This window comes from Panthera onca, chromosome A2 (genome assembly GCF_046562875.1).
Source record: "Panthera onca isolate mPanOnc1 chromosome A2, mPanOnc1 haplotype 2, whole genome shotgun sequence".
Lineage (NCBI taxonomy): Eukaryota > Metazoa > Chordata > Mammalia > Carnivora > Felidae > Panthera > Panthera onca.
The window spans coordinates 1,578,397-1,809,644 of NC_138340.1; the positions used below are offsets into that span (position 1 = coordinate 1,578,397).

Sequence of the window (231,248 nt, forward strand, 5' to 3'; positions counted from 1 at the left end):
GCCCCTGCCCCGGCCTGGCCACGACAAACGCCGCCCTCCCCCCCGCCCCCCCAGTCCTGACCAGCCCTTTCCCGACTGCCCACGGCTTCAGAATCGAGGGGCCTAAGAAAGTGCCTCAGCCTGGGGAACCTGGGCCAGAATCTGAATAAAGTGCGGATGTTCGCTAACTAACAATGTGTCACTATCGGTTCGTTAATTGTGATGGCGTGTCACTCACGGAGAAAACGGGGTGCAGAGTAATTGGCGCTCTCCGCAACTCTTCCGTAAATCTGGAACTTCTGAAATCAAGTTGGCTTTTTAAACTATGGTAGTTACTCACACACCCCGTCCCCGAGACCCCCCCCCCCCGCCCCCCACCCCCACCCGGGCCCGGTCCTGGAGGGCCTCACCCTCCACCTGCGCCCGAGGGGGAGGAGGGAGGCCGCGCCCCCGGCCCCGCCCCCACTCCCTGGTGCTGGCGGCTCGCTGGGCTCCGCTGGCCGGCGGTGGTGGCGGCGGCTCTGGCGCGGCCTCAGCCCCTGCGCGGCTCCGCGGCTCGGTGAGTCCGGGTCCCCGGAAGGGCTGGGACGGCCCCTCTGCGCGGTGGCTCCCGGGGCGGCACTGCGCGGCAGGTGGGGGCAGAGCCGCTGCGGAGCCGGCCGGACAGGTGGCGGGGAGGGGAGGCCCGGGGGTCGCAGCGACGAGGCCAGTTGCACTGCGTGTCCTGGCAGCCAAGGGCGCCGTTTCCCGCCCTCCGTTCACGCTAAGCTGGAGCCCGGGGGGAGGGGAGTGCGGGAGGGACCCGGGACAGAGGCAGTGAGGGCTGTGGGGCGCCCGGCCCTCCGGTCAGCATCTGAGTTCCCTGGAAGTGACAAACGACAAGGGTACCGGGGCCACGTTAGGAAGGGTGCGGTCTGAAGGGGTGAGGGTTCTGTTTGTGGCAGGAGGGGTCTCACGGGTTCAGTTCTGTCTGTGTGGCAGGAAAGCCACCCTGGCACCAAGGGCAGGCTGTCACTGGAGTTCTGCGGTCCGGTCAGAAGTACCCGCTTTGCCCCTGAAATGGCTGAGGGTGGCCGGGCCACAGGGGCCACATCTCAGGGTTCGCAGGCTCCCTGGACCCCACGGGGGAAGGTGTGGGCTTTGGGGGACTGTGTGTTCACATTAAACACAAGCCTCGTTGCCACGTGCAGGGACAGCCTCTGGGAACCCTGCGGGTGAGTGGACTCGGGTTCTGCGCGTGGCCGTGGACCCAGAGCCCATGCCACCTGCCCGCAGGCCTGACCGGGGTGCTGTGTGAGATTGCGCGTCTGTGTCACTGCCACCTCGTGTGTGAGGTTGTGTAGTCGCGTGTGGCTGTATGGCAACAGTGTGCGCTCTTGTGTGGCCGTGTGAGGATGTAGAGTCACGCGTGACCGTGTGTAGTTGTGTCCCGGAGTGTTTGTGGGGTGGCTGTGCGTGGCTGTGTCACTCAGTGTGCGACCACGCACGTGAGCCTGTGTGTGTCTGTGTTGTGTTTGTGATTGCACTGGGAGATGCTGTCTGATTTTGTACGCGGTTGTGTGAGGCACCACGTGTGTGAACTCCTTACTAGCCTCCCGGCCTGGAGAACGGGGATGGCGGCCACTGCGGCTCGCGTGGATCGGAGAGCCAGGCCACGGCGGTCCCCAGGAGACGCGGCGGCACGCGGCCCTCGCACACAAGACGTCAGACGTAGACACTGATCTGACCGCGGTGTGTGGACTGAGGCCAGTGAAGCCCGCGGCCCATCCCGGCTTTGAGCCCCGTCCTTGACGTGCATGTGGCCCCAAGTTCACTCCGTGTGCAGGGCGGGGTTTGGAGGGTCCGCAGACAGTGTGGTGAGCGGCCTTCCGCTAAGGCTGGGAACTCCTATTCGGAACAGCCTGCTCTGAGTGCGGCCTGAAGACAGAGCATCCTCCTCCCGTGATCACTGCGATCACTGCTGTGGGGGGAGAGTCTGATGCCCTGGGAGGGACTGGGAGGAACCCGGGAGGGACCGGGCAGAGGCGGGCGCTCCTCTGACCGCGGCCGGGTGAGCCCTGCCCGTCCTGGAGGGGAACAGAGGCAGAGGAAGCAGATGCCTGTGTCTGGGCCTCGTCATCCATGCGCTATAGGCAAGGTGCGTGTGGGGGCCGCCGTGTGCTTCTGGGACGCGTGACTCTTACCGAGGGGTGTGGCTGGCGCATGGGGAGCCGAGAACCCCATCTTGGAGGCTCACCTGCTGTACCTGGACAGCAGGGTCCTGGGGTGGCAGGGGCCCATTTCGCGATAGAGAAGCCACCAGCGAAGTGGGGGACATCGCTGGGATCAAAAGAACTGTGTGTGTGAGGAAGAGGAGGAGGGGAGGCAGAGAGACAGAGGCAGAGAGAGGGAGTCTCTCCAAGCCTCAGTTTCTTCATCTATAAACTGGTGGCAGGCGTGACCTTTCTGCTCGTGGCTGCTCCTCTCCTTGTCCACGTGAGTAGAGACGGGACACAGCTGTCCCCAGCTATGTATTTTAACATTCATGGCTCTAAAATTAACGCAAAGGATAATACATTCTGGGCTGCTGGCTCATACCTGGATAAGGCTTTGTTTTTCCTACTCTACCTCTATTAATTAAAATCAATGATTTGGGGGGGGGGGGGCACCTGGTGGCTCAGTTCGGTTGAGCGTTGGACTTCGGCTCAGGTCATGATCGCACAGTTTGTGAGTTTGAGCCCCAAGTCAGGCTCTCTGCTGACAGCATGGAGCCTGCTTAGGATTCTGATTCTCTCTCCCTCTCTCTCTGCCCCTGCCCCACTTGCACTCCCTCTCTCTTGCGCCCAGGTGGCTCAGTCAGTTAAGTGGCCGACTCTTGATTTCAGCTCAGGTCATGATCTCACAGTTCATGAGTTCTAGCCCTGTGTTGGGTTCATTGCTGATGTCGGGGAGCCTATTTGGGATTCCCTCTCCCCCTCTCTCTGCCCCTTCCCTGCTCATCCTCTATCTTTCAAAATAAATAAACATTAAAAAAAATTTTTTTAACAGGATAAAATTTAAAAACATTAAAAAAAATAGAATCAATGATTTTGGAACAATCTTACTTGCAAAGACGGCATATGGCAGGTCCCCGCACACCCTGCACCAGCTTCCCCTCATGTAAGCACAGAGCAGAGATGCAGACCAGAAAACTCAGGTGGGCACAGCACTTGCAGCCGACCTCGGTCAGGTTTCCCAGTTTTCCCACGAATGTACTTTTTCTGTTTTGGGCTCCAGTCTGAGAGCCCCCATGGCATTTAGGACCTGCATTCATCTTACTTTTTAAATTTTCATTTTACTAATTTATTTTGAGAGTGTGTGCACACGAGCAGGGGAGGGACAGAGAGGGAGGGAGAGAGAGGATCCCAAGCAGGCTCCACACTGTCAACCCAGAGCCCAACTCAAACCCACACACTGTGAGATCATGACCCGAGCTAAAATCCAGAGTTGGATGCCCAGCCAACGAGCCACCCAGGCGCCCCAGACCTGTGTTAATTTTAAATTATACAAGTTGTAGGTGGCTGGAGGTTTGTTTCTTCAATCTTTGAATCTTTATCTCTTTTCCCGGGTATCACCCATGTTTATCAGCAACCCCGCCCGGCGCCCCGAGGGGTCCCCAACTCCCTGTTCCTCTGTGCATGTCACTAAAGCTAAGGGAACACATGATATCATCACTGCAAACAGTTTTCTCACAAACACCTCTTCCCATGAAAACCTAACAAAAAGTCCACAGACAGAAAGGGAAAAAAGAGGCCGAGCTTATTAAATTTCCTGTAGGCTTGCTGAGTGATTTATTTCATGGAGTGGGGGCGGCGGGCGGGGGAGGTCTCCTGGCGAGCCCGCAGAGAGGCGGGAGAAACAGGAGAGGCTGGAGGGCGGGCAAGGGGGGCCTGTTCCAGCGGCAGGCCTTGGGCCGTGCAGCCGGGCGGGATGCAAGGGGGGCCAGCATCACATGGGATCAGGGGAAAGATGGACTTTCACAGGGGGCTGGGGTGGGGTGGGGGCAGAGGGGAGGGTCGAAGCAGAGGCGACGTCAGGGTTTTCCGGGCAGACGGTGACCTCCGGTGCTCTTCTGCCCTTGCAGACGCTGGATCAGCACCCCAACTGACGGGGTACAGGTGGCCACTGGGGGCGAGGGGAGATCCGCGGCGGGCAGCTGGCCGCTACAGAAAGGGTGAGGGGCCTGGAAGAGGTGGAGAGAAGGGGCCAGATGGGCCCCCGACAGTGAAGTGTGGTGCCTGGAAGGGAACAGAACACCGGGTGGGGTCTGGAGCCTGCGTATAAATGAGTGAGCGGATGATGCATAGCAAATTATTCGGGATGTTAGCAGATTAAAGCATTGATTAGAGGCACCTGGTAGGCTCAGTTGGGGGAGACTGTGCCTCTTGATCTTGGAGTCAGGAGTTCGAGCCCCATGTTGGGGGTAAGGTTTACTGACAACAAACGTTTATCAGTTTATCATGCCACGGTTTCCGTGGGGCGGGATCTGGGGATGACTGATGCAGGTGGTCTGGGCTCGGGGCCTCTCATGATGTCGCCGTCAGGGTGTTGGCCGGGGCCGGAAGAACCGCTTCCGGGCCTGCGTCTGTGCAGTGGTGCGTGAGCATCGTCGCGGCAAGCGGCCCCCGAGACGATGCCTCTCGTGGCAGCCCTTGAAGCCTTGGTCCATTGCTCTGGCACACTGTCCTGAGGAGTGACGTCCCAGCCGTTGACACCAAGCTGTGCCCCCTGGAGCCGTGAGGCCAGAGTGTGGGGTGAGACGGCGGTTCTCTCGGTCAGGATTGGGTTAAGAATGAAGAGAACGTCCACTTGCTCTTTCCCTGACTTCTGCTTCTCCCAAAGGGACCCACGGAAGTCCAGGCTCAGTGCCATCCTGCAGTCTACTCCCAAGGGTGCAGACTGCACAATCCAGGAGAAAACAGACACAGCAGGGGGGTGGAAGCATCTGCCATGAGGATGTAGATAAGCATGGCAGGCAGCAGGCACAGCAGATGCAAAGGCCCCGGGGCAGGATTGTGTCTTGCACGTTTGAGGAGCAGTGGGAAGGCTCCGTGGCTCTAGTGAGGGAGGAAGGAGGAACAGCTGAGGACACACGAGGGAGGATGGGTGGGACTGGGTCTCCCAGGCATTTTGCCCTGAGTGAAAGCCCCGGGGAGGATTGAGCAGAGGTGGGACATGGCCGGAGTCAGGTTTTAGCCGCTGCGGATGGAAGCCGCCGGCCCTGTGATGAGGCCTGGGTGGTTCTCTGTTTAACCAAGGCAGGTACGGCACAGGTGGGCCAATGCTAGGTATGTTCTGGGGGTGGGGCAGCCAGCACTTCCAGGCTGTGGAAACAGAGGTCATGCTGACCCTAGGAGATGTGGTCTCAGTTGATCACAGAAGGTGCTGCCTGAGGCAGGGAAGGCCGTGGGAAGCCACAGGGTTCAGTCTGGTGTGCGTCAGACCTGAGCAGCTTGCCAGTCGTTGGGCTGTGGTCACGAGTTTGGTGGCTTGAACCAGCTCACATTTAATACCTCTCGGTTTCTGTGGGTCCGGAATCTGGACGTGGCTGAGCTGGCCCCTGTGCTCAGGGTCACACGAGACCGTGTTCTCAACTGAAGGCCAGACTGGGGAAGGACCCACCTTCCAAACTCATTCAGGTCATGGGCGAGCACAGAGGGCCTGGCTTTGGCAGCCTGCCAGCTGGTGGCCGCCCTCTGTTCCTACAGGCCATCTGGGGGTCTCCTAGGTGGCCACATACTTCATCAAGCCAGCAAGGGGGTTGTTAGCTCCAGTCTGCCAATACAGGGTCTTACCTAACACAATATACTCAGGACAGGGATGGCCCATTGGCTCTGCTGCGTTCCAATGGGTAGAAGCAAGCCACACAAACTCAGGGGGCGAGACTGCCCAGGGGTGTGAATACCAGGAGGGGAGGGCCCACGGGGTCACCTTGGGTCACCAGCAGGAGGAGGCTCCAGCAGCCAGCTGGACCCGAGTCCAGAATTCAGAAGAGGAGTCTGGCCAGGAGCTTGTAGAATTCAGGGATGTTATTAAAACCACAAGACTGAGTGGTGTCACTGGAGGAGGGCATCTATCTGGAGGGAGACCGTGAAAATATTCACTAAATCTTCTTGAAATGGCCTACTTTTTTAAATTAAAATTTTTTTCCCTCTTTAAAAAGAAAATGTAGTCACTGCAACACAAGTAGAAAATAAGAAAGGGGCACCTGGGGGGGCTCAGTCAGCTGAGTGTCTGACTTCGACTCAGGTCACGATCTTGTGGGTTGGTGAGTTCGAACCCCACATCAGGCTTGCTGCTGTCAGTGCAGAGCCTGCTTTGGATCCTCTGTCCCCCTCTCTCTCTGCTCGTCCCCCACTAGCACACTCTCTCTCAAAGTAAACAAACACTGAAAAAAAAAAAAAAAAACCAAGAAAGAGGAGGTCACTGACAATAAATAAATACACGGGAAGAAAACCAGTATTGTTAGGTAGTTACTGCCCTTCGGGGCCCAGACGAAGCAAGGCAGGCAGGACGCTCACCTCGGGCACAGAATTTGAAGGGACAAAAAAACAGTCAGTGTTCATGAGAAATGACGCTGCAGTGCGATCAGGAAAACACCAATGAACTCAGAGAAATTCCCGATGAGCAAAACATCGAAGTTTCAAACCAAGACAGCACCCGGCAGGGCTGGGAGTGGGGCGGAGAGAGAGACGGTCGGGGACGTGCAAAGTCCTGTCTGTGTGTGCCACATCGGTATTTGGTTGCTCGTTTTCTTGCTGTTAATGTTTATATGTTTAAAATGCTGTGTAAAAATACTTATCTTGAACTGAGGTCTGTGGGGGCACCCTTGCACTTTGCTCCTGAGGCCAGCCCCTCGATCCCTTCACCCTAGGCACTGGGCTGGGTACTCTCCCTGAAGGCTGTGCACCCACAGTTCACGCCCTTTTTGAAAACAGTCACTGACAAGAGTTAAGAGTGGCATTAGGAACATGTTGGCTCCAAGCTGAAGCTGTCCCCGGCATCGTCGGGGGGCTGGAAACAAGTCGTTCCCGCCCTGGTGTCGTGCTCAGCACCCCCTTGGGAACCCCTGAAGTGCTCCAGACCCTTCCCGGTAGATGAAGACAGAGGGGGGGCAGGTGCCCAGATGTCCTGATCTCCAGGTTATGACTGAAACAGTTCCAGGTGACCTGAGACACTTGGTCACCCCAGATGGGGGTGACTTCCTCGGTGTCACCCCATCCCTGCCGAGTTGGGATGAGAGGCTGGCATTTCGCCTCCCGCCTGGGCCCGGGAACGTCGGGACAGGGGGTGTGTACTCGAGCTGGATGCTGGGCCAGGCACAGGCTCAGCTTGGAGACGCTGGTGTTCACAGCTCACAATCTGGGTCTCTGTTCTAGGGACCCTGCCTCTTCCTTCCCTCTATCTCCGTGCACACTTCAGATCTTGGAACCGGCGTCAGTCCTTCTTGAAGCTTCTACTGGTCATTCCCATAACTGGGGACAGCAAGTCTGTGCCTACTCATTTCTCTTCTTTTGCAACTGCACTCATTCTTTAGATTTGTCTGGGGTGTTCTCATGTATCTCTCAAGCGCAGGTGGTAACTTATCCTCCTACGTTTCTTTCAAAACAAATAATAAACTATGCCTCATCCTGTCCAGGGCTTTCTCTTAGCTCAAGGTCACCGCGTGAGCCAGCAATCGCCTTCTTGGGTTCTCTCTTATTTCTCTTAATCGGCTATCTTCCCTCTCTGCACTCAGCTTTCGTTGTCCATTCTCTCCCAGCCCAATCTTTACAAAAAAAAACAAAAATAAAACAAACTCTAGAAGATATTTTGTAGTCTGAGATTAAGGGCATGAAGGATCTTCTGGAACCTCCCATCCCTTTACCTTTCCCTAAGTAAACTGCCCATTTGTCTGAGACAGGTTGTCTCCATTGTATCTGAGTGAAAAGGGAAAGGGAAAGATAATCGACATAGGCAGATTCGCTTTGGGGCTGACATTATTTTTAAGTCCTAAATGAACTTCGCGTGTGGGTCCGAGCTCTACTTCAATTTAGAAATACGGTGCTTTCATGAAAAGATGCTCAACGTCGCTCCTCATCAGGGAAATACAAATCAAAACCACACTCAGATATCACCTCACGCCAGTCAGAGTGGCCAAAATGAACAAATCAGGAGACTATAGATGCTGGAGAGGATGTGGAGAAACGGGAACCCTCTTGCACTGTTGGTGGGAATGCAAACTGGTGCAGCCGCTCTGGAAAGCAGTGTGGAGGTTCCTCAGAAAATTAAAAATAGACCTACCCTATGACCCAGCAGTAGCACTGCTAGGAATTTACCCAAGGGATACAGGAGTGCTGATGCATAGGGGCACTTGTACCCCAATGTTTATAGCAGCACTCTCAACAATAGCCAAATTATGGAAAGAGCCTAAATGTCAATCAACTGATGAATGGATAAATTGTGGTTTATATACACAATGGAGAACTACGTGGCAATGAGAAAGAATGAAATAGGGCCCTTTGTAGCAATGTGGATGGAACTGGAGAGTGTGATGCTAAGTGAAATAAGCCATACAGAGAAAAACAGATACCATATGTTTTCACTCTTATGTGGATCCTGAGAAACTTAACAGAAACCCATGGGGGAGGGGAAGGAAAAAAAAAAAAGAGGTTAGAGTGGGAGAGAGCCAAAGCATAAGAGACTCTTAAAAACTGAGAACAAACTGAGGGTTGATGGGGGGTGGGAGGGAGGGCAGGGTGGGTGATGGGTATTGAGGAGGGCACCTTTCGGGATGAGCACTGGGTGTTGTATGGAAACCAATTTGACAATAAACTTCATATATTGAAAAAAAAGAAATACGGGTGCTTTGAGAAAGTTGAGTTTTAAATCGACTTGACTTTATGACTGGAAACTGGTAATTAGCCCATGATCAATCCAGCCTTCAGCTTTTGTCTCTCAATGTTACGTCATTAAGTGGAACATACAGCGATGCAAAGAGGTTGCTCCTTAGAGGTCTTTAGCCAACTTTTTGCAAAGCTAATATAGGCATACTGATAGCTCACTTGTTGGTAAAATCGTTAGCTTTTCACTGAAGCAACAAATGCCTTGTCTGTGCCAACGATTTGCACAGGCTTTACCAGGACATGAGAGCAAGGCAGAAGGTGCAGGTCTGTCCTCGAGGAGTTGACAGGGGTCTAGAAGATTCTCTAACCTGCATGTGTCCATGGAGTACTTCATAATCACTTCCCAGCCAGGGAGCCCTGTTGCCTCCATGGCTTTACTCCTTCTACTCCACACCAGCGTTTACTGCACCAGCGCCGAACCCCCCTTCTGGAATCCACACTCACAAGGACAGGCACGAACTTCTGCTCCATCCATCCTTTCCGATTTCTGTTAGCGATTTTTTTTATTGCAATAGAGTACACCCAGCCTAAAACTCACCATCGTAACCATCTCTGAGCGCACAGCTCAGCGGCGTCAGGCACACTCACACTGTGGTGCAGCCACCCCCATCATCCGTGTCCAGAACTTTCCATCTCCCCACACTGAGACTCTGTCCCCATGAAACATGGACTCCCTGCCCCCTGCCCCACCCCTGGCTCCCACATCTACTCTCTGTCTCTGTGGATGGGACTCCTCTAGGGACCTCCTGTGAGTGGGGTCACGCAGGATTTGTCCGTGTCTGGCTTCTGTCCTTCTGTCCTGTGGCGCACAGTGTCCTCGGGGTCCCTCCACGTTACAGCAGGTGTCAGGATTCCTTTGGGAGAATACACATGGAATGGCTAGGGGCAAGGGCTGGTGAGGAGAGTCAGGTGAGGACCAAGACTTTGAACTTGGTGCTGAGGATGGTAAAGAGCTACCGAAGGGCCAGGGAGTAGCGCCATTGTATGTGTGCAGACCAGGGCCTCTCTCCCTTGGCACTGTGGACATGTGGGGCATCCTGGGCTGTGAGAAGTTGAGCAGCATCTCCGACTTCCACCCCCTCAATGCCAAGAGTGCCCCTAGTCATGACAGCCGCAAACATCCCCAAACATCTGCCCACTGTCCCCTGAAGGCAAAATCACCCTGGGTGAGATCCCCCGGTCTAGGTAGCTATCTCTAGTTGTATAAAAAATGGGTAGGTTGACGCAGGCCTGGAGTTAGCAAGAACACCACTAGCCCAGGGAAGGGGTGAAGGTATGGGAGCAGGAATGGGTTGGGGGGGGACCCCTGGAGAGGAGGAAGGAGGTGGAGTGGCCAGATTTGGAGGTGACCAGCGAGGAAGGGAAGGAAGATGGAGAAGTGACAGAGGAAGACTGGGGGGGAGGGGGCTGGTCTAGAGCATCAGCAGATGGGAGAGGTAGTCCCCAGGACTCTGGAGAGGGAAGAGTGAGCAGGTTGGCTGGGGTAATACACTTCCCACTTGGGACAAGCTGAGCTGTGTGCAGAAGTGTCCCCTGTCCATTCCCCTCTGAAGCTCCAGAGAGACATGAACTGGAAACTTCTATGTGGGGCTTGCTGGCAGATAAATGATCACTGGTGCTGTGGACTCTCCTAGGGGCAGCACCAGAGAAGGGAGCTGTGGAGGACGGGGTGGGAGAAGGCTGACAGTGACGAGAAAGGCCTCTGCAGCTTACAACTAGTTGACGTGTTTTGTTTTGTGGCTGCTTACATGGTCCCATGTTACCAGCAGAGGAGCCAGCTGGTAAGGACACGAAGACCTAGCGGAAGGCCCCTCTATCACTCCTGCTGCCTCTAGGAAGCCCCTAATCAGACTGGAAGAGGAGTTTAGGAGGGAGCTTCCTGACCACAGGCCCGCTGGGGCTACATGTCCACAAGTCTACAAAGGCCTTGGGGGAATAGGCACCCCAACACATGGGGAGGTGACAACATCTGGGACCCTGAACTCCGATGACCCTGACATTGTGTTGACTGTAGTGTGTGTCTGTCTGACCAGAGCTGAAGAGGTGGGTGAAGAGAATCTTCCTTAGTGCCCGTGTAGTAGAAGTTACTGCTCCCTGCTTTCGTGTGTCGATGAGCCATAAGCTTGGTCTTGTAAGAGAGACAACCCCATCCTGAACCAGTTCAAGCAAAGATTGGCTCCTTTGCCTGGGCAATCCAGAAGAAGCCCTGGCCTCTGGCAGAGCTGGGTCACTCGGTCTTGTCCCTTGAAGCGTGCCCCTGGGTGTGCCCCCCCCCCCCCACATCTCTTCCTTCAGGGTGTTGATCTCATCCTCCTTCCTGTTGACAGTCAAGGTGGCCCCAAGCCTACCTATGGCAGTTTAGGAGCCCCACTGGGAAGAATGCTTCCCCCCTATTATTGTTAGTTGAACTGTATGAAATGGATCATATCCTGTTGTTTTTGGTCTAAAAAAAGGGCAATTTCATACAGTTGAAACTCAGGGAAGAAACTCAGTTGGCTTGCTTCAGTCATGCATGACCCCATGGACCAATCACGATGGAGTGAAGAGGTGGGTATTGTGACTGGCAGGCCCGGGTTCAGTGTGGACCTGGCACCAAAGGGGGTGGGCATGAGAGTGTGACTGGTAGGTCTGGTGGCCAGGTGTGTGGGGCTCACACCTGGGGTAAGTCTTCCCCAAAGAAAGTGATCCGGGAAGACAAAAACGATATTGCCACCCCACGTTATAAGAAACGAGAACTAAAGGGACAAGGCCGATCATTGGCCATAATTAGGCCTGAAGAGGTTTACCTTTCTGGGGGTCACAGACTACTGGGGTTGAAGCTGGAACATGGACTTTGGTCTTCTGATGACGAGCATCCCTTCCACCTGACTGTGGAGCACCATGGGGGAAAGGCAGTTCCCATTTTCAAGGTATTTTTCCTATGAAGATGCCTAATGTCCTGAATCAACACTCAACCCTCTCTCCCGGGTCAGCACTGCCCACAGACAGCTCGTATTAGATTCCTGTTGCTGCTGTAGCAATGTGGGCCTCCCGGAGCTACGTCCAGGTGTGGGCAGGGCTGGTTCCTCCCGGGGGTCCCAAGGAGACCCGTCTCTCCCCTTTTCCGCATCCGTGGCCCGTGGCCGCTCCTCCACACTCACAGCCAGCAGCATGAGGTCTGCCCCTCTCTCCGCCTCCCTCTTATGAGGACCTCGTGAGGACACTGCACCTCTGAAGAACCCAGGGTCACCCCTGCCTTAGGGGCCTCGATTTGGCCCCCCTGGCAAAGTGCCTTCAACGTGCGAGGCGAGCATGCCCAAGGTCCCGGGGACGAGGACACGGACGCCTTTGGAGCTATTCTTCCACCTACCACAGGGTCTAAGCAAAATGCCACTTCTGTGGAAGTGCCCGGGGACACCGTCAGGTTGTTTGGACCAAACAGTCCCTGCCTTTCTAAGCCTTGCTTGGTTCAAAGGCAGATTTTGTAGCCTGATTTTTATCTGCCCTCCACCAAGCCTGCCAACTGCCGGATGAGGTTTCTCGGCCCTTGGAGGAGGCCGCGTGGGGGTCGTGCCGGGGCGCGAATGCACTGGTGCAGGTCCAGCCCGGGGATCAGCAGGACTCAGAGGCGCAGCCAGCAGGCGGCCGGCTCCTCCTGAGTTGCCTTGTTTGTTCACAGAATCTGGCTCCTGGCTCTCCACATTCTGGATGTTTCTGCATCAACTGTGTCCTGCTGCTCCCCATGGTTATTGGCTTCCTCCTCACCTCCTCCAGCTGTCCGCCTCCTGTTCCAGTTTGTGGCCTATGTGCCTCCTTGCTTGCTCTCTCTCCTGATCCCTCCCCTCCCTTCTTCTTTCTTTTCCTTTCTTCCTCCTCCCTCCTTCCCTTCCTCCCTTTCAGTAATACACACAAGACACCTTAACCATGTCTAAGTACACAGCTCACTGACATTAAGCACATTCACATCGTTGTGAATGTTGTCTGCCACCCCACCATCCGTCTCCAGAACTTTCCATCTCCCCAAACTGAGGCTATGTCCCCATGAAGCACTGACTCCTCACCCCCCTGCCCTAGCCCTGGCTCCCACCATCTACTCTCTGTCTCTGTGAACAGGACTCCTCTAGGGACCTCCTCTATGAGTGGGGTCGTGCAGGATGTGTCCTTCTGTGTCTGGCTTCGGTCCCTGCACACAGCGTCCTCAGGGTCCATCCACATGGTGGCAGGTGGCAGGATGCCTTCCTTCCTGAGGCTGAACAAGAATATTCCAGCGTGTGGGTGGACACATTGTGTTTGTCTTTGACCCACCGATGGACACTTGGGGTGTTTCCACCTCTTGGCCATTGTGGATGATGCTGCTGTGAACACAGATATATTAGAGCTTCACGACCCTGCTTTCAGGTTCTTCGGGTGTATACCTGGGAATGGCATTGCTGGGTCCTGTGGTCATTCTATGTGATGATTTTATGCAATTCACATGGTAATTGTATTTCATTGTTTGAGGAGCCACCAAGCTGTTTTCCACAGCGGCCGCCCCATTTTCCATTCCCACCAGCCATGCACAAGTCTTCTGACTTCACATCCTCGCCAACTCTTGTTATTGTCTGTTTTTGGATGATGGCCACCCTAATGGGTGTGATATCTCTCTTTAGCTCTTCCTTCGTGAAGAGTGAACTACCAACTATAAGGTCAGAGGTTGAGACTGCCTGCACATCTGACACCACATGCGAGTTCAGAGGGGTTCTGGGGTGAATTCTGTCCCCTCAGATTTTGTATGTTGAAGTCCTAACCACCAACACTTCAGAAGGATAATTATTGGAAAATAAGGTCTTCACAGAGGTGACCAAATTAAAATGGGGTCATTAGGGTGGGTCCTAGTGCTCTATGACTGATGTCCTCATAAGAAGGGACCTTGGGACACAGACGTGCACACAGGGAGAAGGTCCTATGAAGACGGAGGCAGAGATGAGGGGATGCTTCTACAGGCCAAGGGTCACGACTGCTGTGACCAGCAGAATCTAGGAGCCTGGGGCAGGTTCCCCCTCACAGCCTCAGAAGGAACCAGCACTACCTACACCTTGATTTTGGCCCTCTGGCCTCCAGGGGTGGGAGAGAATACATCTCTGCTGTTTGAGCTGCTCGGTTTGTGTTGCTCTGTTATGGCAGCCCCAGGAGACTCATGCAGGGAGGTCCCCTGCACCACTCTTAGGTGTAACAACTCCCTAGAAAGACTCAGAACTCACTAAAAGCTGGTACAGTCACAGTTACGGCTTACAGGGATTAACATTACAGAGTAAAAGGAGCCAAAGAGAGAGGCCAGTGGGGAAGAGGGCAGCTGTCTCAGTCTGCTCGGGCAGCTCTAGCTGGACACCACCAACCAGGTGGCTGATGAACAACACACATTTCTCATGGCTCCGGAGGCTGGAAATCCAAGTTCAAGGCACTGGCAGGTTCCATATCTGGTGAGAGCCTGTTTCCTGGTTCACAGATGGCCATATTCTCACTGTGTCCTCACATGGAGCAGGGGCCAGGGAGCTCTCTGGGGCCTCCCTTATAGGGGCACTTACCCCATTCATGGGGGCTGTACCCTCATGACTTAATCCCTCCCAGAGGCCCCACCTCCCCGTACCGTCATCTTGGGGAGTAGGGTTTCAGCATACGGATTTGGGGGGACAGAGACACTAGTCTGCAGCACCAGGACAAAGACAAAGCATGACGCTTCCATGGTCCTCTCCCTGCGCAGCCAGGGTGTGTTGTTCTTGGGGCACGTGCGACAACACGCATGGACTATAACCAATCTGAGCAGCACCCCCTAACTTCCATTTTCTGTGTCCAGAGTTTTTCCCGAAACTGATTCATTGATGGATTTGCTGGCTGATTCACTGATTGCCCACATGGTTTGTCTCAGCCTCCAAGAAAAAGCTCCCAGACGCTGAGGATAAAGTCTGGGCTTTCTTTTTGAGCAATCTTAAATTTGGCCTACACATCCTCTCATCGGGCGATCTTTACCCCCTTGAATTCCCATTCCATTCTCTTCTTGCCAGATTTGCCTTCTCAGACGTGTCTTCAGGAAATATTAAGAAAAAAGACAGCAGGCACACTTGCCCCATGAGTACTTCCTGGGTCATTGGCACAGAGAAGGAGCTTTGCTCAGGACAATACAACCCAAAATGTGGCCTGGTCTGCCAAGGACACCAGGGTTCTGGCAGCTGACCTCAGTGCAGTGGATGCTGTGTATGGGCTGTCTGGCTTGATGGAACACTGCCGGTGACCGCTGTAAGGACAGCTTTGGGTGCATCGGGTATTTTGACGCCAAGCACATTCAGTTCTAAGTATTTTAATTAGCTATAATTTCTTCCTGGGATCATTAATTCTGTAGAAGTTAATTTTAGACTTTTCAACCATGATTTTGTTATTTCCAGTTATCTAATTTAATTGCACTGCCACGAGGGGCACCTGGGTGGCTTAGTTGGTTAGGTGACCGACTTCGGCTCAGGTCATGATCTTGCAGTTTGTGAGTTCGAGCCCTACGTCGGGCTCTATGCTGACAGCTCAGAGCCCGGAGCCTGCTTCGGATTCTATGTCTCCCCCTCTCTCTACCCCTCCCCTGCTCACGCTCTGTGTCTGTCTCTCAATAATAAATAAACCATTTAAAAAAAACTTTAATTGCACTGCCACAAGACATGTGCATCGAGTGTAGAGTTTTTGGGTTTTGTGGAGATTTGCTTTGTGGTTAAGTACATGATTAATTTTTGTAAATATTTCGTGTGTGCCTGAAAAAGTAAATTTATTCTCAATACAGAGAACCCTGAAAAAGTAAATTTATTCTCAGTATAGGGAATATAGGTCCTTTAAGTAAACTTGTCTAGTGTTAAATTTTGGTGTTACGTACATAAGAGTTTACAATTTTTCTCTCTTCCATTTTGTGCCTTTTGTGGTTTACAAGAGACCACCTAAAACATCTAGCTGACTTTTAAAAAAACCTAACCTCACCAATTCTTTTACATTTAAGTACATTTGTATGTTTTCTTTTTCTCTTTCTCTGCCTTCTTCCCTTTCTCCTGCATTCACATCTTTTTTCACTCTACTATTTGGAAGCTATCCATTTCAGTTCTGTTATCAAAATTGCTCTTAAAATTTTTCCATGCATGTTTCACTTGACAAGGTCTGAAATTAATCACTAATCTCTTTTTTTCTCTGAACCTTAGAGTCTTTCAACTGCACTCATGCTTCCATCTTGTAGCTGGTTCAGCCTTGGTATCTGTGCACCTCAGGTTGGTCAGTATTATCATTTTATAGACACAGTGCTTTTCCGATGCTTCCCCATGTTAACCAGTATCTGGGTTCATGGTGCTTCTGCATTTCACCTCTTTGTTCCAAATCCAACTTTAGTTTTCCTCATTCCATCCTTCAGTAGCGTTTTTCAGTGCTGGTGTGTTAGTGCTGAGCTTCACAGTCTTCCTGCAATTGTCTGCATTTGAGTCTCCTTTTTTTTTTTTTTAAGTTTATTTTTTTTAAATTTTTTTAACGTTTATTTATTTTTGAGACAGAGAGAGACAGAGCATGAACGGGGGAGGGTCAGAGAGAGGGAGACACAGAATCTGAAACAGGCTCCAGGCTCTGAGCTGTCAGCACAGAGCCCGACACGGGACTCAAACCCACGGACCGCGAGATCATGACCTGAGCCGAAGTCGGACGCTTAACCGACCGAGCCACCCAGGCGCCTCTTGAGTCTCCTTCTCAACCATGTGGGTTTAGGTATATGATTGTTGATGGACACCTATTTCCACCTAGCACTTTGAACATGTTATTCTCTCACCTCGGTTTCTTTTCTGTTGAGAAATCTGCTGCTCTTAAACAGCATTCCTTTGTAGGTGGCGTATCTCTACTTTCTAGTTACTCCTAGAACCTTCTCTTTGTTTTTATTCTGTGGATTTACTCTGAGCATCTGTTTCATCTGTCATGCTTGGCATTGTGCCTTTCAAGTCTGAGGATTCAGATCTTCCAGCAGTTCTGGAAAGTTCCCAGCTCATTTCTCTTCTAAGATGGCCTCTCCCATTTGTCTAATCTCTCCTTCTCAAACACCAGTGAAATATGCACCCTGCTTATCCCCATGCACACCTCAGATCACCCCTCCTCATATCTGCGGTAGGCAGAATTCTAAAAGGTTCCTAAGATTTCTGTCCCCCAGCACGAATGCCCTGTATAACCCCTTCCCCCCGAGTGTGAACCCGCTGAATACAATGTCATGGCCACTGCCTTAAGTCACATTCGATGAACAAGGTGTCAGGATGTGGCTCCCATCGTCGCCTTACATTCTGTAAGACTCCACCGTAGCAGGGTGCGTGGGTGGCTCAGTCAGTTAAGTGTCCAATTCTTGGTTTCGGCTCAGGTCATGATCTGACAGTTCATGAGTTTGAGACCCACATCAGGCTCTGTGCTGACAGCACGGAGACTGCTTCGAATCCTCCCTATCTGTCTCTCTCTGCCCCTCCCCTGCTTGCTTTTTTTCTCTCTCTCTCAAAATAAATAAATAAACTTAAGAAAAAAAAAAAAAAGACCCCATCCTAGAACGCTGCAGTGAATTTCTCTCTCTGGCCTTGACAACGTGGCTACTGTGTTGTCAGGGGCCTGTGAGCTAACAGCAGCCCCAGGCCAACAGCCAGCAGGCCCCACAACTGCCAGGAAACAAATTCTGGCATATCGGGAGCTCAGAAGTGGATTCTTCCCCAGCTGAGCCTCCGGATGAGAATGCGGCCCAGCTAACAACACCTGACTCACAGCCTCTCGAGACCCAGAGCAGAGGACCCAGCTGAAAGCTGCCGGGATCCCAGCCACAGAAACCGCAAGAGAATAACTACGCGTTGTTCTAAGCTGCTATGTTGGCGGAAATGTGCTGAGCAGCCACAACAACTGACACACCGTCTCTGCATCGGCCCTTCCTTTCCCACTCAGCTACGGGGCTTTACGCACTTTGTCCTGTGTGGAAATCTGTTCCTTCCGTGGGCACTTACTGAATTCATGCTCGCTTATCCCTCAGAACTCAGATAACACACCCCTCCCCCAGGGAAGCCCTTCCTGACGCCACCCCCCCCCCCCCCCCGGTCCCATCTAGATCAAAGCTCCTTTTCACACGGACTCAAAGCCCCATGGACACATCTTCATTTTCAAGCCTTAATTGTAGCTGTAATTTTAATTTATTTTGGGCTCTGCCACTCTGATTTAAGCTCTCTGAGCTCAGAGAATCCCATCTGCCTCATTTCGGGGCTGGGGACTCGGCACAGAGCACCCAGGCCTGGCCCGTCACAAATATCAGACAGACAGAAAGCCGAATGAATAGTGCTTCTATATTCGATGCTAAAAAGCATCGGGCCCCTTCTGTGTCCTAATGACAGTGATGACAAGACAATTCGGAGAACACAGGAATCCTTAGAAAACCCACAGGCTTGGGGGGGTAGCAGGGGCAGCTGGGGCTGAATGAATATAGTGTGTGCGTTTGGTTGGGGGGGACGGTGCACGTCAATGAGCTCATACACTAAACTTGGGTTTCCAGCCCTAATCACAGAGGTGAATCTTGGTGTCTTTGTCCCTAAAACATTTCATCAAGTGATTCTTAGAGATCCCCTGGCTCCTCAGAAGGCAATTCGGCTCAAGTGTGAGAATAAAGGGGTAAGTGTTACACAGCCTCACTCCCCGCCACCCCCGCACATCTCCCCTTTCTCCTCAGCTCCAGATGGCGGCGGGGAGGCATGGAGTGGCCATTCCCGGCAGGGACACACTCCCTTGAGGATGGAGTATTCTGGCTGGGCCCCAGCATAGGGTTCCCGCCTTAACAATAAACATACAGCACAGTCAGATAGATCTGAATTTCAAGCGAACGACAAATACTTTTTTTTTTTTTTTTTTTTTTTAGCGTAAGTAGGTCCCAAATGTTGTACAAGGCGCGTTAGGGGCTGTGTCAATCGGGGTTCTCCAGAGAAACACAGCCAACGTGAAGCAGAGCCAGAAGGATTTTAAGGAATTGGCTCACGTGGCCTCACGTGGAGGCTGGCGAGCCCGCGATCCGCAGGGCGGACTGGAGACCCAGGGCACAGCTGATGCTGCAGCTCGAGTCCCCAAGGCCGCCGGGAGGCGGCATTCCTAGTCTCCGAAGGCCTTCAACTGATTGCATGCGGCCCACCCGCAAGAGGGAGGGTCACCTGCTCTACTCAACATCTACTCCCTGCAAAGGTAGTTACGTCCAACCATGACCTCCACGGCAACTTCTAGCATAATGTCTGACCCGTCCACCGGGCGCCACAACCCAGCCAAGAGGACACGTAAAATTAGCCAGGCCAGCGACACACTCGTGCTGCGAAAGCAGGATCTGCTCATCTGAAATCCAAGCGCATCTGGGCGCCCGGTGTTTTCCCTGACACCCAGGCCTGCGGTTGGTGCCCACGGACCCCGAGAGGGTGCAGGCACGAGGAGGACCAAAGGCCCCCGGAGGGAAAGGCCGACCTACCGCCCGCACTCGGCCTACCTGGCAGGAGGAAGCAGGAGGCCGGCGCGGCCAGGCTGCAGCTACTCTCCTCGCCCCTTCCCGGGAGGAGGCTGAAGCTCCTCGTCACGGAGACAGCCTCGCAAGAAAGCCTCGCGCGGCCTCAGCGGGGTTTCTCGCGAGACTACGATCGCGGCCGCGCCGAGGGGGACTTCCGCTGGGTCTCTTGCGAGACCGCGATCGACGGGTGGCCTCGCGTGACCTCGGTTGGGTCTCTCGCGGGACTACGACCAAGCGGTGGCTTCGCAGGGCCTGCCTCGTCTCGGGTCTCTCGCGAGACCGGGATGAAGGGGCGGGCTGGACGCGTGACCATAGGAGCGCATGGCTGCCTCTGGCTCTCTCGGAGCTGAGGCCTTAACGAGGATAAGTACCCCGCGTACTGTCAGCCGAGGGCGCGTCGAGGCCTGTCCCTCCGCCAGGGATGCTGGCGGCTGCGGACGCTCTCGTAGACCCCAGGGCCACGAAGGACGGCGCGGGCGCCCGAGCTGGCGCTCGGCTAGGCTCCAGTTGGTTCTCTCTGCGTCCGCGTGTTCTGTGCCGCTAGGCGGAGCGGTGGCCCGGAGACTTACCCGTTCTAGTCCCAGAGCCTGGAATGTGTCGCCTCACGTGGCAGAGGGGTCCTTGTCAAGGCCCCTGAGGCGGGGGTGACTCGGAGGGGGGGGGGGGCCCAGGGGCCCGGCGTCCTCACGAGGTCCTCACGAGAGGGAGGCAGAGAGCCGGGCGGACCCCGTGCTGCTGGCCGTGAGGATGAGGAGGGCCCCGCGGGCCCAGGATGCGGGGCCTCTGGAAGCTGGAAAAGTGGGGAGACGGGTCTCCCTGGGGCTCCGGGGGGAACCGGCCCTGCCCAGGCCTGGATGTTAGGACTTCTGAGGCCAGAACTGCTTAGTAATAAATCTGGGTTCCTCGGCGACACTAGGTTTGCGGTGATTTGTTATACGGCGACCAGGAAGTCACGCGTCCGTCTTGGCAGTGGACCCCGGGGACCCGGGGGAGCCCGCATGCACAGGCCCAGCCAGCAATCAACGCTGTGGCGCCTTTTATGACTTTAAGACAGGCACCTAGGGCACTGTTGGAGGCTGCCACATCTGCACAAGTAAAACCGTTGCTTAGGGGAAGAGACGCATCCTCCAGCCCTGTCCCTGTTTTTTCGCCCTTTCTTGCTGGCATCCAGGTCGCCTTCCCAGTGTGTAGGAGCCATGGAGCCCACCGCTGGTGACTTACAGCTTGTGCCTGGGACAGCCAAGGAAGTCCCAGCTCCCTACACCTCGTGCTGCCGCATGGCCCTCTGCGTTGTTGTGGCCACCAGCATCATCATGGTCACCCTGGGAGTCCTCATGGGTAAGTGGCTGTGGGCTCGCGTGGGTTCACACACTGGGCAACTTGCACAAAGATGTTTAGAAGTGGCTCAGTCGTATCCACATTATGATCCCAGAACCAAAGGGTTGAGCCTGCAAGTGTGGAATGGAAGGCAGGCCAGGAGCCTGAGGGCCTGGGGTGGCCGTCTGGGGTGGGTGGTGCGTGGGAGGGGGCCAGGCACTGCATAATCACGTTTCCCACCGACCAGGTTTTCCAAGGAAGTTTTCGCTGTGGGGTGAAAATGGAAACAGCGAAATGAACTCTTTTAAATTTTAAGAAATTTAAAAAGTACCGAAAAGTATACAGTGTAAGGAATGAACAGTGGTTTATGTTCCTACAATCCAAAGTGGGCCCCATTTCCTATTTTCTTTCAGTAGATGGTCATATTATTTAGAGTTAACCATGCAAAATTATGGTCTCTGTACAATGTGGGGCTGCAGTTATGAAACATAAACAGAGGAAGCTCTTTTTATATTTCAGTAGAATGATCTAGAGATGCCTACATTTGGAAAAGTAGAGAGAGGTGCCGAATAGCAAGAAAGAACGTGTTTGCCTATGTGCATAAATTGTTTTCCGGTTGTGTCCTTCTCCTGATCTCAGCTCAAGTCGTGACCTCAGGGTCCTGAGTTCAAGCCCCACGTGGGGCTCCATGCTGGGCAGAAGCCTACTTAACCCCAACAGACAAACAGAATTATTTAGAATTATGTAACATTTAAAAGTCAGTTCCTTTTCCCCACCAGCGATGTTTCGTGGGCAGCTCACGGGTACTGCACTGGACAGTGTGGATCTAGGACATTCTGTCATCACAGGAATTTCCGCTGGGCAGCACTGCTCTGGAACAGGCTTATTCTGAGATGATAAGCTTCCTACAGTTTTATTTGGAGATGTGAAGGTCACCTTTTCGTGAAAAAACGTAACGACACAAAGGGGCAGTTTGAGGGAAAATGTTGCCACGTGGCAAAACTGTAAGCTGGCAATGCTGTGTGGGTTTCCTTGATTCTTATATGTAGTACAGATGTGTTTATTATGCACTTTATGCATATATTTGGAACATCTGGAATAGATCTAGTGTGGAATATAGCCTGGTGTGTCTGACAGAGGCCCCCTAGTGGTTGTGGGAGTCAAATGCAGGAAAATTTGTGCCACGTGAGTGTGCACGGATGTGTAGGCGTGTGTGAGTGCGGCGTGTACATGTGTGTGGTTGTATAGGTGTGAGCACATCAGTGTCCTCACACTGGGGAGAGGCAGGGGGTGGGGTTTCACACCTGCATTCCAGAAGCACATACATTTTGGGGAACAACATAAATACAATCCCCATCAGGACCTCTGAAACTAAGGAAGGCTTTAAGAAGTTTTAGAATGTTTTCTTTTCTTTTTTTTTTTTTATTTTTTAACGTTTATTCATTTTTGAGACAGAGAGAGACAGAGCATGAATGGGGGAAGGTCAGAGAGAGGGAGATACAGAATCTGAAACAGGCTCCAGGTTCTGAGCTGTCAGCACAGAGCCCGACGCGGGGCTCAAACTCACGGACCGCGAGATCATGACCTGAGCCGAAGTCGGACGCCCAACCGACCGAGCCACCCAGGTGCCCCTAGAATGTTTTCTTTAATTAAAATTCAAATGTGTCCCCTTCCCAGACAGCTCAAAGTGTTAGCTGGTAATGTTAGCCTTCAGGGAAGCTGGGGGTCGGGCCCCTGGGACCTCTGTACTATTTCTGCAGCTTCCTATGTGTCTGTCATTATTTCCGAGGGAAAACAGAAAGGCTTAGCTGGCGTACAGAGTGTAGGCAACGTGGCCCACGCTGAAGAACGCTCATTTCTCTTTATTTTTAGTTTCTCGAATGAGAAAAACAGTTGTTTTAGGAATTGGCTTACAGTATATATATCCTGTGGTATTCATAAATATCGAAATATCTTTCTAGGTGAACATTCACTCACAATAAATAGAGTTGGTACCCAGCTGTCACGGTTTATGTGGCTGCTACCTTCGTGTTTTTATATTGCAGTTATGATCATTTTTCACTGGTGTGTTATTTTGATCCATTCGTGGCAGAAACCCACGTTTTCACGTTTTAGGTGGTTGCTGTTGTGTCCTTTTAAAACTTTGTGATGATTGTTACTCTTTGCTATTGTGTACTTTTTTTTTATATTTAAGATTTTATTTTTAAGTCACCTACACCCGTGGGGCTCGAACTCAGAGCCCCGAGATCAGGAGTTGTGTGCTGTACCCACTGAGCCAGCCAGGCGCCCCTGCCACGTACTTTTTAAAATCGAAGTAGGGGCGCCTGGTGGCTCAGTAGATGAAGCATCTGACTTCGGCTCAGGTCATGATCTCGCAGTTCACGAATTTGAGCCCCGCGTCGGGCTCTGTGCTGACAGCTTGGAGCCTGGAGCCTGCTTTGGATTCCCTCTCTCTGCCCCTCCCTCACTCACGCTCTCACTGTCTCTCTCTCAAAAATAAATAAACATTGGGGCGCCTGGGTGGCGCAGTCGGTTAAGCGTCCGACTTCAGCCAGGTCACGATCTCGCGGTCCGTGAGTTCGAGCCCCGCGTCAGGCTCTGGGCTGATGGCCCGAAGCCTGGAGCCTGTTTCCGATTCTGTGTCTCCCTCTCTCTCTGCCCCTCCCCCGTTCATGCTGTGTCTCTCTCTGTCCCAAAAATAAATAAAAAAAAAAAAAAAAAAAAAAAAAAAACAACGTTGAAAAAAAAAATAAACATTAAAAATTTTTTTAAATGGATAATTAAATAAAAGCAAAGTGGATTTTAGGGGCTACTGGTGGGTATACAGCGTAGTGGCGGGACAGCCTTGTGGGTTGGGCTGTGCTCACCGTGAGCGTGGCTGCCATCGGCCACCCCGACGTCACTGGCTGGACTCCTGGCACCGTGCCACCCTGTCCTCTGCACCCCTCTGCCCTCCCCCGCCCGCCCCTCTGGTACCCATTGGTTTGTTCTCTGTATTGATGGGTCCGATTCTCTGTTATTAAGTGCTTTTGACGCCGTGTTTCCAACACTCGCAAAACCCTGTTTTTTCAGAGGGTGGCATCCTGGGGCTGTGGGCTGAGGGTCCTGGTGCCTCCCGGCTGTGGTCACCCCCCTGTGGCATTTGTTGGGAATTGCTCCTCCTGAGGCCATTTCTTGGTGAGGCCAGCTTCAGGCCCTGAGCCAGGTACACCTGGTGAGCCAGGGGTGAGCAGGAGCTAACCGTGTCCTCAGGGACCTGGGGACGGCCGGTGCCTTCAGACGGCTGCCCGTAGAGTCCGTCACCAAACCGAGACCTGTGTGAGAGACGAAGGGGGGCACTGTTGGCGACCACTCAGGGCCTACCCCCCCCCACCCCCCCGCGCCCTGGCAGTCGGCCCTCCACCTGTTTGTCAGGGTGATGGCCCCTGGGTGGCTGGGGGCCTTTGAGGCTGACTTAACTGCACCCAGACCCCGAACTTGGGCTCTCTCACGGGGCCCTGGTCTTGTCCGCAGCCTCCCTCTCTACACAGGGTGTCGACGTGGAGCACACGGCGGAGCTGCAAGGGGTCCGCTACGCCCACAGCTTGCAGCACGAGGCCTCGGACTACTACCGCACCCTGACGCCCGCTCTGGAATGGCTGGTGAGGGCGGCCGGGGTGGCGAGCCGAGCACGGTGGGGGAGAAGCCCAGGCAGGCTCTGAGGCAGGAAAGAGGGCGTGCGGGGCGGAGAGGTTGAGGCCACTGTGGCCAGCGCTGGTGGCCCCTGGAATACGGGGCAGCGCGGTATCAGTGGGGACTGACCCCTGCTGGCTCGTAGGCACTTTTAAAAGGTTAAAAGTTGTATTCCAGGGGCGCCTGGGTGGCTCAGTCGGTTAGGCGTCCGACTTCAGCTCAGGTCACGATCTCACAGTTCACGGGTTCGAGCCCCACGTCGGGCTCTGTGCTGACGGCTCGGAGCCTGGAGCCCGCTTCGGACTCTGTGTCTCCCTCTCTCTCTGCCCCTCCCCCACTCATGCTCTGCCCCTCTCTCTCTCTCTCTCTCTCAAAAATAAAAATAAACCTTAAAAAAAAAAATAAGTTGTATTCCAGTGGAGAGACCAGAGCCTCACACACAACTGGTGGCAACCTGAAAGAGGGCAGCCACTGTGGAAACAGGCAGGCAGTTGGTCAGAAGGGTAAACGTAATTTCTATGTGATCTAGTGATTCTGTTCATAGGTGTCCACCCAAGAGAGATGAAAGTTCATGTCCTCACACAAAACCTGCACACCCAGTGCTCACGGCGGCATGACTCACAAGAGCCAAAAAGTGGAAACACCCAAATGCCCATCGATGGGTAAATGGATAAACACAAGGACGCCCGCGCGCACACGGGCACGTGACTCGGCCGGGAGCAGGAGCAGGGCACCCACATCTGCCGCCCTGAGGACGGACCCTGAACACACGACGCTCAGGGAGGGACCCAGACACGAGAGGCCACACGGGGTGTGAGTCCGCGTGTGTGAAATGTCCAGAACAGGCTCATCCACAGATGGGAAGGGGGCTCATGGGGGCTGGGGAGAGGTGGGGCGTGGGTGCTAGGGGAGATGGGGTTGCTTTGGGACTGATGGAATATTCAAAAATTGGTTGTGGTGATGGCTGCACAACTCTGCGAATGCACTAAAACCCATCCAGTTGTCCACTTTTAAAGGGTAAGTTTAGGTAGGTGAATTATATCTCAATTAAAGAAAATGTTTTAAATTTCATCGTAAGAGAGCAGAAGGGTCACTAGGGAAGAATTCACGTTTTGAGACGAGCAATCTGCCTGTGGCCTGGAGGCTGTGTGATAAGACATGGGAAAGCAGGGGGGCAGTTACAAGGCACCACCATCCAGACCAGGGATCAACACACTTTTCCTCTAACCGGGACAGGCAAGATCTTTGGCTTTTTGGGGCCCAGACACTCTCTGGCCCAGCTACTCACCTTGGCCTGAGGCAGCTCAAGAGGTGCCACAGGGGACAGGTGAATTAATGGATGTGGCTGTGTGCCGATAAAGCTTTATTTATGGACACCGAAATAAACATTTCGTATAATCTTCACGTACCATGAATATTTTTCTTTTGACTTTCTCCAACCATTTAAAACTGTAAAAACTATTTTTAGTTTGTGTACTGTATAAAAACAGGTAACGACTTGAATTTGGCCCATGGGTGTCAGCTTGCTGATTTAAGCCACATGCCCTAAAGCTCTGTCCAGGAGTATAACACGAAGCTTCGTGCATAATTTAAAATTACCTAGCCACTGTGTTAAGGAAAAGGAAACAGGTAGGCTTCATTTTAATATGTTTTACTTAACCCACGGTATCCAGAATATTATCATTTGATGTCATCAGCGTAAAGTGGGTATTAATGAGACTTTTCACCTCTTTTTGTGTTGAGTCTTCAAAACCCGGGTGTGTTTTACACTCACATCTCCATGCGGTTGCTAAATTGTCACCAGGAATACTTAATCCATAAGTGTGTAGATTCCATAAATGTACATGCGTAAGTTGCCCCAAGTATTCTTAAGGGTTTTCTGGTAACTGTGCAGAGTATCTGGTTTTAAATCTAAGTGTGAATTAACTAAAATGTAAACACCCGTCCCCCTGTGGCACCAGCCGTGCCATGTGTCAAATGCTCCGTCATCACGTGTGACCCGTGGCTGCCACGTCGGGCAGGGCAGGTAAAGAACATTTCCCAGATTTGTGTGCTGTTCTGTGGGCCAGTGCAGGTCTGAATGTGGGTGAGGGGGACATAGGCTCGGAGAGTGGACAGAAGAGAAGCAGGTCAGAGGGAGTTGTAGGCGGGAGACCTGTGTATCCTGTGCTTTGGCGTGGTGAGCGTCCGGTTTAGCAGCCAAGCCAGGACACTGACTGGGAACAGGGATGCTGTTAGTGACTCCACTGAGAGCAGGTAAACGGAGACATCTGGTAGCCCTAGGCATAGGTCACATAATGTGCCGGGGGGGACTCTCCGGACCCCCAACCTTGGTGCTGCTGGGGACAGCATCTGGAGTGACACCCATCCCGGTGCCCAGGATGAGGGCCCTTCAGTGCTAAACCGGAGACTGTGGATAGTGGTCACTCGAACAGCACACGAAGGACAAGCAAGTTCCTAATGGCGTCTGGTTGCACAAAGCAGAGTTTATTTTAATGTAAAAATTCATGTAAAATGTAACTAACCATTTTTAAAGTAAACACTTCAGGGGTGTTTAGTATATTCACAAAATTGTGCAGCCGTCACCTCTGTCTAGTTCCGGAATGTTCCACCAACCCCAAAAGCAACCCCATCCCCATTAGCTGTCACTCCCCAGCCTCCTGCACCCATGAAGCCCTTTCTTGTCTGTGGATGTGCCTGTTCTGGACGTTTCACACACGGGAACCACACTCTCGTGTCTGGTTCCCGCTCTGAGCGTTGTGTGTTCAGGGTCTGTCCCATAGGCAGCTCGTGTCCGCGCCTCGCTCCCGTCCGTGTGGATGGGCCACATTCTATCCATCCATCTGCTGATGGGGCAGTACTTTCATCCAAATAACTTCCAAGTTTCCCTGTCCCGCACACGGCTCTGTGACTGCCGGGTGTACTGAGTGTAAGAGGAGGCGCGTTTCCGTGCCCTCTCCAACTCCGCGGGTCCCTGCGGGACAGCCGCCCAGCCCGTGGCCTTAGCGCGTGCTGCTGTGGTTTCTGTTGCAGTTTGTAAGCAGCTTTCGGGAGACCGAGTTGGAGGCCAGCTGTGTGGGCTGCACCGTGCTAAGTTACAGGTGGGTCAGGGCCTCCTTTCAGGCGAAGGAACCCCGGTGGACACCCAAGAGGTTCCAGAAGATTCCAGCAGGAGCCCTCCCTCCCCAAAGGCCTCTCTCCTCCCTGCAGGGATGGGAATTCCAGCGTCTTCGTGCATTTCCGGCTGCACTTCCTGCTGCAAGCCTCGCAGTCACTGAGTCTGGGCCTAGAGGAGGAGCTGTTGCGGCAGGGACTCCGAGCGAGGCTGCAGGGGCACGGTATCCCCCTGGCTGCCCACGGCACCATTGTGTCTGCCCAGCTCACAGGCAAGTAGGCTATAGACCCTGAAAGACACCAGGGGGAGGCTGTGGGGGAGGTGGCAGCCGAACGTTGCGTTAAACTTTAGGTTTCCAACAGCTGCTGCCTCCCTTGAAAAGAAAACGCAGGCACATCGCTTTACCCTCACTAGTAGAGACCAGGTGACAGCAACCTGCAAATGGCTGGAGTGTAAATATTTTCATCCTTGTAGCCCTTTGGGTCTCGGTCGAGGTCACTCAACTCTGCTATTGTCACATGAGAGTTAAAGACAGTACATAAATGGGCAGTGTTGTGTATCGATAAAACTTTAATGCATAATCAAATGGTAGGCCGCATTTGGCCTGCAGCCACTGTTTGCCAATCCTGGTATAGAAATAAGAGTAAATGCTGTGCTCTAAGATCTGATGGTGCAGATTCCGTATCATGAACCAAAACTTCACATAAAATCTGATGATGCAGTTCATCGTGATTTGAGAACCAGACATGAGTTCGTTCAGTCTGTCTTCAGGTTAAAGACTGCTTGCCTTGACCTTGTCCTACTGGACATTTATGCCCTTTGCCCACCAATGCTGACATGCTGGTTGAGTCTTAGTAACCTCGGTGTCCGTGTGAATTGAACTCTCCTTGGTCTTGTTCCTGCACAGTCCACTATGGTGGCCACTAGGCCTGTGTGGCCCTTGAGTGCTTGTCATGCAGCCAGTGAGACCAAGCAACAGAATGATTCGTTGGGTTTCATCTTAATTGATTTAAGTTAGAATTGAAGTGGCTCCTATGATAGACCGTGCAGCTGCCTTGCAATCCGATGTTTTCAAAAAACTACAGAACTCACTGGATGAGCTTACATGTCTTGTCCATTTCACTTCAGGAAGCCAGAAAGCGCCATGGACAGAAAGAGATTTAAAATCAGGTATGTCTTCCCCTCTCCCACGGAGCTCCCTGCCCTCTGCAGTTTCCAGAGAGTCACCTGGAGACGTTCCCCAAGACTTCAGACACAGAGGGCTCCCTCCAGTGCAGTGAAGGCTAGTTCTGCACACCAGCCTCCTCTGGGGGCCAGGAGGCACGGACTTACAGTCCTGTGTGGGCAAGAGATGGAAAGTTGAGACGCTGAAGTACACGTGGCCAAATACGAGTAAGAGAAAACATTACTGGTGGGTTTTTTTGGAAAAGTGGTAGGGATCTGCTGTTAAAAGACAAAACACAAACAGTTTGGAAAAAAAGAAAAAAGAACGAGTACCACATGGAGTCCTCAAGTAGGGGCGATCCTGGCCCCAAGGGATGCTGGGTGGTATCCAGGGACATCTGGTAGTAAGGAGCGAGGCTCCTGGCCTGGAAGGGGTGGGGCCAGGAGTGCTGTTCAGCCCCCACAGTGCCCGGGATGCCCTCGCAGAGAACAGTTGGGCCCCACGTGTGTGCCGAACACTTAAAATGGTTAACATAGTAAACTTCACGTTATGTATGTTTTACTACAACTTGAAAATTTCGATTTCTTTTTTTAAATACTTTTGTTAGTGTTTTATTTATTTTTGAGAGAGAAAAAGACAAAGTGTGAGCAGGGAGGGGCAAAGAAAGAGAGAGACACAGAATCAGAAGCAGGCTCCAGGCTGAGCTGTCAGTACAGAGCCCGACCTGGGGCTTAAACCCACGAACCATGAGATCATGACCTGAGCCAAAGTCTAATGCTTAACCGACTGAGCCACCCAGGTGCCCCGAAAAGTTCAGTTTCACCCGTGTCTTACTTAAAAATACATGGGCGCTCAAAAATGTGGAAGCACACATGGTGTGCCTATACGTCTGTTACATTGTCCTGGCCTGTGTGCTGACTGACATTCTCGTGTTGTGTCTCCATACTGGTTCTGAGAAAATTACTTCAGAAACATTTAGGGCCAAGGAAGCAAAAAAGAGATGTTTTCCATGCCCTGAAGGCTCTGAGTAGCGAGCGGAATCTTGCTGCAGCCGGGAGATACAGAGTGGGGTCAGAAACCTGGTTCTTCTCTGCCCACAGGTCACTGCCCAGGGAACACCTTTTCCTGCCGCAACGGCCAGTGTGTGACCAAAGTGAACCCGGAGTGTGACGACAGAGTGGACTGCTCCGACGGATCTGATGAGGCCCACTGTGGTCAGTCCCCTGTCTGGCTGGTATCTGGGCCATGTCCCCTCTCCGGGGTCAGCTGCTGGCTCTGCTGTCTGGCCCGCTGCACACATTATACACGCCACCTGGGCTTGGCATCGCTGGAGCTGGGCAGAGGAAGGGAGGGGGCGCCTGTGAGATGGGTCCCTGCCGAAGCGTGATAAGCCTCGAGTGCCAGGAACTGACGCTCTGTCCTATATGCAGTGGGTTTCGAGCAAGGGAATCTCACGGTGGAAGTGCCATAAGAGGAGCCAACGTTTTCTAGCGATGTTAGCCCATGCGATAGGGTAAGAGCAGCAGTTGAAGTGTGGAAAGGAAGAGGGAAAACCATCATAATTCACAGTGGATGTGATCGACTATATAAATGAATCAATAAATTGACTAGCCCGGGATTAGAAAATGAGAAGGTTTGACACGGAGGGGAGAGTACGAGAAACACAAACACATACAAAAGCTATTCCTTTGCTTTATGCAACTAACAACGGGTTAGAAGATAAAATGCAAAAAATCCCGCATGTGATCAGTAGCAACAAAAAATGAGCATGTCAAGCCTGTAGAGTTCTATAAAATTATAAAACCTCACTGGACATAAAAGTGGACCAAATAAGCTGAAACATGGCATCCCATGAAAAGATGGATGTATAAGAACTTTGAAACTTGCAAAGTCTACGGTGGAGGAAACGTTGGTAGCGTGTGGCACCTGGACCTGGATGATCTGTGGAGGCCAATTGAAATTGGCGGCTGTGACCCCCCCACCTCGGGGTCCGTGACTCACCAAAAGTGACTCGCAGAACTCAGGTGTCCTCCTATGCAAGGTTACAGCTTCTCCCAGTGAAAAGGTCATGAAAGGAAGAGGTGCACCAGGCACAGAGTGGGCGAGACCGGTGGTGGGCAGGCTCCCCACTGCCCAGTGCGGTCACGGGACAGTGCTGGACTGAAAGTCGCAGCAGCAGCACGTGAACACATACAAAGTGTTTCCAGCCAGGGAAACTCGCTGAGACTTGGTGTCCCGGGTCACACAGGCAGGTAGCACCGGCACAGCTCACTTTAGGTGTGAGAGTCCCAGGGCTGCCAAAGCAAGGTGGCCTGGACAACAGGGACGGTCCCTGTCACAATCTGGAGGCTGGAAGCCGAGGTCAAGGTAGCAGGAGGTTTGGTTTCTTCTGAGCTGGTGATGGAGAATCTGTTTCATGGTTCTCTCCTGGCTTCTGGGGCTTGGTGGATGTCTAGCATTTCTTGGCTTATGGAAGTGTCACCAGATCTCTGCCATCACGTCCACATGGCATTCTCCCTGTGTGCGTGCCTTTGTCCGAATTTCCCCTTTTTAAGAAGACACCAGTCATTGGATTCAGGGCCCTCGCTAATGACTTCATCTTAATTTGATCATCTCTGAAGACCCTATTTCCAAATAAATCACACTCACAAGTACTGGGGGTTAAAACTTCATCTTTTCGGGGGACACAGCTCAGCCCAAAAAACTGAGTTTCCAGCCCCTCAAGAGGTCAAGGTGATACCACGTGGCCCAAAGTCACCATGAACTTTCTGGGTGACCCAAGTCCCCAGGCAGGTCAAGGTCAAGCTGCTCTCAAACAACAGTCCAAGAGCTTAGAGGTTTCCTCCCAGGCGGTGGCCAAGGGCAACAGTACTTTCTCTGAGATGTGCAGTGTTTGGACAGCTCTTCTCAGTTCACTGTTTGCTGCATGACAACATGAGCTGAAGTGGAGACCCAGAGGGAGGGGCCTGTGTGGGGAAGAAAAGGAAGAAAGTGCCCTCTGGGCAGCTAGAGACATGAGGAAGCAAGGGGTCGACCCTTTGCTTTATGAGTCGGCACACCCGCGAATCAAGTCGAAAGTGTGGAGTTCCCACCTGGATCTCGCCCTTGGCCATGAGCTCCATGACAGGTGTAATGTGGAGAAGTGAAGGTTGCTTGAAGGCCACCTGTGCCTGAGGCAGAGAAGGGGTACCGGCAGAGACATTCTCTGCCACTGCCTGGTGCATGCAGCCTTGGGTGTTTGACCTGTTGGGCAGCTGGAGGTGGGGCACACGAGGGCTGGGGGGCCCCAAAGGAGTCAGCAAAGCCAAGTGCAAGGGACCTAGAGCACGTCTTTGCACGAGAGGGTGGCAGGGATGAGCGATTCTGCACAGACGTGGTGGGAGCATAGTCACGGCCCTGCCCTCTGAGGGCCCTGGTTGGTGACCTCTGTCTTGCAGACTGTGGTCTACAGCCCGGCTGGAAGACAGCCGGCCGGATCGTGGGTGGCGTGGAAGCGTCCCCGGGAGAGTTCCCGTGGCAAGTCAGCCTTCGAGAAAACAAGGAACACTTCTGTGGGGCTGCTGTCGTCGGGGCCAGGTGGCTGGTGTCCGCGGCCCACTGCTTCAACGGGTGAGCCCTGCACCCTTGGTCCTGCCTTCTGTCCCACTCCCGGAGCACCGCCTTTCCTGGGGTCCTTGGAGCCCCGTGGAGCTCTCTTGTCCCTCCCCTCCCTCCTTTTTCTTTTCTGTTGTTGAATCTGAATGTGTTCTTATTGTTTAAGTTGTGGTAAAATATACACTACATAAATTTACCACCTTAACCATCACAATTCAGTAGCATTGCTGTTCACACTGCTGTGCAGCTGCCCCCACCACTCATCTCCAGAACTTTCCATGTCCCCAAGCTGAGACTCTGTCCCCATGAAGCACAGACTCCCTGTCCCTGCCCCTCCCCTGGCTCCCACCATCTGCTCTCTGTCTCTGTGGACGGGACTCCTCTGGGGACCCCCTGTGAGTGGGGTCACGCAGGACGTGTCCTTTTGTGTCTGGCTTCTGTCACTGCGCATGGTATCCTCTGGGTCCGTCCGCATGGTGGCAGGTGGCAGGACGTCCTTCCTTCCTGAGGCTGGATGATACCCCAACGTGTGGATGGACCACATTGTGTTTGTCCTTCATCCATGGAGGGACACTCGAGTGCTTTCATCAGCTCTTGGTGGTTGTGAACTGGGACCTGTTTCCAGTGCCTCTGAGTATAGACACGCGAGTGGGATTGCTGAGTCACCTGGTAATTCTGTGTTTAAACTTTTTGAGGAACCACCGTATGGTTATCCCCGGGGGCCGCACCATTTTCCATCCCCTCCGGCCACGCAGAAGGCTCTGGTGTCTCCACGTGCTCCCCAGCACTTGTCGTCATCTGCCGTTTTGATCTGAGCCACCGCGGCGGCTGTCCCGTGCTGCCTGACTGTGCTTGTGGCCCACTTGTATGTCTTCTTTAGAGACGTGTTTGAACTCTTTGCCTGTTGTTGAACCAGCTCGTTGCTTGTTGTTGAGGATGGTCAGAATCGTTAACAAACCAGAGTGGCCAGGCAGAATGGAGCTGGTCAAAAGTGGGAGAAGGTTCCAGAAGCCTCTGTGCCAGTCATTGCCGTTTGGTTGCTGCAGTCTTTGGAGACCTGAGGGAGAGGGCAGGGCAGTCTGGACAGATGGTTCAGTACTTTACAGCCCTTGGCTTGCTGCCGGGCCCCGCGTGCAGCCTGCTGTCTGCCTCAGCTGCCAGCCTGGGGACGGATGCCAGAACCAGTCACAGCTCAGGACAGTAGGTGGCAATTTTTCCATTCAGTTTTGTTCTCCCATATTTTATTACAGCAGTAGTTAAGCAGATAGAAAAGACGAAAAAACGGCACGACAGACATTTGTGTGCCCTTACCTGATTTTAGCACGCGTTGGCATTTTCCCGTATTAGCCATCGCTCCTGCTGTGTCTTTACCTACACACACGCGCCTCTGCGTCTTTTCCTGCCAAACCATTTGATATTCTCCCCTCTGACCGTGATGTGTCCCCCTGACTCTGTTGCACGTGTCTGTACAAACAAGGAACACTGTCACCCGCACCCACAGTATCGTGACCCACCGCCACACGCTGGCATCCGGCGCCCTGTCCACATCCGATCTCCCCACTTGTCCCAAGGGTCCGTTAGAGCTGCCTTTGTGTTTTCTTTCTTATTCTGGTAACATGGTAAAACTTCCTTCTGGTAAAACTTATTTAAGGCAATAAGAGTTTTGATCTTGAACTTAGCAGAATGATTCCGCAAAGGTACGGAGAGAGGGTGGGTGAGGGGAGGGAGGGCTTTGGGAGACAGAACCCGGCCTTGTCCCCTGCTTCTGCTGGGAAGCGTGGTGTTCCGTCCGTTGACCCTGTACGGGGCCCGCGAGGAACATCCACTACAAGGCCAGGAGTAGGGTGAGGAGAACGGGGCACTTTTGGTGGCCGGGGGGGGGGGGGGGGGGGGGCGGGGAGGGGGGCAAAGTGTCAGCTGTTGCCCAGAACAGGCATTATGACAAGTAATACTTTCATGTCATGTTGCAAAAAATAAAAATTAACGCAAAAAACAAAATCCACAATGAACAGAATGTCCAGTTGGGAAATTCAGAGCAGATCTGACCGGCCGGAGCTCTGGGAAGCCTGGGCGGTGAGTGGGGCTGGGGCAGCCAGATCCTGTGTTTATGTAAAATGTCCGCCCTTTGTCGTGGGTTCGGCATTCATTTGGACGTTCTGCGGTATGGCGCGAAGACACGGTTTATCCCAAGGCCTGTGGGCTTTGGCCCCCACCCCAACACTGCACCCAGATCTGTCTTTGTTTCAAATGCTGAAAATTGGCGTGGAATGGGTTCGTGTGCATCCATTTCCATTTTCGACAAAGTCGCGTCATGACTGAGTTTCGGGGCGCACCCTAATCACGCCCGCTCCCAGGGCGGGTGCCTCCCTCGCCGCCCCCGCTGCCCGTCTGTGCCGGGTGGGCCCTGGAGCTGTGGCTTCTGTGCCCCGCAGGTTCCAAGACCCGGCGGAGTGGGTGGCCTACGCGGGCACGACCCACCTCAGTGGCGCAGAGGCCAGCACGGTGCGGGTGCGCGTGGCCCGCATCATCCCGCACCCCCTGTACAACCCGGACACGGCCGACTTCGACGTGGCGGTGCTGGAGCTGGACGGCCCGCTGGCCTTCGGCAGGCACGTCCAGCCCGTGTGCCTGCCTGCCGCCACGCACGTCTTCCCGCCGCGGAGGAAGTGCCTCATCTCCGGCTGGGGCTACCTCAAGGAGGACTTCCGTAAGTCGCTCCGCCCCTGCCTCCTCCCGCGGCCGGGGGTCCTGGCGCTCCGTGCCTGCGGTGCCCGCCGCCCCAGAGGGTACTCTGGGCAGTTCTGTGCCATTTGCGAATGTGCCCTGCTGTTTCAGCTCAGGCCAGAAACCGGCGTCCTTCCCGTGGCGTATTCACTGCCACGTTTTGTGCGTTTTTGTGCTCTTTGTGGGTGGTTGCTAAAATGGCCCCTGGGGCAGAGTGGCGGCTGGCGTCTCTAGGTGCAGACAGGCCGGGGTGTCTAGTAAGCTGCTTCCCGCGGTGGGTTCCAGAGCGTGAACTCAGGGAAGTGCGCGTGCTCAGAGGCACACACACCGTAAGTTACGGACCTTGAGAGCAGAGGCTCCTGGGAACCTGCCCTCTGCCCCCCACAAGCCACGCTACAGAAGCGATAAGTCAGGGTTTGTGGCGACTTTACAGAACAGAACTGTCTCGGAGGAGGGGTGAGAATCCACTGTAATCTGACAGAAGGTGCTGGAAGGAAACCCACAGGATGCTTCAGGGAAAAGGATTTGGGGTGGGGATGGCTTCAGGGAAGGACCGTGAAAGTGACGCCTCAGCTCTGACCCAGTGGATGAGATAAAGTACTCGGACAGGGGGTTGTCCTGCAGCGAGAAGTCCCATCATTGCGGGAAGTCCTATTGGATGACACTAGTCTAGAACATTCTAGAGCAAACTGTCCAGGCTGGCTCGGTGGCTGTGCATGGAAGTGGGGGTGCCCTAGGGCCCCCCAAGTTGAGGGGCAGCTTTGCCCTGTCGAAAGGGTCTGGGCGTCCACCGCAGCTGACTTCAGGTGCAGGGCCCATGGCCTGTGATTTGGGGTTTTCTCAGGTCTGTGCCTGCCTGATACGAAAGAAAAGAAAAATGTCGTATGATTTTTACACCTTCTGAAAAGGAAAGGTATTTTCCACACGGACCTAATTAGGAGGGAATATAAAGATAATTAAGCCCAGGCCACCAACATTTCGTTTCAGCCTCCCTCGTTCACCGACCACAGGTCCAAGGGTGGGGCAGGGAGCAGAGCAGTGAGCCTCGCCACGAGGGGCTCCCAGGCCAGACCGGCACTATCCAAGAGCGCTTCCCTTGGGGAGTGGGGGCTGTGCTTTGTGTTTGTGTCACCCGCTATAGGAGCCAGCAGCCCCCTGCAAGCTGGCCGTGGCCGTGTGCCTGGGAAACCGAGTTTTTACATTTTATTGCGTCGTACGCATTTAGATCTACATTTAAATAGCCACATGTAGCCAGTGGCTGCCAGACTGGACAGCACAGCCCTGGAAGGAAGTAGGTGGCGAGGAGTGCATTGGAGACTAAGGTTGGGTGGAGATGGGGGCTGCAAGCTTTAATAGGGTGGTCGGGAGGGGCTTCTTGAGAATGGGGGTGAGGGGGGAAGGCAGGCAGATTGTGGAGGGACAGACAGCGCTCTAGGCAGCTGGGACAGCATGCACAAAGGCTCTGGGGTCGGTGGTCCAGACTTGGACTTTTAATTTGAGCCGGGATGGGGGGAGGGCATCACCCTGCAGGATGTGGGGAGAGGGCAACATAATCTGTAGCAAAGAAGGCACTGGCTGCAGGCCGAGGAGAGATTTCAGCAGAGTAGGACAAGAATGATGGCAGAAGCAGGTACGGGGAGGCTCAGGGCAGAGCAGGTTTTAGGAGGGAGGTGAGGAAGGAGCCCAGTCTTGGGTGTTCACTTGGATGCCTCTTCGCCGCCTGGGCCACGGAGGTTGCTGGTGGGCATTTGTGGAGTGCGTGCTCTGCCGGTTTCCGAGCTGGCTGCTGCCGCGGATCCCCTTCCCGCCGGGGAAGCCGAGGGCCGGAGCAGAGACGGCCTGCAGCCTCCAGCCTCGGGGTGGCTGCCCGGGGCCCCGAAGCGCTCATCCTGCTGGCGTCTCTCTGTCCTGGGCAGTGGTCAAGCCGGAAACGCTGCAGAAAGCCACGGTGGAGCTGCTGGACCGGGGCCTGTGTGCCAGCCTGTATGGCCACTCGCTCACCGACAGGATGCTGTGTGCCGGCTACCTGGACGGGAAGGTGGATTCCTGCCAGGTGAGCCCCACGGCCCCTGGGGCCTGGGGACAAGTCCCGAGGCCCCAGGCCCCGCCCCACCTGCCCGAGGCCCCCAGGTTTCCGCCCTGGAAGAGGGGGTGCCCACAGTTTCCAGTCTGCCACCAAGACTTCCCTGCCTGACTTCTAGCACGGCTCCGGATCTCCTTTTTCCTTTATGCCTTTGGTCTCATTTCTCAAGCCCACTGGCCGGGGGGAGGGGGGGAGACTGCTGCCCGCACTCGGCGCCACAGCAAAACCGGGGCCTGTGGAAAAGGTGGGGAAATGGTGGCAGAGGGCGTGTGCTGGGGAACGTGAGAGTCCAGGCGAGCTGGGAGCGAGAAGGGAAAGGGTGAGCGGACAGGATGTGTGAGGGCAGACCAGGCCCTTCGCCGCCAGTGAGACACAGGGGCAGCCACACTGGCCGCCTTGGCAAGTGGCAACATCGTCAGAGATCCCGTGGACGAGGAGAGGAGGGGATGTTTATTTGGGCTGGGTTTTGCACTGCCAGAGGCTGAACCGAGCGAGGTCTTGGAGACCCCACAGCCCAGCTGTCCAGCTGTCCTGCTGTGTGTTTACGAAGAGCAGACGGAGGCTCGCCAGCCACCTCGGCTCCAGGAGCCCGTGGGGAGGGGGGACTCCTCTGACTCTGCGGCTCTGGGATCTGGACTGGCTGCGGCCAGGGCCCCCGACCCTCCCAAAGGCGTGCCTCTGTCTCCCAGGGCGACTCGGGAGGCCCCCTAGTCTGCGAGGAGCCCTCTGGCAGGTTCTTCCTGGCCGGCATCGTGAGCTGGGGAATAGGTTGTGCGGAAGCCGGACGCCCCGGCGTCTATGCCCGAGTGACCAGGCTGCGTGACTGGATCCTGGAGGCCATCACCACGGCAGGCCGGCCTCTGGCCCCCACGGCGGCTCCCGCCTCCACCACCGCCAGCACTGCCCGGCCCACCAGTCCTGAGAGCCCCGCCAGGCCCACTCTGGGCCTCAGCGCCGCGCCTCCCGACTCAGTCACCGCCTCTAAGCCACAAGGTACTCTCTAGGGGCGCAGGCGCAGGTAGGGTAGGCGTGCGCCCCTGCGGGACTGGGCGGATGGGTGCTGGCTCCCGGCAGCTCTCTGCGGGAAGGAGATGTGTGCCGTCTGGGCCCTTCTCTCTTGTTCCCCACAGAGTGCGGGGCCAGGCCCGCCATGGAGAAGCCCACTCGGATCGTGGGCGGGCTGGGAGCCGTGTCGGGGGAAGTGCCCTGGCAGGTCAGCCTGAAGGAAGGTTCCCGGCACTTCTGTGGCGCCACCGTGGTGGGGGACCGCTGGCTGCTGTCGGCCGCCCACTGCTTCAACCAGTAAGACCCACCCCAGCCCCCGGGTCTGCGCAGCCACCCCTGTGCCCCTCTGTCACGCGGTGCCCTGCCCCCTCCTCTCCTGAACACGAATCCTGCCACACGGAGGCAGCCCTTCCCCGGGCTCAAGAACTGGTTCTGTCCAGCTGCAAACCGGAGAGGGAACAGGCGGGAGAAGTGAGGGTTCTGGGGGGGGGGGAGGGCATCTCAAGGGCCCCACCTGGGCTGCAGCTCCTGGGGGGAGGATTCTGCTGGGCTGGTCTCTGGGGGACAAGTGGGGGCATCTTCGCCTCCGCCCCACGGTTAGTCTGTCAGTCACAGGGCACCAGGGGCCCCTTGTGTTCTAGCCAGAGGAGATGAGCCCCCAGGGGCTCCCTGCCTTGTCCACAGGCCCCCGGCCTGGGACCACTTTTGGGCAACAGCCACGTGGCCCCTCCGTCCTCCCGGCGCCCCTCCCCAGAGCCCGGGCCCCACAGCTGTGCCTGGCGTCCTGGGGGCAGCGGGGTGTCTGAGCGGCCCCTTGTCGGCAGCACGAAGGTGGAGCTGGTGCGGGCCCACCTGGGCACCGCGTCCCTCACGGGCGTCGGCGGAAACCCAGTGAAGATGGGGCTCAAGCGGGCAGTGCTGCACCCCCAGTACAACCCCGGCATCCTGGACTTCGATGTGGCCGTGCTGGAGCTGGCCGGGCCCCTGGGTTTCAACAAGTACATCCAGCCTGTCTGCCTGCCCCTGGCTATCCAGAAGTTCCCTGTGGGCCGGAAGTGCATGATCTCCGGCTGGGGTAACACACAGGAGGGAAACGGTGAGCTCCCCACCAGGCTCTCCGGTCCCACACCTGCAAACCCCTCTCCCCTCCGCTCCCCCCAGGGTCGCGGGCTCTGGCGCACGGGCAGTGTGGCTGCTTCGTAAAGGTTTATCGGCGCCCAGCCCATCCGCTGGTTTACAGACGGTCTCTGGGGGCTTTCCTGCTACAAGGGCAGAGCTCAGTCGTTCCAACAGAGACTGGCCCGTAAAGCCATGATTATGTGCTCTGTGGCCCTTGGTAGAAAAGCTCGGAGACCCTTGTGCTGTACCCTTCAGGGACCCCCAAGAGTTAGTGCTGCTTTTGTCCTCCCTGCAGGTCACCCAAGGCACTAGGGAATCCGCCTGGGGATGTTGGTGAGAGTCTAGGGTGCTGAGTAGGAGCACGGGGTCCGCCCCCTTATCACTACACGACCGCACGGACCCCTGCGGCCCCGAGGGGCTGTGGTTCTTTATCCATAGGGCAGGGACTCCCCTCCCCGGGTGGGTGTTGCCACAGCGTAGCCGACGTGGAAGAGGGATCGCTCTGTGAGTGAGCTTGTGTGGGGCCTCCTCTCCTTGGCAGCCACCAAGCCTGACATTCTACAGAGAGCGTCTGTGGGCATCATAGACCAGAAGGCGTGCAGCGCACTCTACAACTCCTCCCTCACGGACAGGATGCTCTGCGCTGGCTTCCTGGAGGGCAAAGTGGACTCCTGCCAGGTGAGCATCCAGGGGGCCGCCTGACATGTTCACAGACGGAAGGGAAACAGTTTCCAGCGCGTCACAGTGAGCAGGGGAACCCTCAAGAGAACCCGAATGCCTGTAAATGTGTGGTTTAGAGAAATTGTCATTTCCAAGCAGAAGACGAGGTGGGTGTGCAAAAAAATACAGACACTAACTTGAAAATGTGCAGCATGTATTCACGGGAGAAAAAGCTAATCACAAGTTATGGCACATGTGACTGCTCTGTGTCGCAGGGTAGCCAGTGAGCACCTGAGGTGTGTGTGATCCAGCTTAGGGGAAACCTGGCTCCAGAACCATGCCGTGAAGGCCAAAGAAATACACAAGTGGGGAAATGTATAGTCTTGGAAACATTGATGTGGGGCGCCTGGGTGGCTCAGTTGGTTAAGCATCTGATTCGGTTTTGGCTTAGGTCATGATCTCACAGTTTGTAAGATCAAGCCCCATGTCAGACTTTGCACTGACAGCACAGAGCCTGATTGGGATTCCGCCCCCCCCACACCCCGCTCTCTCCCTCTCCCCCTCCCTCTCTCTCCCCCTCCCTCTCTCTCCCCCTCCCTCTCTCTCCCCCTCCCTCTCTCTCCCCCTCTCCTCCTCTTCCTACCACGTCTGTCTTTCTCAAAAAACATTTTTAAAAATCTTGAAGAAATATCTATGCAAAACCCTTAATAAAATATTAGACTAAATCTAATAATGTGTTAAAAGGAAAATAAATCACAACCGTAGTGAGTTTATCTCATAAAATCTAGTCTGACACAGGAGAACCCAGTAACGCCACTCATCACATTAGTGGACAAAAAGGGAAAAAGGACATCTTCTCCAAAACCACAGAAAAAGGCATCCGATACTTTTTAACAACATTCGTAATTACGATTTTAAGAAATTCCAATCCTATGAAAGACAACAGAAACCTACAGCCGACATCATGTTGATGGTGAAACAAAGCCTTCCATTCACACGCCAGGCTGCCTGCCGTCACCAAGGACATCTGGATTAATGCGGGAAGTCAAGAAAAAAGAAAAGCATAGGGATTTGTGAAGTAGACAAAAATGTAATCTGCAGTAACGTGACTGTCTACCAAAAAAATAAAATAAAATAAAAACACAGAGAGCCAAGTAAGAAACTACAAAGATTCAAAAGAGTCCAGCAAGTCTGGCTTGATACAAGGTCATACAAAGTCAAGAACGTTTCTTTTCCCAGCAAAAATCAGCTTCCTAGAAAAAGGGATCCCACTGACGGAACAAAATCTGTGTGGTGTCTAGAAGTAAACTCCAGATGTTCAAGGTTTTCGTGGAGAATGTTACTAAACTCTGAAGAAAATAAAAAGGTCTGAATGAATGGAAAAACATACCATATTCATGGATGGTAAGACAATATTATGAAGATCTGTTTGTCTCCATTTTTTCCTATAAATCACTGCAATTCCAGGCAAAATTCCAATAGCATTTCACCATATGACTTGGCAGGCTGGTTTTAAATTCACGCAGGAGAGCAAAGTAATGGTACCTGACCAGGCAGGATAATCCTGGTAAAGAAGAATCGGGAATGTGTGTACCGCCGGGAACAACAAAATCGAAAGTGGTGATGGCTCCTACTTCTGTGTCAACAACCAGCCCGAAGCTTAGTGACTTGGAACGAGACTCATCGATGGGGCTCCTGAACCTGCACTTTGGTAAGAGCTCAGCAGGGACGGATTCCGCCTGCTCGTCCCAGCAGAGAGGGCCAGGGCCCCAAAGGGTGGACTTCAGTAGTAACACTCAGAGGTATTGCTCACGTCCGCCGGGTTGAAAATATCGGCTGCGACATAAATGTACACTCACAGGCCGCAGTTGAGGGAGATGTGGCAAATAACTTGCAGTGGGAACCTCTAGGGCAGCTTCTGGGAAGTGCACTTGTGGGTTCAAATCCTGGCTCCTCTTCCCACAAGCTCCGTGACTCCAGGCACCTTACTCAACCTCTCTGGGTCTCAGATTCTTGTCTGTAAAACGGGGTCATAGTAATACCTGTCTGCTAGGGCTGCTGTGACTTGAATGAATGAAGCAAGTTGTAAAATATTACACGTAACATTTATGTACATTTTAAAGACAGCACTACATATTTTCTAAAATTACTAATAAATGTAAAAGCATAGTGGGACCCACCAAGCTCCTAATATGTTCACTTTTGGGAAAATGGGGCCCCGGGACCAGGGGCAGGGCTGTGTCAGTCCCTGCTGCTGTGTAACAAAACTCCCCAAAGCTTGGTTGTGTGAAACAGCCATTTCTTCCAATCATAGATTTTGTGGGTTGGAAATTCCGGTGGGGCCCAGTGGGGCTAGCTTGTGTGCTCCACATGGCGTCTGCGGCCTGCAGTGGGACGGCTCAAAGGCTGATGTCCCAGGAGATTCTGAAGGGGTTTCAACTTGCACATCCAATACCGGTTGTTGGCTGGGGTCTCAGCTACACCCTACACGTGGCCTCTCCACGTGGACTCCGCCTGGGCTCCTTTCCACCTCGAAACGTGCTGGCTGGCTCCCAAGAGCAGGTAATTCAAGGCAGCAAGATGGAAGTCACCTGGCATCACTGTCCCCAAAGTCTAGGGGCGAAGGCAGCCACAGAGCTGTGCCCAGGGTCATGTGGAGAGGCAGACCCCCACCACCCAATGGGAGGAGTGCCAAGATCTCCTCGTTCAAAGAGCACATGTGGGATGAGGGAGACAGTCTCCTGCCACCTTTGGGAAAAGCAGTCTGCTGTGTGGCCTAAGCTCTATTGTAACATTCTGACTTTTTAAAGAAAAGCAAGGGGTGCCTGGCTGGCTCTGTCGGTTAAGTGTCCGACTTAAGCTCACGTCATGATCTCACGGTTCGTGGGTTCGGGCTCTGTGTCAGGCTCTGTGCTGACAGCTCAGAGCCTGGAGCCTGCTTCGGATTCTGTGTCTCCTCTCTCTGACCCTCCCCCGTTTGTGCTGTGTCTCTCTCTCTCTGTCTCAAAAATAAACACGAAAAAAATTTAAAACAAAAAACAAAATGGGGGCGCCTGGGTGGCTCAGTCCGTTGAGCCTCTGACTCTTGATTTCAGCTCGGGTCATGATCTCACAGTCCGGGACTTGGAGCCCCGTGTCCAGCCGGCTCTGTGCAGACTACATGGAAACTGCTGGGGATCCTGTCTCTCCCTGTGCCCCTTTCCCGCTCTCTCTCCCTCTCGCAAAAATAAATTAAAAAAAAAAAAAGTTTGGGTTTTTTTTTTTTTTCTTTTTAAAGGAAGAGCAGTATGTTACTGGTGTAATTTTTTTTGAAACGTATAGAAAAAAGGCCGGCGGCTAATGAGCAGAGATTGGGTTTTCTGCGTTTTTTGTTTTGTTTTGTTTTTGTTTTTGTTTTTGTTTTACATCTCAAGAACAAAAGCAGGAAAAATTGAAGTTCAGAGAGAAGTGACTTGGTCAAGGTCATGCAAAGTCTGAAGCCAGGTCTCCGGAGCCCCCGTGCCGTGTCTCCTGCCCCACTGATGGGTCTCAGCCACCCATGGGAAGGCTGGAGGGCCAGGCAGTGCCCCCTGCAGACAAGGCGCCGCAGGGTCACAGCCAGCTCTTTACTTTTTTCCTTTAACTTCCTCCCCTCTCCACCCCCCCGCCAAGTCTCTGAGGAATAAGTGATCTGCATCTTCGCGTGTGCTGGGGGCGGACAGCGTGTGGTCTCACGCACGGTGTGAAATGATGGCCACAACAGATGTAGCTCACCTTCTCCTTCCTTCCCTTTCAGGGCGACTCCGGGGGACCCCTGGCCTGCGAGGAGGCCCCCGGTGTGTTTTACCTGGCGGGGATTGTGAGCTGGGGGGTCGGCTGCGCTCAGGCCCGGAGACCTGGCGTGTACACTCGAATCACCAGGCTGAAGGGCTGGATCCTGGACACCATGTCCTCCGGCCTCCTCCCCACCGCGAGGACCCCCGCCACCAGGCAGTCCTCTGGGACGGCAGCTGCCTTCACAGTCCCGGGAGTCCCGGCCAGCACAGCCACCCCCTCGGCCACCAGCAGGGCAACCAGCCAGCCCGCCAACATGACTGCAGCCACCGTAACCGCCACTGCTGGGGGACAGACACCCCTCCCAGACCCCCCGAGGACCACCGTGGGCTTCCAGCCACCAGGTACTGGGGCGAGTGGAGTGATGTGCGGGTGGCAGGGGTCCCGTGTGGGTCTGCCCACGCTGTTAATGTCACAGGGGCCACAGTGCGCGGAGGGTGGGGGCAGGCTTCACCAACAGACGCTTCTTCTCACCCAGGCTGGAGGTCAGAAGTCTGTGTAGACAGTGTGCTCTCCCTTGTCTGTGTCCTCATGGGATCGTCCCTCTGTGCGTGTCTGTGTCCTCATGTCGTCACCTGTAAGGACACCTGTCACACTGGATCAGCACCCCCCCCCCCCCCAGTCCTGAGAGCCAGGGACACGGGCACTGGTTGGCCAGATGTATGTTGTCTAGTGGCAAATGCCTTAGCCCCAAGCCCCTGTCTGCTCCTGTGTTATTTATTATTTATTTACTTATTTATTTTTCATTTTTTTAAGTCTGTTTATTCACTTAGAGAGAGAGAGCCCAAGTAGGGGAGGGGCAGAGAGAGAGGAAGAGAGAATCCCAAGCAGGCTTTGCACTGTCAGTGCAAAACTTGATGTCGGCCTTGAACCCACAAACCACAAGACCATGACCCTGGCTGAAGCCAGATGCTTAACCTACTGAGCCACCCAGGTGCCCCTATTTTTTATTAAAAAAAATTTTTACTGTTTATTTTTGAGACAGAGAGCGGGGCAGAGAGAGAGGGAGACACAGAATCCGAAACAGGCTCCAGGCTCTGAGCTGTCAGCACAGAGCCTGACACGGGGCTTGAACTCATGAACCATGAAATCATGACCTGAGCCAAAGCTGGCCGCTCAACCAACTGAGCCACCCGGGCACTCCTTTATTTTTTTAATGCTTATTTATTATTTATTTTGAGAGAGCGTGCAAGGGTGGGGGAGGGGCAAAAGGAGAGGGACAGAGAGAGAATCCCAAGCAGGCTGTGCGCTGTGCCCAACATGAGCCCAGCGTGGGGCTCGATCCCACAACCCTGAGACCACGAGTTGAGCTGAAACCAAGAGGCGGACGCTCAATTGACGGCCACCCAGGCGCCGCTGTCTGCTCCTGTTACAAAACGCAGACTTTTCTGAGGCACCAGGGCATGTGGGGAAGTGCCCGGCGGGAGGGTCATCACGGACATCCAGGCACCGGTCGTCCATGCTTGAAACCCTCCTCCGGGCCGCCCCGGGCCGAGCCTGCCGTGCGATGCCATGCGGCGCGGCAGGGAACCAGACGTTGGCGACGCACACACACGGTCCCTGGCAGGCAGGAGGGAAAAGGGGACTGTGCAGGCCCCAGCTGACCCCACAGGCCCCGCTCAGGGGCCCCTGGCTAAATTAGCTCAGCCCATCTTGGCAGAACGGGCCCAGAGAGATACTGACGGAGAACGTGCCTTTGACATCCTTCGTGCGTGACTAAAGCGTTTTTTATGAAACAGTGATCAGAAGATACGAACGCGTATTGGCAGGTCCGGAGTAAAACGCCATCAAGAGCGGCCAGCTTCCTACTGGCTGCAGCGTCGTGGGGAACCAAGGGCAGGACAAGGCCTGGCTTCTGTGGGGCGCGGGGTGTGCTGGGGGGACCCCTGTCTTAGCAACCATCCCACTCCTGCCCTGCCAACCCCCCCCCCCCCACCGTGTCAGTTTCAAGGGACCCAGTGGTAGGTGGCAAAACTCAGAGAGGAAGTGCTGCCACAGAGGAGGGGCCCTACCAATTAGGGTGCAGGCGGGGTGGGGGGATGGGGGAGGGCCCTGGGCACGCCGCCCCCGCCTGCCCCCAGCAGACATGAACGTTGTGCTCGTGTCCAGATGCTGAGGGACGGCAGCCTGGCTTCATTCAGGCGGGAGCAGGTCGGCAGGGAGGGACCGAGCACGCTTCTGGGGGTCCCAGGGGTTCAGCGCGTGGGGCTGCGGGCCTCTGCTGGCTGCATCCGCTTTCCTTCCTCCTGGGGAGTTTCCCAGAATTCCCGGCTGTTCCAAGTCCCCATCTCCAGCATCCTCACCGACTCCCCTAGAGAGACTGCGACCCAGGGGGGTTTCCCTGCTTCCCTCCTGCGTCAGGGTCCCTCCCTGGGCCCCCTGGATCCCCACTGTCCTGTTCAGGGGTGTGTGCGTCTGGTCTAACCCCAGGACACAGGAGCTGGGGGAAAGCGCTCATGGTCACTGTCTTTAAGGATGTGCCGCCTTCTCTTCCCTATTCTCTTCCCTTTCCCTTGCACACGTGTGGACGTGTGCACACGTGGCCCGATGAGCCTGGGTCGCTCAGGCACAGACCTGTGCCCACAAAGCCAGGTTTAGGGGCTCGCTGCAGCGAGGCAGCCCGCACACCTTCAGAACCATCGCACGGCTCCCAGACCAAGGAAGGGTCTGGGGGCACAGAGGGGGTGGAGGGCATCGAAAAGAAGCAGTCTCTGTTGGCTGCGGGCCCAGTCGGCCACATGCCAGGGGTCCGGGCAAGGGTCGTCTAGACCCTTTCAGGGGGACCCAGGTCCTGTTTCCCTGGCAACACAAAGTTAAGACGGATGCGGAGCATCCAGTCCGGAACCCGCTGAGAAGTTATGCGCCTGGACTGCAAAGGAGACCAAGGTCCCAGGCCAAAGGGGGTCTTCTGTTCACGTGGCTCTGGTTCCTGACGGCAGTTTCTGCTGGTCTGGGTGCGGGGAAGCTTCCAGCAGGGACACTCAGGGACACTTCACAGCTGCCGCTGCTTGTTCTTGGCAGAAACACTTCTCTGCAGCCGGCTTGATCTGGGTCTGGCCTCCCGCCCTGGCGATTTTTACTGTTCTAATAGTTACAGCCAAGTTCTTAACTTGGCCTCCAGCGGAGGTGAGGAAGCCCCCTGGAATGGCACACATTCTCGCGTTGTTCAGCGTGGGGGGGCACTTCCAGGAGAGGAGCTGTTTCCATCAGATTCCCCAGGCCTCCTGGTCTTGGGCAAGATCCCCATGGTGTTGGCGTGTTGGGGGTGGGGCTGAGAGGGAACCGGGCAGGTGGCCCCCCATCCCTCCGTTCTCCCCTTCCAGCTGAGGTTGGGACAGGAGGCTGAAGGGCAGGAAAGGCGGGCTGGGGAAGGAGGACTGTTCCGGAGGCGGGAAATTCCTTGTGGGAATGACGGGGGGGTCCCTGAGTGCCCCTATGGGTGGTAAGGGTTCCTGCAGCACCCCTTACAACCACCAGTTTGTTCTGTCTGCAGTAGTGTTCTGAGAGGGCATCTTGTGCTGGGGGAGGGGGAGTGATACATGTCACAGCCTGGAGGAAGTGTCGAGGGAAGGATACTGAGTCACACAGGACCCCAGTAAGGGGAGATGCCCAGAGAGGGCATCCAGGGCAGTGCAGGAGCTGTTGGGACAGGGAAGGGGCCTATTGGGCAGCAGCCTAGGGTGTGCAAAGGCCCCGGGGCACCAAGGAACTTGGCTACTAGGGCAGTGGGAGACGCCTGGTGAGGAGAGGGAGGTGAGCAGAGTTGCTGGGCTGGCCCTCAGCCACGAAGGAGGCAAACCTAAAATGCATTTCAAATACTATTTGAGAAGAGCTCAGAGAAGCCTCATTTGCAGCCCTAACCACCAGGCCCAGTGTTCCTGACCGCGGAGGTTTCCCGAGGCAGGTCCCCCAACCTAGTGTGGGCTCCTCCTACCCTGCGCGCGCGCAGGCGGGGATGCGCTCGCCCGCCGATCTGTCACCCGACTCCCCCGCAGACTGTGGCCTGGCACCGGTGGCGGCGATGACCAGGATCGTGGGCGGCAGTGCCGCGGCCCGCGGGGAGTGGCCGTGGCAGGTGAGCCTGTGGCTGCGGCGCCGGGAGCACCGCTGCGGGGCCGTCCTGGTGGCCGAGAGGTGGCTGCTGTCGGCGGCGCACTGCTTCGATGTGTGAGTCGGCCGCCCCAACGCCCCTGGCCTGTGCGCTTCACTGGAGCGCCTTGTCTGAAAACTCACCGTGTCGCCTGTCCACGCTTTGGCCCCACATGCCCTCCCCAGCCACTGGCACCCACCGCCCCAGACCGGCCCCTACTCTATACAGCCCCTCCCCTGGCCGTGTGGCACCGCGGTCCCGTCCAGCCCCGCAGCCCCCCCACCCCCCACCCCGAACCCTGGCCATGGCCTCTCCCGGCACCAGGGGGCCAGGTCTGCGGCGGCGGGGGGGGGGGGGGGGGGGGGGAAGGGGGGGCGGGGCGGAAGGCTCTGGGGAACGATGGAACACTCCCTCCCACCTTGGCCCGCCCCTCTGGCACTTGGCACCAGACCCAAAGGCCACCCAGTGGTGAGTCCCCTTCCCGGTAGGGCGCTCATACGGCGGACCAGGCTAGGGGCCCTGTCCTCCAGGGAAACGCGCAGCGCGCCTCCCAGGGCCAGAGCCCTAATACTTGACGGGAACGGATACGCTTGTGGTGTCACCTCCGTGTGCGGTAGCACTCACTCCAGGCACGGGACCCCCGCACCCTCCCCGCCGTCCTAGGGGGAAGCGACAACAGCCCCATTTCCAGATTGGGGGGGGGGGGGGGGGCGCGCGCCCGGGGCGCGGGGATTCGGGCCGACGCCTGTCCCCGCGCGCCCCGCAGCTACGGGGACCCCAAGCAGTGGGCGGCCTTCCTGGGCACGCCGTTCCTGAGTGGCGCCGAGGGGCAGCTGGAGCGGGTGGCGCGCATCTACAAACACCCCTTCTACAACCTCTACACGCTCGACTACGACGTGGCGCTGCTCGAGCTGGCGGGGCCCGTGCGCCGCGGCCGCCTGGTGCGGCCCATCTGCCTGCCCGAGCCCACGCCGCGGCCCCCCGACGGCGCGCGCTGCGTCATCACCGGCTGGGGCTCGGTGCGCGAGGGAGGTAGGCTCGGCTGCCCCCCCTCCCCCCGCCGCGGCGAGAGGGCCCTCGGCCCACGGCTCCCGTTCCCCCCGCAGGCTCGATGGCGCGGCAGCTGCAGAAGGCGGCCGTGCGCCTCCTCAGCGAGCAGACGTGCCGCCGCTTCTACCCGGTGCAGATCAGCAGTCGCATGCTGTGCGCCGGCTTCCCGCAGGGCGGCGTGGACAGCTGTTCGGTGAGCGCACTCTGCAGCGGAAGCGGGCGCTTCTCGGGACCCAGGTCCCACACGCAGAGGGCAAGGGGGGCGTGGCGGGGCGAAGTCGTCACCGCTGCAAGACCCTCCGGCGCCGCCCTCTCAAGTCCACCAAGCAGGGCACCTTTTCTGACCCTGGAGGAATTTTCACTCGACCACCGTTTATTGGGCATCCATTATGAGCCGGTTTCGGCGCCTCGGCATGCCCCGCCCCCCTCCCCGCGCCGGCACCGGCGGGATGGGGACGTGGGCTGGGCAGTGACTGCCGCGTGAGGCCCCCATTCAGCCCGGGGGAAATACCGAGTGTCCATGAATGTCTGCATGAACTGAACGGGTCATCCTAACCTAGAACCCCTTTCCCAGAAAAGAAGCTCACGAGGAAGAGGACCCGGGCCCAAGGGATGCTATGGGGGAGGTAGTGGCCTGCTCTTAAGGCCTTTCCTTTCCTCCCCTCAGGGCGACGCCGGGGGACCCCTGGCCTGCAGGGAGCCCTCTGGCCGGTGGGTGCTAACTGGGGTCACCAGCTGGGGGTACGGCTGCGGGCGGCCCCACTTCCCAGGGGTCTATACTCGGGTGGCTGCCGTCAGAGGCTGGATCGGGCAGAACATCCAGGAGTGACCACCAGCACGTGGCTGCACACGCCCGGGACGCGAGGTGACGGCGGCAGGAACCGACTGGCCCCTCTGCCCGAGGAGGAGAGTCTAGGGGGCAGGCGGGCGGGGGGCTAGGGGGCTGCGGGTAACCGGGTGCACGTTTGCTGCTTATTTGGATCCAATAAACAGCCCCTTGTCCCTAGCCTGCTGGCTCAGCACCTCCGTATCACAGCAGGGACCGTTCGGCTGCTGCTCACCGGGGGCCCAGATATGGGAGGTGCGGGGAAGGGGCAGCAAGGCCTCGCCGGGGCAGGACTACCCTCTGTCTTTGGCGCCGGAGCTGGGGGCGGGGGGTCTGGCCAAGTCTCCTCTCCAAACTGCCTTTCGCGTGAGCAACCGGCTCCTCGCCGGTCATGGTCATTGGAAAGCAGGGGCACAGAGGGTAAAGAGGCGCAGGCCGGTCAGGGGACCCGGGAACACGCCGGGCCACCTCCCGCAGAGACCCCCTCCAGGGAACACCGATCGGGTGCTCTCCGCACCTCCCTTGTTGGCCCCCACCTTCAGGTGGCCACAGCCAGGTGGGGCCTGACTATGCTCCCAGGTCCCAGGGCGGATTCTCAGCCCCAGGTGCACGGTGAGCCTGGACCCCGCAGGGGCCGCGCCGCCTGCAATCTGGGAAGTCCCAGGGCCCCCCACGACCCGAGGGAGCGACGACCCCAGTGTGGCGGCACCGGTCTCGTCCTCAGGAACCACGGGCAGGCAGGATGCACAGGCGGGCCCCCGCTTCACAAAGGGCCTTTATGGAAACGGAAAAGGGGACTGGGGTGGGGGCCTGCCGGGAGCCCGCGGGGCCGGACGCGGCGCGGGGGGGCGGGTCACATGTTGGCTCGCTCCCGCTGTAGCCGCGAGTTGTAGGCGCGGGACACGGTGTTCCAGGCGTCCATGTAGCGGTCCATGCACATGGCGATACACTTCTGCGGGCGGGAAGGGGGCGCGGCTCGGCTCAGCAGCGGCCGGACCGGCGCCCCACCCCCAGGCAGCGGGCCGCGCACGCGCACTCGTCCCACCGCGACGCCCGTTGATCCGCGCACGCGTACTTGCCTCCACGCGGCCCCACGCGCCTCACCTGCTCCGAATTGTCCAGGGAGCCCCCCGGCTTCCCGATGCACTTCCGGAAGCACTTGTCCGTCATCCTCTGTGGGGACAACGCGAACTCAGCCGCGACACCCGCGCCCGGTGGGCCCCACTGCCCTCGGCGCCCGCCCCGGCCCGACCCCGGACCTGCAGCAGCTCCTGCGCGTTAGCCACGGCGATCTGCACCTTCACCTGCTCCATGATGAGCCCCGGGTCCAGTTTGCCGCCGCCGGAGCTCCCGAAGTCCGAGCCGAAGCCACCCTCCATGGCTCCGCAAAGTCAACCGAACCGAGACCGCGTGCGCCGACCCGTACCCGCGCCGGAAGTCGCCCCCCCCCCCCAGGGCACCACGGGAAATGGAGTCCGGGCTTGTCGGACTATGACCCCCACAAAGCTGTGCTTCCACCTTTGCGCATGCGCGGATAGGAGTCACCTTCTGCGCCGGCAGCTTTTGGTTTCGAGGCCCCGGGCCTGCAGAAAACGTCCCCGGCTCGTCCTGCGGCTCCCGCGGCGCATGTGCACAGAGCGTCGGGCGTGTCGCGTGACCGAAGGCGCAGCCCGACCGCTGAAGCTCGGGCACCCCGACGCGGGTCGCTGCCAGGGAGTGTCCCGCGGTCTCGTATGCCCCCCTCCGTCCCCAGTCGGGGGCAGCCGCGTCAGAGTAGACTCGGGGGCAGAACTTAAAATCAAAACGTTTATTGGAGTGTCGTACAAAAAGTTTCCGGTCATAAAATGCATATTACAAATCATTGGAGAAAGAAAAAGACCACACGTTTGGCATGCAAGTCCTTAGAAGCCGTCCGCCCAGCCGGCCCCACGGCAGGTTGTGCTGATGATCCGTCGGGGCGCGGGCCACGGGGCGAGACCCCGGCGGGGGTGCCGCTGGCCCGGGCGCCCGGTTAGCGAGTGGGGCTCGGACAAAGGAATCGTTCCCGCATCGTTTAAAGCGGCTTAAAGCTAAGAATGTTTGACAACTGCAGGCTGTTTCCCAGGCCCGCGCTGACATCTGAACGTTGGATTCCGTTCTGGATTTCCAAATACTCCCTTACCAACGGCCACCATCCTCCCGTAGTCACCAAGGGTCCCTAGTTTACCTTCCCCCCACCAGACAAGGACACCACGGCGCCCGGGCCCTTTCACCCCTCCACTCGGGACCTCCGCCAGGCCACCACGGGTTGGGGGGCGGGGAGGGGGAAGGCCAGGCCACCACGGGTTGGGGGGAAAGGCTGGAAGCGGGCCTGGAAAGGACAAATGTCACCTGCCAGGAGCAAGCCCTACCCGTGCACCTGGAGGCCCTGCCCGGAACCGAAAAGGATGCCATGAGGCATCTGGGCCCATGGGAACGATGGGGCCCACTCCCTGCCCACAGTCGCCTCTCCCCTCCCCCCCCCCCATACCTCGCAAGATGTGGCTGAGACCAGTGCAGACTTTGGAGACCCCCACCACGACCCGCCCGATGCCTCTGCGTCTGAGCTCCAGACCCTCACTGCGCACGCAGTTCCTGTGATGCGGATGTGGGGGCACCACCTTAAGGCCTCGGGGGCCCGGAAGCACTCCTGGGGAAGGTCACGCGTGGGGCGGAGGCTGGTGCATCATCGTGGCAGGCGAGCCCTCCCCGGCCCCCCCCCCCCCCCCAGGACCCACCAGAAACGGGGGAGGGGTAGCGGTGAGACATTTCCCTTCACGAGAAAAAACAAGTTCACATCCCGGGGACTCTGGTGGCCACGCAAAGTACCTGACCTAAAGCCGACCCTAGATGCAGCAGACTGTTCACTAGCCTACAAGCCTCTAACACTCCGGCCACAGGCAGTTTCCAAGGAAAGGGAGACCGGTGGGGACCGCAGGGACCAGGGACCGCATGCTGGGGCTCCCTGCCTGGGGCGAGTGGGAGGGGCCAGCTTGGTAAACGTGCTACCTTTTGGGGGCAGCGTGCCTCCATGGCTCAGTATTTCGTCTTTAAGACTTTGAGCTGCGCTTTCTGAAGGAATTTGTCGTCTGCGGCCTCAGCGTCCACCGAGCTGGCCACCGCCCCCCCCCCCCCCCGCAACTCCACCCCCTCGGGGGACTGTCCCAGTGACCCTAGCTCGAGCCCTGAAGTGGGATCCGGCAATCTGAGCACTGACCAATGTAAAAAAATAAATATCCGTTAAAAAAATAACTTCTGTGTATCTATGTGGGAGGGGGTATGAACGGTCAGCGAGTGCAGAGGGGGGGCCGGGCGAGGTGACCGGGAGCCGCCCTGCAGGAATCGGCCGGCACCGGCACGGCCGTCAGAGAAGGAACTCGCCCACAGAAGCCGGGACAGCGGGACACGCGAGCACACAGGAGCCGGTGGGGACCCGCACTCAGCCCCGTGCACAAGGCACAGAGTTGGAGAAGGGGGCGGGGGCTCCCCCCGAGGCGGCTCTCCTCTCAGAGGCCCGGGAAGCAGCTGTCACACGTGGACACTCGCCGGTGAGGCTATCCCGCCTGTGCCCTTGCCATTCACCTGGTGACAAGTCTCCAAACGGAGCTGTCCCTGTCCCCTAGGTTTCCGGGTCTCCTGCCCCGCTGGTCCCGCAAGCCGAGGAACTCAAGCACAGAAAGCTCCAGAACCCCAGGGCCCGACAGCCAGGAAGGGAGGGGGGCTCACCGCAGAGCCCCCGGCACGTGCATAGACACCCGGCCTGCAGCCGCACACACGCTCCAGCGGAGTCAGAGCAGAGCCTCGTCCACACCACCCGCTCCCAACGCTCTGGTCTCCGTCCAGCCGCCAAAATTCCACGGGGGGGGGGGGGGGGGGGGTGCTGGCCCCCCGCCAGGTCACAGCCTGGGCTCCGGATTTGGTTTTTAAAGAGCTCAACCAACAACGAAACTCCCGGGCATTTTTGCTCTCCGCCCACTTAAGGCCCACGGGTTGGTCCCGAGAGGAGAGGCCAGCCCCGCTCTGTCCGAGGGAGAGACAGAGGCAGGGAGAGAGTCGGGCCCCTGCACCCCCGCCAGGCCCTCCAGCCTCCAAACCCCGCCCCCGGCAGCTATCAGGTTCCTCGGCCTCCTCGAACTCAGCCAAATGGTGAAATGCGGCACCAAAAAAAAAAAACCAGGTCCAGACAGTGGCGATGAAGGGAGGGTCCGAGGAAGCCCACCGACAGCAGAGATGGCAGAGACCCGCCCCCACGTCCTGGCAGTTTGCTTAAAAATTCTCTAGAAACGTATCAAGGACTAAAGACGGCCAATGATATAAAAATAGTTTTCGGTGGCTCTGGGTAAAGACGCGATGAGGCGAGTTCCGTTCACATGACGCGGCAGCCTCGCGAGGTGGTCCTTGGGTCCCCCTGGAAAGAAAGGCCAGCAGCGTAAGAGGCTGGAGTGTGCCCGCCTGGCTAGGCAGGTAGCCGGTGGCCCCCCACCCCTGCCAGACAGGGGCTGGACCGGGGCCCGCGCCAGCCCAGAGCACTAGCTCCCAGCGAGAAGACAGGGCCAGCAGCTTCAGCCTCAACTGTCCCCGTTCCAGAACCTTCCACGTCTCCCTTCTGAGCTACACAACACAGCCGAAATGTGAGACCCCAGTCTTAGGACTTAGAGCTGCTGCGGCAAGGCCCCAGGGCCCTCCAGGAGCCCTTCCCCCCAAGCCATCATCTAGGCCCCGCTGTCCCAGGCTGCCGGAGCAGTGGCACAGAGCCCATTCGCTGAGGACCCGCGGGGTTACACCGGTGCCGCCTGGCGGCGCTCGGGGGCCAACACCGCACTCCTGGGGGGCCCCGGGGCCGGAACCCTGAGGCCCTCACGATGGGCAAGAGCCAGCAGGCTGGGATGTCGGCCCCCACCCCCAGCCCCACCATGGCACATCTCTGGCCACAGGCTGTGGGGCCCTCCAGGGGGTGAGGCCCGGACCGTGCCAAGAACCTTAGCGCAGACGCAGCAGCCTGCGGGGCAGCACGGCCCCCTTGGGGACTTCTACCTGTTGATGGAAGAGATCCTCCTCGCCGAACTCGGCTCCCTCCTCTTCTCCCTCCTCCCCGTTCTCCGTCTCCCGCACCACTGAGGACTGCTTCACGGTTCTCATGGCCACCTCCTGGGCGAGAGAACAGCCGTGGACACTTGACCCCTCGGGCGCCCAGGGCCCGGCCCACAGGTCGGCCGTCAGGCGAGAGTGCTCCGGCCAGGCCTCGGCGCGCCGCAGGACAGCACCCCAAACCCAGGATCGCCCTGCTGGCCCTGTGGCCGAAGCTCCACCCCAGGGCTCCCACAGCGGCCTGCGGTGCGGTCAGGGAGCCTCCAGGAGGAACCCCGAGGCCAGGACAGAAGACGGCCCCCACGGGCCCAGGGCACCCACCTCCCCGTCCGCGTTGACCAGGACGGTCCGGAAGCTGTCGCCTGTGCTCCAGCTGTTCTGGCTCCTCCACACAAGTGTCGAGGGGGGACTGTGGGCCACTCCTGCACCAGCTGCCCACACCTGGGGGACACAGGGGGCCTCCCCATCAATGTTGGCTCTGGTCCCAGTACTCTGTGCCAGCCGTCGGTTCCCTATCACCGCCCCCTGGGTCTGCCGAGGGATGTCCGTTGCCACGACACTGAGGTTCACGGTGGCCGACGGCTCTCATCTCAGCGAACGATGGCCGTGCTGGGATCAGAAGCCCGTCGGCTCCAGGGGTCCACACCCGTCACTGTTAACATCTCGGCCAATGCCCGCCCGCCAGCCCAGACAACCCGGATCCTTCTCTGCCACGGGACCCTGACGTGTCACCAAGGTGCTACAGGGCTCCAGGGAGGGTCCGCTGGCACAGCAGTGGCACACAGGTGACCCGTGACAAGCAACAGCCGTTCTCAGGGCAAAGTCACTCAACCACCGCCCCCCACCCCACCCCACCCCCTTTCCTGCCCCATCCCGGCCCCCGGTCACATTGGTCACCTGGCTAGCTGCCACTGCCACCCCCTGCCCCCCTCCGCAACCCCCCTGCCGGCCCACCTGCCCTTCCGCAGCCACCTACCGTGACGGTCTGGCCGGCGCGCAGCACGTACTTGGGCGTAAACTTGTAGGCAATCTCCTCCCCCTCCAGGACCTGCCTCTTGATCCTCCAGTTACCCAGAGACTGGTCCTGGCAAAGGGGACACGCGGCCTGACGTGACGCACGGCTCGGGGGGGGGGGGGGGGGGAACCCCACGGGGCCCCGCCCCCAGGGACGCGGGCCTCTCACCTTGTCCGAGCTGTTCCTCAGCTGCACAAACCTGCCCTCCAGGTCGACCTCCTCGATGCCCACGCCGCCCGTGGCCGACGCCTGCTGCGCCAGGTGGAAGCCGCTGCTGCCGCCGCCGCCGCCGCCGCCGCCGCCGCCGGAGCCGATGCCGCTCGAGCCCGGCGACTCCTCCGCCTCCAGCCGCTTCCGCTTGCCGCGGCCCGTGCGCCCGGCCGCCGCCACGCTGCTGCCGCTGCTGCTCGACGTGGCCCGCGACACAGTGATCCGCGACGACGGGCTGGGGGTCAGCTTCAGCCTGGGGGACGGAGGGCCGACTAGGGCTCCCAAGGGACCAGACCCGCTCGGCCTCCCCGTCCTCCTCGCCCCTGCCCCGAGAGCCCCCACCCCCTGCGGCTCCGCCTCTCCCCTCCCCCCCGGAGCCCCGCCCCCCGGCCCCAACAGCCTGCCTCGCCCCGCCCCCTCGCCCCCCCACCTCTCCTCCTCGCCCTCCAGGAGCTTGCGGTAGGCGCTGATCTCCATGTCCAGGGCCAGCTTGACATCGAGCAGCTCCTGGTACTCGGCCAGCTGCTGCTGCATCACGTCGCGCATCTCTGTCATCTCCTGTTCCTTGGCATCCAGCATCTTGCGGAACTTGTCCCGCTCCCCGGCCATGGTCTCCTCCAGCTCGCGAATCCGGTCCTCCGCGGCACTGGCCTGGGGAGGAGTCGGGGCGGCCAGGTCAGGGCGGCCTCTGCAGGTCACGGGGAGAAGCCCTCCCGGCTGCGCGCCTCTCTTCCCGTCCTCCCGCACACGCGGCCAGGCTCCTGGGGCGGGCCGGGCACAGACACCCAGCCCCAGGAGCTCCGGTGGCCGGCGGGCCCGACAGCCCCCTCGGCCAGGCCAGGCCGGAAGGAGCGCTGCCTGCATCACCAGCGCCCGTGACTCGCCACTGCATCTACACCCGAAGCCAGAAGCGGGGGTCCCGCAGCAGCGGCGGGGGTCGACGGGGGGGGGGGGGAGGTAGACAGGCCCCGGGAGTCACCTGCTTCTGGAGGCCGGACAGCTGGTAGCTGAGGGACTCGACCCGCATGCGCGCTTCCTTCAGCTCCTCCCGCGCGGCGCTGGCGGCCTTATCGTTCTGGTCAGAGCTCAGCTTGGCGCTGTCCAGCTGAAGGGACACGGACCGGCAGGTGAGCGGCTGGCGGCTGGCGGCTGGCGGCGGGCGCGGCCCCCCCCCCCCCCCCCCCCCGGCCCCCACCGCCGCCGCCGCCGCCGCCGCGGGCACCTTGGCCTGGTAGGTCTGCTCCAGCTCCAGCTTGTACAGCCGCACTTGCTCGTCGTGCTGGCCGCGCAGCTCCTCCAGCGCCTGGGCCATCTTGAAGTCGTACTCCTGCTGCCGGCTGCTGTCCACCTCCACCAGGCGGCGCTCGTGCCGCCGCCGCGTCTCCCGCACCTCCTGCCGCACAGCGAGCGTCACCGCTGCGGCGGGCCCGCGGCCCGGGCACCCCTGGCCTCCCGGTCAGCGGCGTCCCCCGCCCGAGAGCCAAGGCCGAGCGAGGGCTCAAAACTGCACAGCGGACCACCGGGGGGGGGGGGGGGGGGGGGCGGATCTCCCGGTTGCTTGCTCACACTGCGCAGAGGAGACCCAGCCCAAGTGTCCTCCAGCTGACTAGCAGGTAAATAACGCGTGTCCACCACCCCCGCCGCCCCACGGACGGACCCCTGAACACACGACGCTCGGAGAGGGAACCAGACACGAGAGGCCACGGGTGTGAAACGTCCAGAACAGGCTCGTCCGCGGACAGGAAGGGGGCTCGCGGGGGGGCTGGGGACCTGGGAGGGAGGGGGGTGACTGCTGATAGGGATGGGGCTTCCTTTTTGGGCTGATGGAATGTTCTGGAGTTAAATACAAAACCCGGTAAATTGTATACTTTAAAAGTTTTAGGGTATGGGAATGCTCCTTTCCTTTTTTCTTTGAGAGAGAGCGCGCGCCCGTGCACGCGCACTCGTGCTGCCTGAGTGGGGGAGGGGCAGAGAGAGAGAGCCTCTCAAGCAGCTTCCAGGCTCCAGGCCCAGCAAGGAGCCGGACCCGGGGGCTCAATCAAGAGTCGGACACTAAACCACTGACGGAGCCACCCAGGCACCCTGGGAGCATTTCAGTAAAGCTGTTGTTAAAAGAATTCCTGACGGGTCGTCTCAGGTACCTGGGGTCTGAGATAGAGACCCGGACCTCGGGACAGCAGAGGACACACGGCAACGCCTGAGGAAGGCAGGGGCCCCAGAGCACAGCTGCCCCAGACACACGGTGGGGTCAAGGGCAGGCAGAAGGAGCTGTTCGCCAGCCTCCGGCTCCAGGAAAGGGGACAGCCTTTCCTCCCGGGAGCTCCCCCCAGCACAGAGAGCTGTCACTTATCACACTGTGCCATCGCTTGTAAGAACAATAGGAATGTTTCTCAAGGAAGCCAATCCTGTTTACAACGAACCCACGAACAGCACACCCACCGTCACGGCGCCCCTCACGGATGCCTGCCTCAGGACACCCCTCCAGGAGCCCTTCTGGGGTGCCCTTCCGGCTCCCCTGGCAGACCCGGGATCCTTCACTGGTGCCGAGGGGCCCCTCACAAGTTCAGGGTCCCTTACAGATCCCCTCGAAGGCTCCAGTGTTCTGGCGGATGCCTTCAGGGGTTCCCTCTCGGGCTGCTCCCCAAGTGCCCTGGCGGCCCTGGCTCTCACGGGGTGCGGCTGGAGTGGGAAACCACTCCTCGGGAGCATGGACATCCTTCCCTCGAGCAGCTCACCCAGGCAGTGAGGGCAGCAGCGAGGGCCCCAGGGTTCCACTCTGGGCTGTGACAGGACAATGGGCTTTGTGAGGACGAGCTGGGAGGGGCCACGGGGGGGGGGGGGGGGGGGGACACAGAAACCCCTGCTCTAACCGCCAGGAGAGCTCATTCACTCCCAGGCAGGCCCAGGTTTAAAGGGGGAGGGAGAGACCCAGGAAGCAAGGGAAGCAGATGGGCCCCCCCTTCCTTCCCTTCCATGGGGAGGGTCTGCTGTGGATTGAATGGTGGAGCCCCAAGTCCAAAAGAGGAGTCCACATCCTAATCCCTAGAACCTGGGAGCGTGACCTTACCTGGAAAGGGGGGCTTAGCAGATGCGATTAAGAGCCTCAAAATCAGACCATTCTGGATTATCTGGGTGGGCCCTAGACCCAGTGACAAGTGTCTGGGTGAGAGGCAGAGAGGCCGCGTGAAGAAAGGCACAGATGGAGAGGTGCCCGGGGTCCCCCAGGCTGAGAGAGGCAGAAGGACCCTCCCCGGGTCCCGCCCCGCCCCCCAGACTTGTGCCGGGCTGAGGCCCCTGTCCTCAGGCTGTCGCAGGGCCCTAGCGGGCCGGCCGGGCCGCACCTCCTCAAAGACGTTCTTCCGGAAGTCGAGTTCCTCCTGCAGGCTCTGGCAGCGGTTCTCCAGGTCCACGCGCATCAGCGTCTCCTTCTCCAGCTGCTTTTTGGCCACCGCGTGACCGTCCTCCGCCTGGGGGACACAGGACAGCAAGCCAACGTGACCATCTGCCGCACCACGCAGCTTCTCGGGGCACGGGGGATCCCCCCGAAACACACACACACACACACTCTGACGGGGCGTCGCCAGGTGGGAAAGCCGCTCACACCCGACAGGAAAGCCAGCGCCTGGGCCCGCAGCACACGCACATGCCCACTGGCACCGGGCCTCCCCCAGACCAGGGCCCCCCGGCAACCCGCCTTCGCCAGCTGGGCCCGCAGCTCCGCCACGTTGCTCTCAAGGCCCCGCTTGTCGCTGAGGGCGGCGGCCAGCTCCGCCTCGCTCCGGTGGAACAGGGACTCCAGATCCTTCAAACGGCCCTGGGCCACCGTGAGCTCGCCCTCCCTCTTCTTGGAGCTGAAAAGCAAGAGCGGGACTCAGCCAAGAGCACAGAGCAGGAGGGCAGCTGTGGTGCGGCTACAGGGAGCCCCCCCGGCAGCCCAGGGAGCCCCGGGACAAGGTCACCTGGGCCCAAGCAGGCCAGACCCACCCCGGCTCTCGGCACAAACCTGCCCTGAGCCAGGCCAGCAGGGCCCCACTGGCCCACACACACACACACACACACACGCTCCAAAAACCCCAAGGGAAGAGCTTTAATGTCATTTTTTGGTGATTTCTGGACACTGGACGGCTCATAGAGGGGAGAACAATTTATTAAAAAGTTAACATATACTGGGGCGCCTGGGTGGCTCAGTCGGTTAAGCATCCGAATCTTGATTTCTGCTCAGGTCCTAATCTCGCGATTTGTGGGTTCAAGCCGTGCGTTGGGCTCTGTGCTGACAGCTCGGAGCCTGCTTAGGATTCTCTCTCCCTTTCTCTCTCTCTGCATATGGTCTCTCTCTCAAAATAGATAAGCTTAAAGGGGCGCCTGGGTGGCTCAGTCAGTTAAGCGTCTGACTTCGGCTCAGGTCACGATCTCACGGTTCGTGGGTTCGAGCCCCACGTCGGGCTCTGTGCTCACAGCGCAGAGCCTGCTTGGGATTCTCTCTCTCTCTCTCTCTCTCTCTCTCTCTCTCTCTGCCCCTACCTGACCTGCACTTTCTCTCTCTCAAAATAAATAAATAAAAAAAAAAAAAAAAAAAAATAGATAAGCTTAAAAATAAAAATAAATTTTTTAAAAAGTTAATGTATAATTTAAATTTATTAAAGCTGTATATATTGGGGTGCCTGGGTGGCTCAGTCGGCAAGCATCCGACTTTGGCTCAGGTCATGATCTCACGGTTGGTGAGTTCGAACCCCGCGTCGGGCCCTGTGCTGACGGCTTGGAGCCTGGAGCCTGCTTCGGAGTCTGTCTCTCCCTCTCTCTGCCCCTCCCCCACTTGCAGTCTGCCTCTCTCTCTCAAAAATAAACATTATGAAATTACAATCCCAGCCACTGAAAAGTCCATCTCACTTGCAAACTTAAGTTATTCGAAGCAGGTTCACCTGGTATCCTAGGAGACCACTTTCCCGATATTGAAGACGACAAACAGATTCTTTTTTTTTTTTTTTTTTTTTTTTTTTTTCAACGTTTTTTTTTTTTTTTATTTATTTTTGGGACAGAGAGAGACAGAGCATGAACGGGGGAGGGGCAGAGAGAGAGGGAGACACAGATTCGGAAACAGGCTCCAGGCTCCGAGCCATCAGCCCAGAGCCCGACGCGGGGCTCGAACTCACAGACCGCGAGATCGTGACCTGGCTGAAGTCGGACGCTTAACCGACTGCGCCACCCAGGCGCCCCGACAAACAGATTCTTTAAGGCACAGCTATTACTAGCGTGGGCCCCTGGCCCTTGATTCTCAAAGGAATCCTCAACCTTGGAGTTGAACACATGCCCACCTCCCCACCAAGGAATCGAGGGAGCCATCCCCATCGAGCAGCACTGCTCACATGGGACACGGTGGGGGCTGGGAGGCATCCCCACCATTCCCCCCCAGGGAGAAGCACAGGGGACCCCGCATCAGCTCACGTGAGGTGGGGTGGCATAAAGACCAGAGACTTTGGCCGCCAGGCTGCCCGTGTCCCCAAGAGCAGCCCCACGAGCGTGGAGCTCTGCCTGGGCATCATATGGCCATTCTCCATGGGGGGGTCTCAGGGTCCCCACAGCCACACAGTCCTGGCTCTCCAGGGGCTGCAAACCCTGAGCCCCTAGAGCGGTTTTGCAGGAGTTTGGCGGGGAAACAAGTCACTCATCTCACAACCATTACCGACAGCCCGCTTTGTGGAGGACACCCTCCTGCCAGAGAGCCATCTGGGAACACCCTTGCTCCCACGGTGCAGAACTTTCTCGTGGGTAGAGACAAGAGGGAAACACGCTGCCTGCCAGACGTAAGTCTGCATCAGAAGGGCAGATGAAGCAGGGAGGGGAGACGCGGGGCGAGCAGAGCGAGGTGGGAATTGTACTTTTAAGTCCCGCCAGCCGTGCCGGGGGGAGGGGAGGGGGGCGGCCCGGGAAACAGACCTGCATGAGGGCAGCAGTGGGAGGAGCCAGATCTGTTATTTCCAGGAGAAGAGCGTTCAGGCAGAGGAAGCAGAAGTGCAAAGGCCCTGGGGTGAGGCGTGCCCGGCAAGTTTGAAATCGGCAACGAAGCCAGGGGGACTGGGACAGAGGCGTCAGGTAACACGGAAAACTTCTGAACAACTTTATCTAGTGCTCGGTACCCTGCACAACTACACAGAACGGTCCAGAAAGCGGGGGCACTGGGGCTTATGCTGGCTTTCGTCTCACTGGCCGCATCTCACCAGCTTCGAGGCGCTAAGGCAGATCGCTCACCTGCCTGACAGGAAGTCCTGGGAGGTTAAGTGGGAGAATGTGGCTCCTCCACACGCTGCCCACATTCCCGTCCTCACGGGGCTGTGGTGACAAGTGGTTCGGGAGGAGAAAGACACCAGAGCTAAATGGCCGCCCCGGTCTGCAAGGGCTCCTGCGCGGACGAGAGGAAGTGAGGCGACTGCGCGAAGCCCCGGAGGTCAGGGGCCAAAGAGGCGTCCACGGGCCCGCGAGCACAGGAAGGCTTCCTTCTGGAGTAGGGGCCTTACGGGCAAGTTCCGGCCCAGACACTTAGCAGCGTTCGCCATTCTTCTTGTCCTATCTGCCCCCACCCCCACCCCGCAGCTGTCACCCGCGGAGGCGGTCACAGAACAATGGGGCTGGCAGTGCACAGCCCCGGCACCACTGGTGAAGCAGCCCAGACGTGGGGACGTCCCAGCAGCCAGGACAGAGCCCCGGCACAGGGGCATCTCATGACTCGGGGGACGTCCGCGAGGGACGCCCCCCCCCCCCCATTGCCCTCAGGCGTCGCCAGTTCGTGGAGGTGCCTGCGGCCACACAGAAAAGACCCGTGGGACAGAAACGTGGCAGGCCCACCGAGGCGACTCTGGGCGAAGGCTGGGGCCACGTGTGCTGCTTCTCTTCAAACTATCTTGCATTTTCCACTTTCTTGACAGCGAGCATCTGTGACCGACAGTGGGGAAAAAAACCAAGACTTCTGGCCCAGACAAGGAGCGTCTGGAGAGTTCCGGACTCCGCACCGACACGAGAGAGAGAGAGAGAGAGAGGCTGGGGTCCGGGTGGTGCTGACTCTGGAATCCCCTCAGTCTTCTCCAAGATCACTTTTTAATGAAAAAAACCGACCAAACGGATGCCCTACACAGTCTACGTGGCCTTTTACAAAAGCAGGACTTGCCTTTGTTCCTTGGCCAAAGACCGGGTGACCGCGCAGCGTGGGCCCGTGTCTGGGCTCTCTGTTCTGCTCCAGCGGATCTAGTCCACCGAGGAACCACAGGTGCCCATCACTCAGCGACAGAAGCCAGGCTGAGGGGGCCACGCGCACAGTGTGGTTCCGAGTCTAGGACATTCTGGAAAAGGCAGAACCATGGAGGCAGTGAAGGGAGGAGGGAGGGAGAAAGGGAGGGAGGGACGGATAGAGCACGAGACTTTGAGGGCCAGTGGGACTACGATGGTATAGGGGCGGATACGTTCTCACGATGCGTGTCTGCAAACTCACGGGGGAACCCCCGCGAGAGTGAGCCCTAACGTCAGCTGTGGGCTTCAGTTAACGATAACGTATTGGTGTTGCCTCGTCCGTTACAACAGCCTAGCACGCTCATTAATGTAAAGTGAAAAAGGTGTTTATAACGGGGAAACCGGAGGTGGGATTTTGGAAACTCTGTACCATCCACTCATTTTCCTATAAATGTAAAACTGCCTTAAAAAAACCCCCAAAACTCTATTTAAAAAATAGGAAGGAAAAATTCCCGCAAATGCAACGGTGACTCGGGTGGCGGCTGGGGCTGTGGGCAGGGACACAGGCACCGGGCCTCGGTCCCGGTGACCACCAAGCCGAGGGACCCTGGATAAGCCCGGCCCCTGCCACAGTCTGCCCGTCCGGACTGGAGACCGTGACGGTCGGGCCCTGGCGGGTGTGAGGCTTACAGCGGGTCACATCTGACTGCCTGCTGTGGCGCACGGTGTCCCCGATCAAGTACTCCGTCCTGCTGCTGTCCACACCCGCACAACTTGGTTCTGCTCGTTTCCCGTGCGGCCCTTTCACTCAAAAGTGGCCAGAGTGTGTGCTTTTGAAGAGAAAAGCCCACAGCCTGAAGGCTGCCTACCCCCACGCGGCCCGTATGGTGGCTAAGGTGCTCCAGTGGGGGGACGGAAGCGGACCGCGGTTTCCCGGGGCAGGCACCCGACAGGTGCCGTGGAGGACGAGGGCCGCTGCGCACACGTGAGGTGGGCGGCAAGGTCCCTGGGGACCTGTGACACAACAGTGGTTCCCAAGTCCAGGGCGGAGAAGGGAGGCTGGGCTCCGGCCCGTCCTTTCCCCCTGGGAGCACAGGGGCCCCGTGCTGACAGCTCCCTACAGACTCCGCTTCAGGAGAGCTGCTCGGGTTTGAAATCTGCCTGGGCAAGGGGCGCCTGGGGGGCTCAGTCGGATGGGCGTCCGACTCTTGCCGTCGCTCAGATCATGATCTCACAGTCGGTGAGATCGAGCCCTGCATCGAGCTCTGTGCTGACAGTGCGGAGCCTGTCTGGGATTCTCTCTCTCCCCCTCTCTCTGCTCCTCCCACCCTCTCAAAATAAATAAACTTCTGAAAAGAAAAAAAAAAAAAAAAAAAGGAATCTCCCCTGGGCTGCGTGATGCTGGGAAGGGGCGTCTGGAGGCCGAGGCCACAGAGCTCGGTCCCGGGGACGCAGCCCAGAACGAGGGTGGCAAATGCCAGCCACACACCTACCTTTTGTTGGTCTCTTCCAGCTCGGCCTTCACCTTCCCCAGCTCGATCTGCAGCCGGGCCCGCTCTCGGGCCGTCTCGTCCAGCACCCTGCGGGCGTCGGCCAGCTCCGACTCGTACAGCGTCTTGAGGCCGCTCACCTGAGGGGGTTCGGCAAGGCCCAGGTCAAAGAGAAGCCTCTTCCCCACCGCGCAGGCTCCCCACCCCCCCCCGCCCCCCCCACCCCTCCCACCCCCCCCACCCCCGGGCCAGACGGAGCTCGTAGGGACAGCGGAGGCTTCCGCACCCAGTTCGGCCCCGCGAGCCCGGGGCCGCCCCAGCCGGTCCCACCCGCCCTTGTGGCCCGTCCCCTGCCCAGGTCACCCACCAGCTGGGCACACGGCTCACTTCTCGTGGCCTTCTTGCCCCCAGCCTCCCCCATGTCTACGTGCCCAGGACCACGCACATGTGTTCACGGATATCTGGAACCCAACAGGACAGTGAGGTATCCCCTCCACCCTCTAGGACGGCTGGAGTCAAAAAGACAAAGGACAACAAATGCTGGCAACACAGAGAAATGGGGCCCTCCATGCACGGCAGGGGGAATGGAAAGTCGGGCAGCCGCTGCAGAAGACCGCGGGGCGCCCCTCGGACGGGTTAGCAGACTCACCTGTAACCTGCCAATTCCACGGCTGAGTATCTGTCTGCCCGGAAGCAGTAACACACGCGTCTACACAAACCCGGGTGCGTGTTCACAGCAGCACGATTCACAATAGCCACAGAGCGGACACGGCCCACAGGGCCATCCGTGGACGAACACACACGGCATCCCACCCACTCACTCGGCCGCCAGCAGGAGCGAGGCGCCCACCCCCGCGGCCCCGCGGATGGACCTCGAACACACGACGCTCAGGGAGGGAACCGGACACGAGAGGCCACACGGGGTGTGAGTCCACGTGTGTGAAACGTCCAGAACGGGCTCCTCCACGGACAGGAGGGAGGCCCGTGGGGGCTAGGAGCTGGGGGCTGGGGGTGATGGGGTTCCCTCTGGGGAGATGGAATGTTCTGGAATTGGACGGAGGTGAAGGCTGCACCACTCTGAAAGTGCTAAAAGCACGGAGGTGTAGGGGCGCCTGGGTGGCGCAGTCGGTTAAGTGTCCGACTTCAGCCAGGTCACGATCTCGCGGTCCGTGAGTTCGAGCCCCGCGTCAGGCTCTGGGCTGATGGCTCGGAGCCTGGAGCCTGTTTCCGATTCTGTGTCTCCCTCTCTCTCTGCCCCTCCCCCGTTCATGCTCTGTCTCTCTCTGTCCCAAAAATAAATAAAAAACGTTGAAAAAAAAATTAAAAAAAAAAAAAAAAAAAAAGCACGGAGGTGTAGAGTGTGACGGGTGAGCCGTGGGAGACGGGAATTCCAGCTCAGTAAAGCGGCTGAAGACGGGGCCGCAGGACGACAAGCACAGCCATCGCTGTGGAGCTAGAAGGTGGCCGCGCGCGGGTGTATGTCCGGGGCGCGGCTGGGACCCCACCCGTCCACAGGAAAGGCCCCTGAGCAGAGGGGCCGTGGAACCTGCCATGTGCTAGTGTCATGACCGTCCCGGCTCACCAGAGGCCAAGGAGCCCCCAGGAGGTGCCGCTTTTCAGGAAAGATGGTTTGTTTGTCTTTTTTAAGTTTTTTTCAAGTTTTATTTAAGTAATCTCTACGCCCAACATGGGGCTGGAACGCGCAACCTGGAGACCAAGAGTTGTATGCTCCACCGACGGAGCCAGCCAGGCGCCCCAAGAGCTGGGGTTCTAACATCCAGTCTGAGACCCCACGCACCACCCCCACTGGCCCGGGCACCCTGTGCCTCAATCCGGCAGCTCCCAGGCCTACTTCCCAGACAGGGAGCGGCGAGCTGTGGTCTCCTGACCTGCCAGGGGCAGGGCCGGTCTGCCGGGCGCAACTCCAAGGTCAGGACACACGATAGGGGGAGTGGAGACAAAGCCAGCTTCTCCCTCCTGCACCCCCGGCAGCAAGGGCCCTCCCTCCCTCAAAGGTGGTCACCTCCGGCCACACCCGACGTCTCCAACTCTGGGAACCGGCTTCTGGAATAAACCTCAGTTCACAAAGTGACCGGCTGCTCTCTCCACAGGTAGATGGGCACCTGGGTTTACGTGTGTGTCTCTGCTCGTCTCCTGCCAGCTCACCTTCTAGAACTCTCCTGAGCCGGAGGGAGGGGCACCCGCAGGGCATACCCCTGCTGCCCCAGCCTGGGGCCCTTCCCCTCACACCCTCCCCTCACCAGGCAGGGGGTCCTGGGACGAACAGTGACCAACACAACGGTCACTAAGGCGACCTCAGTACGGAGCCTGGTCAGGGCACAGGGCAAGAGAAGCCAGCGACTATGACACCGTATTTAAGTTTTCGATATTTCATTCACAGCGAGATTTTTGTACTAGTTAAAAAAAAATTTTTTTTGGAATAAACTCTACCCCCAACGTGGGGCTCGAACTCACGACTCCAAGATCAGGAGACACGTGCTCCACCGAGTGAGCCAGCCAGGCGTCCTACACGTTTTAGTTTTTTAAAGAGTCCGTGAAAATATTACTTGTCGCACTGCCCCAGCCTGACCACGAGGAAACAGGAGGCAAACCCCACTAGACAGACGTCTTACGAATTCCTGCCCGGCACTCCTCACGGCGGCCCAGGGCATGCACACGAGGGAAGTCTCAGAAACCGTCTCGGTCCAGAGGGGCCCGAGGAGACAGGACGCCTGGATGCCATGTGGGGTCCCCAGGGGGTCCTGGGGCAGAGGGGTCAGGGGAAACTGAGGACCCACAAATAGAGTATGGGTGTTAGTCAACGAGGTCGACGTGACGTCAATACTGGTGACATCGCGGTGACAAACACTAACGCGAGGAATCAGCAGGGGAACGGGGCTGGGCTCTGTGGGAACCCCGCGCTAGCCTTGCCATTTTTCTGTACATCTAAAACTGGCCTAAAACACCAGGTTGAGTCAGTAAAAATATACCCTATCGCTTGCCTTCACGATTGAGATTTTTGGCACCCCCCTGGACTCTGTGCCCGAAGCGTCACGACCACCTCAAGTGTCCTGTTTAAAGTACCAAGTTCTGGGGCGCCCGGCTGGCTCCGTCAGTAGAGCACTCGGCTCTCGATCTCAGGGTGGTGAGTTCGAGCCCCACGGTTACAGAGATTACTTAAAAAAACAAAAAGAAATGGGGCGCCTGGGTGGCTCGGTCGGTTAAGCGTCCGACTTCGGCTCAGGTCATGATCTCACGGTCCGTGAGTTCAAGCCCCGCGTCGGGCTCTGTGCTGACCGCTCAGAGCCTGGAGCCTGTTTCAGATTCTGTGTCTCCCTCTCTCTCTGCCCCTCCCTTGTTCATGCTCTGTCTCTCTCGGTCTCAAAAATAAATAAACGTTTAAAAAAAAAAAATTAAAAAAAAAAACAAAACAAAAAGAAAAACAAAAGCACAACACCAAGCTCTTGCAGTGACTCAGGTCCCTGCGTGTGTCCGCGTGCGGCTGGTGTCCCTTTGGTCTCGACAAGGCACTTATCTACAGCCAGGTCTGCAAACTCGGGCCCACGCGCCAATTTCCACCACGCCGCCTGTCTTCGTCCAGCCTGCAAGCCCCGAATAGTTTTTGCATCTTTAAATGGCCGAGGGGGAAAAAAAAAAAAAAGAAAAGAAAGAGAGATTTTGCGACACAGGGAGGGAAATTCCAGGAATTCTGATTTGAGCGTGTACAAATGAGGCTTTATGGCACGCGGCCTGGCCCGCTCCTTCACATGGTGTCTGGGGCAGCTCTCCACTGCAGCCTCGGAGTCGAGCAGCCCCGACGGAGACTTCCAGCCCACAGAGCTAAAACGCGGACCCGGCTCCACAGCAGCGGGCAACCTGGAAACTTCTTTAGGGGACAAGCGCGCAGACTCCTTTTTCTCAGACCACTAACAGGTGCTCCCCGGGCAGGCCCTGCTTCCCTGCACCTGTGAGGCACTGCGGGCACAGCAACCGGAGACCGATGGCTGGGCCTATTGTTCCGTCTTTCATGGCATTCTGCAAGTGCCAGGAGTGAGCAAATGTGCTCGCATGTGTTGGGCAGAGAGGGGGTGTGGGGGGGGGGGGGGGCCGCACGTAACCCGAGGTGGCCTTTTCCTGTCCCTGTGTCTCTGGGGGACGACTTCCCGGCTGAGAACCACAGTCCCACAATCCCCTAATGCAGGCAGCCCCAAGTGCTACTCTCCCACCCAGCTCGCCCTGCCCAGCCCCTGCTCCCTGGGTCCACCTGAGGGAGTCCCGCCCCGCCCCCCGGAGGAACAGGACACCTGGGCAGGTAAGGGAAAAGAAACTGAAGGCTGGAGGAACCTAACACCCGACGGGGAGGCTCCTTGGAGAACTGCCCCTCCCTCCCGCCCGTACCCAGATCTCTCTCCAACAGAATCCGGCCTGCCCCAGCCTTTCCAGAAACCTTCTAGTGACCCGAGCACATGGCTATTGAGCAGTGCACTGCCCACCCCACGTGTGAGAGCGAGCCTGCAGGCAGGACTCAAAAGGGGTGAAGCTGTGGTTTTCCACTGTCTGGATTTTATGACAAGCGTGTGACACGCTCCGAACAGTTTAAAGGCATCTTCAAAGGGTTCCTCAAGCGGTTTCTCCTCTTGGCATTGGGGCGGGATCATCCTCTGGGGCAAGGCCATCCTGGGCACGGTGGGGGCTGAGCACACCCCTCTCCCCAGCCACCCGATGCCAGGAGCACCCCCAGCGTGATGACCACTAGCGTCCCCAGACATCATTCTGTGTCGGGCAGTCTCCATCCAGGTGCGAAGCTTCCGCGCAGGTAAAATAAACACTGCTTGGCCCATGGGCCTCCCACCCGAGCCACCTCTCCAGCCCCCTGTGCTTCTGCCCAACTCGGCGGTCAAGCCTGGGCCCCACTGTAGCCCGAGGCCATTTCCAGGTCACTCCCTCTGAAGGGCCCATGTGACCACCTTCCCCATCCCTCCGCAGGTCACCAGCTCCCTCCACTGCCCAGTTAAGAGGGGCGTTTATCCCCCATTTATCCTGGGAGCCCACCCCTCACCCCTGGAGCCTGTGCACAGCCCTCAAGGTCACGGTGGGGCAGGCCTATCGCCCGAAGCACCACTCCCCTTGTTCCCAGGAGCAAGCCTCACCCCTCAAAAGTAAGTAACGCCACTGCCCAGACAGACAGACAGACAGGGCCCGGATACAGCTCCCTGGCCCCACCTGTGTGCACTCCAGGGACAACACCCACTTCTGCTCCGCCCACCAGGCTCATGGCCCCCAAAGGTCTGTTCGCCATTTACTCTGTCTGTCGGTGGGACAACCGAGGCCAGGGGAAAGGCCAGAAGCCAGGTCCCGTGGCGTCCTGACCAACTGCAGGTGGGAGCTGGAGGTCCACATCCTGAGGACACAAGCACTGCTGAGGCAGGTGGCCACGCTTGGGACCCGACAATTCCAGCCCCGCGGCATAAATGACCTGCCCCCTGGTCACACAGACTAAAAGCAGTTTGGATCTGGGTTTGAATCCAGTTCCGAGCAACACACAACACCACCCCCCACCCCCCCGGCCAAGGACACTTCTTCCTCCCCGTCACCCAAGCCACTTTCTGAGCCACTAAGGCCACGATTACACAGGGGCAACGAAGCCACAGGGCACTTCCCCTGAGCGCCTGCCCTTTATTCCACGAAGCCAATACCAACTCCCAGGGCCCACCAGCTGCACAAAAGGTGGGTATTGATATTTCCACTTTACAGAAGAGGAACTGAGACCCAGAGAGGGTAAGTGACTTGCCCAGGGTCACACGAAGGGTAAGTAAGTGGCTCCCAGAAATGACCCCCTAGCTGCTGTCCTCCCCCAACTCTGTCACATGGTCCACTGTCAGGCTAGGGACGCCGTGGCTTCAGGACCTGGCTCTCCTAGCGGCCCTCAGGGGGGACCGCAAGGTGAGCACCCCCGTCACCCCAACCCATACTCAGAGGACCCCTACGTGGGTTTCAGGGGGCCAGCTAAACGAGAAAAGAGCCTGGGGCCAATGAGGGTTGGGGGATAGTTGGGTGGGAGCCGCAGTCCCCACCAAGAACCCACCCAGGACCCCCAGACATCTGGCTCTCACATCCCCTTAGGGGGAGGGTTTACCCAGCCCCTCAGTCTGTGAAACCCTGGGGCCCACCTGGAACCCAAAACTTCCTAGTGGGTCCCCAAGGCCAGCTGTCTCCCCATCCCCTCTCATCCACTCAGCAGTGGAGCCTACCAGGCTCCAGCCCATCAGCAAACAGGGCTCCCCAGGGCCCAACTGAGGACTTCTCAAATTTCCCATCCCCCCCAGGACGCCCTCCCACCCCAGGTGCGGGTAGGAGACGAAGCCTACAGCCTAACCACCTCCCCAGTCCCTGAACTCCCCAGAGCTCATCACAGGACTTCTGCAGAGTTCTACCGAGAAAAGACCACGTGACTCGCCCCAGGGACCCCACCCGCACCCATGAGACCCTCCACCCCTCCTCAGGGCCCCATCGGACAGCCTGAACTCCCAGTCTCCTCAGAGACCAGAGAACCCCACCAAATTTTCTCCCAGGACACCAGAACAGACTAACGCATCCCCACAACTCTCTTAGGGGCGTGGCTTACTCTGGCTCACACCCTCTCAGTCAGGGGATCCCCAGATCTTCTCCGATCACTCAGCGCTCGGGGCTGTCCCATATCCACCAGTCGTACAGAGGACCCCGAGATGCCCTAGGGGTCCCTCAGAGCACGGTCTGCCCCAGACTGCACTCCTCACTTAGGAGACACCCGAAACCCCCTGCGGGCGCTTCGGCGGACGGGGCCCGCCCCAGTATGCAACACCCGCTCACAGGTCCCCCCAAAATTCCCTGGGAGCCCTCGGTGGGCGGGGCCTGTCCCAGGATGCACGCCTTGCTCACGGGTCCCCCGAAAGACCTGAGGATCCCCCTCGGTGGGCGGGGGCCTGCTCCAGTGTGCACCCCTTGCTCACAGGTCCCCCGAAAAACCCGAGAATCCCCCTCGGTGTGCGGGGCCTGCCCCAGTGTGCACCCCTCGCTCACAGGTTCCCCGAGAAACCCCTGAGGACCCCTCGGTGGTCAGGGCCCACCTGGCCTCCAAACCTCACTCGCGGGGATCCCCGAAGCCCCCCAGGTACCCTCGGAGGCCGATGCCCACCCCAGCGTGCGACCCTAGGGGTCCCCCCGAAGCCCCGGGGAACCCCCCCCCGGTGGGCGGGGCCTGCCCAGTGTCACTCCCGCGCAGGGGAACCCCCCGGAACCCTCGGAGGCCGGGGCCCCCGCTCCGCGCCCACCTCGCGCGTGGTCACCTCCTCCCTCTCGGAGATCTTGAGCAGGAGCCGGTCGTTCTCGAGCTCGAGCGCGCGGACGCGGTCGATGTAGTGCGCCAGGCGGTCATTGAGCTCGCGCAGCTCCTCCTTCTCCTGCAGCCGCGACAAGCGCGTGGGCGACAGCGGCGTGGCGGGTCCGCCCGCGCGGCCGGGCAGCGGCGTGCCCATGGCGGCGGCGGCGGCGGCGGCAGCGGCGGCGGCGGCGGCGACGGCTCGGGGCCCGCGCGGCTCGGAACGGCGGCCGCGGCTCGGCGGGCTCATTCAATCCGCGCCGCCGACCAAGATGGCGCCCGGCGCCCGCCGCCGCGGAGTAGCCTGGGACTTGTAGTCCGTCGGGGCTTCGCGGGGCACGCCGGGAGCTGTAGTTTCCTGCGCGGGCTAGGCCGGCCCGCCTCCCGCTCGGGTTCCCGCTCTGTCCTTGGCTGTCCATAAACCATAATCCGTTAGCCAAGCCGCCAGCCCCGAAACTCCCAGCTCGACACCGAGAGACACCGGCTTTCCCGCCAATGCCCAGTTTCCACACTTGCATAGCCTACCTACTTCTTTGGAGTCCTATTAAAATGAAAGGTGAAGGAACCTGAAAAATATGCTCAGTGATGTCACTTACCTGTACAATTAAAATAAAATGAAATAATAAAATAAAATAACAGCTCACAGGGATGCCTGGCCTGCTCACTCGGTGGAGTCTGCGACTCTTGATCTCAGGGTCGTGAGTTCGAGTTCCACTTTGGGTGTGGAGATTACTTAAAAAAAAAAAAAATAGTACATTAACTTAAAAAAAGTAACTGAGCTCATAGATACAGAGAACAAGTTGGGGGTGGTTGCAGTGGAGAGGTGGGAGGTGAGCAAAGTAGGTGAACGTGGTCAAAAGGCACAAATTTCACGTTATAAGATGAATAAGTTCTGGGGATGTAACGTACAGCATGGTGACTGTAGTTAATAACACTCTATTGCATATTTGAAGTTGCTAAGTGTTCACCACAAGAAAAAAAATTGTAACTATGTACGTCGATGGTTGCTAACTAGACCCACTGAGGTCATTTCAACAATGCACACAAAGATCAAATCATTAGGTTGTACACCTGAAACTAATACAATGTAATATGTCGATTACATCTCAATATTACACACACGCACACACACCCCTCCGGGAAAGAAGCCAGGCACAAAAGGCCACACAGTCTATGATTCCACTTGTATAAAATGTCCCTAAGAGGGGCCTCTATAGAGCAGGGTCTTGGAGCCTGGACATTTGGCCGCATCCTGCTCTGTGGGGGTGGGACGTGGAGGAACATCTCCGGGCTCCCCACCGCTCCCCTTGAAGCCAGAAGCACCACTGCCTCACTCCAGTCACTAAGACCAAAATGTCTACACATTTCCACGTGTCACCTCCGAGGCAAAATCACCCCCAGTTAGGATCACTTCCTTCCCCGTACCCTGGACCTTGCCAGGTGCTCTTTCTGCCTGGAGAACCCCTCCTTCCCATTCGTCCCACCTTGGGGACTGTGGCTTAAACAGCTTCCTTCAGGGAGCCTGGCCAGTGGCACATTGAGAATGTGCCTTCCAGCCTTCTGAGGAGGCCAGGAGGTCTCCCCTGTGTGCTCACCTGTCTTGAACACCCAGGCAGGAGCAGGTCCCTAGCTACACTGTCACTCTACTGTCTTCTCAAACGTTACCTTGTGCTTTAAACCTGATATTGTCGTCTGCACCTGCTAACGGTGGGCCATCAAATACAAAAGACAGTTGGTAGAATGCGAGGGCATTTAAAGCAGAGGGAAAGTAGGTGATACTCCAGGCGGCAGGGCCAGAGGGGAAGGAAAGGACTGAAGTTTGAGGGTGGCATGGGGTCACCTTTCCAGCGCTCCACCCCCAGACTGAGCTGCCACCCCCTCCTCATCAAAGCAACTGGACCAGCGCCCAGAGCCACAGGTCAGCGACCTGACCCCCAGCGCCTGCAACTCAGGGCCCCGCAGGGTCCGGCGCACCGTGAACCGCTGTCACCCCTCCTGACGCGGGGATGTCCCATCCGCCTCCTGGTCTCTTCCAGGCCAGGGTGCCATTGCCCTGCTGGCTGTCGGGCTGGCCTGGCCTCAGCCTTCCCGTCTGTGAAACGGGGTCGGGTCCCTGCCACACGCCCTGACCTCTCAGCGCTGGGCGGGGCTCGGGGTCCGGAGCACCCCCCGACGCGGGACCACCGGGGGCTGGACTCCAAGTCCCAGAAAGCCCTGCGCTCCCCGTGGGTGGGGCCCGGGACGTCCCCCCCTCCCCGCGCGGTCGGAGAGGCTTCGGCAGTTTTCAAATTTTGGCGCTGGGCGGGCGGGGCGGCGACAGCTGCGGCCGCCCCCCGCCCCCTCCGCAGGCTGCGCTCCGGACCCCTGGCCCGCACGGGACACTAAGGCACGGGACCCCCTAGCAGGGGCGACGCGGAGGCGGGACTCGAACCCAGGAGCGCACGCAGAGAGCGCTCGGCTGTCTGCCTTGGAGGCAGGGGGTCCGGGTAGGGGTGGGAGGGGCCGAGCCCGGGACCGCCCAGCGCGCCCACCCCTCCCCCCGTCGTCCCCTCCGCGCCCGGGGCTTCGCTCTCCGTTTGGCGCCTGATTTTTCAAAACCTCGGTCCAACGGACGCCGCTGGCTGCGGGCCCGGCTCGCGAGCCTGGATCCTGGGTTCCGGGGCCTGGCGGGGAGTGCAGAGTCTGAAGCCCAGACCCCAGAGCCTGCAGGCTGACCCTGGAATACAGAGGCAGAATTCGGGAGGCTGGAGGGCTGCAGACGGGTGACCCCAGATGGAATCTGGGTGCAGGCTGCCGTTCCTCACAGGCGCGGAATGCGCTGGAGACTCACTGAACTTCTCCCCTGTGCCGGGCACGGGGGCTGCATCGGGGACCCAGACAAGGATCCCGGCTCTGGGGCAGCTGACCCGGGCGGAGCTGGAAGACGGGGCCTGCGGGGGAACACAGCAGGGTGAAGGGGCTTGGGAGCATGTGGATAGGGGGTTGCATTTATTTTTAAGTTTATTTATTTATTTTGAGAGAGCGGGGGAGGGTCAGAGAGACCCCCAAGCAGGCCCCTCCACGTCATGCGGAGCCTGATGTGGGGCTCGATCCCATGTGGGGCTCGATCCCAGGAACCTCAGATCATGACCTGAGCCGAAATCCAGAGCTGGAGGCTTAACCCACTGTGCCCCCCCAGGCACCCCAGGGGGGTTGCATTTTTAAGTAGGGGGGAGCGCTCCTTAAAGGCTGGGCCTCGTGCTAGCGAAGCTGACGTTTGAGCAAGGACTCAGAGAGAAGGAGGGGATCCACCCTGTCAACTGTGGGGAGAAAGCCTTCCACGGACAGGGACGCCCCAGCGCTGCTTCTGGGCATGGAGGGGTGTTCTCACCCAAACTAGTAGCCCGAGGACAGATTTGGGGATAAAGAGCCCCCCAGGTGCCCTGGGAAAAAGAGTACTTTAAAATCCAACTTCTTCAGGGTGCCTGGGGGGCTCAGTCAGTTAAGCATCCAACTTCAGCCCAGGGCAGGGTCTCGTGGCTTGTGGGTTTGAGCCCCGCGTGAGGCTCTGCGCTGACAGCACGGAGCCTGCTTGGGACTCTCTCTCTCTGCCCCTCCCCTGCTGCATCCTTGTGCTCTCCCTCTCTCTCAAAATACATTAAAAAAATAAAACTTAAAAATAAAATAAAATCAAGCTTTGTTGAAGCGTTAGTGCAGCCATCTTTTTGTTTGACTTTACACTTTTAAGCAAATATAGGATATGATGCTAGTGTATTAGTTATCTATCACCGTGTAACAAATAGCCCTAAATGTAGTGGCTTAAAGCAACTCCCATTTTTCTCTCAGTTTCCGTGGCTCAAGAATCTGGGTGGGGCTTAGCTGCACATCTGGCCAAGGCGTCACAAAAGTTCACTTCAAGTTCACTCACTTTTTTTTTTTTTAATGTTTATTTTTGAGATAGAGACAGCATGAGCTGGGGAGGGGCAGAGAGGGAGGGAGACACAGAATCCGAAGCAGGCTCCAGGCTCCGAGCTGTCGGCACAGAGCCCGACGCGGGGCTCCAACCCACGAGCCGTGAGATCACGACCTGAGCCGAAGTCAGACACTCAGCCGACTGAACCACCCAGGTGCCGCCTTCACACTGTTGATGGAAGGGTTCAAGTCCTTGCAGGCAGTTGGGCTGAGGGCCTCAGGTTCTTGCCAGCTGTGGTCCAAGGGCTGTCTCAGTTCCTCATCACATAACAGAGGATCTCATTTGGGTTTTGAAACCCTCGCCATTTGTTGTAACGGGGAATCAAAAACCAAAACAGCCCAAATATCCCTCAGGCAACGGACCCACACCTTCATGTAAATACACACCGTGGAATTTTATACAGCAGTAAATGTGAATGTGCCCCGGGGGCACCCATCCACAGAAAGATCTCCCCAACAGAAGATCGTGCAAAGAAAGCGAAATGCAGAAAAGTGCCAACGACATCCTGCCATTTTTATAAAATTCAAAATGTGGCCGCCCTAGCTTATATTTTGGAGGGCTGCTGCAAAGGTGATACATTGAAAGGAAAAGTGGAAACTTGCTTACTCAGAAGTCAGCTCATGGTTTTGTCTGGTGAGGAAGGGGGGTGATACCTGGGGTGGGTACACGGTGGGGGCTTCAGCATGGTGGTCCCCTTGTGTTTTGTACGCCTGGTGGTCGTGAAGTCTCTATTCCATAAGCTGGACATATGAGTTATAGATGCTTTTTGTGTGTTTGATATATTTCACGTTTCAAAAGTGGGGGAAAAAATGGAAATAGAACATCGTACCACAAAAGAGAGATGGTAACCGCTTAACCTCATGGAGATGTTACCTAAGCTATGGTGGTAATCATGTTGCAATCTAGGAATGTATCAACTCTACACATTGTGCATCTTACATTACACAATGTTATACTCAGTTATATCTCTGAGTTTTTTTAATTTTTTTAATGTTTATTTTTGAGACAGAGAGAGACAGAGCGCGCGCGGGGGAGGGGCAGAGAGAGAGGGAGACACAGAATCCCAAGCGGGCTCCAGGCTCCGAGCTGTCCGCACAGAGCCCGACGCCCCGAACTCACCAGCCATGAGATCGTGACCTGAGCCGAAGTCGGACGCTCAGCCGACTGAGCCACCCAGGTGCCCCAATCTCAAGTTTTTTTCTTTTAAAAAGAATATCCAAAAAAAGAAAAGATATAGAATGTGAGCCACGTATGTTCCTTTATTTTTTTTTAAGATTTTTTTCAAGTTTATTTATTTATTTTGAGAGAGACAGAGAGCAAACCGACGAGAGGCAGAGAGAGGGAGAGACAGAATCCCGAGCAGGCTCTGCACCGTCAGTGAGGAGCCTGACACGGGGCTTGAACTCACAAACCGTGAGACAGAGCCTGCATCAGGCTCCGAACTTTCAGTGTGGAACCTGCTTGGAATTCTCTCTCTCCCCCTCTCTCTCTGCCCCTCCTGCGAGTGTGCTCTCTCTCAAAATAAATAAACTTTACCAAAAAAAAAATTTTTTTTTAATTTTTTTTTTAACGTTTATTTATTTTTGAGACAGAGAGAGACAGAGCATGAACGGGGGAGGGGCAGAGAGAGAGGGAGACACAGAATCGGAAGCAGGCTCCAGGCTCTGAGCCGTCAGCCCCGAGCCTGACGCGGGGCTGGAACTCACGGACCGCGAGATCGTGACCTGAGCCGAAGTCGGACGCTTAACCGACTGAGCCACCCAGTCGCCCCCCAAAAAAAGTTTTTTTAATGAGACTTTAGGGACACCTGGGTGGCTCAGTCAGTTGAGCATCTGACTCTTGATTTAGGCTCAGGTCATGATCTCCCAGTTCATGGGTTCAAGCCCCCCAGACTGAGCCACCCCGGCGCCCCAACGCTAACCCTGTTTTAAGGGCTCAGCCACACGCAGCTGCTACCCACCAGCCAGCACAGGTTGAAGAGAATTCTGGGAAGGTCACCCAGGGGAGCGGCTGTAGTGGCCTGGGCGGGGGTCGCTGCTGCACTTGGACCTAGTCCGTCCCCCTTTGTGGGCTTCTCCCTACACCTCCTTTTCTAGACCTCACTCCAGCACCCAGATCTCAGGACTCACCTGTCTCCAACACTTGGGCCGACCTCCCTCTCTGGCCTGTCCTCCCAAAGGCACTCTGGGACCCAGTGTGTGTGCTGCCCGGACTCAGGTGGCCAAGGCGGCTGGTTTTTGAAGGTGTGTGTGGGGGGGGGTGGGGGGGTGGATTTGTGAGCTGAGATGCCACCTGGTCCAGGCGAGGACCTCATCACAGAGAACAAACCCCAGGGAGAGAGCGAGCCACGGCGGGCGGCCCGGACACAGGGCCCGCTGTCCCCACATTGCAGCCTCCGGGGCAGAACCACAAGGAATCCAAGAATTCTAAACGTGAAGCGGGCTTGCCAGGAAGTTCGGAAGGTTTGAGTTCTGGTCTATCCCTGTGTCACAAACCATCCCCAAATTTTATCCCGCCTCAGGATTCTGTGGGTCGGGAATGTGGCTCGGCTGGGTGGTTCTTCCGTCCCTGGTGGGGTGGGCTTGACAGGGGTCACGGGGCGGCGTCTGACTTGCAGGTGGGCCGGGGTGGGGGCTCCCAGATGCTTCTGTGCTTGGCCTGGTGCCTCAGCGAGCCCCTCTCCCCTCTGTGTGGTCCCGCGTGCCTGTGGCTGCAGCACAGTGGAACTTCTTACGTGGTGTCTCGGGGCTCCCTGGGGGCCAGACGGAAGCTCCAGGCCTCTTGAATTTTAGGACCAGGTGCAACCCAGATGTGAGGGAGGAGAGGGGAACCCGGATGGGCCAATGGGAGGGATGTCCAAGAATTGCAACCTTCTTTTTTTCCCTAACAACTTTATTGACATGTAATTCACATACCAAACAGTTCACCCCCTAAAGTGTGCATTTCAGTGGGTTTTCCTATGTCCACAGCATGGTGCGTCCCCCAACACAGTCAACTTTAGCACATTCCCTCTCCCCAAAAAGAAGCCCTGTCCCCACAGGTTGTCACTCCCCCTGCCCTCCCCCGCCCCCCACGAGAGCCCCCTTCCCGTCCGTGGATGGGCCCGTTCTGGACGTTTCACACACGTGGACTCACACCCTGTGTGGCCTCTCGGGTCTGGTTCCCTCCCTGGGCGTCGTGTGCTCGGGGTCCATCCGCGGGGCGGCGGGGGTGGGCGCCTCGCTCTTGCTAGCAGGTGAATGAATTCCATCGTGGGGATGAACTACATCTCTCTCACCCACCATCAGCTGATGGACGTTGGGGTTGATTCCACATTTGGGAAATTATAAACATCGCTGCCATTAACATTCCCGGATCAGGGTTTGGCTGGACTTGCCAGGTCAGATGGTAACTCTGCGTTCACCCTTTGGAGGAACCGCCAGACTCTTCCACAGCGGCTGCACCGTTTTACCCTCCCGCCAGCCGCGCGTGAGGGTTCCAACGTGTCCACCTCCTGCCGACATTTGTTAGAATCTGTGTCTTTATTGTAACCGTCCTGGTGGGCGTGAGGCAGGCAGCCTGCCCACGGTCCCAGGGCAAGCCTCTCTAATCCACCAGAGCATCTGTCCAGACAGGACGGACACGTTTGTGCCCCAGTTTGTCACTCGGTGTATGGACTTTGAACCCTTGGATGAGGGTTTTGTGACACCCCCCCCCCCTCCAAATTCTTGCTCTGGGTCCCATGGATGTTAGAGACAGGCGCGCTGGCCGTGAGCCAGACCCGAGGGAAGACATGGACACGAGGCCTGGTTTGGAGTCAGAGCTGAGGAGTTAGATGCCGCAGGGCAGGGAGGTGAGAGGGTGAGCCCCACCCGACCCCTCCTGCACCCCTGCGGCACCTCCCACCTCCCACCTGCACTCCTGCTGGCTGACCTGTCTGTACGTGTGCCCCCCTCCTGCCCGGGAGCCCCGAATCTTCACTGTGTGTTGGAGCGAACGTGTCCCCCCAAAATTCACGGCCACTTGGAACCAGCGATGGGACCTTGTTGGGAATAGGGTTGGTTAAATAATAACATAATTATTGGTTAAATTCAGGTGAGGTCATTGGGATTAAGGTCAGCCCTAAGGTCTCTGTGAAGACAGAGGTGCCCAGGGAGAAGGCCAGGTCCAGACCCAGGCAGAGGTGGGACCAAGGAGTCCCGGTTCTGCCGGAGGGGCCCGGAACAGACGCTCCTTCAGAACTTCCAGAAGGAACCAGCCCGGCCTTGACCTTGGACCTCCAGAACTGGGAGAGAATAAATCCCTGTCATTTTAAGCTGCCCAGCGTGGGGGGATTTGTCGTCTGGCCCCCGGAGACGGGAGACCGCTGTGCTGCCATTGGAAATCCAGCCCTTTTCCGAGTCCTCGGTGGCTCTGGGCCGTCTCGGGCCCCCAAGCTCGCGGCTGCCGCCTGCAGCGTGGGCAGCCTCTGGGGAACCGTGTCCTCCAGCCAAGCGGCATGAACTCTCCGGTCAACGATGGAAAGTCGATGGTGGTCCGAATCCTTTCGTACCCGTGAAACACATTTATTTCAGCATCCCGATTGCCTAGGAATGTGTGGTTCTGGAGTTGAGAGTGTTGTGACATCTCACCAGTCCCTTCATTAGTTAGCGGACTCATTCAGTCGTTCAACCAACACGTCTTTTTTTTTTTTTTTTTTTTTTTTTTTTTTTTCAACGTATTTTATTTATTTTTGGGACAGAGAGAGACAGAGCATGAACGGGGGAGGGGCAGAGAGAGAGGGAGACACAGAATCGGAAACAGGCTCCAGGCTCCAGGCTCCGAGCCATCAGCCCAGAGCCTGACGCGGGGCTCGAACTCACGGACCGCGAGATCGTGACCTGGCTGAAGTCGGACGCTTAACCGACTGCGCCACCCAGGCGCCCCATCAACACGTCTTTTTTGAGCACCTACTGTGTGCTGGGAACTCCCGCCCTGGGGCATCCATGCTCCCATAAGGGGCACGGGGCGGGCGGTAACTAGGAGGGGGAGGTAAGACACACAGACGGTGTGAAAGGCTAAGAAGAAACAAGGGGTGGGTACGAAATGTGCGAGGTGGCGGGGCAGGGGTGTGAAACATCTCAGGCTGCGGTGGGGGGGGCGGGGAGCCCTGCTGAGATGGGGGGTGCAGGGGGACAGTGGGGAGATGACACGGGGTAGGAGGGTGTTCCAGGGAGAGGAACCAGCAAAGGCCTGGGGGTAGGACCCTGCCCGGTGCATTCCAAGGACAGCAGCTCAGCAGCCCTGCTCAGCCTATCTCAGCCGTGATCTCAGGGTCGTGAGTTCAAGCCCCGCATTGGGGCGCTGAACGTGAAGCCTACTTAAAAAACAGAAAAGGGGAGCGGGAGGTTTTCTGGCGTGTGTGTTACTTTGGGAGGGTGAGCCGAGGGAGGGACCCTCTGAGCACTGCAGCGAGGCCAGTTGGGGGGGGGCGTGGGTGTCCAAGGAGGGAAGGGGTGGCCTTCCGTGGATTTCCAGGTAACCTCAGCAGGGGAGGCGTATGGAGACACATTTCCCACGTGCCAAGTGCGGTCTGGGCCATCATTTCTCGCCTGTCAACAGCCTGATTTTCCCATGAAAAGAGGGAGTTTGAGGGAGTTTAAGACCCCAACTCAAGGACACACGGTTTGTGAGGGGGGTGGAGGTGGGATCTGAACCAGGCGAGTGTGACCTCAGAGCAGAACCCCCCTCAGCCACCCCCCTGTAGGGTGTGCCAGCCACCTGCCCGCTCACCACCCCCCATCTCTTTCCCAAGTGTGCCTGGGCTCCTGGCCCCATGACCTTTGCTCCTGTCACCTCCCCCACCTGCTGGGTCACCCTTACCTCCTCCCAGCCTATCCTGTCTTACCAACATCTCAAACTGGAGATGATGACTCACATCTACCCGGAAGCTTCTCCTTAGGGACAGGAATCCCGTCTTGTTCATCTCTGCAAAAACACCCACATGATGTCAGAGGCCGGCCTTCTGCTTCGCACCTGCCAATGGCTTCCTGGCACAGCCGGAGCCACATCCAGACGCCCCAACCCGCAGCCCCCAGGACCCACCTTTCTAACCTCAACCCCCCACACCCCCTCACTATCTCTGCTCACTATCCTGCCACCTGGGCCTCCTCGGGGCTCCGTGGACATGCCAGCTGTGGCCCCACCTCAGGACCTTTGCACGAGCTGTGTCGGAGGCCCTCTCCCTTCATGCCTCCGAGCCTGGCTTCTTCACGTGACTCGGGTCTCCAATCAATGCCCGCAAGTCAGGAAGCAGCCCTATTCAGAGGCAGTTGCTACCCACAGAGCCCTCCTCTGAGTGTGGACCAGAATGGCCTCGTTCGGTGCACAGAACAATCCTGGACAAGGCTATTATTTCCATTTGCAGAGGGGGGAAACTGAGGCACGGGAGTGGAACAAGGGAATGATGTGCCCACGTTCACACGGCTGGTCGGGAAGGAAGCTGGGATTCAAACCCAGTCAAACACCCCACCCGTCCCCCCCCCCACGTGCTGGGCGGGGACTCTGTCCCCATTCTCCTCATCCCCACCCCTCACACCCCCTCCTGCTCAGCTGGGGCTGCCATAACCAAACACCACGGACTGGGGGACTTATGCCACAGCCACTGATACCTCACAATCCTGGAGGCTGGACGTCTGAGATCAAGGTGCCAGCAGGGGTGAGTCCGGGGGAGGCCTCCCCAGCCCGCAGCCTCCACCTTTCCACTGTGTTGAAAGTGCTCATCTCTCTTCCTCTCCTTATAAGGGCGCTAATCCACCCCAGGGGGGCCCCACCCCATGAGCTCACCTGACCTTAGTCACCTCCCAGAGGCCCCACTGGAGGTCAGGGCTTCTGCAGAAGAACACAAACATTTGGTCCCTAATACCTCCTGTAGTGACGTGGGGGGTGGGCAGGCTGTCCTCCCCGGTCCTGCTTCTCCACCTGGGGCATTCTCTGTGCTGGCAGGGAGCCCCATCCACCCACCCTGGGCAGGCAAAACCCCCATCCCACCTCCTTGGGCTCATCCTTCATCCATTGGGAACAACCCCTGTCTCCCAGGTTTGTGTGTGTGTGTGTGTGTTGGGGCGGGGGGGGTTAAGTTTATTTATTTATTTTTTGAGAGAGAGAGAGAGAACAAGCAGGGGAGGAGAAGAGAAAGTGGGAGAGAGAGAATCCCAAACAGGCTCTACACTGTCAGCACAGAACCCAACACAGGGCTCGAACTCACGAACCGTGAGGTCGTGACCTGAGCTGAAATTGAGAGTCAGAGGCCTAACCGACTGAGCCACCCAGCGCCCCCTGGGGTGTGGGGGGGGTTTTAAAGTCAGGGTCCCAAGAAGCAGGGCCCGGACTTGGGTGAGGCAGAAACCCGGTCCTGATGAAAAATCCAAAATGAAGCAATGTTTTTCAACAAAGTAAAACAAATGAAAAAAAAAAAAAAAACCTCAATGGGTGAGTCTTCAAAATTTTAAATCAAGGCAGGATCAGTCATACTGATTTTCCTTGGGGCTGGGGCTCCAGTCGCCTTGGTGTGGCGTTGTTATCTATCCTGTCCTGATGGGAGGCTTTTCTATTCTGTTCGTCATGAATTTGGGGCGCGTTCGCTTGAGTGTTAAAATATTTATCTCATCCTGGACCAGTGGTGATGGGTGCCCAAGCGTGTCACTATACGAAAACCCCACGAAACTGGACACTGAAAGGGTCCCCCCAACCCCCGTCTTCCCCAGGAAAACAGCCACTCACCCTTTGTCACTCACGGCGCTTGTCTCCTAGCAACGTGTCCGGCTTCCTGACCCCCGGTCCCCCAGTCCTGACCCCGGGGGTTGTGGACTATTTGGAGTCTCCTGGAATATCCTCAGGGAACTCTGAGCTCTGTGCCCTTGAACTAATAACACTGTCTTCCCGTCTTCCCGAGTCTCTATTCCTTCCTCTGTAAACCCGGCACAACCACAAAGTGCCACTTTGTGGGCAGTGACGGTGGTGTGACCCCTGAAAGAGACGGCTTACAAAATGCTCAGCACATAGTCAGCACCCAGTAAGGATGTATGGAAGCTAACTTCAATACGATGCAACGTTACTGAAAAGAAGCGGTTACGTTTCTCAAGTCTAGAGACAAAGGATCTCATTAAAAACAACTTTTTTAGGGGATGCCTGAGTGGCTCAGTCGGTTAAGCGTCTGACTTCGGCTCAGGTCACGATCTCGCACTCTGTGAGTTCGAGCCCCACGTCGGGCTCTGTGCTGACAGCTCAGAACCTGGAGCCTGCTTCTGATTCTGTGTCTCCCTCTCTCTCTGACCCTCCCCCCATTCATGCTCTGTCTCTGTCTCAAAAATAAACGTTAAAAAAAAAAAACTTTTTTCTTTCCAAACTTTTAAATTTATTTAGTTTAAAAAGATTTAAAAAAATAAAAAAAATTCTTGCGTGTTTATTTATTTATGAGAGGCAGAGCGTGAATGGGGGAGGGGCAGAGAGGGAGGGAGACACAGAATCCGAAGCAGGCTCCAGGCTCCGAGCCGGCGGCACAGAGCCCGACACACGGGGCTCGAACCCACAGACTGTGAGATCATGACCTGAGCCTGGGTGGCTGGTCGGTTAAGCATCCGACTCTTCATTTCTGCTCAGGTCATGATCTCTCGGTTCGTGAGTTCCAGCCCCACATCGGGCTCTACACTGACAGTGTGGATCCTGCTTAGGATTCTCTTTCTCTCTCCCTTTCTCTCTGCCCCTACCTCTCTCTCTCTCTCTCTCAAAATAAATAAATGGGGGGGGGGGGGAAGGCACTTTAAAAAATGTAAAACAAGAAAAAAAGGAAGGACATGCTGACAGCTGCTGCAACGTGGATGAGCCTTGAGGACATTGTGCTCAGTGAGAGAAGCCAGACACAGAAGGACACATACTGTCTGATTCCATTTGTATGAGGTGTCTAGAATATGCAAATCCACAGACAGAAAGAATGGTGGGTGCCAGGGGCTGGGTTCATGTTCATGTTGGGGGTGATGAAAGAGTCTTGGATTCTAGATAGTGGCGGTGCTGCTTACACAGCGCTGTGGATGTATTTAATGCCACTGAATGGTACGTTTACAAATGGTCAAAACGTAATTTACCATAATTTAAAAAAAAAATTTAAAAACAGGCACACCCGGGCAGTAGTTTGTCTATTTGGTTGTCTTGAACCATCGCATCTCTGAAGTTATATGCTGCACGCGTAAAATATTGTGTATAGAAACTGCTGCAACTGTCGTCCAGGCCCCATCCTCCTCACCCCTCCTCGTCTCACCCCTCCCCTCTGTCCCTTCCGGCGCTTCGGGAGCAGAGACCTCGTGCGGCCACCAGGTGGCGCCGCCACGCCTCTCAGCGCCCGGGACATTTCGCGCCTCCACGGTGGGCGGCGCGGAGGCGGTGCGATGCGTCAGCCGGACCGCGGGCCCGGGAGCCAGGGGAACCAAGCCGCGGGGCTGAGGCCAGACCCCAGGCTGGCGGGGGAGGGGACTCAGCTGTGAGTCACCCGGGAGCCCCCGATCGACCGTGGGAGGCAGTCCCACGCTGGCCTGCCCGCCAGGCTCGTGAACTGCCTTCCTGCGGAGACGGTGAGGCTGGTGGCAGTCCCTGCGTGCGGCCGTGCCCGTCGCACACGTGTGGCTCCAACGCGAACTGGCCGGTAGCTTGGGGGAGTGGTGGCCTCCCCGAGCCTCAGTTTCCCCCTTTGCCTAATGCAGCTTAAGTACGGACCGTGCTTCCCGGGTCTTTGAAAATTCAATGACCCATGATACGGGGAGCCTGGTACACAGTACACGCTCCGTAGATGCCGGCGCCCACTCCGGAAGGAGGAAATGGAAGTGGCGACTGCCACTGCAAGCGGACCCGAAAGGGCAGCGTCCTGCGCAGGCAAGCACCCTTCCGCCCTGGCTGTCTCCCCGGACCTCGGGGTCCATCGTCAGGTGCGCGGGTGCGGTCAGATGCTGAAGTGACGGGCGCCGGCAGGGGGCGCGGGCCGGCTGCGGCCGAGCCACCTGCGCCTCCCACTCCCACGCGCGCCCCACCCTGAAACTCGCGGGGGGTGAGGAGGGGGCGACCGGTCTCGCCCCTACAATGCCTCGGGCTTTGCAGCCCTTGCTTCAGGGGACCTCGAGGCGGCCTGCCGTTACCACCACCTGACATTTATTGAACGCTTACTGTGTACCCCTTACTTTCTTTAATGCTTCCTGCAACTCTGTGAGGCTGGTATGCATTCTCATAGGGCGGGTGGCGACACAGGCCGCCTTCGCAGCTCCCAACTTTGAGAGCCTCGAAGCGGCCTCCTGCGACCACCACCCTTCATTGAACACTTCCTGTGTACCCTTTATTTTCTTTGATTTAACGCTTCCTTCAATCCAATGAGGCCGGCGTTGCATGCCCATTAGACAGGTTGGGACACAGCCCCAGAGAAATCAAGTCACCCAGGGTCTGGGGTCCCCGCAGCCAATCCCTCCCCGACCCCCGACAATGCACACACCACCTGGGAGGGATCGGCCTGCAAACTGGGCCCCCTCCCCGTGCAGGCCTCCAGCAGAACTCGGGAAAGGCGCGGGCCGGGGACTCTCCCGGGACCAGGAGGGGATTCCAGGCGCCCCCCCCGCCACCGAAAGTCCGCGCCGCCGCCTTGCGCGCTGGAAATCCCGCGCGCGCCCCGAAACGCGGCGCCGCTGCCGGGAAATCAGGAGGAAAACTTCTGCTTTTTTTCTTTTCTGGCAGTCAACGCTCCCCGCCCCCCCTCCCCAGCGCCCTCCTCCCGGGTCTCGCGCCCACGTGGGCGCCTCCGCGCGGCGCTCCGCCCCTTCCCCGACGCCGGCCAACCGTAGCTCTTCTTTCTCTCGCCTTTGTTGGCTCGCCAATAGGAGGGGCGGACGCGCCGCCGAGGCCGCGCCTCTGGTGTAGAAGTCGATAAAAGGCGGCGCCCGCGGCGGCGAGCTCAGAGCGCTGAAGTCGGGGCCGCAATCTTCTTTTCTCCGGCCACGCGGATTATTCTCGCCGAGGACTTTGCCATTTTTTTTCCTGCCTTCTTTTGGGGACGATTTCGCTGCCTTCCGAAGGTCTTGAACGAGCGTTCGGGCTCCGTGGGAAGGTTTTGGGCTTTCCGGCCTCGGATTTTGCATTTTCTCCCTTGGGACTGTCGTGGGGCTGTTTTCCACTGTGGATTATAACTGCAACATGACGCTGGAAGAGCTCGTGGCATGCGACAACGCGGCGCAGAAGTAAGTAGCAGGCTGAGGTCAGCCGGGCCGGCCGGGGACCGGAGCGACCTGTGGCCGGCCGGGCGCTGACCCTCCTCTCTCTGACCCCAAGGATGCAGACCGTGAGCGCCGCGGTGGAGGAGCTGCTGGTGGCCGCGCAGCGCCAGGACCGCCTCACCGTGGGGGTGTACGAGTCAGCCAAGTTGATGAATGTGTGAGTCACACCCCGTCCCCGGACTGGGCGCGGGTGGGGACCCCCTCCGCTCTGCATGCTCTCTGCTGCACCCCTCTCCCGCACGTGGCTAGGATTTCCCCCAAGCATCCCCACTGTGGATTGAGGGTCTCTGTGCTTTCTTTGGGGGGCGGGGGGAGCCGAGGTTGCAGTATCCTGACGCTGCATCGTTTGCAAGCGCCCACCGGCGTATTCGCTGGTGCCTTACCCCCGTCCCCCACCCCCCCCCAGGCATCTAGAACCGTGTGTCCTCTCCCCACCCCTGCAGCTGCATGCAGACGCGATCTCTGGCGCGCCTTCGGTTTCTCTTCGCTTTTCCAAACTCCCCCGTGCACAGTGGCGTCTCCTCAGCCCCCGGCTGATCCGTCCCCTCCTTCTGGCCCCCTTAGGGACCCTGACAGCGTGGTCCTGTGCCTTCTGGCCATCGATGAGGAGGAGGAGGATGACATCGCCCTGCAGATACACTTCACGCTCATCCAGTCCTTTTGCTGCGACAACGACATCAATATCGTCCGGGTGTCAGGCATGCAGCGCCTGGCGCAGCTGCTGGGCGAGCCAGCGGAGACCCAGGGCACCACCGAGGCCCGAGACCTGCACTGCCTCCTGGTCACGGTGAGTTGGGCCTGGACCTGCCCCACCCTTCCCCGGGCACCTGCGCCTGTGTTTGTCAACAAAGTTGAGCTGGCGCATCTCGGACCAGCTCAGCACTCAGCCACGATAGGCATGTCCCGTGGGCAGCCTGGCGGGGGCCTCCTTACCCGGGGAGCTATTTTGAGCTGGCCTGTTTTCCCCAGAGGGGCCCTGAGAGAGGGAGGCTCCCTGCCCACTCCTGGGGCTCCCACTGAACCCCATTTTTTCCCCATTGTCACAGAATCCTCACACAGATGCCTGGAAAAGCCACGGCCTGGTCGAGGTAGCCAGTTACTGCGAAGAGAGCCGAGGAAACAACCAGTGGGTCCCCTACATCTCCCTCCAGGAGCGTTGAGACCCTTCCCAGCATCAGAAGCTGTCGAGTTGCTGCCAAAAAAAAAATAAAATAAATATTTGACCCCTCCCCCCCAGAACAACCCCCCAGAACAACCCATCCTGTGAGACCGCGGGGGCAGAATCAATGGAGAAGAGGGGAGTGCGTGGCCACCCCCAGGGCGGTGAGCCTGGGGCAGCGCCAGCTGTGGCCACCGTGACAGGAGAAGAGGGGCACCGGGCCAGCAGGAGAGGGGAACCGGAGCCCAGGCTTTGTGCCGGAGGAGCTGTGGCCTCGCCCGCGCTGGAGGGCTTGGACCGCACGCTCCGGGGTGGACTGAGACCGGCGCTGACGTCTGCGCGGGACTCGGGCGACCGAGGGTCTGCACCCTTGCCAGGACTGGACTTGGGGACTTGGGAGCTGGCGCTGACGTTGCTCTGTCCCCATGAAGTCCCCGGTTGCAAACGTAATAGACAATCTATTTTCTTACTTGCTCCACTGAGAGAGAAGGGAAGCTTACAGATACATATATTTTTACTTCTGTGATGACCTTGTAATAAATTTCTAAAGCTTCCGGGTTTCTTGTGTATTTGCCACTTCCGAGAGGGCTGGGGACCTCTGCCCCCCTCCGGGCACCCAAGCCCCCTCCCGCAGGCTCGCCGGGAAGTGTTGCTCAGCCCCTGTTAGCAGCTCCAGGCTCCTTTGCAAAAACAGTGCCCCTTCTCTCTGCAGCCGGCGCCAACCAAGCCCAACAAACCTTTGCCTCTTTTTTTTAATCCTCCCTCCTCCTGCCCCATAGCAATTAAAAGACCGGTTTATTACGAAACCTGGCCGCTGTGCCACTGCTGTTACTGGCCCTGCTGGAGCCAACCCCACGCTCAGGGCATACGTAGACGCACCCCTGGGGGGCTGGTCGCAGCCCCTGCCTGCCCCGACGCCGCCACCAACCCGAGGTCCAGAGAGGTCGAGGGGGCACCTGGACCACGGTGGGCTTAGCTGCCTTGGTCAGGGCTCAGCCTTGCAGGAAGAGCTCCTCGGGGTGACCCCCAGGGAGGGCCCTTCCCACCCCCCCCCTCCCTGACCCGTGCCCAGGCCTTTTCCGTCCCAGGATGGCCTTCTTCACTGAACTGAAGGGGAAGAAAAGTTTTTTTTCTTTCCCCAAACTAAGATCAACGAGCAAAAAATACCCAAGGAAGCAGCGCTCCCGAGGAAGCCGGGCTTGGCACAGTGCTGCGTTTTGCCTCTAAACCGAAACTGTAAGGCCTCGCCGGCCACCTCCTTGTTCTCCCGAAGCTGCAGGCGCGGTGACTCTCCCCATGCCGCGGGCTGGGAGCCGGCAGCCCGAGCCAGCCAGCCCTCCCCGCCCCGCCCCGCCCCACCTCAGTCTTCCCGCCGCAGGTCTGCGGGGTGGGCTCGCTGGCGCCTTGGCCACATCGTGCCCCGGCGGGCCCCGCCCCCGCCCGCAGGCCGCGACCTTTCCACGGAGCCCCACGTGGGTGCTGGAGGAAAACCCCGGCGGTCCCCCCAGGAGTCACGGGGCTGGGGGAGCCCCGCCAGGAGAAGGAAGGGAGGGCAAGATGGAGGGGAAGTCCCAGGGGGAGAGGAGAGGGAGGGGCGGGGATTCCTAGGGGGGAGGGGGGAAGAGCCGCAGATGGGAGACAAGATCCCGGAGGTGGCTGGGGGAGGAAAACCCGGAGATGGGACCCCTGTGGACTCCTGCTAGAGGTTAGGGGACGGGGGGGACGGGGCAGATGAGGGGAGCCCCAGGGGGGAAGGGCATCCCTGCTGGGGTCGGGAGGTGAGGCTGCAGGAAGGGGGACTCCGAGGGGGTGCGGGGGAGTCCCCGAGATAGAGTCCCCAGGGGAGGGAACCTGGGGAGGGGAGTAGAGGCTGAAGGACCCCCCCCCCCACCTCGGGGAGGGAGTCAGTGCGGAAGGGCGAGCAGGGACGAGGGTCAGCTCTTGGTGTCTTGCTGGTTCCTCTGGGGTAGAGGCTCCACCCCCTGAGCTCCACCTGAGGGGATGGGCCTCTCTGTCCTCATCTTGGTCCCCGCCATCCACCAGGACGACCTGTGACCTGTGACCCTCTCATCCCTAGGTCCCCTGTCCAGTAGGTCAAGACCCCAGGCTCCTGGGCTCCGAGGACACACAAGGCACGAGTGGGACCCCGGCTGTGTGACCCTCGCCTGGCACCTGTCTGTACCTCAGAACCCCGCACCCTCTGAAAATGGGCACAATAATGCTGCCTCCCTCATAGAGTGTTGAGAAGTTTCCATGAAATACATATTCCTTAGATCAGTGCTTCCCACGCAGCGTAAAAAGGATCGGCCATTGTCACTGCTCTTGCCACTGTCACACACTGTGCGTTTCCAGAATCATCTCCTCACTCCACCCTGTGAGTTAGCACAGCCACGACGAGGGGGAGCCTTCCGTGCAAGGTTTAAGAAGCCTCGTGCCCCAGACCCAGCAGGTTGAGGAATATTCTCAAGCGATATTGTAAATGGAAGGAAGGGGCTGGCTCGGCGGGCCTCTTGCTTCGTCTCGGGCTCCAAGGCCTCTTTCCCGGACCGGCGGGATTTCAACCTGGACGGAAGGCGCGACCTCCCAGAAGGTCAGAGCCCCAGCCTTCCCGCCAATCCCGGGACAGACGGGAGGGTCGCGGCTCCCGTGTCCTAGCAGTGGTTCTCCAGCTGCCGTCCCTGTTGTGTTAACAAGTGTCAGGTTCTCCCGACTGAACCCAAGGATGCACGAGAATGGGCTTCCGGGGCTGCCGTCTCCCCAGGCTCACGCCGTCTCCCCTGGGCATAAACGCCTTGGCCGCTGTCCTGTGGACGCGAGCCTGCAGGGGGGCGGGCAGGAGGGTGCGGCAGACGAATGGCTGGGGTGCAGGCTCACCTCAGGGGAACTGCGCTCCCCTCCGCCCGTGTCTACACCCGCGGGCCTGAGACACACACCACACAGGCGCACACCCAGCTCCCTACGCCTCACACACACTGTCACCCGCTCCCCCCGGGCACCCCTGGGCAGGGGGCTGGAACCCCAGCTTCTCCCCACCCCCTCGGGCAGGTGGCTCAGCTCCTCTGGGCTTCCTTTCCATGTCTGTGGACTAGACGCATAGCCCCCCCCCCCCCCCGAGCTAGGTCTGCGTGTGAACACACACCCGCCAAAATGGACGTGGGCACACAGTTACATGTGTGTTGACAGGTGTGTAAATACAGATGTGATCTCCGCCCCCAGGCCTCAACAGTCGGTAGGATTCTAGCTATTTCCTGAAGTCTCCGTGCCCCGGGGAAAGGGGGACGGCCTTGTGAGCATGTCATTGAAGCACATAACATGTCCCTGGACTTGGGGACCAGCAGGGGTCCAGGACAAGGACAGCCGAACGGGGCAGCCGTGTGGAGAACAGTGATATAATAACAGCTGCTGTTGCCCAAGGCGGCTTTTCTGCCCTGTTATCTCTGCTCGGCCTCGAAACAACTCTACAAGGTAACTACCATCATGCTCTGCTTTCTACAAAAGGGGGGGGGGGGGCACAAGGGCTCAGAGACGTGCAGCCACTTGCCCAAGGTCACACAGCTGGACAGGGGTGCATTCAGGGACCAAGCAAAGGCCTGTGTGATTCAGTTAGGATCTTATACCTATTTATATTGATATTTACATTTATATTTATATATAATTGAGATAGAAGTTACATACCATAAAACTTACCTCTTTACAGTCTTATTTAGTGGTTTTTAGCATACTCTACAGAGTTGTGCAATTATCACCACTACCTAGTTCCAGAACATTCCATGAACATTCCAGAACATTCCGGAACACCCTAAAAGAAGCCCTGTTAGCGGCCACTCCCCATCTGCTTGCCCAGCTCCTGGCACCCATGAATCCATGGCCGGCCTGTGTGGCTTTGCCTTGTTGGGGGCTCTTGACAGAAATGGGATGAGACACCAGACGGCTTCTCACCCTCACATGATGCTCGGAGGCTTGGACGCTCGTCCGTGTTGTGGTGTGCGTCACGACCAAAGTCTGAACCTGGCCGCTGTGTGCACGCCAGCACCGTTCCATGCGGACAAGGACACACGGGAGGGCACGCAGATTCTCACACACGGCTGACGTTGGCACGCGCCTCGCTCCCCGGGGCCGGACGCCGCTGTCTGAGCTCTGCCCTTTTGTTCTCCTGTCGGATGCCCCCTCCCTGGGGAAGCTCTCCAGACAGGAACCTTGAGAGCCCGTCTCCAGCTCCGTCTCCCACCCCCCCCCACCCCCCCACCCCCGCCAGGTTCCCAGCACCTGCCTGTTTGTAAGGACAGACTTAATCCTGCCACCATTTGCTTCTTGTCTGCCTCCTGTGTTAGCTCCTGCTGCAAGAGGGCTGGGGAAGGGTCTGTCTCCTCACCCCCAGGTTCCTCGTGGTCCCTCCCAGCCTGGGGCCCCCCTGGCATTTCATCAACGCTTGGGCACAAAGAGGTCCGAATCCCGAGCTGTGGACAGACATTGACCCGCGGATGATGACCTTCTTCTCCAGGACATGCTGTTTTGTCCCTAAGGGACACACGCAGGCCTGCCAGGTGCTAGGTCCTGACCAGCTACGGTGACACCACCCAGTGCAGGGAGGCTGCGACCCGGCCCCCGCGGAGGCGGCCGGCTGTGTGCCCTTAGGCAAGTTGCTTCACCTCCTTGGGCTCAGTTTCCTTATCTGTGCAATGGGGATACTAACAGGAGTGCCCATCTCTTGGGGCTGTTGTGAGCATCCAGTTAGTTAAAATATGTAAGGCATTTAGAACAGTGGGAAGCCTTCCAGAAGAGTTAGCTACTATTATGGGAGTCGGTGTGCGGCTGTTTACAGGATTCTTCCTCCCTGGAGTGAGCCCTGGGCTCCCGGAACCCCTGAACTGGGTCTCGTGATTATACCCAGACCCCTCCCTCCCCACCCCACCCGGGAGCTACGTGGCTCCGCCTGACCCTGACAGGTAACCCACCAGGGCACAAAGGAGCAGACGTGGCCGTGGCCAGAGGCCTGTCTGTTCTAACTTGTGGCCATGGGTGGCCGCCTGTATGCACACATGCACACCTGTGCCTGCACACATGAACAGCACGTACCCAGATACTCAGTCTTGCAAACAGGCATGGACACACACACACACACACACACACACACCACTGTTCTTAACTGCATGCTACGCCCACTGTATGCGTGTCCTGGGGCTGGTGTAACAGAGTGAGGCGGGGGTGGGGGGTGGGGGGGGTGCTTCAACAACAGAAATATGTTGGCGTCTGGTTCTGGAGGCCAGAAATGTGAGACGAAGGTGTCTTTCTGTGGCTCTGAGGGAGGATCTTTCCAGGCCTCTCTCTGCTGGCCTCAGGTGTTCCCGGGCTTGGGACGTGTTCCCCACGTTGTCTCCCATGGAAGTGCATCTCTGCGTCCAAATTACACCTTCTCCTAAGGACACCCGCCGATTCGGATTAGGGCCCGCCTTCATGACCTCATCTTTTATCATCTGCAAAAAGCCTATTTCCAAATAAGGTCCCAGGTACCAGGAAGCAGGACTCCAGCATCTTGTGAGCGGACACGAGTCACCCCATAACACCCACAAACAGCAATACCCGAACGTGTCCCCCCGGCCACACGTGCAGACACTTGAGAGCCCAGCCTCACGGTCAACAGACGTGTGCACGTGCATACACATGTCTCTCTCTAGCTCGCTCTCCTCTCTCCGTTTCCCGGCAGGGGTCCAATGAATACGTAGGGAATGAATAAGAACACCCACCCGGGGCCAGGGAGGGAGTAGGGCAGTTCTTTATTTATCCGCCAGACGCGTTCTCAGGCTGTTCCTGGGGCATCACTCCTGGTCCTTCCTGCCTCCCCCAGGGGGTTCAGGTATGGCCCTGCCCTAGGGAAAGGCCGTGGGTGTTGAGAAGGGGACTTGGGAAGCATCTCTGTGGGCTGGTTCTCCCACAGCAAGGTGCCGGGCAGCTGGTGGGCCCAGGTCACCTGTGGCCCCCTCCACGTGTAAGATGACTGGGGGGGGGGGCGGCGCGCGCACGGTTTTCGGGACATGACATTCTCTCCTCTAGGAAAGCAGTAGAAGGAAGCTAGGGCCTTCCCAGCTTCCCAAATACTTCTTCCCTCCTTCCTCCCGGGGGTCTGGGCAGGCCTGTCCCATTCCTGCCTCACCTTCTCCCTTCCCTCTGGAAGCATTTCCCAGCCCCACGCCCCCCGACCCCCACCCCCGGCGCCGCCCCGGGGTGCCCTGCCTGGCGCCTCAGCCGGCGGTTCTGCTCCCTCCTGACCCCGGTCCCCAGGCAGGGGGCGTGGCCTCGCTGCTAGATCTTTCAGGGTCGCGGGAGCGTCGGACTTGCGGCGGAGCGCACACGCGGGTGGGGAGGCGATCCCAGAGCGTGGCTTTCTCTGCTGGAAGGGGAAAGTCTGGGAATGACGGCCCTGGGGCTGCGCGGCGAGGGAGAGACCCGCCTGCCGCCAGCCCAGGGTGGGGACGGACGCGTCTGCCAGGGACCCACGGTGCCCGGCGAGCGCCTCCGGAGACCCCGAGCCGCCCGGCCTGCAGCACGGCCCGCAAGCCACCCCCTCCCCCAAGGACGCACGGCAGACACACTTACAGACACACAGAAGCTCCATCTGGAGAAGCCCCTCCCTGCCCCTTCCCTGCATTGTTCGTGCTGCTCGTTCCCACCCTACCCCCTCCTCCCGGGCGCCGGAGGTTCCCAGGCTCTGGGGCTGGGGCGGGGTGGGATGAGGGGCGTCTCCGGGCGGCGGAGGCCCGGCCGAAGACCGTCGTGCACGCGGGGCTGCTCCAGCCCCACGCGCGCGCATACACCAGTCGGAGCGTGAGCCTGCGATCACTTGCGCGCACGCGTGGGGCGACGATTGTGCCGCGGCGTACACAGCAGGCGCACCATAAATTCGTCTTGGGTGGCTGCTGGGGGAGTCAGGAGGAGAGGGCACACAGCTTTGGATTCGAGAGCCGCACAGCTTTGGATTCGGATCGGCTCTCGGCGGCTTACTAGCTACCCGCGCGGCGCCCAGAGAGCGTGACTCAGTTTCCCTGTCCACACGAGGGAAAGTCTAATCGCCCTCCCACGCGGCAGAGGGTGAAACCAGATAATGCGCGGAAGCGCTTCGCAAAACGCTCGGCCTGGAGAACCTGGACCGCGCCTTCCCTCCACCCCACCCTCTCGCCAGACGCTCTGAGGGTGGAGAGGGGCGCTGACCCCGGCCCCAGACGCCCCTCCCGACCGCTCAGGCAGGAGTCCCGGCTTCCTCGGTACTTAAAATTGGATAATTGGACACAGAGGCGGGTGTGCGAGAGCCAGAGAAATCCCCGAGTGGGCGAAGTGCAGGGGTCTGGGCCCCTAGTTTCCCCACGGCGGGGGCCCCGACCCTCTCCAGAGCCCCCTCGTGTGCGCCCTGGGCGCGCTGCCGGTGCGCACGGGAGCCCCCGCGCTTGCCGCCGACCCCCTCCCGCGCCCGGCGGTGCCAGCCTCCCGCTGGTGCCCGCCAGGCGCGGTGTCTGCGGCCGCCCGGGGTGGGGAGGGGGGGAGTCTGCGCCGGCGGCGGTCCCGGCGGCGTCTCCCTCCCCCAGCCCCTGGCGGCGGGCGGCCGGGCCGAGGGCGGGGCGTCTGCACAGACCCTCCTTTTGTGAGCGGCGCCTTCCCCGGGCGGCCTGGCGCGCAGGGCCCGGGCACCGCGCCAGCGCCCGGAATAGCCTCCCTGCCCCGCTGGCCGCCCCACGCCCCGCCGGAGCCGCCTGACCTGCCCGGCGGGGCGCGGGGGTGGGCAGGCCGGGCGGTGGCGGCGCGGGGACCCGGTGCGTGCTCCGCGGCACGGGCTGCGCTGCTGACGGTGCGCCCGGCCTACTGTGCGCACAGCCTACTGTGCGCGGGCCGCTGCCTCAACGCACAGCCTATACCGTGTGCATGCAAACGCGCACGTGCAGCCTTCCGCCGCACGCAAGACCTACTGCGTGCAAGACGCACTGCGCGCGCCGTCCCGCTCCCGTGTGAAAACCCCCCGTGTGTGCAGACCCCCGCCCGCCTACAAACACCCACAGCGAGCAGATATCCTCGTGTGTGCGCACACCCAGTGTGTGTGGCACCGGAGTGCGCCTGAACCCACTATACTCAGGCACAGACCTGCTCACGAGTGTCCCTTGGTGAAGAAGGCCCCCAGTTTTCAAACACCGTCATCTGTGCAGGCGTCCACGTGTGAGTAAAAACTCTAATGCATGCACACCGGCGTTCTGACGCACCCCGTGCGGTCATCAGGGTAGTGCAACGTTTTCCAAGTTCACGTGCTCACTCTGCAGACCCCCTGCACCAGCGGATTGCGGGTGGGAGCAGCATTCGGGCCCCCCACCTGAGAGCTGGGACTCCCTCCAATGGTCGTTAGTGTATGTATGCTTCAGTTTACCCCATCTGGAGAGACTTTGCTCTCAGTCTCTTCTGGCTCCGACCGTGTGGGAGGAAGTGGGTTGGACACCCTCCCCTGCATTGTGTGGCTGGGCGCAGAGGACTCAGTCATGCAGAGTTGGAGGCAGGGCCAACTGGGGACCTTCCTGGAAGCCCAGGGGGCAGGTGCAAGGGCAGGCGGGCTCCGTCCGTGGCAGGATGCCAGCGGGTGGCTTCCCTGAAACTGGGCACAGCAGCTGGGAGAGGTTTCCGGCCCGCCCGGCCCCACCCCGCCCCGGGCACTCTCGGCAGATGGGCAGGGCGGGCAGGCAATGCCAGGGAGGGGCCGGGCCCCAGACTGCACATGCCCGCACAGGAGCCACCGGTGGACCTGTGCACACACCCCTGTGTGCATGCATGTGGACCATGCGGGTGCTAATTCTGCCCCGCATGCAAACGTGTGGCTGTGCCTCCCTAGGCGCCTGCACTAGTGTCCCGCACGCAGAACATGAGTGGCCCTGTGGACCCATAGCTGCCGCCGGCTCCACAGGACAGAGATATTTGTCTGTTTTGCTCACTGCTCTGCCCTAGCACCTGACAGTTGGTTGGCGCTCTATAAATATTTGTGGAGTGAGCACATGAATAAAGGGACACATCATTTTGCAACTACGTACTGAGTGTCTACGTGCACTGGGCCTTGTACATCCAGGAACAACACAGAGATCCTGAGACCCGCATTCTAGACACATATTCTCAGGGATGAAAACAGGCTCACGCCTGCGCATACCTGTGGGTCCCAGACACACCGAGCAGGAAACGGGAGTCCACTTGGTCGTTCGCCCGCAGAAACCAGAGCCAGGGGCGCACGCCGCCCTCGTGGCTGTGCACGCATCGTTGCGCACGTGATCACCACTCCTCTCTCCCTACAGCCGTCCTGTGCCATCCATCCCGGCCACCCCGGTTCCTGACCTCCCTGCCTGAAGCCACTCGCTGTCCACACTTCGGTTCGGAGGGCCCCTCAGGCCACGGTGACCTCACACCCCACTCCCCAAACATCTCTTATCAGGTGGTCCCTCAGCCTGCAATCTCCACCATCTGAGCTTCTATCCTCAGGGCTTAGGCTGTTGTCTGCAGAAGGTTCCAGAAAACACGCAGCCAGAGTTGGCAGGATCAGGGCTGTAGTTGGGAGTAGTTTGGGAGACTTGCACAGCGGCTCCTGGATATTCCCGGGAACCATCCTTCCATTTTACCGCCGGGGAAACTGAGGTCCAGAGAGGGGAGGGCGCTCCTGCGGAGTTGGAGAGGAGAGGGGCAGACCGTGAGAAGCAGACGCTCGCTGGTCCTCCGTCCCACGGCCGCCTGCTGGGGTGGGGTCAGGAAGGTGGGGGACAGACAGTACTGGGAGGCGGAGGCCTGCGGGGGCGGGGCGGGCTGCTGTCTGCATCCCGGAGACTGACCGAGAGGCGGGAGACCTAGAAACACCCACACACAGCTGACGGAGACCCAGTCTGGGCCGCGCGGCCGCGAGCTGCCTCTTCCCAGCCTTCCGACAGGGCTCCCGGGCCGCTGCCCTGCCGGCGAGCGTGCGCGTCCATGTGTGCCTGGAGCGTGTGCACGTATGCGTAGGGGACATGCGTTTGCGCACGCGCATATATTTGCGTGTGTGTAGAGCTGTCCGTGTTCGTGTGTTCTGCGTGCATAACTGTGCGTATTCATGTAGGTGCGTGTCTGTGTGCATATTTTTGTGGGTGCCCACGTGCACAGACATGGGCTTGTGCATACGTACAGCCTGTGGTCTGTTGTCTCTTTACTGTATCTCAGGCATTTTTCTAAACACCTCGCATTTATTTTGTAAAGCTATGCTCACTGAGGTCTAATTCACAGATGGTAAAGTCATACTTTTTAGGTGCACGATCCCCTAAGTCCCGACGAACTCAAGACGTAGAGAAGGTCCATCATCCCGGAAGTCCCCTGCTGCCCCTGGTCAGCCCACTCCCCCCATTACCGGTCCCTGCAAGCGAGGATCGGCTCTATAGTTTGGCCTTTTCCAGGATATGAAAATAGGATCACCCAGTGTGCAGCCTTCGGAGTCTGTTCCTTAAACCCAGCAAACTGTGTTTGACAGGCGTCCTTGTTGCACGTGGAAGCAGTTTGTTCCTTTAGGAAGAAGGTGTAGGGGCTCCTGGGTGGCTCAGTCGGTTGGGCATCCGACTCTTGATTTTGGCTCAGGTCATGACCTCACGGTGTGTGAGTTCGAGCCCCGCATCAGGCGCTGTGCCGGACAGCTCGGAGCCTGCTTGGGATTCTCTCTCTCCCTCGCTCTCTCTCTCTGCTTCTCTCCTGCTTGCGTGCTCCCTCTCTCAAAATAAATATGGGGAAAAAAAACCCACTGTATTTTTAAAAAATGTAATTCACATACCACAAAATTCACCCCTTTGAAGTTTTTTAGTGTTTTCACAGACTTGTGCAGCCATCACCTCTACCTAATTCCAAAATATTTTTCTCACCCCGAAAGGAAATTCTGTCTCCATTAGCATCACCTCCACCCCAGCCCGTGACAGCCTCTGACACCCTTTCTGTCTGTGGATGAGCCTGTTCCGGTCGCTTCACATTCGTGGACGGACGCACACTGTGTGGCCTCCTGGGTCTGCGTCCCTCCCCCCCCCCCCCCCCCCCCCAGGCTTGTCAAGGTCTGTATTGCTGACTGTTCCAGTCAGGATGGGTTTTCCCGGGATGCGGAGCTGGGTAGTTTGCAGTTTCTGGTAATTAAGAGTAAAGCTGCCATGAACATTCACCTCGGGGTCGTGGTGTGGACCTAAGTTTCCATTTCTCTTGGAAAACACTGAGGGGAGGGATTCCTGGGCCCCATGAGGAGTACACACTTCATGTTCATTAATTCATTTATTCCTCATAATCTAGGAGCTAAGTACTATTATTAGATCCATTTTATATACAAGGAGACTAGACGCTCCCACAGATCTGTCTCTCTGTCTCACGCGCACACACACACACACACACACCCAGCAGGCAGGATGGCTGCTGCGTCCATCACCCAGCCCAGGCCCTGCAGGACCCAAGCAAATGCCCAAGGCGCCCCCTGCACGCACAGCGGCACGGCTGTCGGCTGTCGTGCCCCACACCCTGGGAACAGACGCTGGTGGGCCTGCAGACCCAGACGTGCTGCAGACACACTGCGATTTGTTCATCTTTCCAGCCAACCCGTCTCGTCCTGACGGTAATTAGCTCCCAGACTGGCGGGGAGACAGTGAACAGGCTCGGAGTCATCGCTGCGGCCCCACACCCACAGGCCAGGGAGCCCGGCGGCGAGCGTGTGAGCAGTGTGTGAGTGTGCGCGTGTGTATGTGTGTCCAGGCTGGGTGCCCCCGCTCCCCTCCTCCACCCCGCACATCCCGGACAGGCCCTGGAGGGTCAGGCCTGCGTTCCCACCCCCTCCGTAGAGCCGGCCAGGGCCGTGCACGCCTGCCCACGTGCCTTCCACGCGGGACCGCGCCCGGGGGTTTCGGAGCACGCACGCGCTCGCCCCCACCGCCCGCGCAGGCCTACACACCCCGGGCCTGCGAGGGCGCGCGCGGGCTTGGGGCAGCGGGCATGCGCGCCCGGGGACGCGTGGGGGTGGGGCGCCGCGCGGGAGCACGCCCCGCCCCGGCCCCGCCCCGCCCGGGCGCCGGCCGGAAGACCTGCGGCGGCGGCGGCGGCGCTGGCGTCACGGGTTTCCACGGGGGCCCCGCGCGGGGGCCGGGATTCCCTGGCGCAGTAACGCCCATGACGGCGGCGCCGGAGGCCGGACTGGGCTGGGATGACATCAGCCCCTGCGTCTCTGGAGCCGCCCGGGCGGGAGCGGGACCGGAGGAACGGAAGGCACCCGGGCCCGGCGGCCCCGCCTGGCCGAGGCCGCGCGCTGTGCGCCGCTGGCTCCCGTTTCACAGATGCGGACACTGAGGCAGCGGCTGCCCGTTGCTCGGCTGTCATTTCGGGGACCCGAGACCCGCCCCCCCCCCCCCCGCCCCACTCTTCCCCGATCCAGAGAGAGGGCAGGCCCGGCGCCTTCTGGGGCCCAGACCCCCTGCCCGCGTGTCTCCCTCGCTCTTTGGCAGCAGGAGGGCTCACGGAGGGCTTGGGGACGCCCTGGCGCCAGCCGCCAGGTCGGGCGCTCAAGCCACATCTGTCCGCACTGTGGGTCTGCCCCCAACTCCGGCCGCTGCGGTGGCCAGAGGCGCCCGGGCTGCCCGGCGGGGTGTGCCCTTCGGTGGCTGCCTTTGTGCTGAGGCCTCGGGGAAGGGACTAAAAATAGCCTGGGCGGAGATGCGGGCTATTTTTAGCCTGGGTGGCGGGCCCTCCCAGTTCCCCCGGTCAGCGGCCCTTGGGCCCGGGTGGGGGGGTGTCGGGATCCACTTTCCAGGGTCCCCACCCCTCCTGGGCGTGCCCGCCGTCCGGATCCCGGGGTGAGCGCACAGCCAGCCCCGGGGAGGGCAGCTGGGCAGATAGAGCCTGAGGGGGTTAGCAAGTCTTGGGCATGGGGAGGGGTTGCCCGAGGCCAGCTTTCTTCATCACCGCCCCCTCTCCCTGCCCGCCCCCCGCCCCCCCCCCCCCCCCCCCAGCTGCCCGAGCCTTTTGTTGGGCGGGGAGGTTGTTTTCTATTTTGGGAAGGTGTTGGAATAATTTCCCTGGCTATTTTTAGCTGGTTTGGGGATTCCTCCACCCAGGCTGGCCACCCGCCTCTCCTTCTTCTGGCCCTCCTCCCCCTCCTCCCTGCTGACCCAAGGCTTGCCTCGGTCGGTCGGTCGTAAAGGGCAGAGGAGGACACACAGCCCCCTGGAGACCGGCATCTCCCTGGGGCAGACCTGGAGGGGGGAGACCCCCATATTTCCTGGCTGGGGTGAGGGAGAGGGAGGTCTCAAGGGCGTTCCCCCACGCCAGGTGAGCCAGACATTCTGGCCTCCAGGAATCCATGACATCCCACAGATGAATTCCATCTCCGGGGCAAGGTGGGGCTCCCCAGTCTCTGACCTCTCACCTCCTTTCAGGGTGTGACCGGTCTACCCTGCTGAGAACCAGTCTTGACCGCCACACCCTTTGCACGCGGGGGCTCCCGTGTCCCCGAGAGGAAGGTCGGCTTGGTGAGGGTGGACTGAGGCACAGAGAGGCCACAGGAGTGGGCCACACCTTGGGCTCGTTCCCTGACGGTTTCAGTCCATCCACACTTTACAACTGAACAGCTGGGTAACCTTGGGGTATTGACTTTATCTCCCCTTGCCTCAGCTGCCACCTTCAGGAACCCGCGGTAATTATTGAAATGGAGTCATTGTAAACATGAGTGTGAATACACGAAAGTTCTTAGAGGAGGTCCTGGCAGGTGACAGAGCAGGTGGCTGCGGACTGAGATGGCTGGAGTCTGGCTGGAGATGAGAGGGAAGGTCGCGGTTCTAGCTGGCTCCACACACACCCTGTGACCACTGTCCAGTCATCTCCTGACCCCTCACAGTCCTTGAGGCTGGCAGGAGGGACCCCACACTACAGATTAAGAAACCAAGGCTCTGGAATGATCTCATGGCCAAGGGTCTCATGACTGGTGACACACGGGAGGCCAGTGTGGTCTCCTGGCTCTGACCCACACCGTATTCCATAGCTGCCTTTTGCATTCTTTCAGACGTTCTTTTGCTCATTCAGCAAATATTTGTTGGGCACTGAGTGAATTTCCTATGGCTGCTGTAATAAGTCACCACAAATGTAGTGGCTTAAAGAGAAGAGATTTGTTCTCTTACAGTTCCGGAGGTCAGAAGTCAGAAATCGGTCTCATTGGGCTCAAGGCTTCTGCAAGACTGTGTTCCTTCTGCAGGCTCCAGGGGAGAATCCACATCCCTACCTTGTCCAGTTTCTAGAAGCGCCCTCCCATCCCTTGGTTGGTGGTCCTGCCTCACATGCCCGTTCCTGTGCCTTCTAGCATCACCTTACTTCTCTCCTCCACTCTGACCCTCCTGCCTCCCTCATAATTTTTTAAGTGTTTATTTATTTTAGAGAGAGAGCACAAGCAGGGGACGGCCAGAGAGAGGGGGACAGAGGATCTGAAGAGGGTTCTGCGCTGGCAGCCGTGACCGGTGTGGGGCCTGGACCCATGAACCTCGAGATCATGACCTGAGCTGAAGTCAGATGCTCAACCGGCTGAGCCATCCAGGCGACCCCCCTGCCTCCCTCTTATCAGAAACCTTGTGATGCCATTGCCGTGCCTCCCTTCCCTGCCAGCGCCCCCCCCCCCCCCGCCCCGCCCCATCCAGGGTATTCTCCCCATCTCAAGATCTTTAATTTAGTCCCATCAGCAAAATTTGTAAGATACGCAGGTTCCAGATATTAGGATGTGGATATCTTTTTTATTTTTTTATTTTTATTTTTTTTAATTTTTTTTCAACGTTTTTTATTTATTTTTGGGACAGAGAGAGACAGAGCATGAACAGGGGAGGGTCAGAGAGAGAGGAAGACACAGAATCGGAAACAGGCTCCAGGCTCCGAGCCATCAACCCAGAACCTGACGCGGGGCTCGAACTCACGGACCGCGAGATCGTGACCTGGCTGAAGTCGGACGCTTAACCGACTGCGCCACCCAGGCGCCCCTGGATGTGGATATCTTTGTGGGGACCATTATTCAGCCTACCACAGGCAGCTCCTTTGGTCAGACCCTGCTTGGGACGGGACAGCAGGGAACACTGACAGGTGCCTGCCCTCCTGGAGCTCACAGTCTGGGGTCCGTGGCCCCACTGATCAGGTGGTCACAATGATGAACAAGTTCTTATAAATAGGGTTCCCAGATAGAATGCGAGATACCCAGTTACATTTGGGTTTTAGATAAACAATAAGTAACTTTTTAGTATAAATATGTCTCATGTAATAATACGTCTCATTTAATAGTTGAGTCATACTTGCACTGAAAAAAACAAGAAAGAAAGAGCTGTATAGGACTCCTGTGTGTGACTAGGCCACAAGCTGTAATTAATCATGGAAAGATTTAATCGGAAGTGACAAGCCGAAATGTGTGTTAAGATCACCCAGGCTCTGGAGTAGAGAGAAGGGCTCTGCACCCACGTGCCCACTTACAGCCGGGGGGCGGGGCTTCTTACTGCCTTTTATTGCCTCGGGGGTGGGCGGGCCCCGGGCTGGAGGCTCCGCCCCTCGGACTGCACTTGTGAACACTGCCCTCATCGCCGGCAAGTTCAGCCAATCGGAAGCCGCCTTGGAGGGCCGCGCCTCGTGCGCAGCCTCCAGAAGAGCCTGGAGGCGTGGGGTCAGGGGGCAGGTTCCGGGGAGACCCCCGGAGGGCGGCCACCTGCTTCTGCTCCGCCTGCTGCCTGCCGGGTCGGCAGTGGACGCGAGGCCCAGAGAAGGGGGTGCATCATGTTTTCCGGGGGCTTCGGGGGTTCGAGACGCTGGAAGGCGGCTCCGCTCGCTCGCTGGCTCCCGAGGCCCCTGGAACCCGTTCCTCCACCGGCGACCCCATCCTGGGACACCGCCCCCTCCTTCCTTCCCTCACACCCCTCATCCCGGGTCACCAGCACCGACCCTGGACACCGGACCCCCACCCTGGGACACCAGCCCTCCGGGACACCGACCCTTCCCCCCCCCCATCCCCACTCCCTGACACTGCCCCCCCGGGATACCGTCCTCTACCCCCGGACACTGGACCCCCACCCTGGCGTACTGGGTCCCCCTCCCCCCCCCCCACACCATCCCTCCCCACCACCCTTTCCTGCCCAGGCACCGTTCCCCCATGGTGGGACACCGAATCCCCACCCTGGGGCACGGGGTACTTTGGGGACACGATCCCTCAACCCCCGCCCACACCGTTGCCCCCTCGCCTGCCCCACCCCCAATACCAGCCCCCAGGACACCATCCCCCCCACCCTGGACACGTCCCCCCGGGATACCAGCTTCCCACCCCAGAACCAAGGTCCCCTGGGACACTGTCCCCCATCTCCCACACCATCTCCTGGACACTATCCCCAACTGTCCCCACCCCCAGGGTATTGTCCCCAGCTCCAACACCAGCACCCCCCCCCCCACTCCAGCTCTCACACACACGCACACACACACACACACACACACACACACACACACTGCCCCTGACACACACTGGACCACAGGCACCCCCTCCGCCTCCCCAGCCCCACCATGCAGGGAGCTGCCTTCCGGGACCCTATATGCCCCTTGCGTCGCCTTGGATCACCGCCCCCAGGACAGTGGACAACGCTGTCTTTACATGTATTTTTTATTTTTTCCGCCAGTTTATTTCTGTGAGCCCGTTGCGTGTCCCCCAGACAGGATGGTCTGACTGGGGAGATAAGGCCGTGAACAGATAGTAAACGTGGGGTCAGCAGTTAGCAGGAAATGCTTGCAGGAGTCAGAAGGGACAGTGGTCACTTATTTGCACCACAGGCCATTGAAAGTCGAGAGCGTCACAGCCAGTTTTACTTTTCCAACGCTTATCATGTCCTTCGTGCCTATTAACTATCTTCACGACCACCTCGGTGCCACTAATTGTCCTCTTTCTCCAGAGGAGGAAGCTGGGTGCAGAGGCGGAAGTTGCTGGAAGTCCCCCAGCTACCTCGGTGGTGGAACCTGTCCTGCCTGTTGCTTCTCCATTTCACCTTGTGGCTCCGTGCAGGTCCGGTGCTGAGGCGTCCCCTGGTTCCCGGCCTCCGGAAACGCTCCAGGGAAGACCGCAGGCTCCCCAGGCCTGGCCCACATCCACTGCCTTGGGCATCTGAGAAGCTGTCTTCCGAAAACAGAGCCTCCAGGAACCCACGGACAGTATGTTTCAAAGTGTGCTGGCCAGGAAAGCGACCAGACACGAAGGGCACTTCCTCCCTCCCTCCGCTCCAAAGGCGGCCAGGATGAGGTTGTTGGACAGACAGGACAGCAGCAGTGTGGGGAGGAGGGCGGCTTCTGCTGCTTTTTCCCAGTGGGGGCTGGGACTAAGGGCCCGGCTTGGGCTTTGTTTTGCCCGGAAGCCAGTATGCTCCCCCCATTCCCCGGGACGGGGGACGGTAGGCTCTGACCCCGTGCTCGAGCCCAGACTGTCCTGGTCTGAGAATCTCTCCTCTCCAGAGACAGGCCCGCATGGCTTCGAGGATGGGGACCCGAGCGTTTGCCAAACTCAGAACCTCTCTCGATCCTCCTGATGGGCAGGGAACAGGTTGGAGGCAGGTAAGCCACTTGGCAGTAGAAAGCGGGTTTTTTCCTGAACGTTCTCGTTTTCCTGGTCATAGAGGAGCGGAGCGAGGAGACATCACCGAGACCCCCCACGGAAACGGAAGGAACGGGAGGGGTGTGGTCCCTGCATGAGCTCCCAGGGCTAGTGAGGGGCAGAGCCGGGATGGAGCCCCTGGACACCTGGTGGCTGGCCCGGTCTGCACCTGACCCCGTTTGGACCCTGTTTGGCTTCCCTGTGGGCCGCCGGACTGGGTTCTGAGCGCAGGAAAGATTCCTCTCTCAACCTTGGGCTTGGAGTTCTTCCCAGAGTGATACATTTTGGCCAGAAAGAGTGCCACATTCTTGGGGCCGGCTCGCCAGCGAGGCCTCACGTCACTCTTTCCGCTGTCAACCCTGCGCCGGGTCCCGCAGACCGGCCACAGGCGTGCTGCGCAAAGGGCGGAGCCTGATGCGGTCGCCCGGGGGGAGCCCCCAACCCCCATCCCCGAGCCCTTGCTGCGGCCTGGAGGCCCCTCACGTGGGGTTCCCCCTCGTGTCGCTGGATCTCTCGGGGAGGGACGCTGCCCGCCCGCGGGGGCTTCCTGGGAACCTCTAGGGTCAGCCGGGAGGGGAGGGGACCGCAGGGCCCCAGGCTTCGGGAGGAGCGAAGGCGCAAGTCCCCACAGTCAGGGTTGAAGTCGGCGCATGGCTTTAGCACCACAGCTCATGAACGTCCGCCTGCCCTTTCCCCAGTGCGGCTACACGCTTTCCAGTGACCACGAGTGCTCCCTGGTGGTGCTCATTCTCCTCTGGCTTGTCGACCTGTTTCCAGGGGCCTCTCTGTAGTGGGGTCTGCCATGTGCAGAGAAGAATGAATTAAACACAGAGGGTCAAGGTCGACACGGCTGGTGGGTGTGGAGCTGTGCTGTCCACATCCCTTCAAGGAGAGACCAGTCGTCCCGGCTCCCAGTGGGGCGGGCACCTGCCACCCTTCTGTGCCAGCACCTTCAGGGATTGCTTGGGCTTCAGGGCCGCCCCGACCAAGGTCACAGCAACCTGCAGGCAGCCTGTGCCATGGCAGGTCACAATGGAGGGGGAAAAACCCGCATATGGGCCCAACGAGAGAGGTGGGCGGGGCTCCGGAGCTTTCCGGGCCCGCTTTCCGGGCAGCCCCCTCCTTGTCCCTCCCATACGTATTGATCCCCAAAGTCCTGTCCAGTAGGCCTCCTGAATGAGCCCGGCCGACCCTGGGTGGCGTGGCCTTCTGCAGAGCCAGGAACCGGAAGGCACGGAAAGGAAACAGTGTTAGGACCAGCCTTGCCAGTTCTCAGAGTTCTTGCAGCCCCTGCCGTTCTACCTTCCCATATTTTGATGCTTCTGTCACGGGGCGGAGAGTTTCATCTTGGTTGTGCCCGGTGCCTCTTTTCACCACAAAGAACCCCCTGCGGACGGACGGTCTCAAAATGCATTTCAAAGAAGAAGAAGAAACACCAAAACAGGGTGAAGAAACTGTAGGAGAAACAACACGATCGCTATTTGCAAAGCGCTGGTGGGTCTTCGAGTCTCGAGCCCAGGCCTCCCGCTCACACCTTCTCTTGGAGAAGAGCATAAAGGCCCAGAAGAGGCGCTGAGGTCAGTTTTGGGGATGGACGCAGATGGGGCGTCCCAGTTCCGTGTTCTCTGCCCTGCATCCACACCCCCACCCTGCACTGCTGGGTGCTTTGTGCTCGGAAGCTCAGAGGACGACCCCAAGCACACTGGACGGCCGCCCTGATGGGGCCGCTGTGTCTCCGGCATCTTGGAAACGCGATCCGAGTGAAAGATCCGCCTCTTGATTTCATAAATGAAATGCAGTCAGTTGCATTTGACAGGGACACGGGGTTTTTGTTTGTTGGTTTTTGGAAGTTTACGCCATCTCTCGAGCAGAGGTTTTGTGGCGTAGAACTCAAGGTCACCGAGCATCTCCCTGCATTTCTCGGGTGTGGGGAGGGTCACAGGTGCTCTTGTTCCTAACAAACCATCTTCCGAGTGGGGCATGGGGTGGGGGGAGGGGGAGGAAGGGGGAGAGAGGACGTGGCCTGCACGGACCCGGGTGGGGCTCGCTGGAATGTTCCACTGTTACCATCCTGAAATTTTTCACCTTGAGCAGGGGGGTCCCAGAAATCATGCAGCTGGTCCCCCGAGAGGCCTCGTGACTCAGAATTTTCCAGTTGCTTCCCTCATGGGTTGAAAAGGGTGGGGTCTCTGGAGATGGTTTGTGTAGTGACCGCAATGACCACCGTTCTGAATGTGGTTACCGCCTCTGTGGGCCACTCTGACTCAGTGGTCCTCCTGGCCCGGTGGCCCCTTCTGGCCGGCTGCCGTCCCTCCAGTCCCCAGAGCCGACCGGAAACGTTTTGGACTCCTTGGCATGACCCCTAAGACCCTCTGTTTTCTGTCCTCTGCTTCTCCAGCCTTGGGTGCCACCGGCCCTCTGCCCGCCGCCCCTGCATCCTGCCCCCGGACCCCGGCTCTGGCTGCTCCCCTGAGATGGCCCTCCCAGCTTCCCGAGCCACGGCTCTGGCCTCTCCTGCGTGTCTCCCCTGCAGCCTGGCACCCAAATGTCCCTCCTTTCTCGTCCGCAGACCCCAGTCACCGGATGTGGGGCCACCCTAACCCAGTGTCACCACCTGCAGATCCCCTATTTCCACATAAGTGTGCATTCACAGGTACTGGGGGTCAGGACTAGAATGCGGATTTTGGGGGGACCCAATTGAACCCAATGCACCAGCCCAGCTGGAGCCCCTGTCCAAAGCCTCTCCTGACCCTCCGCCCCCGCCCCCCACGCCGCCCAGGTGGAGCCAACACCCCTCCTTTGTGCGGCGATGACTGTTGACTTTGTGGGCCTCACTCTGTCTCTGGACCGGCAGCCGTTTGACAGGCCCGTAGTGAGTGAGTCAGTGAAGCGTGCTTGGTGGGATCACACGAGGTATCTCTACGGTCAAATGAAACCATCCGGAAATGTCTGCTGCACCTGGCTGACTGGTGTCTTCCCCAAATTCACGTCCACCTGGGACCTCACAAGGTGACCCTCTTTGGACAGAGGGTCTTTGCAGATGTAATTGGTCGGGATGCGGTTGAGTTGGGTGGGCCCTGCATCCAGGGGCTGGTGTCCCTACAAGAAGAGAAGGGACACAGAGACACAGAGGGGGCCTGGTGACGATGGGCGGAGATGGGAGACCACGCTCCCAGCCAAGGGACGTCGGGAGCCACTGAGGGGGCGGGAAGCGCATCGGAACACGAGCGCGAAAGTGCCTGTTGTTTGGAGCCACCCAGCTGGTGGTCCTTCGCCACAGTAGCCCCTGCACCCGCTCTGGGCACAGGGGCCCCCGGGTGAGGCGCCCGTGATGGTGGCAGCAGGTGCGGGAGCCCCCGCCCCGAGCATGTGCAGGTCAGGAAAGCCACCAGGCCTTCCCCGTGTGTGTGGGTCAGGACGCATGGCTCCATTCTTGAAGTGCCTTACTCTGCTCCGAGACCTGGGGGTGGATATCACGGTGTGCGGGAGGGGGGGAGGAGTTGGGGGGCTCCCACCTCGGGGTCTCCTGGCACCGCTGGTGTGGGGTCTGCCCTCCTAGTCAGGGCTCAGGTACGGCGTCTGACCCTCCTTCCTCCTTTCTGGAGGCATGATGCCCAGCGGGCCCCTGGACTGGGGAGACCAGGCCTGCCAGTTTCAGGCGCAGGATGCCGGCCTGTGCACTGCACCAGTGTGGTCCACGGTTACCGCTCAGGCTCACTCTTGGTGGCGGACATTCTACGGGGTTTGCTGAATGTATAATGCTGCGTCTCCATGGTGACTGCATCCTGCAGAACAGTGTCGGTGCCCTAAAAATCTCCCCGTGCTCATCTGTTCACTCTTCCCGCTCTCTCCCAGCCGCGATCTTTGTACTGTTTCCGTATCATGGCTCTTCCAGAATGTCACAGCGTGGGGCCTTCTCAGATTGGCCTCTTTCACATAGTTCCTGCCTTTGCTGGCCTCCCAAGGCGCCACGTGTGAGGCCCTTGTGGGGACACGGGGCCCCCGGGTCACCCCTATCTCTAGACGGTCAGCTCCATCTCTCTGCGGGATTCCTCTTCCTCCACGTAAGGTGACGTCGCCCCAGGTTCTGGAGATCAGGATGTGGACGTCTTTGGGGGTCATTCTCCCGCCCACGTAGGCCGTGCCCAGGCTCGCCTGTTCCAGAACGTTCTCTATCAGTGGACTCTACTGGCCATGCACGCTCTTGTCTATTTCGGGCTAAGAGGCAGCTAGGTTCCTGCACTTGGTAGTGGCTGACCCCTGATCCCTCGGAGCGGGACTCTGGGGCAGGAACGGATTCCAGTCTGTTCATCCATTCACCTGTTGCTGAATGCCTGGGATATTTTCAGTTTCTGACGACTGGGACACAAGCTGCTCCGAACATTCATCCCAGCACCTTCTGTGGACACACGTTTCGGTCTCTTGGGTGAAGGCGCGTGAGCAGAGCGCCAGGCGCTACAGCAGGTACGTGCTTAGCTGCACACGGGCCGTGCTGCATTCACGCTCACGGGCCGGCTCCACGACCTGGCCAACCGAGTCTTACATTGTAGCCATTCGGGGGGGTGTTCGGCAAGGTTGTGAGTTTTTCCCTTTTTGGGGTGAAGTTCACGACATGAAGTTTACCGTTTTAACATTCTAAGTACACTGACCTCAAGCACATGCACACTGTGGTGCAGCCGCCCCCACCACCCGTCTCCAGAACTTTCCATCTCCCCAGACTGAAACCCTGTTCCCATGAAGCACTGACTCCCCCGCCCTGGCTCCCACCATCTACTCTCTGTCTCTGTGGATGGGACTCCTCTAGGGACCTCCTGTGAGTGGGGGTCACGCAGGACGTGTCCTTCTGTGTCTAGCTCCTGTCACTGCACACAGTGACCTCCGGGTCCGTCCACGCGGTGGCAGGTGGCAGGACGTCCTTCCTTCCTGAGGCTGGGTCACATTCCGGCGTGTGGATGGACCACGTCGTGTTTATCCTTCATCTGGCGGCTGCTGTGAACACATGGGTGTTTGCACACCCAGAAGTGGGGCTGTCGCATAAGGTCCTAATTCTCCATTTGAGTTTTTGAATTGACCTCCAATCTTCCGCTTTTTGATACAAAGTGGGTAATTTCAGAGGCACAGCCCGGTGGCAGGGCACTTGACTGCAAAGTAGACCATGTTTATGTAGTGGAATCTGTAAATGTCTTACACCAAGTCCTCTGCTCGGGGGTCGGAATCTCTCATTTACAGATTTGTTACCAAAAATTGAACTCGCCACTGTCTGGTCTGAATTGGGACCGTGACTCACTTGGCCTGTCCCCTGGGCTCCCCGGTGGCCCCTGGTGCCTGGACACAGGGGACAACAGGCCCGGAGCACTCCAAGCCCTCAGCAGAGTGCCGCGCCCTCCTACAGGCCACGCTGGACAGAAACAATCTCGAACCGCGGGGCACAGGGCTAGCGGTCCTCGAACTTCGCTCCTCGAGGTTTTCTAACAACAGGCTGGAAAGCCTGTCGAAGCTGACAGCTGTTCTCTGGGGCCGCCTGAGGCCACACTCCACCTGGGGTACCCGCCCAGCAGCCAGGGGAGGGGACCAACCTGTCCTGCCCTGACCCCCACCCCCAGCAGGCAGGGGGCATGGACAGAAGGACCAGTGAGCCTTTGCACTGGGGATCAGTTCACTCTGTATGAACAATTCCACACAATATTAAAACACTGCAAAGTGGGTGTAGACACCTGGAAATTTTTTTAAAATCAGAAATAAAAGCCACTGAACATCCAAACGGAGATGGGGTAGAACCTGCTAGAACCACAGATGGCTTCTGTGGACCGGAACCGGTCTGTGCAATGTTTGGCAATGGTTAGGGCTTCTTTTCCAGAGACTCCGTGGCAGGCTGGCTTTTGTAAGTGTTCTTGAAGGACCAGCAACCCGTGGTGGCCTCCCCTGGGCCTGGAAGTTGTTCCTGGTCACTCGCCCTCGGGGTGGGCTGGTGGCCTTTTCCTGCCCCCAGAGCTCGGTGGGGCTGGGGCCCCACAGACACGGATGAGCTGCCTGGAGGTCCAGCGCCCGGACATGGAGGGGGTCAGCCAGGGTCACAGGAAGAAGGACCGCACATCCCTGGGGGCCAGAGGTCACCACCACCCAGTCACTTAATTCTTGGCCTGGGGGACCGCTGTGGGGAGGGGTGTGCCTTCTAGCTCCTTCCTGGAGCGGGGGAGGGGAGGGGAGGGAAGGCGCCCCAGCTGCCAGCCCTGGGGGACACCCAGGCAGGCTAAAGGGGAACCCTGTGTCTCCCGCCCCTGTTTATTTTGGGAGGGGGGGGCGTGCCCTTAATGCCCCCTCTTGATGTGGCTGAAATGCGGGCTGCCACCCGCCAGCTCCCGCAGAGCCCTGCACACGTGTTCATGCAGGACACTGGCCTGGGAAGCACAGGCGGTCGTATGCACATGCCCTCCAGGTTTACACTACAGACACGGAGATTTACTTGAGAAGGCAAAAGGAAGGGTTTTTCTCACTCAGAAAGACACCCGTGGTGGGGCTCCTGTGACGGCCACCTCCCTGAGCCGAGGCTGGGGCTCCTGGGGCAGGTGTGGCGATGGGGGCGGGGGGTACGGCCCATCCTCACCCTCTCTGGGTCTAGTTTACTCAGACCCCTCGGCCCCAGGGGGCTCTGACCTAGGTTCACTTCAGGGCTGGGGTGGGGCGGGGGGGGCGCTGTGGCTGCCAGACTCGGTTCAACCACTCGGCCCTCAGCCGGGCTCCTGGGTTTCACCTCGCCTCCCCTCCCGCTGGCCTCTCTGGGGGGCCGCTGGGGTGGGGCCCCACAGCCAGAGCATTAGACCAGGACAGTGGGGACGCAGGGGAAGGTTGGACTCCAGGGATTAAGGCTTCTTGCACAGAAGTGGACTGGACAGGCCTCGCCCTGCCAGCCGCCCCCACCCCCAGTCTCTGGGTAGATCCTGCTGCGCCCCGGCCTCCCCGGTGGGGAACGGGTTTTGTTCCCTCTTGCTTCTCTGTGGGGGACAGTGAGAGGCTGGCTCCCTGCCCAATGAAAGGTGGCCAAGGCTTCCCCATCCAACCGCAGGTCTGGAGAGGCTGGGCTCCCCAAAGCCCCTGGTGCTCCCGGACCGGCCGGAGAGAGCTGGGAGCCGGGGAGCGAGGCCGGGCCTACAGCCCGCACGCCGGGGGGAGTCGCCCGCCAGCCCGTGCACACATCCCCCGTCCCCCTGAGCGTAGCGTTGGTGGGATCTGGGCCTTGGCACTAGCAGGGGGCTGAGTGGGGGCAGGACATGGAGGTCGGCACGAGGCCCTGGGGTGAGGACTGTCCCGGTGCGGGGCGGGGGGTGGGGGTGTGGGGACGGGTGTGCCCTGTGCCCTCCCTGTACCTCCGGCTCCTTCAACTGCCCGGGTCGTACCAGAGTCCAAGGGACTAAAGACGAACCGATACAGGGAAGGGAAGGGCGAGGAGTCACACGGGTGAGGCCCAGCGGCTCCTTCTGGTCACCTAACACCTTTTGGCCCCCCAGGAAGGGCCTCCTCTGGCTGCATTTCTGTTTGCAAAATGGCCATAGCGATGCGCTAAAGTGGAAAAAAACACAACACGACACAACAACCGGGAAGAGCCAGGTGTGACCACGGCCCACGTCGACGTTTCGTGCTCAACACCAGACGGAACGCCGCCGGCCATTCCGCTGAGCGGGACAAGTTGCGGAGAATCCCTTTGTGGGATGGGTGGGGTCCCAGGAAAGGGCGGGGGGCCACGGTCTGGCTGTTGGGTGGTGCGTGCCGTATAGAGGCCGCACACATGCCACACAGCAGGGCGACACTTGGCCACGCGGGGTGCACGTCACAGACAAAGCCCCCTCCCCGGCCCCTAAATTCCCTGGGTGCATTTTACACAACCGTCAGCTGCAGGCTCAGCCCCCCAGCTCTGGGCTCAGCGCTGCGGAATAACAATCACTTAACTGAAAAGGAGACCAGTTTCCAAAGAGGTTTCCCATGACCCGCCCCCCACCACCCAATTTTCCTCTGCTTAGAAGAAAAAAAAGCACGGCAGCAGGGACCTGGCAAGTGTTTCACAAACGGCCCAGCGGGTGAGACTGGCCACCCGCCGGGGCGCCCCGGGCCAGCGGCCAGTCCTTCTTCCCTTCTCGGGGCGCGGCCGGGCTCTGGACCGCAGCCCCCCGGCAACCCAGAGTTTCCGAAAATTGTTACCACGTCACTCGGGATCTCTGTTACTCCTGATGGGAAGCGGCCGCGGCCCCAGCGTCATCTTCTGGCCGGGCCGGGAGAGGAGTTTACCCCATCCGTGGTGGCAGCGGCTCGCGTTCCTTCCGGAACCGGAGGTTTGGGGACATGAGAGGTGTTGCCGGAGTGCGCAGTGCAGACGCCCTAGCGGAGCGAGAGACACAGGCAGGGACACACGGAGGGACAACGCTACAGAATAATACAGGGCTTCTTGTCCTTAAAGGGGTTCTCGGACGCGGGGACTCCGACCAGCAGGGGGTCATTCCGGGCGTGCTGCTCGCAGTAGCTCATGAGTTCCGATGAGGCTTTGGACACCTGTGCGTGGGCACAAGGACCGGAGAGGAGAGGTCAGGCGGGCGGCCATGGCCACGTCCACTGTCAACATGGCGGGAACAACCCAGGAACACCCGCAGGTGAGCGGATACACACAGTGCCCACCGCGCACGCGCACGCAGATGACCATGTCCACCGCGCAGGCGCACAACACTCAGCCGCGAGCAGGAGCGAGAGGCCCCACGCCTGCCGCCCCGCGTTCGAACCCCGAACACACGACGCTCAGGGAGGGAACCAGACACGAGAAGCCACACGGGGCGTGAGTCCACGTGTCTGAAACGTCCAGAACAGGCTCATCCGGGGACAGGAAGGGGGCTGGTGGGGGGCCAGGCGCTGGGGGAGGGGTGACGGCTGATGAGGCCCGGGTTACTTTTTGGTGTGATGGAATGTTCTGGAACTAGACAAAGGTGGTGGTTGCACAACTCTGCGTGTGTGTGATCACTAATGGCAGGTTTTAAGTTATGTGTGTTCTACCACAATTTAAAAAAGATTAAAGAAGGGACTGGGTCCCTCGGCAGGAGCTGCCCAGATTTTGGACAGAAGGTCAGGGAGAGACAGAGCCCTCTTTAGGATTTAGTCCAAGGTCCACCCCTCCCCGCCCCCCCCCCCCCCCCCCCCCCATTCCAGGCGACTCTGGAAGAGCCTGTCCACATCGGAGGGGCCACCACACAGGCCCTTCCACATTGCATCTCTGGCAGCCCGAGCTGGCCGGGGCCCAGGGATCTGGGGGGCTGGTGGGGTCACAGCAGAGGGTGCCATCCCACTCTGCTCACCGGGGAAGGGCTGGGGGCTGGGTGCTGGGTGAAGGGGTCCTGGTCTCCTCTGTGCTGCAGGAACAGCCAGCATGGTTCGGCCCCCTGCCTTCCCACCTGCAAGCTGACAAAGGAGCAGCCGTGTGGGTGTGAGCGGGCGAGACTAGGCAGGGGTGAGGGAGGCTTTGAGAACTCCCCTCAGGTCTGCCGCCAGGGGTGGCGCCTCTGCACCCTGGACCCTGCACCCCACAAGCCAAGGCCGCCCGACCTTGTCCCCTGTGCTGCCAGGTCTCCAGGCCGGCCTCTGGGTTCACCGCGGGGACACTGCTACCCACATGCAGTGACAATTGCCACCGTCCCGAGCATGCTGGCCACTCCCAGGCCTGCCTCGGATGAGCCAAAGGAGCTTGGTTTCTAGAGTTGTATTTGGAAAGCAACTCTCGGAAACAACCAGAATAGCCTCCGGACCCTGGAAATAACTGATGTTGTGGCTCCAGCATGTGGCCCCCGCTGACACCCTGGCATCCACAGGAAGGCTCTGCCCTGAGCGACGGGGCCGCCCCCATGCCCGCCACGCTGCCACTTGCCAGGCGCTGGCTCCCCTGGCCTTTCAGGCGTACCGACGTTCAAGGTTCTGGCCACAGATCTGCGGGTGCAAAGCCTCAGGCGGGACAGGGGTAGGAGGGGATGGGGGGGCTTGGGGGGGAGGAGTGGCCCTGCCCAACATCAAACGGGCTGGTGAATCACGCTCTCCGTCAGGGCTGTGGCCGCACCGGCTCACCAGAGTGAAGCCGCTTTGACTGAGGCTTTCTCTTTTTCCAGCCCGAATGAATCCTTTGAATGCTCAGGGTTCTGGAACATTCAGACACTTCGGGGGAGCCCCCCCCCCCCCCCAACCTGGGGGGCTGGAGCAGCCCTGCCTTTCCACCTGGCACTGCTGTGCATGTCCTTCCACTGAGGGATGTCAGTCAGGTGTGAGTCTGCAGGAGCCCATCTGCCGCCAGAGACCAGGGAATGGCGGGTGCTCAGAAAATCAAAGTCTGAAGAGATCCGTGGGGTCGATGTTTGATTTTATATGTCCACTTGGCCAGGCCACGGTATCCAAGTACTTGGCCAAACACCAGTCTAGATGTCACTGGGAAGGTCATTTTAACCTGATATCAACATTTAAATTGGCTGACTCCGAGTACAGCATATGATCCTCTAAATGTGGGTGGGCCACATGCAATCAGTTGAAGGCCTTCAGAGACCGGGAATGCCGCCTCCTGGCCGCCTTGGGGACTCGAGCTGCAGCACCAGCTCTGCCCTGAGTCTCCAGTCTGCCCTGCGGCTTCGCCAGCCTCCACGGTTCTGTGAGCCAATTCCTGAATACCTCTCGTTCCCTCTATACACATCCTGTTGGCTCAGTTTCTCTGGACAGCCCTGACTGATCCAGGGGGCAGCTGAAGCAGGGCCGATGCAGACACGGGAACCACCCGGGTCTTCTACGGGGAAACTTCCGGTCACTCGCTAGCTGGGGCCTGGGGCACGAGACCATTATTGGAGGTGCCTCGACCTCCTTTGCCAAGACCTGGGTGTGACGAGCAGGTGACTTTGAAAAGAATCAGTCACCTTTTTCATGTAAGAGGCCACGACTGGATGGCTGGCCCCTGCCATGTTTATGGGAGAAATCCATGAGCCCTGGATGTCGTCCTGATGTCCCCTTGTGGACTTAAAATTCACCTGTGTTAAACACAATGTGTCCACCACGCACACGCACGTCCGCAGCCTCAAGCCGGAGCGAAGCGCCCGCCCCCGCCACCCCGTGGACGGACCCCGAACACACGACGCTCAGGGAGGGAACCAGACACGAGAGGCCACACGGGGTGTGAGTCCGTGTGTGTGAGACGTCCGGAACAGGGTCATCCACGGATGGGAAGAGGGCTCGTGGGGGCCGGGGGCTGGGGAAGGGGTGGAGGTAACAGCTGACGGGGACAGGATTTCCCTTTGGGCTGCTAGAATGTTCTGCAATGATGCTTGCACAACTCTGTGAATGTACTAAAAGCTACCAAACTGTCAGTGCCCTTTAAAAGAAACAGTTAGCTTCATGTTATGCAAATTATTAGCAGAAAGAACTGGTCTGTCTGAGAAGCTACTTTGTTTCGGGTCTCTGGTCCCTGAGGGGTTAAGTGTCTGTGCACAGGAACTACTTGTCCCTTTTCTTTTTTTAGTATAAAAAACAAACACGCTTATTTCAAAAAAAAAAAAAAAAAAAAAATTCAAACGAGGCATAAGTGAAGAACGTAGACGGCCAAGGGCCCTGGGCCCTGCCGACTCTGGACCACGTCTCTACCTTCTGTCTGTGTCTGTTGCACCAGGGAGCCAGACAGAGCCCATGGGCGAGTGCCTGCCTCATGCTGGCGGCCTAGGGCTCTCGGGGGCAGGGGGTGGGGTGGGGTGGGGAAGGGCCCTGAGGGCTGGGGGCGGGCTCAGCCCTGCCTCTGGTCCCACGGCACTGACAAAGCTCTGCGGCACATGGGATGCCCGCAACAGCCCATGACACAGGTTCTGTGTCAGCTGTGTCTTCCCATTGAGGAATCTGGGGCTCAGAGAGGTTAGTGAGTGGCCCAAGCTCACACAGCAAGGGGCACAGTTGGAATAAAGCCCCCCCTCCCCAACCGGGCCTCCTTGCAGGGCCTCCTCCCTTCTCGGCCCCTCTGCCCACCCGCCTGCCAGGCTCACCTTGATGCGCTCGATCCCGGCTTCGATGCGGAGCTGTTCCACCAGCTTCCGGGCCTGGGCTATGTTGTTAGTGGCTGACATTGTCTGCCATCAGCTCCGGGCCCCTGTCGTCCAGAGGGCTGCAGGGGAAGCAGACAGGATGTGAACTGGCTGCTGAGGCCCCACGGGGACAGAGAGGCAGGACACCCCTTCCGGAAGCCTCAGGGCCTCCTGGTGCCCCACCTGAGCCGTGGCGCCCGTGTGCCCAGGTCGGGGTGGGGGCGGTGGGAGGACTAGTGGAGCTGTCTCCCACAGTCCCCCTGGGCTGGTCGGGGGTAAGTGCTCCCTGGTTGAGACCACCCAGGGTCTCAGGATGGTTCACCAGACCACAGAGTCCACTCGTGGTTGGCTTGGAATGAGGGCCTCAAGGGACACTTTCTCTGATCCCTGCCTCACTCCAGGCCCCCCGGCACCACTGACACTGGGCAGGGTCACTCTCCGGGGGCGTTCTGGGGACGTTCCCAGCCCCACCCTTCGATGCCAGGACGTCCCAGTGGTGATGGCCACAGATGTGCCCAGACATGGCCTGAGTTCCCTGGGGGGCAGAGTCGTCTGGGTGAGACCTTGGCTCTGGACCAAGGTGGGTCACCTGGGCAGCATCTATGTGCCGTGGGTCCTGGGTCTGGCATCGCTTCCTTCATCCACGGGCTAATTTGCCCCACAAACCACCCCAGGGGGGCCCACCATGCACCAGTCACTGCCCTGAGAACCAAGCTAAGGGTGGTGGTACGCAGGGGGAGGCCGTGGCTGTCAGTGCCCAGTTCTGGCTTCCCACCCCAGATCTGGCTGTCCTTGGGACACAGCCACTCGAGTGACCTGGGCTCCCACAGAAGGCTTCCCGGGGCTCTCCGCAGGAGCGAGAAGTACTGGCTCCCGCTTCTGGCCCAGGAGAGGCTTCTGGGGGCAGCGGTGGGGTGGGGGGGGCGGTGCAGGGAGCCCACTGGTTTTGCAGGGTTTTCCAGAGCTTTCTGATGTGCTGGGGTGGTCGGGACAAATGACCACAGGCTGGGGTATGGGAAACAGCAGGAAATTGTTCTCCCACATTCTGGAGGCCAGATGTCAAAGATCCAGGTGGGGCAGGGCTGCGCTCCCCCTGGAGGGCCCAGGGAGGGTCCTTCCTACCTCTTCCAGTGGCTGGTGTGGCCAGCGGTCCCTGGCGTGGCCACATCACTCAATCTCTGCCTTGTCCTCACATGGCTTTCTTCTAAGGACACTAATCCAGTACGACTTCTCCTTAACTAATTGCATCTGCAAAGCCCCTATTTCCACTTAAGGCCCCATGCTGAGGATCTGGTGGAAATGAATTTGGGGGGGGGCTGTATTCACTCCCCCTGCAGTGTCTTTGAGTGTGGATGGTGTGCTCAGAGTAGCCCATTTAGCACAGGCAAATGATTCCAGATAAACCCTCTTCCCAAATCCCAAGTAGCCCTTCCACTAATTTTCCCAGGACCGCTGCTCCGTGGAGGGGGTGGTGGTGGGGTATTTGCTGCTTTTATTGAGCAGCTAACGCCCAGTGGTCTGCTTGCTCCCCGCCCCCCCCTTCCCCGCACCTTCAGGACTTGGGTGTTCAGGGCCCGTCAGAGTGGCTCCCCACCTGCTCGCCCACCGAGAAAACCAATCTTTATTGCGCCAATGATTCCCGCTTCGCTATTGTTTGGGGGAGGGGGTGATCTTTTTTCTTTCCGAAAACATTTGTATTAATTTATTTTTAATTCAGTTAAAAATTTTGAGGTGCCTGGAGAGTCACATGCAGTGGTAGGAAAGGGCGGAGACGTGCGGAGACCTGCGTACCCTGTGCACGGTTTCCCCTCTGGAAACAACCTTGCAAAACCCGCGGTCAGCATGACGCGCTTGCACGGAAGCCTCAGGGCGGTTCCGTCCCTGCCCCTCCCCGCCCCCCACTCTCCGCGACCTCCAATGACGTTTTCCTTCCCCAAGCTGCCACCGTTTCGGGACCGTTGCACGTGTGGAACCACAGGGCACATAACCTTTTGGGATTTTTCCCCACTGCGCTTAATCCTGTGGAGATGCGCCCAGCCTGTTGCGCGCGCCACGAGGTCACTGCTGAGCGGCGTTCCCCGCGTGGACCGGCCCCGGCTCGGCGGTGCACCTGCCGATTCCAGTTTCTGGCCATCACGTACGGCTGCCACAAGGGCGTGCAGATTTCTGTGCAAACACAAGTCTATATATTTCTCTGAGATAAACGCTGAGGGATGTAATTTGCATGTTCAATTTTTAAGGAGAGTGCCAAGCCGTTTTCCAGGGCGGCTGCACCATTTTACATCCACACCAGCAGTATATGGGTGGTGTTAATTTATTCTTACAATTCGGCTGTGCACATTTTTTCCTCTTCCTTACAGCAGGGAAAATTCTACTTTTCCCACAGCCTTCATTTAGTGAGCTCTAGTATCGTAGTTCTAACGAGCGATGCTGCCCCCAGGGGACACGGGGCCCTGTCTGGGGGCGTCTCTGGTCATCAGGACTGGGGGAATCCTGGCACCGAGGGGGTGTGGTCGAGGACCCCGCTCAGCTCCCACGGTGCCCGGGATGCCCCCCGAGAACGGCCCAGTGTCTGCAGCGTTCAGGCTGGGAAGTTCCCAGGAGGACCTGTCCGGGCGTCACGCCCAAGGTGGGGGGTCTGGGAAGACGCCCTGCCAGGGAGCAGAGGGCACCCTGTCCTCCATCAGGATGCAGCTTGCGCTGTCTGCCTGGTGGCCACTAGGGCCAGGTAGCCACAGAACAGCAAAGGCAGGCTTGGGATTTTCAAAGCATTTCCTACTTAGCAATAATGATTAAAAAAAAAAAAAAAAAAAAGGAGGGTTGACACAACACTTCCGGGAGATCTCCAGGCAGTTACGTTGCGTGACAAAAGCCAATCCCCAAAGGTTACATGGTGTGTGTTTATACACCATCTACACACTGTTTTTGAGAAGACAAAATTGTGGTCAGGATGGGGGACGGGTTCATGGTTGCCGAGGTTGGGGGTGGAGGCCTTGTCGGGAGGGGCTTTTCCTGGTGCTGGTCACACTTCCACAGAATGTTACCGTCGGGAAAAACAGAGTGAACGACACGTGGAATGCTTCTCTGATTTGTTATAACTGCACATGAATCTACGGTGACCTCCGTACAAGTCTCAATTAGAAAAAAAAAATCCTTCCACACTGCCTGGCTCCCCGTCCCTCCCGGCAGACATCCAGCCCCGCTTTGGGTCAGAAAAGGCCTGAGTGTGTCTGTTCTGGGAGCACAGAGCCCACGTGTGGGTTTCCAGAGGGCTCTGATTCAGCAGAGAGCTTCAAAGCAGCCACAAAACATCCAACTCAGGGAAAACTGCCCTTGGTTGGGCTTAAAAATATCTAAATTACTCAGCGCTAAATATAGATGCGAATGGAGAACAAACGGGCTGGCCCCATGGCCTGTTTTCCTTGGAAGGCCGGGGAATCCTGCTCAGCATCCACACTCAGAAGTGTCCGCCAGGACTCTAGGACCCCTGCACCGCGTGGCCACCCCCAACTGTGGCCTCCGAAGCGTGAAGCCCCCCAGTGGCTGGCTTTCTGTTCCAGGCACAATGTCCCGAGAGGCTGCCTCTGGGCTGGGTTATGACCCAGGCCCCAGAGAACGGCCGAGATGGCTGCGCCGGGGGTGTGCGTGCGTGTGCACGTACACGAACTTGTGTGCGGGAGTGTGTGTGAATGTTCGGGGCACTTGTGTGCATGTGTGTATACACACGCATGAGTGCATGTGCACGTCTGTGCATAGATGTGTGCGTGCGTGTGCGTGCACGAGCATGTACGTGTGGGCGTGGGCGTGTGTGTACTTAACGTGAGTATACGTGTGCATGTCTGTATGTCATAACGTGCATCGTGCGAGATGTGTTTATACGTGTGCGTGTCGGTGTGTATGTATACTGCATGCACATGCATGTGTGTGGGCGTACGAGTGTACGTGTGCATGTGAGTGTATGGGTGAGCACGTGTGTGTGTGTGTGTGTGCGTGAGCGTGCGGAGACGCCAGGAACAGACACCGGCTGTGTCACCACCAGCCCGTGCAGCAGACTCCAGCCTCCTCCTGGCTGGTGTCATAGTCCGTCACTGACTCACGGCCCAGCCGTGGCCCCGGGAGACCAGGCAGCTACGCTGAGTCAGCCCAGGGAACATTCCTCACCCGTCGCTGCTCCGCAGGAAGCACGTGATGGCACCAGGCGCCCGACCTGGCCGGACCTGCCTGGGCCAGCAGAGCCACAGGGGGCCTGGGGAGGAGCCGTGGCAGAGCCGTGGCAAGCTGGGGGCAGGTGGGTGGTGGGCAGCCGGTCACCGTGCTGACTCCCGTTCTGCCCCTGCTGAGGGTCCAGGGGAACAACCTGGGGTGAAGTTCACCTAAAACCAGAGCCTTAAGGGATGTCACCAGGCCCTGCCTGGGATCTGAGTCGAGGGCCAGGAAGCCATGCCAGATTTGGGGGGGGCTCCTGCAGAAGAATCACATGAGCAAATGTGTGAAAGGCAAGGACAACGGAGGCCCCCCCGCCCCGCCCTGGGGTATAACGTGAAGCAGAGGTAACTAGAAAGGGGGGGCAGTGACCCCCAGACAGATCTGACCTTCCAGTGCACATAAGGATTAGACAGCCCTGGGGACGGGCAGTATTTCTTCCATGGTGGGCGCAAATAAGGCAAAATGGGGAAACAGTTTAGGGTGGGGTCTCTGCCCCCTGGCACTTTGGACACTGGGCTGGGCTGTTCTCTCTGGGGTGTCCTGGGTGCTGTGTGGCCCGAGCAACATCTGTGGCCCCACTCCCTCAGTGCCAGGGCCCCCTCCCCCCTGTGTGACAACCACAGATGTCCCCAGACACTGCCCGGTGTCCCCTGAGGGCAGAGCTGCCCCTGGGTGAGAACCACTAGATTAGATCAGACCTTTATTCACATCCAAAGAGGTTCCATATAAACAACCATAGAATAAGAAAGAAAATAAACACAAACTAGTGAATATTTATTCTTGGGATGCCTGGGGGCTCAGTCAGTTTAGCATCCGACTCTTGGTTTCGGCTCAGGTCATGATCTCACGGTTTGTGAGTTCAAGCTCCGCGTTGGGCTCTGCGCTAACAGCGTGGAACCTGCTTTTGATTCTCTCTCTCCCTGCTCCCTAGGGGCGGAGAGAGAGGGAGAGAGAGAGTCCCAAGCAGGCTCTGCACTGTCAATACGGAGGCCCATGTGGGGCTTGAACTCCGACCGTGAGAACTTGACCTGAGCCGAAACCAAGAGTCAGACGCTAAAACGACTGAGCCACCCAGGCGTCCCCCCACCCCCACCCAGGGTCCAAATGTCCATCGATGGATGAATGGATAAAGATGTGGTCTATATATACAATGGGGTATTACTCGGCAGTCAAAAAGAATGAAATCTTGCCATTTGCAACTACGTGGATGGAACTGGAGGGGATTATGCGAAGTGAAATTAGTCAGAGAAAGACAAAAATCGTATGACTTCACTCATATGAGGGCTTTAAGAGACAAAACAGATGAACATAAGGGAAGGGAAACAAAAATAATATAAAAGCAGGGAGGGGGACAAACACTAAGAGACCCTTAAATACAGAGAACAAACAGAGTTGCCGGAGGGGAGTTGCGGGTGGGGGGATGGGCTAAATGGGCAAGGGGCATTAGGGAGGACACTCGCTGGGATGAGCACTGGGTGTTATCCGTAGGGGCTGACTCACTGGAATCTACTCCTGAAATCATTATTGCACTATATGCTAACTAACTTGGAAGTAAATTTAAATAAATAAGTAAACGGATAAACTTAAAAAAAAAAAATTTTTTTTTTAAAGAAGAAGTTTCTTCTCAATCATGGAGAAGTCACTTTTCAGCAATGGAAGCCATGGAATGAATGGAGAAGGATCAGCAGCTCTGATCTTATGTAAATATTCAGAACTTCAGGACAGACGTGAACTAGAAATCGAGACCGTGGACCCAGGAAAGGCCGAGGCCACAAGTGAGGTGATGGGCGACCCCTTTAACATGTGACTAACACTTGGGCCAGGGTCCCACGGAGACGTGGCACAGGGCTCACTCAGGCAATTCACGGCAGCAGGGGTGTAACTGGTAAAAACCAAAGCAAACAAAACACGGCCTGGGGAGCAGTGGATGCCACCTCGAGCTGCCCCTTTGTCTTCCCGTGACGCCAGAAGGCCGGAGAAAGGCCACCACCTGACGCGCTCATTCCAGACTCTCTGGTCTTGTGAACCCGTCTCAGCCTCAGAAACTGGACAGTGAGGACTACAAGGATGTCCCCTCAAATCTTCTGCCTGGGCATTTGTCCCAAGGGGCAAATTATCCAAAGGAGTTAAAAGGGGAACACTGACAGGTGTTTACAGCTGCGTTGTTTGTAACCGTGAAGGCTCAGAACAAAAGCACACGCCTCGCTCTGCAACGGGGGGGGGGGGGGGGGGGACAGCAAATTCAATGGGACATTTCGCAGGTGCAACACTATGCAATGTTCTAAACGGTCCGTAGAAACGCGGAGCACCGCGGAGGTGTGTGTGCAAAGAGGGACAATGGCAAAGTGCAAATGTTCGGTCATCTACCGTTGTGTTAAAATATATACGGATAAAGGCAGACAGGGAATCTCAAAGTGACAATTTTAAGTCAGCTCTAAGCCCAACATGGGGCTCGAACTCACGACCCTGAGATCAGGAGACACATGCTCCACCGACTGAGCCAGCCAGGTGCCTCTCAAAATGACAATTTTGTTAGGGACTTTTTTTTTTTTAAGTTTATTTATTTATTTGAGAGATGCCGAGACAGTGCAAGAGGGGAGGGGCAGAGAGAGAGGGAGACAGAGAATCCCAAGAAGGCTCCACACTGTCAGTGCAGAGCCCGACGTGGGGCTCGAACCCACAAAACTGCGAGATCGTGACCTGAGCCCAAATCAAGAGTCGGACGCTTAACCGACGGAGCCACCCAGGCGCCCCTGTTAGTGACTGTTTTTATAATTTCCTCCAATGAAATGTTCTTCCGTGAAGGTATAATTTGCACGCAGTGAGATTTGTCCTTTTGGGCCCAGAGTCGATGAGGTCGCACAAGCACGTCCTGTCGCGGAGCCGATACCGCCATTCAGATGCGGACCCCGTCACCCTGAGAACCTCCCGGAGCTTCTGTTTGTCGTCAGCCCCTGCACCCCCTGAGCTGCTCTGTTCCTGTCGTGTCGCCTCTTCCTGGAAGCCTACAGACAGACTCGTGCCGTCCAGCCTCTGGCTCGGTTCACTCGGCACAATGTCCTTGTGGTTCGTCGTGTGCCGAGGGCACCTTTTCAGTGCCGTGTGGTGTTCCGCCCTGGGGTCAGGGCAGGGATTGTTGGCCGTGCACCGACTGGGCGACACGGGTGTGTCCGGCGATTGTGAAAGACGCCATGCTGTATGTTCACACGCAGGATTTGCGGCGGTCCACGTGCCCGGTCCTCCTGGGTGAGCCCCAGGCGTGGGATTTCTGGCTCCCTGGCAGGTGTATGTTTAACCTTACAAGTTAAACATTTTCCAAACGGTTCCCAAAGTCACTGCATTCGTTTGTACTTTGAAATAATCATATAGACAGGTAGTTGCAAAAATAGTGCAGAGAGTCCCGTGTGCCCCCCCCCCCCCCACCGATGGTGACATCCCATGTGACCGTAGGACAACATCAGGCCGAGACCCCGATGCTGGCCGTTTGCTCAGATTTCGCCAGTCCTCCCATGACTCATCTGTGTGCAGAGTGGATTTCTGTCACCTCCCGTCCCTCCAGGAAGGTCTGGCCACCATCGCTGACCGGGCCGAACTGCTCATGGAGCTCCGTGCTGCCCTGGGCTCCACGGGGCAGATGAGGTCTGGCGTGAATGTTTGCTGGGTGGACTGGTGGGTAGATGCAGTGGGAGGGTCAGCAGAGAAGGCGGGGGCTCCAGTCGGCAAAGCTACGAGGTGGCTGAACCCTCTGTGTTTGTGAAATCCTAAACGGCTTGGGCAACACTGGGGAGGCCCCCCCCCCCCCCCCCGCCCCGCCCACTCCAGGGTCTCTTCACCTCCGCACCGAGGACACCCAGGCCAGGGTATTCCCTGTGATCAGTCCCTGGCCCAGCCACCCAAGGCCAGGAGCACCCGCATCGTGACAGCCACAGACATCCCCAGACACGGCCCTGTGTCCTCTGGGGGCAGAATCTAAGTCCTTTATGGAACTTCCTTATCAGAAGAAACTTCAGCTAAAAGAGGTTCATCTGGGCAAAACGCAAACAGTGTTTCTGGAACCGAGATGGTTCGGTTTGAACTGAAATGGCAGTGAACGAAAATAGAAGCTTGTTTCAAATGGGGGCTTAATTTTCTCAGCATCCGACGATCCTTTGTGACCACAAGAAGTTACACAGGGCGAGCGAGCTGCCCCTTGAACTCCACCAACCACACTCTTGAAGCCGGTGCTGGAGAGGAGAGAAGTAGAAAGGGGAGCCAAGGGGAAGGTGGCAGACCCAAATTCTGCACAGATCCCAAAGCTGTTTGGCCTTGGGGGAGTTACCTCCCCTCTCTGAGCTCCAGTGAACCCTGCAGTGCTTAGAGCGACACTCGCTTCCTGGGCTGGCCCAGCAAACATCCAGGTCCCCACGTTCCAGGGCCAAGGAATGGGGGCGTCCAGAGGCCGGCAGCCCCAGGAGGCCCTCTTTGGGGCACCGTGGCAACTGCTAACTATAAACACAGCTGCTGCAGAGATGAAGCCAGAGACAGGGTGCCCTGCACATCCTGTGCCCGGCGGAGGTGGGAGGGCCGGTTTGCTGGAGGCTATTGAGAAATCCCGCTCCCCACCGAGCTGCTGCTCCGAGGTGGCCACTCCCCTCAGCTGCCCAGGGGCCGGGTGGGGCAGGTGCCACAAAGCCCACAGGCTCGGGGGAGAGCTGGGCAGCGTGAAGTTGATCGTATTAAAAATAGAAGTGGATGGCAGCGGAGGGAGAGCCAGAAATGGAGAGTCCCGAAATGATCTATTTTCTGTTGTCCCACTAATGCTTGTACGTCCCTGTCCCTTCTAGGCCACACAGCAAAGGTGAGACTGGGTTCTTTTATGCTCTGCTGTGTGCCCCAAACCCATGATGCTGGTCATGCCCCGGCCATGTCTGAGCCATTCTGAGCATGATCAGAAGCACTCCGGCCCCTGTGGACCCTTAGCTGCAAAGCCCTCCTGCTGAGCCCCTGGAGCTTTTGGGTCTCGGGGAGAAGCGGAGCGATTTCCCGGCACCTTGTCCAAGGGCACAAAGGCAGCCACCCCTTCCTGAAGGTGCAAAACACAGTGCACGCCTGCAAGTGGGTTCCCATCTCGGCTCTGCCCTGAACTGGGTCTTAGCTTGCTCCATTAGGAAATAAGAGGGTGGTTCTAAAAGCTGAGAACGGATCCCGGTTTGTCATCTGGTGGTTCTAAGATCAAGACGATTCATGTCAATGGCCTCTACCTAAAGTCACTTGGACTTTGAATAAAAACCTCTATCTGCAGATTTTGGCTTGCACGACAGTGGGCGAACGGACACGGACAGACTCTCCCGTGAGGGCAGTCAGGAGAGCTGGACAGAACACAGAAGAAATCTGCTTGAAGGCACTGCAGGGTTATTAGGGCGGTGAAGAATTTATAGCCAGGGTCTAGGGGAGGACGGCAGCCCAGGAGCGGAAAATCTGCCAAGAGGCTGAGCAATGCTTCTATCAGCTTTGCAAGGCTGGCAATACAGAGATTGAGATCCAGGGCCCTCCACGTGGAGGGGGCTGGGTGAACTCCCCCTTGGTTCAAACTGGGGAACAAGGTGCTGCAGTCTGAGTATAAGAAAAACCCAGACGTGGTGGTTTGGGAACAACACGGGCAGATGTTGTGTATGTTTTTCTTGGACATTTGAAAGAACGGTATTTTCTAACTAGACTGTACTTTAGATGGGACTTAATTTTACTGTCACTTTTACTGTATGTGACATTGCCTTGAAGAACTTTTTCCCAAATAATCATGCAAAATTATGTGGTCCCAGCATTTATTACACACAGAAGGATACAAGTAAACAGGAAGCAGATGGGCTCTTATGGTGACTGCAGCTGAGTGCTGAATAAACTCAGTCCCTGATACTGGACTGAGGTGACCCCAGATTGCTAGCAGCCCTAAATGCTGGGCATGAGTAAACATAAATCCTCTCCAGTGGAAAACAACATCATCCTAGAATTCACACTATTTCCACAAACAAGTCTGAAACACAATGTCTAGCACACAACGAGAAATAACCAGGCATACAAGGAGGTAAGACTACATGAACAAAACCCAGCAGGAATAACAGGCAATATAAACAGACTCGCAGGGGTTCCTGACACTGTAGTTGAGAGACACTTTAAAATAACTGTGTTAGGGGCACCTGGGTGGCTCAATCAGTTACATGTCTGACTTCAGCTCAGGTCATGATCTCACGATTCATTAGTTCAAGCCCCGCATCAGGCTCTGCAATGGTGGTGCAGAGCCTGCTTAGGATTCTCTCTCTTTCCTTTTCTCTCTGCCTCTTCCCCACTTGTGCGAGAGAGTTCTCTCTCTCTCTCTCAAAATAAGTAAATCAACTTTAAAAATAACAGTTTTAATTACTTTCAAGAAGATAAATAGGTGAGACCGGAATTTCAGCCGCACTGGAAACTATAGAAAAAGGACTCAGTAAACATGTGGAAAATGCCAATATCTGAAACGTAATGACTCGATGTAAAGGAATAGTATCACTAAAGACAACGAAGGAGAGAGTTGGTTGGACTGGAGGATAGTTCAGGGGAAAACACCCAGGACGAAGCACAGAGACACAGAGGGGAGGGAAAGGCAGAAGAGAAGGTGAAAGATGGAGAGGATACAGTACAGCCTAACGCATGTGACCAGGACTCTGGAAGGAGGAGGGAGGACGGAGCACAAGCAATCTCCGAAGCGATAATGACAATCTCCCCAAACTGAGGACTGAACAAAATCCTACTTTTAGCCACAGATTCAGGAAGTCCTGGAACCTCAGGCAGCATAAACATCTTAGACGCTGACAGAGAAGTCACCAATGTGCCCATGAAAAGGTGCTCCCTGATTAGTCATCATGGAAACACGAGTGAAATCCAGGGAGCTGCTTCTTGAGCACTAACTGGCGGGGCACAGACAAAAAAGACCAGCGACTGTAAATATTAGGGAGGGCGTGGAAACGCTGCAAGTTTCACACATTTCTGATGCAAGAGTAAAGCGGTACAACCACACTGGAAGATGACTCAGCAGTTTCTGAAAAGGCTAAACACACACCTACCCTCTGCCCCAGCAATTCCGCTCCTAGGGACCGACCCGACATAAACGAAACCATAATTCTGTGGAAGGACCTGTACAAGATGTTCACACATCTTTATTTACGATAGCAAAAACTGGAAACAGCCCAAATGCCCACCAACAGGAGAGCAAACAGACTGTGCTAATCCAGGCTATGTGTTATGATGACACAATGACAAAAAACAGCCTGCAGAGGAGAGAGGCCACACGTGTGGATCCTGAAAATATTCTGTCGAGCAAAAGGAGTCAGACATCAGAAACGTTCTGTGTCTTGACGTGTTGGCGCACACGGGTGTGTGTGTCAAAACTCATCAAGTTGTGTATTTACGATGTGTTCATTTCACTGAATGTGAATCATGCCTTGAGAAAACCGGTTAATGACAAAGCAAACCAGCAAATGTAAGCTGCTGGAGGGAAAAGGACCAACGATTAGGTGGATTCAGTGAAGACTTCAGACCCGGTGAAAATTAACTTCAAGATTTAAGAGGAGACCCAGACACCTCCAGACGAACAGCAGTGGACTGCCTCTCCAGCAGACCTGCCTTGTTAAGGTAGGAATAAAGGGATATCAGAGAAACAGGACCCCCAATAAAAGGTAGGAGAGGCGTGAGTGAGCGGAAAACACTGAGGAAGGGACAGAACTTGACGACACCATCCGGGTTCTCATGGAAAAATCAACGGGAACTGGAAGCCCCCGGGAGAGCCCTGGAGCACACACGAATCAGAGCCACCAACCCCATGGTCCCCTCCAACCAGTTTTTCAGCAGCTGTTCTGTGTGTTGGCCTTACAAACTGTAGGGCGCTCTTTTTTACTATGCTATGTTGGTTGTTGCATTCCAGTGACAGCGGCCCCGGATGTTTGCTAGTGACATTTTTGGATTGTGTGACTTCACACATGGGACAAATGACGTCGGCACGCAAAGATCACATACGCACATGCATCAGGCCTAGGGCGGGAGCGAGACACCCAAGGACAAGCTCCAGAGCCCCCTGCATCCCTCCTTCTGACAGCTGGAGCCTGACCCTCCTCTACGCAGAAACTGGGGGTCACCCCACCCCGAATCAAGTGCAACGTCCAAGCTGCTCACTCACTGCCCTCAGGTAGGAAATCTTCCCCCAGCGTCCATCCTGCTGTTGTCGCCTGAAGGTGTCCCCCCAAATTCATGTTGAAATCCGAATCCCCAAGATGACAGTAGCAGGAGGTGGGGCCTTTGAGAGGTGACTAGGTCCTCTCCCCTAGGGTGGAGCCCTCCTGAATGGGATCAGTGTCCTTAGAAGGGGCAGAAGAGACCAGAGTTCTATTTTTCCACCATCTGCCCCTCTGGGTATGGGTGCTCCCCTGGTAATGCAGCTGGCCGTCCTGAGCGTCCCTGTATGGGTTCCCATGGTGTGTGGGGACCTGTGCAGTGTCCAGGGTATCCGTGCTCCTGTCTGCCTGCCTGTTCCTTGGCGGGGGGGGGGGGGGGGGGGGGGGGGGGGCATGTCTTTCTCCAAAATAGCCCCTGTCCTGCCCCCCTGAATCACCTTTCTAGGAGAAATCTCACCCTGTGACTTCTGTGCTTAAAACTATCCCCAAGCGAAATCTGAGAAACAGGACGTTTCACACACGTGGACTCACACCCCGTGTGGCCTCTCGTGTCTGGTTCCCTCCCTGAGCGTCGTGTGTTCAGGGCCCGTCCGCGGGGCGGCGGGTGTGGGTGCCTCACTTCTGCTCGCGGCCGAGGGATGTTCTGCCACGTGTGCAGAGTGTTTTAAGCAAACATTTTTTACAAGAAAAGGAAGAAAAAGGAAAGACCTTATCTTGCTGCTGTTGAAACGAAAACCTGTATCGCTTCCTTAATCGGAACTAAGGTGGGAGACGAAACTGATCAACGGCTTGCGGGACCTGGAGCACGAAACGTAAGATCCGTGTTTCTGGTGCGTGGGCAGGACCACGGAGCGCTAGTGTTATCCTATCCGTGGCGGTGTGCAGGGCCGGGAGCCACAGTCCTGGGCACGGCCCCTGGCGCCCGGGTCCCAGCGCTCTCATCCATAGAACGTGGAGCTGGAGAAGGGTCTGATTTGTTATATACGCAATTAGTAAAGATGGAGCAGCGGCTTCCTCCTGCGTAAGCCACGCCCACGGGAGGCGCCACGCCCACGGGAGGCGCCACGCCCACGGTTCCCGAGACCACGCGGCTGGTGGTCCGCCCACGCATTGAATATAATTCCAAAACCACGCTCATGGGGAGACGAGATCCAGGGGCAGTCTGGCTGCGTCCTGCCACACTGCCCTGTGCCCCTGCGTGCCTGACCCCTTGCACCCAGAGGCTTTGAGGTCAGGACTGGCATGGGCTTTGTACCCCCGTGGTCCCCGTGCGCTCACAGAGGGCTTAGGGAGTAGGGCCTACGGTGCTCCTGGGTCTGAGGGTTCAAACACGCACGGTGGTCCCAGGAGCCTCACGACCACTGAAGGACTGGCCCCTGTCTATGGTCTCGGCGGGTGCTGCAGACGTGGGAGGCCCTGCACAGTCACCAGGGTCCCGGAGGACCCTGAGTGACATTTAATGACGAAACGTCTTAGCTTTATGCTTCCCGCCTAGCAGTTTCTCGGCGAATCCGGGACTCTGAGTCCTGGGAATGTCTGCCCAAGGACGAGAGCAGACTTCCCTGCCAGCTTCTGACAGGGCCGCCCACGTGCTCTCGAGAAACCCCGCGCATTCCCTGGAAGGCGGGGTCACCTCCGCACCCCATGGAGGACCCTTGAGAGGGCTTCTCAGGATCGTATTTCTGTCTCCTCGGCCCTCCTGACGTGGGCTGGGTGAGCTGCGGCTTCCGTCTCGGTGAGTCAGACAGAGTAACGGGAGCTAGGGCTGCGGGTCAGGCCCAGACATAGCAGGCTCGGAGATGTCACCCAGACCCTGTGTCTGGCCAGGGCGCTTAGCATGACTGCGTCTGCACTGCCCACGGGGGAGGCAGGGCAAACAGGTACCCGAGACCCGCTGGGGGTCGGCGGGCTGCACCTCGGTGCGGTTGCGTGCATGGCCAAGGTGCAGACAGGGGCCCTGGGGCAGCCCAGCACCTGTGGGGATCCCGGAGGTTCCGCGCCAGTGGAAGAGTGGGTCTGCTGCCTGTCTCCCCGGCACACGCCCAGGGCTGGCGGCCCCTCAGGGGAGCTGACGCAGCCCCTCTGTTCAGCCTGGGGTATCAGCTCCACCCTCAAGGGTGTTTTCCAGCTGTACAGGAAACAACGACAGCCAGACAGAAATGCCCGCGCTCCCCGTGAATTCCACACATAGCTCTCATAGCTGGGGAGACTGCTGCTCCCGCCTGCTCGCCGGGCCTGCACAGCACGGCCGGGCCATCCCCTTACCAGAAGGGGAAGAACGAGATGCCAGTGGAGGCTTCTGAGGCTTGGCAGGCTGCGACGCACAGAAGGAAAAGAATGTGAAAAATGCGGCTGGCGGGGCACGGGCCAGGAGAGAAGGGCCTTCGAGGAGTGGCTCCAGGTTCTGGTGGCCTGAGGGTGGTGCTGCCGAGAGCTGCAGAGGACCCCCCCGCCCCCCACCGCCCCCAGCAGCCCCCGCCCCGTTGAAAAGGAGGCAGATCAGAGATGAGGTCTGGGTGGTGGGGCAGTGGTGTTTCTGCACCCAGTGGGGTCGGGCCCCCGAGAGCTCCTTCAGGTGGACACGACGGCACACAGAGTCTGTGGCCGGTGTGGGGAGGGGCAGCCACGGGTCTGGCGTGGGCAATTCCGGGTGCTGCATGTTCATGGATAGCCCTGGGGACTGGCGAGGGAGTCGCGGCCCCTCGGGGACAGCCACCTGCATTGCTTCTGCAAGGCACGAGTTCACCAGGCCCAGGTTTCCAGAGACAGGCTCTGGGCTAACTCCTGAGCTGGGAAAACAAGGCCAGGGCTGATGGCACTGGGAGACCAGGAAAGCGGGGTTCAGGACTTGGTCCTCCCGCTAACTCCCTGCTCAACCGTAGGTGTCCCCCATGCAGACTTGTCTTCTTGAAGCAGCAGGGGCCGCCTGGCCTGGGAGATGGTGGGTCAGCACGCCCTGGACCTCACACCGTGAGTGCTCCTCAAGACCTCCTGCCGTCCTGGGAGCACCGGGGCGGCCCCTCCTCAGAGCCAGGGGCCGTGTGCCTGCTGGAGAGATGAGATAGGTGTGGGGGCATCCCTCTTCGATGACTCGCAGTGACCACGTATAGTCCCTTGGCCTTGAGTGTGGGTGGGACCTGAGCATATGACACAATCTTCCTCCAGACAAAGGTCCTGCCATGTGGCAGGAGTGGCTTTAAGAAAGGGAGACTGCCCTTGGTGGGCCTGATTTAATCAGGGGAGCCCTTAAAAGGGAGGAGGGGGGCGCCTGGGTGGCTCAGTCGGTTAAGCGACCGACTTCGGCTCAGGTCACGATCTCAGTTTGTGGGTTCGAGCCCCACGTCAGGCTCTGTGCTGACAGCTGGGAGCCTGGAGCTGCTTCGGATTCTGTGTCTCCCTCTCTCTCTCTGCCCCTCCCGTACTCGCACGCCGTCTCTCTCTCAAGAATAAACGTTGAAAAAAAAAAAAAAGGCGGGACGAGGGAGAAACTGAGTCTTGAAAGGGATTTGGTGCTGAGAGATCCCCTGTTGCCGGCTCTGAAGATGAAAGGGCTGGGGCAAGGCCCGGGGGCGCTGCTAGGAGCTGACAGCCAGCAAGGGCAGGGGGATCCCAGTCCTGCAGTTACACGGAACTGGATTCTGAAACAATCTGAATGGGCACAGAGGGCCCCAAGCTGCAGATGAGGCCTTTCGACCTCGGCCTGGCGAGATCCCGAGCGGAGAAGCCAGCCACGCCGTGCCCGACTCCTGACCTCCAGACCTGTGAGCCACTAGGCTTGCGACAGGTTGGTATCCTGCGTGGCGAGCTGGCACACGGGCCAGGGTGAGGCCGCAGCAGGGTCTGCGAACTGCCGGCTGCCTTCTTCCCAGCACTCTCCGTGCCGTGGGGCCCGCAGCCTGGGGTGATTCCAGCGGGCGTGCGCTACTCATCGCTGAGTGTGGACGCTAGACTCAGTGCCGTTTTCCTTTTGAACCACCGGGAGATGCAGAGGTGCTCCCAGCAGCGCCCATTAGTGGCGGGACAAAACCGTCCCGGTGGCGGTGGTAAACTGGGCCGTGAGTGCATTTCACTTTCAGACGGCAAGGCCTCCAGACATCCAGCTTGGGCCCGGCCGCTCCTCCCCGGTCCCCTTCCCGGCCTGCGGCCCGTGGGACTGGCCGGGGGGGAGCCACAGCCCCCAGAAGGTGGCTTTGAAGTGTGTGTGGGGGGACCTGGGGGCTGCAGAGACGCCTCGTCTTCAGGGAGAACACAAACGGCCTTCGGTCTGCTTTACAGCTTCCAGAACCAGCAGCTTTACGGCCCACCGAGCTTCTGAATTCTTTTCTCCCAGGGCCTGACAGTGTGACCCCCACCCCTGCCGACCATTAAATGGGACGAAAAAACCCCAAACCCTCAAAACACTAATCTGCTGCCATATTCTACTGGGGGGTGGGGTGGGGTGGGGAGAACAATGCTGGGGGGTGGGAACAGACCTCCCACTGCCTGCTTTCTGCACACCCGCTGGTGTGTGAGGCCTTGGCCCTACACACCTCTACGGGGAGCCTTTGCACTGTAGCCCCTAGAACAGGGCTCTCACCCAGAGGTGACTGTGCCCGCGGGGGACACAGGATGGTGTCTGGGGATATCTGTGGCCCTCACAACTGGGGGTGTCCTGGCATGGATGGGTGGGGGCCAGGGATGCTGCTCTGTCCCCACAGCGCCCAGGACGTCCCCACAGAGAACGACCTGCCCAGAATGTCAGCAGCACGGGGACGCGGAGGGAGAGACCCCACTCTAGACTCCACAGAAACGTGCAGACAGCACGGACAGAGCACTCTGGACATCAGGGTGAGAAAGCCAAAGGGCAAAAAGTCGAGGCAAGTGCCTCGAGGTGTCCCCAGCAGCTGGGTTGGGGTCACCCCCTGGCCCCCAGAGGGCTCATGCCATAGCGGGGATCTATAAAGAGCCCTGGGTGCCGTGCTGGTGTTTGAACCTTGAGACTAGGCGGACGCAAGACCTCTTTGGCCTGGCCTCTGCCGCCCACCTCCGAAGCTCCAAGCACTGGGTCCCCCCCGCCCTCCGCTCCCCCCGCCTGCGGCTTCTCCAGGGTCACAGTCCCCCTGGCCTGGTGTGGGGCGGGCCGGCCACGTGAGGGCCTCCACTGAGCCTTTGTGCATCCATGACCTTTGGGTGCGGTGGGGGGCAGGAAAACTCTAGCTGGGATTCTGCCAGGTAGACATTTGTTAAGAGAAGCCGCACACCCGCTGGAAAACAGCGTCTCGTGACTCCCTGTCAGCCTGGTCTTTTTGTGCGCGGGCTAAATCGGTCCCCCAGGCAGCTATATTTAGAAAGCGCTGGACACTCAGGAATGAATGAGGTGCCCACAAGCTAGGGGAAAACAGCGCTGCCTTGGGCTGGGAGTGCAGAGCCCAAGAATGAGCCGGCCTGTGGGCGCGGGCAGTGACCAAGGGTGACGATGTGGCTGATGCGGGAGCAGAAGAGAAGGCTCCTCTGTCACCCGGAGGTCACCGGGAGGATGACGGCAGTCATGTGAGAGTGTGTGAGCTGGGAACGGCCGGGCCAGGATGCTGAGCACCCGGGGCTCACGGCACCCCTGCTCTTGGCTTCCGAGCCCTGAGGCAATGCTGTCACCCAGGCCCCGTGATGGGGTAGCATGGATGCCAAGGGGCCGGGGGGCAGGGAGGGGAGAGGGGAGAGGGGAGAGGGGAGAGGGGAGGACAACCCAGGCCTTCCCACCTTGGTTCAGGCAGGTCCTTCTCTTCCTGGGCCCGGACTAACTCCTATATCTCCTGCAAAGCCCTGGGACAGGTCACCCCCTGAGAAGCCCCTGCTTGGCCGTCTGTGCACAACCAGTCTGCACTGAAACACCTCCTCAGGGCATCCGCAGCTCCCTGAACACTCCTTGGCCCTTTATGCATTTCCTGTGTCCTCAGTCACCAATCATAAATTACCACCAATGTGGCAGCTTAGAACCACACACATATATTGTCTGACAGTTCTGGAGTCAGGATTCTAACTCAGGTCTCACTGGGGCTAACACCCGGGCGTGGGCAGGGCCGGCTCTCCCGGGGCCCCAGGGAGCCCCATGTCCCCCTTTTCTGGCTTCCAGAGGCGTCGCGTCCTAGGCCCGCGGCCCCTCATCCTCACGGCCAGCAGCGCGGGGTCTGCCCGTCTCTCTGCCTCTGGCCCTCTGCCTCTCTCTCAGGAGGACCTTGTGAGGACAGTGGGCCCCCCGGGGCACCTGGGGTCACCCCCACCTCGGGGGCATGGGCTTGCTCCCACCTGCAAGGTCCCCTCTGCAATGGAAGGTATCCTTATTCACAGGGACCAAGACGGGGATCTTGGGCACCTCAGCCGCTCTCCACTCTGCAGAAGGGGGACGGCCTGTCCAGGGCACACACCAAGGAGGACAAGCCTCAGAGCTGGGCTGTCGGGGCAGTTCTTTGCTCTGGGGCTCTGAGCTGCTGGCTGACACCACATCCTGGACCGGTCAGTGGTTCCCCAGGGACGTCCCGCCCCACCTCTGATGCTGTTGGAAAGTCCTGGATAAAAGCAGACCCAGAGGGGCTCTTCCTATGGGCTGGCTGTAACTAGGGACGTTTTTCATGTTAGAAACAAAGAACAACAGAATCCAACAGTCAATAATGGGACTGACTAGATAGCTTCAGAGACTTTCCTGCTGTGGGGGGTCCAGAGCCTCAAGTGGGGTCTTGCTGGGGCCACTGCTCCCCGTAGCACCAGGGTCATCTGTGGTCATCATGACTGGATGACTGAAGCGGGGGCGGGGGGGGGGGGGCTCCCGGCATCGAGGGGCAGGGGCCGGGGATGCCGCTCAGCCCCCATGGCGCCAGGGACGCCCCGCACAGAACGCCCTGGCCCGGTGTCCGCTGACGAGGAGACCTTGGTCTAGGGATATTCAATCCCGCAGCTTCCCCGTGAAATCTGTGTGCTGCTTCGGGCCCCAGTGGGTTCGGAGAAGAAGCCCAGCTGCCGGCACCTGCTCCTGGCGCACACCATAAATTCTCAGTGTCCAGGCAGGTCACGACTCCCGAGGGGCCCCAGATGCCCACGTGGTGCAGACAGAAGGGTTTGGGGTCAAATGCCAGGGTGCCTCTCTCTGTACTACGGCAAAACGTCAGGGTGTCTGCACGGAACCTCCGCTCGAGTGCCAACCCACGTGGGTCTGGAGGGAGGTGCGGCCCCCCCACCCCCCCCAAACACAGCAACGGTGCAGAGAAGCCAGAGGCACAGTCCGGGATGCAAGTTTCGGCCAGTGAGGGCAGAGGGGGGGGCTTCTTGAGGCCTTGGCCGAGGTTGGGGGGCTACACGTCCATCTGGGGGTGTGGAGCCACATCAGCCACATGGTGCTAAGTGTGTCCCCTACAAAACCCTCCAGGGAGGGAGAGCAGCCTTGGGCCCCAGTGACCAGCAGGGGAGGGACCTCAGTGCCTGGGTGCCCACGGGTGCCCACGGGTGCCCACGGGTGCCGGCTCTGGGTTTGTGGGAAACCTCTTCTGGGAGTGAGCTAATCTCCACTGCCAGTGGCCTCTGCCCCAAGATGAGGTTTCGATGACCCACGCGGAATTTCTAACAATGAGATCGAGTGTCTGGTTCTGCTCACGCTGACATCCCCTTTCTCAACCGTCCAAATTCCATTACGCCTTTTCTTGTTACTGCAGGAAGGCAGCCAAGCCCGGCGCTGCCCGGGGGGTGTGAGTCTCCTGTGACCCTCACCGCCTCGGTGCCCTGGCTCTCAGAGCCTCTGCAGGACCTCGGAGAGACGGCACACGGGAAGCGGGGTGCACACACAGAACGCGCGGGGGGGTATCTCGCGGAATCCGGACAGGACTTCCGCAGGGCAGCCCGCGCGTTCTCTGGTGGAGCCTCTCCGACTTCTGTCCCTGCATCTGAGATCCTCCTTGCTGGTGTGGCACGTAGCTGACAGGCAGCAGGGACCCCGTGCACAGCCCACAGCTGCCAGGACGCGAACTCTGCCGATGCCCCAAGGGGGCTCAGGGGCAGGGTCTCCCCCCCCCCCCCCCAAGCCCCTGGGGCAGGATGCAGCCTGGCTGGCACCTGGATGGTGGCCTGCGGGACCCTGAGCAGAGGACCCAGTTAGGCTGTGCACAGATTCCTGACCCACAGAGACTGTGAGACAATAGATGGGTGGAGTCTGGGGCCATCTGTCACACAGCATCACTGGCACAGCAGAGGAGCGTGACCAGAGACAGAAGCCCGGCCTGGAGGAGGGGGAGGGGGAGCAGCCTGATGTGGCCACCAGGACGCTCCCCCACTTTATCCTACAACGTCATGTCAACTGGCCCTTCCACTCCTGAATGAACCTACTGACTGTAAAAATAACTTAGAGGAAATAGAAAAAAATAACGCAAAATAACAACGTCTTGCTCCCGACCCCGAAATCCTTGACTGAAATGACTGCTCTCGGCAGATACAGCTGTGTGTCTGGTTTTGGGGAGCAAACCCCGGGCCACGCGTCTCAGGCGCCTGCTCCCCAGCACGGGCTCCGGAGGTGGAGCTACGCCAGCGAATACAGAGATTTGCTTATAAATTGATTTCAGGCTAAAGAACCACCTCCTACGGAACGTGCTCTGGTGCGTTTCAGAAGGAACTTGCCGGGACACCGGTGGACTTTCTGTGACCATTGGAGGTGCCCAGGGGTCCGGGACTCCCCGCTCCCCCTGGACGGCACACTGGCCACAGTCCTGCCTCCTCCCCTGCTCCACGTGCCTGGTGGGGGGGTCTCACTTGCACCCAGCTGGGTCCCACGCCGGCACCGGGAGGGACACGGTCTCCTTCACGCCTGCCACCCCGAGGCAGAGACCAGGCAGAGCCGGATCTCATTCTGTGACCGAGCGCTTAGGCCCTGCCGTTCCAAGAGTTTGGGAAGGGCCTGTCCCCGTCCCCTGGATGTATGCACGAGACGCTGGAACAGAAGGAAGACGACGACCTGACCGCGACACCCCCGCCCCCGGCCATGGCACGCTGGGCTCCTCCTCCTCTCTCGCCCGCCCCACTTCTTTCTAGCAGCTTCACAGCGAGGTCAGTTGGGAAACCACAGCACTCACCATTTGAAGTACGTGATTGTCAGGTTCAACGTGTGCACGTCTGACAAAACATATACATCGTGTGACACGCGTTTCAACCATTTAAAAAGTTTTATTGTATTATATTGTTAAAGTTCACTTATTTACGTAACGAGAAAGAGAAAGCAAATAAATGGGGGAGGGTGGGCAGAGAGAAAGAGAGAGAATCGGGGCTCAAACCCACGAATCGTGAGATCGTAACCTGAGCCCTGAGCCGAAGCTGAGAGTTGGATGCTTAACCCACTGAGCCACCCTTAACCATTTTTTAAAATTAAGTAGGCCCCATGACCAATGTGGGCCTTGAACTTACAATGCTGAGATCATGAATCGCATGCTCTATGACTGAGCCACCTAGGCGCCCCTCGTTTTAACCATTTTTAAGCATGCAGTTCAGTGGTATCTTCACATTATCGTGCAACCACCACACTCTATCTAGTTCCAGAACATCCCATCACCCTCAAAAGAAACCCCTTCCCCCTTAGCATTTACCCCTCCCCCTCCCCCAATCCCAGCCCCCACGAGCCCCCTTCCTCTATGGATGAACCTGTTCTGGACGTTTCACCCACGCGGACTCAAACCCCGTGTGGCCTCTCGTGTCTGGTTCCCTCCCTGAGCGTGGTGTGTTTGGGGTCTGTCCCCAGGGCGGCGGGTATGGGCGCTTCCCCCCCTGCTCGCAGCCGACGGACGTGTGCGTGTGCAGACTGACCATGTTTCGTTCACCTGTTCATGTGCCGATCAACCTCTGGGCTGTCTGCACCTCGTGGCTGCCGTGGACACGTGTTTACGAGCGTCTGCCCGGGCGCCTGGCTGCCCCTCAGCTTTCCTTGTCACCACCTCCCCAGCGGCCGCCCTGTCCTGCTTTCCCAGGGAGCGTGGCGATCGATGGCCCCGGGGCTCTGAGGGGCCGTCCAGCTGCACAAGTGGCCCCAGCCTGGGAGACCTGGGGTGACTCATTTTCCACGTCGGCTTGTCTGGGCCACGGGCCGTCCCGGTGTGTGTGGTCCAGCATTATTCTAGATGTTTCTGTAAGGCTGTTTCTGGATGAGACTGACATTGAAATAAATAGACTTTGTTAAGAGGACGATCGCGGATCCACGAGCTGACTCTACACCTTAAGGAACGAGAAGTGGCAAGAGACCCCGGGGCCGGCGGAGGAAGGAAATGACAAACACACAGCGGAGGTAAATGAAAAAATGAAACAGAGACTAAAAAACCGCAGGAGAGTCAACGAAACCAAAAGCCGGTTCTCTGAAGAGATGGACAAGAGCTGGCAACCAGCCCGCCGGATGGACCCGGAGTCGAGCAGAGAAGGCGCACGTCGTGGGAACGAGAGTGGCCAGAGGGCTGGGTGGCGGGGCTGGGGGGTGCGGGGCACCAAGGACCACGAACGCAGCACAGGCCCCGGCCGAGCCGGGTGGACAGGCTTCCTGGACGCACACACGCGCCCGCCCTGCGACGGCCAAAGCAGCCGCTCACACCTGCCAGAGACCTGCCCCAGGGCCGGAATCCTGCCTCTTCAGATCTACGGCCACGTTTAATCTCTGCAACATTCTTGGGAAGTTGGAGGATGTTGTTTCCGTGGCGGAGATGAAAGGAATCCGCCAAATGTGACAGAGCCGGTTAGGGGCGGACCTGGGGTGTGCACTCGGGTTTCCTGGCCCCGAGCCCGGAGCCCTGTCCACGGTGACCGAGGCCCAGTGTGTCACGTGCACATGAAGCACTGTGGCTTGCTTGTTCCTTTTGCTAAAAAACAACAGATTCCAAACCCATGAAGTAAGAATGAATGCGCTGTACCTTTTCCAGTTTTTCCAAAGACACCACTTTACTCGGTTTGAAGCGGGGGAGACAGAGGGAGAGGGAGCGGGTGCCGTAGTGGTCGCTTGGCCACCTCCAGCTTTTCTCGGGGAAATACGGCGCGGTCGCCGAAAACGTGGTGGGCGAACGGGAATCGGCCACGTCCTCCGGAGAAAGCGGGGTCTTCTGGAGAGTCCGCTTCACTCTTCATAGCCGATCCAGTCGGGAGAGAGAACTGTGTTTCTCTGCAGCTTGGACACTCCCCGTTCTGGAACACGACGGTCCGGTCCGTCGGACACACCAGTGTCAGGAAAACAAAACATTCAGGAACTGAGCCTTGAGATGTAAGCCTCAGTGTTTTTCCACGTCTGGTTTTCTACTTTGCCGGAAGCCCCGTGCCGGGATGAAAAAGGGGGAGGTGGAAAGTGCAGGCTCCGGGCAAACCAATGAACCTCGGGCGGAGGAGGTGACAGGTATACGGGCACAGGAAGCCGAGGGATCTGAGGCTGGCCGCCGAGGGCCAGGGGGTCAACAGGAAGGGGAGGAAGTCCCGAGACCAGACCGGGGTGGGCCCGGGCACTTTGAAGCTGTTGTTTTCCAGGGGACGGGACCCCTGCACCAGGCGGAACCCTGGACAGGGCTGAATCTCTCTGATACTGCGTGCACATGGTGTGACGGCCGCTGGGGGCCACCGGGTCCAGCTGGCAGGGTGGCCCTGAGACTGAGACCCTGAGTGCCAGCCTACACCCCGTGCCACACCAGCTGCCCGAGGGAGCACCAGGGCCACGAGGGAGAGGCGAGTGGGGACCCTGTCCCGTCCAGCTGCATCTCCGTGGACGTGGCCTCCTTTGTGCAGCCGAGGAAGCCCCAGGCTACGGAGGCCAGGGGGACACCTGCAGCTGCCGGGGACCGCCCCCACACTTTGAAAAGCCGGCAGCTAGACTCAAGTTTGGAGTTGGGGGAGTGGTGCTGGTCCTTGGGGCTGATTCTGCCGTGGGCCTGCCTCGCAGGGTCAACAGAAGCCGCTGCCCCTGGGCCGGCACAGGCTGTGTCCCTCTGGCTCCCAAGCTCTCCGGTGCCCCTCTTCCTCTGCAAACATTATTAGCTCTTTCCACAAACCAACAGGGTTTTTTTCCACTTACACAAAGGGTCGTGTCACTGCTGCCACTCCTGGGCCACATGGGCCTGTGTCAGCCGCTCTGTACCCCAGGGGGGCAGGCATCACAGTCCACAGCCGTAGGGGGTAGGGGGCGGGGCCGGACGGTAGGGGGCGGGGCCGGACGTTGGGTGGAAACCTCCTAGCCCACTGCCTGCGGGGGGAGGTCCGGCCAAGGCTCCGGGAGGCTCCAGGGTCTCAGGTGTAGGAAGGAGGCAAGTGGGGGGTTCTCTCTAAAGCAGGTCTCTCCCAGGGCACTGGGGACACCAGTGCGGGCAGTTCTCTGGGGGTGTCCTGAGCACCATCCCTGGCCCCCAGACACTCCACACCAGGAGCCCCGCTAGAGGTGAAACCACCAAAAATGTCCCCAGACATCCCCAATGTCCCCTGGGGGGCAGAATCTCCCCCCGGTGAGACCCCCTGGGTTAAGGGGCTCCACCGACCCTCAGGAGAACCCCCCGAGTGTTCCGTAAGCATCTGACTATTGCCGTCCTGGGAGGCTGCACACAGAGAAATACACACACTGGGCGGAGGGAGAGAGGGAGTGACTCACAGACACAGGGACCACCCTGGTTTGTACCTTCTGACCCCTGGGGGTTTACTCTGCTCTCTTGTGTGGGTAAGACTGGACTCAATATTTTTCCCTAAATAATTAATGCAGAGTTTCTCCCCCTTGGCACAGACATGGGAGCCCGGTCACTCTCTGAGGGCGTCCTGGGCACTGTGAGGGCTGAGCAGCATCCCCAGCCCCAGCCCCTCGATGCCAAGAGCCTCCAACTTTGTCATGACCACAGATGTCCCCAGTTATGGCCCATGACCCTTGGGGGCAGAACTAGCCTTAAGGGAGGGCTGGGTGAGAGCCACCAGAAAACACAGCACCGAGTGGGGAGACAGAGCAGGGTGGGGGGTGGGAGACTGCTGGTGAAGTCTCCCCGCTTCGGGCCCCCTCCCTGCTGCCTGGGCAACTCTGAGCATCCTGTGCTGAGGGCCGCCGGCTGGGATGCAGTCATGGCTCACAGTTTGCAGGTTCCTTGTTCTCAAATTTGCCCACTCACTAAACCCCAATCGATTCTCGGTGGGGGGGGTGCATTTCTCAGTCATCCTCAGACATGTGCAGAGCAGTGAAACATCTGTCACTGACCCACGTTCCCAGCTGCAGTGGGACGAGGCGCTCAGCTCCGGCTGTAACCAGAGGGCCTTCTCAATACCGAGGGCCGCGGCATTCGCACTTTGCGCTTTCGGTGGCCGCGTGAGTCTGTCCAGGTGCACGGCGGCCGTGCTGGCAGGTGCTCCCGGCCGCGACACGCCTCACGGAGAAAGTACACGTGTCAGACAAGCCTCGTTCGGCAGTTCCTGCGCCGTTGGCTGTGAGCGCGACGTTAACGAGTCAGCTGTGTATCGAAGTGTCTTTAAACGGAAGCCCGTGTGACACGAGGTTATGACTTGATCGGCTGACCGCGATGTGACCAGAGGCTCCAGGAACCTGACCCAGCGTGTCCCCAGGAGCCGCGCCTGCTGCCCACTAATTCTGTGTCTGTAGTGACCTCGCAGAACAGAACCACACAGCAGGAACCCACCATACGTATGCATATAAATATAGAAACATGAAGATATATAATTGCCCATCATTAGATGCCTGGGTTGTTTCTGTTTTTCTCCTCTTTGCCATGAAAATCTATTCACGTAAAACGAATATCCATTCACACGATGTCTGTGTATGCCTCTCTTTTTTTCCCCTAAAGATAAATTCCTAAGTGTAAATCCTGAGTTCAAAGGTACGGGGGGCTTAATGCAGCTACGCCTTCAAAAAGGCTGCAGAAAGGTCCCATCAGGGTGAGGGGGGCACTCATGCAATTAGCCATCACCCCACAACACGGCCAGTGAGCTACGGGTCTCGGATTCCGTCACCCTGTGTTTTCCCACACCCTCTTGTTCAAGTATAAAACGCTAACACACGTACAGATGAGCAAACAGATATCACTCATTACAGCTGTGTGCATTTAAATGTGACACGGGTGTCACCAACACCTGCCTCAAGACGACAACATTTTCAGGGCCTCCTCCCAGAGTGTGTCACTACCCTCTTTTCCATTATTAGGACATTTTTCATTATTATTAGCCTGATTCTCGCTCCTGAAGACAGAAAAGAGGGTAGATTCTGACTTCAGGGAGAGATGCTTAAGTGAGACGAACTGCCTAGAAGATTCTAGAAGGTTCTAGAAGACAGCCGGCCAGGATCTGCTCAGAAGCTTTGAGAGGTCAGTCTGTTTGGCCTGAGGGGCAGTGGGGGTGGGGGTGGAGTAAGTTCCAGCCATGGCTCCAGGCGTTTGTCTGGACACCTGCCGGCTGGCTCTGTGAACCTGGAGGCCTTGCCTGAAACATGGGGACCCCCGGCATCGCTCTGCGGTCTCTGTGAGGACGAAAAGGGCAAGTGCGGTGCTCAGGGCGCTTCCCCACAGCAACGGCGATAAGGATAATGTAACGCAGATCGTGTAGGACAGAAGCCACGTGGAAGCAAATCCAAATTATTGCCAGCAGGAGCGGTGGCTCCTGGGGTCGGGGCCGACTCGGGCTGCGGTTGAGGCGCCGCAGCATCCTCGGTCCCTCCCCCAGATCTCATCCTCACGGCATGCACGTCAGAGCCTCCACGGGGGAAGCGGCTGGACGGGGGCCACGTGGGGTTATGGGGGCACGGCATGGCTCCGGGGGGAAGCTTACTGTCCCTTCTTTCTCCTCCGCTCCCAAGAAAGGTGTGAGGACTGCTTCTGCAGAGCAAGCGGGGCCCCTGACGGTGCTGGAGACACCTGCTGCCTGCGGCTCGCCTGTTCAGGGCAAGGAAGAGTCCAGAAGGCTTGGCTAATTGACTCTGTGCTTTTTCATTAGTAAGGCCCTTCTTTATATGCAGGAGTGGGTGGAGACTTTCACATGCCAGTGTGTGTGTGTGTGTGTGTGTGTGTGTGTGTGCACGTGCGTGTGTGTTAGTGTGTATGCACATGTGTGCGTGCGCATGTGTGGAGGGGTCGCTGGGTCGGGGGGATCTCACCTGGGGGGTTCCTGCCCCCAGACACACTGGGCAGTGTCTGGGGATGGCTGTGTCTGTCACACCCGGGTAGTCCTGGCACCAAGCGGGTGGGGCCCGGCCTGGTGTCTGCAGTGCCAGGGACACAGGTCTAGATCACCTTGCAGGCATTGATGCAATCACACACAGAGACCCCCCCCCCCCGCCCCCCGGCTCCTGCTCTGCGGCTTTGCCTCTGGGTCCCCCTGCCCCACACCGGGGCTCTCCTAGAAGGACGACAAACAGACCGTCTACTCTTTTTCTTGGTTGGTCTCAGAAATGCCGAGAAAACCACCCAGCACAGGAAGCTGCCCAGGCAGTGAAACGAACGGGAACTGTGTCTTTCTGACTGTGACTGGCCCTTCTGGGGAGCCGCCGGGCAATCCCCTCCCTGGGCACCTCTCTTGGAAGTTTCTCTGTGCTCTGTTTCTTGGAACGAAACTGGGCTGGCAGCTACCACTCGTGCCCTCTGCCCGCTTGGGGCCTTGCAATAAAATCCAGCAGATTCAGACGGTTCGCATCCAAGCCTGACCGTGAAGCACCATAAAACCCCAGAGCAGCTGTCCCTGTGCCCTTGGCCTGTCCTCCGCCGGAAAGCAGGGTCCCAAGCTGTCACCACTTCAGGGAGACACATCCATGGCTCATTCTTTTTTTTTCTTTTTTTCTTTTTGAAACATGACTGATAAATAAACATCACTTATGTTCAGTTGAAAGTTATCCTTACTTTCGGTATCTATGACAGGGTCCCCCCACCCTGCACTGGTGACATCAGGCTGAGTCACTCCCTGGGGGCTGTCCCAGGTGCTATGGGGGCTGAGCAGCATCCCTGGCCCCCACCCTTTATGCCAAGAGCATGGAGTCGTGAGGGCCACAGATGTCCCCAGACACGGCCCACCGTGTCGCTCCCACCCCCTTTCCACTGAGAACCACACTCTAGGATTACTGAGTTAATCCCCCACTGTCTTCGTTTTAAGGAGGCATTTTTTTTTTAACATAACTGCCAACTTACTTTTTAAAAATTTGTTTGCATTGGCATAATAGGCATAGAGCACCTGTAAGTTTAAGGTACAAAGTGTTGACTTGATATCCTTTCCTCCTGCAACATCATCACCAAGGTGACTGTCAGTGGATTCCAGCATTTCAACTCCCCCCCCCCCCCCCCCGCCCCCACCACTTCCCTGGCCCAAGAAGGACCAGAGGCATTCATGCAGGTACAGAACAGAAACACGTCACAGGACAAGTAATGAGGCATCAGAGGTGGTGTGGGGGGCGGGGAGGGGTGATCCCCCAAAGAAACCATGGGACGGGTCGCAAAGTGGGGAGGGTGGTTCTGTGCGGGACAGTTCCGGGTTCATCTTGAGGGACAACAAGGTCTGCTGTGGCAATGGGGTGGACACCGTCGCCCAGATTCACGTTCTCCCGGATACTCACCACGTGGCCTCATCTGGAGAAAGGGTCTTTGCAGATGTGAGATGTCAAGGACCCTGGGGTGAGGTCATCCTGAATGGAAGGCGGGCCTCAAATCTGACAGCTGGTGTCCCCTCAGAGAGGGGAGGGGGGTTGGCTCTCAGACACACAGGCAGAGGCCATGGGACCACAGAGACAGGCACTGGGGGGATGTCTGGAGCCCCGAGAAGCTGGAGGAGGCAGGATGGACCCTTGGAAGGGAGCAAGGTTCTGTGAAAGCCCGGATTTGGGACTTGTGGCCTTCAGATTGTGAGAGTATAAATTTCTGTCCTAAGCCACCAAGTTTTGGGTCATCGGTTACAGCTGCCCCGGGGGGGGGGGGGCAGGGGAAGAATTGGCTGCAGGTGCATCTCTCTGTAGTTGTGACATGCCAGGACCTCAGGTGAGAAGGGTCCCCCTCTCCCTGTTGGACTGGCAGACTCAGGACACTTGGGGAAATGCAGAAAACGCCCATCTCCACCCCCCCTGCCCCAGCAGGTGCTCCTACCTCTGTGCGGTTTGCATGGGAGGAAGGGTCTATTGGTTCCTTCCATCCAGGGCGAAATCCAAGGGCAGTATAGACATCTGGGACTAGGAACCAGCCAGCACAAGGCTCCCACAAGCCTCGGAATCACCCGGGGGCTTCAAGATACACAGACACTGCATCCTGCCCCACAGAACGTGATGTAGTCGGTATGGATGTGTCCCGCATGACTCCCCAGGGCAGCCGAGGTCGGGGACCCCCGAGTGAGGCCAGTGCAGTGTCCCACAGGAAAGTGAGGCCTGGGAGTCTGACGTGTTCTGTGCTCCCGGATGGTGAGGGTGGGGAACACATGCAAAGGTTTAATGATAGTAAGAAACAGAAGTAATGAAATAAAAAACCAAATTCCTGCCCTAAGGGAACTTTCTGTGTGTCTGTGTGTGGGGATTTTAAAGATACACAAACAGGTGATTACAGTGTGTGAATAAAGTGCTAAGTTATAAATATACTTTTTTTTTCTGCAAAAGGCCAGAGAGTAAATAGTTTTGGTTTTGGGTGACACATGGTCTCTGTTGCAATGATTCAACTCAGTTGCCACCATAAACAACATGTAATGGGTGTGCTGTGCACCAATAAAACTTTATTTGCAATGACAGGCAGAGGGCCAGATTTGATTTCCTGGCTGTAGTTTGCAGAACCCTGACCCAGAGGGATGAACAGACCCTGAGGTGAAGGAACAGCAGCTCCTTATGGGTTTGCTATCTCTTCTAGAAATTCCATTCCTAGGTATCCACCCAGGAGAAATTTAAACATGTGTCCACACAAAAACGAATGCACGAATGTCCACAGCAGGATTATCCGTAATAGGCAAAACACAGAAACAACCTAGATGTCTACCAACAGTGAATGAATACACACACATACACACACACATACAGTGCAATGTCATTCGGCCGCGAGCAGGAGCGAGGCGCCCACACCCGCTGCCCTGTGGACGGACCCTGAACACACGATGCTCAGGGAGGGAACCAGACACGAGAGGCCACATGGGTGTGAGTCCACGTGTGTGAAACGTCCAGAACGGGCCCATCCATAGATGGGAAGGGGGCTCGTGGGTGCTGGGGGCTGGGGGGGGGGGAGGAGTGGAATATAGGGTTATTTCGGGGGTGATGAAACTATTCTGGAATCAAATAATGGTGTGATATAATTGCACAACCTTGTGAATGGGCCAAAAACACTGAACTGCATACTTTAAATGGGTGAATTTCATGGCACGTGCGTGATATCTCAATTATTTTTATTTTTTATTATTATTTTTTTTACACAAAAGGAGCTAAGTAGGGAGTAGGCCTCCTGGAGCGGACCGTGTCCGTGCACAGAGCTCAAGGGTGGAGCTGGAGACCCAGGGAGGCCCATGTGTAGGCAGTACTGAAGTTCAGGCCAGGATGCGGGTAGATGGGGGGCCTGGGGGTGAAGCCAGGCAAGTGTGGAAAATGGACTCTGCTGTGAGGAGAACTGGGCCTCTCACTGGGGCAGAAGGAAGTTTCCACGCAGGCAGTGATGTGTCCGGGGTGGAAAGGACGAGGGCGGGGCCTCATTTTGACTTTGGAGGTCCGTCTCCATGAAAAAACGCTAAACCTGCTTTATGACCTTGCTGGCGCGAAGATAAACGCGATCCTGTCTGGAGTGTTACATTCGCGGCTTTCTTCTGATTTAAAAGGAAACTGAAGTAACCTGTGGGCTTCAGGGATAGGCGGAGCTGCAGACCAGGTGGGACAAGGAACCTGAGTGGCTGAGGGTGTGGGGCAGGGATTGAGGATGTTCCGAGGTTCAGGGGGGCTCCCTCTGTACCCCAACCAAAGAGCAGGACCCGAGACTGGGTAAATGGGTCTCTCTCAAGCAGCCAGCAAGGCCGAGGCCCAGACACGTCACTGCAACCAGAGAAGCAAAGCCTGCCTGTAAGCACAGAGACGCCTTCTCCGGCGGAGGCCTCTGGGGCTTGGAGTCCGGCGTCTGAGTGAACCGTGGGGCCTCCGCAGCAACCAGCCCCACGGATAGCCTGACCTTGGCTTCCGGCCCTGGGTGCAGGGAGGGAATAAAGGTCTGTTGTTATAGCCCTTGGGGTGGGGTACTTTGTTCCAGCCACCCGAGGACACTCACAGACACCCCTGGGTGTTGGCGTGGTCTGATTCTGAGACAGGGGGGCCAGAATTTGGGCCACGGTGACCCCCAGCCACTTGCTTCCTGACGTCAAGGCTGAGGACTGAATAGAAACTACAGAGCAGGGTTGGCACGTTTCTCCTGTAAAGTGGCTGGCGGTCGAGTCACGTCACAGCCGCTCACTCGGCCCCTGCCGCAGGAAGGCAGCCGTGGGCGACGTGAAAATGAACGGGTGTGGCCGTGTGCCAATAAAACTTTATTTACAAAACTCGCTGCGCAGGCCACACTTTGCAACCCTGGTCTGGAGGTTCCACGACCCAGTTATGTGTTGGCTGTAATCATTGGGGTGCGTTTCCCTAAAATACAATTGGGATGCTGTTCAGATGTGCAGGCGTGAAGGAAGGGCGTTCTCAGCTTGCAAGGACTTGGGAAATGAGCATTTACAAAGCCTTTCTGGAAAATGTCCTTCACGATGCAATCCAGGCATCCGAAGACACATTTACACACACAGACACACACACATACTGTGTGTGCACACGTGCATACATAGACATATACTTACACACAATTACACACTACACATAATTATATATACACAAATACACACGTACACATAGTGCATGCATACGGGCATGCTAACGTGTACATACTTACACACACACAGACACAACTCATCAATGGGAGAACCCACGGTATGAAAGGCCTAGTGGAATCCAGGAAACCGAATGAAGTCTGTCTAAGTGGGGGGGTAATAATGGCTCATATTTGTCCTAATTCTTGAAGGAAAAGTACAGGAAGTGATGTACGATCTGTAGTTGTACTAGACCCCTGCTGACATCTGGGGTGTCCCGGGTGCTGGGGGAGCTGCACGGCCTCCCTGGCCATCGCCACCCCGTGTGACGGCGTCCCACACACCTGGGGGCAGATCACCCCCCGTTGGGAACAGGGCACCCGGAGCAGTGTCTGAGGGGGTCATGCAGAAACTGAGTGGGCCTCAGGTCGGGACAGATGCGTCCCTTCAGAGCCACATGTGGGCGGCCCACGTGTGCCTGGAGCTCACACAGTGGGTTTCCTGGCACCTGTCAGAACGCAGGGGCAGCAAAGGACCTGGACCCATGGAGAGAGACGGCCCCTGAGACAAGCCTCGGCGGCACATGGAATGTACTAGAAGGTTTTCTAGGAATAAATGACACCCTGACCCCAGTAGGAAAACGGCAGAAGCAGGGAACAAACAATTCGCGCACAAAAGAAACCCAAACACGTAGAGATGTTCAGCTTTAACAAACACCAGGGAAGTGGTTCACGGCTGATGCCTGTCTGGCCCTCAGACCGCTGAGGCTCTAAGACCACCGCACCAGCGTGGGCCTCCCTCGTGGGGGCCTCTCCTGCACCGGGAGCCGAGGGCCAGGTGGCCAGGCGTCGGAAGGAAACCTGGAGCGGGTCGGAGCCGGCTCGGACCTGCCCACGGACACTTGGTCAGAGCCCATTCCGTCCACAGCACAGGACAACCACCTTGATGGCCTGGGGTCCGCCAAGTAGAAGGGTGGGCCGGGGGCGTGCCGTCAACTTCCTGCTCCCAGGGCCCCCAGACTCCCTGGATCCGCGGGGGGCTTCCCTGGTCCCGGGGACATCCCGGCCAGAGCCCTCTTTCCTGCTCAGCCGCCGGGCGCGTGTGGGGTCCGGGGTGTGCGGGCCTCGGGCCCCGTATCTCACTGGCAGGGGCTGTCCCTCCGTGCAGGAGGAGCTCTGGGTGAGCCCCCCGGTGGGGGACCCTGACACAGGACCCCAGACCAGGGCCTCCTCAAGCAGCCACTTCTTCTCACATCCTGGAGGGCAGACTCCAGGTCAAGCCCTCTCTGGCTTCCTTCTCTGGCCCGGGGAGGTCGGGCTGTCCTGGGGCCGTTTGGGTCAAAGACTGCCCTTGCCCCCTGCGCTGTCTCTGCTCCTTTGTCCTACGTCAGCTGACACGACTTACGGGTGTGTTTCTGGACTCTGTCCGCGCTCTCGGAGAGCGCCCCCGCCTGCGCCTTCCGCCCTCCACCACCCTCACTCCCCCCGAGGCTCCAGGCAGGCCCCCCTCGCTCGTGCCCACGGCCCCCTGTCTTCTCTCCTCCGTGTGTCTGTGTCCAAACTGACCTCTTCTCACAAGAACGCCGGTCTCTGGGTTTGGGGCCTCCCTCATCTCCAGCCTTAAGTTACATCTGCAAAGACCCTATATTCAAGCAGTCACGATCTGAGGTTCCTGGCGGACGGGAGGTTTTCGAGGACACCATTCAACCCATTACATGCTCCGCGCCTGTCGTTTGTGGGGAGGGTGAGCGATGCCCCCGGACGATCCCTGGGGGCCCCCGTCTGTGCTCCAGGGTCAGACGGTGGATGTGGGGGAGCCCCTTACGGGTCCACCTGCTACAACTTTGCTGCCTGCTCCCTGGAAGCTTCTGGTAAGAGAAGGCCCTTCCGGTGGGTGCCCTGAGCTCACGGAACGGGTGGGAAGACGCCCCCCACGTGACCCTTGCTTCCTTCCTGCCCACCCTCCATGGGCGATGCAGCAGCAAAGTCCAGAGAGCGGGTGTCCCCCAGTGTCCCTGCCGCTCAGCACGGCCTCTTGAATACCTCCAGTGCTGGGGAGCTCAGTCCCTTCCTGAACAACCGCTCAAGCCCTCGCAACGCACTGGCGGGGACGGAGGCCAAGCCTTGACGCACGCTGCCGGCGGGGGTTCCGAAACAGCTTTACTGAGATAAAGCCCACACACCTTACACCTCACCTGTCTGAAGTGCACGGTCCAGTATTTCCATGACCCCACAAAGAAACCTCGTACCCTCAGCCGTCAGCCCCTCACCTCCCCTCCTCCCCCAGGCCCTGCGGACCCCTGATCCACTTTCTGGTCGTTTCTGCAGGCAGGGCTTTAAGCTGGCACCACTCCTGTCCGTCACACGGCCTGGCAACAAATACAGAAGCTACTCTTTCCGACACTATCCTGCGAGACTACAACGCAGCTGTGCGGAGCAAGGGGGACCCCCGCGGTCGGGGTGACGGTTCCCGGAAGGGCGCAGGTGCTCACAGGGGACGGGCCTCCTGGGTTTAATGGACATCTTTCCCATCACAGCTCTCAGCAGCTGGTTCCCACCGGGTTTCTGCACAGATGGCGGAGGCCAGGCTAATCGGAGGGAAACAACACTGGGAAGACACAGCCCCTCCCCTCCCCTCTGTGTGTCCTTGGAGAACCATCCACACGTGACACGGATGCCCCCCTCCCGGGGTTCTGTGTCTGGAGAAGCTGGAGAGCAGGGCACGGGAGTGGCAGACCACGGTGGCAGAGGCCAGCGCTGAAGGGGCCACGGCTTGAGCTCTGCAACCCAGGAGAGGGGACGTCTCCTTTGCACCCCTGAGCCTGGAGGCCAGCCAGCAGCCGTCGCCTGTGCTGGGTGGAGTCCGGGCAAAACCCACCGCCCTCTCCCGTCTCCTGTACCCGTACCCGCCCTGCCGCCCTGCCTGAAGCCAGCCAGCACGGGGCTGTGGACATTTCTCGGTGCACGCTGAGCTGCAGCGTGGGTGAGACTTTTTCTCCCAGAAAGCCCACTTTTTTGATTTAATTTAAAACTGTTAAATTCTGGTAAAATGCACGTAACACAAAATTCACCATCGTAACCACGTTGAGTGCACGGCTCAGTGGCACCGAGCACACTCCACGCCATCGTGCAGCCGCCCCCACCATCCGTCTCTAGAACTTTCCATCTCCGCAAACCCAGACCCTGTCCCCACGAAGCACGACTCCCCGCCCCCTGCCATCCACTCTGTCTCTGCGGACGGGACTCCTCTAGGGGGTCACGCGGGACGCGTCCTTCTGTGCCCGGCTCCTGTCACTGCGCAGCGTCCTCCGGTCTGTCCACACGGCGGCAGGCGGCAGGACGCCCTCACTTTCCGAGTCTGGACGAGACTCCGGCGTGTGGATGGACGCGCTGTGTTTACGCTTCGTCTGTCGACAGACGTGCTTTGCAGCTACCGTGAATCGCACCGCTGTGAACGCGGGTGTGCAGGCGTCCCCTCGAGGGCCTGCTTTCAGTTCTTCTGGGTGTAAACCTGCAAATGAGGTTGCTGGATCCCACCTGCTTGAGGAAGACCCGTGCTCCCCGCGGGCTGTCCTCCGCAGCCGCCCCGTCCCCCGTTCCCGCCCGCCGTGCACGACGCCTTCGGCTTCTCGGTGCCACACCTGCTCTGAGCCACATTCTAAGCCGAAGCGCGGGGTCCTCATCTGTCAGATGGGCTCATGGCTCCCCCAAAGGCCTGAGACCCCCCCGAAAGACGGCGTGTGTCGGGCTTTGCTTTGCTCCCGGGGGAAAGGTCGTCCCTGGGCGGTTGGGAGCCAGGGAAGAGGTCCTGGTTTTATTTTGTCGTGTGTGTGGGGGTGGGTGTGTGTCTGGGCCCTCCTTGAGGACGGATCTAGAAAGCCACCAGGGGATGAGCAAACCAGGACAGCCCCACGCACAGGCACGCACACTCAGGCACGCGGATGCGTGTTCCCAGAGCAGGGGCCGCGCCAGGCGGCCCCGGGTGGCGTGCAGGCATGTAGCCCAGGCCGGCCGGGCGGCCAACAGTAAAACCGACGTGCCTGGCCAGTTCCAGCTGTGCGCTCCGTGCAGCCTGCGTGTGGGGTGCTGGGAGTCTGCAGGGGCTGCGGGCCGCTCCTTCCTGCAGGGCAGCGGTGGCTCCCGGACCCGTGCAAGCCTGGCGGGGCGAGGCCGCCGGCTCGGGAGGGACACAGGCCAGAAGTGGCTGCTGCCAGTCGTCACGCACCTGGAAAACGGGAGCCTGGCGACGCGTCTGTTCCGAGCTCATACACTCCTGTCACCTGGGCCCCGGGGTGTGCAACACTCTGTGTCCTCGGGCACGCAGGCTGGGCCCTGGTCGGCGGGTGTGCTTTCCATGCTGTGTCACGAATCACCACATACGTGGTGGCTTCCAACACCACCCATTTAGTGTTTCAGTTCTGGTGGCCAGGAGGGGGGACACAGCCGGGCGGGGTCCCTGCCCCAAGGCCCCCTAGTGCCGGCCGGGGCTGCTTTCTCGCCAGAAACCCCACAGAGGACGGCCTGTCTCTGCTGCCTCCGCTGGCTGGCACAATCTGCCTCCCCGTGACTGCAGGAGTGGGGTCCCTGCCTTCTTGCTGGCTGTTGGCTGGGGTCATGCTCAGCACCCAGAGACCGCCCCGGGGCTCTGGCCATGGCCCCTCCAGGATGCCCTCATAACGTGGCAGCTTTCCCGGTCACGGCCAGCAAGGGAGACCGTGACTGAGAGGCTGCGAGTGACCTAAGAGTCTTACGTGACCGAACCTGCTTACGGCGACGTCTGTCTCCTTTACCACACTCCCCTGGGTGGAAGCGACCTTGCCCACATGGAGCGAGGGGAGACTGCACAGGCATGGTGCCCGAGGGGAGGGTGCTGGTCACGGAATAAGGTGTGCAGAGTGCCTGAGACCATCTCCCGGGGCCCTGAGGAGGGAGGTGCCCGAGGTGCTGGGCTCCGAGAGGGGAGACACCCGCCGGTGGTCCCTCAACTGGGAGGCAGCCTGGGCTGCTATGTGCATGATGGGTACATATGACTTACGTGTGGCGTGCGCACAGATTGCGTTTACGTACACGTAAGTCAGATATTATATACACTACGCGGTTATTTTATGAATAAACCTATGAAGCAAAGCAGACCTTTCCTACAGGAGGCGTCACGATGTCCGCGTGCAGAGAGGGGAGTTTCAGCGGTGAGGCTCCGAGATGTGCCAGAACGTGCTGGAGCCGGGCCGGGCCCTCGGAGAAGTGCCGTGGAGCCCGAGCACAGCGGGGAGCCCCCCACGCCCCTGCACGTGCCCCACACTTGACTTTATAAAGCTGTGTGTGGTTTTTTTCTATTTGAATCTCTTCCGGACTCTTACTTCAATTCTCTATGAAACGAGGCAGCATACGAACAATTTAACACGTGACCGCTCTGGGGCGCGTGCGACAAGCTACTGGTCTCGCGGGGCTGAGAGGGCTGGCATGTCCCCCCGGGGCTCGGCTCCTAGAGGGGACCCTCAGGCCCCATGACTGTGGAACCCGGAGGGCCGGGCAGAGAGGCGCCTGCTCACTGTCCCTACAGACACCTCGGCACTGCTGACGTCAGGCCGGCTCATTTTCTGGGGCGTCCTGGGCCCTGCCTGCTCGATGCCAGCAGCCCCCCCAGCATCATCCGGCCCCAATGTCATCGGCGTCAGGTGCAGAGACATCATGGTGCAGGGTTTCCAAGTCACAAGCCCGGGAAGGGGTGGAGTGGGGCTGGAACCCGTGCCTCCTGCTTCCCAGGTTGAGGGGTGTGGACCCCAGCCTGCGCCCTGTGCATGGAAAACAACCAGCCCTGGCCACGTGCCAGCGTCACTTGTGTGCTTGGGGCCAGGAAACGGCTGGAGGGACGGTTTAGGGGAAAACATCCTGAGAATGCAAACCACCAGCCCCCGCCCTGGCCCTCACCCGCCCACCACGGCCTACTCTGGAGGGACCCCTGATCCTGGGGTCCTGCTCCTGCCTGGACGGGTCTGGGTACAGAGGCCTGGGTGGTGGCCGCCCAGATGCATGTGACACGCTGTGTGGCTCGGGGTTGTTCTGAAACGTCAAAGAGTTAACGAGAGAAAAGGAGGCCCCTCCCAGCGGCACTGGCCACCATCCCCGGCCGCGGGTCACCCTGTCCTGCACAGCAGCTGACTGGGCGGTCCCCTGGAGTGCTGATCAGTGACTCACCAGGGACCCTACCAGGACCCAGCTCCCCACGCTGGTCATTGAGCTGGTTGAACCAGCTGACTGGCAGGAGGGGGACTGCGGGGCTCAGGGCCTCTGAGACCTGAGCACACAAGCTGGGAGAGCCTGGGAGCATTTAGGGTAACAAGGTGGGGAGACAGTTCTGCCTCTGGGCACCCCCTCAGGGACACTGGAGGAGGGGACACCCATGCGAGGAGCTTAGCAGAACAAAGCGGGGGGTCGGCAAAGATGCTTTCTAGGCGTGGAACAAGCGAACAACAGGGGTGCGAATCCCCGCCCTCGGGAACTGGATGAGTCCCTCGGTGCTACCGTGACAAAACACCTGTCCAGTGGCTTAAACCCACAGCATGCTGTTCTTTACTGTTCTGGAGGTCAGAAATCCAGAACAGGCCTCCTGGGGCTAACACCCAGGCGTGGGCAGGGGCAGTTCCCCCGGGGCCCCAGGGAGCCCTGTGTCCCCCTTTTCCGGCTGCCAGAGGCGCCGCATCCTGGGCCCGTGGCCCCTCCTCATCCTCACGGCCAACAGCACGGGGTCCGCCCGGCTCTCTGCCTCCCTCTCGTGAGGACCTCGTGAGGACGCCGGGCCCCCAGAGCGCCCAGGGTCGCCCCGCCTCAGGGGCCTTGACAAGGTCCCGTTTGCTGCGTGAGGGAACAGGTTCACAGGTCCTGGGGTCAGAACGGGACCGTCTTTGGGGACCATTATTCTGCTGGCCACACATACTGCTCCAAGAAGAATCTTTTAAAATGAAACCATCATCAAGATGTTACAGCACCTGGTGGGACCTGTGCCCAGGCTTTGGGAACTCCTCATCTCTTGGATCCCTCACCCTGCCCCAAGCCCACCCACCAGCCTGCTCACAGCTGCCAGGCTGCCTTTTTTTCCAACTCAGTTCAGCCACGGCCTCCTCCAGGAAGCCTTCCTGGCCTTGCTCTTCTTTGGGCAGGCTGCCTCGGCGTCACTCCCTCCTTGGCCACCCCGCTAGGCTGCCCTGGGGCTTTGCAAAGTTTGCAGCCCAGTGTCCGCCCCCAGCAGATGCTGAGTAAACGAGGAGCCACGAAACGAACGGGGTGACGGGCTGAATCCCCTCCCCACCCTCTGGTCCTGCATCCATGACCCCTCGGGCCCCTCGTCACATGGAGGGACAAGGCAGAACACACGCCTGAGCGTCTTGGGGCTCACCTGTCTTCTCGCCCCTTTGGCCCCTATCTGGCCACATGGAAGGCCCGGCATGGGCCGTGTGGACAGCCTCAGTGGCCCCCACAGCCGGTGCCGGCTTGGGCAATTCCGGCCTGACAAGTCGTTAATCTGTGATTTGACCCCAACCCCGACAGAGGTTTTCTTAAGGATATAAAGTCCTCGATAATGAGACAAGAGGAGAAACAACAAAAGGGGTCTCGGGCAGAGTGGACTGGGTGCCAGGTGTCAATGTCCTCACTTGCAAATCGCCCAGGACGGCTGGGGGGTGGTCTCTGAGCTCTCCAACCACAGGAGGCAAAAGCACCCGCTGCTGTTGGGTGGGGGCGGGGGCCTGCCCCACTCACCCCCGAGTTCCCCAAATGCAGTGGCAGAGGCACACTGGTGCTCAGACTCCCGGGCGGCACATGTGGCTTTGTGCCCCACCCTGTGGGGATGAGGCTTCTGACTCCGTATTGACGGGGACACCTGCCTTTGAGGGTGCAGACCCTGAGACATGCCCCTCCCACCCCCAAGTGCCTGGCCGGGTCCCACTCACTCCTCATCACTCATCAGATGCTGGGTCAGGGTGAAGCACGATTTGGTACAGGACGCGGCTCTGCCCGTGGCTGGCACGGCTGTGGGGGGTAAAATACTGAGCTTTTTACAAGGCGCCGTGTGGCCGTTAGGCAGCTTGTGCTGGGGAACGGTGGGTGTTTGGGAGGGAGTGGGACGGTGTCTGTGGGAGCAGTTTGTGGAGGGCCCTGTAGGTGGCCTGTGCCCTGCTGGGTGCCTGATGTTGGTTCTGTGACTCCCTCCTTAACACAGGACAGCAGCGTCCTCCCAGGAGACCTGTCCCCTGCCTCCTGTGGGGATTAGAACTTTGGTCTACGGGATCCCTAGTTTACCACCACAAGGTGAAAAGGCAAAATGAGAAATGCTTTGCCACAGGAACAAGAGACAAAATATTGAGGTCCTTAATATATAAAGTTCTCAGGCAAATCAATAAGACATCAACAAACCAACTTAATGAATGTGAGATCCTGAAACAGTGTGGATGATAGAAAAAGCTCACTGGTGGAATAATGTGTGAAATTTGCATCAGTTCTAGGCTTTGGTCAATAGTATTGCAGGAAGGTTGATTTCTGAGTTCTGATAAGTGTTTGGCGGTTACGGAAGATGTTAACCAAGAGAAAGCTGGATGAAGGGTATATGGGAATTCTCTGTACTGTCTCTGTACCTCTTTTGTTAGCTGCAAAGTCTCTCAAAATTTTAAAAATGTCCTGTTAACAACAGACGTAAGCAACCTACAAAAAGCGTCATAAGTGACCACAGATTAAAAATGTTCCACTCTCTAGTAATCCAAACATTGTAGATGACTCAGGAGATGTTCCTTTTAGCCTCTGATCCAAAGAGACCAACAAGCCATGGCACCCGGACGCAGTGAGGGGCCCTGGAGGGGGCACGTCTGGGAGAGTGATGGGGCAAGTGACAGAACTTGGACGCAGACCTTGGACTGGATGAGACGGTGTTGATGTGACATTTCCCGATTCTGCTGTTTCCCGATTTTCTGGTTATGTAAGACAATGTCCTCGTTCTCAGTAAATACCCAGCACAAGATGTGGGGGCTAGGGGATTGGTATCTCCAAGTTAATCTCAAACAGCTCAGAGAGATCAATATGCAAACACCTATAACCACGTATACACAGAACCGTATGGGTACAGAGGCCACGTAACTGTGTCTATGGCAAACATTGCTCTGTGTGCATACGTATGTATGCAACCTGTGAGTGTGCGACATAACACGTGCACACGCACGCACACCCACACGGCACGCACGCACAATACATGGGCGCAAGCTTACACGTGTGCGGACACGTGCACACGCATGAGCACGTGTGCTTGTGTGCACACACGTGTGTATGCACAGAGAGGAAGAGAGAGAACAGGCCAGTGGGGCAGGCAGAAGGGCTAGCACCCCAGCGGCACACGGACGGGGTGTGGGTTCCTCATACTGTTCTTGTAGCTTCTCGGTAAGGTTGAAACTACAGCAAAAACAAGTCAGTCTGGAAGGGACTCCAGCAGCCGTCTCCGGGTGAACTTCCCTAATTTAAAAAAATTTTTTCTTCTTTTATAAAGTTTCTTTATTTTTGAGAGAGAGAGACAGAGTGCTAGCAGGGGAGGGGCAGAGAGAGAGGGAGACACAGAATCCGAAACAGGCTCCAGGCTCGAGCTGTCAGCACAGAGCCTGACGTGGGGGCTCGAGCCTACAAGCCATGAGATCATGACCTGAGCCAAAGTCAGACACGTAACTGACTGAGCCACCCAGGCGCCCCTGAACTTTCCTAATTAAAAAAAAAATGGGAACAGATTCACACCACGGGATCATGACCTGAGCCGAAGTTGGACACTCAACTGACCGAGCCACCCAGGCACCCCTAGGTGTTCCTTTTATAAATAGGAAATAAGAGCTATTTCTAAAAGGCCTGACCTTTTGGCACCTTTACAGACTGCGAACCGGGGGCTGGCCAGCGTCCAGAGGGCTTGGGGACGGCACTGGACCTGGCCAGCGCTCAGCCCGAGCTCGGCCGGGCCCCTTATTGGTGCAAGTGCTGGGGCTGCTGGCATTTCCCACCTTCTAGAGCGACTTTCCTGGTCTCTGATGAGTCTCCCATTTGCTCAGCAGGCCTGTAAATTCAGAGCGAGGGCTGCACACGGGAGCCACCTGGGGTGACACAATGCCAGAGAGCTCGAGTCCCTGTGAGCCCAGAAGAGGCCGAGAGACAGGGAACAGCGGGAAGGGGATGGGCCAGCCCGGGGACACATCCCAGTCCCAACGGCCACCTGCCAGGAGGCCTTGGTCTCTGAGACTCAATTTCCTCAGATGCAAGAAGGAGACAGAAGTAACACGCTGCTCTGGGAACTCAGAATAAATACTGTGTTTGGATCCAACAGAACATGACCTCAACGTCATCTCGGCTTTGGCACCGAGGTCAACAATACTGACCCCCAAAACGATGTCACGAGAAGGGCACTTCAGTCTGGGTTCTTCCTCCCAGAAACCCATCACCGGGAAAACCCCACCAGGGAGACTTTCTACAAAATTCCTGGCCAGTCCTCCCCCAAACTGTCCACAAAGCAAGGAAAAGTCTGAGAACCTGTCACAACCAACAGGGGCCTGAGGAAACGTGACGGCCAAATGGGACAGGAAGTGGCAGTAACGGCAGGGCTGGTGACATCGGGATAAGCCGTGGAGGCCGATGCACCGATGTGGGTTTCTTGGCTGTGACAAGGCACCGTAGTCACGTCCGAGGCCGACGGGAGGGGAGGCTGCCCGGTGGTGGAGGGCGCTCTCTGAGCTGTCTTTGCCACCGGCCTGAAAATCTAAAACCATCCAAAAGGAAAAGGTTTACTTAGAAGATAAACCAGGGCTCGCAAAGTGCTTCCGGAGGGTTCCGCTCAGCTCCCCCAGCACTGTCCGCTTCCTGTGGGCGAACCAGGTCTGAAAGCCGGAGCGCGTTCGGTGAGCCGTTCTTGGCGGGCGAGCCACGGCTGTGCCACGTGCCCCCGGCTGCGGGACGCCCCCGAGGGGGAGGACACTGCCTGTCCGCACAGGGCTGTTCCCTCTTGGAGCTGACAGGTAGGTCATCTTTCGGGCAAAAATGCCTTGTGTCCCCAAGATGCCCCCCTGATGCTGTCAGGATCCTCTGTGGGTTGAATCGTGCTCCCTAAAAAGATACGTTCAAGTCCTAACCCCCCCACACCTGTGATGTGACCTCACATGGAAACAGGGTCATTGCAGGTGCAATCAAGTGAACAAGAGGCCGTTCTGAAGTAGGGTGGCCCTAATCCAAGATGATGGCGTCCTCACTAGGAGAGACGAATCTGGACACAGAGACAAACAGCAGAGGCCGCGGGAGCACGGGGACCGAGGTTAGAGTGATGCTGTCACTAGCCAAGGGCCAGACCCTCTGCTGGAGCCTCGGGAGGGAGCCCGGCCCAGCCCCGCCTCGATCTCAGACGGCTGGCCTGCGGAGCCAAGGGAGAATAGGTCCGTGCGGTTTTAGGCCGCCCCGTGGCTGGTGACTCTGCCACGGTGGCCCCAGGATGCTGACACGGCAGGTGCGAGCTTTGCCTCACGCGGTCCTTTCCGTCACGGTTGGGCGAGGCTTTCTGATTCCATCCTTGCTCCCGCGGCTGTCAGCTCTCCTCGCCAGGGGACCGTCCCCCCTGTGCCACGGGGAGGACACCGAGTCCAGAAGGTGGGACATTCCACAAGGCTCTCGGGCTCTAGACAAGTAACAGACAAGAACTGGGCCGAGGAGAGGAGTGTATGCAGCACGGGATCCTGCCGGGCCCTGGGCCGGGAGCAAGCAGCAGCAGCCAGCTCTGGGAGCACGCCCGCGGGCCAGTGGGGGTCCCGGTGCCGCGTCAGCGTGCCGCACTGCCCCTGTTCTCGCGCGGGAGATGTTTAGCCCGCAGATCACTTGCAAACGGAAGCGTGTGCAGAGAGGTAAGTGGATCGGTGGCAGGCAGGGTGACGGGGAAAGAGGGTGTGTCTATAGGTGGATATAGATTCACACACAGATGACAGACAGGTGACAGTTCGGGGCGGGGGGTGATGGATAGGACAGTCGAAGCCACACGCATCTGTGTGCACACACACGCACACACGCGGCCCCTCCCGAGATCGCCAAGAACACTCCTGAATCCCAGTTCTCCGAGACATTCCACCCAAGCCTCCTTCCCGAGTCCCCCTGGGCCATCCTGCGAGCCCCACTTCCCGTCACCCCGCTCGCCAGGTGCTGTCCTCCACTCATCCCCGTTCTCCAGAGGGGCTCCCACCTGGAGCCTCCAAACGTGGGGCCGGGGCGTTCTCTGGGGGCATCCCAGGCACCATGGGGGCTGAGCAGCCATCCTTAGCCCCAGCGTCAATGCCAGGACTCCCCATGTCCCCACCACAGATGTCCCCAGGTGTGGCCCAGTGTCCCCTGGGGGCTAGGTGACGGCCACTCCTCACCACACCGAGAGGGTCGCTGTCAGGATGAAACACATCATGGGAGGGGTGCCTCTGGGCTCTCTGCCCGGGCTCTGGGCTCCGAGGGAAGCGAGGTCATAGAGACTTGGAGTCGGGGACGGGCAGGCTGCTGACACAATCCGGCTGGCTGGTCTCAGGGGAGCTGTTTGCTGCATTTTCCTCCCTGAGAGCTCAGAGGTGCAGATCCCACCCCCCAGATAAGGACGGGGACTCTTGCTGCAGAGTCACGTGGGAGGGAAGCTGGTCACATCTCGCCCCTCCTCCCAGTGACCCCACCTTCCACAGCCTCGAACCTTACAGCTGACCCCAGGCCAGCAGCCACCCCCAACGGCCCCCTTGCCTCCTTCTGCAACTCTGCTCACTGAGTGAGGAAGAAACGTCCAGGCAACAGCCCCCATCTTTGAATACTGGCACGGGGCCAGGACGGGGTCCCCCCTCCGCCCGCCACCCCCAGCAGTGAAGGGGGCAGAGGCGGAGGGCAGGAGGCAGCTGGCGTGATCCTGAGGCGGGTGTCATCGGGGAAATGAAACGAGTAGACGTGTCGGGGACAGCCAGACACGTTTCTGTCACAGGGGAAGCTATTTGCAAACGTGAGCAGGGAAGGCAGCAAGAACGGGGAGGGGCTGTCCCGGAATCAGGAACTCAGTGCGAACGGTGGGCAGCTTTTCCAGCAGGAGGCGGACGGACAGGTGCCCGGATGGTGCGTACGTACATGGAAGATACAGAGGGGAGACACGAGACAGAGCAGCGACAAGCAGTCACAGACCCGGGCGCACGCGTGCCCGACCAGAGCACCTGGAGGCAGCGACACCCGAAGGCGATGAGCACGCGGGGAACGGGGCCCGTGCCCAGACAAGGGCGCCGAGGGTCTCCGTGAGATTTACTTCACTTCACGTGGCGGCCCCTCAAGCCACGTCCACAGCTGGAGAGCGAGACACCCGCGCCTCTCTGACATCCGCGTAAGGGTCCCCCAACACGTGCCCGCGATCGCGAGCTTACGGAAGCAGTGGGTCTCGCCGTCTGCTCACCAGCGTTTGGCAGAAGGAGAGACTCAGGCGCCTCTCACCAGAGCGCTCATGCCGGGACCAGACAAGGCCGGCCGCTACCGGTTCAGCTCAGGACTCCACTGGATGAGTGGACTCCAGGGCGGGCCGCCGCTCTCGACGACACTGGACGTGGTGGCACAGGAAGGCTTCTGGCACCTGTCAGGCACGTCTTCCGGCAGGTCCCGGCAGCCTCTGGCCTTCGTGTGGCCGCGTCCTCCATATCTTCCTCCTCTCACGGCGCAGCACCTGTATCCTTCGGACCCTACCCCGCTCCAACCCGTTTTCCCTTAAACGAGGCGTCCAGGGGCGCCTGGGTGGCTCAGTCAGTTAAGTGTCCGACTCAGTTTCAGCTCAGGTCATGATCTCACGGTGCATGAGTTTGGGCCCCGAATCAGGCCTTCTGCTGTCAGCATGCAGCCTGCGTGGGATTCTCTCTCTCCCTCTCAGTCTGCCCTGCCCTCGTGTGTGCTCTCTCTCTCGCTCTCTGGCTCTCTCTCTCTCTCTCTCAAGATATACAAACTTGTAAGCAAGAGATTGTCCACAGGGAGGATTTCCCCACCACGGGTCGGTGATTCTCAACTGGGGGCAATTCCTTCCTCCCCCCAGAGGACACTAAGTGATGTCTGGGGACGTCTGTGGTTGCCATGACTTGGGGGCTCCTGGCATTGAGGGGTGAGGGTCTGGGACGCTGCTCAGCCCTACCCCCAGCCCCCAGGATGCCCAGGAGAGAATGGCCTGGCTCCGTATCAGCAGTGCAGAGGTGGGGTGGGGGGGCACCCTGCCTTAAGCCTCAAGTAGCAACAGCCAGGACGTCTGGGCTGGGAGGCTCAGAGTGGAGCCAAGGCGTCTGCCCGGATAGGGAGGTCCGGCCACGCCCTGCTTCGGGGAACCAGGATTCGGGTCCTCACAAGCCTTTGCTTTCCTGCACGCCGATGCAAGAGACCACAGAGGTCAGGGACGGCCAGTCACCTGGTGAAAGGACGCTGGCAGGGCCTCATCCACGACACATCAGCAGTGCTCCGGCCCGCACGGGGTCTCGGGAACAGGCCCGCCCCTCCCCGCGAAGCTCACAGGCCTGGGGAGAAGCGTGTGATCCCGCAAACCAGAATCAGAAACCTCGTTTCGCCAGTGCGAGAAGTCACCAATGCATGAACCGGGGTCCTGATTTCGCTAGGGGAGGGTCAGGAGGCTCTTAAAAGGAGAAGGGTGTTTAGCGGGAGGGACGCATTGACCCGCGAGCCCACCCACATTCTCACTTTCTGGACTCGCATTGCTTAGTGGGGGTGGCGGATGGCTCTTTAGGCCTCCAGCTATGAAGCAGTCTCCCGCCTGCTGGGAAGTGACTGGAAATAGTGCAGGGTCATCGGCCTGAGGCTCTCCAGTTCTGCAGGGGCCAGAGAAAGGAGGGACAGGGCTCTGCCCTTCGCGTCCACAGCACCCTGTGCCTGGCCCAGGGCCCACCCCGCAGTCTGCTCAGACAAGACAGCACAGGATGGCCAGACTCTTCCGTTCAGCTTTCTGATGTCCTTGCTTTTAAGTTCTAGCTTTGAAAAAAAAAAAATTTAGAGGCGTCTGAGGGGCTCAGTCGGTTGAGCGTCCAACTTCAGCTCAGAGTCTGTGAGTTCGAGTCCCGTGTCAGGCTCTGTGCCGACAGCTCGGAGCCTGGGGCCTGCTTCGGGTTCTGTGTCTCCCTCTCTCTGCCCCTCGTCCGCTCACACACACTCTCTCTCTCAAAAGTAAACAAACATTAAATTTTATTTCTACTTTCGGAATCACTACGTATTCCCAAGCATGACTGCAGGAAAACGTATAGTGCAACTCTGCCCTAGCTTCCCCCAACAGCAGCGCCTTGCACACGGCTGACGTCATCACCGGACAAACGCTCCGTTTGTTACGACCAGGAAACTGACATTGATGTGATCCACAGAGCTTGTTCGGGCGACCCCGGTTTCACACACGCACAATTCGCGTGCACACAAGTGTGTGTCTTTCTGGGCACCGGGAGCAGGGGCGCAGGCTCGCGTACGGTCAGGACCCCCTCCCGCTGCCCAGGCAGCGCCCCTCCTCCTCACCCCCACTCTCCTCGCCACCCTGACCACCCGTCTGTGGTCCTCGGCCAGCAGCACCTTCAGGGGTCCCACCCACGAAGCCCACGGTTGGTCTGACACCCGCGTCGGCACGAAGGACGAAGTCCACGCAATCCCGTCTCCAGACGCAGAGGAAGACTTGACCAATCTCGACACTCCTCTGTCGTAGAAACACTCACCGAACACAACAGAGGGAACTTCCTCAACCTGATCGGGGTTGGGGGGCCTCCACGAAAGCCACACTCATGCCCACGCCCACGACGAGAGCCCGACGCTCAGCGTCACGCCGGACGTCCCGAGCGGGAGGCTAGGCAAGGAGGTGAAACAGAAGGCATCCAGACGGGAGAGGAAGCCGGAGAACCACGTGCACACAGCACCATCCGCACAGGCACGGCGCTGACAGGCTGCCCGGAGACCGAGCAGGTGTCTGCAGCCACCTGCCTTTTCCTGGGCTTGGCACGGGGGGTGGGAGGGGCCGGCGGGTGGCTGAGCTGAACGGCCACCCATCCCGATCAGCTAGAAGGGCGTCAGACTTACAAGCCACAGGGAGACAGTCCCAGGCGGGCTCTCTGCACAGCGACAGGGAGCGAACAGACCTCATAAAACACGTCGTGAGTTATTGTCTTTCGCTGGGCTTTTTGTTGTTGTTGTTTTTTAAGTCAGTAGCTGCCCCCAGGCCCAGCAGGGCGGTCAAAGGGCCTGTTCCTCCACCGGGAGCAGGGTGAGGACAGACGGCAGCTGGACGCCAGCCCTGTGGGAATGTTGTCCCGTCCGGGGCTGCTCTCCTCCACCCTGCTCTGACCTTCGCTCCAGACTGTCTGCTGACGTACCCGTCCTCGGGTTCGTGGGAACCCATCGTGGGAACCCCAACCTCAGGGTCGGCCTGGTTATAGCGCTCTGAGTCCTGCGTCCTGGGAGCCCGGCAGCCCCTGGGCCCTGTGCACACGGCTATACAGCGTTTGTCACTGAAAACGTCACCACACACACGCTGCAGGGCGGACGGACCCTGAAAATATGCTGGGTGTCCGTCCACCCGTCCCGTCTGTCTGCGCCCGTCCGTCCGCCCTTCCGTCCACCCACCCCTCCAGACACAGACGCCACAGAATCGGGAGAAGTTCAAGCAAAGCCCGGGGCTTACGAGCCACGGTTCGATACTATTCTTATCCTTTCTAAATGTCAATACCTACTTTACGTTTTCAAAACTGAACGCAATGATAAGCACATCGCTCCTTGGATTCCTGATGCTCTCGGTAACCTAGCAACCCTCGTCTCTCCGAGGACACGGGAACAGCCTGGTGCGGCATGCCCGACGCACACACAAGGGCTCTGCGCGCAGGCAGCTTGTGGGAACCGCTGATGCAGAAGTTGCAAAGAATGCACCCTCCTAGCCATTTCCTACCGATCTGTGAGGAACCCCCTACGTGCCCATGCTGCGTGCCAGCATGCCTCCCCGCCTCCACTCTGCCCTGCTTTCTTTCCTGGGGGCTGGAGGCATCATCGCCTACGCCCCAGGCTGTGAGCAATGGTCCCTGATCGGCAAAAGGCTCTTTTTACGGCTTGTTGGCTCAAAGCAGAAGCCAGTGAGACCGTGTGCTGTGCTCGCTCGGTGCCGTCTCTTCAGTCCCTCTGTCAGTTATTGGTTAGAACAAAATAAGTTTTAGTTTTTATAATCATTTTAGGCTCTACGGAAAAACCGTGAGGATTGGACATCTCCACACCTCGCTTCTCCTGTTACTGACTTCTGGCGTGAGTACATTTGTCCCGTGAGCGAGCCAACACTGACACGTTATTACTAACTGAATCAGATTTCCTTAATATTTCCCCAACGTCCTTTTCTCCCATAGGACCCCACACAGGACTCCACTCCGCATGTACGTGTGGTGACGGTTCGTTTTATGTGTCCACCAGGGTGGCCAGGGCGTGCCCGGTGCGTGGTGTGGGGGTGAGGGTGCCCTCTGAGCCCGTGGCCCGAGCATCGCGGGCTGCCCTCCCCCGTGAGGATGCGCTCTCCGCCTGGCTGTCCAGCTGGGACATCGGCCCTGCTCTGCATTTCGGACCTGAGCTCAGCCGAGGGCTCGCTCCGTCAGCCCTGCTGGGTCTCCAGCTGGCCGACTGCAGTTCCTGGACCTTCTCTGCCTCTCTGGCCACACGGGCCAGTTCCTTATAGAAATCCTCTTTATCTCTATATCGTATTGGTTCTGTTTCTCTGGAAAACCCAGAGAATACAGTCCCGCAGGGCTGAGACAGTTTCTCAGATTTTCCTTGTCTTTCACGGCCTGGACAGCTTTGAGGAGGACTGGCCAGGGATTTTGTGGGAAGTCGCTCAAGTAGGGTTTGTCTGATGCTTTTCTCACATTATTAGATTGGAGTGATCGACTCTGAGGAGGAAAACCAGAATAAAAGTGTCCTCTGGTACACGAAGAGTACAAACTTCTTGGACGTGACACCAAAAACACAGGCATCAAAAAATAAATTGGACTTCATTAAAATTAAAAGCGTGTGCATCAGAGGACGTTCTCAGTGCAGTGAGAGGCAACCCACAGAATGAAAGAAATTATCTGCAAATCATACAAGCATTAAGGATTAATATGCAGAATATATAAAGAACTCCAACTATTTTTTTCAAAGGTTTTACTTTTAAGTAATCTCTACACCCAATGTGCCCGAACTCACTACCCCAAGATCAAGAGTCACGTGCTCTACCGACTGAGCCACCCGGGCGCCCCAAGTGTCTGACTCTTGATCTCAGCTCAGGTCATGATCTCGTGGTTCGTGGGATCGAGCCCCCCATCAGGCTCTGTGCTGACAGCGTGGAGCATGCTTGGGACATGCTCCCCCTCTCTCTGCCCCTCACCCACTCGTGCATATGAGTGCTCTCTAAATAAATAAACAAACAAACATTAAAAAAAAAAAAAAAAGCAAAAACCTGACTGAAAATGAGCACCCTGATAGACATTTCTCCAAAGAAGACCTACAAATGGCCAGGAAGCACAGGGAAGGATGGTCAACATCACTGGTCATTAACCATTAGAGAATTAAGTCAAAGCCACAGTCAGATAGCACCTCACACCCCGTAGGATGGTTATGATAAAAACAAAAAAGCAGCAATAGAAATAGCCGGGTTGGTGACGATGTGGAGAAACCGGAACCTCGTGCTCGGCTGGTGGGAACAGAAAACGGTGCAGCCGCCGTGGAAAACACTGTGAAGCTTCCTCAAGAAGATAAATATAAAATTACCATAGGATCCAGAAATTCCACTTCTGGGTATAAGCCTAAAAGGTCGGAAAGCAGGGACTTGAACGTACACTTGCACACCCGTGGTTGCACACCAGCAGCATCGTCCACAATGGCCACAGCAGGGAAACCACCTGAGTGTCCACTGACAAATGAAGGGTGAACACAGTGTGGTCCGTCCACACGCCGGAATGTGACCCAGCCTCAGGAAGGAAGGACGTCCTGCCACCTGCCACCGCGTGGACGGACCCGGAGGTCACTGTGTGCAGTGACGGGAGCCAGACACAGAAGGACACGTCCCGCGTGACCCCACGCACAGGGGGTCCCCAGGGGAGTCCCGTCCGCCGAGTCAGAGAGTGGGTGCTGGGAGCCGGGGGGGGGGGTGTCCGTGCTTCATGGGGACAGAGTCTCGGTTCGGGGAGATGGAAAGTTCTGGAGACGGATGGTGGGGCTGGTTACACAACAGCGTGAGTGAGCCTGATGCTGAGCTGTGTGCTTGGCGGTGGCTGAGTTACAATAAGAAGAAGCTACATGTCCTGTTTAAAAGGCCAGGACTCGCTTAGGGTTTCCTCCTCGGAGAAAGGGAGACTTGGGCGGAAACCTAGCCGGCTGTGCAGAGGCACGGGGACACCCCTGGGTCTGCCTCCGTCTGGGCCTGCGGGGCTCCTCCGAGGCCTGGTAGCCATAGCCCTGTTCTCACCCTAAGTGGCTTAGAACCCAGAGCTAAGAAGTCAACATAAAATGTGGCCCCACACTTCTGGGGAACCCAGCAGAAGCCAAGCCTCTGGGAAGGAAGACGCTCTCAGCCCAGGCCGCCCAGGGCCAGCAGGTAAAGCTCAGGACGATGTGTGTGCCATGCACTGGGTATCGTGACACACCCACCCCTGCGCGGGGCTGCGTGTCTGGGAAAAGTCTGCGAGCAAGTCTCCGGGGTGACATGGCAGCAGTGAGGACAGTGGGAAGACCGGCCCGTCTTTAGCACAGACCCTCGCTGGGCCTTCTACTTAACTTTTCCGTGAATTCCCCCAATTTAACGCACACGACAGCTCTGGGCAGTAGGTGGGTCTTTCTCCACGGCACAAACACGCCCGGCATTCCTTTGCGTAAATGAGGAAACTGAGACGCAGGAGAGCCAGGAAACCAGCCCAAGGCTCGTGATAACAACGTGCGGCCAGCGGTCAGCGTGAGCCTGGACGGGCCGTCGTCCACCCCGCACGCACTCTCCTTGCGGGTCCAGTCACGTCCCCAGTGGACACCATCTCTCTCCTCTTTCGCGTCAGGTGCAGCTGCACAGCCAGTCAGCATCCCCGGGCCCTGAACCCTTCGCGGGTCCCCGGTAAGGAAGATCTTTTCTTCTCGGCTTTTTGATTGCGGGACTTCACTTTCCCCCCGATAGCGAGCAGCCTCCAGATGTGTAAACTGAGTTCTTACGAGGGCCACGTGAACTGGGGGCATCCTGACGCACGATGGGCTTTCACCCCGTGCGGGCTCCACGCTCTCTGACGAGCTCCCGGAGAAAGGAAGTCTGGAAGGGTTCATGAGAAAGAGAAGCAAGGCGGAGAATGCACGGCCCCACACCAAGTCAGTATCACTTCTGCCTTAACTTCCTTGAAGCTGAAGGGGAAGAAATTAGAAGCTGAACGAAAAGGTCACCTCCCTTCAAGCTGGAAAGACGTCTAGTTTCTAGAAGCGCCTCCAAAAATGGGAAGCCGGGTTTCCAGCGTAGTTTCCACTGGGTGCCGGTGAGGAAGGGGCTGCAGGGAGGGGGGTGGCCGCTGGCTGGGCGAGCAGCGGGGCGGAGCGTGCCTCCCGGGCTCGGTCCTGCTGCACAAACACCACGTGGGGCTCTGCTGGACGGCCGCCGGCCTGCCTGCTGTCCCGGGCTGACCCCGGGGAGCACTGCGCTTTCCCTCACTGACCTGGGGAATGTCTGTCCTCGTGAACGTTCACGCTGAGATCTGAGGTTTCGATTTCACCAAAACAAATACCATGCTGGTCCAGCCCTTCCGTGATTAATCCAAATAAACCAGTGGCTGGTTCCTGACAGCATCTCAAGGGTTTCCAGCGGACAAAAGCACGGCCCTGCCAGCCCCCAGAATGCAGAAGCGGGGAGCTGAGCGGATGGCCCCCGAGGCAACCGCCTCCCTGGGGTCCCCGAAGTTGGGGGAGGTTGCGGAAGTTGGGGGGGTTGTGGCATCTATCTAAGGCTGTGAAGTAATCATTTAAACTGGGTGAGGCCTACAGCACGTCACAGAAGGCAACATGCAAATCTCGGTATGAAGGGTCTGTCACCAATGGAGGGAGCTCCTGGGGGCTCCAAACCACAAGAAGCTCCCTGCCCGAAGGATCTGGGAGGCAAGGACCCCCAGGGTTGGGTGGAGGTAAGCCCTGGTGGGGTAGGAACTTTCTAGAATGCGGTTTTCCCCTGGGCACTGTGGACATTTGGTGCCAGTTCATTCCCTGTGGGGCGGAGTGGCATCCCTGGCCCCACATCCTCGATGCCAAGAGCACCCCCGGTTGTGACAACCACAGATGTCCCCAGACACGGCCCCGTGTCGCCTGGGTGAGACTGGAACTCCTGACGCCTGAGCAAACAACTGTCCTTTGTTTCATCCCAAGGAGCAAACACTGCATCTCCTGGAGGGGCCCCGGGCAGGTCGGAGGCGCCCGCCACGAAGTCAAGCTAACACTCCATTGAGCAGTAACACCGTACCCTATTTCTCTGTGTTCCCCTTGACAAAGGTCCATGTGAAGCCTCCAGAGGAAAACGCAGGCAAGAACCAGAGGGACAGAAGAACCAGAGGGACAGAAGAACCAGAGGGACAGGAGCTGAACACAGCACCTGCTCCCTGGGGTTCCAGGCCCCCCAAGGCCAGCACCCTCTGAGCCTTCGGGTTGGGCTCACCCCTTAAGGGGCGTTCCTGATGCATTTAGGACTGGATCCGATTTGCAGAAACTCAGGTGGCTGCCCCCAGGGGCAGCCCATCGTGTCCTGGGGGAGCTGAGAGGAGTCCCATCGGTAACACGTGTGTCACAGAATCAGCAATTGGGAGCTGGGTTAAAAATAGAACATGAGACAAGTTTCGTACACGGAGCGGGTCTGACTCCCACCCACAATTCTGGGACTGCAGGGCCAGGGTCGGCGCCCAGAGCCGACGGGCAGTGGGGAGCACAGGTCCCCTCTCCGGCCCGCTCCAGATGCCCTCGAGGTGAAAGCCTTGCAGGGTGTGAGAGCTATTCCGGCTCTTACTACTCTTAACAACATGGCCCTACACGCCAGCCATCTGCTTCCGTGTGCGGGTGAAGACAGAGCAGACCGTCCCAACACTGGGTGGAGGGCCAGCCGACGGCATTGGATTCATCGAGCGACCGTCCCCCCACCACGGCAGAGGGGTCTGCCTTACCTAATTTAAAAAGAAAATTTGTTAATGTTTATTTATTTTTGAAAGAGAGAGAGACAGACAGACAAGCGGGGGAGGGGCAGAGAGCGGGGGAGACCGAATCCGAAACAGGCTCCAGGTTCCCGGCTGTCAGCACACAGCCCGACGTGGGGCTCGAACTCACAAACTGTGAGATCGTGACCTGAGCCGAAGTCAGATGCTTCACCCACCGAGCCACCCAGGCACCCTTAATTTTAATCTTTTAAAGGACGTTAACTAGAGGAGTGCTCTCCCAGCAGCTAAGGGGGCAGTGGGTCAGGTCGCTGAGGCCCAGCTCTGTGGCTCCCAGGCTGCGGGATGCGGGCAAGCTGAATCTGGACGGACTCCCTGGCTCCTCACCTATGAACCGAGAAGCGCAGCAGCACGGGCCTCAAAGGGAGACGAGACAAAGCGCTCCTGGAACCGTAATTCCAGTGATGCGGAAACGTTCTGGTCCCGGGACCCGTCCGTGCTCTTAAAAGCAACTGTGGCTACACGTGTGACAGTGTGAGGCGAGGCGAGCGGGTCGTGCCACGGCTCTCACCAGCTGCAGATATGCGTGCGCACCTGCGCGCGGCCAGCTCCCCGGGGGCAGGGACGGGGGCGGTTTCCTGGCCCTGTCCCTACTGCTGGGCAGCAGAGACACCTGCCTGCAGCACGGCCTGGGCAGGAATCTGCCGGGGAAGAGAAGGGGCCGTGTGAGCCCCAGATGGCCCCAGCTCCCTCCAGGAGCTGCAGGGAGCACTGGGGAGACCTGCCTGCCGGGGAGGGAAGCCTGCCGGGCCCAGAGACAGGATGTGCCCTGGCTTCCCTCCACCTGCCCCCTGCCCCCTCCGCAAGCAGACGCTGCCTCCCCCCTGCACGGGGAGCAGCTGCTGGCAGAAAAGAAGTCTGCGCCGGCCCCCCTGAGCCAGCTCTGCAGCGGGTGGGCGGGCGGGCGCGGGGACACCCTGGGCTGGGCCTGGGGCAGCAGAGCAGGAGCCGCTACGCAATCCTAACAGCATGTGCTGCCTCCCCCGATGGTATTCTGGGAATCCAAATTAATCCCAGACGCCCGGCTGCGAGGCAGAAGCAGAAGCCGATCTCGGCCCGGGCAGCAGGCCACCCGTGTCCTCCTTTTTCTTAGATCAGAATTGCCTTTTATAGCCAGCTTGATGTCTAACAACCGGGAGGGGTCAAGGGCAAGACAAGGAAGCACCAGAAACGTAGGGCAGGCAGGGAGCGACCAAATCGAGACTGGGGCCCAGACCTTGGACACCGTGCAGCTGAGGGGTCGAGGGGTCGAGGGTCCAGGGAGCCTGCGAGGGTGACAGGGCGGGGCCTGGGGGGGCGTCCTGCCTCGCGATCCGCATTGGCTCTGGGAGGGTCGGCGAGCTGCACACCGCCCTCGATTCCGAAGACAGAGGTGCCGTGCACAGAGCTGAGGTGCGAAGGCACATCTGTGTTCTTCCCACTCTGCCTGGCTGGAGGCAGCACAGTGGGGACCCTCCGGACGGACGGAGGAGCCCAGGAAGCCAACAGTCCCGGGCTCGGAATCGCAAACCCAGGACCGTGTTTCCGGGGCCCCGGGCGGAGACAGAACAAAACCGGGCAGGGTTCAGGCTGGTGGGCGATGGCTGAATCTGGACGCCAGCTCTCTGGGGAGCGCGAGCGGGCGAGGCCGTCAGCAGCCTCGGTGTTTGGGAGGATGACGTAAGTTGGCTTGTATCGCTGTGCACAGAGTCGGCGGTTTTTCGAAGGGCCCTGGGGCTGGGAGGGGCTTCGGTTTGTCTGGCCTGATCCAGGTCACAGGTGGGGGGTGGGGACTGAACACGACAGGCAGGGGCCCCTCTGTTCTGAGCAGCTGCTAGTTTTGTGCCCCGTGCCTCTGAGCAGTGGTGCGGACACCTTCCCCCACGCCCCCCACACCACACGCGAGAGGAGCTGTGTCTCCCACGACCCACGTTCAGGGATGAAATGGGGCCTTTCGGGACGCTTTCCCCAAACAGGTATACGACGTTGGCGGGGAGAGCACTATCAGCTGTGGGTCCCGTCCCCCGAAACGGCAGGCCACGGGGTCCCAGGAGAGCAGCTGAGTTGTGGGGGTGAATGAGGTACAGCTGCTGAAATGTAACCCCCCCCCCCCCCCGCCCTTGTGCAGTCCGGATTCGTTTCCTGCAGCTACTGTAACAAATCACACTGATCTGCTGGCTTAAAACAGCAGAAGTGTATTTCTGCAGTTCTGGAGGCCAGAGTCCAAAACTGGTATCACTGGGCGGTATCATTGGAGGTCACAGTGCCAGGGGGAGGCAGGGGGGTGCACTTTCTCTGGAGGCTCTGGGGAGCGGGGTCCTACCTCCTCCAGCTCCTGGGGGCACCTGAGTGTCAAATCCCCTTCTGCCTTTTTTTTTTTTTTTTATTTTTTTTTTAACGTTTATTTATTATTGAGAGACAGAGAGAGACAGAGCACAAGCATGGGAGGGGCCGAGAGACAGGGAGACCCAGAATCGGAAGCAGGTTCCAGGCTCGAGCTGTCAGCACAGAGGCCAACACGGGGCTCGAACTCACGAGCCGTGAGATCATGACCTGAGCCGAAGTCGGACACTCAACCGACTGAGCCCCCCAGGGGCTCCCCTTCTGCCTTCTCATAAGGACACCGACGGTTGCATTGAAGGCACATCAGGAAAATCCCTCCATCTCAAAAGACTTAACTTAGTGACACCTGCAAAAGCGTGATCCTATCAGGCGTGACTTTCGCGGGTTCTGGGGATTCAGGACCTGCTGTGTCCTGGGGCCTTTCTTGCCCAAGCACAAAGTCTTTCCAGGGCACGCGTGTGTGCACAGAGGAAAGGCTCCCATGTCCAGCAGCCCGGAGCACCCGTGTGAGGCATGGGCTTTGGGAGCCGGGAAGGCAGTGGAGCTGAGGTTGTCCTTCTGGAAGGGAGGAGGGGAAGGCCCGTCTGGTGGATGAGAAAGCCCAGGACCAGACAGTGATGTGACACACTGTCGGTGTGCTGAAGGCCAACGTGTCGTCCGCGTTAAAGACACTCAAACGGTAGCGATGTTTTTTTAACGGAGTTGGGAAATGAAATCCGCCTGGAGTCAGTTCCCATGGGGGCTGGCCTGGCCCCGGGAACCCCGCCGGCAGCGCCCTCTTCCTGCCGCACTTAGGCTGCAGGCGAGAGGGCCTGGCGAGTGTGTAACCACCAAACACACGCAAGGGGCTTTCTGGGGAGCAGCCCCGGGGGACGGCAAAACGCAGAGCCGAGGCCCAACAGCTGCTCCTTCCTGGCCGGCAGCCAGAGAGCGCCCAGAAAGCTTGTGGGGTCCGACACGCCTCCTGGAGGGGCTCACGGCTCAGGTGGCATTTGAGGAAAAAGGTCAAGCAGAGGCTGGCGGCTGCCCCTCCATGACACACGGTTTGGGCAAACCGCATGGGAGTCAGAAGGAGCTGCAGGTGGCGAGTGGGCGGAGCTGAGGAGGGGAAGTGCCGGGGAGGAGAAAACCGAAACAGAGCAACATCTGATTCAGCAGAGGCCCTGCCCACACCGAGCTGCCCTCAGAGGCTCGGGGACTGGGGTGGCAGAGGCGGCCCGGCAGGCTTTCTGCACGCACACGCACACGCACACGCGCACACACCCCGGGGGCGGGGGTGGGGGGTAGCACACGAAGCTCCCCGAGGAACACAGCTCCCCCTGTAATCCGAGAGAGGCGGCTGGCTCGCACACACCCCAGAGTCTCGAGGCCAAGGTGCTCCAGGCCTCCACCAGCGTCTCCTCCTGCAGAGGGCTGGAGGAGTCCCAGATCCCTCCTGGGGTGAGCAGAAGTGCAGCACACGGTGGCCCTGGGGGCACCCAGGTCTGCGGTTCGCTGGCCCCGTGTCGGCCAGCACCCAGGCCACCATCGGATGCCTGCAGGCCTGTGAACACAGCCGAAATCTGCGTGCCCGATCTAAAGCCATACTTCCTCCTGCCCACATTTTTACAATTGAGGTGAGAGTTGTACACCATAAAACCGTTTTAAAGTAAGCATTTCAGTGGCATTGGGCGCATTCACAGTGTCCTGCAACCACCACCTCTACCAGTTCCAGAACATTCCATCAGCCCGAAAAGGAAGCCACGTCCCTGTCGGCCATCACCGCTCCCCTAGCTCCCAGCCCCCACGAGCGCCCTTCCCGTCCGTGGATGGGCCTGTTCTGGACGTTTCACCCACGTGGACTCACACCCCGCGTGGCCTCTCGTGTCGGGTTCCCTCCCTGAGCGTCGTGTGTTCGGGGTCCGTCCGCGGGGCGGCGGGGGTGGGCGCCTCGCTCCTGCTCGTGGCCGAGTGATGTTCCCACGTGTGGTGGACACACTGTGCGTATCCGTCCAGCCACTGATGGATATATAGACTGTTTCCACCCTTTGGCTCCCGTGAATTGTGCAGCTGTGAACATCCATGCACGTGTCTTTATTTGAGTATCTCTGCAATCGTTTTGTGTACATTCCTAGGGCTGCAACCGCGGGGTCACCGGGCTCCCTCTCCACCTCCGCCATCCCTGGCGTGCCCAGAGCAGGCCTCGCATCTTGCCCCGTGTGGCTGGCTTCCCCACAGCACAACCAGTCAGCACGCAGGTGCACACGCATCTGAAGGGCACGTGTGTGTCCTAAGGTGACGGGCAGTGGGCGCCTTGCAGGACAGCGATGAGACGCAGCCACAGAACGCGAGGGACGCCCAAAATCCAGCGATCAAGGCAAATCGTGTTAACGCTCTGTGATAAAAAATCAGAACGAAGGCACAAAATCCGTGGTGGCTGAAATACTAACATGTGAAATCGGGACAGAACTGGTAACAGTGCTGAGACAGTCATCCTGGAGCCTGAACCAAGAGGAGAAACCAGGGTGCCCCGTCCTGTCTGGACTCAATTAACATTTTGAAATTTGGTTCGCTGGATTTTCACATCGACTTTGCCCTACTCATGGAAATAATAAACAGTGTTCTAGTAAAATGTTCTCCTTTTACATAAAATCAAATTAGACAAAATTAGGATAAATAAGTTACCGTTAATACAAATTAATTCATTTTTATTCTACGTTAATGTGCTGTTCATCTTGATCCCAGAGGGTCTTGGTGCCACCCCAGCTCCTGCGTGCAGGGCGAGCACCCCCTGGCCACACCCGGTGCCGGCCCTGGGATGTGGGGTCCTGACGGATGGGGGGAGAGCCCAGCCCCACCGCTCACTGGCTGGGGCTACTCAGGCTCCCTTCAGGTGGCCCATGTCTGGGGCCCTGGTCGTGTGGAGCATCTGGACGGTGGGATCCTGGTGCCCGTGAACACGAGTCAGACGGCCAGGACCAGGAAGGGGCCGGCACAGCCCCCAACGCCCGAAAGGAAGTGAGGCGTTGTCTGCTGGTCCTGAGGTAGAGGGCAGCGCGTGGAGGCCGGCTGTCATTTTTCTCAGCCCCGGTTTCCTTGTCCACAACACAGGGGTTGTCCTGACCAAGCCTCCAGTGCTGCTGGGACAGCTTGTCAACGAGTGCCAGACCAGGCTCTGTCTCAGCCTCAGGGCCCACAGGACCAACTTCCCAAAGAAGTGGGCTCAGGGCGGTGGGCCCCAGACTATTTGCAGCAGGATGCACCACGCTGGGAAGGATTAACGTCCCTCCAGACTCGTGAGGACACGATCCTGGAGTGTGCGGAGGGGAGGGGAGGCGGCTGTGGCCCCCGTACGGCCCACAGATCCCCCTCGGGAGCTCTCCACCATGCTGCCACCTGTGAGGCTCCAAGGAAGCAGGTGGCACTTTGTTGGAAAAGGGTGAGTTGTGCAGATGGCAGCAGGGGGCACTTTCTTCTGCCCCGGCCGGTCCTGTGCTGGGTCTGCTCCGGCACCCTGCCCTCTCACCTCCTGGGGCCCCGGGGGATCCCGGCTCCCAGAAAGAAAGCGGGAGGCACCACCGATGCTGGTAGCCAGGCTGGGACCCCACAGGGCAGTTGGGGTTAGTTTGCGTCCCTATGACAAATGCATGCGTTGAAGCCCCAACACCCAGCACGTCAGATGAGAAACTATTTGGAAATGGGGTCACTGCAGGGGTACCTAGTTAAGGTGAGGTCATACCTGAGGAGGGTGGCCCTCATCCCACAATACTGGCATCTTTTTTAAAAGAGGCCATGTGGACGCAGACAGGCTGGGGGAAGCCCCGCGAAAATGGGGCCGAGATGGGGTGATGCGTCTACAGGCCAAGGAACGCCAAGATTGCAGTGATCCCCCCAGTGATGCTGGGAGAGCCTGGCCCGGTTCTCCCTGAGCAGGAACAGCCCTGTGACACCTTGATCTTGAACTTGCGGCTCCAGAGCTGGGAGAGGATGAACTTGTGCTGTTTCAGCACCCAGGTTATGGCAGCCTCCCGGGGAGACGATACCCGGGGCTGATGCACTGGAACGACCACCCTAGAATGTCTGCTGGGAGCCGGCGGTGCCCTGTCCCCGTCCCCACACCCTTGGAAACTCGCGTGGTTGGATCGATCAGACGACACGCAGGAAAAGCACGTGGCAAGGGTCTCGGCCTCAGGGGGCCTAGGAAACGCGACAAAGAGCAACTTTAACGTTTGCAAGGTGCTGACCCATTTCAGGAGGGGCTTGGACCGAGGTGCTTTTCTCCAGGCTGCTGGGTTTCAGTGGGGCCCAGCGTGCGCACACCTGTCTCCTGAACACTCAGTTTGAGACTCTCGGTTCCCAGAAGGCAGCAAAGGGACGACACTCAGAGCCAAAGCCAGGCGGGTGGCTGGCCCATGACCTCCCGGGACCCAGTGGCATTTCGAGCTGGTGTGAAAGAAAGCAATGCGGGGCGGGTCCCCTTTCCCTGCTGCCCCCGCCCAGACCCTTATGAAGCCACTGGGTTCCGTGATCTGGCCCCTGGCGAGACAGCCTTGAAAATGCAGTGGGAGATGGTGACTGAGAACCGGGATCACGAACGTCTCCCCCAGACTGACTTAAGGGGACAGGAATTCGCCGGCTTGTGTCTAGACTGCGGTGTTTCTGGGATGCAGGAACCAGGAGCCAGAAATGCCAGCCCGTGGGGAGGGCTGTGCTGCCACCTGGTGGCCACAGCGGCATGGGGCCCCGCGGAACGTCAGGTGACTCGGGAGTGGGATATTGTGGGACGTCGGCGGTAAGGCCTTGTGAGGCCTGTGTGTGATGGGGAAGGCCGTACACGATCTGCAGGGTGAGACCCCTGGGCTAGGGGCTCCACTGACCCCGGGAGACTGCGCTCTGTAGCCTTCTGACAGCTGAGGTCCTGGGGTGCTGTGCACACAGAAATAATACACGCTGAGTGGGGGCGACTCACAGACACAGGTTCACGAGTGTGAGTCCTTGGGGTCTATTCTGGGTCCAGCGTGAGCAGGACTGAACTTCTTTTCCCCAGATAAGGAATGGAGGGTCTTCCCGTCCTGACACGGCTCAAATGGGAGCCGGTCACTCTTTCTGGGGTGTCCTGGGCACTGTGGGGGCTGAGCATCCCTGGCCCCCGACCCCTCGATGCCAAGAGCCCCCCTGCTCCCTGTCGTGACCACCACAGATGCCTCCACACATGGCCCAGTGACCGCTGGGCACAGTCATTGTGGGTCAGAAACACTGGCATAGGTCATTATTTTTTTTTATTGGAGCCAGATGTCCCTTCTTGGAGGCAGAAACCGTCCAGGTTGCTGATATCAGTGTCACCCGCAGAGGCAGCCCCTGGCCTCCCCCTGTGAGGAACCTAAACCTCTGTCAGGGCTGGGTGGTGTTGGGGGCGCACAGGAATGAGGGCTGCAGGAAACCCCACCTGCTGGGCCACACGGCCCAAACAGAGGTCTCTGTGCCTGGGGCGGTAGGTCCCAGGGGCCAGGGTGTGGAGGCCAGTCTGTCCCAGGCTGCGTGTCCCCAAGAGGGCCAACCTCTCACCACAAAATTCTGCTTCTGGAATTTGCCTTAATGGTCCTTAGGCACAACCCTCTCGGCTCCCGGCTTCACCTGACCGCAGGGCCACGTGGGCGGCCCGTCTGCCTTTGGGGTCCCCTTCCTCCACACGGCGATACGGAAGGTTACGTTTTACAACTGCACCCTGGTAAGGAGGAACATAAACTAGGCTGGGTTTGTTATTAAATATTAATATGTGATTCATCTTTCGTTGACTGGTTTTAGAAGAAGTTCAAATGAACACATCTCCGTGGGCCCTGGGTGCTGGCCCCGCCTCCCGCCCAGACCGGCCCATCGAGGACACGCCAGCTCCTGGGTGTTTGCCTGGAAGGCTGGTGGTGCTGTCCCGGACGCAGTCCCAGCCTGGGGTGCTCTTGCCCCCAGGGGTCGTGGGGTGAAGTCTGTGGGCATCCACGGCTGTCCCTGGCCTTGGTGGGTGGGAGCCAGGGATGCTGCTGAACGCCCCCCACCCCAGTGCCCAGGACACCCCCCGGAGGGTGAATGCGCCGTCCCACGTGTCCATCTGTAGCACTGAGACCCTGGGCCACGCCAGTTAACTCACAGGCACATCTGGTGAGTCCTGTTGTCGTGAGGCGACTGAAGACCGGGCGGAAAGCTGCAGTCACAGTGGCTTCTGAGGACAAGGTCTGAGGACCACCCCCAGGGCTCCTCAGGAGGGGAGGGAGCCTGACCCACACATTCGGTGGGAGCCACGCCTGGGAGCAGGCCCAGAGCTCTGGAGATGCAGGGAGGCAGGGAGGAGGTCTGCACTGCACATAACCAGGGTCACAGGTCACAGGTCACCAATTACTCCCTGCCCAGCAGGTGGAGTGCAGGCGTGGGGGGGGGGGGGTTGCCACACAAGGTCCTGTGTGTGCTACAGTGCACGTGACATGAAAACTACCATCTTACACTTCAGTTCAGTGGCATTTGTGAAACGCATACTTCTATCTACTTCCAGAACATTCCATCAGCCCCCAAGAAGCCTCATCCTCATCAGCCGTCACCCTTCCACCCCCTCCCCCAGCCCCCCGGCCCCCACGAGCCCCCTTCCTGTCCATGGATGAGCCTGTTAGGGACGTTTCACACACGTGGACTCACACCCTGTGTGGCCTCTTGTGTCGGGTTCCCTCCCTGAGCGTCGTGTGTTCGGGGTCCGTCCGCGGGGCGGCGGGGGTGGGTGCCTCGCTCCTGCTGTGGCCGAGGGACGTGCGTGTGTGCGGTGGGCACGTTGTGGGTACGGATCACCTGTGGGTGGACACTCGTACTACTCTCAGTTCACAGCTGTGCTGAGTCGTGCTGCTGTGCACACGCGTGTGCAAATTCCTGTTCGTGCACATTTTTCCATCGCTCTGGGTGTGTACCCGGGAACGGAACTGCTGGATCATGTGGTAGCCCCGCGTCTAGTTTAAGGACGGGCCGACACACTGTCCTCCAAGGCAGCCATCCCCCTCCCGCGGCGCATTTGTTCATGGCCAAGGTGCACCTCCTTGTTTCACGGTGGCACAAGGATTCGCTAAGATGTGTGCCCAGGGCACCTGCCATGCGCCTGGCATCGTGGAGTCCCTCCCCACCCTGCATCCCTACAGGGCGCCCCAGAATGTGGCGACGCAGGGCCAGGCAGCAGCAAGGCCCGCCAGGCCTCCTGGGCCACCACGGCGCATTCCCGGCGGGTCTTTGTCCCTGCAGGCAGGGGCCCTGCTGATGTTCTTAGCTGCGGGGCCCCCAGAGCCAGCTCAGGGCCTGACCTGAGCTAACACAGCACAACAGGGGTGTTCCTGGGCCAAAGACTAGTGGCCAGACCCCCCACGCTGAAGAAAGGGAGCTGGACAGAGCACAGGCCTTGGGGCTGCTGGCCTGGTGCTGAGCCTCAGTTTCCCCAGCTGGTGTCACAGGGTAAGCCCAGCCTGCTTTGCTGGTTGTGAGGATGACTGTAAGAGAAAATGTGTTGTAACTCGGAAGGTTCTGGCAAGGGTGAACCTCCCACAGGTGGCCTACCCAACATTCGAGCACCAAGGAAACGAGGTGTTCCAAGCCCGTATGCATAAGGGCAGGGTCACCCCCGCCCCCCACCCAGCGCTGCTGACATCATGGTGGGTTGGTCTCTGTGGGGGTGTCCCGGGCGCTGTGGGGCCCTGAGCAGCATCCTTGGCCCCCCCACTCCCTCAAAGTCCATAGTCTCCACAACCACACACCTCTCCAAACATGGCCCGTGTCCCCTGGGGCAGGATGGCCCCAGATGAGCCCCTCTGCATTAGGGGGTTCCATCAACCCACAAGGGACTTTATGTCCCACAATCATCTAACGCCAATTCTAAAGCTTGAAAGTCTGTCTCATACACAAGTCCAAGTCACCATGTGGCAGGGTCACCGTGGGTCCCTCTAAGAAACCCTCTGACACAGAGGTAGGCAAACCCTGGCTCTGGGCCTCCTGTCCTTGTAAGTAAAGTTTTATTGGCACACGGCCCATTCATTTACAAGGGCACAACCAATAGGTCTCGACAGACAAAGTCTGGCCCATCAAGCCGAAAATATTCACTATCTGGCCCTTTACGGAAAAGGTTCGTGACCCCCGGTCTAGGCAAAGCTGGACGGACCTAATGTTCTAGACAGGGCAGATAGACACACACACACAAATAATGATGTAATATAGAAACAATTTCACTCGGTGGCACCGGGGGGAACGCAGGGCAGTTCAGAAGGACCGCGTGCAGAGTGGGAGGGAGGCAGCGTCCAAGACGGGCTGGGGAAAAGAGGTCTGGCTGGAGGGGGGGGGGGGGCCTCGGAGCAAAGACCCTAAAGAACAGGGGCAGCTGGGAGGCTGTTTGGAGGGAAGGTGGCCGCACAGATGTCTGGGGGAGGGGGAGGGTGCAGCGAGGCCAAAGAGGCTGACAGACCGAGGCTCTGGTCCTCGGGAGACCAGGAAGGGGGCACCCGGCCGCGGAAGTCACGTGATCTGATGAAGCTCCCTCTGCCCGCCCAGCCCGCTGCGCTGGCCTTTCTCTCCTCCGCGTGACACAGCCCTGCCGGAGGCCCGGAAGCCAGACCTGCCACCACTTCTGGACACTGGGCTGGCTTCTGCGAAGCCGGGTCCTGACCTCTCAGCCGGCCTCCAGCCCCACCCAGAGCTTGCTGGAAACGAGCTTCCTGGAAGCCCCAGGCACGGGGCCACACAGCCCGCTGACACCCTGCCAGGCTGCTGCAGGACCCTTGGCTGCCGCCGAAGGGCCCGGGGGAAGTGTCACGGTGTCGGTGCCCTCCCCCCACCCCTTCCTGCAGAGGATAGCAGCTCCCCGTGCCCACAGGCTGTGCAGGAGCTCAGGCCCGCGTTCCTGTGGGCAGGGAGTGCACTGCGTCCCCGAGACCGGCCGCCACCCACCACACAGCGGAGGGGACCCCTGCCGACATCCTCGCATCATCCCGTGACATCAGAGGTCAGAATCTCAGGGCTGCAGGAGTCCAGACACGGCACCGGGCTGGGTTGTTCTCTGGGGAAGTGACCTGGGCGCTCGGGGACTGAGCGGCAGCCCTGGGTCCCACCCCTCGATCCCAGGAACCCCCCAGGGCACGATGGCCACAGATATCTCCAGACACCTCCCAGTCCCCTGGAGGCAGACCCCCGCCGCCATGAGGCCCCCCACCCCTGCCTCAGTCCGGTGATAGAAATGACTTGGGAAGCCGCTGGTCAGACCCTGCGTTCGGTGCCCCGTGTGGGCACCTGTGTGTTTGGGGATTACAGTGAGGAGCCTGTGGAGGTGGGGCTCCTGGGCTCACATTTCTGGTTGCCTGATCCCTGGAAAGTGCAGTTCACAGCCTTCTACTTCCCGGCCAAGAATCCAGCAGAGGATCCTGGGTCTGGCAGTGTTTCCGGCACCGGCTGCCCCCAGGCCTGCTCCCAGCAGGTGCTGGGAGGGACCCAGCTGTACCCAGAGGGTGGGCTCTGTCTTCCACACGGCCGCTTGTCAAAGAGCCTGGACTAGGGGTGGCTCTCAGTGGGGCTGTCCCCAGGGGACACGGGATGATGTCTGGGGGCACCTGTGGTTGTCACACTGGGGGGCTCCTGGCATCAAGTGGGTGGGGGTCAGGGACACCGCTCGGCCCCCACAGCGCCCAGGACGTCCCCGAATATACGCAGTGCGGAGGGCGACAGACCCTGCATTAAGTATTTGGCAAAAATGGAGTCTGATCCCTGCTCACACTGGACGCCAGAGTAAGTCCTCAGGGGTCACGCGGTACAAGCCAGGGTGACCCCGGCCTCGATAAGTCACCCCTCTGCTCCCCCTCAGCTCGGGTCGTGCGCTGCGTGTGCACATCAGCGAGGGAAGGGCGCTGGGAAGGGCGAGGAAGGTGAAGCCTACGGCGGCCAGGCAGAGGCTCCGGTGGGACAGGGCAGGGCTGGACTGACCCCACGTTTCTGTCACCGGCAACGGGGTGAAGCAGATCTCCAGACGGTATTTCCCAGCCTTCTGGTCGGTTCGGCACAGCACACACACGCTGGAGGCAGGGAAGAAAGCGTGGACAGGCGCCAAGGCCAGCAGCTTGGGCCTGCTGCAGGAGGGGGACCCGAGGAGGACGCACACATGGCCAGAGGGCCCTACAGACGGAGGGGCCTGGAGCCCAGCCACCCCACCAGAGAGCCCGCCCCTCCGGCCTGCACCGCGGGGCTGACACGGCTGCCCTGGCCGGGGCCCCGCACTCGGACGGCCCACCCTGTCCTAACACCGCTCTCCCCGCCCCCAATCTCCCCCCGGGTCTGTGATCGGCCCCGTGGCTGAGCCCCACCAAGTGCTCCGGGGACGCCTGGCCAGGTGGGGGTGCGGCACCGGGGGCATCTGAATTTCCAAGTGGAGAGCGACCTGGAGTCCCTCCGGAGTTCAAGCCCAGCTAAACCGCTGTCCTCAGTGGGGCGACCCTGGCCCCACCCCCTCAATGCCAGGAGCCCCCCAGCTGTGACAACCACAGATGTCCCCAGATACTGTCCAGTGTCCCCTGGGCCAGAGCTGCCTTTAGTTGGAAAATGCTGGCCTGGACCAGGAACTGGGCTCCTCCAGGGAGGCTGAGTTGACCCACGGTGGGGGGGCTAAGCCTGCACTTGCCTCTGCGGCCCCCACCCTGCCTTGGGGGTCGGGAGCCTCGGCCCCTGCGTCAGCCAGGTCGGCGTGGGACCAGCCCAGACAGAGGGGCTCATCCGCCCTTCTGCCTCCGACGCTCCTGACCATCCCGCGGGGGTTGGCGTGGACGTCCCCTCTCTAGAGACCTCCCTGGACCCCCGGCTGCAGAGTCTGTCTTCCCGGCCCCTCATCGCCAGGTCGCCAGCACATCTCCCAGGTCGGGTAATGACGACCGACCGTGACAGCCGTTGGGTCAGGACTCGCTGACTCGCCTGGTCGTTCACCCCTCTTTCCCTGCCCAGCTCCCGCCTGTTCACCCCGACGCCTGGTCCCCAAGGCGGAGCACCCCCCTCCTCCGACTGCAGACCGCAGCCCCCAACCTCACTTTCCTTCCTTCCGGACATGTTTTTAAATGGAGTTTTCAGTTGGAAAAATTTGGGATTTACAGAAAACTGGCAGAGACAGAAGAGAGAGCTCCGTCCGCCCTCCAACCAGCACCCCTCGTGGGAGCACCCTTCCTCCCAGGGCGCATCTGTCACAGTGATGTGGCCACGCCTGACAAGCGTGACCATCCTGTCTCCGTGGTGTCCTCGGCTCTGCCCCCGTCCCTCGGGTTTTCCTTGCTACCTTCTCAGCAAATCTGAGTGACTTTTCACTTAATAAAATGTCATTTAGCGTTTTTTATTGTTGTTTCTAAGTTGATTTATAAAACTTAAGTATCTTCTCAGTTTTAACTTTGAGTCCACTGACTTGATGAATAGAACGCGCACGAGGGGCGCCTGGGGGCTCAGCTGGCTGGGTGTCCGACTCTTGGTTTCGGCTCAGGTCATGACCCCAGGGTCGGGGGATCGAGGCCCACATCAGGCTCCTCGCTGAGTACAGAGCCTGCTTGGGATTCTCTCTTTCTCTCTCTCTCCCCCTCTGCCTCTCTCCCTCACTCACTCGCTCTCTCAAAAAATAAAAATAAATAAGTAAATAAAAATAGAGCCTGCAAGAAACAAAAACTCTTTGGAGTCCTCAGGACCCGGATTTGAGAACTTCTGTCCTAAAGCAGGGTCAGAAGACCAGGACCCTCCATGCGGTTCTGCACACAGAGTCTTTTTTTTTTTTTTTTAGGTTTATTTATTTTTGAGAGAGAGACAGACAGACAGAGACAGAGTGTGAGTGGGGGAGGGGCAGAGAGAGAGGGAGACACGGAATCTGAAGCAGCTCCAGGCTCCGAGCTGTCAGCACAGAGCCTGAGGCGGGGCTCGAACCCACGAACCGCGAGATCGTGACCTGAGCCGAAGTTGGACGCTCAACCGACCGAGCCACCCAGGTGCCCCTTGCTCACAAAGTCTTAATGGCATGTGGCCACATCAACCTGTTGTCTCTGGCAGCTTCCGTGCTGCAAGGGCAATGCTGAGTTGTTACAACGGAGACTTTCCAGCCTGCAAAGGTTACAGATACTTAAGGTATAGCCCTCCCCAGAAAAAGTTGGCCACGCTCGGTCTAGATTCCAGCAAGTCTGTACTGGTGCTTATACACAGCAGGTCCACACCTTACCAGAGCGCAGGCCCTCGCAGGTGCTGGAATATCGGCAAGGTACTCATCACATAACATCTTTTAAGGCAAACGCCACTGTGGAACATATTGACCTGTGAGCAGGAGTGAGGCGCCCACCCCCGCTGCCCCGCGGACAGACCCCTAACACACGACGCTCGGGGAGGGAACCAGACACGAGAGGCCACACGGGGTGTGAGTCCACGTGTGTGAAAGGTCCAGAACAGACTCATCCACGGACGGAAGGGGGTTCATGGGGGCTGGGGGTGATGGGGGTTGGGGGTGATAGTTGATGGGGATGGGGTTGCTTTTTGGGCTGATGGAATTAAACAATGCAGTGGTTGCACAAGCATGTAAATGTACTAAAACACACCGAACTATACGCTTTAAAAGGGTGAATTGTGTGGTGAGTGGATTATATCTCAACAAAGCTGTTGTCAAAACATTTTTTTAACCCATAGAATTAAGAAAACAGCCAACAGGCCTGCACTTTGGCTCCCGCTGCCCTGTGTCCCCTCCACGCACCAGGTCTGGCCCCCGCTGCCCTCCCCCCACTGCTATCCACACCACAGACACACTTTCGGCCCCCACCCCAACCCAGAGCAGGGTCCACCCCAAGGGGACACTCAGCCATGAGAACAACAGGACACAGAAAAGGGGAAAAAAGTCAAAATCGTTCTCTATCCAAGCAAATTAGGAAGATCTCGGGCAAGAATGCAACATTTCCAAGCCATTAAGAGCAAAAGAGAAGATTTCCAGGAACATCCCAGCTGTGGGAGGGCTCCCTGGGCCACGGTGGCAGCCACCTTCTTCATGCCATCGGCACCCCTGGCTGGAAGCTGCAGCTGCACACAGAAGCAGCCCGCGGGGTGGGAGTGCCGGCCGCGCTCGGGCTGCTCTGTGCCCCTGGGCCCACCCTCCCAGCTGGGTTTCCGCCTTCCTTTATAAAAGGGGTGAAGGATGGGGTGAAGGCTCCCCTGCTGGCAGAGGGCCCTGAAGGTCGGAACATAGCTCGGCTAAGTGACTTGCAAACAGAGGCCCATCTATGTGGCTTTGACCGGCTCTGGGGCCGCCTCCTGGGGCGACCCAGCCCCCCTTCCCTCGGGCACAGCCTCCCTTACTGAATATGGAGTCCAACCCCCTTCCCATGGTGCACTGAATAACGACCCCCCAGACTCATGCCCACGGGAGCCTCAGAAGGTGCCTGACACGAACTGAATTGTGTCCCCCAGATTCCTATGTTGAAGCCTTAACCCCCAATGTGATCATGGTTGGAGATGGGGCCTTATAAGAGGTGATCAATTTAAACGAGGTTACAAGGGCGGCCCCGGTCTGCACAGAATGACGGCCCTGCGGGGACACGGCGAGAGGTCAGAATCTGCACACCCAGGAGAGCGGCCTCAGCAGGACCCAGCTCTGACGACAGCCTGGTCTCAGACCTCCCGCCTCTAGAACCCTGAGGACGGACACTTCACTGTTTAGCTGCCCCCTCAGTGGGACTTGGTCAGAGCAGCTGAGCAGGCTCTGGGGACCTTATCTGAACATGGGCCAAGTCTCTGCAGGTGTGACTGGTTCGATTAACATGAGACCATGCAGGATCAGGGTGGGCCCCCACCACGGGACTGGTGTCCTTATCGGAAGAGAGACACGCAGGGAGAGGCAGGCGCTGCGGGGACAGGCCACGGGCTGCTGGGCCCCCAGGAACTGGAGGAGGGGGGAGGAACCATCCCCTGGAGCCTCTGGAGGGAGCTTGGCCCCACCACACTGTGACCTCAGCCATATGGCCCCGGAACGTGGAAGAACGAAATTCTGCGTTTTAAAAAAAAAAAAAAAAAAATGTTTACTTTTGAAAGAGAGAGAGAATAGAAGGAGAGAGAGAGAATCCCAAGCGGGCTCCACCCGGAACTGATATCAAGAGTCAGATGCTCAACCGAAATGCCCCCAAAATTCTGTGGTTTTAAGCCCCCTGGTTTGTGGTCTTTTGTCACAGTGGCCCCAGGACACTGGCACACGCCTCTCTGGTCTCCCCCCCCCAACCCCACGCCGACTGCATAGGAGGAGCCAGCTCAACCCACCGCGTCTTCAAGAAACCACTCCGAGTATCTGCGCCAGCCCTCACCCACCCTTGGCCGCGGAAGCACCCCCACTCCCCTAGGTGGCTGCCACCTGGTGCCTTTTCCGGATTGCTTTTCAAAGAAATTTTGTTGTAATTTTGATGGGCTGTATCAGTCCCTTGTGGCTGCTATCGCAGAACGCCACGGACAAGGCGCCTTAAGCCGCAGGCCTCACTTCTCACTTCAGGAGCCTGGAAGTATGAGATCACGGCTCCGGGCAGGGTCCCTGGTAAGGGCGTGCTTCCTCGCGGGGAGACTCCTCACTGTGGCCCACCGCGGGGCCCCACCCTCAGGACCTCACCCGACAGCTCAGGGCGTCCCCGTATGAATTTGGGGGATGCAAACACTGGGTCCCTGATGTGGGGGTACGTTACCATCGTCAAACGCCCACTACGCGCAGGCCAGGACCCGGGCCGGCGCGGGTGGGCAGGTCCCCTGTGGCTCCACCCCCTGGCAGGTGAGCTGACCTGGTGCCCTGCGCACACGGGCCTGTGGGGCTGGCACTCCCCTGCCCCACTTTGTGCTTTGCAAGGGTGCACGTCCCCCTGCCGGAACTCAGCCAGCAACTCTGCCTGGAAGGAGACGGAGCGTGTCCCGGAGAGACCCTGACGCCGGCCATGGTGGTCGCTCCCAGGCAGGGTGGCCGAGAGCACAAGGGGAGGGGGACGTCATTCTCCTCCTGTGTCATTTGCACCTTGGGAGTTTTTATCCCAGGGCACGCTTGTTTGTGCAAAAAGCCTGTATTTCCTCCGAGGGCTGTGCGGGTCCAAGTGGGGGCGGGTGAGGCAGAAGTCACATCTTGGATTCCGCAGCTCAGAAGGGGCTCTCCTGTGTCCTGGGGGGCAGACCCGTGACCTGGGGTGACGTGTCAAACCAAAACGGAAAGGTATTTTATCCCAAAAGAATTCCAAGCAGGGACTCAAACGGGTAGTTTCACCCCCACGTTCATAGCAGCGCGATTCACAGCAGCCACGAAAAGGGTGGAGACAACCCGTGTCCATCCGTGGATGAAGGACAAACGCGGTGTGTCCATCCACATGCTGAAGTAGGATCCAGTCTCAGGAAGGAAGGACGTCCTGCCACCTGCCACCGCGTGGACGGACCCGGAGGCCACTGTGCGTGGTGACAGGAGCCAGACACAGAAGGACACGTCCCGCGTGACCCCACTCACAGGGGGTCCCCAGAGGAGTCCCGTCCACAGAGCCAGAGAATAGACGGTGGGAGCCAGGGGTGGGGCAGGGGCGGGGAGTCCCTGCTTCATGGGGACAGGGTCTCGGTCTGGGGAGATGGAAAGTTCTGGAGATGGATGGCGGGATGGCGGGGACTGCTGCACGACAGTGTGAGTGTGCCTGATGCCGCTGAGCTGTGCACTTAGACGTGGTTAGGATCATGAATTTTTTGTAAAGTTTGCTCCTTTATTTTGAGAGAGAGAGAGAGAGAGAGAGGGAGGGAGGGAGTGCTTCAAGTGCTCATGAGGCCGTCTCTGTCCCGAGTATGTCATGTGTGGCACAACGTGGCCTGTGCACAACCGTGGCAGCCCTGGTGGCCTCATGGTGCAGGTGACTGTCCCCAGCCGCCCCCTCTGCTGGGCTCCCTCCAGGAGCAAGCCGGTCTTCGGGGAAGCGTGCACAGACCAGCTCTGGCAACCTTCCCCGGTAGGTGCCAGGAAGGGGGTGCAGGTGGCGGGCAAGGAACCGCAGTCCCTCCCCTCCCAGCGTCCCAGGTGTTCACCTGGAATGCAGAGGCCCGCCCCGAGGACAGGAAAACAAGGCCAGCTCGGGACACACAGCTGCCGCCTGCGGCCGTCCTTCCTGGGGGATGCGGGCCGGGCCCGCGGAAGGGGGACTCCATTCGCTGCTTTCCCAGGGGCGTGGGCTCCCGGCCAGGGGCACGTTCTGTCCCCATGGTTCTGACACTTCCTTCTCGCCCGGCCAGAGGGAAGGGCGCTGGGACAAGAGCAGGGGTCCAGGGCTCACCGCCAACCTGCCGAAGGGCGGGGGGCCTCTCACGCAGCCCCGGCGTTTCCACGGATACCGGAGAAGCTGGAGGGAGGAGGGAGGCAGGGCCCAAAGACGCAGGGCTCTGGGGAGTGACCCCCAATGACCGCAGGCGGAAGGGACACACTGCCCGTGCACCCAGGCCTGGGGAGCTGCGCCCTCACGGACTCCCTGCAACAACCCGGGGCGTCAGGGTGGAAGCCGGTTTCACCGAAGGGCAGGTGAGGGCTGAGCTCCCCGGGCCTGGCCCACTCCCAGCCCCAAGCTGGCCTGGCCAGCAGCACCGTGGAAACAGCCCTAAAGCCCCCGGGGACCTCTGCCCGCCATCGCTGGGGTGACTGGGCACCCTCACCTCTGCACCCCAGTTTCCTAATCTGGAAAACATGGTCAGTCCATCGTTGCCACGGGTGGGCCTGGAACCCTCTGCCCTTGGCCTCCCTGCTCCCTCTCCCTCAGCCTGTGCCGTCGGTCCTGGCAGCGGCCTCAGCTCCCGTGCCCCTGGAGGATCCCCCTGCATCCCGTCAGCTGCAGGGCCTTATCAACCTCAACTCGGACCTCACTTCCTCCAGGAAGGCCTCCCCGAATACCCGCTCTCACTCCGAGGCAGTATTGTCAGCCATCAGCTCTCTCACCTGGGGTCTCACCCAGGGCAGTCCTGCCCCAGGGGACACCGAGTGAGGCAGGGACATCTGTAGCTGCCACGACTGGGGGACCTCCTGGCGTCGAGTGGATGGGGCCCTGGATGCTGCTACCCCACTCCCCAGTGCCCCGCTGGCTCTACCCCGTGGCACCAGGACACAGAAGGGACACAGAGGACCTGGTTAACGGTTTGCCAGGTATGACCCCGGCCGGAGTCCCCACTGCTGTCTGCCTTCCCACGTAGTCTGTGTGCCTGTCCTCACACCTGCACCCCTGGCCCCTGTCAAGGACACACACAGGGAGCACTGCCAGACCTGGCCCTCTGTCCCTCCGGCCGCCGCTGGCTTGGCGGGCCTGCCTCCCGAGGGCCAGAGGGCGCCTGGCTCCCGCCCCGAGAGCCTGCCTCCCGCAGGAGCAGAGCTCGGCTCAGCGGGAACATTCGTCAGGGAGCCAGGGAACGGCATGTCACATTCCGGGAGGCTAATGAGCTCAGACCTCAGCTCCGGCGATGACTCCGCCAAGGAAGCTGCACGTGATCATTACTCGTCCCGGGTTCTGCTCACTGTCCCTGACGTGTCACTGGTCCCGCTCGCAGGCTCGCCTCTCTGTGCGGGAGGTCAGGCGAGGACTGTCCCAGGGCCGCCTTCCCCCCTTCGTTCACCCACTCGCTGAACCCCCCGCGAGGGGTCGGACCAAACCCCCGACCTGGAGGTTTCACGACCGGGCCCAGAGGACAGACGCGGCTCGTCTGAATGTCACAGAACACTTAAGGTACTTGGCCCCTCTGCCACGATCTTCTCATCCATGAAATGGGGACAACTGGGCCCTCAAAGGTCTCACGGGCCCGAAATCAAGGGACTGGCCGGGCTGAGCTCTCATCTGGAACTCGGGACCCCCTGCCAGCTCATGTGAGCGGCTGGCAGAATCCACTCCCCTGTGGGACTCAGGTCCCTGTTCTCCTTCTGGCTGTCGGGCGGCGTTTGCTCTGAGTGTTCCTGACGTGGCCGCTTGCTTTCTTCAAGGCCAGCACATTGCTACTGCCACTGCTCTGCTCTCTCTCTCTCCGTCTCTCTCATTTTGGCAAAAACCCAACAAACACATGCCTCCACGTCACCCGTCGTCACGTGTCCAGGTCATTAGTGGCAAGGGGATTCCTATCAGTGTGCAGTGGGCACCTTCAGCCTTTTCCTCCCATCGAGGCAGAGACACCTGTGTCTGTTTCCCGGGCCTGCGCCCGCCGGCCCGACACACGCCAGTGACCAGAGCTCTCTCCACCTGACGGACGTGTAACAGTCCCGCACGCGCCTACGCGAGGCGAAGCCAAATCCGCGCGCGTGCTGAATGGCTGGGAACCGCACACGCAGGGTCCCCACCCCAATTTCCCGGTTTAGCACCACAGTGACGAGAGACGCTGCCCCTGGGGGAAGCGGGACGGAGGGGGTACGGGATCAGGCCTCAGGAGCGACTGTGACTTCCAACGGATCTGTAATTATTTCAAAATACAAGTGTTTTAACGATTAGGTGAAGCGACGGCACCTCGGCGGCTCAGCCGGTTAGGCGTCCGACTCCTGGTTTCTGCTCAGGTCACGATCTCACGGTGTTGTGGGTTCGAGCCCCGCGTCGGGCTCTGTGTTGACCGCATGGAGCCTGCTTGGGATTTTCAATCTCTCCTGTCCCTGTCTCTGTCTCTCTGTCTCTCTCCAAATTAAAAAAATAAAAACCAGGCGAAGCTGTGAGTACATTCGGGTGTAACTGGGACAAAGCGGACCGTGCATTCCGCAAACGCGCCCTTTCTCCCCCAGTCCTGACCCCCCCAGTCCCGGTGATGCTGCCAGCACGGAGGGGGTGGACGAGGCATCACCTGCTCAGCCCTGGTTGAGGCTTTGGGCCGGCTGTCTTGAAGGAGTACACTCCCTTCTTTCCCTTTGTGGCCGACAGGATTCTAAGAGCTCCAAATCCCTGCTCCCTGGTGAACACGCTGTGTAGACCAACCCTCAGTGTGGACAGGACCCGGGAACATGGTAAGATACTATTTCCTGCTGAGGCTATTTGGGTTTTTTGTTTGTTTGTTTGCTTGTTTTTAGAGAGAGACAGAAGGAGCACACACATGCACAAGCAGGGAAGAGGCAGAGAGAGAGAGAGCGAGAGCGATAGCGAGAGAGTCTCAAGCAGGCTCCATGCTTGGCACGGAGCCCGACACAGGGACCGAGCCCATAACACTGGAATCACGACCTGAGCCAAATCGAGAGTCGGATACTTAACCGACTGAGCCACCCAGGCGCCCCATGCTTAGGCTATTTTGTATGGAAGAAGGGGTTTGAGTGACGTAATTAAGCCCCCAGATCGGTTGACTTTGAATTAATAAAAAAAAGGGAACACACGTGGGTGGGCCTGGCCTAATCAGGTGAACCCTTCAACGGGTCAGAGACCTTCCGGACGTAAGAGACTGGAAGCAGGAGGGAGCCAGTGGAGGAGACCATGTGGCCCCTGAGAGCCTAGGGTGGCCCTTTGCTGGCCGCTAGCAAGGCAGCAGCGATCGCAGTCTGATGACAAAGAAACTGAACCCTGACGACAGACCGAGTGAACCTGGAGGCAGGTCCTTTCTCAGTCAAGCCTCAGTGACACCTCAACGCTGGCCAAGCCCGGTGAGGCCCTGGGCACAGATCCCAGCCACGCAGTCCACACTGCTGCCCTGCAGACCCAGGAGCGGATAAGCCACGTGGAGCTCGCTGTGTGTGGTGATGTTACGCAGCCCCGGCTAGCTAACACACTCTAGGTGACGGCTCTCCCATCACTTCCACGTTTGGTCACACACGACGGATACTCCTTTCGTTCGGAAACTCCAAGGCCGTGGGGAGCGGGGAGCCGGGAATTGTGCACGGAGCCCAAGACAGGTCTTTATTACAATGCCCGGTACCAGCCCTCCAAAGGCCTCCCCTCCAGTTGCCATCACATGGGGGGCACCTGCGACAGTTAGAGAGCACCGTGATGCAGTCTGTAGCAATCGAGGCAAGCACCCCGCCCCCCACCACACACCTGCATCTCCCGCACCTGCTCAGGCCTCCGCCGCCGGGCTGATGTCGGCCCCGGAGTCCCTCTTGCTGCCTCCTGCTGCTGAGCACATCTCCAGGCCGTCCCTTCCCCTCTGTCCTGCGTACCCCGACCCTGCCCTGGGGGCTTCCGCAGACAGATGTGAGCAGTGAGCCCAGCGGGGCCCAGGCACACGGACGTTTGCTGACCGAATGATTGGGAGGGAAGGAAAATAAGGAACCGACAACCCACCGGCTCCAAGGGAATCAGGCCGAGAATGGGCCCTGGGAAGATGCGGGACCCCCGTGCCCACCCCAGGGGAGGCCCTCAGCGGCTTCCACCCGGCTCCCGGCTCCCCCGCCCCCACCTTCCTGTCCCACGTGACTGTCGCCCTGTGTGTTTTGAGTCAAGAGGCTGCAGTTTGATGAGTAGCGAGCGGGGCGTGTGCGCACCATGCCCTGCCCCGAGGGAGGCCGACTGTGCCAGCGGTTGCCCAGCAACGCACACGTGCCCGCGATGCGTGGCCTCCGCTCCTGAGCTGCCACTGGGCAGCTCCGCTCCAGCAGCCCCACGGACGGGTCCCCTGCCCCGGTGATCTCCCACGTGAGACTCCCTGGGTCTGCGTTGCCAAATTAGTAAAATCCGACAGAAACTTGTGGTGTGCCTTGGCCCGCAGGGTCAGGAAGACGGCTTGGGTGGGACCCAGGCAGTGACGCACGTGGACAGTGAGGCAGGACCCTGACTCCCTGTGGGAGCCGAGAATCCTGCACAGCCGGGACCTCTCGCCTCGCCACGGCGGACACCGGGGCAGGTCACTGTTTGGGGGTGTCCTGGGCGCTATGGCGGCGGGGCAGTATCCCTGGGCCCCCCGCTCGATGCCAAGAGCTTCCCGGTCGTGACGGCCACAGACCTCCCAGGACGTGGGCCCGTGGCCCCTGGGAGAGCCCCGGGGAGAGCCTGGGTTAGAGGGTCAAGCTCACGTCGGAGCCACCGCTGCTGCCTTGGGAAGGGCCCACGTCCTGTCTGCCGGATCGGAGCGGCGGGCTACAGGATGAGGGTCTCAGGCACCGCAGGCTGCGGCAGGGCCCCCTGGGCCCACTTCACTCGGCACCGGCTGACTATGCATGTGCCGCGTACGTTTCTGCTGGAAAGGCAGCGGCAGCCCGTGACCTTTCGTGAGCAGAACGCTTTAAGGTTTTGACTGTAGGTCTTGGCAGTTTGTGCAGGAGGACAGCTCGTCCGCAGAAAGAACTGGTAATAACGTGCGTTTCCACAAGCCTGGGAAGGACTTGAGGCGGGGAACCAGCCGGGGGTGGCGGGGACAGCGGGCTCTGACTGGAGGGCTGGGGCTGCGGTCTGATCCGCTCGAGGACCACTCCAGAGATAAAAGGCTCCGACGGTGCTCTCGGCAGGAATGTTCACCCGCTCCCGGGAGAACAAGCGGCAGTCAGGAAAACACACTCAGTCGTTTGAAGGTCACGGCGTGCTTTTGTGCTCCATGCAGCGAGCAAGAAGGCTGGAGAACGCCGGTCCTTGTCCGGGCGCTCTCCCCCTCCCTCCGCACCATGGGCATCACGGCCGGCCACTCTGTCGGGGCTGAGCAGAGACCCTGGCCCCTAGTCCCTCGATGCTACACCCCTAGTATGACAACCACAGATGGCCCCGGACACAGCCCGGTGTCCCCTGGGGACAAGACGGCCCCCAGTGAAGAATCAGAGATTTAACCTAACACATGCAAAATATCATTTCCACTGCGGCCCATTTCAGGTGCTCAGCGGCTGCCGGTATTCGTGCCGGTGGTTCATGCCTACCTACCATGCTGGAAACTGCAGCTCAAAGACAATGTCACATCCAAAGGAAAGCTAGCGCCACAGTGGCCTGGTGAGCCCAGGGGACGCCCAGGGTGAAAGTCCAGAGCCCTCAGGGCACAGGGGGCCTGAGCCGCGGTCCCTGGCAGCGGCAGCCTGAAGGAACTGAAGGAAAGCTGGGTGCCTCTCCAGGAGGCCTCGGCTGCGGTCTCAGCCCCCAGAGCTTCGAGGCTGTGGGAGGGCCAGCGGCTGGGAACCCGATAAAGACAGTGTCAGAGAGATCATTAAGATAGCGTCCTCGTTCTGCCCCCAGGAGATCCTGGGCCACGTCTAGGGACATCTGTGGTCATTACACGGGGGGGCTCCTGGCATCGAGGGGGTGGGGCCAGAGATGCTGCTCAGCCCTCACAGAGCCCCGGACGCCCCCAGAGAGTGACCCGCCTGGGCTTAGCGGTGCTGGGGCAGGGGGAGCCCACAACGGGTGTCCAGTTCCTGCTAGCACGTCAGCTCTGTGGAACCAAGGGTTTTCCCCATGTGGTCACTGCCGTCTCTCCATGGCCAGGCCCAGGCACACACTCGGAAATCCCTGCTAAGGGAAGGGCTACCCTGTGCCCCGGACGTAACCACCCCAGGGACCGCACTAGAAGGTGTGACACGGGCCAGATGCCACACCTGGGAGGCCCGAGGCGGCTTCTGAGGGTTTGTGCCGTTTAGGTGAGTCCCAAAGGAAGGGACTGTACCGGGCCAGAGCCACCAGCCACTGCCCCAGATCATGGAGGGGGGAACATTCCAGAAGCCGGACTCAGTCCCCGAGGTGGGGGTTGCAACAGCCAGGCTGCCCACCCCCAATCCTGTGCCTTTGCTTCTGTGCTGTGGCCTCTGCTCTGGCCACTGGGCCATGCCCGGGTCGAGTGGGTTTCGGGGTGCAGGTGTGCCGGTACCCTGAGCCCCCAAGGTCACAGGCCAGTGCTTCCTTCTCCCTCCTTAACCCGGTGAAAGGGGCCAGCTGGGGCCTGGGTCCACAGAGGCTCTGGATCTGTAAGGGGGATGGGGGCGGGGAGACAGAGTGACCCTGGAACTCTCGGTGCTGGAATGTCCTGGAGAACAGGGACAGGGTAGTCACAGAGCTCCAACAAGGGTGGGGGAGAGCTGGAAATACTGCACCTGCGCCCACACAGGCCTGAGGCCCAGCGGGGGCAGACCCCGTGGACCTTCTCTGCCCCCTTGTGGTCGCCAGCGGGAACTGCAGCATCCTGTGGGGCAGGCAGAGGGGGGGGGGGGACCCCTGAGCCCCAAGCCCCCGGAGCAAACACCCCAAACTCCTGTTCGTCCTTGAGCTCTGACATCTGTTGGAGGGCTGGTTCTGCCGTCAAGACAGGTGGCGGGGCCCCTGCTCAGCGACACCCCGGCTGCTCAGGTGGTAAACCCTGGCCAGGGTCTCGCGTGTCTGTACACCTGCAGGTAAGCAGAGTGTGTTCAACGAGTGACTACCAAATTAGCACGTAACCAGGGAAAGCCCGGCAACCCCCTGGAGGGGTGCCTCCGTTGTGACAGAGAGCTCCCCGCGGGACCTGCCCACGGAGCACCTGCTCACCGCACCACTCCACGCCCCTCTGCACGCTGCCCCGCGTCCCCCTGGGGCAGGGGGCAGGCTCACCAGTTCGTCTGCTTCCAAGATTTAAGTATAAAAGATGCGATCCGCACAAAGTGCAGGTTAATTGCTTCTTGTCATCTTGAAATTTGGGGGCACGCCAAAGACAACACATTCCCTACGAGAACGCCCACGGCGAGTAGAGGGAACAGCGCGCTCAGAAAAACATTCACGGCCTACGTGACGGACACCAGACGGCATCCAAACGGAGAAAGACAGGAAGTTCCAACACACGTGTCGGAAGAGTTCAAACACGTCGATGAGACAGAGGCCCCGCCGGGAAGGTCAGTAAAGAGCACAGCCAGGCCGTGCACAGAACACACAGCTCAGGGGAGAAACTGAAGCCCTGAGGCGGCCTGGCTGCTCCCCGGGGACGGTGCGTTCCTGGAGGGCACTGGGGCTGTCGGACAGGCGACGAGGACACCCGGACTCTCCCTCTCTCTCTCACACGCACGGCAAGCACACACGTGAGCATTTACCCCAAACGACAACCAGCCAAGGGTGTATTAAGTTTGCACGGAGACAGTCATCCCGGAATATGAAAGAAAGAAAGAGAGAAAGAGAAAAGAAAAACAGGAAAACACCCCCCCCAACCCACCCAGAGACCAATTAAATCAGTTATAAAATTAGTTTAAAAGAAATGTGGCACAGGGGCGCCTGGGTGGCTCAGTCAGCTAAGCGTCCGACTCTTGGTTTCGTCTCAGGTCACGATCTCACGGTTCGTGGGTTTGAGCCCCATGTCGGGCTCTGAGCTGACAGTGTGGAACCTGCTTGGGATTCTCTGTCTCCCTCTCTCTCTGCCCCTCCCCACTCCCACTGTCTCTGTATCTCTCAAATAAATAAATATACTTTCAAAGAAAAAAAAGAAACGTGTTACAATTCACCTAGAATATGGGATGCTAAGCCAGCGTCCGGAAAGATGACAGAAACACAGGTTTCCTGTCGAGGAAAGACGCCCCTCAAGCAGAACCAGCACGTTACGGAGTAAATCCTTTGGCTCTAAAATCACGCGTGTGGATGTAACTCCCGGAGATCCGGGCAGAACGCGCCCCAGGACGTCAGCACGGCCGGCGCTGGGCGGGGCCCTTAGGAAACTCTGCGGCCCCTTTGTGTGCGTTTACACTTTTTTTTTTTAATTGTTTTTTTTAACGTTTATTTATTTTTGAGAGAGAGAGAGACAGAGCATGAACGGGGGTGGGGCAGAGAGAGAGGGAAACACAGAACGGGAAGCAGGCTCCAGGCTCTGAGCCATCAGCCCAAAGCCCGACGCAGGGCTCGAACTCACGGACCGCGAGATCGTGACCTGAGCTGAACTCGGACGCTTAACCGACTGAGCCACCCAGGCGCCCCTATACTTCTTTAACAGGACAGCAGTCCGCCTCCAGCTGGCCGGCTGCCCTGTGAGCCGGACTTCACACGGGAAATCTGTGTGGGTCCCACCGGGCGCCCACACGTCACGCCCACCCCAGGGCTCCCGTTTCGGCCCTTGGTCTCTGTCCTCGGGGACAGCCTCTCTCCTGAGCTGAGCCCATGACCACTGCGAGCTTACTGAGGGGCACCTCACAGGCCAGAAAGCTCACCGGGTGGAAACATGGTTGGAGGAGTCGGCAGCGAGGGTGCCAGGGCGTGAAATCACCCCCCACGCAGTCTTCCTGGCACACATCCGCAGAGTCCCCGTTCCCTCCCCAGCCCCTGGCGGCCACCAAGCACCTTCCCGTCCCTGCAGACCAGCCTTTGCCAGAAACTTCCCCGAGACGGACCCACAGCACGTGCGTCTTCTGGGGCTGCCTCCTTCTGACATTTTTTCTTTTAGACTCAGGCGCAGACACACGGCTTGGGATTATCCAACATCACAGAGACATCCGATCTCCCTCAAATTTACCGATAAATCAAACACAACCCGAATCAAAATTCCCTCGGCATTTCGGTTGGAAGCCAGAGGTTGACTCTAAGTGAAGATCACAGATCACACGACAGAGAAAGCCGCTGGAGGGTGGCGGAGACCTCCGCGGGCAGGTGCAAGGGGAGAGACGTGGGGCTACCGCAGGCCCAGCCGCCTTGCCCAGCTCACCTTCACGCCGTCCCTCCTCCCACACGACAGAAGCCACCCAACGCCCTCTGGAAATGAGACCAGATGGACAGACGGCCGAAGTCAAGAGAGCAGGATCTCAGCCTTGTTCGTCTCTACGGCTACCTTGGTAAAAAGAGCGCCCCTGAGGCCACGTGGTGCCTCCCAGCCGCCAGGACGGGCGCCAGCTTTGAGATAACGTCTGTCACGTCCAGTGACTCAGCTCTGGTCCTGCCAGTGGCTACCCTGCACGCCCCGCTGAAGCCTTTCGGGTGAGGCGCCCGCCTCCACAGCAAGCCACTCCCCCTCCTCAGCCCGGCCCAGAATGGCCAGCCATTCAACGTCCCCTTGAACTCTGACGATCGAGTACGAGACACGTCGCGGCACTGACCTGTGCACGAGGCTTAGCTGTCCTCAGCGCCGAGGCTCAGGAACCCGATGTCCGCTCCCTGGAAGAAAAATGGAACAGTTCAGTGGAGCACCATTTGGCCAGAAACACGCGTTCGGCAGCGGCGGTGAGGAAGGGTCTGGAGCTCACGGTCAGACCGTCATGAAGGCCTGCCTTTCGGCTGCTCTGCCAGACTCAGGACCTCCCGGTGCAGAAGTGGAACTTGACACACTTTACCAGAAAGTTCTGTTAGAAATTTGCGAGGTCGTCCCTACTAAATTCTCCAAATGCTCCCAAACTAAACTGAGGAAAGGATTGGATGCTCACGTGACCTTTCATGCCTTATCAGGACGTTCTCCTGCATGACTTGACTCTCAGAGTCCCCTGTGAGGAAAAGGTGGAAACTGAGTCAACCCCCTGCCCCAGGGCACCCACCAGGTCACCGGGGTCTGCCTGCCGAGATGTGAGGACCAAATGCAAGGTGGGATCCAGGATGGGGTCCCGGGGCAGGACAAGGACCACAGGGGCGAACTGGTGAAATCTGAATAAAGAGTGGGGCTGGGTTCAGGGTCGTGCACGATCGTCACAAATGCACTGTGGTTCTGGGAGGTATGGCCACAGGGGAGGCTGAGTGAAGGGCAGACAGGAACTCTATCTTTTAATCAAATTTTTCTTCATTTTTATTTTAGAGAGAGAGAGAGAGAGTGGGAAAGAGGAACAGAGAGAGAGAGAGAGAGAGTCCCTAGCAGGCTCTATGCTCCCCACAGCTTGATCCCACCGTCCTGGGATCATGATCTGAGCTGAAATCAAGAACACACTCAACTGACTGACAGCCACTCAGGTGCCCCAGACAGGAACTCTGTTTGAAATTCTCCTGAAAATCTAAAATTATTTTAAAATTGAAAACTTATTTTTAAAAAACCCCAAAACTCAAAAGATGCCGGCTCCCTTTTCTCAGAGTTCAGGGCCATTGTGTTGTCAACCTGGGGCCAGGATGGAGAACCGAAGTCCCCACCATCACCTGCAGGTGGCGCCGCTGCCTCAGTAACGCCCCAGACGCGGCTCGGGAGCTGCTGGAGCGCCCCGCAGAGGCCAGAGGGCGCCTCACTGCTGGGGGCAGCGGGTGGTGAGAAACAAGGGCCCGTCCAATATGCGCCCCCCTACCCGCCCTGGAGAACCCACTCCACTCACTTCAGCCTTGTAGGGGACGTCCACACATACGATCATTCAAGTTTTTATTTCTGACTCAATTAAAGACTCACGAGAAGTTGCAAAACTGTGCCCAGGGGTCCTGGGCACCTGGCACCCAGCTCCAACCGTGCTGGCTCCCTGCACAACCAGGGGCCGTTGTCCAAACCAGGAAACTGACCCATCACTAGGCATTGTTTTCTAAGGCCTTCTTACTGAGGCACGGTCCTCAGGCCACAGAGTTAATTCACACACAACACACAGTTCAGGGCTTTTTACTATTTTCACACTTGTGCAACCATCGCCACAAACAATTTTAGGACTTTTTCATCACCCCTGAAGGAAGCCCCATCCCCATCAGCCATCACCCCTCCCCAGCACCCCCGGCCCCCACGAGCCGCCTCCCTGTCCCTGGATGAGCCTGTTCTGGGCGTTTCACACACGCGGACTCACACCCCGTGTGGCCTCTCGTGTCTGGTTCCCTCCCTGAGCGTCGTGTGTTCGGGGTCCGTCCGCAGGGCGGCGGGGGCGGGCGCCTCGCTGCTGTTCATGGCCAATCATGTGCCCGTGCATGGACGGACACACTGCGTGTACCCCTTCGCTGCTGATGGGCACTTGGGTGTTTCCACCTCCTGGTTGCTGCTGCTATGAATCGTGCTGCTGTGGACATGGGGTCACGACTCCCTTTAAAGATGGTTTCTCACCTCTGCCTTCACACGTGCCAACCGCAAATCTCCCCGTCCCTAGCCCTTCAACGCCAGCCGCTGGCTGTCCTCCAGCCCTGGGACCTCAACTTGAGCACTGAGGCGACCCCCGCAGACAACCAGACCAGCTCGTCCGCGGCCCACGAGACAGGCTGTGAGTGGCACCAGCTGGCGCCTGCCTGTCCCCGTGACCTTCACCCAGGCAAAAATGCTGGGCTTTCACTTTCCCCATCAGGGGGACCCACAGGCCATGCTGAAGGACTAGCAGTGGGATGAAGAGGTGGGACCCTGGTACCCCGGGGCCTGCCGACCCCACACAGACCCACCGGAGGCACTGCCGGGAAGCACAGTCACAGACACCAACAAAGGAAACGCTGGTGGGAAGGGCCACGTGCCGAGGGGGCCGTAAACCACGCTGGAAACAGACACCATTCGTGACTGCGGCCACTGGGGCGCCTGCGTGGGAAGGACTCTCACCTACATTTATCCTGGGCCACAGTTCTTACAACCTGGGACCCCCATCTTGTCCACGTGCTTCTTTTTTCTTTTCTTTTCCTTTAAATTGAGATGTGATCCACCTACTCTAAAAGCCACCCTTTTGGAGTGTCCAATTCAGCGGCTTTTAGGATATCTGCGAGGTTGTACGAACGCTGGGCTAATTGCAGGACGTGGTCGTTACCCCCTGGAGAGACCCCGTGCCCGCCAGCATTGCTAGGATCGTGTGTCCTGGGAGAAGGGAGACCCCGGAGTGCCTGGGTCGCAGTTTACCGCAGGCCGCGGACTCGGCATGTGGTCAGTAACCACTGGGGTTTCCTGTCCCGGTTGGTGCTACGGGAAAGCCTGCAGAGCCCAGAGGACCCAGGGGAGACCAGGCCACCCCCGCAGAGCTGCTCCCTGTGGGCCGGTTCCAGCCCGAGCCTCGCCTGTGAAACGGAACGGGCAGGAACCCCACTGCACGCCTACGGGTCGGGCCCAGGGGCTCAGGGAGCCCCTGTTCTCAGCCGCTGCCGGCAGCTGCGTTATTTACCAACGTGATAAAGGAAGACAAAACCCGCGGATGACAAACCAAAGGCGCGCTGGGTCTTCCACCATTAATTTCCCAGTGGGGTGGTTTCTACTTCCCTCGTAATTCTGGAGGGGCTCCACAGATCTGCAGCCTAGTATCTCCGCACGGTGAGCTGGGACATGGGCAGGGGGACCCTTAGCTCCCACACCTGGAGACCCCAAACTGCCAGAAACAGGGCCGTGAAACTAGGCGTTAGGGGAGACGACAGGCCGACTTCTACTTGAGAGTCTGTGCCCAGCGGGACACACTAGCTCGGGAGCTGCTGCCATGTCCAAGCGCCCCGTGTCCTCCTGGGAAGCAAACCCCGTTTCGGGCAGGACCCTGTTACCGACCTCCTGGGCCGGGGGAGGGGCGAGGCAAAGACTGAACCCGAATGTCAACGAGGACTTTGGTCAACGGTCACGTATTAATATTGGCTCATCGACTGCAACAAATGTGCCCCACTACGGCAAGATGGTGACAACGGGGGAAATGTGGAGGGAGCAGGGGGTATGTGGGAGCTCTATTTTCTGCATTTTTCCATCACCTAACACTACTCTAAAAAGCAGTCTATTAAGAGAAGATCTTGAAGAGACAAATTAGGAGAATTCTGAATTTAGAAAGGAGGAGGGAGGAGGGAGGAGGGAGGAGGGAGGAGGGAGGAGGGAGGAGGGAGGGGGAGGGGGAGGGGGGAGGGGAGAGGGAGCCTGTCTTAGACCAGATGATCGCAAAGTGCTCACATTCACCAGTGATTGCTTCAACGAGCTGTTATGAACCAGACCCACAGAGAAGCTGGGTCAGTCTTGGTCAAATGCATTGCCTACTTTCCCCCCCACCCCTGGAAGCCTCTGCAAGTAATGTAACAATATGATACGGCAAGGATCAGACTCTCCTGACCGCTCAGGCCCGGAAAAACCTACACCAGAGCCATCCTCCCCGCTGCCCCCCACCCCCGCCCCCAGCCCAGGGACCACAGCAGCCCCATGAGTGGATCAGAGAAGAGCCCTAATACAATCAGTCCCAAACCGCCTCCCTCAGATTACTCCCAGATCCCATTTGGTCAACGGAAAGCATATTGTGGCCGGGGATAAGCGGATTTCTGCAAGACGGCACCGAGCGGCACACTACCCGTTCGCTGTCCGTGGTCCCCACGGGGCTCGGAGGGGCTCGCTGTGACACAGCAGCGGAGACCTGAGACTCCTGCCCTCAGCACTGACTCGCCTGACGTCTCCACCTACACCTCTGGCAGCCGTTACCTTTTTCTAATGGTGAGCACTGAACCGCACTGGAGTTTCACTGGAGTTTTCGTTTTCTTGTCTTCCCAGTGTCTATCGACCTGATAATCTGGGGAGACACAAGAGCCCAACGGGGCCCAGGAGATTCAGCAGAACAACAGGGGTGAGAAAAGGAAGCCTTTGGGATTTCGCGAATTACCACAGCGTAAATGCCAGCGCCTCCTTTCTGAAACGGAAGGAAGCCCCTGCCTGTATCCCCTTCCCTGCGAAGCAGGTCTCTCCCTCCACCCCCAGCGCCCCTGACTGTCTGTGGGCGCCATCTTGGGCGTTGTGGGGCATCGAGCGTCACCCCTCAACCCCACCCATGCGATGCCAAGGGCACCCCAGTCGCGATGACCACAAACGTTCTCCAGGCCCCCACCCCCCACCCCAGCGGGGACCCAGCACTCGGCAACAGGCAGATCTTCCCTGCCTGGGCCACAGTTCGCGTCTCCGTCTATGGGAACGGAGTGGGTGGGACCGGGGCGTTGGAGCCCCCTAGCTCCCCACACTGATGCCCGCCCCCCACCCCGCCCCCCCCGCCGCGGGCAGCAGGAGTGCGGGCCTCCAGGGAGGCTCCAGATAGCAATGCAGCCGCTGTCCTTCATGCACTCGTTGCCACAATCACCCCAGCCTTCCCCCGTCACCACAGCAACCATCTAAATATGTCACCCTGACTGATTCTGATTGCAAATGAAGTTGGGGGAAGAGGAGCCTGGGGGAAGGCACCGGTGGGGAGGCATGGGGGGGGGGGATGGGGAACAGGAGGTGAGGCGGCTGGTGGAGGGCTCTGCCAGGACTGGCCCAGATCAGGCGCCATCACACCCCTGATCAGACGGGACACGAGGGCACCGCTCGCTTGACCCCAGGGTTAAAGGCCTCCGGTTGCCAAGCACAAGAAGGCAGCTGGAGTGCCGCTGCCCTTTGATCCCAGGTCCGCGGTGCCTCTGGAGGTCCTCCAGACCCTCCTCCACTTAGCCCACACTGGGGGGGATGGGGGGGTCACCTGCTCCATACCATCTGACCAGGACCGCCGCGGTTTCTTCTGCTGTCACACGTGGTCAGGGACCTGACTCAACTGTTTTCCAAATTATCATCACAGGGTCTCCCCCCACCAACCTCGCACTGCAGACGTTGGGCTGGGTGGTTCTCTGCAGGGCATCCCGGGCGCCGTGGGGGCTGAGCAGCGTCCCTGGCCCCCGTCCCCATCGATGCCAGGAGCCCCCCAGTCATGAGGATCACAGACATCCCCAGACACTGCCCCTTGTCCCAGGGGGCAGTGCCGCTTCCCTGTGCGAGGCAGCGGTCATCAAACCCACACCGCCTGGAACTGTAGTATATGGGGGGACAGGCAACTGATTTAGGAGACGACCAATTTCCAACAGAAAAAAAAAAAGAAAGAAAACAAAATGTGTAAAAACAGATTTCTTTTTCCACTCGAAATTAAACTAACTACACCGAGTCCCATGGAAGGGGGGTGGTGGGGACATATATCCTTATATCTGAGAGGCAGCATTGCCAAACACTGTCTGTCCTGACTTCACGGCTTATGGACTCTTCTGTGCCTCAGTTTCTGAATCTGTAGCATAGAGATGATGGGAGCACCTACCCCGTGAGTGTTTTTCAGATTTAATAGCTGAACATATATAAGCTGCTTATATCAGTGCCCGACACTGTTAATAGTATATAACTGCTTTAGGGGTGCCTGGGCGTCTCAGTCGGTTAAGCATCTGACTCTTGATTTCGGCTCAGGTCGTGATCTCACGGTTCATGGGTTCGAGCCTCACATCAGGCTCCACAACGACAGCACGGAGCCTGCTTGGGGTTCTCTCTCTCCCTCTCTCAAAATAAATAAACGTTAAAAAAAAAGAACTTCCTTATTATATGATACGTATCGCAGAGTAAGTTACACGCCACAACTTCTCCATTACTCAGGACTTGTGTGATCTGCTTTGTTGACAAGACCAGGGTCCAGCAAACTCTTCCCGGGAAGGGCCAGAAGGTCACTATTTTTGGCTTTGTGGGTCAGGTGGTCTTTGTCACTACTACTCGCTCGACGTGGCTGCGGGAGACAAATAGTTGCGGTCACGTGCCAATAAAACTTTATTTACAGGGGCACCTGGGGGGCTCAGTCGGTAACGTGTGCGACTTCGGCTCAGGTCATGCTCTCACCATTCAAGAGTTTGAGCCCCATGTCAGGGCTCTGTGCTGACAGTTCAGAGACTGCTTTGGATTCTGTGTCTCGCTCACTCTCTGCCCCTCCCCCACTCACACTCTGTGTGTGTGTGTGTGTGTGTGTGTGTGTGTGTGTGTGTGTGTGTATGTCTCAAAGATAAATAAACATTATAAAAAAAAAACCCTTCATTTACAAAAGCAGGAGGCCTGGATTCAGCCCACAGGCTGTAGTTTGTGACCCCCGGAACAGAAGTCAGTCTATTAAAACACAGCACTAGGGGCGCCTAGGTGGCTCCCTCAGTTAAGCATCCAACTCTGGCTCAGGTCATGATCTCAAGGTGAGTTCGAGCCCCGTGTTGGGCTCTGTGCTGACGGCTCAGAGCCTGGAGCCTGCTTCGGATTCTGTGTCTCCCTCTCTCTTTACCCCTACCCCCCTCACACTCTGTCTCTCTCTCTCTCAAAAATAAATAAACATTAAAAACAGGTTTTTGTTTTTTTTTTTAACATGGCACTATTTTAGCCACAAATTATCATATCCAGGCGCCACCACAGAGAGACCATGGCCATCTCATCCTGAAGCTAGACCCTGGGTCACGTGGAAAAGCTCCACGCTGCCCCTGACCGTCACCCAGCAAAATTACCTCCAACCATCCTGCCACACAAAACACCCACAACCACAGAGGGGCCACTTCCGCTGCTGCCCGGAAGGTCACCTTGAAAAAAATCCATCACCCGACTTTCTAGTAAATGCCTCGTCTTCATCGGTGGGCTAGCAAACCTTGGCTGCAAAGGGCGCCCTAAACGTCTAGGTCTGGTGAATGAAATCGCCACCGGTGATGCCCTTGATGACCGCCGCCCCCCTCCCCCCGCCACCGCCCAGTGGGACAGGGTTCCTGCACACGGAAAGTCTGAGAAGCCGCCACAGCCCAGTGGGGCTGTGTCATGTGGGGGTCCTGGATGAAGTTCTGGGGCAGAAAAAGATGATTAGGGGGAAAGCAGAGAAGTCCAAAGTATGGAGCGCAGTTAATAATGACATAGGAATACCGGCCTATTGACTGTGACAGGTGCACTCCGCTGATGGAAGGTGTTGGCCAAAGGGGCCCCGGCTGTGGGCTGCGTGGGAACTCTGTACTGCCTTCCCACTTCCTCTGAGGATCTGAAACTATTCTAAAGTGAAAGTTTACTGAACAAGAGAAGAGAAGAGTGACGACAGGCAATTAGCCGTTGATGCTAGGAGCACTGAGTCCCTGTGACAGCGTCTAATAATGACACGATTATATAAAACCTAGAAGAGAAAGACGCTAAAAACAGGATATGCTAATCGACAAGGGAAGTTTGCTCTTCTGACAGGAAGGGGGGAGGAGGGGAGAAGGTGGCTGAGCGGGGCCCCGGGTCCTGCTGGAGCAAGGCTCTGAGACATCTCCGGCACACCCGGGCGACAGGGCACATTCACTCAGGGGGCCGTGGCGTCCAGCAGCACTCAAGCAAGGCCTGCCGAGTCTGCAGCCAGTGCCCGGGCCCGGAGGAGGGCAAAGGTTTTATGGATGGAGAATTCTGGAAAATAAGAGGGAAGCTGTGGGCCAAAGAAAGAAAGAAAGACAACTAACAACTAATATGGGATCCTGGTCTTTGCACGTTACCCTATTAGATACTTCCATCTACACCGGGGTCTCTCCCCTCCAGCCCCACAGACATTCAGAACCACTTCATTCTCTGGGGGCGTCCCAGGCACTGGGGGGGGGGGGGGCTGAGAAGCACCCCTGGCCCCACCCCCTCCGTCCCAGGAGCATCCCCAGTCATGACAACCACATGACCAGTGCCCCCTGTGGGGCAAAATCACCCCAGATGAGAACTACTGTCCTACAATACCTAACAATCTAGTTACAACCCCTAAGAATAATTATCCTTGCTCTACAGATGGGGAAACGGAGGCTCAGAGAGGAGATGAAACCAGCCTGAGGTCACCAAGCTAGAGAAGAAGGGGACAGTCATGAGTGTCGAACACCTCTTCTAACAAGGAGAGGCCTCTGAACTGGGAAGGAGGCAGCGCTGACCTATCAGAGACCCGAGACCAAATCTGGCCCACCACTTGCTTTGTAAATAAAGTTTTATTCAAACACGGCCATGCCCCTTCACTTATACACCATCCAAGGCACAGCTGCACCTCCAAAGGCAGAACCCGGCAACTGCAGCCTCTGGCCTGTAAAGCTGAAAACACTCACCCTCTGGCCCTTTACAGAAAGTCTGTTGACGCCTCACAGGGAGACCCTCCACCACCACTCCAAGGCCCCGCAGTCTAAGTGCCCAGGGAATATGCTGTTGAAGAGATACAGACAACACAGGCAGCCTCCCCGGAGGGGAAGCACGTCTGGCCTGGTTCTGCCCGGTTCTGGCCAAGGAGGCCCGCCCTGTGTTCTCCTCCTGCGCCAGAAGGGGATCTGCCCCTCCCCATCCGCCTTCCAGGGAGCGCGTGTCATTGTGGGTGTGCGGGGACTGTCGGGTGAGTGGCAGCTGGCAGCACGCCAGCCCGTGTGCCTCGGAGGCCCCGGTGTGTGGGCTGTGCTGTCACCTCGACCCTGCTCTCGCGTGGGACGGAGCGGAGGCTTCTGCTCCGAGCTGTGGTGTTTGCCTGACTCCGTGGGTCAGCCCTGCAGCCTCGAGAGGGTAAAACGTGCTGAGTGAGGACGAGCCCAGCTCATCTTCCGGGGGCTCCAGCTGCCTCGGCACAGCTCTGGGCCCTGGTGCTGGGACCCACAGAATGTTCTGGAATCTGAAGGTCACCTCGCTCCATGTTTTCCGCCCCCAGCACTGGGGGCGGGTCATGCTCTGGGGGAGGGGGTGTCCTAAACACTCTGGGGGCTGAGCAGGACCCCTGGATCCACCCACCCGAAGCCGGGACCACTCCAGTCATGACAGCGAAAAATGTCCCCAGATTTTGGCCGGTGGTAAATATGGAAACTGCTCGCTCTGTAAAAGGACTTGCTGGGTGTTCATGCTGGACTCGACTCCACCAGAGGCTGAACCAGGGGAGCTCAGGGGCCCCACGAAACCAAAACTCCAGTGCAGCGCCCCCGACATCTTGAGACATTCTGCGCCCGACAAGTTCCAAACACGCGATCTGGTCGGTCCTTGTTTTCTGTAGCTTGCATACTTCCGGATCTGGTCCTCACCGACCCTACACACTTCTCAGGGCGGCCGTAACAAGTGACCGCAGACCAGGTGGCTTAAAACCACAGGGACTTGTCTCCCAGCGCTGGAGGCCAGAAGCCCACGACCCAGGAGTGGCCAACGATGATGACTCTGGAGTGGGAGGCCCAAGGCCACCCCTCCTTCTGCCCCAGATGCCAGTGGCTCTGAGCCCCACATGGCCGGAGTGGCCAGCCGTGTCCTTCAGATGAACCACAATATGTGCCCAGGTAACCTTCACTCCCCTACATTCCAACATGCTTTTCTGACTCACGGCCACCTCCTGGGGGACTGTGTTTGGGAACGAGCAGTGCACGAGGACATTCCTCCACGAGGGTGCAAGGCCACAGTGGCGGGGGCGGGGGGAGCTTGCCACGTTCTAGTGGCCCATCCTGGGGTCACAAGAGGGAGGTGGGCCCCAGGGCAGGCAGGTGGTGACGATGGGGGTCCTGGCTCGCTGGACGGGGGCACCTCTTCCAGCCCAGCTCTGTCACCGCACGGGAAGTGGCCTGATGTCATCAGCTCTCCCAAGTTTCCTGAGGAGCTGGGAGCTCTTTTATTATAAAATCTCCAGATTTTTCAATGTTGGGAATAATTCAAAGTTTAAAACCACTGGGTTTGGTTCAGCCAGAGATCAAGGTCAACACCAAGAACGGTAAGCCCTGTGGACAGCATGTGTCCCTCTGTGTGTTCTTACCCCAAAACCACAACCCTCGTCTGACTGGGAGAAAACACCAGACAAACCCAGATGGGGGGTGTTCTGTAAGACTCCTGCCCTGTCCTCTGCACGACTGTCCAGGCATAAAAGACAAGGAAAGTCAGAGAAACCGTCTCAGCCCAGAGAAGCCTTAAGGAGACGTGACAACTAATGCCATGTGGGGTCCTGGGGCAGAAAAGAGACGTTTTCTGGGAAATGGGAAATAATAAGGAAATCCAAACGAAGTACGGACTTGAGCTGATCATAACGTATTGATACTGGATCAATAATTGTGACAAATGCACCACGCTAACGTAAGATGCCAATACCAGGGCGTGGGCCACGTGGGAACTCTCTGCACTGTCTTTGCAACTTTTCTGCAAATTCAAAACTACGCCAGGTAACTTTATTTTAAAGACTGGTTTGCAAACTGCAACCCAGGCGCGTTGCTGTAACATTCCACAGGATGTTCACGACGGCCTTATATTTTGCTGTGGAAGGCCCGATTTGTCTTCCAGGCTCAGTGGGCTTGTTCTCAAAAGTGACCATCAGAGAAATATAAATATATAGCCATGAACATGTTTTTAGAAATTAAAAAGCTGCTGGGATGGCCAAGCTCCCAGGCATGTGGACAGGGTTTAATCTATGAACCAGCACACCCAGGACCCAGGTAGGAGAGCAATGACACAAATAGAAGGTGGTGGAGCCCCTTGGGGGGCACGAGCCCAGCCCTCAACGGTGCAGAGGGGCACAGAGGTCCCTGGCCTCCCAGCAGCCTCTCAGCCAAGGAGGGCCTCGAAACCACATCAGTGGACACCACTCCCAGGTGGTATCAGTGACCACAGCTGCTGTCTGAGCTGGGGCTCTGAGGATCTTGATGACTTCACCCTCATGTCAATATGGCTACAAGATCGGGAACCACTCCCTTTCTATCTCAGTTGAGGAAAAAAGCTGTGTTTGTTTGTTTGCTTGTTTTTAAGCTACACAAAACCTAAAACACTGCCCAAAGCCAGTGAAAGGGATGGAAGAGTTCAAACTGAGGTTTAACGCCAAAGCTCACAAAGGGAGAGATGCCTTACGACCTGGTGGATCTCCCGTGGAGACATTCAATGTCTGGAGATGTTGGAGGTACTCCTGGCATGGAAGGGGTGTGGCCAGGGATGCTGCTCAATCCCTACAGTACCCAGGATGGCCCATAAACGATGACCCAGCCCCAATGTCCATAGTGCCAAAGACGTGAGCCCTTGATGGACAGGGAAGGAGTAATAGTTTATCATACACCCAGACCTATATGTGCTAACACTGTAGGAGATCCAAGACATTGGTAAGTACCAAGAACTACAGACAAGTACATCAACTAGCACAAGCCATCTGAGTTACAACATTTTCTTGAAAAGATACATTTGTACACGTACCTGTATATGCAAAGGGAAAAAAATTCTAGAAGAAAACACCACCAGAACTATTAACAGTTACAATGGTGAGGAGGACTGAGGGGTGGGAGGTTAATTCTTTGTTTTATGTCCTTATATATAATTTGAAATTTTATTTACCATGAGCATAATTGATAGTTCAAAAATTAATTCTACTAACTGGGGATATGATTATATTAATTACCTAGCCCAAAATGTCAACAGTGCCTCGACTGAGAAACCCAGATGAATGGCAAATATAATTTAAAGAAATGACCACTGAAGCAGTGATGTGTTAAAGATTACCTCCCCAGAGAAAGGAGGCAGAGAAACAGGAAACATGAGAAAGACTCATGATTAAGAGGGAAAAACAAAGGCAACCATCAATGGAGACCAATATGTAAGACAGAATGAGTCAGTCACAGTTGGGGATAAGAGATGGCATCCAAGATATGAAATCAAACAAAGTAGCAGCTATGGACTACCCCACAGGAAACACGAGGATCAATTTCAATTCAAGTGCACAGCCCAACCCATGCTTTAAAGACTGTTCCATGGAGATGGATTCTATGTGGACCTGACCTCTAGGAATCTGCTTCCCAGAAGGCAGCGGTACAGTCACATGCAGTCAATGAACAGGCTATCCCACACAAAGAAGGAACCTAGTGCCCCCCACAAAAAGCAGACACCGTACAGAACACCTCCACACATAATTTACTGGGTGTTGGCCACAAGCTTTCTAGAAAAGCAAACTTGAAGATTTTAGCTCTGAGCTTTTGGCCTCAAAAATAGCTTCTAAATTATAAAGGGAAAAATCTAGGTATTTTTCCCTCTGCCATTTTTATTTAACATTCTATCATTGGCATTTTCTAAGTATTCTTTGAAAACAATTTTCTAATGGCTGCCCATATATTTACATTGAGTTAATAATATACCATAAGTGATGTACCAATTTCCTTACTATTGAGTATGTAGACTGTTCCCAATTTCTGCTTTATAAATAATGCTAAAGTGAACATCTTTATGCCTGTCTCTAATTACTTTCTTAGTATACGTTCTTAGAGACGGCATTATGGGATTAGAGAGCATTAAATATTTTTAAGATTTTTAAAAACACACTACTAAGTTATTGTTGAAAAAGATTACTCCATTTTATACTATCTTTCTGTCCACACCCTCATCAACACTGGTATCATTGTTTATTACTCCTCACCTACTTTAAAGGTGAAAAATAGACTCTTCTTGGGTGTTGTTGTTTTTTGTTTTTTGTTTCTGCAATAAAGTTTTTACTTTGGAATATTTTTAGATATGCTGGAGAGTTGTAAGATAATACAGACAGTTCCTATATATCACTCACCTAGCTTCTCTTAAAAGTTGACAACTCACATAATCAGGGTGCATTTGTCACAACCAAGACATCAACATTGCTACGTTACTGTTAACCAAACCCCAGTTTATTCAGATTTCACTGGTTTTTCCACTAATGGCCCTCTTCTGTTCTAGGATGCCATTAGGATGCCACAGTACATTTATCACACTTTCTACCTGTGGTCCCTAATCCTTAGAACCACCTTATAAACTAAGGCTTAACATCTCCATTGTGCTGATAAGATAAGGCTTTGGAGAGGTTAAGTGACTTGGCCAAGTCACACAGCTGGTGAACAGCCGGTCCAGATGCAAGCCACACATGAGAGATTCCGGATCTAGAAACACCATGAGCACGCCTCCCTCTCTCTCATCCCGTCCTCACCTCCTCCGAGCATGCAAAGCCTGGTCTCTAATTCCCCACTAACAAACCAGGTGATCCAAGCAAGGTGATACAAGTTGGGTAATCAACCAACATGACAGAATTAAGTCATTTATTCTCCCCTTCCAATAGCCACTCTGGGAAACTATTTCAAAGCAATATGCCATCTCATGACATCTCTGGATGCATCCTCAGAAATCACCTTTGGAAGGAGAAAAGACTCTTCTACCTGAGAAATACAGTCCTAGGACTTGGCAATGAATCTCCCATTCAACCAAAATTGAGCCCTTCCTGTTGGACCACTGACCTTACTCACCACTGAGTGACCTCTGGCTGGGTGGGAGGCACTCTGAGATGGTTCCCTAGTGATCCCCAACTCCTGGTACTCATGCCTTGTGTCAGGACCTGCCCCTGAGTGTGGGCAGGACCTGTGCTTGTTCCTAACCTCTAGAATATGGCACAGGTGATGGGACGTCACTTCCACGATTATCCGACGTGACAAAGTAACTTCCATCTTGCTAGCAGACCTCCCCCTTTGCTGCTGTGATAAAGCAGGTTGCCTACCAACCAGCAGCTAAAAAACTGAGCGTGGCCTCCAGGCAAAAGCCAAGAAGAACTCAACCATGCCAGCAGCCGCGTGAGTGGGCTTGGATGTACAGTCTTCTTTCCCAGTTAAGTCTACAGCCCGGGCTGGCAATTTGATTGCAGCGTGAGAAACGCTGAGCAGAAGACCTAGCTACGCTGTACCCAGATCCCTGCCCTCAACCCCCGGAAACTGGGAGACAATAAACGTGTGGTTTCCAGCCACTAAGTTTGTAGTGATTTGTTATGCAGCATCAGCAGACAAATACAAGGTGTCTCTACCCAAAAGATGAAAGATGAAATTTATTTGAAACCTACAAACCTGTATAGCTGAAGTATACAAGAGCAGCACAGCCCGCCCTTGAAGGCACTCACAACTCGAATTGACTGCTCGAGGTGCACATTCTCCCAAGGTGACTGAGAATGTGGAGGACACCTGCTTTGATGGGAGATCTGGGGGTGGTGAAGAAAACACAGATTTCCCTAGCGGACGCTCATAATTCAGATTCCTGCGCTCAACAGCATCTACTCCGTCAGGCGGTTTTTCTGCATTACGGAGTTCGAAAGCTGTTCTGTTGTATATCATCAAAAAGAAAAACTGATTCAGGAAATAACACTATACATTATATATATATATATCTCGTACTACTTTTCTTAAAACAGAGCTGCTGTAACGCCTCCCCCTCTGGCTGAGACTAGAATAGATAAAAATCCAGATTTTTACACACTTGGGATTGGTAATGTTTTAACACATGGGAAATGCTATGGGGTTGCAAACTGCTTTATATTCTTCAAACATATTTGCAACCGTGCCAACCAGCCTAACAGTTGGATGTGTTCGTAAATGAACCAAAACACATCACGTTCTTGGGGACAGACGCACAGTGGAGACTGAAGGGTCTCTCTGCCCCCAGAGGGGCCTAATTAAACCCCCGAACCATCACAGAAAGTGGGGGTGTGGCTTCCGTGAGACACCCGGGTTCGGGGAACATGAAGGGACAGTGCTATGGCCAAGTTCGGTGTTATCCAATGAAAACCTGCAACTGCAAAGACCAGGAAATGCAGGCCAGCAAGGAGGAGGGGGTGTTGCTCAGAGGTAAAAGCAGGGAACATCATTTACCAAACCAGGCTGGTTCGAGACCAGAAAGATCAGGTTGCATGGCCCCTCTCATGAGGACAGCTCTGAAGGACAGCCATGACCTAAATCGGTTCATGTGTGGGTCTCGATGCGTAAAGAACTGCCAGGAAAGCAGTTCCCCAGGGTCCTACAGGGCACAAAAGACAAACACGAAAACCGTGTTATTCCTTGCACATGGTTCTCAATGGGAGAAGTGGGACAATTCTGCCCCCGGGGGACGTGAGGCAATGTCTGGGGACATCTGTGGTTGTCACGATGGGGGAGCTCCTGGCATCGAAGGGGTGGGGCCAGGGATGGCTGCTGTGCCCCCACAGAGAGTGACCTGCCCCGATGTCAGGAGGGCGGGGCTGGGGGTGGGCGGTGGGGGACCCTGCCGGGTCTGGCCCTCAGATCTAAAGGGACTCCTTCATCTTTATTACAGAGCCAAATCTGTGTCATCACCACAGAGGGGAAAACGGCCACTTAATTACATTTCCATATGGGCCACCGAGAGTTTCCTTAGGGAGGCTGGTCGGGAGCATCACCTGGAGACCGGACTCCACGGTGCATCTCCAGAGCCGTCTAAGCCCAGCTGTCTAAGCCCCAAGTGTCACTCCATCAACTGGATGTCCCAGAGCAGCCTCAAATCTCAAACACGTTTTCTCTGGGTTTGATCCCTTTACAAACAAATAGGGGCGATCCTGCCACCGTGTCGGCAGGGGCGGGCCTAATTCCACCCTTGGTTGGGTCCATGCCTGTGGTGGTGGCTGGGGAATGACGACGGCGGCACAGACAGAAGGCTATGTTAGCACACAGCAGAACAACAGCCCAAACAGAACAGCGATCACTACAGGCGGGTCACCGGCTCGCACACCATCCCATAACTTAGAACGATCATGGGTGATGATTCCTGTTCCTTTTTGCCCACAAGGAGACAGAAGCAGGGAAGGTCTAATCACACAGGGAGAAAGTCATCCAGGGTGAGCAGGAATTCCAACCCGCAGCCCCACCATGCCACAACGCCCTCCACATTCCAGAAGGTTCCAGAAAGTTCCATAATCCCCAACATCTCACCTACCTACTTTACTCCCTGGGTCCCTCTTCCTCAAAGGGGGACAGAACTTTCAGCAGTGCCACATCTTACTCACTGATTTCTCCCAGAGACCCAGGAGCACCTTTCTGCCTTCCTGTGGCCGGTCAGGGCCGGGCCTGGCGAGACCTAACTCAAGGGTGTGACTGCTTAGCAGACCCAGACGCAGAGGAATTCACGCCCTTGTGGTGGACTCACAAGGACATTACTTAAAATGAGAACACGCCTGTGATCACAGCCCTACAGGGCTTGACCTAAGGCAGGGGAGGGGAGGGCTCTCCGAGGAAAACAGGGCTGTTCCCCCAAGGCCCATTAAGGACGTCAGTGGTCAAAATATGACCACTTAGACCAAGAGATATTTTGTAGGGAGGGGCAGTTGGTAAAATACGCATAATATAAAACTTACAATTGTAACCCAGGTGTATATTCCAAAGGCATCTAGTATATTTACACAGTTGTGCAATCATCACCTCTATCTAGTTCTGGAACATTCCATTTCCCCAAAAATAAACCCCGTCCCTCTTAGCAGTGAGATGAGCCTGTTCTGGACGTTTCACACACGCGGACTCACACCCCGTGTGGCCTCTCGTGTCTGGTTCCCTCCCTGAGCGTCGTGTGTTCAGGGTCTGTCCTCAGGGCGGTGGGTGCAGGCACCTCACTCCTGCTTGCGGCCGAGGGACACGCGTGTGCGCGGTGAACACGTTCATCTGTGGATGTGGACACGTTGTGTATCCATTCATCCATGGATGGGCATTAAGTTGCTTCCACTTTTCAGCTGTCGTGAACCTCACTACTGTGAATATGTGTGTGCAGGTTTTAGTGTGGACGTATGCTCTAGTTTCTTCGGGATGGATACCCAGGAGTGGAATCATTTGGTCAGATGGAAACTCCATGGGTAACTTTTTTTTTGAGAGAGAGAGAAAGAGAGAGAGAGAGACAGGGAGAGAGGAGTCGGGGGTTGAATACGAGCAGGGGAGAGGGGCAGAGGGAGAGAGAATCTTAAGCAGGTGCCACACCCAGTGTAGAGCCCAATGTGGGGCTTGAACTCACGACCCTGAGATCAAGACCCGAGTTTGTCGCTCAACCGACTGAGCCACCCAGGTGCTCTGACACCAAAATGTTTTAATACTAGGAAACAGGTGCCCCAGAGCCGGCTTCACATACACAATTCCATGGCTGGAAGGAAGTGTGGCTGGTCCAACCCTGAGACATACAAATCCTGGGCAAAAGGCAGTCGATACAATCAGGAACATTCTCAAGGAAGAGCTACGAAGTGAGGGAGCCCGGGGGCTGGGGTCCTTCCTGGCTAAGCACTCATTCTGAACCTCAGGTGACTCCTCTGAAGATTGGCCCTCAGAAGGGCATCTCAGGGAGTTGGGTAGAAGCCACCACACACGGTGTTAAATGGGAGACAAGGGTGGCCAGGAAGTCACCTTGACCGGGAGCAGGAGGACGGGGACGGAGAGGGTGAGACAGACAAACCAAGGAAAACTAAAGCTCAGTCTAAAGAAAACTGGGCCAGGCCCCCTATCGACTGCAGACAGAGTGGCCGGGAGTCCGGCAGGCCCAGAGCGCTGGTGGTGGGAGAACAGCGGACGCAGGGGCGGGTGGAGAGCAGGGCCAGGGGAAGACGTGGCTCCGGGAGGGGCGGGCTGGCAGGGAGCAGGCGGAGGACCCAGTGCAGAGGGCATTCCAGGCCAGGGAGACAGGAGCGAGACCCCAGGGGCGGGAGGGAGAAAAAAAATCAACCGTGCTGAGAAAGCCGCCTGGGGCAGGCTGGCGCAGGGTCCTGCCACGGACCAGGATGGAGCCCACGAGCAAGCGAGCGAACGAAAGAACGAACAAACGGGATCAGCCAGAGCAGAGGCACTCGCATCCTCCCAGAGCCCCCAGGGCTGAGCTGTGAAAGAAGCAGCAAATGGGCAAAAGTCCCGCCAGGCACAGAAGCACGAAGTCAATAAGTTTAATAACAGGGGATGGGCCCCACGATGCCACCCCCTGGCCATCCACCCCGGACTGAAAGCATCTGTCTGCACAAACGTCTGCACACACACGTTCACAGCATCACAAGTCACAACAGCAAAGAGCGAAAGCAGCCCACGTGCCCATAGTGGATGCAGGGGTAAAGACAATGTGGTCACAGAACGGAATGTTATTCGGCCATAAAATACAAACGTGGCCCGACCCCAAGCACAAAACGCTCAGGGAGGGAATCGGACGCGAGAAGTCACATGGTGTGTGTGATCCCACGCATGTGAAACGTCTAGAACAGGCTGGGATGGGAAGGGGGCTCGTGGGGGCTGGGGGAGGAGTGGGGAGTCAGTGCTTTATGGGGACAGAGTCTCAGTCTGGGGAGATGGAAAGTTCTGGAGATGGACGGCAGGGGTGGCTGCACGACAGTGTGCCTGTGCTTGATGTCGCTGAGCCGTGTGCTTGGAAGTGGTCCCAATGGCGAGCCGGATGTTACGGGTGCCCAAACCGAAGTGGGCCCAGGGAACGGGGTGGGACGCCGGTGCTGCACTGAGCAGAGACAGACACGTAAACGGGGACGATGTGTGATGTGTGACAGATGCTCCCATCCATGGTGACAGCCACAGCTGACAGGTCCCCTCCCCCCCGGAGGCAGGGAGCATGGCAGGGGATGGCCGTACACCCAGCACCTGGCATCATCCCGCGGCTGGTTGGCTGAGCATCGTGAGGCCACAGAGGAAGAGGCCTCAGTGCGGCCAGACCACGCAGCGCTGCAGGCGGCGGGACAGGCGGCTGGAGGGAATCCCGCCCTTCCCTCGGGGGGCCCCCACTGCTGCCCAGCTCTGCCTCCAAAGGACCCACAAACACCTCCCTACAAAACAGCCTGCTTTGGGGCGCCTGGGTGGCTCAGTCGGTTGAGCGTCTGACTTCAGCTCCGGTCGTGATCTCACGGTCTGTGAGTTCGAGCCCCATGTCGGGCTCTGTGCTGACAGCCCGGAGCCTGTTTCAGATTCGGTGTCTCCCTCTCTCTCTGACCCTCCCCTGCTCATGCTCTGTCTCTCTCTGTCTCAAAAATAAATAAACATTAAGAAATTAAAAAAAAAAAAAAAAACCAGCCTGCTTTCCAGCAATCTTTCGCTTCCCTGGGCGCTGCATTCACAGGTGGACGGAGACCCACCGTGTCCCTTTGGGAGGCAGGTGGTAGGGTGGGGAGGGTAGGAACGTGGGCGCCGGCAGACGGTTCCGGGCCTTGGCCGCGAGTGTCCCAACTCTGCCCCCCAACCGAAAGCTCCCCCTACTTTTGGTAACACGTGGCATCTACGCAGGGCTGGGATGGACACTCTGTCACCAGCACTGGGACCCATCCACGCTCCTCACCAACACAGGGGGTTGGGACGGGTGGGACCCGTGCGTCTCAGGTCGGAAGGGGGACGGTTCTCCCCAACACCCTGCAGTCTCTGCGGCCACAACGTGGAAGATGGTGATTTTCCAACTCCCCAGACTATCTCCAGTGCGGGGGTGGTGGAACCGGGAGAAAGTGAACGTCGCAGGCTGCGAAGACAGACCACAAAGCTGGCAGGACAGGGGATGGGGAACCCAGCAGGGAGAGCAAAGGCAGGTGTCCCCGCCCCGGGCTCCTCTCTGCAGAAGGAAGGGAGGGTGAGAAGAGACTAATCCAGGGCTCTGAGCACCCGGTGGGTAGGCAAACACTGCTTGTGACAGGTGGCCAAGGTCAACACCGTCAGTGATGTCATGTGGGTGGCAGAGACCCCTGGTGGGATGTGACAAGAAGGGCACCTCACCACTGTGTGTTCTACCCCCAAACCCGTAACCCCTGGTCTGATCACAAGGAAACATGAGACAAACCCAGGTTGGGGGTCGTGGTGAAAAAATCCCTAACCATGGGGCGCCTGGGTGGCTCAGTCCGTTGAGCGCCAGACTTCGGCTCAGGTCACGGTCTCGTGCTTCGAGGGTTCAAGCGCTGCGTAGGGCTCTGCTGACAGCTCAGAGCCTGGAGCCTGCTTCCGATTCCGTGTCTCCCTCTCTCTCTGCCCCACCCCTGCTTGTGCTCTGTCTCTCTCGCTCTCAAAAATAAATAAACATAAAAAAAAAAAATCCCTAACCAGGTGTCCTCAAGACCGTCCAGGCATAAAAGACAAGGGGTGTCAGAGAGGCTGTCACAGCCCAGAGGGGCCCAGTGTCATGTGAGGCCCTGGATGGGGTCCTGGGACAGGAAAGGACATTAGAGGAAACGTAGTGACGTGCACGCGAAGCACAGGCCTTGAAGAGCAGCAACACAGACACATTCACCTCCAAGGGTGGCAGGCACTAGGTAGGGGAGGTGCGGATGTTAGCTAGCACGGGGGTGCCCTGCACTGCCTTCGTGACTTGTCTATACACCAAAAACTAGCCCAAAGTTGACATTCTATCAAAGAAAAAAAAAAAAACAAAAAAAACAGGTCTCAGAACTCAGGGCACGATCTTTTTCAGAGGCTCCCTCAGAGACTTCCCCGATCCCCGTGCCCCACTTCTCAGCCAGGGGAAGGGGAGCAGAGAGGGGCAGGGACCTGGTCAATTTAGGATCGAGAGGCAAGGCTGGGACTGAGATTCTGTAACCCTGGTCCCCCCGTCCTTCTGAGCCCCAATACAGGTGTCTGAAGCTTGTGAACAGAGTGGACATCCCTTCGTTTTCTTTACACAGAGCTGAGAGCCTCCTGGAACCCTTCAGTGCCACACAGACGCAGAGGGAGAGAGAAGAAAGACAGGCGCCGACCCGTTTCTCAAACAATAAGGAATGCCCGGCCTGCCCACAAAGCCCCCCGCCCCATTTCCTCCCATCACCTCTCGTTGCCAAATGAAATAACCGTACATTCCCAAAGCAGCGGTTGGCCAAAAGACAGACGAAAGCAAACCAAAACAAACCTTCCACTTCTCACCCTGGCCTCAAATATTTTAAAACTCAGCCTCCCTGAAGAATTCACGGCTTGTCTGTGCTCAACCTAAAGAGAAAAGCATTTCTAAGTCGAGTGGGTGTCAAACACAGAATCGTCCTTGGCTGCAGGCGGTGAAATTCACCGTGACCCACTGGGTTTTCAAACGGGGGCTCGGGGCAAACTGTCACTCCTGGACATCGTTCTAAATGACACCCATCGCCTGACATCAAAACAGTCCGTCTGAATGTGCATTTGGAAGACCACTGTGTTGCCCTTTTTACTTTTGTTTACCTGATAGGCTTTCTCGATTTATCACTAAAAGCCACGAGCAGGAGACATTTATATGCAGTGTTACACTCGGGCGTCTTTAAGTAACATGATAATGAATGTCACTGGCATTTTCAAATGGGATCTATTTGGAGCTATCAGATGTCATAGTTCATCAAATCTAAGATCCCATTATCTCTAAAATCGGCTGTTGTGTGTCGTGACCCTAAAGAAATTAAATGATCAGCCTCCCTCAGTACGGGCACCATGCGAGGGGGGAAAAAAAAAATCACCCTGTGCATTTGTCCCCAGATCATTAACCTCTGCTCAGCCAGGAGGCTGCGGGGGTACAAGAGCCCAAGGACAGCGGCAGAGGCAGCTCTCTGAAGTCGAGCGTCACTTGCTCTCCCAAGGGCAGGGCTAAATCGAAAGGATAAAGCTGGACTATGAAACCCCCAAGTTCAAGTCCCAGCACTGCCGTGAGCCCAGGAGACCCGGCCGATTCCTCGTCTGTAAATCACACAGGTTAGTCTGGCAGGGCTGGCAAACCTCTTCTGTAGGGGCCAGAGAATCGGTATCACGTGGTCTCATATGTTGTAGCCTGAAAGCCACCGCAGGCAACTTGTCAACGAATGTGTACGTCTCTGTGACAATAAAACTTTATTGATGGACACTGGAACTTGAATTCTATACAGCTTTCATACATCAGGACAAATTATGTTTGTCTTGATTTTTGTAACCACTTCAAATGTAAAAACCATTCTCAGCCTAAGGGCCACATAAAAAAACAGATGATGAGGGGCGCCTGGGTGGCTCAGTCGGTTAAGCGTCCGACTTCGGTTCAGGTCACGATCTCACGGTTCGAGGGTTTGAGCCCCATGTCGGGATCTGTGCTGACATCTCAGAGCCTGGAGCCTGCTTCGGATTCTGGGTCTCTCTCTGTGTGCCTCCCCTGCTTGTGCTCTGTCCCTTTCTCTCAACAATAAATGAATGTTAAAACAACAACAACAGACAGTGAGCTGGATTTGGCCCGAGGGGCACGGCTTGCCATCCCCTGGACTGGACAGTCTAGGGGGTCCTTCCAGAACTGATTTTCTGAGACCCTCGATCCTCATTTTCAATCAGCAGATACTTCAATAGCTCTAACAACGACCCACAACGTGTCCAAACGCTAAGCTACATTCATGTGCCTGGAGAGGTCTCATTTTCTCCTAAAATTTCCCCTGTTCCCGTCCTACACCTGTGACATCTCGCATGTGGTACCGAGCACCTGAAATGTGGCTGATCCTGAGAGTCACAAATCTGCAAGTGCAGAATCCATACCAGATTTTGAAAACTTGATACAAGAGAGTGAAAGCAGCTTGATCATACCTTCTTTATGTTGATTACATGTTGAAATGTTAGTATTTTGCATACCGCGAGTTACATAAAACATATCATTAAGATTATTTTCACCTATTTGGCCTTTTTGAACGTGGCTGGCCGAATGGTTCCAATTACCAACACAGGGTGGGATCATGTTTCTAGAATCCTGTTTGTTTGTTTCAGTTTATACCGTTTCACAAAGTTTTTTTTTTTTAATGTTGATTTATTTTTTGAGGGAGAGACAGAGTGCGAGTAGGGGAGGGGCAGAGAGAGGGAGACACAGAATCGGAAGCAGGCTCCGGGCTCCGAGCTGTCGGCACAGAGCCCGACATGGGGCTTGAACTCACGAACCGTGAGATCATGACCAGGGCTGAAGCTGGATGCTCAACCAACTGAGCCACCCGGATGACCCTCTAGAATCCTGTTTCTATTCAACGGAACAGTTTCTTGGAGTAGAGAGTATAGAAGAATAATTCGCAGAAGACTCCATAGGCTACAGGGCTACATCTTTCCCAAAAGGTACTCAAGGTTACTGTGCTATTCTTATCCCTTTGCCCATAAAAGCAAAATAGTGTGTGTGTGGCGGCGGGGGGGCGGGGGATGAATCGGTGGGGCACAGGGGATGTTTTAGGGCAGTGAAACCACTCCGTGTGGGACCCGAATGGCGGATACGTGTCTTTATGAATCAGCCCAAACCTACACTACACCACCAACAGTGAGCCTATGGACACGGCTGTAGGCTCAGCACCTGTAACAAATGCCCCATCTCACGGGGAACTTTGATAGTATGGGAGCCTGCTGGGGGGTGGGGGCCAAGGGGGACACAGAAAATCCTTCCGCTCAAATTGGTTGTGGACCTAAAACTGCTCTAAAAAATAAAGTCTATTTTTTAAAAAAAAAAAAGCCCCAATGTGCCTTTTTACTTTAACCTGATCACAGATTCATAAAATCATCGCTCAGCCCAATGGGTCCCAACCAGCGGGGATTTCCCCTGGGGACACTGGGTGATGTCTGCGGACATCTGCGGTGATCGTGATGGGGGTGCTCCTGGCCTCGAGGGGGTGGGGTCAGGGATGCTGGAGGACGTCCTATGGAGAACAACCTGACCCAAATGTCAGCAGTGCCAAAGGGGAGACCCTGAGGGAAATGACGTGGAAGGATTCAGCCCTGCCTCGGGGCTTGCACAAGGTGGGCTGCACCCCCCACCTGGCAAACTGGCCAGTGTGAAGCTTGTCTCTGGCCTGTCCTTCACGCAGGACCCCCCCCCCCCCGCCCCCAGAAGGCTTCCTTTCTCACAGCACTTATGGAGTTACTGGGATGCACAGGCCTGGGCCTGTCTCCACCACCCCCCGGGACCCCCACTCAGACAGCAGGCCAGGGACAGAGCGGCCCTGGGTCCCCTGTCTCCACGCCTCCCCACGCATGCACACAAGCGTCTCATTCACGTGGTACTCCCGGAGCCTGGCACCCGTTCTGATGCTTAAAATAGGCACACAAGCAGCCTTTGTTGGGGAGAGGAAGGAAGGAAGGAAGGCAGGCTTCAGACAAAGGAGACAGCAAACCGCACCATCCAGGAAAGGGGGAGTGCTGGGCGGGTGGCAGGGAGGACCAGGAGGGGCGGGTTCCTACAGTCAAAGTGAAGGTCACTCTGCAAAGGTGAGGCGGGGCCAGCTCCTGTGGTGCCACCAAGGCTGCACGAGGCATTTCGATCTTGTCAAGTGGGGGATGAGCTGGTTGAGGTGGCCGGGAACTGACGGTACATCTATGCCTTTACAGAGCGGGTTCTGGCCGTGCGGAGCCACCCGCTGAGTGGGCCGTGAGGCCAGCCCACCAGCTAGCATGCGTGGAACCAGAGACGGCGAAGCATTTCACTCAGGCGGAAAAGAGAGAGGCAGAATGCGGATGGCTGACACCCGGGCCACCCCCAAGCTTCAACTGAACAGGCCACCAAGCGCCAGGAAAAAGCCACTTAAATAGCAGCTTGATGGTTCGGTACCAAAACGTGGGGGCAACCCAGAAGTCCACTGCCAGGCGAACGGATAGACAAGGATGGTCTGGCCACAGGGTGGAATATTACTCACCCATGAACAGGAGCGAGGCGCCCGCCCCCGCCGCCCCGCGGACGGACCCCGAACACACGACGCTCAGGGAGGGAACCAGACACGAGAGGCCACGCGGGGTGTGGGTCCGCGTGTGTGAAACGTCCAGACCGGGCTCATCCGGGGACAGGAAGGGGGGCTTGTTGGGGCTGGGGGCTGGGGAGGGGGGAACAGGGAGTGATGGTTAACGTTTATAGGGATCTTACTGGGGTGATGGAAGGTTCTAAAGGTTTACGGGGAAGGTTGCACAGCTCCATAAACTTCCCAGAAAACTGACCTCTATGCTTCAACTGGCTGAGTTTTACGACATGGAAATTGTACCTCAATTTAAAAAGTGAAAAGCAGTAAGATCTTCTACTTTGCCAAGTTCCCAGGGAAAACTAATAGCCGTTTCTGGAAGAGTCTCAGAGCTGCCCAAGTCCCCCCTGCACTCCAGCTGGCAGGGAGGACCAGGAGGAGGACGGAAGGGACCCTCCGGGACAAGTGACTCCACCTTTTCGGCTCTTGTACCTGGTGTCTAAGGTGTGGAGGGTGACACACACCGTGAATTTTCTCCAGAGCCTGTAGAGAGAGAGGCCACGCCGAAGGGTAGCACAAGACAGAAGCCGTGGGAAGCGAGGTCCAGAACTGGCCAAAAGACCAGTGGGAACCTGAGGGAGGCCCCCTGGATGGCAGGGGCCATGGGACTCTGGCGTGCGTGGCACGGGAGACAAGCCCTCCCAGGACAAAGACTCAGCTTGGGCAGTCACCCACTGGCTGCCACCGTGGGGCACAAAGGAAGGCAGTTGTAACTCAACGCCCGGCAATCCCACAACTATCCTGGTAACCGTCCCCTCTAAAGAGCTCCAGAAAGTTCCAAAGTCACGGAGGCCACACACAACAGCCCTTTTGTAAGAAACTACAAAGAGCTTCAAGAATAGGAAGGACCTAGTAAAATGCCTTTTTTAAAGACTATTATCGGTTTCCAGATGCAAATGAGAAAATTCGTAACAACACCTTGAACGGAAGAAGCAGCTTTTTACTCTGCTACGTGCTGTACAAAAATAACGCCTCCACTCTAAACACGGAGCTGGGTCTGTGTGTTAGGGTAATTCGTATTCAGCTGTCCCTCCCTTCAAACCATAGGGCCCAGGCTTCACGAAGCACGGAACAAAAACAGCAAACAATGGCATCGGTCACGGGTATTTTCTAAATAAGACCAGGAATTGCCCAAACAACTGTGGCATCTCTGGAAGCCTCACGCGCTAGGTTAAAAACGGGGGAAACGACTCGAACACGCCGGTGCCTCTCAATGCCTGCGACGTATCCATGCGTCCCGTGTATAAGATCACGGTAGCAAGGGTTGGAAAGTCACACAAAAGACGCACTGAGAAAGAAGCCAGCATTTCTAAAAGCCTCTAAGTGCAGTTTTCCACTCAAAACGAGAGCACTAGGTGATCTAAAGGCGACCCCAAATCTGAACGGCTGCACTTCCTAAGGATCAAAGGTGACGACGTGTGGGCTTTAAAAGGGAAACTAACTTGGGTCTCCAGCTGGGGTGATTCTGTGCCCAGGGGGCAGTGGGACGTCTGGGGATGTCCGTGGTTGTCACGACTTGGGGCGCTCCTGGAACGGAGCAGGTGGGGACCAGGGGCGCTGCTCAGTCCCCACAGCACCCAGGACACCCCCAGAGAGTGCCCCTGCCCCAGTGTCGGCGATGCCGAGTGGAGAGACCCGGGTCCATCACGTGAGCTCCAGAAGCAGAGCTCACGTATTGAAAGAGCATATAATTGCGACCCCTGGGGTACACGTTGGAATGGCTCCTGGTGGGGGGGGACCCCTAAATCAGAATGACCCGTGCAGCCTTCTCTTAAGTGGATGTGTCTGTTTCTGGACAAACCTTCTGAATCTCCTGGTGTCAGAACCTTCTTCCTTTTTCGTTTTTTCCTCACTTTTAACGACACGGACCTTTCTTTCCCCTCCGGAAATTCTGTCTTAGAGCTCCAGGGGTGACTGTCAACTGCACCCCAAGGCTGAAGGACTAGAGTCAAGCTCCAGCTGATTCCTTCCCTCCCCCACCCTCTGTGACAACCCAGTAATTCTATCCACCCACCTTCCCCCCCTCCCAAAAAAGCCTTAATTTAGAACATTATTATCGATGTCTCACGTCCCCTCGCCACGTGCCAGGAGCGTGCTGGGTGGCACCTTCCCTCTTCTGATCCCCCAGCAGCCCTGTGAGGTGCCTCCCGCTGCTTTCTTACACCCATTTCACGGACAAGCAAGCCAGACTCCCGGAGCAGCTGGAGCTGAGGGGGGGACCGCAGGCCGGCCTTCCCGAGCCCGCTCCACTCCGCATTTCTGCAAGACCTCAGCATCCGACGGGACACGTTTCTGAACTGCATCCTGGACCCCTAGCAGCCACGGGAGCCTCCGAGCCGCGCGTCCTCACGCCTGCCTTCTCCCACCCACCCTGCAGCCCCTAGCAACCCCCGCCCCCCAGGAAAAACAAAGTGCCACCCACATCCCCACACCCGTCAATACCATCGTCCCCAAAACTCCCACCTGGGTTCCTCGACTCCTGAGCCCAAAAATTCCTGAAATATTCAGTCCCCGACACGAGCCTTTCTGCTTCCAGGACGTTCATTCTCCTTACACCCTACGTCCTAGGAGCAGCCCCCCCAAAGTATGCTGGGCCCATGTCTCCTCCTGCTCACTGCTGCCACAGGGTCTCTGCCTCCCCACCTTCTACACCAAATGGTCAGCCTCCCAAAAGTAGGGGGCGAGTGGCCTCCACGATACTAGTAACTGACCAAGACCCCCCATTTCCTCCTGACTAGTCACACCCCCCCCCCAAACACCTGCACAGGCTTCCCAGCCCTCTATGCCTCCAGCATGGGTCCCCACGGCCCTGGGACTCCTACTTACCCTCATGCCTCAGCCCTCCCCTCCCGGTGCCCCCTTTCTGAGCCCACCCTCACCAGGGACTCCTCAATCACCCCTCCCCCGGTCCGCAACTCCACTCCCAGCCCCGGTTCAGATAACCTCCACCTCTAGCCCTGATCCCCTTCCCCTGCTGGCCCAGCCCCCAACTCCACCCCCACCCCCCTCCTCAGAGGACCTCCAACCCAATCCAAGCCCAGACCCTAATTACAGCCCCAGACCCTCCTCTGCTGACTCTGACCCCCAACTCCAGCCGGGGCCCTGGCCCCAGCCCCTTCCTCATTGACCGCGACCCCCAACCCCAGCCTAGACCCCCGGACCCAGCCCCTTCCTCACTGAACACGACTCCCCAACTCCAGCCAGGACCCCCACCCCAGCCCCTTCCTCATGGTCTGCGACCCCCAACTCTGGCCAGGACCCCCATCCCAGCCCCTATCTCACTGACTGTGACCCTCAACTCTGGCCAGGACCCCCACCCCATCCCCTATCTCACTGACCGTGACCCCCAACTCTGGCCTAGACCCCCGGACCCAGCCCCTTCCTCACTGTCCACGACCCCCAACTCTGGCCAGGACCCCCACCCCAGCCCCTTCCTCACGGTCCGCGACCCCCAACTCTGGCCAGGACCCCCACCTCAGCCCCTATCTCACTGACCGTGACCCCCAACTCTGGCCAGGACCCCCGGAACCAGCCCCTTCCTCACTGTCCACGACCCCCAACTCTGGCCAGGACCCCCACCCCAGCCCCTTCCTCACGGTCCGCGACCCCCAACTCTGCCCAGGACCCCCACCCCAGCCCCTTCCTCACTGAACACGACCCCCAACTCTGGCCAGGACCCTCATCCCAGCCCCTTCCTCACGGTCCGCGACCCCCAACTCTGGCCAGGACCCCCACCCCCAGCCCCTTCCTCACTGAACACGACCCCCCAGCTCTGGCCAGCACCCCTACCCCAGCCCCTTCCTCACTGACCGCGACCCCCAACTCCAGCCCGGACCCCCGGCCCAAGCCCCTTCCTCAGCTGACTCCGACCCCTAACTCGGTCCGCAGCCAAATCGGAGCGCCCTCCCTGGGCTGGCCGCCCCCGCCAGCCCTCCTCCCCGGCCGCACCCTGTCCCCCGGGCCCGAGGCGAGGGCGGCGGAACCCGGCCCGGCCCGCGGTCGCGAGCGCCCTTACCTGCGCTCCGGCCGCCGCGGCCGCCTCAGCCCCGCCGCGCAGCCGAACCCGCTGCCTAGCCGGCGAGCGCCCGCTCCCACCGCGGGGCGGGGCCTACTCCCGGGGGGGCGGGCACTGGCAGCCAGCTCGGCCAATCGAGAGCCTCGGCGGCGGGAGGCCCCGGCCGGGGCGGGGCGCAGGACAGGCAGCGGGGTAGGCTGCGCGCAGGCGAGGGGGCGGTGCCCGCGATGTGGGCGGGGCCAGAAGGCGGAGCGCTGAATGGCACCGCCGCTGGCCACCCGCGAACGAAGAGCACGGCGTGGGGGGCGGCGCTATGCCAATATGCAAATAGTCCCGCTGTGGTGGACTCCACTGCTGACGACCAGCGGATTTCCAGAGGTGACTCGATGACGTAAGCCGGGTGCGAGGCGCTTCGCGAATTCGAATCCCCAGCGGGGCTGCGAGTTCGAATCCAACATCCTAGCGTCGCTTGAGGGAGAAGTGTATCGCTTCCTAACCAGCAGGACAGTAATAACTGCTTCCTTATTTTGAATCTTCTGCATAAGGCTAAGAGGTGAAATTACATTGTCTGCGTTTTACAGCGGCGGTAACTGAGTCTCAGCGAAGTTAAACCCAAGGTCATTTGCCTAAGCCTATCTCATAATTTCCAGGGTTTCTCAATTTCCTAACTCCTGGGCCTGGATCTAAAAAAGCAGCTGGGGCACCTGGGTGGCTTAGTCGGTTAAACGTCTGACTTAGGCTGACTTCAGCTGGGGTCATGATCTCACAGTCCGTGAGCCCGAGCCCCATGTCGGGCTCTGTGCTGACAGCTCAGAGAAACTGCAGCTTGCTTAGGATTCTGTGTCTCCCTCTCTCTGTTCCTCCCCCGCTCACTCTCTCTCTCTCAAAAATAAAAAAATAAAGATTAAAAAAAAATAATAATAAAATAAATAAATAAGCACCTTCCTAGGCACCCACCCACATTGAATAATACAGAATCCTGTAAGAACTGGACCCCTGGAATGTGCATTTTTATTTTTTTGGAGGGGAGGGAATGTGTATTTTTCATAAGCTCCCCCGGTGATGTTGAAACACGTGTGGTTTGGGGCGCCTGGGTGGCACAGTCGGTTAAGCGTCCGACTTCAGCCAGGTCACGATCTCGCGGTCCGTGAGTTCGAGCCCCGCGTCGGGCTCTGTGCTGACAGCTCAGAGCCTGGAGCCTGTTTCCGATTCTGTGTCTCCCTCTCTCTCTGCCCCTCCCCTGTTCATGCTCTGTCTCTCCCTGTCTCAAAAATAAATAAAAAAAACGTTAAAAAAAATTAAAAAAAAAAAAAAAAAAAAAAAAAAGAAACACGTGTGGTTTGTCTCCAAAATTATCCAGCAATCACGGAGGGGAGAATTTCTCACAGGGGATGATGGACTTCCAGATTCTGGGACTTCTAGAACTTTCTGCAAAGCTGACATTCTGTGATCTGAGCCTCTGGCCTCCCAGCTGAGCCCCCACAGGGCCCCTGTCTTCCCTGCAGGAACCTCCCGATCATCCTTTGCAGTGCACAGAGAGAACCAAGTGCCTGGGGCCCAGCCTCTCA

The 231,248-nt window shown here is 58.0% G+C and overlaps 5 protein-coding genes across 8 annotated transcripts; 2 read left to right on the top strand and 3 right to left on the bottom strand.

The window, feature by feature from the left end:
* Nucleotides 1–449: 449 nt before the first annotated feature.
* On the top strand, nt 450–49,634 carry TMPRSS9 (transmembrane serine protease 9). Of its 2 annotated transcripts, XM_078443684.2 has the most exons (19): nt 450–538; nt 20,570–20,736; nt 24,229–24,356; nt 27,421–27,488; nt 27,598–27,777; nt 28,635–28,672; nt 29,768–29,881; nt 32,105–32,276; nt 34,694–34,968; nt 36,902–37,038; nt 37,758–38,061; nt 38,199–38,370; nt 38,898–39,169; nt 39,734–39,870; nt 43,628–44,009; nt 47,661–47,832; nt 48,522–48,787; nt 48,862–48,998; nt 49,473–49,634. In XM_078443684.2, the coding sequence occupies exons 2-19, from the start codon at nt 20,595–20,597 to the stop codon at nt 49,632–49,634; spliced, it is 3,258 nt and encodes a 1,085-aa protein (XP_078299810.2). In that variant the 5' UTR covers nt 450–538; nt 20,570–20,594. The 2 variants fall into 2 exon arrangements, with proteins under 2 accessions (XP_078299810.2, XP_060485777.3); XM_060629794.3 differs by lacking the exon at nt 49,473–49,634 and having other exon boundaries at nt 48,862–49,289.
* TIMM13 (translocase of inner mitochondrial membrane 13) lies at nt 44,755–51,153 on the bottom strand. 2 transcript variants are annotated; one of them, XM_078443686.2, is made up of 3 exons: nt 50,891–51,153; nt 50,736–50,804; nt 44,755–47,007 (listed from the first exon to the last, which is right to left on the bottom strand). In XM_078443686.2, the coding sequence occupies exons 1-3, from the start codon at nt 51,008–51,010 to the stop codon at nt 46,771–46,773; spliced, it is 426 nt and encodes a 141-aa protein (XP_078299812.1). In that variant the 5' UTR covers nt 51,011–51,153; the 3' UTR covers nt 44,755–46,770. The 2 variants fall into 2 exon arrangements, with proteins under 2 accessions (XP_078299812.1, XP_060485779.1); XM_060629796.3 differs by lacking the exon at nt 44,755–47,007 and adding an exon at nt 49,158–50,583 and having other exon boundaries at nt 50,891–51,109.
* Nucleotides 51,154–53,937: 2,784 nt separating this feature from the next.
* Nucleotides 53,938–72,292, bottom strand: LMNB2 (lamin B2). Its single transcript, XM_078443685.2, has 12 exons — nt 71,981–72,292; nt 64,674–64,810; nt 59,657–59,813; nt 59,304–59,429; nt 57,185–57,355; nt 56,942–57,067; nt 56,393–56,613; nt 55,921–56,215; nt 55,714–55,821; nt 55,059–55,178; nt 54,684–54,797; nt 53,938–54,057 (listed from the first exon to the last, which is right to left on the bottom strand). Exons 1-12 carry the CDS (start codon nt 72,275–72,277, stop codon nt 54,016–54,018), a joined length of 1,914 nt encoding a protein of 637 aa, XP_078299811.2. The 5' UTR covers nt 72,278–72,292; the 3' UTR covers nt 53,938–54,015.
* A 14,642-nt stretch (nt 72,293–86,934) lies between these two features.
* Nucleotides 86,935–88,455, top strand: GADD45B (growth arrest and DNA damage inducible beta). Its single transcript, XM_060629797.3, has 4 exons — nt 86,935–87,207; nt 87,299–87,400; nt 87,808–88,030; nt 88,290–88,455. The coding sequence occupies exons 1-4, from the start codon at nt 87,164–87,166 to the stop codon at nt 88,401–88,403; spliced, it is 483 nt and encodes a 160-aa protein (XP_060485780.1). The 5' UTR covers nt 86,935–87,163; the 3' UTR covers nt 88,404–88,455.
* A 23,227-nt stretch (nt 88,456–111,682) lies between these two features.
* On the bottom strand, nt 111,683–229,787 carry GNG7 (G protein subunit gamma 7). 2 transcript variants are annotated; one of them, XM_060629798.3, is made up of 4 exons: nt 229,681–229,787; nt 200,739–200,796; nt 118,070–118,188; nt 111,683–114,578 (listed from the first exon to the last, which is right to left on the bottom strand). In XM_060629798.3, exons 3-4 carry the CDS (start codon nt 118,148–118,150, stop codon nt 114,453–114,455), a joined length of 207 nt encoding a protein of 68 aa, XP_060485781.1. In that variant the 5' UTR covers nt 118,151–118,188; nt 200,739–200,796; nt 229,681–229,787; the 3' UTR covers nt 111,683–114,452. The 2 variants fall into 2 exon arrangements, with proteins under 2 accessions (XP_060485781.1, XP_060485782.1); XM_060629799.3 differs by lacking the exon at nt 229,681–229,787 and adding an exon at nt 204,929–204,950.
* Nucleotides 229,788–231,248: the final 1,461 nt, after the last annotated feature.

What these genes read in the sequence shown, in the direction of transcription:
- TMPRSS9 (XM_060629794.3), top strand. Translation starts at nt 20,595, where the DNA reads ATGGAGCCCACCGCTGGTGACTTACAGCTTGTGCCTGGGACAGCCAAG. An exon ending in CACCGCCTCTAAGCCACAAG is followed by an intron (nt 38,062 to 38,198) that starts GTACTCTCTAGG and finishes TGTTCCCCACAG; the next exon opens with AGTGCGGGGCCAGGCCCGCC. An exon ending in GCGGCGCACTGCTTCGATGT is followed by an intron (nt 47,833 to 48,521) that starts GTGAGTCGGCCG and finishes CGCGCCCCGCAG; the next exon opens with CTACGGGGACCCCAAGCAGT.
- TIMM13 (XM_078443686.2), bottom strand. Translation starts at nt 51,010, where the DNA reads ATGGAGGGTGGCTTCGGCTCGGACTTCGGGAGCTCCGGCGGCGGCAAA. An exon ending in ACGCGCAGGAGCTGCTGCAG is followed by an intron (nt 50,805 to 50,890) that starts GTCCGGGGTCGG and finishes TTGTCCCCACAG; the next exon opens with AGGATGACGGACAAGTGCTT. An exon ending in CCCTGGACAATTCGGAGCAG is followed by an intron (nt 47,008 to 50,735) that starts GTGAGGCGCGTG and finishes CCTGCCCTTCAG; the next exon opens with CCTCCTGTCCCAACCTCAGC.
- LMNB2 (XM_078443685.2), bottom strand. Translation starts at nt 72,277, where the DNA reads ATGAGCCCGCCGAGCCGCGGCCGCCGTTCCGAGCCGCGCGGGCCCCGA. An exon ending in AGCAGACCTACCAGGCCAAG is followed by an intron (nt 57,068 to 57,184) that starts GTGCCCGCGGCG and finishes GTGTCCCTTCAG; the next exon opens with CTGGACAGCGCCAAGCTGAG. An exon ending in AGGATCTCTTCCATCAACAG is followed by an intron (nt 54,058 to 54,683) that starts GTAGAAGTCCCC and finishes CTTTCTTTCCAG; the next exon opens with GGGGACCCAAGGACCACCTC.
- GADD45B (XM_060629797.3), top strand. Translation starts at nt 87,164, where the DNA reads ATGACGCTGGAAGAGCTCGTGGCATGCGACAACGCGGCGCAGAA. An exon ending in TCAGCCAAGTTGATGAATGT is followed by an intron (nt 87,401 to 87,807) that starts GTGAGTCACACC and finishes TGGCCCCCTTAG; the next exon opens with GGACCCTGACAGCGTGGTCC. An exon ending in TGCACTGCCTCCTGGTCACG is followed by an intron (nt 88,031 to 88,289) that starts GTGAGTTGGGCC and finishes CCATTGTCACAG; the next exon opens with AATCCTCACACAGATGCCTG.
- GNG7 (XM_060629798.3), bottom strand. Translation starts at nt 118,150, where the DNA reads ATGTCAGCCACTAACAACATAGCCCAGGCCCGGAAGCTGGTGGAACAG. An exon ending in CCGGGATCGAGCGCATCAAG is followed by an intron (nt 114,579 to 118,069) that starts GTGAGCCTGGCA and finishes GCCCACGCACAG; the next exon opens with GTGTCCAAAGCCTCATCGGA.